We start from the raw sequence: 288,358 nt of genomic DNA, 5'->3' as shown, positions 1-288,358 counted from the left end.
CTCCCAATGCAGAGAGTTTCTAGTTTGAAGTGCTGATGGGTAACTCAAATGCGCGCTTAATTACTTTCCTATGAATAGCATCGACTCTGTTCTCTTCGTGTTTAGTCATTTGTAAGTACGGTATTGAATATAGAATCCTGCTAATTACAAAAGCATTGGCGAGCCGAATCGCGTCCCTTCCTCGTAGCCCCCCGCGCTTGTTTGACATTCGGCGGATCATGTGCCCTACCTGTTCTCCAATTTTCCGTAGCTTGTCTAGCGTGGTGCTGTTTTTTGTTCTGTTGTGAATCAGAAGGCCAAGGATTCGTAGTTCTGAAACCTCTCGTATTGTTGTTGTTGATTGTAGCGTTGCCTCCGGGACATCCATCGCACGACCCACTCTCGACGGGAGACTGAGAGAGAAGGCGGGCGCGCGAGAGAGAGGGGTGCGCGCGCAGCTGCAGTGAGCGAGGAGAGCGGAGGAGCGAGCGAAGGGGGAGGGGGTATAATGCGCGTTACTGACACCCATATCAGCGTCGCGTCCGTGGCTTATTCGGTAGAGCGTCGCGCTGCGGCCCACCAAGTCCTCTTTTTTTTTAAAGATAGAGAGAAGACTGCGGACGCCGCCGACGGCGGTGGATGGTTTGGGGTCGCCTATAAAGTGTATTAACACTTAAAAAGTACTGGTTTCCAGAGGTCGTTCATAGCATGCACAAAGATGTGTATCGAAAATAGCCGTCGCCTTCGTCCCGCATGCAGTGGTTGCGCCTGAGGTTAATCCATTACTTCCTTTTTTTTCGCCATCACGAGCACAAGTTTCTTTGATCAAATGCCCAGTGTTGCTTCTACCACATTCTAGCTGAGCACTAAAGCGGTGTCCTTCGCTATGGATAACCTTTCGCGTGATGAGGCCTTGTCCTAATAGAGGCAGGGGCTGAGCATGTGTGAATTTTTTGTTACCAGTCGAAGGGTCACGCCCTTCACACATGACGCATCTGCGTGCTCTGTGAGCACAAGAGAATTTGCAGAGTAATCAGATTCTCTTTTTCTTCAGCGACATTGCGCGTTGCCTGCGCGTCTGCCACAGCTGCGCGAGTGATGCAGCGTAGCTTCTCGCACAGCTTCTCTTGTAGCGTAACCAGCAGAGCGGTCTGTGTTATGGTACCACTCGCTTGGTCTCTGCGCGAAGACACGCCTGCCTGACTTCTACTCATCTGGCCATTCTGTTACGATAGCAAGTATTATTTGGGGCCTGTTTTGCAGTGGACAATGTTTGTTCGCCTTGCTTTGTCTTCATTATTGGCTGCTGTCAAGGAAATCAAAGAGATTCATAATATTATTGGATAGTTTGTTGTCAATAGACATTGCGGCAAATAAGAAGGTAGAAATGGGAAGGAAGAAAGTCAAATACGTAACGATGAGGCGGAAGTATGCATGCTGCCAACACAAGAATATTTATCAGCCACGCTATTTTCGCGATACCCTTAATCCATGAAAATACTTCTTGCCCCAACGACAGAAAACTTAGTTTATTGAAAGACGTGGACTCGGTGCGAAAGTGCTGTACTATGTACCTATGTATAACCTTGTGTTTCTTGCCTCATGTGCGATGTCGACTTTTGTACAAGAGAAGAGTAGCCTGTTCCCCGTATTGGCACCAACCTCTCCTTCAATACATTTAAATAAAAAAGCCGACTAATCTGGCTATGCGTGATCTCTTCATTCGGCATTTCGCGCGCGTTGTATATCAAAGGTGTCACATAACGTGACGTTGCAAACGATATTGAGGACATAAAGATGAAGATATTATTTTATTTTTGTCGGCCTGTGAATGTAGCGGTAACGTTATTTGCGCTCCTCTGATTGATTATTTGTAAAGGCACTGACTAAAAGGACTCTGATCATTCATATCTCGCATTACGTGGGTGTGAATCTACCACCTATTCACGTAACAGCTGGGGACAACACTATGACAGTGATCAACCCAGTGAAGCCTAATTCTTTTTTTCCACACGGCCGTTGACGAACAGTTTTATCGAAAATATTGCAAAATAGAAAATGAACACGTAATAACAAATTTCAATTTAGACCTGTTACAGTAATATATAAATTTTCTTTACATGCGAAAACCGCACGGGTATTGAGACCTCTCTTATGAAAGGCCATAGAATTTTTCACCTTCTAGGATTCATTAACGTACGATGGCACTGAACAACACACCGGCCGCAGAATTTCACCTGCATCGAAATGCGACTGCAGTGGCCGAGATACAAACCCGCGACCTTCGAGTCAGTAACTCATTCAAAGAATTATTGGATATACGCTGACGCTACCTACTTTTTGCGTCCCGTGGCTAAGTAAGAAGGCGACAAGGAAAATCTTGACGTTGACTATTGAGTGATATTGTATTGATGTGCAAGAAACGTTCTTATCAGAAAAAAAGGGAAGCACAGCTAAAATCGATGAATGATAGTGGCTGGACAGTGAGAGCTGCCTTCGGTTCAAAGGCGGTTTATTGGAAAAACATTTAAACAGCTTCGCACGATTCGTTGAAAGCCCGAAAGAAGTGCCGAGCTTGGCAGCCTTCTTTGGTTCTCTTAATTCTTTTTTCCTTTTCCTCCTGTCTTTAGTTATTTTTTCCGTTCACTCTTTGTTGTCTTTTCCCCTCTCTATTTCATTTTGTTTTTCCGTTTCTTGCTCTCTCTATACTTTCTTCTATTCTTCCTCTTTATCCCTGAGTCTATTTCATGCTTGTTTTTTTCTACTTTTATACACCGCTTGTCCTGCGTTACGCCAATGACACTGAATTGTTTTGTTTAGCTGATGATGATAGGCAATCATCATCAAGACAGTCTAACAACAAGAGAAACAAGGCCTTTTTTTCTTGACGCGAGTGTGTGTTCAATATACCACACATGGAGCACTATGCCGAGAGGCGACAGCAACATACTACAGCATTCGACAGCAAAGGACAGGCCAGCCCCCTGAAGGAGTTCGCACTTAAAAGAAAAAGTGAAATTCTGATGACTCCAGCAATAAAAAGTTCAAAGCTTCGCCGTTTGGGCGAAGCTATGCGACAGCTACGCGATAGCGACAACTGAATGCCGGAACAGCGCAACCTACAAGTAGTTACTTCGTAACTACGGAAGCGAAAAAACAAGGACAGAAAAGAGCGCTGACTTTCAACAAAGATTTAATATCGGAGTGGTGTACATATATAGGCGAAAAATGAGAAAAATGGGCATGCGTAGAAGGGTGCGGGAACAACTACTGCGATACAACGTCAGCAAAACTCTTGTCTCTGGTTAAATGGGCTGAGAAACCAATGCATATGTAACTCAAAAAAGATCGAGATACGCAATCTCCTTCTGCAACAACGCAACCGATGGGCAACTTACACATTTACCGCCAAACGTGTTTATTTGATAAGCTTCAATTATCTCACGCGTGGCCTGCGAGTTGTGCTTGCTTAATACCTCGCAACGCTGAAAAACTGGCACGCAGCCGCAGTCTCTGCAGTGGATTCCGAGGTGTCCTTGAACTACGTTGTGTACATTGTTATTGTGCTCTCTTAGACGGTCATTAAGGCACCTTCCGGTTTGCCCTATGTATACCATTCCGCACGAAAGCGGAATGAGATATACGACGCCAATAACACAAGGTACAAAGCGCGTTCTGTGTTTCACAGTGCATCTTCCTTTAATAGCAGCTGGATTATTCACCAGCTTACAAAGCTTTGTAAGCTTATCTGGGGCGGAAAAAATAACAGTGACACCAGCGCGTTTACCGATTTTTTTCAGCCGATGCGACACGTTATGCAGATACGGAACTGCAACATATTTCATGGGAACAGACGCGCTTTGAGGCTGAGATCGCCCACCTTGATTTTTAATTTGCTTCAAAAGTTTTTCCGCAACAGCAGAAAACAGCTGCTATTAAAGGAAGATGCACTGTGAAACACAGAACGCTCTTTGTACCTTGTGTTAATGGCGTCGTATATCTCATTCCGCTTTCGTGCGGAATGGTATACATAGGGCAAACCGGAAGGTGCCTTAATGACCGTCTAAGAGAGCACAATAACAATGTACACAACGTAGTTCAAGGACACCTCGGAATCCACTGCAGAGACTGCGGCTGCGTGCCAGTTTTTCAGCGTTGCGAGGTATTAAGCAAGCACAACTCGCAGGCCACGCGTGAGATAATTGAAGCTTATCAAATAAACACGTTTGGCGGTAAATGTGTAAGTTGCCCATCGGTTGCGTTGTTGCAAAAGGAGATTGCGTATCTCGATCTTTTTTGAGTTACATATGCATTGGTTTCTCAGCCCATTTAACCAGAGACAAGAGTTTTGCTGACGTTGTATCGCAGTAGTTGTTCCCGCACCCTTCTACGCATGCCCATTTTTCTCATTTTTCGCCTATATATGTACACCACTCCGATATTAAATCTTTGTTGAAAGTCAGCGCTCTTTTCTGTCCTTGTTTTTTCGCTTCCGTAGTTACGAAGTAACTACTTGTAGGTTGCGCTGTTCCTGCATTCAGTTATGTCCTACCAACTTGCCCAAGCTTCCACGCTTCATGATAGCGACAAATTGGAATGTCATGCGAGGTAATGCTAACAGCTGAAGTCATTGGATCGAATCTCGCGTAACACTACAAAACGCTGTCATAAGGAAATACAAGACGCTTCAGGGAGCGAAGAGGCTTGCGTGCTTTGTTTCGCTTCAATGACAATTAAGCGCCGGGAGAACCGCACGCGTGGGACTACGAGCCGCGCACTCATTTAAGTTGGATTAGCACGCGTGACGACAGTCTTTGGATCAAAGTTGGCAGGTGCCGCCCCAGCGACGCAGCATTGGCTAATCATGCCATGACTCCATTAGTTAATTGCGCCGAACACTAGCGTTTCGAGAGTCAGCCATAACTGCAATTTTTCGCAGAGCCTTCAACAACGTCGTGTGAATAAGGTGCATAGTAGCGCAGATTTGGAAGGCACAGATAAATGAAAATAAGTAGGCGTTGTAATCTGGTGGTCTGCACTTTCGAATAAACAGATGAAGTTTAGCTCCCAACCTGCCCGCTCCTTTCTACTTCTTTTCTCTGATCTGTGCTTTCTAAGTTCGTGCTACTATGTACCCCATTTGCGTTAACTGACTCGCCCAAGAAAAAGCTTTACTCAACGCTGTGTGGGTTATAGGCATCTCGCCAATAAAACCAAATGATGAATGATATGCCTCATATTCAATATGACGTTATCTGTAGGCATGTTCATTGGTTGTTTTCAATATTTCCAGTAAAAATTGATGCTATAAAGGCGACCTCTACAAATATAAATGGCAAAAATGGTTTTCATTTGGACAACAGAAAAAAAAAGCCTGGTGGCTGCTAAATGTTTTTAATTACAAAAATTATTGATTATTTGATAACAGGGTTTTTCGATATAGTGGTTCGAAACGCCTCACAATAGAGAAAAAAATGCAATGCACTGAGACAAAAAGCTTGCTACATAAAAAATGGACCAATAAATTATTGCGAAACACGAGCAAACTGAAAAAACAAGGAATGCGCATCCATGGACTCGTAACAGTCCGCAAGAGCCAGGATTATGTTTTGCAACGATAAGCAGCACGATTCATGAGGAGGCAATGGTATGCCTCTACAGAATGGAATATTCCAGTCAAGCTGATGCTTTTGGTGTGAAACTCATGCCAGACATGAATAATTTTTTGATGCCATTTCTGTTTTCTTGGAAAAGGTGCTCGAGAAAGGCTCATCTGTTGGTTGATGACAAAGAAAATATTCAGGGGAGGAAGTGGTAACAGAACACTGCCTTTAGTCAGGGCCATTGTTAAATTTTTTGAATTGGTGTTTCTATTTATTACTTTTCATCACTTTTCGTACACTTGTCCCCACTGGTTCAGACGGAACACCGAGAGCATTTTTCATGTTCTCCATTTATAAAAGCAAGAGAAGACAATGATAAAACTTGGACAGTCTCCCCAAAAGGAACCCTAATGCGAAGGGAAGCAGCAGCGTTGCGCGCGAGTGGTGTCATGGGTTGAACGGCGCTAACGTGGGTGCTGCCGTGAGGGCTGGAAGATTCGTTTGAAGCGGTGACTAGCGTAGGTCTTGTAGTTGACACGTACAGATATGTTTCAGCGCGTACGTTAGGCGCGCACGTAAGGCTTATTGCGCGTGAACCGAGGATTCGGTGGTGTAGTGAGAGGTGGTCACGGCAGCTGCAGCCACCATGGTGAGCGCACGGCAGGTGAGGTAGAGAGTGACGTCAGCGCGCACAGCGAGGAAAGCGTGACGTCAACGAGCGGCAGCGGCGTGCTCTACTTGGCACCACGCCAACACCTGCGGGGCGCGGCGCGTTTGTACGAAGGGACAGCGTTACAGAAGCTAGTCAAAGAGCTGCTGCGCATCTAAAACAAAGAAGCTATTGTGAAGCCGTGAAAACAAGCCTTTATTGTGCATAGATCTCTTCGGAGTTCACATCGCGAGCAATCAACAGCAGCAGTTTTTTCCACCGCTAATCTTGACGCGTTTCTAGTTTCCTATTCGCGCTCTATTCCCAGAGCGTGTTCACACGGGACGACGTCATGTAGCGAGTACAGTTGAAAGTAATAAAAGAAAACGGAACGGAGGCAAAGCGATCCTCCGGTACGCTGCATCATTTGTTTACTCTAGGGCAACGTCTATGACAGATGAACATCCATGCTAAACAACGTCCACGGCGGAAGGCTTTTTTAAAAAAGCATTCTTGGGATTTTTAGAAGGTAGCTATGCGTGGAACCAACGCGTTTGGAAGGAAGCCAATTGAACTAAAGACAGTGTGCTTGCATACAAAGTTTTCGAAAATGTGGCAGGAGCTGCGATCAAACAGATGCCTAATATCAGGTTGTTTAAGTGTTTCGATGTTTAGCGCTTTGGTCACGCGTGGAAAACTACCGGGTGCTCAAAGATAAGCTTTAAGGTTTTCGAAAAATTCAGCAGTTGCAAGAACATAAAAACCACTTTTGCAGTGAATTTATTTATTTATTTATTTATTTAATATACCTCAAAGGCCACCCAACAGGGGGCTTTACATGAGGGTGTGGGCAAACAATTTAGGGTTAATAAAACAATGATTCTATGGCATTTTTAAATCTATCCGTGTTGCTATGATGGATGACACTTGGGGGAAGATCGTTCCAGTCCCTGGCTGCTTGAGCGAAGAAGGAGTGATGGTGGGCTGTGGTACATGCAGGAGGTGGGTACACGGCCTTGTGGTGGCTTGTGCGGGCTGAAGTACGATGAGCTGATTGAATGGGACAGTTGTAATGAAACGTATGATACATTTTGTGATACAAGGATAGTCTGGAAACCTTACGGCGTAGGTCAAGGTTAGGTAGATCTGCTATTCTTTTAAGGGTGGTAACACTGGTATGATACGAGTAATCTGAGTAGATGAATCTAACTGCTCGGTTTTGAATTAGTTCGATGGACTTACTTAGGTTAATTTGGAATGGGTCCCAAATGGCGGATGCGTACTCTAGTTTTGGGCGAATTAGTGTTTTGTAGGCTAGTAATTTGACTGATGGAGGGGCAAGATGCAAGTTACGACGAAGGTAAGCGAGAGCTCTGTTAGCATTGTTAACTATTTTACTTACGTGAAAAGACCAGTTTAGATTCTGTGAAATGTTAACACCGAGATATTTAATGGAACTTAGGGAAGAAACTATGGAGCCATTAATATTATAGTTAGTGGTGGGTAAGTTTTGGCGTCTGTGAAATGAAATAAGTGCAGTTTTATTAGTATTTAATACCATGAGCCATTTGCGACACCACTCGTCCAGCTTTAGTAGGTCCTGCTGGAGAGTAATTGTATCTGAAACGTTAGTAATAGGTCGGTAGATTACACAGTCGTCGGCAAAGAGGCGGATGTTAGATGAAATGTTATCGGGTAAATCATTGATGTAAATTAAGAAGAGGAGGGGTCCTAGAACTGTACCTTGTGGCACACCGGAGATTACGTTGGAAAGGGAAGAGGGCGTATCGTTAGCTTCAACAAATTGCTGACGGTTAGTGAGGAAGTCCTGAATCCAATTGTAGACAAGTTGGTTAAGGCTTAATTGGGAGAGTTTTAGTAGTAGGCGGTTGTGGGGAACTTTGTCAAAGGCTTTCTCAAAGTCAATAAAAAGGGCGTCAACTGGTATGTTAAGGTCTACACTAGCGCTTAAGTCATGGATGAATAGTGCAAGCTGAGTATCGCATGAGAGTCCCCTTTGGAATCCATGTTGGTTAGGGTGAAAAAATTTAACTGAGGTAAGGAAGTTAGCGATTTGTGAATGAATTATATGTTCCATTATTTTTGAACAGACGCTGGTTAAGGAAATTGGCCGGTAACTAGATGAACCAGGCTTAGGAACCGGAACGATCTTACCCACTTTCCAGTCGTGAGGAACGATGCCGGATGAGAGTGATTGCTGAAAAATATAGGAAAGAATGACACTGGTGATTTCTTTGGTGTTTTTGAGCACCTTAGCATTTATACCATTGATGCCGCAGGATGATGTAAGTTTTAACGACTCGATAATTTTCTGGATGCCCTGAGGTGAAAAAATGACGTCCGGCATGGTAGGGTAGTTGTGGGGGGAGACATCAGGGAGGTTTTCAATCGGTTCTCTGGTGAAAACGGAAGAAAAGGTATGGTTTAGTTCTTCTGCTACTGCATTATTCGCGATAGGCTGTCCAGTTGGATCCATTATTGATATGCATTTGTTTTCGTTTCGCGGGTTAATCACTCTCCAAAATTGTTTTGGGTTAGTGCGGAGTAAGTTGGGCAAGGTGGTATTATTAAACAGCCGCTTCGCTTTATCGATGGCAGAGCAGAATAGTTTCGTGGTAGTCTGGTATTTTTGCCACGCCACAGGATTGTTGCTGTTTTTTGCGGCGCGAAATTGTCGTTTCTTTTTGTTTTTGAGCCTCTTGAGTTCAGGATTAAACCAGCGGGATGTGCTACGTTCACCAATCGTAATTGTTGGAATGTAAGTACTAATAAGCTCATGCATTTTAGATTTAAACATTAACCAATTTTCAGTGACAGATCGTTTGTTAAAATCTTTAACTACAAACTGACAGAATTTTGTTAGTTCTTTATTGAAATTATTATAATCACCCTTATCGTATAAGGTAAGCTTTTTCCTTGTTTTGTCTGGGCGCTTCAGCTTACATTGGAATGTGCCATGAATGACCTTATGGTCGCTGATTTCGTCGAGGTACGAAAGCGAAGTGATTCTATCAGGATGGGTTGTTAGTACTAGATCAAGTATATTGGCTGAGTGTTTAGATTGCCTCGTTGCTGCATTAACAATTTGAGTTAAAGCGAATGTTAAACATGTATCGACGAAGTTGCTTTCAATGTTTTGTTTCGATGTGACAAGGACGAGGTCAGACCAATCTATGTTCGGAAAATTAAATTCGCCGAATAGGACAACTGGTGCATTAGGGAAATGAATCTTTAGTGATTGTAGCGCGTCATGAAACATTGGTATAAATGTACTGTCGGAATCAGGTGGGCGATAGCATGCACCTAAGACTACGTGGGGTTGAATGGCTTTACAGCACACAAACACCATTTCGAGTGAGGTTGGTATATTGATACGATAGCAGCCAAGGTCACGGTGAGTAGCAATGAGCACGCCACCACCTCGCCTGCCATCTCGGTCGGTACGAAAAATATTGAAATCTGGATAAGAAGGGAATATTTCACCGCTGATGACAGACGAGTTTAACCACGTTTCGGTTAGCACTATAACGTTGGAATCTGAAGAGTCAATTAAACAGGACAAGATATCCCGCTTTGGTAGTACGCTCCTGATATTAGTAAAAAGAAACGATAAATAGTCCTTGGGACCGTAAGGGCAACCACTAGCTAACTGCTACGGCGTGCGAAGAACGACTTGGTGATTAACCGGGTCATACACGTAGGTGTTCTTCCCTGCTACAAGTTTGTTATGACGAAGGCTGCTGGGAAAAGTTCGAGTTTTTTTGAACTCGACCAGTTTTTTACGGGCTAGGCGTGTGGCTGGTGAAAAATCTTGCACAATGTTAACATTGGGATGCTTGTGATCTCTACTAGCAGTTAGTACCTTTTCCTTATCTTTGAAATGGGTGAATTTTACTAGAACTGGTCTAGTTTTATTCGGCGAAAAGGTACCGAGTCTGTGTGCGCGTTCTATGTCTTTCGGAGCAATAGTTAATTTGAGGTGCTCGCTTGAAAACCTGATAATCTTTTCCTCAGATTTTGTCCAACTTTCGTTAGACTCATCATCTATCCCGTAGAACACTAAGTTATTTCGCCGCGCTCTATCTTCGGCGTCATCAGTGCGTGCAGTCAGCTGCTCAATCTGATGCGCGTTTGCCTCTGCGAGTGCATGCACACTCTTCACGTCAGCTTTGATCGCCGTCAGCGATTGGCACTCCCCTTCAATTTTCGTAAGTCTCTCTTTTATGTCTTTCAGCATTTTATCGTTATCAGCCTGTTTATCTCGGATACCTTTGATTTCGCTAAGTAGTGCTGATTGGCCTGTTTTTAGTTCGCGCAAGGCTGCTAACACATCTGAATGGTCGTCACCGGCAGAGGCACGAGTGGCAGGCCCTGGGTTTAGTTCGACATCGCCAGACAGTTGCAGGAGACTCATGATGATATTCACACAGTCGCAAAGAATGGCAAACGCTGCATGTGGGCCCGGCAGCACTAAAAGACCACGGTAACGCGTGGGTTTAGTGAATAAGGAAAAGCGGTTTGTTACCTGCACAAAGGATAGAGGCGTGTGGTGAGTTGGTGTCATCGCGATCGTGCCGCCGGACCCACTGAAAGCAGCGATGATGTCACGGCGATTTATATAGGTGCAGTCACGTGTGGGAATGGCGAGAGCGCGTGGTCCCGGACGAAGCATGCGCAGCACCGTGGGGGGCCGCACAGGCAAGGCAGCGGGAGCCAGGCACCATTGTTGATGCACGGCGTCAGATGCAAGGCTGTGCCCTGCGGACGTGGCCATTGGGTGGCATAGCCGCTCACCAGCATAGTCGTCGAGCAGAGGCCGGGGGCCGGATGGAGGGTTCCAAGGACGAACACGCATGGAATCGCCGACAAGACGTGCCGACGAAGCCTTCCAGAAGGACGACGATGGACCAGCCATGATGTTGCCGAAGCGGTGAGCTCGGGTAGCAGTCATTGCCGCGGAAGCATTGGTGATAGCACCGCAGGAGCAGCAGGCCATGACTAATAGCTGCAAAAAGGATAGAGGCGTGTGGTGAGTTGGTGTCATCGCGATCGTGCCGCCGGACCCACTGAAAGCAGCGATGATGTCACGGCGATTTATATAGGTGCAGTCACGTGTGGGAATGGCGAGAGCGCGTGGTCCCGGACGAAGCATGCGCAGCACCGTGGGGGGCCGCACAGGCAAGGCAGCGGGAGCCAGGCACCATTGTTGATGCACGGCGTCAGATGCAAGGCTGTGCCCTGCGGACGTGGTCATTGGGTGGCATAGCCGCTCACCAGCATAGTCGTCGAGCAGAGGCCGGGGGCCGGATGGAGGGTTCCAAGGACGAACACGCATGGAATCGCCGACAAGACGTGCCGACGAAGCCTTCCAGAAGGACGACGATGGACCAGCCATGATGTTGCCGAAGCGGTGAGCTCGGGTAGCAGTCATTGCCGCGGAAGCATTGGTGATAGCACCGCAGGAGCAGCAGGCCATGACTAATAGCTGCACAAAGGATAGAGGCGTGTGGTGAGTTGGTGTCATCGCGATCGTGCCGCCGGACCCACTCTGTCATCGCGATCGTGCCGCCGGACCCACTCATGAATCCTTATGAATCCTTATGAATCCTTATGAATCCTTATGGACCCACTCATGAATCCAACTTATGAATCCAGGGGGACGCAAAAAGAGAAAATACTTATACCTGTCAGTGTCTCAATCAACTAAGATTTAATAATTATCATTTCAGTGACTGCAGCAAGCAGGTATTCTTGTTACTAATGTGTGAAGCTTGCTATGGAAGGCATGGTAGTGGAAGCGTCTTGTAGCAGGGACCGACTTCCAGCCGCAAGAAAGCGCCTCAGCTCTTCAGTGGCATCGGGAGCTCCCGATTCCGAGTCCGATGCTACATCGGACGACTCAGAAACCTTCATACCTGCTAAGCATCGTCGTTCAAGGTGGAAGTGTTCTACATCGTGCACAAGTGAGGACACTATCATATACAACAACATCGAGATTACTGCTGTAGCCTACGTGCCTGCTGACGTGATGGCAAGCCTCAATGCTATCTTCAAGCAGAAGCTACATGACTTTTTCTTCAACTTGGCCCCTGTTCTTGTTCAAGAAATTCGTGTGAACCCGTGGAAGAATATCATAGCTGTTGACACAACAGATCAGAAGACGGGGCAAAGCCTACTCGGTCTATCACATCTGTGTGGTGTCCACACGCGGGCTTTTTTACCCCAGGGCGCGAATGTAACAGCAGGTGTTATATCAGACGTCACTTAGAACTTCATGATGACATTTTGAAAAGCGTTATCGTTTGCACGCCTTCATGCAAAATCACCAGTGTCGGCAGACTACGCTTGTCAAAGTGTGTAAAGATTGTTTTCGATTGTGAAAAGCTCATTGGTCGCATAAAGGCTGGTTTAGTGCAATACCCAGTTCGACCCTTCGTACTATGGCCCTTAGAGTGTCGTAAATGCCTCAACCTTGTACATGTGCAGAGTTTCTCCACAAGAGTTTTGGTTTGTGCCGAATTCGGCGGAAAGCAAAACGTAAAATTTTGTGACAGCTTGACATCTCGTTGTCCTAAATGTAATGGCGAGCACTTGGCAACAGACAAAGAATGTCCCACCCTGAAGAAGAGCTTGAAGGTACTGAAAAAAAAAAGAGCTAAAGAAAAAGCATCAGGAGAGAGGACTCTCAACCGCAGAACGCGTCTACCCGCTGTAGAAAACCAAACTGATGTACCTACACTTTCGAAGTACACTGAAAACGTACGTCAGAGGGAAGAGTAGAAGCGGAACTTCTCCCTCTCGACAACATCATGATCGGAGCTTCCACAGAAAATGTCCGAGGCGGTCTCTGAAAAGATCGTTTCTCGCAAAGCATTGGAACCAGCTTATACTAAGGCCCCGCCTACAGTGGAAAAGATTGCAAACAAAACAGACTCTGTTGAAAACGATGCCCAGCTCATCAACCTACTTAAGATGCTCGTCAATGTCATCAGATCACTGATGGCCGGTCGCCAGACGCCAGCAGCACTAGCCGCAGAATAGCTTTTGGCGGCGCTCATCCCAGTTCTCCACGACTATCACTGAAAACAGTATGAATAGTCGAAAGCCCCGCTCCTTCGTGATGCAGTGGGATGTCTGATCATCACGTTTATAGACATTTTTCAAGTAACTAATTTTTTGTGTGGGCGTGCTTTTTTTTACTTTCCTATTCTCTCTCCTTCTTTATTCCCTTATTTCTTTCTTTCTTCTTTCTTTATTCAATACTGCAGACCTTGTACAGATCCAAGCAGGGTGGGGGAAGAATAAAACAACAACAAAACGGAGCAAACAAGTATAATTAGCAATGAGCAATGATCCCAATGCGCTTAAATGCTACAATGAATCATTCCAGTCTGTTACGGTGCGGGGAAAAAAAGAAAATTTGAATAAATCTGTTCTCGAAAAATAAGGTGTCAAAGAATTAGGATGATGGTGGCGAGTAAGTCTTGATGTAGAAGACGAAAGATATGGTGAGGGGTTAATCGCTAGTTTATGATTCCAAAGGAGGTAAAGAAATTCCAAACGTGCAGCTTTCCGTCTCAGTGCAAGGTATGGAATGTTGTTAGCCTGCATCAGTTCAGTGGGTGAGTCATACGGTGAAAATTTGGAATAAATAAACCTGACTGCTTTTCTTTGCACATTTTCTAGGTGATTAATGTTGGTTTTAGTAAAGGGGTCCCATACTACACATGCATATTCGAGTTTTGGCCTAATTAGTGTGTTATAAGCAAGTAATTTAACAGCTGGAGGAGACTGTTTGAGCTTATGTCTTAAAAAATATAACTTGCGGTATGCAGAAGAACAAATGCTATTTATATGTGTATTCCACGACAAAGTATTAGTAAGAGTTACACCTAAGTACTTGTATGCCGTTTCCTCATGCAATGGTAATGAGCCTAGCCTATATTCAAAGGAAAGTGGAGCTTTTCTGCGAGAGAAACGAAGATATACTGTCTTACCAATATTAAGTTTCATGTCCCATGTGTTACACCATTCGGAAATGTTAGCAAGAGCAGTGTTAAGGAGGTGCTGATCGTTAGGTGAAGTGATTTCATGGAACAACACGCAGTCATCTGCAAACAATCTAATTTCAATGCTAGGATCAATGACTGTAACGATATCATTAATGTATATCAAGAACAACAATGGCCCTAATACACTCCCTTGAGGAACCCCGGAACCAACCGGAAGATAGCCAGACCGCCGCCCATTAACTTCCACACACTGGGATCGATTAGTCAAATAACTCCTAATCCATGTAATTAAAATTTCCGGAAGTTTGATTTTTCTGAGTTTTAAGATCAGTTTGTCATGCGGAACCCTATCAAAGGCTTTGCTGAAATCTAGAAATATTGCATCGATTTGACCATTTTTATCAAAACATGAAGCGAGTGAATGAATAACGGTAACTAATTGTGTAACTGTCGAGTAGCCTTTTCTAAACCCATGTTGATGATTAGAGAGAACTGAATGTTCATCTAAGAATTCATTAATTTGATTGGCGATAATGTGCTCAAGAAGTTTACAACAGGATGATGTAAGTGATATCGGTCGATAATTTTCTAATAAAGATCGATCACCTTTCTTGTGTATGGGAACGACTCTGGCTACCCTCCAGTCATCCGGTAGTTTACCATGAAGTAAAGAATTACGGTAAATTATAACAAGAAACTTTGCAATAGACTCAGCATATCGCTTCAGAAACATGTTAGGAAGGTTGTCAGGACCACATGAAGATTTCGTTTTCAAGTTCAATAGCATAGAAACCACGCCAGGGTAAGAGATGAAACTGACATCAGAGGGATGAAATGTTGTGTGATTGGCTGGACAAACACCAGACTTACTAAAAACACTCTGGAAGTACTCATTCAAATGACATGCGATGTCACCAGGATCATTAACAATTGAGCCATTAATAGAAATTTGAGACACTGGCTTCTTTTTTTCGCTTATATAATTCCAAAACTTTTTAGGATCTTCTGAAATAAAGTTTGGTAGCACCGTCTTAAAATAGTGATCCTTCGAAGAGCTTACCGCACGTGCAAGGTTATCTTTTAGTTCTTTTAGATTGCCGATAGATATGCATTGTTTTTTTAATCTCTTTATTTTTCGCTTCAGGTGGATGATTTCACGCGTCATCCATGGTGTCTGCCTATTAACTAGTTTATGTTTGGTTGGTACAAACGTATCTGTACAGAAATTACATATATCTTTGAAACGGCACCAAAGTGAGATGACATCAGTGTCGGTGAAATCAGTTAGACATGTTTCCAAATGTTCTATTATGGATGCATCGTCTGCACGTGAGTAGTCTTTGAAAGAACGCTTCACAGAATTATTTGTTTTCATAGGAGCAACAATGTGTAAGCAAACACTGACAAGAAGATGATCAGAAATACCTTCCACAACTTGAACTGTGCACTCTGATAATTGTCTGGGTAAAAAAACCAAATCCAGTACTGATTTCGAAGTACCTTGAACACGTGTTGGTTCTCGCACTATCTGCACTAGGTCGTGAGTTAACATTATACTCAGTATACTATTGAAATGATTGTTGTTTTCAGAAAGTGATTGAAAGCGTTCCCAATTAACGCCTGGTAAGTTAAGGTCCCCTATTAAGAGTATTTTATGTTTGTGGAATTGAGACAGGTGTTTTTCTAGTTTATCCAGATACTCAGGGGTGGCATCAGGAGGCCTATAAATGGCACACAGCAAAAAGTTATGGCCCCAGCATGTGATTTTTACGCATAAACATTCTAGGCCGGGGATGTCTTGCAAAAGAACAGCACCTAACGGGTTTTTAATGAGGACAGCCACGCCGCCTCCTCTAGAAGCCCTATCCTTACGAAATATTTGATAACAAGGTGGGAAAACGTCCTCGTCACATATTTCAGTCCGTAGCCACGTTTCAGTTATGACGGCAATGTGGGGGTCTTGTTCTAGTAAGGAGACTTCCAAAGGTACTGTTTTATTTATTACACTACGAGCGTTTAGGTTGATTATACGTAAACTCTTGTCATACTCATTGAAAACGGGTCATATGTCAGACTGCTGAGATCGCTGGTTCGTTATTTTGACACGCATGTTTTTTGTCTCATCCCAAAAGTATAGCTCTTTATCGACCTTTAGCTTGTCATGAAGCAAGTGCACTTTTTTACCTTGTAGTTTTTCTGCTTTCGCGCTTTCCCACAGAAACTTCCGTTTCTTCAAAGTCGCTTGCGAATAGTCATTTTGAATAGATATGCCTGATCCTCTAAGTTTGCGACAGCTATCGAGTATCAGTTTCTTTTCATTGAAATTTTGGAGATAGACAATGACCGGGCGTTTGCTGCCAAGGCGTCCAAGCCTGTGGATGCGGCCGATAGATTCACATTGTACGTTCATCTTATCCCGCATTATCGTCGTTAGAACTTTTTCTTTAAGAAGCGCTTCCGTTTCCTCGGGGCATTCAGAAACGCCATGAATTATTATGTTTGACCGCCTGTTTCTGTCCTCAAGATCAGTTAGTTTCTTTGACTGGAATGTGATAACGTGTTCTATGGATTTAAGCGTATTTTGAACTCCGTCTTCCGGTGATGAAGGTAGTTCAGACAGCCTTTTTTCAATATGACTGACCATCTGCTGAAGGCTACTGATCTGCCCTTCGACATTAAGTAATTGCGCTTTCATTTCTGCAATGTCATTGCGGATTACAGTTTGACCTTCAAGCAACTGCTCAAACAATTCTTTCTGCGTGGGACCTGGGTTAGTTTCAATGTCCCCGCATAGAAGCAACTTGCAGACGAAAAGACATTCATAGGCAAGGTTAAGGCACTTCCGTGGGCACGGCAGGATTTCCTCTATGCTTCCCCTTTCCGAAGGAGCAGGCAGGCTTTGTGCCCCTATATGTGGCAGTTGCCAGCCCGTTCCTTTCCTATTTTTTCTGTCTTCGTGTTCTGTAGGTACTCTAACCAAGCGAAAACATTATTGAAAAGTTGGAGGCATACGCGTTTCCGCACACTTATACTTGAAAGTATTATTCTGGCATGTCTGGGCTCAGATATATCGAGTGTCAAAGTTCGATTGTGCTTTGCATGATTACGCATGCAACACAGTTGGCGCTGGCGCGAAGCTCCTCCCCGATGAGCCACGGAAGTTGCATGCGTAAATTACTCTGACAATGGGTCGAAACCATTCGCAAAGATGATAACAATTACCCTTTTACTGCCGGCTGGCGGAAGCAAGCTATGGCTGTCTGTCACAGCAATGTGGAATATGGCGTCGGTCTTCACCGCCTTGCATGCGTAATCATGCATTGCAGAAATAAATTTTACCGCCGCAAATGTCGGAGCTCAGACATGGTAGAATAATTTTTCCAAGTGCAACTGTGTATAAATGCCAGTGCCTCCAACTTTTCAATACAAGTGTGCCCACTTGCTGCAGTCACTGAAAAGGTAATTAATAAATCTTAGTTAATCAGGCCGGTGATCCCAGAATTGATCTCACTCTGTGTCCCCCTGTTTATTTGAGTTACCTGCAAATGTATTTTTCAAAATCTTTCCAGTGTTGAGTTTTAATCAAAATATAAAGAACTTTGAAAACCTTGTAGAGTGATTAAATATGACTAAACAGTGAGCGCTGAACACGCCAGGGGGGGTATCGACAATAACTGCTGAAACGATGCCGTGCAGGTAAAAGACGGCGCGGTTCCTTATTTATTGACAATTGATACCCTAAACTGCCTTAGACGTTGACAAATGCGTTGGTAATTAATCTTATCAATGACTTGAGGGGGACCATATAATGCTCAAAGCAATATCAGACCACAGTTGAAGACATGAGGCAGACATGAGGCAGACATGAGCAAAACGGAATAGCAACTTGTCGTAATTCTGAAATAACTGTTTTTAGGCTCCAAGACTTTTTATAAATGTCTTTAAAAATTAAATGTGTAGAGTGGCCTCTGTTACCACAGCAAGAAAAAACCAAAAAGATAGATAGATAGATAGATAGATAGATAGATAGATAGATAGATAGATAGATAGATGTGCGTCCTTACACAATGCAGTGCGAAGGAATCAATGTATTACAATACACTTTTCCGTTCTAGTCAGCAGGCTCTCCTTGTGATCGCACCAAATTAACAAGCTTCCCTTAACAGTGAAAACGCCAGCCTGAGAGCACACTGTTGAATCCCAGCTGCATTGATCAACGTCTCCTTCGACGGTGTCGCTTAGCCTAAAACATCGGAACTATTACTCAGACATCAATAGACCCTTACTGACGGACCCAATTGGTGGTGGGCGTAGTGTAAACGATATGGGCTCCGTGTGTCTCGCCATTATAAATTGCACAAGGCATGTTTGTCGAAATTTATCGAGCACACTGCTCAAGTTGTGGACACTTTTTGTACTAGTTTGGAAATTACGGAATGTAGATATTTTGTCGATCCGTGTAAAAGTGTGCTCCTGGGTATAAAAGCATAAACGTATAGATAGAGAATAAGAGGGTAAATGAAAAGGGGTGATCACAGAGGCGACTAAAGGTGTCACCGAGGTTTTTCAGGAGGTGGCGAAGACATGCATTTTCAGATCCCATAAGCGTGACATAGGCACAAGCCACAGTGCAGTCACGTAAAGAGAGTGTACCAGGGAAGATGATGGGAGGATGGCAAGAACTCAGCGCTCCGTAACGCCAGTAAACGCTGTGATGAAAAATGCGGGATAGTCCCGAGGCACACATCGCAAGAATGCGCCGACCGTTGAGGAAGATAAATTGCGCCAAGAGCCAATATAGTATCCGGGCCACGCCACACAAGGCCGGACAATGGTGCGAAACTCTCACCCTGGGGCGACCCACATAAAGAGTTCGAGAGAATAAAAAGTGATGAGGTGGACGTGACAAGCTTGATGGGAAGTAGTGTTATGGAAGCCCCCCAAAAAAGGGGGAGGGAGGAGGAAGGTAGTATAGGAGAGTACAACGTGTAGAGCTATGTTTCAGGAGCAGTCAGACGGGAGAATAACGGTCTATTTATAGCGTCGTGGTCATGCAGGGACCCGAAATGAGATCTATACGTTCTTTTCCCCTGGCACCATTTTCTAAAGGGTTGGCGGTGGTTGCTTGCTGATTAGGCAAGACGACAGGGAAATCTAGCAGACGTGAGAAGTGATAGCGAATGAAAATAGAGAGCGGGAAACGAGATATTCCGCGAAAATTGCTTTTTTGTTTCTGTGCTTACCTATTTGTTTTTTTTTTGTTTCTGTGCTTACGGCCACTCAACCACCATGCCTGCATATATATATATATATATATATATATATATATATATATATATATAGGCAGGCATCGTGGTGGAGTGGCCGTAGCCTTGCAAGTAGTCAATAGATCCTCCGTGAGCAGTCACAACATGGTTTGTTTCAAAGTTTCAGCCAGATTCTGGCTGAAACTTCGAAACCACGTTGTGGCTGCTCACGAAGGATATATATATATATATATATATATATATATATATATAGTGGGAGTAATAATTCAATGGGCCAGTTAGTCTTCGTGAAGGTATGGGATATGGCACAACGGGAGCGTTGTCAACAAGGATAAATATATTTATTTCCCAACAGTTTCGGGAGGGGACCTCCCTTCATCAGGGGATGAGTTATACTGACATGAACTTCCTTGCTGCCGCGTCCCTCTCGCCTTGAAAGACGTTTGCGAGAGTGAGAGGGAACTGGAAGAAGGAAAAAAAAAGAGAGAAAAAAGACGGAAAAAGAAAGAAAAGAAAGAAAGTAAAAAAGAGGAAGAACCACTGTCAACACTGAAAACGAAGCCAACTGTCCGTCTACATCCACCTACGGTTCATATCACGTGCTGTTCAGTTCTTGGCGTGTGTCGGGCCACCCAAGATTGTCGCCGCGGTGCCGGGAGGGTCCGGGACGGCGTGCCTAAAGAAAGGGGTTTCCCCGTAATTGGTCGTTTGGTCGTTCGGCGGGCGGCGGGTGGTGTGTGTAAAGGAAAGGTTTCTCGTTAATGGGTCGGTCGGCTATTTACCTTTAATCTTCGTCCGTTTCCCTTCAACGGTCATGAAGTGGTAGGCGAACGTAAACACTTTGTATGTGCATGTAAAAAAAAAAGAAGGACAGTGTACACGTACGAGTCAGTCAGAAAAAAGCATGGTCTCCAGCTATCAATCTTTGTCACCAATTTTCTCCTGGCTTACTTCTCGGAGGCAGTTGAGTTTTCCGGGGTCCTCATTGATACCGGCTACTAATGTACGAAATTTGAAAATAAAATATGCCTCACGCTGTTCGCGCTCGCGTCTGTTTGAAAAACCAGACTGCAAAAGAGTTACGCTAATATTTTTAAAACTGTGGTTTGGCAGGCGCAGATGTCTAGATAAAGGTAGCTTCGGCAGTGAAGTGGCGTGGTACCGGTGATTATTGAACCGCAGCCGAAATGGCGTGTCTGTTTGGCCGATATATTCTTGTCCGCAGATGTTGCAATGTAGCATGTATATTACGTTACTGGAGTCACAATTAAGGCTTTCAGTTATGCAGAATTTGAAATCCGAGAAGTTCGCTTTGGATTCACGTGTCGTGAGCATCTGTGGGCATACCTTGCATCGAGATTTTCCGCAGGGATGGCACCCTGATTGAATTTTGGGGGTGTTTGTTTTTGCCCTGACAAGAATGTCCTTCAGATTTTTATCCCGGCGGTACACCACGTGAGGTGGCTTCGCGAAAATAGAAGTTAGTCGTTTGCTTTGCCTGATTATGTTGAAATGGCGGGAAAGTATGTTGTTGATTCGTGGCGCTGATGAGGAGTAAGTTAGTACAAGGTTCGTTTGGGAAGTCGTTTTAGGTACTTTGTTTGGTCCCTTAATTATATCATTCCTGTTCACGTTGCGAGCACGTAGTATGGCATCGTCAATAATGTCTTCCGGATAATTTTGTTTCAATAAGGAATGCTTTAGGTGTTCCGCGTGTCTGTCAAATTCCCGCATATCGGTGCATATTCTTCGGTACCGGTAGGCCTGAGAATATGGAATACCCGTTTTGCAATGCTTTGGGTGGCTGCTGTTGAAATGTAGGTACATTTGACGGTCTGTAGGCTTTTTGTAAAGGTTTGTTGACAAGCGGTCATTTTCGACCGTGACAGTAACGTCCAAAAAGTTAATGCTAGTTTTGGAAATTTTGTGCGTGAATTTTATTGACGGGTGGCATTTGTTGAAATCCTCTATGAAGCGGAAAAGACTTCCCTCATCATGGTTCCATATCATAAAAATATCGTCTAAGTATCTTCTGTAGTAGAAAGGTTTCAAGGTGCGTCCCTCAATGAATGGGATTTCAAGTGAAGCCATAAAGGTGCTTGCGAAGTTTGGGGCCATTTTCGTGCCCATTGCAGTGCCACTGACCTGAAGGAAATGCTTGCCGTTGAACTCAAAATGGTTATAATTTAGTACAAGTTCAAGAAGTGTAAACAGTACCTCGCCACTTACACTAGTTGATGAGTCAGATTTTACATATTCAGAAACCATAGCCGCTATTCCGTCATGGTGGGGTATGTTGGTGTACAGTGAGAAGACGTCTGCTGGCGTCTGACCATGGTGTACCATGGTGTCTGCTGGTGTACGTGACCATGGAAGTCTGTTTTGACGGAATCTGCAAACCGCACCTTGGCCGAAGCTAGCGATGCACCACAAGCGGATGAAGCCTGCAGCAGTCCTTCCGGCATTAGGGCGTGTGACTCTGCTTGCAATGAAGGGAAGTGCATTATGACTTCTAGCATACCAGCAGAGTGTCATGCAGACCACCACGACGCAGTCTGTGTTAACAGGGAATCCGACATAAATCGTTCACATGGCAACCAGCTCGCACGAAGCAGCGAGATGACGCCTTCGTAGAGCCCTGGCGACTGCAGCGAAGTGTACAGTCAAGGTGGTGTTAACTCATATGGACGCCGTGGTACCGTACCATCAGAAAACGCTTTGCTTCCTCGTGGCTGCGGAAGAGGAAAGTGTGGCAGGGCAAAGGTTCCTGCATCAAGCCACCAAGGCCGAGAATTGCAACCTGTGCAAACTCGGTGGCACACTTCGTTAGGCAAGAATCTGCCTGCTCTCCTGGTACGCATGTGACTACCGGTACGACATAGCCAAAGGCTTCCACCAGACCCATGATGGCTCGCCATTGAAAGCAATAAGCATAATGGCCGCGACAGGCCTCTGCGAGGCAGCCGATGCCACACGCCAGAGGTATTGGTTCAACCAATGGTGATTCATGGCCTACGTCTTTAATGTTTCTACCTTCAAAAAAGGCGACCACCCACCGCCGAAGAAGGGCCAACTGTGGTAGGACTGTATGCACGCAGCGTGATTAAATGTAATGATGAATGAAACAGTGCTCACGCAGGGGCGCATACATGGCTGGAGGAGAGGACGGCCAGGAGCATAATAAACCAGCCGACCCGCTGCATTACTCTATATATATATATATATATATATATATATATATATATATATATATATATATATATATATATATATATATATATATATATACTAAACGTAGATAGAAAATTGGTGAACGCAAAGTAATTGCTAGTTTTTACAAGCCTCTGTACTTTGTTTAGTACACTTACTGTGCTTTCTTGTGTTGTTGCACGTGAGACATGAGCGCCATCTGGCAGTTTTCTTAAAAAAACAAAGCACGCGGCTCTGAGACGAGCGTGCGCGCCCGTCCTAGAGGTGATAAGGTGTAGAATGCAAGGCGACGGGTAGGTGTCACAGCCGTGTCATCTTAGCAAAGCATTGGAAACACTCGCCTTTTCGTGAAAGCGTTGCATGGTCAGCGCAGCGTGATAAACGTTGCGGTATTTAGAATTACTTTACTTATGTATGCATTTTCTAGTAAAAGATGCACATACAGAATATTTACGTGTTGTTATGGTGCCTCAGATATGCGCAATAATTGCTTTTTAATTGACAATTGCACAAGTATGAACGCTGAATCTTGGGCAACATTGGTGGGCGTTGCGGATGAGGTCAGCCGTTTGGGATATCGGGTGATGCTGTTTAGAGTACCCGGTGCCGTTAAGCGTGGACGGACGACTTTATGCTCTCCCATAGAAGAGTACCTAGTACTCCAAATTGTTAACCACTTATTCTAAACACACAGACTAAAATGTTTTCGCCGAAAGTTCCCCAAAAAACTACTGTTCTAAAAAAATGGCAGCATATCCACGGAGTGAATGATGGAGAGTGGGGCGAAGCATTCGTCCGTCCATGCGTCCGTCTGTGTGACCGTCCATGCGTCTGTTCGTGCGCCCGTCCCTGCATTCGTTCATGCATCCGCCCCTGCGTCCGTTCATGCGTCAATCCATGCATCTGTCTGTGTATCCGTTCGTCCATCTATTCAACACTCCAAGTCCCACCATCTCGCATCTTTTTATCATATATTCCCCATATAGAGGCACAGCCATTCAGTGGACATTCCAAGTACTAAACGAGAGGTGGCACACGCACACTTTCTTACGGCTTGCGCTTCGGGTCTACTTCCCACCTTCAACCACCTTGAGTTCATGGTATATACTAGTTCACTGTATTCATGACACTGCGGCCCAATGCTCGCTAAACCTTTCTAAAACCAAGGAGATTACGCCCAGCGAGTATAACGTAGCAACCTTTTCCTGTCAGATAGTGCTCAATGTACATTCCAGTGGCTGCTAATGTGAAATGAGAGACAGGAGAATTCAGCTTTTAATTTCTTACGGCTTGCGCTTCGTATCTGCTTCCCCCCTTTAACCACTTCGAAATCATTCATAGTATATACTAGTTCGTTGTATTCATGACCCTGCGGCTCAACGCTCGCTAAACCTTTCTAAAACTAAGGAGGTTACACCCAGCGAGTATAATGTAGCAACCCTTTCTTGTCCGATAGTGCTCAATGAACATGCCAATGGCTGCTAATGGGGATCGCAGCGTGCGCGTTGACTAAAAGCTGAATGCTCCTGTCTCTCATTCCCCATTAGCAGCCATTGGCATGTACATTGAGCACTATTTTTTATTGTTAAACAACGCACAGAAGAAATCTCTCACCGGCACCACCTTGGAGGTCAAATGTTATACCTATTTCGGGTATGTGCCACTGGTAGTTACGTACTACGAGGGACGCACAAGCCACGCCATAAGGAGCTTCTCCCCTAAAAATTCGGCAGATGCCACGTACCTGGGAATTGACGTTATGCGAAGCATGTGAAAGAAAGGTTGGAATTTTTTTTATTGAGTGACACATCATGAAATACAACGCTAAATACATGTACAAATGTGTCACGCGTAGGCATAAATTAAATAGTTGCGAATGCTTATATAACCAGTTGTTTTCACTTGCGCAGTGATGTCAACTGGAACATGCGTATTAGCAGCACCAGAAGCTGATATGAAGCGCTCATTCTCGCGAGGATGCTGACCGTGGACACTGCTACATAAATAAACTTCAGCGCATGACAACTAACCCCAATTGACGTTAACCCAACGTGACGGCTGTATCAAAGGAATAGGTATGTAATGTTTATAAAACTGGGTAGGAAGCACGGCAACTACTATTGACGTGTCGCGAAGATTAGCGTCTATTTGAAAAAGATTTTCGAGAGCTGGAGTAGCTCTGTGGTAAAATGCTTCAATGCCACGCAGAACGCTAGGGTTCGATCCCAGCTGAGATTTTGACATTTATTCTTTGCATTCGTCGGGTAGACGCTACAGATATCGGTAATTTCTTAACGCTCGCGCGTTAAAATTGCCCATGCGTGTTCTCGTCATTCCTGAGTGGATACCAAGTGTCAATAACCTGTGACACATACCCGCATACTAGCGGCACATACCCACCCATGGGTATGTGCCACTGTCTGGCGGGAAGTATTTGACGACGTACGCGACGGGATTGTGACAATAATCATGTTTTGAAAAGAGCGTCATATTCGTCAAACCATCTTACCCTTCCATGCTAATTTTGGTTCACGCCAAGTTAAGGGGGTGACTACGAGAGCACCCTAACGTAAGTGGCTAGATATACAGATAGATAGATACTCTCAAAGTCACCGAAGTTTGCTAAGAAATGCTTCGTATTTAAAATCATTTGGCCTGTGTGCCGCGCAGTCACAGCGAAAGTTGGAAGAGCGTCCTTACAGAGCCTTTTAAACGCGAGGCATTTGTTAGCGAACCTCGGCGACTTTGCTATCTGTCTATCTACCCGATCACGTTAGGGTTCTCTCGTGGTCACCTCTTTAACTTAGCGTGAACCAAAATTAGCATGGGAGGGTAAAATTGTTTCACGAATATAACGTGCTGTTGAAGACATGAATGATATCACAATCCCGTGACGTACGCCGTCAAACATTTCCCGCCGACAGTGGCACATACGCACGGGCGGGTATGTGCCACATGGGTGTGATTGACACTTAGTATTTACCCAGAAATGACCAGAACACACACGGGCAATTTTAACGCGTAAGCGTTAAGAAATACCCGACTTCACTAACGTCGACACAACGATTTCAAAGAATAAATGTCAGGGTCCATGCTAGAATCGAACCAAAGCATTCTGCGTGGCAATGAAGCGTTTTACCAAATATGTACGCCAGGTCTCGGATCTACCTTTCAAACACATGCTAATCTTGCTGAAACGTGGTAAATGGTTTCGGTGCTGCCTACCCAATTTTATAAACATTACATATGTACTCCTTTGATACAGCTGTCACGTCGGATTAACGTAAATTGTGGTTAGTTGCCATGCGCTGTAGAACCCCAGGTGGTCGAAATTTCCGGAGCCCTCCACTACGGCGTTTCTCATAATCAAATGGTGGTTTTGGGACGTTAAACCCCACATAATAATCAATCATCGCCATGTGCTGAAGTTAATTTATGTAGCGGTGTCCAGGGCCAGCATTCTCGCGAGAATTAGCGCTATTTATGAGCTCCTGGTGTTGCTAATAATAATGTTTCAGTTGGAATTGTTGCGCAAGAGCAAACAACTGGTTATATAAACATCTGCGGCGCTTCACCATATGTCCGTGCATGCAACATTTGTACATAAATTTAGCGTCAATTCATGGCGTGTTGCTCAATAAAAAAATATTCAACATGGTCACGTTCCCTCCACATGCTTCGCATAACGTAGATTCCAAGGTACGTGGGATATGTCGAATTTTATTGCACACATTAAGGCGATTCCTTTCTCGGCATGAAGCCTGTCTAGGGTCAGTTTGAAACGGAGTTTCAAGTGTCGGAGTATCTCAGTGATAGAATAACGAAATGACACGCAGGGCACACGGGTTGCAATCCCACAGTGGTCATTGGTGTTTCTCACTTCGTGAATTGTTTTTCTCATTTTGCGCCACCATAGTTATGTACACTGACGGCGGCGTAGAACTGCGGCGCACGCGACACTTGTTGTGATCTCATGAGAGCTTGCGCTGTAAAAGCTGATGATTTCGCTGAGCTTTCTCTTACATGTGCTTCTCCGCCGTATTGTATCCTGTGGGCGTACCTCGCCATTCCGAATATTATCAGCTAATGACTTTGAACTCAGGAGTGGAAACTACTGCTCTTAAGCTAATTTTGTAAAGTGAGACCTTCACACACAAACAAAAAAAAGATCGCGACAACTTTAACGCGCACCAATTAGATGCATGCGATGAAGAGTGGCCTGTCTATGCGGAGTCAGGTCATCAAGACGTGTTTCTTACGCTGTAAACAAGCCTGTGTTGCCAAGACTTGACGCACAGACACAGTTTTTGTTAGGTTTCATTTCCCCTCAACCTTGGAGACGGCTTTCGAACTTTCATAAGCGGCTTACACGGCTCAAATTGCCCAACACCACGCCGCAAACGGGCATCCGAGTGCTTCGGATCTACCTCATTTTTCCTTCTCTTAAGAAGTCTTCTAATACCCATGTTCAAGTCGAGTTTGCGTCTCACTTTAAGTCACTGAAGTGCAGTTAAAGGGGAACAAATCTTGTTAGCTCTCTAATGCGGAGTTGTGTAGAAACGGCCTGCTTATTTTTCAGTTCTACGGTACACGGATTGCTTCGATTCCTAGAAAGGCGGTGCTCAGAGCATCATGGGAAAAAGAGTAAGCCGGCATACGGCGTGCTACTTACGTAAACATAATTTCCATGGGATTTATTGCGGACACAGTGTGAGCGAGTGAAGAAGGAGCAGCCACAACCAAAATTTTCAACTCAGGAACTTTCTGCAACAAAAAATATTGAACTTTTGTGTGTTAACTGGGCGTTAAAGTTAGTTTCGAAATGCGAATCGGTTGTAAACCCGAACTTTTAGAAAAATAGCGTGTATTATTTTTTTCCTGCGTGTTCTGTGGATTTTGTACCCACTTGTCAATTTTATGGAAACCAGAACTTGCGTCAAAGTGGCGCTGCAGGAGTTAATTTCTCCCAAATATGTGTCTTGCGCAACATACTCCATAGGTTTACTCCATACATAGCAACTAGCGAGCAGCAGCGCTTGGTTTTAAATTACACTGCCCACATTTCTGGTTCATAATTTTCATTTGCCACGCACTGCGTACATATGGCGAGACCCGTCCGAAAGAGATCAATCATGCACGAGCTTAGTTTACTGGCTTAAGAAGAGCAGAGAACACGTTCTATGAAGATGAATAGGTCATTTCTTTTATAGAGTTTCTGGCGTTATGGTTCCCCATCTTCGAAATAGACAGAGTAGTAACAGAGCTATTCCTCAAAAATATCAAAGGCAAAATATCAATAAAGTGGAAAATGAAACTCTGGAAAACTCACATCACTTGCTGTGGAAGTTGTAGTTTAGCCTGTTTTAAAGGAGCGCCATGATGTATTAAGCGATAATTCAGCATTTTTGAGCGTAGCCGCTTATAACTCTAACGTGTGAACTGCGCCGGTTCGTGAGTGCTAGCATTTGTGATCGCGGAGCATCACGCGGTTGCACTAGTTTCTCTTTGCCAGCTACTATAACTGCCAGCTACTATAACTGGGGATGATAGCCACCGCATCATGACTCACTACTCATAAAATCCTCTAGGTGTTCGGAATTTACTTTGAGCTAATTCACCTCCCACATGCTTACGTCAAATAACTCACGGCCCTCAGTCCCCAGCAGCTGCGAAGCAACTGACCACGGCGGCGGTCAGATCTGCAACGCAGCAGAGGGTGCTAAGAATCTCTGGATCCGGACAGGCCGCCATTGAAACCTGAACTTGGCAACGTTTAACGCTAGAACCTTATCTAGTGAGGGAAGTCTAGCTGTACTATTCGAGGAGCTAGAGGGTGTTAAATGGGATATAATAGGGCTCAGTGAGGTTAGGAGGACAGATGAGGCCTATACGGTGCTACAGAATGGGCACGTCCTTTGCTACAGGGGCTTGGCAGACAGAAGAGAACTGGGAGTGGGGTTCCTAATTCACAGAAACATAGCTGGCAACATAGAGGAATACTATAGCATTAATGAAAGGGTGGTAGGTATCGTAATTAAACTGAATAAAAGATACAAGATGAAGGTAGTACAGGCTTACGCGCCTACATCCAGCCATGATGACGCTTCAGTTGAAAGCTTCTATGAAGACGTGGAATCGGCAATGAGTAAGGTAAAAACACAGTATACTATAGTGATGGGCGACTTTAATGCAAAGGTAGGGAAGAAGCAGGCTGGAGACCAGGCAGTAGGAGATTATGGCATCGGTACTAGAAACGCCAGAGGAGAGCTACTAGTAGAATTCGCCGAACGCAATAATTTACGGATTTTGAATACCTTCTACCGAAAACGAGAAAACCGCAAGTGGACATGGAGGAGCCCTAATGGCGAAAATAAGAACGAAATAGACTTTATAATGAGTGCACACCCTGGAATCGTGCAGGATGTGGAAGTGATTGGCAAGGTACGATGCAGTGACCATAGAATGGTACGGTCTCGAATTCGCCTAGACTTGAAAAAGGAACGACAGAAACTGATACGCAAGAAGCCAATCAATCAGCTAGCACTGAGAGGGAAAGTACAGGAATTCAGAGTGTCGTTGCAGAACAGGTACTCGGCTCTTAGTGAGGAAACCAACCTTAGCGTAGATACAATGAATGATAATCTGACGAGTATCATTACGGAGTGTGCACTGGAAGTTGGAGGCAGGGTAGTTAGACAGGACACTGGCAAGCTTTCCCAGGAAACGAAGAACCTAATTAAGAAGCGTCAAATCATGAAAGTGTCAAGTACAACAGACAAAATAGAACTGGCAGAGCTTTCGAAGTTGATTAATACACGTAAGGTATGCGATGTAAGAAGGTATAACATAGAGAGAATTGAACACGCTCTGAAAAACGGAGGAAGTGTTAAAGCATTGAAGAGGAAACTTGGGATAGGCAGAAGTCGGATGTATGCCCTAAGGGACAAAGAAGGCAAAATAACTACCAATATGGATAGGATAGTTAAAATAGCGGAGGAGTTTTACAGAGATCTGTACAGTAGCCGAGACAACCACGACCTTAATACTATAAGAACTAGCAGTAACCCAGATTACACCCCACCAGTAATGATAGAAGAAGTCAGAAAAGCTTTGGAAAGTATGCAAAGGGGCAAAGCTGCTAGGGAGGATCAGGTAACATCAGATCTGCTGAAAGATGGAGGACAGATTGTGTTAGAAAAACTAGCCACCCTGTTTACGTGGTGTCTCCTGACGGGAAGAGTACCAGAGTCTTGGAAGAACGCTAACATCATCTTAATACATAAGAAAGGAGATGACGAGGACTTGAAGAATTACAGGCCGATCAGCTTGCTCTCTGTAGCATACAAGCTATTTACAAAGGTAATTGCTAACAGAGTAAAGAAAACATTAGAATTCAATCAACCAAAGGAACAAGCAGGATTTCGAACAGGCTACTCAACAATTGACCACATTCATACTATCAATCAGGTAATAGAGAAATGCTCAGAGTATAACCAACCACTATACATAGCCTTCATAGATTACGAGAAGGCGTTTGATTCAGTAGAAATATCAGCCGTCATGCAAACACTGCAGAATCAGGGCGTAGATGAACTATATATAAACATTCTGGAAGAAATCTACCGGGGATCAACTGCTACCACAGTGCTTCATAAAGAAAGCAACAGAATACCAACCAAGAAGTGTGTAAGGCAGGGGGACACAATTTCCCCAATGCTATTTACCGCGTGCTTACAGGAGGTTTTCAGAAGCCTAGAATGGGAACAGTTAGGGATAAGAGTCAATGGAGAATACCTTAGTAACCTGCGCTTCGCCGATGACATTGCATTGCTGAGTAACTAGGGGGACGAATTGCAACTCATGATTACGGAGTTAGACAAGGAGAGCAGAAAGGTGGGTCTTAAAATTAATCTGCAGAAAACGAAAGTGATGTACAACAACCTCGGCAAGGAGCAGCGCTTCGAGATAGGTAATAGTGCACTTGAAGTTGTAAAAGACTATGTCTACTTAGGGCAGGTAATAACCGCAGAACCGAACCACGAGATTGAAGTAACTAGAAGAACAAGAATGGGGTGGAGCACATTCGGGAAGCACTCTCAAATTATGACAGGTAGATTGCCACTATCCCTCAAGAGGAAGGTATATAACAGCTGTATCTTGCCGGTACTTAGCTACGGAGCAGAAACCTGGAGACTTACAAAGAGGGTTCAGCTTAAATTGAGGACGACGCAACGAGCAATGGAAAGAAAAATGGTCGGTGTAACCTTAAGAGACAAGAAGAGAGCAGAGTGGATTAGGGAACAAACGGGGGTTAAGGATATCATAGCTGAAATCAAGAAGAAGAAATGGACATGGGCAGGGCATGTAGCGCGTAGACAGGATAACCGCTGGTCATTAAGGGTAACTGACTGGATTTCCAGAGAAGGGAAGCGGGTTAGGGGGAGACAGAAGGTTAGGTGGGCAGATGAGATTAAGAAGTTTGCGGTTATAAATTGGCAGCAGCAAGCACAGGACCGGGTTAACTGGCGGAACATGGGAGAGGCCTTTGTCCTGCAGTGGACGTAGTCAGGCTGATGATGATGACGATGATGATGACGATGATGATGATGATGATGATGATGATGATGATGAACCTAACCAAACGCATGGTTTAGAGTACTCAACACTTGAATAGGTTGATAGATAAATGAAACGCTACAACCGGAGAAATGTCGATATACGCCAGTTAGCGATGAAGTCAGAACCACACGTTCCAGCTTCGCTGGTCAACCATTTCTGTGAAGTGCTCGAGACAGACGGACAGACAGACAGACAGACAGACAGACAGACGGACGGACGGATGGACGGACGGACGGACGGACGGACGGAAGGAAGGAAGGACTGACTGGCGATGAAGTTTATCGTAGTCCTGGTGGCCTACATAAAAATTTGTGTTTATTTTTTAACACAAAAGTGATTTATGCTGGGGTTCATCACGGCACCACTGACGTATTTCCATCATTGATATGACGTGGTAAAAGGTATACAATTAAACTGCGAAGAAAAAAGCAAAGGTAAAGTTCAGTTGCGGGCCATCAAACCAGGAACCACACAATTCGCAGCGCGCGGCGTTAACCACTTAGCCGCAGTGCGCCCGTAGTCGATCAGTCGAACCTGGTAACGCAAAGTCACTTATTCGCGACTCCAACTGAGTCCTCACCACCTAGCAGCTGCAGCTGGAAACGGCGTAAAAAAGGTGAACCTTGAAATGAGCCATGTTACCACACTGCATGCGTTCAGATACGGACGAAAATAGTTTTTTTTATTTTTTGCGATGCCACACGCGCAAGGCCAAAAAGAAGATAGTGATGTGCAGAGATCATTGCAGTGTACCGCAATGCGTGGTATCATGGTGAAAAGATGGCTGAGTATTGTTCCACCACTTCCAGAAGGATGCATACGACGTGTGATGGTAAACAGCGCTAATGAAAAACTTGCGCATTGGAGAAAAAGTGACGGACACTACGATAATTTGTTCGAATCAATTCGCTCGCGGACGACTTTATTCTTCTCGGTGAGTACACCACTATTATTATCAATATTCGGGCTAATCGGAGCGCGGAGTGGAATTTCGTTTATATAAGCAAGTGCTTCAAAAAATTTGTTGGAGTTACGTGTGTGAGTGCAATTTTCACATATGCATGTTTTCTGCGAAAATCCCAGTGCTAGCTCTTTCTCCGCTTCCCCTCTCTCTCAAATTCTTTTGATTTCGCATTTGTTCATATATATATATATATATATATATATATATATATATATATATATATATATATATATATATATATATATATATATATATTTCCTGCAGGCGTAGCATGCGTGTACTGTGCATTCATATATTTGCTTTAAATATCAGGTACAGAACAGCGTGCTTTTGGTGTTGAGCTATGACAGTTTTTATTTTGCGCTTGTTTTGTGTATGCTACTTTGGTGCATTCTTTCTTCTTGATGTGCGCCGTGCAAATTTCCAGCGGGCTTCTTTCCTTCGCATGAATTTGCAATGAGTGGCTGTAGCATTTATTATTTGCCCTTTTTGCCAAACAGTGCACAATAAACGCAGAACTACCTCTATGAAGACATGTTTCATTTTTGTATTATACTGATTCTTGAAAAGAGTGATCAGCCGCATTTTTTTAAAAATTTTGAACGAATAAACAAAGTGACTGAAGACGGGGATAAAAAGAGGGACGACAATATGTATTTTTTTGCTTTCTAATACAAATGCGTTAGGAATACGTGGAATCGCGTGTCTACAAAGAGGGCATCCTGCACGTGAATTTCGTAGACATCTGAATTTTTTTTAACGCCTCGAGATCCATCAGATAGATCGCGTATAGCTGCCCGAAACGTTTTCAAAGGGAAAGCGGGGAACAATACTTTTTTGCAGATTAGTTGGTTCATACTTGAAAAATTACTGCGCTCTTTCCTGTCTCCCTTTTCCTTCAAGTTTGTGCAGCAAATTAATTTTTCGGTGAACAATACTTATTTTTCACGTTAAGCCCTATTTTGGACAGACGAGTGGGTGCACGAACCACGCAGTGTACGAAAACTGCGCTGCAAGCTGTGATGGACGACACGTGCTCCTGGAGATAATATTGATGCCCTAGATTGATTTAATGTGTTGGAGTTTCTGTTTTATTCAAGTGCATAAAAATTCGTACTTCGGAAAGAGAGGACCAAAGGCTTCACGCCTGGGGAGGTCCTTCCACCACAAACAACGTCAGTGTGTACACGAGCAGTAACAACAAAAACAGAAGCGTATGAAAAGCTTGAATATAAAAAGTAGTATTTCAAGCATAACCTTGAATACATATAAAATAATAGAGTTAGGCTTTAGAAATAAAGAGATATTCAAACGTATCGTTGTTGATAACGAAAACATATAGCGCTAATAGCAGACAATATACACCAAATGAAACACACTAAAAAAAGCTTTGAAATAAGTAGTTGAAGTATTCGGAGCTTGAATACCAACATAGATCTACCTCCACAGTGATTTTCTTGTCTAGTTTGTTCTACTCAGATGTGGCTGCTGACCTTGAGTACAAAGCTGCTAGTGTGTGCTCTGTAGTTTTTTTTTCGCCGTGTAATGGGGACGCTGGCATAACTGACAGCAAGCTACGTGGTTTATGCCACTGGGTGTATGCGTTTCTGTTTAAACAATTTCAAGTTTTTGCCTTATGATATTGTGTCATTTTCTTCCAGCTTTGATTACACCTATAGATTATATCTTTTCACAGGTCATTGTGCTGCTGTAGGAAAAGAATATTTGGTTAAATATGTGCTGGAAGTAATGTCTGGTATTCAATTTACCTGCTTATATTCTTTTAATGCAATCATATTAGAGAACGCGTATCACCAAAATTCTGACGTCGGCGCCTGCGTCGTTGGTTGGTAGCGTAAAAGCATCATCGTATGCGTCACAGAAAATTGAAAACCCAGGTGGATTACGTGCCAAGCGAATGTTCTACCAGGTGGCCACGTATCTGCTTGTGAATACAGTGAAAACAACTTCCTCTACCTGGAAATGCAGTGAAAGTAACATTCATATGAATTTTACCGAAAAACACGTGGCCTGTATAGATGCTTCACAATCTATCACAAAATATTGCTGCTATAATGCATGGTGCAAGCTCTCATTGCCATCGGGCGTCAAAATATGGGATTATCATAATAACTTCATGGTCTAAAACCTGTCACCCACTACAAAAGGCACGCATGTTACCACACCTCTTCCCTTAAGGCCATGTTCTGGATGCATAGCAAGTTTGAAGGGATTTCAAACTTTTTCAAGCACATACCCGTGGGCGGGTATGGGCCACTGGCATGCGGGTATATGCAATACGTGATTGAACGCTTAGTATCTACTTAGGAGCGGCGAGAACACATTAATAATTGTAACACGTGAGCGTTAAGAAAAAGCTGACATCGGCAGCGTTGACCGGACGAATGCCAAGAAAAAATGTAAAGGTCCCAGCCGAAATCCAACCCCAGGATCCTGGAAGGCAATCCAGTGTTCTACCACATAACCACGCCAGGTCTGGGAACTACTTTTTCAAAAAACAGTTGGGGCTGCAGCGCTGACTATTCAATTTCATAAACAATAATATGTACTCCTATGACACAGGCGTTACGGTAAGTTGAAGTATGTTGTAGCAAGTATACCATTCGCTGAAGCAGATTTAGTTGCCAGGGCCACCATTCTTGCGAGCACTAGCACTTCATATCAGCTTATCACTGACGATGTTGCTAATATTCGTATACCTTGTGCATCTTTGCGCAAATACAGACAACCAAGTATATAATCATCTGCAACTGTTCAACATATGTCTGTATACGTGCAATATACGTACATATATTTAGCGTTATTTTATAACGTGTCACTCAATAGGAAAAAATTGCAACACGGTTACTAACATATGCAACTGTATTCTCTGAGACAGCCCTTCACATGCTTCTCGAAACACTGATTGCCAAAGTACGTGAGATCTGCCGTTTTTTTTGTTCAGTCAGTTGATGAGGTACAAGAGTGCACTTGATACTGCAGTAGAAATTGAACCACTAATCATTTTAAATGCTCTTTGAAATGTAGTCGATATTACAGGGAAAAACGGCTACTATTCACAACCATGCATTTGGATCAACAAATAGGCTGTTGTTATGTGTTACCCTAGTATCAGAATGATTGTTGTAAAGGCACGGGCTAAGTATGAGGAAAAAATCGGTGAAACTTTAACTGTTTCTTTTCTCAGTATTCACAGTTAAAAAAACACTAATAAAAAGTAGTAAACAATCATCTAGGGGAGGTTACCATGAGCTCGCTGCCAGCTTTCATTTAAAGTAAGAGCTGATCCTCGTCCTCTGAACACTCCCCCCAAAATTTTTGTGTGCCTTGCGGGTGCATATTTTGTTTGAACAGCAAACACAGCACTGTTCTTAAGTTTGAGATTAGGTGCATCTAAATAACCCTGGGTTATGATGATTTCGAATTCTGAATTAGCTCTGTGGATCGATTTACTGCTATTAGATTCGGTGATTGATGTGTGGAGTACAATATTTCAAAATAGCACGGGGGCAATAAAAGATGCCACAGTGAAAACTATGGTATGAACTTGAACGGGAAGATGACTCCAGAAAGAGGTGGTTGTTGCTCAGTTGTTATTCGTCTTCGCAAACAGATGTAGCAGCACGAAGCAAGAAAATGAGATGATAAATGACCTACCTGTATGATCGCTCACCTCTTGCAATAACTTCAAATCAAATAATTTGTCTTCAACAGATTTCATAAAAAAGTGGCCCCAGTGGTTCTTTAAAGATGTTGTCACGTGGGTTGTGATGTTAATGAATAGAGCAGCCAAGATCAAACTTCTTATTAGGCCGGACTTATGGCCGGTAAACGGAAAGTTGATTACAGCAATACACTATCGCACTGATAACAGCGAACGGAACGTCGGCTGTTGATCAACTGACAAACGCTGAAGTACGTCGGAATTTATGCATGTGCCATCGAATGTTCCAGCGTTATCGCTAGCGGCTACGTGACCAGAGTAAACTGTAATGTTCGCGCTACACGCGTTTTGTTTGTACAAAATGATCTACTTTAGTCCCGAAGACTCTCAAACACTGCAGGCACTGTTTTCGCTGAACATTACTTGCAGTAGAGCGGGGCAATAACAAAACTGGAGGAAGAAATCTGGCAATATATTTAAGGCCCTATTTGAAGCACGTTAAGACGATGCTCGCAAACTGTACCACGTGGCACGAGATGGAAGGGGTGTTTTCAAGCCTGGCCTAGATTATAACTTGTATTTAGGCCAACACTTACGAAAGCACTTTTCTAACGTTTGGGATAGCTCTCCGAGATATACCTAGGCTTGCACACGTTGTGTGTTCTTATGCGGCCTTTGTGAAGGTGCTTTTGTGCTATTCTGGAAATGTTCAGCAAACACTGCAATCATAATGTTCTCGTAAACACAATAACTGAAATTTTATATCTGTAATCACTGATGTGTTTTTATGTAAAAAAGTCAGTGTAATGACCGTTACTTATAGTAACGTCCATATTCAAATCAGTGATCACTGTGGCGCCAGCCTAAAATATCAACAACCACTACATCAAAACCAACAGTGGCGTTGACGATGGCAATGATGCCGACAAAAAAGGTGCAAATATTGTGTGTAGACGAGCACATACAAAAGTCCCAGTCCGTACCTGAGTAGGGTCAAAGTTAGAAGACAGACAGCCGGATTATGGGCCTTCCTCCGAAGATCTGTCGGTGACATGACCTGGCATTTGGTTATCTCCAAGATAGCGTGGACCAATCGTCACCTTCGTCTGGGACGGGTTTTGGAGCTCAGGCTGCACCCCAAACTCGTAATCCTTGGCGTATTCTTCCCCGCTGTCCTTGAGACTCACTTTCTACGAGTGGCACCACGTCGTCGGATTCATTTACAGGGACCAAATGGAAATCAGCTTACGAGGTTGATTCTGCAGCGCCTCCGATGGCAAAGGGCATGATTGGGAATATGTGACGTGGCCTCGATGGAGGATGTTGGGCGTGGTGGCTGCATTTCTGTGTAAGTGATAGAACGAAGAAAAACGAAGTGGATCTTACAAGAAGAATTACAGTTCACGGTCAGCTTCAGTGCTTCCACGATCACAAGCGTGGCAGTGAAATGAGTCGCCTCTATAACCTGGAAGCTAAGGTGTTCTGTCGCAAGACTCGACAACGCGAGCTTGATTGCCCTCATGCGGCTGCTGCGTTTACATTGGAGAAGAAATGTTCGAAAACGCGTGTGCATAGACAGACGCACATGTTTAAGAATGCTAGGCGGTGAAAATTTGGTCTCAGTAGCCAAACACAGTGTGCCTTGCACTCCTACTATAGGTATCACTCGTAAGACCCAGAATAGTTTTTTTCTCTAAAATATTATTATGGTTGTATTATTATGGTTGCTATTTTTGTTTTTGGACTTTGGACTTGATATATATATTTATTTATTATTATTTATATATTTGGTGGTGTTGTTATTGTTGTTGACTTCACATTGCTGATTGTTTGCCACTGCTGTCATGCTAAAAGGTAGCTGTGGGCCTTTGTCAAGCTGCCTCTTTTGGAGAGCAGCTTTTACCTGCAGCTGTCCTTCATCAAACTATTGATGAAAAATAAACATCATCATCAGCATGATTATTATTATTATTATTATTATTATTATTATTATTATTATTATTATTATTATTATTATTATTATTATTATTATTATTATTATTATTATTATTATTATTATTATTATTGGATCAACCAATCTGCTCCAGTAAAGGCTGAATTGAAAATGCTCAGTCTTTTCTCTCCACGTGTGGTCCGGACACGTTTGTCCTACCTGTATAAATTTTCCCGAGGCTTCCACCCAACGCGTTATTGTTAACGCTTCTCCCCCGTTTTTTTGCCACCTGATAATATTCAGCTCAATTATCTCAACTTTAAGTTATTGAAGCGGCGCCTCGACAAACCTTTGTTTGGTCTGTGTGCTTTCATAAGTTAAGAAGACACATTTGGGAGTTTTTGCTGTGTGATGATGTGTACGCGAAGGTTTTTACACTAAACATTGCTGTTCATCAGAGGCAAATATTTTCTCGCTGGCGAGGAGCATTATCTGTGTTTCTGGGGAGTTTTTGTTTTGCTTATGTTTATAGTTGATAGCTTGCAGTTTAGAAAGACAAGAAATAGTAATTGAAAAGGACGTCACACACTCTCAGACTAATGGAGCGTTAAAATGATGTGCAAACAACACACCCGTTTCGTGTCATGTGCAAGTTTACAAACCTTAGACAAGACACGTTTTTAGATAGTCAGTCTATAGTTACTGAGAGAGAGAGAATACAAGTTTATGTGAGCAATGTCACTATACACAAAAAAGATCTGTTTAAATCAGGAACATTCTTTTTTGTTGTGTAGGGTGTATGTGCGCATTTGCGTCGTGTGGTTTTGGCACAGTTGAAAAAGCTAAAAAAGAACGTGCCGAGCACTAGGACACTGCAGAACTAAGTTTAACAATTGCAAATATAACTGTTGATATATCTGTTTGCTTTTTGCGTTCGCGTGTAGAGGGTATCTTTTTAGCAGGAGACTCTTTCATTAGTGAAATGTGGAACCAAGAAATTTGTCATTATGAGGCGATATCAAAGGTTTTTTTTTTTTTTCAGAGTGCTACCTTGTTATATTGCTGGGCTACAATGGCTTGTGAATATGTGGTGGTGAAGAAAATTCCTTTTAGAGAGAAAGCTGGAAACCTAAATACTGGTAATGCGCTTCGAATGTCCAACGTTTACGTCATGTACTGAGGTCTTCGAAAGTGTCGATTAAACTGAAAAATAGTTTCCTAGTCAACGTCGTTAACGGTACAAACTCTTAACTCACTTAAATTCATTTTCTCCGGAAATGCAGTATATAGCTTACATCTTCTAATGTTCTTTGGGGAGGCAAATTAAAGATTCATTTTAGAAAGTTTTCGAATAATAATTTATCATTGCACAACTATCACAAAGGTACTATTTCTTTTGAAAAAAAGTTAACAAGAACTCATCATGGCAGTGCTTGCCTGCAATCATAGCCAGAAAGCGGAAAAATAGCTTTTCTGCTCGTGAAAAATATCGATCAATGAATCAACCAATCAATCAATTTTGTTCTAGTTTCATGCTCAATAAAACGAGACAGACACCTGTCAAGCTCACCCTTGTCAAGCTGATAAAGCTTGACAGGGGTCCTGCCCCCTTTTACAAATGACAGTAGGTCTGCAGAAGCATGTCCACTTCACCATTTTACAATGGTAAAAGCATGGTGATAGGACGTAGGCACAGTGGTGCTGGTGAAACTTTAATATTTTGGTGAATCTTTATACAAAGTTGCATTAAAAAAGAAGTAATATAGGGTTTCTTTGCAATTCGGTAGTATTTCTGCAGACGCACGACCTGATCGTGTAGTAAATGTTTTAAAGTTCCACATAGTTGAACATCATACAAAAAAGATTAACAATAGCAAAAGGTAAAGATGTTCCCCAAAACAACTGTCCAAGTTACTACCTTAATTACTCTAAGCGATATGGGGGAAGTCATAGAGGGTAAAAACGCTTTCAAGATGTCAAAACAGGCATTCCTCACACAGAGAGTAAGTCAAATTTATCACCCAGTCAATCGAAAAAAATTCTGTTTTGTCAGAAAGTTCAAATGTGGCCGTCGTTCTATGCAGCGAACTGTCGTTGAACTCCCTCTTACATACCGCAGTCTCACAGAACCATTGTCGCGGGGCATCTTCGCCAGGATATTAATACTCTTTTGCTGCAGCTCACTGAACCTAAACAGAATATTCTACAAACTTTAGCGACACACAAAACTCCCTTTGTTCTCTGGAAACAGTAATAACAAATAACTTGCCGGAATAATAGTCTTATTCTTCTGACATGACACTTCAATTCCAAAGTCAATGAACGTCTCTGCACAATAGCGCGAGTCTTCAGCGCAAAGGTTCCCAAGATTAGAGAGGACCACAATACGTGCTGCAAGACTCTACAAGTGACAAGAGCTCACTGAAACTTTATCAACTTTTGAGCTGACATTTGAGTGGTCTGGGCTCGAAGAGTTCAGCTTTTTCACGGAAGCGCAGCAATTTTCCAAAAATCCAAGTGCACGCCTCAGCAAGTAGTATTACGGCGTGCCGAACACGATCTTTTCTTTCATTCTAAGGCCGCGCTCGTGAATTATGCAATACGCGAAAGCCTACCCCAACGACCCGCTTAGCGGGAATCGATCAACTTGCGCCGCGACAACTCAGGAAGGCTACGCATCCCACGCAAGTGACATTCCAACTTAATTTTCTTTTTATGTTTGGCTCAGAATTGTGACGTCTCCGTTTAACTACAATGTACCGAGTTTCGCAACTCGCGCAGAACGCAGAAAATCGCGCTGTGTGCTTCTACTTAAACCTGACGGGTTTCACTGGTGTCATCCATATTGAATAAAAGGTTACTCGGTGCTTTAAATTAAAACGCATAAAACAAATGGGTCCCCGAAGGTGATATTGCGAATGTTCACTGTGTCACAGGAATTCACTGCGGCTGGATTTTTCATAACTCTTGAAGTAAGGTTTCTGTCGCTGAACGTAACAGTGTTACGCATCACTCCCTCGCATATTTTGTATATATTCTTGGACCCCCACGGCAAATAACTTCAGACTAAGTACACCACCTTCAAGGCATCACCCTGAATGTGTGAAATCACCTAACAAATAGGCATGAGTGCCGGGAAACTTAGCACATAGGCTTAGTCAAATTGACCTGAAAGCCGACTACCGCCACTGTGGGAAGCAATAAGGTAAAAAAAAAAAAGCTTTGAGGGGAAAACGCAGGAGGAAAGGGAAAAATTACAAGGCCAATCAGACGCACATGTGGTTCGCCATCCTACTCGTGGGCAAATAAACTGAAGGACAAGGGAAAGAAGGAAAAATAAGATAGTTGTTATCAGTGCGGAACACAAGCACGTCTCTGTCGACTTGAAACCGACCACGGAAGCAAGTCGATTTGAAGATGTTAGCGTCAATATAGCCGCATGCAAGTAAGAGGTCAATGCGTCAATTCAAGCACAATCACTTACTTGAAATCGTTTTTGTTGCATTCGTTTCAAGCGCCACAATATGAAAGCACTGTAACAAAGTCGCTACGTTATACAAGCTGGAGAATTGTTCGAATACCTGTAGTGGTACGTCATGAACGGGATTACGACAACTCTTGAGGTTGTACAATAGACCTACTCTTCTGTAGTGTTTTTTTATTTCTTTCGCTTGAAAAGAAGCAAATACAATAGATTTATTCGAAATGGTTTCGTTTCAACTGATATATTTGCCTCTTATTCGCAAACAATCACTTCGACGCTACCGTTTTAAAATTAGACCAGCCTGAGTGATCGATTTCAGGTTCGCATTCTCGTAATCACATCCCTAACGTTCCATTACAGGTATCAGAGGAGTGCTGCCCATATCGTGCGTTGTACGCAACAGCAAAACCAATACATTGATACGTGGTTAGTACGGCAATACGTGTCGGTAGCAGGGGTACTTAACTTCCCGAATGTTTCGAGTCAGAAAAGCAAGTAAAAACAAACCAACAAAAACAAAAAAACACACCTGCAAACCAAAAAGCAAGGAGATTGCCTTCAATGCGCCATACCTCGTTGAGACTATACGAATGCATGCTGATTGCAACATGCCTTAGGTGAAGGTAAGCGGCGATGTTTCTAGTGACAATGTCACTTGAGCGGAATACAAAGATTACTAAATGTTTTCCCATTCTTTGTAATAGTGGATGATAGGCGCAAGCAAAGTCTTCAAAAGCAAAGTCTTCAAGCAAAGTCTACCAAAAAAACACCCAAAAAGAAAATAATAATAAACGTTGTTGGTGCTAAATAGATGATGATGATGATAAACAAACTTTATTTAATTAGCAGAAAAATCCTCTTCCCCTTTCAAGTGCGAGAGGAGAAGGGAGGACCAAACCTAGACGACGGCCATGATCCCATGGGCCCTGGCGGCGTCTTCGGCCTGCCGTGCTAAATAGATCACAGGAAAAAAAAGAACATATAAATTAGGGAGGGATCAGATGCCGGTGAGAAGTACTTAACCCCAACCAATAAATGAAACAAAAGCAGAAATTGTTTTCACTGCACTGACCTAACTAATAAAAAAAAAGAGAACCCATTTTTCCTGTCTTACAAACAATGTCCACCTCTACTTTCGAAACTACGACCATGTCAGGCTTCAGTGAAGCCGTTATAACATGTTCGTTTTATTAAGTCGAGTGGTGTTCTTCATAAAGTTGTTTTGGTGAACTTGTTGAAATATTTGAAGTAATATGTCCTAACTACCTGGTAAGAAATTCAATTTTAAGATATCATGTGAATTTTATTGCACTCCTTTTCGGTAACGCAAAGCTTACGTCTGTTAATTTGTCGGCGTACAAGATAGAACCGCTGATGCGACATGAATATTAACCACACTATTTTTAGGTAATAAACTAACTGGTGAGTTATTTTTCTGTTTTTCGTAAATCGATGTGCTTGAACTTTTACCTTTCCCTTCGCGTCGCAGCTAACAACCGAATAGTATAGGTTAAACTTGCAATTCTACAAACTATGGAGGCGTTATGAATCTTGTCTATGTGAATTCTTTCTGTATGTTGTAGGCCATGCCACGTCTCAATCTCTCATGGTATTGGGCGTCGCAACTAACGTTAGCACCGCTATTGTTCGTTAAATTTGAAACCTTTGTATTTCAGTTACTCAAGTGACGTTGAAACAAGTATTGTTTCTGAGGGGAACAGCTCAAAAAACGGGACGGAGAAATATTGAACACATGACACAAGCGCTGTTGTGTGTTCAGTATTTCTCCCTCCCATTTTTTGCGCTGTTCCCTGCAGTATCATGTACCAACTAGCCCTTCAAAAAACCCTTCTGCAAAATATTCTTTATGGTGAGAGATGTAAAGTTGCCATATTGTCAATCATGGAAGAAGTAACAACATGTGTGCTACATTTTTCTCAATAATTTTATTTGTTAGGGCAGTTTCTTCGGACGTTCGTAGTGTTTTCTGCGAAGTCATACTGATCAATCCAGGTAAGCACGTAAGTCATCTTTAACTCTATGGATTACAATGCAGTATTTCACAACTATCACTTTTTGAGTGACATCATACAATAAAAACGTGCACAAATTGGTTGAAGTACGAACTAGGAACAGTATAACGCTCCCCATTCGACTCTGAAAAATGAAGCTTTAGAATCCAGCACAAAAATATCAAAGTTTTGAACTTATGCACAACGAAAATCGACAACTCTGTATAAAATATACGAAAGAATGGTTCTAACTTTCATTTGAAATTGCTGTTGGTGAGATATTATTTCCCTAATGTTTGAGCCATTGCGCAAGGAATATAACTAAATAATTTTTTTTCAACACGACATAAAAAGTGCCAAAAAGTATGGCATGTAGACCATAAACGGCTTGCATTTTTTAAGTCTACTTTCAAAAAAAAAAAAGAGAAAACCTGCAAGTGCAGCAACAGATGAGCGATCATCTCTGAACCTCACACGTTTGATCCGGTTATTACGAGTTTCACGACAATGCCAAAAAAAAAAAGAACATCGCTAGTGAAACAATTCCGTGACATCTCAAACTTTCGATTACGTGGAACTGAAGCTGAAATGAGAATTTAACAGAAAATGGGGGTATAGGAGATTTTAACGTGCACAATTTGCATCAAATTATTCGGCGCCTTGTTCGTGAAATCAGGGTTGCACAGATTCTTTATAGTCAAGCGTTCTTAAAGGCGATGCACGCCAACCTTAATAGCCCGACTGATTGGTCAAGGAAAGAGCGCTCCTTAAGTTTTCGAGCACACGCACTTGCAAGGATGTTGCTTGATGCGAGGTAGAGGAAGAGAAAGTAATGTTCTTACACATGAGTGATTTGGAGGGCGATAGAAGCAGCGCCATTATGAGACAGTTTTGTATGAACGCACAAGCGTTTGCTTTGCGTCTGCTCTTGCTTCTTGTACGCATTGTGAAGGCAACCGTTAGTTACGCTTTGGCGCTCTTTACGTTATCGACATGCGTGCCGCCATTCTATAAACAATTGTTGAAATTTGAATGTTTTAATTGTATGATGTGTGCAAGAGGGGTGCCGTAGTGGAGGGCTCCAGAAACATTTTGCCCTGGAATTCTTTACCGGCATATAGATGTAAGTACAAGCTAGCCCCTAATTTTGCGTTCTATTGAAATTCGACCACCACGGCCGGCATGTGGTCCTACTACCTTCTTGTCAGCCATAGATCACCACAACCATGCGACCACAAAAGATGTTGCTAAGGTAGTTAAAGAGTATCAATACTGAACGAATGCCAGCCAGGCTCCTAGTGGAATCATGCCAGTAAACAAACGGCTTCGGATTGGCCGGAATAAAATATTTATAGCGCTGAACAACTTTAATTTTTAGCTTTAATTTAAACAAAGAATACTATTACAGCTGAGGAGACGATTCCTCGCCTCCTTCCTTCTGTTCCTTGTCGTTTTAACTTATTTCAACCAGCTCATCATTATCAGATTCCTGGTTGTTTGTGGGACCTGTCTCTCAATATATGACGTGGCTTCACTCATACATCATGAGTTTATTCCGTAGCACACACACTCTTTCTTTCTTGGCTTCTACCATAGCTTTATGTGCCAGGTCTCACGATTTACCTGCCCCCCCCCCCCCTTCCATAAGTGCGAAGATAACACAAAGAAATTGAAATATCGCAAGAAACAACCAAAACATGAAAATGTTCGTGTGTATATAAATTCACTGAGACCTATAACCTCGGAAGAACATAACGTGGGATTTAGCAGTCCGGTGATGTCCAGCAATGCACTGGTGGGCGAGATTGACTGTTCCACATCCCATGACATAGGCTTCTCCGGCGCCTGAATGCTGATGAAAGCACAATTTGAGCTCTCGTGAAAAATGAGGGAGATTGGTATACCTTTGTAGCCCTGGCAGGTTGTATATCGAAGGCATTGTGTCATGTGTTGTCGCAAACATAGACGATGTGCTTGCAGTTTGCGTGTGTGATTGTCAGGGCTTATGGGACACCGGCAGCATGTTGACGTTGTGCTGGCCGTGGCAAATTTCCTTTGCCTAAAGGCGAATGCAGATTAAGAGACCTAACTAAGTAGAAAAAGTAAGCTTTGATGCCTAATGTTCTTTTTCTAGTTTCTTCTCCCAAGCGTTTCAACAATCTCGGGTGCTTCTGGGCCGACTTTACCATTCTTAACGCTGAGTTCCAGACGGCGTCTATTCCACACAGGCATCCCATCGTCCTCCCAAGCGCCTCACAGTGGCTCTTTCGCGCTTGGCCGTTTTTCCTAAATAGACAACACGAAATGCCGCTTTACGTGTCCGGCATGATTTCCCGTGAGGAACGTTTCGAGATACCCGATTTTCTCCGAGTGGCATCAGATGTAGCGAAATACAATTCCGCTCCTATCTGCGCTTTATTTGGAGGGAGGGGGCGAAGACGGAGAGAAGGAGGGTCCTCAGTTTAAGGGCGTTCTTGCGTCAGCAGACTTAAGTGCACAGCTAGGCCTTCAAGCTGCTGCGTTTCCGCACCAGCCTCTGAGCAATTGAGACAATTTATTTTTCTTTATATTCTGGACAACAACGAGGCTTTAAACCAATGGGTTTCACTCAAGTGAGCTCATTGGGCCCTGGTTTTGTTCTTACACTATCTGTATATATTGTCTATGTCTTCAACAGCTTTCATGGCGCCTATAGGTATATACGCTGCTTCAATTTGAGCGTCTGAAACACATATGTTCACCGCGTTGTATGGTATGTAAATGTTTTTTCAACGTAACTTGGCCGGAAACGAGTGCGTGAAGTATCATTTTATCGGATGCTCGCTCAACTATGCTAGTTTTAACGACACAATCACTTTTGAAAATAAAACTGGCATTACTTCCACGTGCAGCGGTTTTATTGTTGCCACCGATCGGAAATGTAGATGTTGAATTGCGTTACAAAGCGATTTCAAATTTCAAACTCAATTTTGACTAGACGTTTAGGGTATGTACGTGGCGCTACAAATTTTATGACCCCATTTATTAAGAGCTTCGCGATTTATCTCTTGCTAAGTCTGACTATCATTTATTAATTTATATATTAAATGAGTTATTGTCCTGTGCGCAATGGTGAATTTTATCAACGGTTATATCTCGTCGTTTTCGGCAGTCATAAGCTTGAGTCAGCTAAGAAGAGTTGCACTTCGGTTGATTAGTGCATGCTTTTGCCATTGAGAAGTCTCTTTCAATAACAGTCGCTTTTCAGTACACGTCGTGGGTTGACGGTGCTCGATCAAGACATATTGGTCAATGGCTCTAACAGCGGAACATCACGCCCACACATTTCATCGATGGTGCATCATTGAGGCACCTAAACGAATCAAAACAATAATATTGTGAGTGCGACAAGCGAATGACTCTCAGTTCTTTTTGATAACAGCATCACTTGTACATCTTCTTCATCTAAAAATATCATCACCAGCGTGATTTAGCTCGAGCCTGGCTGAATAAACCGGTTCCTCACAAGTGGTGGAGGTGCTGTGTGGAGCCACCGGCATTCGTTTTCCTGCATTCCTCGACTTGCGTGCGCTTATTCGCGACATCGTTCGTGAAGAGCTTCACGGGCGCTGCTCTTCCTGTGCTGCGTAAGTTACTTTCCCTTCTGAAAAAGACAGCTTGCGAGACCTGATTAAACAAGAGATCGCCTCCGCAACGCGTCCGACGTGTTTCAACGGTCCCTGCGTGCGCCAGATGCGCACGTACGCCAAAGTTGCCGCACTCTCTGCCGCACCCACCGTTTCTGTGCCTACAACAGCAGACCATACGCCTGTGGCTTCGTTATCACCGCCAGTGCGTGCACCACCTTACTACGCACCTCAGCGCCCGCCTCGACCAATCTGTTACTACTGCGGCTATCGAGGACATATCGCTCGGTTTTGTCAAAGGCGCCAACAGGACGAGCAACGCGCCTACGCTCCTCAAGAACATCGAAGCTTCCGTCCGACCATGAACTACCTACGACCACCCTCCCGATCATCCTATTACCGTTCACCGTCTCCTACCTACCATACTGACATGCCTGGGAATTCCCGTACGTCTCGCCGCAGGTCGCCTTCGCCAGGTCGCCGTTCAGTGTCGCCTCTGCTTCATGCCTCCCATTCCACGAACGCCCATGCAAAAAACTCCCCAGTGCAGTTTTAGTAGGAGATACTGCATCCACCGGAGAGCAAACAATTCCTCCAGAGCGGCCATTGAATTTGATAGTAATGTTCGTAGAAGGTGTACGCGTTGAGGCTCTTGTAGACACTGGCGCTGCCGTTTCGATTATTCGTGCTGATTTTTGTTCCCGCCTTCGAAAAGTCACCACGCCTTATGGTGGCCCACCTCTACGTGCGGCGAACAACGCTCTCATTCGTCCACTTGCACAGTGTACCGTTCGTGTCTGTATAGAAGGCATTCGTCGTCACATTGTTTTCGCGGTATTTCGTGAGTGCACCCATGCTCTCATTCTGGGACGCAATTTCTTGTTTTCTGCGTCCGCTTTCATATCTTGTCATCAGCGCCTCCTGCATCTAAATGCCACTGACTCCTCTCCGCTTGAACACGATGGACGCATCCGCCTTATCACCACGTCAGATTATGTACTTCGGGCATACATCGAAGAAATTATAAGTGTTAATTGCACCGACATTGTGGATGGTGACGTACTAATTCATCTTACGGCCATAACCTACGTAGGGGCATTGTGATCACACCAGGGCTTATTCGCTTCTTCGATGGGTCTACGTACCTAACCACCATAAATCAAACGCCCGAGTGTGTACTGCTCCCCTGTGGCTCAATGGTATCATGCGCGGTCGACAGTGAGTCTGTTGCGATTGTTACTCTTCCGAACAACAACCACAACGATGTCCCAAAGTCACAATCGCTGCCATTAAATGCCTCTTCCACACCTGTGTCGGTAACCATAAGCACTGACTTAGCACCTGATCAAACTGAAGATTCGCTCGCCCTGTTAAATAGACACCGTTCTCTATTTGACGTGAACTCACCCGCCCTCAGCATGACTACCACCGCTACTCACAGCATCCAGACTGACGGCTCTCGTATTGTACATCGGCGTCCATATCGCGTGTCTCAGGCAGAACGCAAGATCATCGAGGAAAACGTCTCAGACATGCTCCGACGCAACATCATACGTCCTTCCTCGAGTCCTTGGTCATCCCCAGTTGTTCTCGTTCAAAAGAAAGATGGGACAGTGCGTTTCCACGTCGATTACCGTGCGCTAAACAAAATAACGTGCAAGGATGTTTATCCCCTCCCTCGGATCGACAATGCACCGGATTCAGTACAGGGCACAGATTATTTTTCTAGCCTCGACCTTAGGTAAGGCTACTGGTAGATACCAATGTCGGAGTCTGATAAAGAGAAGACCGCCTTTTCAATGCCAGATGGGTTGTACGAGTTTAATGTGATGCCTTTTGGACTCTGTAATGCGCCCGCCACCTGCGAACGCATGATAGATGGTGTATTGCGTGGTTTGAAATGGAAATCTGTGGTATCTCGATGACATAGTAGTGTTTTCATCCACATTCTCGCAGCATCTACAACGTCTTGACGAAGTCCTCACATGCCTTGCAAAAGCCGGTCTACAGCTTAACACCAAGAAATGTATCTTTGCTAGCAAGACAATCAAGGTTCTCGGCCACCTTGTTAGCAAAGAAGGAATTCGTCCCTACCCCGAGAAGCTTGCCGCCGTCCTCGATTTTCCTCGTCCACTACGTCAAAAGGACCTGTGCAGCTTTCTTGGTTTATCTTCTTATTTCAGGCGCTTCATACGTGGCTTCGCGGAACTTGCGTCTCCGCTCCATCAACTCCTCGCAAGGAACGTCCCCTTCATTTCGTCCGACGACTGCGGAAGCGCTTTCACGGCATTGAAGCAAGCCCTCACATCGGATTCGGTACTGTGCCACTTCGATTCCACCGCACCCACCATCCTTCACACCGACGCAAGTAGTAATGGTCTTGGTGCGGTACTCTTGCAGCGTGACAAAAACTCACGCGAACGCGTCGTTGCTTACGCAAGTCGTGCTCTTACCGCTCCAGAAAGGAACTACACTATCACCGAGCAGGAGTGCCTTGCTGTTGTTTGGGCAGTGCAAAGATTCCGACCATATCTTCACGGCCGTCATTTTACCGTCGTGACCGACCATAACGCCCTATGCTGGCTTTCATCGCCGAAAAACTTATCGGGTTGCCTCGGTTGCTGGGCGCTTCGCTTGCAGAAGTATGATTTCGATGTCGCCTACAGATCTGGGAAGAAGCATCAAGATGCTGATGCTCTATTGCGTTGTCCTTTGCCAAGCGGAAGCCACTCACCATCGATACTCCAACACGATAGCACCTCTCCAATCGCAGCGCTAAGTTCATCACCTGCCACCCTATCCGTCCTTGTTTCACAACAACGTGTCGACCCATACTGCCGCACCATTGTTGACCGCTTGACCGGCTCTATACTACTCCTCCAAACGCCAGACTCCGTCGAGAACTTAAACAATTTAAGCTTGTCAGTGATGCTTTATGTCGCTACATTTACCACATCAATGGCAACAAGTGGGTACCCGTCATCCCACGTTCTCTGCAACGTGAACTTCTGGAAGCCCTTCATGATGATCCAACCGCCACTCATCTAGCCTATCACAACACTTACGACAAAATACGAAGTCGTTGTTTTTGGCCTGGCCTCTCTTCAGCCGTCGCTAAATACGTCGCCTCCTGTGTCCATTTCCAACGGCGAAAACGACCGACAACTGCTCCGGCTGGCTTAATGCAACCTCTTCCTTGTCCCGCCTCGCCTTTTGAAGTCGTTGGAATCGACTTGTATGGCCCTCTTCCTATATCATGCAATGGGAATCGAGTGACTTCCACGGCCATCGACCACCTTACCCCATACGCAGAACAGCTTCTATACCATCTGGGACTGCCACTAAGATCGCCGATTTCTTTCTTCGCCACATCTTTTTGCGTCATGGAGCTCTACGCATTCTCCTGAGTGATCGTGGCAAAGTCTTTCTCTCTTCCATTGTCGAGCAAGTTTTGCGTGCCTAGAACACTGTTCACAAGACCACTTCTAGCTACCACCTGCAGACCAACGGATTGACTGAACGGTTTAATCGGACCCTATCGGACATGATCGCCATGTACATTCACCCCAAGCACACGAACTGGGATGCAATTCTACCCTTCGTGACATTCGCCTATAATACGGCTGCTCAACGCACTACCGGCTTTTCTTCATTTTTTTCTCGTCCATGGTCGCTCGCCGAGTTTCGCTCTGGATGTCTCTTTCCTTTCGGCCCCTGCACCCTCGACGGCTCCTTTCTCTGAAGAATTTCTATCTCGTCTCGCACACTGCCGTCACCAGGCCCGTGTTAACACCGGCCTCTCTCAAGACACTCGAGAATCTCGCTACGACTCGTCTCGCCGTGTTGCGAGTTTTTCCTCTGGTGACGAAGTTCTTCTGTGGACTCCACTACGCGTCCCCGGCCTATGCGACAAATTTATCAGTCGCTTCATTGGGCCGTACACGGTGGTCGAACAGACATCTCCTGTCAATTACCGCGTTTCTCCTCTTAGCGCTAGTCCTGATCATCGTTACCGAGGAACAGAGATAGTGCACGTATCTCGTTTAAAGCCTTATGCGTAGGCGGCCGCTTCCACCGCGTGGGGGAATTAGTGTGAGCGCGACAAGCGAATGACTCTGTATTCTCTTTGATAACATCATCACCTGTACATCTTCTTCATCTGTAAATATCATCACCGGCGTGACTTAGCTCGAGCCTGGCTGAATAAACCGGTTCCTCACAATATACACAAGAGAGTGAGAGAGAGAGGGAATAAAATGAGGGAAAGGCAGGGAGGTTAACCAGAAAATGGAGCATCCGGCTTGCTACCCTGCACTGGTGGAAGGGGGAATGGGTAAGAAAGATGGGAAAGAAAGCGAAGAGGAAAATCGACGCGCGCAAAAGAAAGGGGTGGGGGCTGGGGTGCTATAGGCTATGCAATAGGCCACTGCCACGCAAAAAGTTCAGTAATGAGTAATTCACTGATTTTTTTTTGAGCATACAAATCATGTCGCCTTTCAAGCACTGATTGTTCAGACAAAGGTCTGTCGTCAAGGCGAGCTAACGCAGCAGCTAGTTGCCGTCTTTGCACGCTGTAACAAGGGCAGTGACAGAGAACGTGCTCTATAGTTTCATCGCTGCCGCAATGATCGCAAGCAGCACTGTCTTCCATGCCAATTCAGAAGGCGAAAGCATTGGTGAAAGCGACACCAAGCCATGGTCAGCAAAGCACCGTTGTCTCGAGTCGAGAGAGTCCAGACGGAGGCCGGAGTCGACGAGACGTGTCCAGTCCATGCAGTCACGTGTGCCGTAAGCGCTCGGCGTTCCGCAGGGATTTTAATTGTGCATTAGCGATTTTTCGGATTGTCATTGCGGCATCAGTCCTTGAAAATGGTATAGATTATTCTTCACCATATTCGTGTGCTGATCGAGCAGCTGCATCGGCATGTTCGTTGCCCAATATGCCGCAGTGACTTAGAAGCCACTGAAACGTGATTCTGTGTCCTTCGTCGAAGAGGTGGTGAAGCAGCTCTCTAATTTCCAGCACTAGTTGTTCATGAGGTCCCCGGCGTAAGGCGAATATCAAACGCTGTAGTGCTGCCTTAGAGTCCGTGAACACGCTCTATTTCTTGGCTTCTTGGTGTTTATTGACTTGAACTGCGCCACGTAGAGCAGCACGTTCCGCAGCTGTCGATGATGTGTGGTGATATAACCGAAGCTTCACCGTTGTCGCTGTTGCAGGAAAGATCCTCGACTCTGCAGACCCATCCACTTTAGTTGAAGCGTCAGTATATAGATGAGTATGCTCACTGTACTTCTCATATAACAAGAGAAAAGAAAGCTGCTTTAGCGCTGGACACGAGAGCCGGGGTTTTGACCTTATGCCTGGAACCGTGAGTTCAACATGTGCATCAGTCATACTCCATGGGGGAGTTGAAATTCTGGATGGAGTTGTATATCCCGTAGGAATGCGTGTGTGATATGACAAGACTGTCTGGCAAAATGAGGCACGAGGTCGGTCTTCTGGCAGTGAAACTAGATGATGGGCAGGGGCGCGAGTAAGATGCCTCACGTGTGCTCTGAGCACTTTCATTATGATATGCGTCTTGAGCGGGTAGTCATTAGCGATCTCGATTGTCTCAGCTGTTGATGAACATCGCGGTAACTCCAGACAAACTCGCAGAGCCATATCCTGGATGCTTTTGAGAGTCGTAATGCTAGTTCTACGGGTATTGGTCAACACAGTCAAACTGTAGCGCAAATAGCCAAGAAAAAGCGTCTTGTACAACTGCATCATTGCATGTACTGAAGTACCCCAGGTTTTTCCTCCAAGATATTTGAATAAGTTAGCAATTTCTGTCAGCCTCTTCTTCAAGTGGGCCACATGTGGGCCCAAGCAGAGGTCTCAATCAATGAATATGCCTAGAAATCTGTGCGTCCTGACATATGGTATGACTTGGCCATCGATAGATATAGCGTATGGTCTTATTAGCATTCGACTAAAAGAATAAATGCGCATTTCGCTGGCGAGATTTTCAGACCCTGTTCCTTGAGGTACACTGATACCAACGGCACAGCTTCCTGAAGTCTTGCGCGTACTTGAGGTCTTGTCACGCCAGATGCCCAGACGCAGATGTCGTCAGCGTACATGGATCACTTGACCACACTCGGTAGCCGTTCTACAAGACCAATGAGAACGAGATTGAAAAGGGTTGGACTCAAGACGCCACCTTGCGGAACTCCACGATGCATTGGGTGTTGGGAGGTTGGACCAACTGCAGTTTTCACAAATAAAGTCCGCCCTTGTAAATAACTGCGTGTCCAAAAATACAGTTGTCCACCTAGGCCCACTGACTCAATGGCTTCGAGGATGGCGTCATGAAGAACGTTGTCGTATGCTCCTTTTACGTCAAGGAACATGGCAGCAGATAGTCGTTTGCATGCCTTTTGATGTTGAACATATGTCACGAGATCTATCACATTGTCGATCGAACATCGGTGACGGCGAAAACCAGCCATGGCGTTCGGATATATCTCATAGTATTCCAGGTACGATTCAAGCCTAGCCAAGATCATTCTCTCCATTACCTTCTCTACGCAACTTGAAAGTGCGATCGGTCGGTAAGAGGTAATGTCCAGGGGAGATTTGCCAGGCTTAAGAATCGGTACCCAGCGGCTAATCTTCCAATCTTGCGGGACGACGCCAGCTTGCCAGGAATCGTTGAAAATGTTAAGGAGTGCTTCTCGTGCCAGTTTACTAAGGTTGCACAGCACCCTGTATGAAATGCCATCCGGGCGAGTCGACGACGACTTATTACATAAGACGAGCGCCGCATCTAGCTCCTGTGATGTAAACGGTAGATCCATGCGCGGGTCCCGTGAGTGAGAAATATGATTCACTGTATGTAAGCTTGTGTACGTTGTCTGGCCCACGGTCATAGCGCAGAAATCTTCTGCTACCTCAATTTTGTGCCGGCGATGAAAAAGTGCAAAGGCTTTGAAGGGAAAGCGCTGCTCTGGAACAGAACGTAGGTTTCGCACAGTTCTTCATATCTGAGACAGTGGTTTATGAGGATCTAGCGACGCACAAAATTTCCTCCGTCGTGGGGTGTCTAATTTTTCGAGGTGCCGTTGTATCTTGTTTTGGATGCGCTGGGCTGTTCGTAGATCGACTGCGGAATTGGTGCGTCGATATATCGTCTTTCGGCACGACGGCGGACCAAATGAAGTCGCTCCAGCTCAAGGTCACATTTAAAATACTTCGAAGAGCATATTATTGTGCGCACAGCCGCATGTGCAGTTTCCCTAATAGCTTGCTGAAGACCGTTGGACAGGCCTTCTTCACAAGCATCCTCAAGTTGAGTTTTGAACACAGTCCAATCTATTCTTCGTGTTGCGGTAGAGGAGTACGTGTTCCAAATACCTTTAATCTTCACGTAAGTGGGAGTGTGGTCGCTTCCGTGTGTTTCAATGTCGAAAAACCACTTCACCCGTGTAGCAAATCTGCGCGAAACAAAGGACAAATCAAGGCATCTACTATATGTAGCATCTACTATATGTATTTGCGAGGCACTACTATATGTAGTGCCTCGCAAAAACGTAGGACTGGCGTCATTCCGAAGGACGAGACCATGACTGGAAACCAATGATGCTAGATGTCGTCCCATTGAATTAAGCCTTGAGCTTTCCCAGATGAGATGATGCGCATTGAAATCCCCGGTGATAACCCACGGACCCGGATGTGCCCTTAATATGCCGTCTAGTTTGTTGGCGTCGGTATACACAAAATTTTCGAACAAACTATCAAGATGACTCGAGAAGTTTTGTTCTCGAACTTTTTAAAGAGTTGCGTGACAACTATGCGTAGTTTGCTACGATTCTCGCAGGCCTGTTGTGCGTCAGGACATGAGAGCCTGTATCCAGAGCAACAACCCGCCCTTCTCATCTTTTTGAAAGCCTTCAACTAATTCGCTCCATTGTTATTTATTTGCTTCGGACGACGTAATTTGGAGACTGGGGATACAGGTTTACAATATCTCGCGTGCTCGATGTTTTAATAGATGTGAAGCATTTCTTTGCGTACTGAAAGCACTATTGGGGTCTACGTACGTATCTATCTATCTATTTATCACTTACCTCCTGTGCTCTCATGATCACCTCCTTAACATTGGGTATACTAAAATTAGTAAGGATACGATTCACTGGTCAAGACATCACTGATGTCCTAGTCCCGTCACGTCCATCGTTGAACAATTTCCACCAGACAGTGGCACATAGCCGCCCAAGGGCTAAGTTTCAATCACCCATGGCACATACCCGTATGCCACAGGCATACGGGCATACGGGCCACGAGGGATTGACACTTAGTATTTACTCCGGAATAACGAGAACACACGTAGGTAACTGTAACGTGCATGAGCGTTAAGTAAAAGCTGACATCGGCAGCGTTGACGCGACGACGGCAAAAAATGAATGTTAAGGTCTCTGTGGGAATCGTACTCCAGTATTATGCGTGGCAATCAAGTATTGTACCGCAGAGCCACACTAGGTCAGTGCTGACCGATAAGTTGTCCTTCGTCCGTGAAGTTATGACTTACGGATGAAGTGTCACTCACTGTCGTAATCTGAAGCCTCTCATCAGGCGCATGTATCTTTGGGAGTTCGGGCCAAGGCGTCACCTGCATTGCTGGTAGAGGCATCGTTTTTCTTTAAAACGGCTGCGTTCTGACTGGGTATTAAGGATGAAGCGTCAGCTCCAAGGCTAGCATAAGCGCCTTTGTTCTTACAACCAACAGCGCTTGGCCAGAGTAGGACGGGTGGAGGTGGTTTTGGACGTGCTTCGCGAGGCAACGAGGTTTTGGTGGCTTTGGAGCAGCGCCGGCGACGAGACCGTCGTTGCGTAATGATTGCAGCTGCTTCTTGGTGTGAGATGTCATCTCTAGCCCTTTTCTTCAGTATTGTTAGCTCCTTTCGAATAAAAGGGCAGTCTTTCGAAGAAGCAATATGTGGCCAATTGCAATTTGAGCACTTCGGAGTCGCGGCCTGGCACGTCTCCTTGTTGTGGTGCCCAGTGCAGGGGGAACAGACAGCAGAGTTTTCTAAAATTAATTAGAGGGAACTCTGGCACTGCAATCATTCAGCGACCATGGGAGTGATAAGCAGTAAACGAATTTGCCTAGTCTTCGTACTTGCGGGCGTCCAATTGAAGCACAACCACTGAACACATGCTGGTTTTTGTTTCGCGAGAGAGTAGCTCCAAGCCGCACGAACGCACACGGAGCCAGAAGTACGAAGATTAGACAAACTGTGTACTACCCATCATTCTCTTGTTCGCTGAAGCGCCATGCACTGCAGCTCCCATAGAAACTAGTGCTAGAGTTCGATCTAGCGTATATTAAAAAACTCTATGGTTTCGAGCACTTTCTGGTGTGAGTATGAACGAGACAAAAATAGCTTATCTCATTACATTATGTTGGCACGACTACTAGCACTGACCCGATGAGAAGAAAAACGCGAATCTTGATTGATAAGCATGACAGTCAAATATGCGTCAAACCAAAGTCTTTTTCAAAGCCATCGCTTCGTCTATGAAATATAAACTATAGGTGTAGTTAATAAAATGAGACCTTGTAAGTTGTCTTTGTTTTTTGTTACCATTCTTCTAGTTGACTTAGTTAATTATGACTTGATGGAAACTTATTTAAATTGGGTCATAACGAAGTCATGCAGAAAGAGCACATAAAGAGTCCACTTTTGCCATAGAGTATGAGCGAATGATAAAAAAATAAAAAAGTACAGGAAGCCATAAAGACTGGAAGCGACAGTGGTCCTCACCACTCAATGTCAACCTCAATTGCTGTGAGTGCAAGCAGGTAGAACACATCAATTAACCATCCACCGAAAATGGGGTCAGAAAAGTGGAAACAAATATGTCAGAGGGAAAAAATAATGAGGGTGCGAACGCGTCGTGAACTATGTGCCCTGTCTTTTCATGACGTCGTGCACAGCAAAGAAAGGAATAACGCCCTGATTTCCAAAAGAACTTGAATTAGTATTGCATTCCTTCTCATTGCTCTATACTTAATTAACCTTCTCAGGACACCTGTAAAGAGTTAGCGTTTAAACAGTCAGCCGTAGCTTTTGTCTTAAGGCTTCGAATTCATTACTGAATGCGTTTTTTTAAAGTTTTTTATGTTTCATGAAGCGTGCTGTAAGGTGAGAGAAGGCATGGAGAACGCAATTAGACAATGAAGAAAAATTGACCATGGCCGCTTCGCCATGAAATGTGAAGCCAGGGACATTCTCTTCCCCAGGATAACATGTTTCGATGTCTTAGAAGTCTTTCAGATGCTCTTTACTAAACACAGTTTTTTAAGCTTAGAGGTGATAGCACAGCTCTTTGCTCTTATAACTGCAGGCACTTGAGAGTGGTTATAAGTGCCCACGTCATTTTTTTTCGGGGGGGGGGGGGGGGGGGGCTCTAACTGTTACCTTTCTCCCTTTTACGGGGAAGTTGCGGGGAATGGGACTCTGTGGATCTTCGTGGCACGCACTCGTTTATGAGGATGATAGTTTTTTGATAAGCCATGCAGATTTCTGTGGTACATACTGGTTTCTTTTGTTCAGGTGCGTAACCCTACGTTAGTGAGTTCATGACCCACCACCGAGTTGTTATCTTAATCTTTACTTCCTTTGATTTAGTCTCGCAATTTATACACTTACACTTGGATATCATCTTATCTACAAACCTTCAATTTTTTCTGTGAATAGTGATTTATAATAACTTGATTTATTGTAATATTTATGAAAATGATGATGGTGATGATGATTTGCTGTATTAAATTTAGTTTGATATGACTTGTATGTCTCTCACTGACAGATATCAATCAGCCTATCACCTCCATATTTTCAATTTGTACCTTACCCTCGTGCTTATATGTTTCCATTGCAATAATGTATTCATTTCAGCCAAGGCGGAGGTAAGGGGCATACGAAAGCAAAGTTAGTGGTACTTTCGGCAAAGTTTCATTTTTGAAACTGTCACACAAGATTGTCTTTGATTATCTCTACTTTTAGGGTGCCACGACACTTTATTCTTTTACGGGTCATTTTGCTTTTCCTCCTGTCATAAAACTGCTCTTAAGCTTGCACGGGTAAGCTTGTTAGAAAATGAGGCTATGCACCAGTACTTTTACGCAAACATGGAAGTTTCAGATGACATTACGCAGAAATATTATTTTATTAAAACTTCAGGGCTTCGTGAGGCAAAGTCTTTACGGAAACATGGCCTAGATAATTAAACTTGGCTTTCCCAACAAAATGGCCGGTCGATGTGCGGCTAAAGGAACTCCATCTGCTTGTCACTATTAAGAACGAAGAACGCAAAATTAGTTTTAAAAAATTAGTCAAATATACGCTGTGTGGACCTATATACATCTTGATTCAGTTGGCGTCAAAGAGCTACCTTTAAATTGGTCAATTTTCAAGTAGTCAAAACGTTTATGAGCCTCCCTACAGGTTGAGGTATTCTTGTTCATTTCATTATTTCTTTTTTAGCAATGATTTCCGTAACTCTTACTACAACCACGTTCCCAGACACTGAACTTTTAAACAAACGTCTTCAGGTACCCTTAGCACAATATAATCCGTAGCTGGGTTTTCACATAGTGAAAAATAGCATGAAAATTGATTTTGAGTTGAGATGGCAAATATGCAAACATTTGTAAGCCGTGCGGAAAACCTTTCGCTTGGCGAAGTCCCTCCTTGCGGCATCTTCCGCGGTTCCTGCCATCAATCAGATAGCCTCATTCCAAACTTCACGTTTCCGTGTTGCTCATCCACCTTATCGCCAGAAGTACAGCTAACCGTAGATTTCACACATCCAAATTTTTATGCCCGAATTTTCTCCTCTCCACAAGCAACACATGACCACAAAAATAGTATTAATAATAAATAAACGAGCCCGCGAAGGAATATTTTGCACAGGCAACGGTATCTGCGGCATCGCCATTCGGCGAAACAAATCACGCTCGAAAAAGAGCTTGTTTGGTTTCTTTCCTGACATGCTCGTATTCCGACCTCTGCTTTTTCGTGCGGTCGTAAAACGTGTCCGCATCGCAGCTTCCGAGTTTGAACTGCCAGCAATGTGAATGTGCGTACATGCATACATCTTCGGTGAAGCAGCTCACTTGCGTGTGCAGGGTATGCACGTGTGCATGGCATCACGAATACTCGGTTCGTTGGGTGTTCCACGAGTCTGCTCGATATCCCAGAGATCTAGACGAGAGACTGTGCCGAGACACACGCTGCGCGCCGAATTCGTTCAATCTTGCACTGTCACGACGCCAACGCGTCGAGAGGAACACATGCAGGAACACACACACGCACAGGCGCGCTTGTTTACTGAAGGATGACAAGGCGGGTAGCATTCGGCAAAGACTTGGAAAGGCAATCGACCCAGATGTACGGGCTCATGACACACTCATCTCAGCACTTTATATCTTTTCGCACATTGACTGAGTTCACGCGTCACCGGATGCCTGGAAGGCACGGTGTTCATTTTTGGACTTTGTGGTGGGACGTGACGAGAAGACAGGAGCTGTAAGAAATAAAAAAAGTAGCACTGTAGCTGTTTTTATCTCTGTTTTTGTTCTACATTCAAGTGCTTTGCACTGTCATCCACAAAGAAGCTGTTTCTCAAGCTACCGCCGATATTTGTCAAAATCTGTGCCAGAAAAGTCGTCCAAGACGGCAGCTCTCTAATGTGTGCTTGTACAATATATGAACATTTTACCCACCAAGCTATCCGTTCGTCTTAACCCGTCTGCACCGACACACATCGTACCAACTTCTCCGTCAATGGGTTAGACCTAGATTAGCAGTACTGGCCAAATACTCAGGCTCGAACGTAATTAGCTAAGCTTCGCTTAATCTGGTGCTTTTTTGGCTGTTTATATGGCGTCATCAATTTAAGTGTAAGTGCAGTATTAGTCTCGATCGAAACGGCCAACTGCATTGACTCCTCTTCTTGTTTTTGTGATTACACTTCTGTCTCGATTGCTTCTCATTTTTATTATAATACCTATAAGTCTGCCAATTCTCTCTCTCTTTCACACACACACACACACACACACACACACACACACACACACACACACACACACACACACACACGCACGCACGCGCGCACGCACGCACGCGCGCACACACGCAAACACGCAAACACACACACACACACACACACACACACACACACACACACACACACACACACACACACACACACACACACACACACACACACACACACACACACACACACACACACACATGTGAAACCAAATCGTTACTCTAGGCAGCTAGAGGGAATCTCACGCAGTGCGCGGCGCACACATCTTTCTGGTGCCTTACGGGAAGCTTTGTCTTTGCCCTACAGTGGGCAAAAGCAGGGATTCCGCTGCTACTGCTGCTGCTGCTGTTGTTGATGATGATGATAATGATAACACACGGTCTCGAAATGGTGATCAATGTTTTGCCGACAGATTCCACCTTAGACATCCGTTTTATCATCTGAACGGCCGCTACCCGTACATTTAGCACGTCGCGCTTTTCTCCAAAGTGCGAAATTTTTTACATGTCTGTGAGTGCAAGACCGCTTTTTCGCAGACGCAAGTGTGTCGGCGTTTCCGCATTTGATCACCCACATTATCCAATGCAAGGCATAAAACTGAATACTCTTCATCTCAGCCTGTTTTAATCCTGCTTATATTTATTACTCTTTATTTCTCACAATATTTTAATTATTTGAATGCCAAGCACCAGAACCTGTGCTGCCCCGTGAAGCTCGTCTACTAACGGCAGCAATTAACCTGCATGGTTACTGAGAGCTGTTATTGGCGTTTTGACGGCTAAGCATAGGGCGCAATATTATGATTGGTGAGACTTCACAAACCAAACCACGGTAAATGAGAATCGCCGTCGTGGTTGAATGCGAAAATTGTGACTAGCTGAGGTCCTTTACCGTGAGTTTGAAGCAGAGTGCTCAGGCGTCGAGCACATCACCTGCGCAGAAACAGCCCCTCCGCTGCCGGGATCGACTCCTGGTTGTTCACCTGAGCAGCCGAGCACCAAAACCACTGTATGACAACTACGTAAATGGCATGGTATTAGACAATGATGTACAATGCGGCTTAGTGTCGTTGTACAGGGGCTAAACAAAAATATATTGAATAACGCTACGACAACATTTTCAGCAATAAGGTTCGTCTCAGGTTTGTTGTCCCAAGGTAATTATTCTCTGAATATTACTTCTTTTGCTTGCGCGCATCATAAGCGGGAAAGGGTCTGAGACATTGAACAAAATCCACTGCTCATCACTGGCGGCATGCACTCACAGGGAAACAGCCCAACAAACTGGCATGTACCAATGAAATCTGTGCAGCCCACCAGAAACCTATCATCATTATAAACACATATGTTCCATAAGATTCAGGTAACCCCCACTGCACAGAACTGCCAAAAAAATTTTAAAAAGCAGTTAGTTCAAGAAATTATGGGTATGTTACTAAGGTGACACCACTATGACGTCATAATTTGTAGTAATAAAAGGTAAATGCTATACTACCACTTCAAAGTTTAACAAGGAGTGTTTAATAAAGAGCATGTATGCAAGAAATGGGAACATTTATTGCGAAGGCTTCTTGTATTCCTCTGTATAAGATGCAATAAATATAGGCTACAACCTCGAAGCTTAACAAAGAGCGTTAATTAAAAAGTAGCAATACAATATATCAGAAAAAAAATTGCAAATGCGTTAACCTGACGAAGAAAACGCTACCAGCTTCGCTGTTTCATTGGATTCCACGAATAGAAAGTGGTTGGTTTTTTTTATCACTTTTTGAGCTGACCTGTCAATAAACCATCTAGGAACTTAAGAGCAAACTGAATGAATGAATGAATGAAACGTAGAAGCTGCTGTTGTACAGGCTGTGGTTAGTAAAGAACTCTGTGCATGCTGCAAAAGACCTCTGCAAGTACAATATCAAGAGCAAAGAGACTAGCTGAACAATAGAGGCTTTGCCACAGTATAATCAAAGTACATAATAAAGCATGAGAGCAGCTAGAAATGACTGCGCCATGCTGAGCGAACTAAGTGAGCGAAGTCTTCGGCCCTTTGTCGTTCATTCTTAGTCGAAAATTCTGTATGGCAAAATTTTAAATTATCGCGACGAGGAACACATGCACTTGCGTGCTGTCGTGGCCGCCGAAAGTCCTCGGAGTGAATCGAGCGAGCGTCGTGCGCAAGAAGCAGAACAAGCGCACAGCTTCATTTGCATGTGGACACCAAAGCAGTGCTTATAACAGCTAATAAACAATATCCGAGTCAAGAGCGTTTAAGAGAAATGTTTACGTTAAACACATTTCAAATAAAGTGTAAATAGGTGTGAAAATTTTTTGTAATGAAAGGCGCTGAACTTCAAGTATGTTCGCTGGCTTGAATATGATACAATTTCGACATCTGTTGCACACAAATATTTTTTATTTAGCCAACCTTGTTGTTTCAAAGGCGGCTAAATTGAGGAAGCTAAAATTGAAACTCTGACATTACCTAGCTTTTTGTATTATATTACAGTATGTAAATAGTAATGTTTCAAATACCATTGAGGACCATTCAACCAAGTCTGTCAAGTATATCATCATGTTCTTCCACTTTCGGTGTCCAAACTCACGCTGTATACATGAATGGGGCCTCTTTTTTTAGTGAAATGTGATGCAGTCGTTAACTTCCCATGTAATTTGTGTACGCATTAAAGAACCCCAGGTGGTCGAAAGTTCCGGAGCCCTCCACTACGACGTCTCTCATAATTATATGGTGGTTTTGGGACGTTAAACCCCACATATCAATCAATTTTTGTACGTGGGAACAGCACCATGCCAACGTTTCCCAATCCACTCTTCAGGATGCAGGCTACATCATATTTCCGCGGTCGCAATCAGCGAATGCCTTCACCAGCCCGATAGCCGTTTCTACTGCGTCGATAGCACCGATAATGCTCTCGCCCGTGATCGATGTTGGGCGCGTGCACCTGCCGCCTAAACTTTCTTCACCTGTCGACTACGGATTACGAACCACGACCACCCTGACATCACACCGGGTGAAGGATTTAAGCTCCAGCTTCCACCGATCCACCGAAACGGGAACAGCACCGCGCCAACGCCTCCTGATGTACTCTTTAACTTGCAGACGCGTAAAACATTGCCGTGCTTTGCTAGGATATTAGACGATGCCTTTCCGTAAGTGTTCTTGTGTCCAAACATTTTAGGAAATTGTGTTCGACTGTTTTTTTATGATTTTGCCTTTACTACGCTCTGGTGATATTAAAAGAAATCCGGAGCCACTACTAACTCGAAACCCAATCGAAAGGATGTTTGTTCTTTTTAAATTGGTGAATGATAACTGTACGCGATTGTTACATGGTGCAAAGGTTCAGGACAAGCCAGCTGCTGACTTGAGGTAAGTTAAAAGGGGTCAGAATACCCAACAAGAAAAAGGTGTCACGGTACAAAAGCATCTAGGTGACCTCGATAAAAAAATGTGAAGCCTTTGACAAAGTCAGTTAAGAGCTGTTTGTGGTGCATGTATTGGTCAACAACATCGAAACGCGTAATACTTCACGTGAGTCTTGACTATGAAATGGAAGATTACGCATGGGTCAAAAAATCTTGTCTTCCATAGCCTTTCCAATTCTAAAGAAACATGATCGGAAACAGAAGCCACTCTAACTGCGGAAATAAAATCAATTTTGAGTACCTTCGCAAGCAGCACAATCAAGAGGGCGCACGGATTAGGCTCCTTTCTCCCACACGGTCCCGCTCGATCACTGTCAAACTTTCTGATTTTAAATCTGAAGACCAACTGTTATCCCTCCGAGGCCGAAGAAAGCATATAAACATTAGGGTATTACAACGTCTTTCAGACCACACGGCTCGTCCACACACAAAAGAAAAGATGTTGAATTTCGTAACATTCAGCCTAATCCTGCCTCCTCTGAAATTCACTACGATAAGCTCTTAAGGAACGACGAGTATTACGTCTTTATTACATAGCTTTGGTGTCGTCACAGAATCACAATATGTTTCTTACGTAGGCCTCATTCAGCAACTCCCGTACGAGTACTTCACAATAGGGAAGCGAGAGGGTAGGTGGAGTGTTATCTACTGAGCTGAACTACCCATCCCTTAATCTTGCCTATTAAGCGTTGCCGATAAATCTGTCTCTCTCTCTTTATCATCCGCGATATATTCATCCGGCGCTCATGCAGTTGCCCTCACGGAAACGTGGCTTTCTTCGAATGACCCTGCAATCCTTGAACATGCTCGCCCCGTATGGTGGTGTAGTGGTTACGACACTCGACTGGTGACCCGAAGGTCGCGGGATCGAAACCTCGCCGCGGCGGCTGCATTTTTAGAGGAGGCAAAGATGTCGAAGGCCCTCGCACTCAGATTTAGGTGCACGTTAAAGAACACCAGATGGTCAAAATTTCCGGAGCCCTCCACCACGACATTTCTCATAAAAACCTGGTGGTTTTGGTGCGTTAACCCAAAGTATTATTATTATTATTATTATTATTATTATTATTATTATTATTGAAAATGCACACAACTGTGCTACCTGTCACTGTCATCGCGCTGTGCGTCGAGGTGGAAGCGTGCTCCTGGCTATATCGAAACGCATTGTATTGCCTCTGCATACCGATAAATCATGGCATCAAAGTGTGTCAATGTTCTGTTATCGTCGCCGCTAGAGCAATAGCAGCGGTTCTACTATCGCGACCATTCGTTAGATAAACCAGGGGAGTGAAACTTCCTATACCCTCCATGGAATGCGATATTCGCTCGCAGCGCCGGACGAACGCCTGGTGTTTGGGGGCGGTACGAAAACATGGCGGCGCATTGCAGACATGCACTGGGGGACGCCAGCTTGATGAGGACTGAGGATACGAGTGGCGAGGGGGGGGATTTAGCGCCAAATTCAATTGGGATGCACCAGCAAGCCAAATTTAGCGAGTGGAAGGTATTTAGATGGTGAGCACGCGACCTTCTTCCTGTTGCGCAACCCGCCACATGATGAAAACGGCCATCATTGCGTTCTGATTGATGGTCTGCCCATCCACCTATTTGTGCACTACTTATTCTAAGTAAGACGTTGTTTTTGTTTACGTGTACACATAAATTAGACAAGAATAAAGAGCAGAGTTTGTTTGAATGTTTTATTGCCTAAACGTACGGTTTATGCAGTACAAATACAACTTGAATATTTTACGTTTTTGGTCGCATACAAAAGTGGACCGCACATGCCAGCATGCTAATAACCTAGTATCAATTCAGTGCACATTGCCGCACATACATATATACAAAGACAAAAGAAAAACAGTAATAACTATACAGAAGTTCACAGCACGTATCCCGATATAAAATCATCCCATGAGTGGGACAAGATAATACGGCACACCGCACACTTAGGATGCAAGAGGAAATGATACAAAAACCATAAGGTACCGGAGTTAGACATTGCTACATTTTGTATTCAGCATCAGGTTTCTTTATAAAAGCTTAAGCAAAAATTTACAAAATACTGAAGCCACTATAGAGTATTTTCATAAAATAACACGAAGGATTTATGCTTTCTTCAGCGTAACATACCTATATTGCTTAATGAAAAAAACAAAAAAACAAAATACAAGCAGATAAATAGTACACACACATGTCTGCTTCAGAGGCAGAAAATGGTGACCTCAGCTATAGAAGTAGCGGTGACTCAAAAATATTGAAGTAGCGCCTACTTTTGCGCATATGTGTGTCTTTTTGTCGTCCGTGTTTTCTGAGCGCTCAGTTTTTCAAGACCTCAAATATGCAAACAGAATCCTAAAAGTTACAAAAAATTCCTCATTTTTCGTGCTGCAGCAGACTTTCTGGTGCGTTGTTTAGCCAAGGAGATGTTCACGAAGCGAATATGCCACAACAGGCAAATCCTTGCAAAGAGGTGCACAATGGCTTTCTTGCATTCTTCAGAGCAGAATTTTTGCCTTCCCATACAACTGTGCAAAATGCCTACCAAAACTCCACTCACATTAAACAGGTGCGCCACAACACCGATATATTCCAAAAAGCAAGCTTCCAATATCCTGAAAGTAATCGTCAGAAGGCATTGTTACATTGCTAAATGAATCTGAGGAGATGTTGCTTGCCTTAAACATAGCAAAATACTGGTGTGATGCACAAAGCTGGCGGTCGGCATTCTTCAAAAGGGTGTTGCACACACAGTGTGGAGGCCTGTGCAACAAAAATTGCCGTACGAGATATCCCCCAACATAGTAGAGAACGTTATCTTCTACTATATCATGGCTAACGCGCTGTTCCTCATCAGGAAGCATATCGACTGTTGGTGCTGCATCACAAGTAGTAGGAAGCAAATGAGATGGCTCTGACATTTGTGCCAACACAGTGCTGCGATCCTGTTCACACTTTCCTTCTGAAAAAAGGGCAACCAGTTTGCCAACAGAAATGTGTTTTAGACCTGATGTGAACTGAAGCACATTTGGGTTGTCATTGCAGCCATGCTTTAACCTAAGAATCCCGAAAAGGTTCTCCAGGGGGTCCTGCTGTAGCCCGCGAGTCAAGAGAACACGAAAATCAAAATCTTGGAAGAGGACCTTCCATGCCTCAACTGTGTGTGGTTGCCGAGGCCCGTCAAATTTATACCTTTCAACCCACGACAGGCACTACCGCAAAAAGGCTAGGTGTTCGGACCCTTCCGAAATTGCATAACGTAATTTGTCACTGGCTTTTTTTACAGAAGAGCTATTCAGACAGTCGAATAACTTATCTATCTTCTCGAGAAAATCAGCTGTTGGTTTGGCGGATGCCGGCAACACGCCAAGAGCAATGAATACATCAATGGCCACTGAGACCGATTCGCTCATCACCTGGCTGGCATATCTAACTTTCATGTTATTGAAAGGCTTCCGGTAAATGTGGTTGTCGGTTAGTTTCTTCGCCAATTTGAGTTTGAGAAGATGCGAGCTTTTGTATAGTTGCGTAATGAAAGAGCAATCCACAATTTTTTGCCCGATATGGAGCTTGTGAGGTGCGCGGAGATTATTCCTTGTGCATTTAAGTAAGTGTGGTGTGTCATATAGGAAATAAATCTTGCGGCCTTCAAGCACAAAAAAACGGCTCTTGTGGCGTCACACCTAGCTTACTTGTCAAAGTGATGTTGCTTCCCCCCTGGTCGCAGATGAGCGCCTTCACAAACAACCGGGCTCCCTGCAGCTGCTTGATTAATGTTATGATCAGATGATGAAGAGTATCTGCGGGCGTTTTGGTCCTTGATGCTGTGTAAGCAACAGGCTGAATCCAAGTTTTTAAAATGCCTGCCACAAGTATAAGGAGCGCTGAATTTGCCACGGCTAGTGTTCTTTGCCTACCGTCATCGGAGAATCCCATCACAATGTCATGCTCTGCATAATACTGCAGATGTTCCTTCAAGGACATTTCGTCAAATATTAATGTGCACGCACGATCTGTTAAATGCCAATTTCGGGTAGCTTCTTCGAGGGCTTCAATAGCGGTTGGAATAACTCCGGGAGTCATCGGAATATTTGATAACCACTGCTTTAGCGACCTCACAGTTGGCATGTCAAGCAGTCTGGACAGATGTCTGTACGCTTTCGGACCATGAAAGTATAAGTTTAAAGCGAACTGGTGGTGCTCGGGCGACCACCTCCGTCCTCTACATTTCACGCCATTAATTTTAACTTGAGTCTCAAGCAATCTAAAGAATGTCTTGCGGACGTAGGGCCTGATAGCATTCAACGCCTCAGACTGGGAAAGCTCTTTGACCTTTCTCTTGCCAATTCTTGACAGTGCCTTTCGAAGCCTTGAATTTATCTTCTCCAGGTTCTTCATTTTTCTGGCTGTCCGGGGCGAGCACCTAGAAGGCTTGTGTTGTCGACCCGCTGTATTGGAACCTGAAAGATTTAGAAAAAAAGCTCATTTATACTGTGTTTTTGTGAAAGCTGACCATGATCTTTAAACCTAGTAAAAGTTCTAGCGGCTTTTAGAATTGAAGTGATTACTTCCATGAGTAATCAGTTGGTCATATTTAGTTCTAGATCCTTCACTTATTCAAACTTGGCGCATTGGGAACAGGCCTCTGATAAGCACACTGCTGGGCATTGAGCCTACTAATGGCATGTATAAGCATCGTGGGCAACATAAAGCGTCAACTAATTTTTTCTAATCATTAGCATACTTCTTGTTAACAAACATTATTGGTTATACGTTTAAAATGGTATGTTTAGGAAAAAACAACGAAATCATAGTCTTCTTTAAAAAACACTAATTCCTCTTATATTAATAATAATAATATCTGGGGTTTAACGTTCCAAAACCACGATATTATTATGAGGGACGCCGTAGTGGAGGGCTCCGGAAATTTCGACCACCTGGGGTTCTTTAACGTGCACCTAAATCTAAGCACACGGGCCTCAAACATTTTCGCCTCCATCGAAAATGCAGCCGCTGCGGCCGGGATTCGATCCCGCGACCTGCGGGTCAGCAGTCGAGCGCCATAACTACTAGACCACCGCGGCGGGGCACTAATCCTTCTTAGGAGGCAACAAACAAGCAAGAAAGGAATCGGACAAGCACTCGTCTCGTCCTGCCTTTTGGTATACATCGCTCTGGTTCTCGTCCCCTAGCAATGAACTAGCTCGTCCAGCTGACACCCTAGTGCACTTTAGGATCTGTTAAATGGTACGTGACATTAAAACGATAGCTGCAGGGCATTAATTTATCTGGAATAGTTTATAAGAGCTTAGAGAGCAATACAATTTGCGTACATGAGGGCTCAGTCTGTTGAACTTCTTCATCGGCGCTGTGAGCGGGCATTGCAGTGGTATTCGCGGGCCGAGGAGAGCCTGTGAAGAGAAATTGGCGGAGCACAGATTTCAGCGTGACATACATACAGCTGGTATTAGGCGTCACATTAAATATTTGCAATTACAATCACTCAGGGCGTTTTCTCACTATTAATTGGTCTCCTCGCGTATTATGTCTCAGTACGAGTAATAAAAAAAGTGCACACAAAAAGAGAACGCTACGTGTCACTCACTAAATATATGGGTGTCCCAACTATCCTAAAGCAATATTTTAAAAATCCTAATGCGATGTGCCTAGAACAGGTTAACATCGTGGTGCCCGTGTTGACCTAGCGCGTAACCGAATTCTTGCCAATTACAGTTATTTGGCCCATTGAAAATAAAAGTAATTTTGTAATAATAAAGCTAATAAAAATAAAGTACCTTTTGGATCCTTAATTTTAAAAGCGACTTTGAACTAGGGTGTCGTAGAATATATATATATATATATTTCTAAAAGGCCAGCTCTGTTGCTCCCACTGTCAGAGCTATCGCGCAATTGTTTTAACAGCGACACCAAGTTGGCCGCTACTCACTCGCCATGTGCGAAATAGCTGATAACGCGCCAGATGGAGTACTCTCTCAAGTTATGAGGTCATTTTCGTCTTTTCCTGTAAAACGCTACGCCACGGGTAAAATAGCAGAGACAACTGAATCAGAATCGAGGAGGTTACATGTAGAGCGTTCTGAGTGAGACGTTTGCTTTAAATTTAACAATTGTGAAGCCGGCAAATTTTTCACTTAGCTAGTTATATCTACCAGCAAAATTATGCCGGCGAATCCATAGATGCTGTGTACACCATGCGTTGGTATTGTTGGTGTAATCTGCTCGAGAATCTTAAAAATACTGAGTCATGATAACTCGGACAGGTACACATATTGAGTATTAAGACATTTCTGTAAATAGATGTAGAGGCAGGAAAGTTTGCGCTGTTGTATGATCACTTTACAGTATTCCCACCTAAACTTTCGACGTGTGCCTGCCCATTGCCAAAGATGGAAACTGTTGGCACAGCACATCTTAGCAGCCTTGTCTGTCCAGGGTCTGCGTAGTCTCTGCTGGTGAAATGGGCAGAGCACAGGCGGTAGCTGCTGTAGATCTGACGAGGTCGTAAATGAGCCAGGTCCTGCCGTCTCGCATACTGAAGCCAAGCGCGAGATCTGGAAAATCAATGTGTGCGTGTGTAGTATTTGGGTTAGAATGGATTTATTTCTGTTTTCAGGCGTAGATGAATAGCTTCGAGTGAAAACTGGCATCTTTAATCGAAGTAAGCGTTATTTTATACATTTCTCATCTTCCTTTCTTAATTGAATTTTTGTAACCAAGACGACTTGTGATAGCAATCCTGAAAGCAAACTTTAAAATAAAATCTGTCTTTATTATTAAGAGACGCGGATACATGCTTCTACTTGCGCGATAGTAATGTTTGGTGGCAACGACCCCAGCTTTCCTCCTAATTCAAAATATATTTTTGCAGACAATAGCAATCATCCCACACCAAAATCTCTAAACAACTATTCGTACATATATACCCTCGCGCACTGCGTATTCCTCGGGTATTTCTTGCGCTCTGCTGCAAATATTTCATAAAACCTTATTAAAACCGGTAATAAATTAGTAGAACACGTAAGTTTACATTGTCCAATTATTTATGGGCTTTTAGCTGCAATTGCATTCTTGTAAATATATCGTAATTGTACTTAAGGCTGAAACTGAAAACATGAAATTGAAGTATACATTATAAATTATTACTTTATAAATTTATTGCTAAATTCCTCTGCAATATGCCAAGGATTTACGTGAGACCAAAATGAAAACACACAATTGAAACGCAATAATATAATAACATCCGTCTAAACTCGCAAGTGTAATAATTTATGTACACAGTGCTTAATTAACATAGTACTAACAACACATGCTATGAACGTATATGGACCCTACGTTATAGCCAAAAGATTATGGGAATCGCCTTCCTCCAGCTATGGACATAAATAGGCTGATAATATTCAAGAATAATAATAACGCATGCAACGAGAACAGACTGAACGCAGGCAATCAAAAGGTAATAAAAAGAGTGCGGATAAGCTTACACTGTTTTATTAGTTACTGTATATGCTGCTACAAATACATTTGTGACATGCCTTGCATTGCCTTGAGCCAAAGTGCAACATCGAAATGTAATGCACGACCAAAACGCATTAAATTGAAAACGCAAGTATAAACAATCGTGCGTAGCAAATGTATTCGCTGGAATAATTTCCAGATGCTCTGCCGTGCATGTCATGTATAATTGAAGCCGAAAAGCAGACAATCAGAATCTAATGAATAAATCATGTACGTGTAGCTCAATTAAATTACACAGCTACTGCAGCAACCGCATCCTGATATGCCGTGCAAGCGTAGAAAGACAAAACGAGCAGGATGCAGATCGTACCTTTTGTCCGCCGGGATCCGAAAGAATTTTATGCCGGTGTGTCCTGAAGAATTCCTACACCACTCAGCGCAGCACGATTTGTGATGACGGCGAGAATCCATAGATGCGTCTGTTTGGCTGAATCTTGCATGGGTTTCGCTAAAACAAACTTTACAGCGGTAAAAGCGGCCTTTGGGACACCGCAGGCTGTAGCATACATGGGCGCGCGAAAAGAAACGCCCTTTTTCGCCGTGAGAGATAGTACGACTGCGCAGTTCCCGTTTTCCACTTCGGGTGGCGCTCTTATTTTCGCAATCTCGAACTGCAACCTTTAAGTTCACCCTTGTAGTAAAAACTCTGGAGTTAATGAGTAACCTAGTAATAACTATAAAATAGGACAAGAACGTTCATTTAGGTAGTACAGCCCCCAAACGTTAGGATCGCTGCGGTCACAGGACAGAAAAACCGCGAAGTTTCACCCCCCTGGATAAACCAAGTCGTGCGTCTACGAAGCCGCATTCCACTATGCACTTGCATGAAAAAGGACACGTTCAGTCCTGCTTCCGCGTCATTCCTTCAGCTTCTGTTTCCACACCCCTACGAAACATCACATTGGCGACGAGTATTGGGATCCCGACTGATTCTGTGGTAAACTGACATGGCAGTGGGCGGTCATGCAGCGGCGGGGGCAGCGACGCAAGTCGTGGGTCGACCGGAACAGAGCCTTTTGACGCGCCTACAAAAGTGGTCGTCCTACGAGGAACAATTGTCGTCTCTCCTTCAGGTAAACTGCATCACCGAGGATGACAAGGTGCACGCTTTTTGAGTCTCATAAGCCAGACTACATTTACACTGCTAAAGTCGTTGACCGCGCCGTAAATACCGTCGGCTAAATGGTTCAACTTGTTGAAGAAACTGCTTGATGACCATTTGTTACCAAAGACATTAGTTATTAGCGAACGCTCTCAATTTTACAAAAGAGTGTGATTTGAAATTCAATTAATTTCGCAATACGTTACGCTCTTACGGAAGTAGGCAGAGACATACGAATTGAAATCTGCCCTCGCTCAGCCACTGCGGCGTTGTTTTACGTGTGGTGTGTGCCGAGCAGTGCCGAGGTGGTGTACAGCACGTGTTATTCACGGAGGATAACAAACTACCATTCTGGAAAGCTCTAAAACGAGCGCTAGCCAAAGCAGCGAAAAAGAGCGTGGCCGAAGAGCACGCTTCAAGATCGAATGTCGGAGTGTAATTAGAACAAGCGCGGGCTCGGTACAGCTACGGCACAAATGCAAAAAAAAACGAAAAATAAACAGTGAAGCCCAAACGGGGTCAATTCGTTTTGGCACTGCGATCTGCAATGTGTCGTCGTTTAAAAAACCGCGCGCGGCTCCACCAAAGTGGTGCAGAGGCAGAACATGGTAAAATAACATGGGTCGCGAAAGATGGAAAGAAGAGTGTCGAAAACCGCAGGCGTCAGCGCCCTCCGACTATTGAAGCGTGACTAGGTGAGGAAATAACCAAAACTAAAAACACAACATAACATTTCTTTCAAATTGTCATAATTTAATATATGTCAAAGTTAACTTTATATTTACTTTACGGCTTATCTGAAAGCGAACCAAACGGTTGATTGCTTCGATTTCCGCTTGAGTACCATAAATAGAAAGGAAGGGGCGTATCCAAGCAATCTGCTATCAATGCGAGTGTATAGTTTCATGCGTTGCCCATTCAACAAGGCATCGCTTACTTTGGCGTGGTGTTTTCATGCGTACAGCCAATGCCATCTAGATTACTTCAGGCCTGCTCATTGTGTCTGCCTCGGCCTCTGACGTCACTCCGTTGTGACCGGCGTGTTTCGCTGCGCTGACGTGCCTACGCTTGCTGTCGTCACTCGACAGACATGGATTGGCAAGCCTGACGAACGTTTTCGTGGCGTGCTGGTGTACACGGCCGTCCTTTATGAAAGGGAACACGCGAACGCGTGGCGTGCGCTCTGCGGCCACTGCCTACAGCACCATCAATCGACAGCAAAAGGAAACACATTTGCTTTTCGCGTCATCTATGGCCAAACAAGATAACGAGTGATGGTTCGAGAGAAGCGCTGCTTGATTACGTTCCCTGATCGCTCGCGCGGTGGGCGACATCGGGCGATTACTGCAGCTTGTGCTGTGGTCGTGAACAACGTTTGATATGTTGGCAGATGACTACGCACTGCAGGCGTGAGCAGAAAGAGAGAGAGAGTGCAATCTAGCAGCGCTTGTCTACCCGCCATAATTCCTTATTTTTTTTCGGCAACAGACGACGATGAAAACGAGCGTGTTGTCTTTTGCTGTCGGTTGATGGTGCTGTAGGCAGCCGCCACACAGTGCAGGCCACGCGTTCACGTGTTCCCTTTCATAAAAATGGCAGTGTACTTGTTGGTGACCCTAGACGACCATCTTTTTCTGTGTCCGCGGACTGCAGCGTGAATATGTGATGTGTTTTGTGCACTGGATATTCGCATTCTGTACGGCTGCAAAATTGAACGGTTGGGCGATGCTCCATTGCTAATCGCTGCGGCAAAGGGACCGAAGTTGCGAGTGTTCTCGTTTCTTAAGGCAACCGAAAAAAAAAATGGAAGTGTGTCGTTCGGCAAGCTGACGTCGACATTCATTTTCTTCGTGACCTGAAGGTACGTGTGTCTGTACTACATATTTCTAATTGGTTCCAATGGCGCCATATCCACCATGTTCCGTTCTTGCTCTTAAACAAAGGTGTCATGCATGCTTCTGACTTTTTGGCGTAAGCCCAGGCATAAAAGTAACAAACGCGCGTGGCAGTACATTTTTAGAACAGGCGTTTTGCCTTCAGGGTAGGTAAACTTTCACTATTGGCAATTAGCGCCACGGACTAGTATTACTTCTGGTCACTTGTTTGATATTAATGAAAGAAATAGCTTAATGCGTCGATTTTGTGCAAATTTTTTTGCCGGTATTCATACCACTTTATCGCGGCCAGCGTCATAGCATATGTTTTCTTGAAATTTAGATGCGTGTTGACACATACGGTAAATCGCTTTTCTAATTGGTTTTCAGGTGTTCTTTCTACTTCAAGCTAGAATAATTAGGAACCACTTTCTAAACATACCTAACGAAGAACCAGCAGTGAAGTAGAAGCGCCCACGGGGTCTACCCGGGTTAATATAGCCCCAGTAATAACATTTTTTCAGGACCTAAGTTATATGACAGACCACGCACCACTGCGAGAGTGCCCAGAGCAAAAGAGGGAACGCCGCTTCTTGTGTCGGTCACAAATTTTTTTGTGAAACGAAAGACTTAGTTTTCTCTTGCAATTGTCCTGACCCTGATATTGTTCTGAATAACATACTTGTGGCAGCAGCACGAACTCTCTTCAATAACTACGCGGCTATGAAGCCAGATATTCAAATGAGTACAAATAAAACTGCAGAAAACTTCCAAATGAGTAGGAACAATTTCTCTGCATACTCTACATAATGTGTGTGTGGGAGTGTGTGTGTAAATAATGAATAAAATTTTCCTTATTTATTTCGTCACTTTGTTGGTCCATCAAATTTCGCTCTTGTATTCGACCACACGTTTGATAGTGTACAATCTTTGACTTTCTCGTGGAAGAAATGACTCGCACGTCAATCTGTAAATGCTCTGAAGCGCAATACATTACTTACCAATGCCCTTTTTGACCGAAAAGGCAGAATAAAGCTGTTAAGCGTGTAACACTTGCCGCTAACGCTTTATCTTTTACTGGGAGACGATAGTGGTAATGGATTCACAGCTTCCTGTACAAGCACTAGCTCGGCCAAAATGAGTGACGTCACGGCGGCAGTGAGCAGGCCTGATAGTTTATGTGGCATTGGTACAGCCGTCAGCACCTTTAACTCGAACGCTCCAACGCGTGGCCTCGGCTCGCTGAATGGATGGAGGGATGAATGTATCCGGCTGTGGCCTTTAGATCGGGCGGCGGCTCACGACACCTAGCCATAAAGTACTATCATCATGTGTTGAAAGATTGAATTTCACTCACGCCTTGATTGTATCCACCAATCAGTTAGCCGATTATTGAATATTTCTACCCGTTTAACGTCTATTGTTCCTTCACTGTCTCTAAACCCCGATGCTTTAAAATATTCCGCGCCATTATCTTGGACTATAGGGTGGAGTCGTTTACAGAACATTATGGAATGCTCAGCAGTTTCCTTTCCACACACACTAGATAACGTGTCTTTGCCTTCGTATTTGGCTCGGTACGTCTTGGTACGCAAGACTCCCGTTCTGGCCTCGATCAGCAAAGAAACTACCGCGAGAATTATCGTAGATTTTCCGGTTTAGAAAAAGTTTATTTACAGCATGTACAGAACACAAAGGCTTCATACCATTCCAGTAACAGGGCACATACACTTCGGCACATCTATATTTCACGACTAACATCACTACGTTACAGTGAAGACATCCTTTTGCAATTTCTTGCTTGAAAGTTCGGTAGGTCTTCAGTGATGAGTTCGTCACATGCCCCTCTCTGTTTCCTTCAACTTCTTCTTAACCGATGTTTCCTTTAAGCTTGGTATTATGCTGTTGCCTAAATACTTGCTTTACCATATTCGATTTCTCTTCCTTCATTTAGTATCAACATTCTTCATGTACAAGTTCCTGAAAACTTTCCTAGCCCAACGCTCCTCTCCCATTTTTCTCAATTGCTCCTCAAATTATATCTTGCTAGCTTACCTGCACTCGATGTCCATCCCATGTCACCCTGTACCCCCTGATTTGGGGTGTCCCCGTGGGCTACAAAAGCAAGTCTACCTATGCCACAATGCCTAATTTCTAATCTTGCTTGAACATCCGATCTCATGCACAAGGCCGCATTAGCGAACGTCGAGCCCGGGACCATGACGCGTCTCACCACGTCATACATATTATAGTTCCCCAGTGCCCTATTTTTGATTACAGCTCCCTTATTACCGCCGATGTCTATAATTCCCTGCAGATCTTCCTTGTTGTCGGCTATTAATACTATATTCTCTGCATACAACAATGCTGCCAATGACTTTTCAACGTGTTTTTCTTGCTTGGCAAAAAAGAGGCTGAAGCCGAGCCGACTCCCCTCGAATTTGGATTCGAGTCTCTGTAGATACAGCATAAATAGCAAAGGTGACATGGGAAATCCATGTCGAAGCCCACGTTGTGTTTATATATGTTCGGATACCTGTTCTTCCCATTTCGCTTGGACGGAGGTCAGCGCCGCCAAGAGTTGGAAATGGTACGCTTGCTGCAGTTAAGGATAGATGTAAGACGCGTCGGTTTCACTAGTAAATTTCACTTGCCAGTCTGCCTGACTGGCAGGTCGAATGCACTCATTCGCCTCGCGTCCCCTTTTCGCCACGTTTCGCTCGTGGCTGCATTATCGCGCGCACCCATGGCGTTCGTTTTATTATACTTATCTCGACAATGAACCATTGCGTGCGACATATTAAGCACCTTGTCTGCTTGAATTCACAGCTGCTGCTCAAAAGGAATCACATGTATAAAAGTAGAGAAAACGGATGGTCAAGGCGTTTGTAAAAGTTGCAAATAAAACTGAAGTGCAGTGGCGCTATTAATGTTCTGGTCAAATAGTGTTCCGACACCGTGAATTGAACTGCTCTCGCAATTTAGAGTGTACTTTTCTGCTCGGTTCGCGCTGCACGGAAGATGTGGTCTTGGAGTGCAACATTTGTGTGGGTAATAATATCTGGGATTTAGCGCTCGAAAACCACACATTTATTATAAGATAGCAGTTCAAGGTTTTATGCGGTAACTACGCATAATAATTGGTTTGTTTGGGTTATACCCATGCGTCTTTCTTGCTGAGAACACGCACAAACATTGCGCTCCAAGATGACACCTTCCGTGCAGCGTGAACCGAACAGAAAGGCACACTCCGAATGGCGATAACAGTTCAATTGACGCTGTCTGAAAAAAATTGAATCACAACGTAAACAATGCCACCGTAATTTAAATTTATTTATTGTTGCAACTTTTACAAACGCCATAAACAGCCCTGCCGCGGGGGTCTTGTGGCTAAGGCTAATTAGATTATTTGTCAATGATTGTGTTTTGTTTCGTGATATTTACTCTGTTCATGATCAAAACGAACTTAACACAAATCTTTCCAATATAGATCAGTGGTGTCATAAATGGGGAGTGACCCTCAACGTAGACAAAAGTGCCTGTATGCGTCTGACACGTCAAAAAATCCGCTAGACTATATCTACAAACTAGGGCCGTCATTCCTGAGAGAGGTCACTAGCTATAAATATTTGAGCTTGACCATAACTAACAATTTATCCTGGAACGTCCACATAGACAACATATGTTCAGCTGCCCTCCGAAAACTCGGCTTTTTAAGACATAAACTGCGTAACTTCCCTCCAAATGTAAAGCTTCTTAGTTGTTTTTATTTTGTAACAACTAAATTAGAATACGCCAGCACAGTATGGGATCCTTACACTAAGTTTAATATTGATAAAATTGAGTGGGTTCAAAGGAAAGCAATTTATTTTAAATACAACAAATACTTACCATCTGATTCACCCTCTGCACTAATGACTGCGAACGACATTCAGCCACTTGCTTCACGCAAACTCAAACAATGGCTTGATTTTCTTTTCTTGTTACTTAACAATAAACTCGCCATTGATCCATCACCGTATCTATCTTTTCTATCAACTAGGCAGACCCGACATCACCATCCCAATTTGCTTACCCCATATTTCGCGAGAACTGATGTCTTTATGTATTCTTTCTTTCCACGGACAGTGTCTGATTGGAACACATTGTGTGATCCCCATTCATTGTGAATTAAGTAGAGTGAATTGCATTATGTATGGTGCATGATATTCCTGTTTTTTTGTATGTGATGTGCCCTTCCTGCTTGGACCATTTATGGTTCGCAGTATGTACTAAATAAAATAAAATAAGGTACCTGGCTGCTGGTCCTCAAGTGGCGGGATCCAATCCCGGTCACGGCGGCCACATTTTCGATGGAGGCGAGAATTATGTCGGCTTGTGTGCTCAAATTTGAAATTTGGGTGCACGTTACATAACCCCAGGTGGTCGAAATTTACGGAGCCCTCCACTACGGCGTCTCTCATAATCATAAGGTGATTTTTAGACGGTAAACCTTACGTATCAATCAATCATTACTCGATAAACGCCATGAACATTGGTTTAGTCTGCTTTTTATACACATGTTTCTTTGCTGCGAATTCTAACTCGTAAGGTGCGTAAGCTATTGCACGAAATGCACATGGGCCGGGCATGTAGCGCGTATACAGGGTAACCTCTGGTCATTAAGGGTAACTAACTGGATTCCCAGAGAAGGCAAGCGGGTTAGGGGGAGGCAGAAGGTTAGGTGGGCAGATGAGATGAAGTTGACGGGTATAAATTGGCAGCAGCAAGCACAGGACCCGAGTTGACTGGTGGAAATGAAAGAGGCATTTGTCCTGCAGTGGAGGTAGTCAGGCTGATGATGATGAACGCTGTTGCCCTTCCAATCACCATTCCATGCCGATTTCTTTCCTTGTGCGGAATGTGCTTTTCACGAATGCAATGGGGCAGCTTGTTGCATTTGAGTCAGCATCGACCTCCATTGGCCCCTCATGTCTTTGCCTCAATCAACGATTCAGGTATAGTTTATTTATTGAACTCTTGTTGACATTTGTACTCGTCTGTACTGTTTGTTCTTTGCATTGATTTGTTATACCTAATAGTTTTGGATTCTAAGATCACGTGATTGATTTATTTATTGATTGATTGCTGGGCGGTTTAACGTCCCAAAACCACAATATGATTATGAGAGAAGCCGTAGTGAAGAGCTCCGGAAATTTCGACCACATGGGGTTCTTTAACGTGCAGCCAAATCTGAGCACACGGGCCTACAACATTTCTGCCTCCATCAGAAATGCAGCCGCCGCAGCCGGGATTCGATCCCGCGACTTGCGGGTCAGTAGCCGAGTACCTTAGCCACTAGGCCACCGTGGCGGGGCCTAAGGTCACGTGACCGAACTAAACATCTTAGTGGACATAAAATAACCCCCACCAGGTGGAATGCCCAAATCCCTCTACTAACGGTGTAATTCATGGTCGCCACGTTCGTTCTTTCCCTCCTTGTTTTCACTACGGCTTCAAATGTAGCATTCAAAAGGCATGATATCTCTATCGAACGTTACTCGCTTTTACTCTCGTGACTCCCATTGACCCTTGTGGTATAATAGATCACTATCATGGCTTATTACTGTGCGTGTATTTTCAATTTACGTGCCACCGCAATGCCATGACTTGCTCGTTTTTTTTCTCACGTAGGCACTCATGGTTTCTACCTTGGTCAGAATGCCTGACCTAATTAAGATCTCTCTATAACTGTTGAAAGTGAGTCGCTATCATGCTTTAAAAAGTAAATTTCTTTTCCAGTTGCTTCTTTGCTCTAAATAATGCTATAGGGTTGAAAGGATGGGACATGCACGTCTCCTGCCGTCTTCTACGTCAAATCTTTCTAATTCTACAGAGTTATTTCTATCATGTTTTCTCTGTGCGCTTCAGTTTGCTAAAGAGCACTCAATTTGTTTCAGGTGGCATGATTAGATGTTCATCTTCGGCTCACTTGCTTGACTGAATGAGCCTAGCGATCATGCGCAATGTTGCAAGACACCTGCAACACTGGGTTCGAATCCTTGCCGAATGCCGCTCTACAACGGCTCGCGTAAGTTTCAAAGCAATCCTCTTGCTTCGCGAAGTGTCCGGAGTAACGAGCCGTTCCGGTATCGTTTCAGATTATCCACTTTCACTCCTGATGGAAGTTTCACTCTTGTAAGTTGAAGTCCTACACTTTGTGCACTGCATTTACAGAAGCCGGGGATTCAAACAAGAGGTCAGTATTTAGTATAATGGCTAGCCCGCACAATTATTTTGAATATCTACGCCAGGTTGTAACCATTGTGGTCTTTGATGATAGTGTTAGTTCTAAGAGCGCTGATGCTTGGGCTAATTCTTTCATGAATATATCAAAAATAAACGGCGCTAAATTTAAAGACTCTTCGAAAAGAACGACAAAAGTGCTGACTTTCTGCTGATCTTATTTTCTAATGTGTTCGCACATGATTACAGTGGGCACGTGTCTGAATAAGTACCCTTTTAAAGAGCCAAGCGTCAAGTTTTAAGATATGCAATTTAGCTTTTTTAATGGCCACGTTTGCTGGGTGTACGAGCTACGTCCTTCTAAGCCGCTTCTTTCATTATACTCGGTACATTCTAAGCTCTTTAAACGACTCATTGCATTAAAAGAGGCTTCACGAATGTCTTAACTAAATTATGTTTGCACTTGAGAGAGAGCTTTAAGAGATAATCATTCTTCGGGCAACATGGTATCCGAAGAATGTGTTTGTGTCCGTAGCCGAATCAGTTAAATATACAAAGGCTAACAAAATGGGTGACCGAGAGAAAACGGAACTGCAGACGAAGATCAACTGTGGTACCTCACATTCACAGGATAGCGCGTAACTTCGAAAAGAGAAGAAAACACGCCAATGTGTTCCAAAGTAAACAAAATTGCAAGATAGACCAAGGCTTGTTTCATACAGCATGTGCTCTGGTTTGTGAACTGCATTGAAGTTGTTTTATATTCGATACTACGGATCCGTAGGAGTAAGTGTATAGGGAAAGCAGGAATACGCTTCATTGAGCGACTGAAAGAGCATCACTGCAACGTCAATAGAGCAATTAATGGCCATTTAGGCCTCCTTGGCAAGGGTGTTGGCAGCAAGGCTATATTTTCCAAAACCGTAATAACAACAAACAGCAAAGTGAGCAGGGAAGTAATTCAAATTACAAAATTAATACTTATTAGTACTATGTGAGCATGTCATACCTAATTCTTTCATGAAAACAAATACTTCTTGAAACCTAGGAGATATGCAGAGCATGTTTGTTGTGCTCAGCTGAGATGCGTGTCGGCGAGAGACTGAGTCACTGAATGATGTTTTTTTTTTTCTTTCTAATTTGTTACTGTAAAGTATATATTGTTTCACATATCGAAAAATACCAAAAACTTAAAGTTGGTGCTGTTGCCGTGCTTTGCGTGTCCTGCCAAAATGTTGCCCTGTTTGTTCTTTTTCGTGATGTCTTTGAACTACGCGTTTGAGTCGAAATGAAGCAGATATGACTCGAAGCGATTACTGTGGAAAGAAATGTCCAATGCGATACTCAGCTTCAAGTTGCCCTGTTGCTATTCGAAAATGCTGTACGTGATGTATCTTCACGATTGATACCAGCCAAGCTAGATTAGAAGCAGCTAAAGTGTTTCTATACATTGCACTGCTATGTTTTAGGACACCAGCTTGATTCCCGGTCGCTGATGATTGATTGATTGATTTGTGGGGTTTAACGTCCCAAAACCACCATATGATTATGAGAGACGCCGTAGTAGAGGGCTCCGGAAATTTTGACCACCTGGGGTTCTTTAACGTGCACCCAAACCTGAGCACACGGGCCTCGACATTTCCGCCTCCATCGGAAATGCAGCCGCCGCAGCCGGGATTTCAACCCGCGACCTGCGGGTCAGCAGCCGAGTACCTTAGCCACTAGACCACCGCGGCGGGGCGATTCCCGGTCACTGGCGCTACACTTACATGCAGACGAACTGTAATAACATCACAGCAACTCTCAGCTTAATAAATGACATATATTCCGCATAACAACAGCTGCTATTATGTTCGCTACATATGGGCAAATAAAGCGGTTAAAGGTAACTTCAGCAATTGTGTTCGCGTCAGAGTCAAATATTGGCTGCTATGACAAACTGTAAAGGCTGGAGAGGAAAGCATTGGTATTGTTTACCCGTTAACATTTTTCAGTTCGTGAATACTGTACCTAAATTTTGGGCCACTTTGACACTCCTTTTTGATATGGCATTATAAACTAGTATAAGTGTTAGTCGTGTCCCTGTAACTCTATCAGAATTCTTGCTCTCAGACGGTATGGGTTCCACTTCTACGGTGCCATCTGCTCTCCAGATTCGCTCTTCTAGCCTGGTCGTGAAGACTCATGTTATTGTAGAAGACTCTGGAAGCCTCACCTGCGGACTTAGCTGATGGGAGTGGTACGTGGTGTGAATAGTTTTTTTTTTCCGCTTTTCATATGTAGCAAGTTTCACCCATCAGTCACTGGTGGCCATACACATTCTCAACGCAGGCTGGCTGCCATGTTTTTTCCGGCGTGGGTCCACACGAGTCCCACAGCTGATGTTCTGATGTTCCAGTGCTGTCGAAGTTCGTGTGCCATCAGAAAACGGCATCAGCTTCATACCCTGTGCAAGGCTTCTGGCAATGTTTAGCTGCATAGCAACCTGTTGTAAGTGTATGTTGTGAACCTGTGCTACATAGAAGTGCTATCGTGAGAAGTAAGAGTTTTAATACGCGGGTGCATGGTAATCCACAAATATGATGCATGATGATTCGTGGGCGCTGCTATTGCAACCCAATCACAATTTCGTACTGGTTACAAATGTCCTCACGCTTGCGTTGCTATTGCCGAGTAAAAAAAAAGCTACAGCTCATTGTTCATCTTGGGCCACTTTCATGCAGAAAGTGGGTGTGTCAAGCAAAACATGACAGTGCGTTGCTATGCTGCCTTTAGCTCTGTGCGAAATTCCACGTTTTGACTCGCAGATGTATGTGCGTAGAGGACAAAAAACGTAATACAGCAAAGTAGACAATAAATAGTGGCACCTTGCTGCTCATGAGTGTGCTGTCTGTCACCCGAGAGATGTATATGGGCTGCAAGTGATAATTCACGAACATCTGAATTTTCTTCGTATCTTTGACATTGCTGTATGTAAGTGTCGTTGTAATCGCGATTTCAGGCTATGCATTACATGATCATGTGTTTTCTATCGTAGTCCTTCTGATTATACAGGTACAACAAAATGTCTTTTAAGTCATTACTGGTCCTGCGCCACTCAGTAGCTTCGTTTGCACCGAAAGAGCCCACATCTTCACACGCTGGATATCCCTGCTGATGCTGGACTGGTCTTCCTGATGGACATCCCCTCAACAGTGCTCGCGTGAGTCTCTCGTTCTTTGAGCAATACGGTGAATTACAGTGAGACCCTGCTTAAGTGGCGTGTCATGTTGGGTGAACTGCTGCTAAGGTTTGTTACACAAAGTGAGAACAAGGTATCAAAATACCGAGCAGAACGCCAGCATCCTATCCAGTCTTCTCTCAGTCCTGCTCCGTTTGAAGCGCAATCCTTTCGGTAAAGGGGCCATGACAACAAATCCTTAGAGACCGTGCTGTGGGCATATCTGTGTGTCACAGTTTGACACAATTAGTGTACTTAATCGAGCGCCTACTTGATAACTGAATAATTTTACAAACACAAGTGTACTGACAGTCGGCGAACACGGAAGCATTCGTGAGCTGGGACGCCCTCGCGAGCAACTAAATTCTGGTTATTTCTGGGTATCAGCTTTGTTCCCCAGCCAGCTGCGCTTGCTATAGATTTAGGCTCTCTCGAGCTTGCCATTTAAACTAAATGATTCGTAAAGATGAAACTTTGGTAAACGATCACGACGCTGTTCCCTGCACCACACGTTGCACGAGCTATGAAAACATGCATCTTTCTTGTGCTTTCAGAGGTTTATAGCAATATATGTTCCTGTGCAATAGACTTCTATCTTCTGCTGAAAACGAATACGCTTGTGGCTGTCATGGCCTCTTTCAGACATCTGTGAGCAGGCTTTTGAACTTTGCGTAAATCTTCGACTTGATTTGCATACAGCTGTGCGAAAACATGCTGGTTTTATTGCACTCGCGCCTATTCGTTTAACAATTACGACATTGTGCCAATAAGCGCTAGGCTGAGGACCACAGTGCCTGCATATAGCTGAGAGCCAAGCGCAGACATTAGGGTTGTTCTGAATTTAGGTGCGCCCTATGAACTCCACTTCATCAAAGGAAACTGAAAGTGCAACGTGCATGCTTCTTGCCATAGTTTGGAAAACCGAATCATAAATTTTGATTATTTTTGCTTAATAACGATGATAACGGTCTGTTCAGTTTTGCAAAAGGACGATGACACCTGGACTATGGGCTGGATTACTGGGAACCCCTGACAAGGAGTCGTGCAATAAGTGATTCTTGAAGGACCACTGAAACGGCCATAGCTGTGGCAAGATTTGTTACCGGCTTTAACATGGCAGGTGAGCCCACAGTACACCACGAAGGATGGAACATGTTCGCGGTCTATTTCTCCTTGCCCCAGTTTCCTAGCACTGCAAAATTTTTAAGTTTGCACCAAGATTTAACACAAGATCCAGTGCTTGTAGCCTCCCCTATCTCAAGTAGCTTTCTGTTGTGCTCTGCTTACCGATGCAAAAAGCGCATCTCTTGACTCATTATTCGATCTTTAAGACTGCGCGAAATCTTCACAGCTTCATGCCAGTATGTACTCCTGTATCAAAGGAGTACATATCTAATGCTTACAAAATTGGATAGGAAGCACTGCAACCACTATTGACGTTTCACGACAATTAGCGTCTATTTGAAAAGTAGTTCCGAGAACGGGAATAGCTCTGTGGTAGATTGGTTAATTGCCACCCAGAATTCCTCGGTTGGATTCGAGCTCAAAATCTGTCATTTGTACTTTGCATTCGTCGGGTCGACGCTACCAATGTCGGGTTTGTTAACGCTCGCGTGTTCAAATTTCCCATTTGTGTTCTCATCGTTCCTTGGTAGATACTAAGTGTCAATCATAAGTGCTACATACACACGCATATCAGTGGCAAATACTCGCCCGTGGATATGTACCATTATTTGGCGGGAAGTGTTTGACGACGTACGTGACAGGAATGTAACATTATTCATGTTTTGACCAGCGTGTCACATTCGGCGAACCATCCTTCTCTCCCATGCTAATTTTGATTCACGCCAAGTTAAACGACTGATCACGAAGGCACCGAAACGTAAGCGGCTAGATGAATGGATGGATGGATACAATCAAAGTCGCCGAAGTTCGCTGAGAAATGCTTCGGATTTAAAAAAATTTACATAGGTGTGCGCTTTGCGTCAGTGCGCTGTGACGTTACCGAAAAATTGCTGCTACATTCAGTGTGGACGCGCTATGCGCGAGTAAACGTTTAGCACTATATAGGCTATGGGGACATTTCCATGCGTTAATAAGCGTTCTATGGTCAAGTATGTCTGCACGTGCCACTGCGTCACCCATATACGGTGCCGGGTATTTCTGCTTTAGAAGAGAAACACGCCGTTTACCACAACTGGCGCTGTAGTCTGCTTGCTCGGGGCAAATGCGTTTAAAACTGACAGCTTGGCTGCAGGGAATTCTTAATTTACAATGTTTAGCGTGACTGTTGATGAAATGCAGTTGCTATTGTTGGCCAGTAGGCTTTTGATAAAGCTTGGTGATTAGGCTGCTCTTTGTTAACTAATAGTGAAGTCCATGAAGTTTATAGTTTCCGTCGAGTAGACGTGTGTAAAAAATGAGTCGGCGAACAATTTTAAAATCTCATGATTGAAAGAAGGCGAGATTCACCATCATGCCAATTGATATCGCTTTTGGCCTTGGTGTATCTCACCTCACATCAGATGTCAATAACGTTCACCAATCGTTTTTTTCACGAACGTGTACACGACAGAAACTACAAATTTCTTGGAGGTCTGTATTACTCTAATAAACGGCTACTTAATCACCAAGTTTTATCAAAGATCGACAAGAGTACCTGCATTTCTACAGCAGTCACGCTTAGCATTGTAAATCAAGCATTCCGTACAGCCAAGCTATAAGTTTTGAAGGCATATGCTCCGAGCAAGCAGAAAACACTACCAGTTGTGGTGCACTGCGTGTTTCTCTACAAAAGCAGCAATACCCGGCACTGCTTATATGTGACGCAGTGGCACGTGCAGACATACTTGACAATAAAACGCGCATCAACGCAGGGAAACGTGCCTGAAGCCTCAACAGTGCTAACCTTGTACTAACACATAGCACGTCCGCATCCAATGTAGAAGCAATTCTTAAGAAATTTCATAACGTATTGTCGCAAAGCATGCACCTAAGTAAAGTTTTTTTTCCCCAGAGCCACTCAGCACCGTATTTTCTCACTGTAAGAATTCGCAGGACATCCTGACGTCTTCCAGAGAACGTAATACTATTTATATTAGGAACTCTGGTTACCATTCATGCCGCTAACCTCGATGCAAGGTATCCAATCAGATGACCACCACACTGGCTAAAAGCTCCGCCATAATTTTAGTTTAATATGATCCACTGTACCAAAACACAGAGCTGCGCATCCGCTTTTTAGAACAGTGGATTACCTCCTTTGCTTATTCTTCACGTTGATAGAATTTTCCATGAGCGGTCGTTGAGACAGCGTCTGGTGTGACCTACGTGAGTCCTACCGCACACGATGGGAATCTCGTACGCTGCTCCGGTCTCGCATATTTACTGCGATGAAACGAGGTTCTTCCTGCAAGAGCTAAGGGTTGATGTGGCTCCCATTCACATGCAAAAAGAACTTAGTTTTTGTGCAAACGAGAACACTACCTACACACCGGCGCACCCCGCAGACATCTTTGATTCGTTGGGAGACTGCATAGAGTGCTTTTGAGGTGACCACAAGCTTAGACTTCTTTAGTCAATGCTGAACCCTTACCTTGGGGCACATGAGCTTCTGGATGGAAGCTTCTGAGAATGACAAGAGAAGGTATTCCGTAAAACCACTGAGGTTGTGGCGCTTCAGCTTCTTGCAAAAGCTACTTTATGGTGGTTCTACTTAAGAAAAAAACTGCACCCTGTTGGGCAACCCCGCCGCAGTGGTCTAGTGGCAAAGGTACTCGGCTGCTGACCGGCAGGTCACGGGATCTGATTCCGGCTGCGGGGGCTGCATTTTCCATGGAGGCGAAAATGCTGTAAGCCCGTGGGCTCAGATATGGGTGCACGTTAAAAAACCCCAGGTGGTCGAAATTTCCGGAGCCCTCCACTACAGCGTTTTTCATATTCATATGGTGGTTTCTCATATTCGTATGCGTCTCTCATATTCATATCAATCAATCAGCCTGCTGGGCATAGGAGCTAATCTCTAAGCAGCCCCTATTCCCATTTCCTTGCCCGTTTGAGCACTGGTGAAATGAGTCATCGCAATAGGAGCACTGAAGAACGCCCTCGTCCACTCCTGCCCTCATCAAGTAAACCACAGCTTTTGCGAGCAAATGCAGCGCCTCGGAATAGGTGCTTTTCCTGAACGCCTTCTCTCGCCGTTGACGGTCCTCAACCAGTATTTCAAGCAGTTCAAGGTAAATGTTTGTCCTGAACTAAAGACGAAGCTACTGGTTCTCATGAAGACTCCCACCGACTCAATAAAGCGGCAGACGTTCCGGAGTGCACGTCATGTTCTTAGTTCCACAAAAACAACGTTCTTCGTGGACACGTCTCAATGGCAGCCACATTAACCACAACCGCTGCAGGCAGAACGTTTCACCTCAGGTGGAATGCAAGACAACTGTAGTGTACGAGATCCCCTCCCCACCCCACCCTCGTGAGAAAAAACGTACGCAGGTTCTGTCTAAACAACCACTCGCGGGAACAAGCATGAGGTCGAAGCACGAAGGTAGGTGACCTCGCGATCCAATGCGTCAAATGCATGCGCGCACCTTTCCTTCAAAAGACCAAAGTAGTGCTCAGATACAAGAATTCTGCTCCTCTAATTTCCGAAACTTTAACAATGATGCGCACAAGGTTGGTCTGTGTCATCACCCTAGTCATTCACTATAACAAATAAAGAACATAGATTTCTAAAGCAATCACAACGATGCGCTTTTCCGCTTTATCAGTACCACGTTCTACGGCAGTTTTCTTTCTATGTACCCCTTTTTTTCATAAACTATACAGTCGTACAAGAAGCTAAAACTGTCATGGCAGTCAGCGTCCATCTTCATTTGATATTTCTTCGTCATTTTTTAAATAGGTGCTGTATTTTTTTTTTCAGATGAAAGGGAATGTTGAGACTAGATTTCAAGTACGCAACGTTCGAGATGGCGTAGATATTCTCGAAAAGTCGCAGCATATCTGCGGAGTGAACGGTGATGCGGGGGGCAAAGTGTCTGCCTGGCGGTATGTCTGTCTGTCTGTGCACTCATTCTTTTCATCTACTGAACACTCCAAGTACCGCCATCTCGCATCTTTTGATCATATACAAGTACCGCCATTAAGCGGACATTATAAGGACTAAACGGGAGATGGCTACTACGACACGGAACGTACGACTGGAAGAGCTTCGCCCCTAAAAATATTTGTCTTTATATAGTCTCTTTTTAGGCTTAGCATGAATTCGGTATTCTCGAAATATTGCACAATGATCGGTCTTCACCTTCAGGACTTGATAGCAGAATCGGCCCTCGTGCACATGGTCTTCTTCACTCTTATCCTGCTTTGGTTAGCCGTACATGCCTCATCCATCTTTAGGAAAAAGAATGGAGAATGGATGTTCGCTGTTTGAGAGTATCATTCGATGCCTATTTCCAGCACAGTAGAGTTAGCACTCAGCCGTAAATTTTCTTGCAGATAAGCGAAGGGCCCACCTCTCGTTCGTGGGGCAACGCGCGAACCTATGCAGCTGTTCACTTTGTTGATGCTTCTCCTGCTGATGGTGATTCAATGTGTATGAGCGCTTTGTAACACGTGGGCCGTTAAAACGCCGACCTATGGCCAAATTCACTTTTTTTCACACGTGGTTCGATTGCATGCTTCTGTCATAAAATGTATGATGGGTTAAGGAGACTTGTTCTATTGCTTGATATTCTTATAGCATTTATTTACAAAGCAGTTTCAAGAATATGGTTGCTTTGCATGCCACGCAGGCGGTCTGGATTGCATCTCACTGAGCGCCAGAAGCTTCATTGTTTTATTTACATTTTTTCGCCTTTACGGTGAAGTACTAGATAATTTTTTCGTTCACAACCAATGACGCCAACACAGCAATTTCTGAAAAACGAGCTCTTTACCAACCTCGCGTTAATATTCTGTTTCCCCTTGCATTGCTTTTCGTACATTGTACATGCACGCCACATCTCATCGTGTAATGTTCGTGTCCTTACAGCTTTTTGACTTTCGTTCCGATCTGGTGGATGCTGTGTACAGGACAATATTGCCTTTCACAACTGGCCTGTGCCTCTTCTGTGAGCCTGACAATTCTCCAGATACCCCTGGCCCGAGGCCAAGTAGTCCCTTCATCCCCAATTCACCTGCAGAATCCTGCTTCTTGCTGCCTTCTGGAGAAGGCGTCGAGCAGGAAAGCCCATCACTGTGTCCTGCTTTATGTGAAGACTCGTTTGGGTGCTCGTGACAGCGGTTGAAGAGCAGGCGATTGAGTGCATTTCACATCGTCCCCGGGAAACATGTCGGTGGCTTATGGATTCACACAGTGCCGATGAAATGCGGTGCAACAGCTTCATGTCGGTGATCTATTATTGTACAGAGTTGGTGGGAGGACAGTCCTAATGCTTGCAGAACCTGAGAATTGTGAGATGTTTGGCCGTCGTACAGTGCAACTATTGTTTTAGTGACTATAAAATATATTAGGTCCGTATCAGTGAATGCACATAAGTAGTTTTTTGTGTGACGTTTCGCCATAATGCTTGTATTTTCCCACCATATACGGCTTCAATGATATTGATAATTCTGATAGGTATATCTGCATGAACTTGTAAGCCATAATAGAAGCATCTCTTTGCACTGCGCAAAGTATTGATTTATTGGTGCTGTTTCTTATCAAACTGCCGAGAAAGCTGGCCACATCTTATTTCAGTCTGCGTGGCAGGAAGGCTGATTTTGTGTATTTGCATATCTATTTAGTGTTAATGTTGTGATTTGACACATTCACAGGTCAACTTGTTGCTCCTTAGGTTCAGTCTTGAGCCTATTACTTAAACGCACTCGGCTGGTTTTCCTTTTTTCCATTACGCGCTTTAGCTGAAGCATCATCAACTGTAACCTAAGTTGATGAAATTATCTCTTCATGCAATCTGTTTGCTTTGAACGTCCATGTCGAAGGCCGTCCGAAGCATTGTTAAATCATACTTCAAGTTGAACAGCTCCGTCTCGTTGTTCATGTTGGTAGACCTGATTTCAGAGTGCGCATTACGTTCTTCGGTATCTCGCTGCTACTACAAGCTTTCTAACTTGTCCATCAATCTTGCATGCTTTGGTCTGGCTTTGCTGTGTTGATTTACACGTAAGAACACCAAGAAACAGAAAGATGCAAGGGAAGGTAGGTAGGTTAACCATTGCACGCCCGGTTCGTCACCCTGCACTGTGGGAATGAATTGACAGAAAAGAGAGGAGAAAGGAAATATATACATAATCACAGGCACAATTGTGGGATCACATGCAGTCTACTGGTGGTCACTCAGATTTGTGTGTTCAAGTACCGCAGTAGCGCTTTAGACATCGATAGTCAAAAGAAGGTTCAGTGTTAATGGAGGCGTATGTGGGGTCGGCCATCATCGTGACAAACATGCAGCCTCACGAGTCCATTTAGATAGGTATGGCGTACAATGCTTGTTTTCTTCAATCTGTTACTGTAGTTCGTATTTACATTCATTAGTACCAAACTTATACAGGGGCCATGTGATAAGAACAGTGTGGCAGGGAAACACTGTTCTGAACTTTTTAGAGAAGTCTGCGAGTTCTAGGGTATTCATAGTGTTATTCGTACAATAATAAAACATGTAGTTTAGCACTTTGGAATGTTCTTTAAGTTTTAGTTTTCCACATTAGTGTGCGGCAAGCTCTACGTATGCAAAATGTAAATACTGGAAGTACATTTTCTTCGATCTGTTCATTGCAACGTGATGAAACTTCCGGAATTGTGGCAGGTGGTCATTTCAGTGACTGAATAAATAGGCCAGATTATGCACTCAGCGATTCCCGTCAAAGGTGACGTCACACGCTGCTTTGCTCTTGACGTCGGCCGGGACTGTGCGCCTATGGGTGCTTGCTTATTTGCATTCGTCTTTGAACGTTTCAACATACAACGCAGACTTCTGAAGTTGCATAAATCTAGTCGAGTTCAAAGTGGCATTTTGAGCATTCAATTGTGCTACATTATTCAGTTAAAAATGCTAAAGTATCCAGGCTCGTCGTCAATGACATAATTGCTCAGGTTTGTGTTCAGTTATTCTAATGCAGTGTGTCACTAGGGCCAATGCTTCCACGAATGGCGTAGTCTTCATCGAATCAGCAAGTGCTACCCGTAATTCGCACGTGTGTGCACGTGTGTGCACGTGTGTGTGTGTGTGTGTGTGTGTGTGTGTGTGTGTGTGTGTGTGTGTGTGTGCGCACTTTTTACCGTCTCGTTTAACCACACCCCGTGATCATTTTTTATTTTCATCAAGCCTTCATCTTCCCTTAGTGTTCTGCGTTATTTAGATATCCTTCGAAGAGGTCAACCAAGTCTGTAAAAGTTTACGCTGACTGTAATTGCCACCTTGAGATGAGTTTCAATTGTACTTTCCCGGTGACCAACCCTACTGACGTTTGTACTAAGCTTGGTATTTTGTTATTTTGGGCAGGATATTTCTCAAATGGCTCATCAGTGCATCATATTTTTTGGGTTCCCGCTCCAGGACTTCTTGACACTGGGATTTACATTTCATGTGGGACCACATTGTAAGTAAAACATGTAGAAGCGGTAGGAAATGAGGCCTAAGCCACGACATTTTAAATATACCAGATTCTGAAAAATAAAGTTCATTGTTTTTTATGTTTTAAACATGAAAGCATTTCTTCGCCAACCAGAAAACCTTTTCAACCATTCCATGTCCGTCGCTTTCACAGGTGAGATGAATTTTCTATGAATATATTAATATCCAAACAAAAATGACTTCGCTGCACCTCCATTAGAGTTTGCATAACTCATGCGTAGGCCTATATTTCATTATGGTAAGCTATGGTTTAATTTTATTTATTTTTACACTCTTCTGAAATATTTCAGCGCGCCGTCCCTAAACAGAGCAGCATGCCAGTGTGTAAGAGTCGCCGATAAAATTCTTTTTGTTCCTGCTAGTCTCTCTCTGTGGTTTAAACCTTCTCGGGAACAGGAAGTGGAATCGGCCTGGCTTCTTTCTTCAACGAAAGCGTATTCTGCCGCCATCCTGATATTTGCGGATTTGACAATACAAGTTCCCGCACGGCCAGAGATTTGTCAATGGGTAAAATTCTTCACAGCCTTCCAAAAAATCGTCTTTCTATTGCTATACAGTGAAGCTGTATATGGCTAGGCAATAGCGAAATTTTTCCTATGTAGACGATAATAACTTTTTACGTTATTGTAATAAACTCTGTGCTAAAACATAGCACGTACTGCCCGTATACACTTGACAAGCCTCTCTATTGCCTGTGCTCCACCAAATAGGAAAAAAACAGTTTGACATCGCACGATGCTCTCCGGACGACGGCTTCTGGAGGCCCAGCCCGGGCCAGGGATTCTTCGTTGGATCCTAATAAAAGTTATTACCTACCTACCTAAAATACGAGGTTAAACACGTGTGCCCCGAATAAATACGGCTAATACCATATCTAACCACACTGGCCCTATAAAATGGAGCCCCCACAAGCCGCGAACAGCAACGAAGATTTTTCGACAGAGCTAATCGATGAGATAGAAGATGATATCACACCCTCCGAAATATTTCAGTAAGAAAGACCGTGTCGGCACGTTTCACCAGCAGTAGTTTGCATGCATGAAGGAATTCAGTGGCAATTTTTTGCACCACCGGGACAGAAAATGTATATGGTTCAGATATATTTCAAACCACATGCGTAGCGATAGGTAAAACACTCTGCTCCTGAGTGTGGCTTTAGGATTCGAAAACCAGTGATGGATTGAATTGTGGGGTTTAACGTCCCAAAACCACTATATGATGCCGTAATGGAGGGCTCCGGAAATTTCGACCACCCGGGGTTCAATAGCGTGCACCGAAACCTGAGCACACAGGCCTACAGCAATTTTGTCTCCATCCAAAACCCAACAATCACAGGTGCGATTCGATTCCGGGACGTGCGGGTGGCCCCGCCGTGGTGGTCTAGTGGCTAAGGTACTCGGCTGCTGACCCGCAGGTCGCGGGTTCAAATCCCGGCTGCGGCGGCTGCATTTCCGATGGAGGCGGAAATGTCGTAGGCCCGTGTGCTCAGATTTGGGTGCACGTTAAAGAACACCAGGTGGTCAAAATTTCCGGAGCCCTCCACTACGGCGTCTCTCATAATCATATGGTGGTTTTGGGACGTTAAGGCTCGAACTTTCTCTTACGTCACTGGTTGCAACGATGTGCTCAATATACATCTTTTCTCAGCTAACCGTTATCTCATACGGTGGCTTCCTTGCAGTACATGTTCAAAACTAGCCGAAAAAGGTGAGGCCCTTATCACTCTTGATGAGGCCAAACTTTTATCTTACATCACTGGTTGTAACCATACACTAAATAGGTGTATTCTTCACCCAATCGTTCACTCATATGTTGACTTCCTTGTAGTACACGTTCACTAATAGCCAAAAAAGTTGAGGCTCTTATCACCCATGATAAGGGCCAAGTTTTCTCTGACGTCACTGTTTGTAAAGAAGCGCTAAATATGCGTATTTCGTGAAGTGGTCGTTCCCGCTTTAGTTGGCTTCTCTGCAGTACACGTTCAAAACAAGCCGAAACTGTTGAGGCTCTTATCACCCTTGATAAAGCTCAACTTTTGTCTGACGTCACTGGTTGTAATGATGCGCTAAATATGGGTCTGTTTTCAGCGAATCGTTTCAATATATGTTTGCTTTCCTGCAGTACACGTTCAAAACAAGCCGAAAAAGTTGAGGCTCTTATCACCCATGATAAGGCTCAACTTTTGTCTGACGTCACTGGTTGTAACAATGCGCTTAATATGTGTATTTATTCAGCCAATCATTCCGTCATACGCTGGCTTTCCTACAGTACACATTCAAAACTAGCCGAAAAAGTTGTGGCTTTTATCACTCAAGATAAGGTGGAACTTTTATCTGATATCACTGGTTGTAACGATGCGCTAAATATGTGAATTTTCCGAAGTGGTCGTTCCTGCTTTAGTAGTCTTCTCTGCAGCACACGCTCAAAACTAGCCGAAAAAGTTAGGCCCTTATCACCCATGATAAGGCCGAACTTTTGTCTGACGTCACTGGTTCTAACGATGCGCTCAATATGCGTATTTTCTGAGGTAGTCAATCTCTTTTTAGGTGGCTTCACTGCAGTGCACGTTCAGAAATAGCCAAAAAATGTGAGGCCCTTATCACCCACGAAAAAGCTAAACTTTTGTCTGGCGTCACTGGTTGTATGGATGCACTGAATATGCGTATTTTTTGAGGTAGCCGTTCTCTCTTTAGCTGGCTTCCCTGCAGTACATGGTCAAAACAAGCCGAAAATGTTGAGGCCCTTATCACCCAAGATAAGGCTCAACTTTTCTCTGACGTCACTGGTTGTATCGATGTGCTAAATATGCGTACTTTCTAAAGTGGTGGGTCTTTCTTTAGTTGGCTTCCCTGCAGTACACTTTCAAAACCAGCCGAAAATGTTGAGGCCCTTATCACACTTGATAAGGACAAACTTTTGTCTGACGTCACTGGTTGTAATGATGCACAAAATATGCCTATTTTCTGAAGTGGTCGTTCCAACTTTGGTTGGCTTCCCCGCAGTACACGCTCAAAACTAGCCGTAAAAGTTTAGGCCCTTATCACCCATGATAAGGCCAATCTTTTGTGTGACGTCACTGGTTGTAACGATGCGCTAAATATACGTATTTTTTGAAGTGGTCGTTCCAGCTTTAGTTAGTTTCTCTGCAGTACACGTTCAAAACCAGCTGGAAAAAGTTGAGGCCTTTATCACACATGATAACGCTCAACTTTTGTATGACGTAACTGGTTGTAGGAATGCGCTAAATAAGCGTCTTTTCTGAGGCAATCGTTCCCTCATACGTTGGCGTCTCGGCAGTACTCATTCAAAACTGGCCAAAAAACTTGAAGCCCTTATCACCCATGATAAGGATCAACTTTTGTCTGATGTCACGGGTACTAAGAATGCGCTTAATATGTGTTTTTTCTGAAGTGGTCGTTCCCTCATACAGTGGCTTCTCTGCAGTACAACCAGTGACGTCAGACAAAAATTGAGCCTTATCATGGGTGATAAGGGTCTCAACTTTTTCGGCTGGTTTGAATGTGTACTACAGGGAAGCCAACAAAAGAAAGACCCACCACTTCAGAGAATACGCATATTTAGCGCATCGTTAGAACCAGTGACGTCAGACAAAAGTTTGGCCTTATCATGGGTGATAAGGGCCTCAACACTTTCGGCTTGTTTTGACCATGTACTGTAGGGAAGCCAACTGAAGAGAGAACGGCAACCTCAGAAAATACGCATTTTGAGCACACCTTTACAACCAGTGACGTCAGACAAAAGTTTGGCCTTATCATTGGTGATAAGGGCCTCAACGTTTTTGGCTAGTTTTGAACATGCACTGAAGAAAAGCCAACTGAAGAGGAAACGACCACCTAAGAACATACGCATATTTAGCGCATCGTGACAACCAGTCACATATGATAAAAGGTGAACCTTTAATGAGTGACAAGGGCCTCAACTTTTTCGGCTAGTTTTGAGCGTGTACTGCAGAGAAGCCAATGTATGAGAGAACGATTAGATCAGAGAAGACGCATAATTAGCGCATCTTTACAGGCAGCGAGGTCAGGCAAAAGTTGAGCCTTATCATGGGTGATAAGGCCCTCAAATTTCAGTGGTGAAGCTCCTTAGGCAGTAGGTCAATTCCTTTTTCGTATGTAGTACGTCGCCACCGCTAGTTTATGACTTCCTCAACAGATGACGTTGTCTGTATATGTCCTTGTGGATAATATAACTAGATGGCGTTAGCGTTTATTGTGCGTTGTGGTAGACGTCACGCAGTACAATTTGCCAGAGGGACGTGACGGGTCCCTGAATAGGGCCCTCTAGGCCACGAAGCAAGTGTCCTAATAACTGCGCTACAACCTAGGATGCAGTAGCAGTTTCAAGCCGACGACTTGCAAATCTAGCGACGAATTTACAGGACCATGTGATCCTGCCAGTCAATCGCGTGCAAGAGCTTCTCTGTAAAATGGTTTTGAAAGCTTGCGATTGCTTTATTCCTAATTCACATGCACTTCAATTTGAACTCAACGTGAAAACGTGATCACTGTCGGTTGCTATGCACCTTAGTGAAATCGCTAAGACCTCTTACAATTTCGGGACGTTAAGCCCCACATACCAATCAATCAAGGGTTTTCGGCCCTTAATCCCACACTCAGCAGAAGATTGTTTTACCTAATGTGCTACGCAAATGTGCTTCAAGGTATGAATTATATCTAAACCATGTGAATTCGCTGCCCTTGTTGCGAAACAATTGCCACCGAATCACTCCCTGCATACTAACTACTGCTGGACAAATGCGCCTACAGTGTCTTTATTACTCGAATAATTGTGATGGTGTGAGAATATCCTATCGTTCATTGATTAGGCCTGTCGAGAAATCTTTGATGTTGTTCAGGGCCTGTGGGTTTTCTTCATTTTTATGGGCCAGTGTGTTTAGTGTTGGTATTAGCCGTATTTATTCGGCACAAAGGTGTATGCCCAAGTACGGTAAATAGGAAGGTAATGAACGTTGATAAGGATCCAACAAGGAATCACTCGCTCGGGTAAGGCCTCCAGGAGCCTTTGTCCGAGAAACATCGTGCGATGTCATACGGCTTCTTCATATTAGCTGGACCAGTGGTGAGTAGAGGGTCTTGTTAAGTATACATGGACAATACGTGTTGTCTTTTGAACATATAAATTACTACAGTAATGTAGAAAAAGCTAGTATCGTGTGCATAGGAAAGGTTTTGCAATGGCTTAGCTACAGATAGCTTCATCGTACTTGAATAAAAATACCCTTTCTAGGAAGGCTGAGAATTTCACCCACTGCCGAAATTCTGGCCCTAAAGTAGTTTATTGCATAACACGCGAACATCAGGATGGTCGCTGATTGCGCCTTCAATGAAGAAAGAAGTCATGCCGATTCCACTTCATGTTCCCGGGAAGGTGGACACCACAGAGAGAGTATCAAGAGAGCAGATTTTATTCCGGAATCTGTTAACCGCTAGCATGCTGCTCTGTATAGGGATGGGGGACTAAAATATTTCGGAAGAAAGGTAAAAGGATAACGAGAAAATGAACCAGTCTCCTAGGCTGAAATATAGGCCCACGCAAGACTTATACAAGTCATAATGTAGACGCGGCGAGCAGAGTATCGTTCAGATATCTAGCAATTCGCAGTGAATTTCTCTTACCTGTGAGAGTGACGGACAGTGGTAGAGATGCAAAGGTTTCCCGATTGTTGGAGAAATGCTTTCGCGTTTAAGATTTCGAAATCAACAAACTTTATTTTTACAGCAGCTTGTATTCCACATCTGGCAATTGAAGAGAACTCACCTTATGTCTCCTTTCCTACCGCTCCGACATGTTTTACTGACCCTGCGTTCTCATATAAAATGAGAATTCCAGTATCAAGAAGTCCTGGAGCTCGAGCCCACAAAAAAATGGTGCACTGATGATGCATTTGAGAGATAACCTCTTGAGAGTAATTAACTACTATTCTTGGTACAAAACTGAGTAGTTGGATGGACAACTGGGCCAGTAAAACTCAAACTCATAAGAAGGTGGCATACACTGTCAGTGTAAACTTTTGCAAACTTGAGTAACCTCTTTGAAGGATATTTAAATAAAGCATGACACGAGGAAAAATGAAAGCTCGAACATTTCAAAAAATGACCATGGGGTGTCACTAGAGGAAAAGTTAAAAAGCACACACTCACACACACACCCCCACACCGCCCCCCCCCCCACACACACGTGTGCTGCGGAAGGCAGCTGCTGCCTCGATAACGACAAGACCACTTGCCCAAACATTGGCCCTAATGGCATCCTGCGTAAAAAAAACTGACCACAAACCTGAACAATTATGTCATTTAACACAAACATCACTACTTTAGCATTTTTACCAGAATAATGTAGCACAAATGAAGGCTTGAAGCGCCACGCGTAATATGTTTAAAAGGGAATGGACATAAGCAAGCACCCAGGATCGCGCAGTCCCGGCCGACGACAAGAGCCAAGCAGCGTGTGACGTCACCTTTGACGGAAATTGCTGAGTGCATAAGCTGGCCTATTTATTCAGTCACTGAAATGACCACCTGCCACGATTCCGGAAGTTTTATCATGTTGCAATCAACAGATCGAAAAAAAAAGTACTTCCAGCATTTACATTTTGCATACGTAGAGCTTGCAGCACACTAATGAGGCAATGATTGATTGATTTGTGGTGTTTAACGTCCCAAAACCACCATTTGATGATGAGAGACGCCATAGTAGAGGGCTCCGGAAATTTTGACCACCTGGGGTTCTTTAACGTGCAGCCAAATCTAAGTACACGGGCCTACAACATTTCCGCCCCCATCGGAAATGCAGCCGCCACAGCCGGGATTTGATCCCGCGACCTGCGGTTCAGCAGCGAGTACCTTAGCCACTAGACCACCGTGGCGGGGCCACTAATGAGGCAAAACTAAAACTTCAGTCACATTACGAGTGCTAAACTACATGTTTTATTATTATACAAATAACACTATGAATACTTTACAACTTCAAGAAACTCGCAGACTTCTCTGAAAAGTTCGGGACAGTGTTTCCCTGCCACACTGTTCTTATCCCATGGCCCCTGTATATGTTTGGTACTAATGAATGTAAATACGAACTACAGTAACAGACTGAAGAAAACAAACATTGTACGCCATACCTATCTAAATAGACTCGTGAGGCTGCATGTTTGTCACGATGATGGCCGACCCCACATACGCCTCCAGTCACACTGAGCCTTCTTTTGCCTATCGATGTCTAAAGCGCTACTGCAGTACTTGAACACACAAATCTGAGTGACCGCGAGTAGACTGCGTGTGCACCCACAAGTGTGCTCGTGATTATGCATATATTTCCTCTCTCCTATCTCTTCTGTCAATTCCTTCCCGCAGTGAAGGGTGACGAACCGGGCGTGCAATGGTTAACCTCCCTACCTTCCCTTGTATCTTTGTTTCTTGATGTTCTTACATGTAACTCGACACAGAAAAGACAGATCGAAGCATGAAAGGTCGATGGACAAGTTAGAAAGCATGTAGTACCAGCCGGAAACTGAAGAACGTAATTCGCACACTTAAATTAGGTCTATGAACATGAACGACGAGACGGAGCTGTTCAACTTCAAGTATGATTTAGCAATGCTTCAGATGGCCTTCGACATGGACGTCCAAAGCAAACAGATTGCATGAAGAGATGATTCCATCGCCTTAGGTTACAGTTGGTGATGCTTCAGCTAAAACGCGTAATGGAACAAAGGAAAACCAGCCGAGTGCGTTTAAACAACAAGCTCAAGATTGAACTTAAGGAGCAACAAGTTGACCTGTGACAGCGTCAAATCACAACTATAACACTAAATAGATATGCAAATACACAAAATCAGCCTTCCTGCCACGCAGATTGAAATAAAATGTGGCCAGCTTTCTTGGCAATTTAATAAGAAACAGCATCAATAAGTCAATAATTTGCACAGTGCGAAGAGATGCTTCTATTATGGCTTACAAATTGATGCAGATATACCTTTCAGAATGATCAATAGCACTGGAGCCGCATAAGATGTAAAATACGAGCATAATGGTGAAACGTCAGAAAAAAATTACTTTTGTGATATTTAAATAATATGGGCCCGATATACTTTACAGTCACTAAATACAATAGATGCACTGTAAGATGGCCAAAAATAGTGAAGTTTTAGGGTTCTACAAGCACTAAGATTGTCCTAACGGCTTTGTACAGTAATCGATCACCGACGTGGAGGTGTTGCAACGATTTTCATGGGTGCAGTGTGAATCCAAAAATCACTGATATATTTTGCTGGGGCAATATTACATGCAGTCCAACGCCTGCCCTTCATCCGCTGTCACGAGCATCCAAGAGAATCCTCACACAGAGCAGGTCACAGTGATGGGCTTTCCTGCACGACGCATTCTCCAGAAGAATGCACGAAGCAGGAATCTGAAGGTGAATCGGGGATGAAAGGACCCCTTGGCCTCGGGTTAGGGGTATCTGGAGGATTGTCTGGCTCACAGAAGAAGCACGGGCCAGATGTGAAAGGCAATGCTGGCTTGGACACAGACTCCACCAAATCAGAACGAAGTTAGAAAAGCTGTAAGAGCACGAAAATTTCAAAGTGAGGTATGGCGCGCATACACAAGGTACACAAAGCAATGAACGTTCACGGGAAACCGAGTATTAACGCGAGCGCGTTAAAGAGCTTGTTTTGAGGAATTTTTTTTTGTCCGCGTCGTTGGTAGTGAGCGGAAACAATTATCCAGTCCATGACAGAAAAATTGAAAAAAAGATGTATATAAAATAAAATTTCTGGCGCTCAATGAGGTGTAACCGAGGTCGCCTGCAGGGCAAGCAGATATTCTGTTACAAAGTTACAATATTTCTTGAAACTGCGTTAGAAATAAACGCTACATAAATATGTAGCAAAACGAGTCCCCTTAACGCACCACACATTTCATGGCAGAAGCATACGATTGCACCACGTGGGAAAAAACAAGTGAGTTTGACCATAAGTCAGTGTTATAAATGCCCATGTGTTACAAAGCGCCCAAACACATTGAATCACTATCAGCAGGAGAAGCATCAACAAAGTGAACAGCTGCGTAGTTTCGCGTGTTGCCCCACGGACGTGAAGTGGGCCCTCAGCTTATCTGCAAGAAAATTTACGGTGTAGTGGGAACTAAAGTGTGCTGGAACTAGACATTGAATGATACTACGAAACGGCCAATGTCCATTCTCCATTCTTCTTCCTACAGCATGAATGAGGCATGTACGGCCAATCAAAGCAGGATAGGAGTTCAGAAGACCATGCGCACGAGGGTCGATTCTGCTAATAAATTCTGAAGGCGAACACCAGTCATTCTCTATCATTTCGAAAATACCCAATTCGTCCTTAACCTATGAAGGGGCTATATAAAGACATTCATTTTTTATGGGTGAAGCTCTATCGCTCGTACGTCCCGTGTCGTCCTATAGCCACATCTCGTTTAGACCTTAGAATGTACACAGGATGGCCGTACTTGTATAAGATAAAAAGATGCGAGATGGTGGTACTTGGAGTGTTCACTAGAAGAAAGGATGGACGGGCGCACAGACAGACAGACAGACAGACAGACAGACAGACAGACAGACAGACAGACAGACAGACAGACAGACAGACAGACAGACAGACAGACAGACAGACAGACAGACAGACAGACAGACAGACACTTCGCCCCACTCATCATCATTCACTCCGCGGATAGGCTGCGACTTTTTGAAAATATCTCCGCGATCCTGAACGTTGTGTACTTGAAGTCCACTCTCATCATTCCCTTTCATCTGAAAAAAAAATACAGCACCTATTAAAAAACTGAAGAAACTTAACATGAAGACGTACGTACGCTGACTGACATGACAGTTTTTGTTTCTTGTACGACTGTTTAGTTTATAAAAAAGAGGGGTGTCTAGAAAGGAAAACTGTCGTAGAACGTGGTACTGATAAAGTAGAAAAGTGCGTCGTTGCCATCACTTTAGAAATGCATATTTGTGTTAGAGTGAATGACTGGGGTGCTAACAGAGATATACCTTTTGCGCATAATTGTTAAAGTTTCGAAAATTGGAGAAGCGGAATTCTTGTACCTGCGCACTACTTTGATCTTTGAAAGCAAAGGTGCGCGCATGCATTTGACACATTAGATCGCCTAGTCCCCTACCGCCATGCTGCGTCCTCATGCACGTTCCCGAGTGCGGTCGTTCAGACAGAATCTGGTTTGACCTACTTAAGTTTTTTCTCAAGGGGGCGGGGGGGGGGGAGGGGAAAATTCGTACACTACTCTTGTCTTGCATTCCACCTGGGGAACGTTCTGCCTGCAGGGGTTGTGGTCGATGTGGCTGCCATTGAGACGTGTCCACGAAGAACGTAGTTTTTGTGGAACCAAAAACATGATGTTCACTCCGGAACGTCCGCCGCTTTATAGACTCGGTGGGAGTCTTCATGAGAATCGGTAGCTTCAGTTCAGGACAAACATTCACCTTGAACTACCTGAACTTCTGGATGAGAACCCTCAACGGCGAGAGAAGGCATTCAGGGAAAGCGTTTATTTTGAGGCGCTGGATTTGCTCGCAGAAACTGTGGTTTACTAAGGGCGGCCGGAATGGGCGAGGCCATTCTTGAGAGCTCTTAGTGTGATGACTCATTTCATTATTCTTCAAATGGCCAAGTTAAATGACAGTAGGTGCTGCTTCGAGATTGGCTCGTATGCCCAGCAGTGTGATTGATATGTTGGGTTTAACCTCCCAAAACCACCATATGATTATGATAGATGCGGTATTGGAGGGCTGCGGAACTTTTGACCACCTGGAGTTCCTTAACCTGCACCCACATCTGAGCACACGGGCCTACAGCATTTCCACGTCCATTGAAAATGCGGCCACCGCAGCCGGGATTCGATCCTGTGACCTGTGGGTCAGCGGCCGAGTTCCTTAGCCACTATAGACCACCGCAGCGGGGCTGCCGAGCAGGGTATAGTTTTTTTTAGTAAGTGGAACCACCATAAAGTAGGTTTTGCAAAGAGCTGGAGTGCCTCAACATAAGTGGTTTTACGGAATACCTTCTCTCGTCATTCACAGAAGCTTCCATCCAGAGGCTCATGTGCCCCATGGTAAGAGTTGAGAATTGACTTAAAAAGAAGTCTAAGCTCGTGGTGACCTCAAACGTACTACGTGCAGTCTCCCAATGAATCAAAGATGGCGGTGGGGCTTGCCGGTGTGCAGGAAGTGTTCTCGTTTGCTCAAAAATTAAGTTCTTTTTACATGTGAATGGGAGCCACATCAACCCCTAACTTCTGCAGTAAAAACCGCGATTTAATTCAAGAGCGGATCAGCGTACAAGATTTCCCCCGCTTGCGGTAGGACACAAGTAGGTTAAACCGGACGCTGCCTCGACGACCACTCGAAGAAACCTGTGATCAACGCGAAGAATAAGTAAAGGAGGCGATCCACTGTGCCAAAAAGCGGTTGCGCAGCTCTGTTTCAAGACACCAAGGTTCTGCGCAAGTACAGGAATTGTGCTCATGAAAATGTTGAGACTTTCACAAAGATGTGCAGTTGCTCGGTATGTGTCAGTGCCCCAGTGCTCACCCTTTCGAGACAAGAAATATAGCTTCCTAAAGCAGCCGTAACAATGCACCCACCAGTCGAATCAGTGCCACGTGGTGCTTCACTATCTTGCGTTCTAACCCTCTTTCCTTTTCATAAGCTATGTATTCGTTCAAACAACAATAAAGGCTTTGATGGCAATCAGCACGCGTTCTTGTGTGATCGTTCGTCATCCGTGTTTGAACTAGCACTTCTTTTGTCAGATTGACCGTTACCAACGAGCTCGCGTACTTTCACTTCTAATTCAAGTGCTTCAATTTGCTTCATTGTACATCATAATTACTGCATAACAATCAAACACAGCATAGTCTCCAGCATCTAACAGGGAAGGGCCTCTTAAACAAGTTCCCCCTTTCTTAAGAGAGAGGGCCCCACCCGGCAGAGTGCACACAATTAGGCGGGAATCCAAAGATTTGCCTTTCAGCAATGGTCTCTTACCAAAGTTACGTGCCTGGTCGCGACCTCTGGGGAAAACCACTTTAAATCTCGCCACCTTTACTACAAGTGCTGCTGGCTAACACTTCCACGAACACAATTACAGAGGTTACCAACAAAGTGGGTAGGAGTATGGAAGAGTACAGGCCATGCAATTTGTCGGTGGCTGGTTGAACTCTCGCTGATGAAATGTGTGCTTTGGGTTCAAGTGTTTGCAATTGACAATAAACTACAAGTGAGACCATAATGTTCATTATGGTTTCCTTGGCCTGAATGAGCACACATTACAGTGCTGTGGTAAGGTAGACACTGGAACACGTTTACGTGGAGCAATATATTGTTATGATGAAAAAGAGCGGCAACAGAACTTAGGCTCTGGTGCTTGGCCAGCGGGAAGCAGAAGAAGATGAAGTAGAATAAGAACAGCTCCCCTAGACAACTAGTTGATGTTGTTTATGTTCCCTTGTATATATATATATATATATATATATATATATATATATATATATATATATATATATATATATATATATATATATATATATATATATATATATGGGAAAGAAGTGTATACCTAAGGGCTCGTTTTTCCGTGTTTTAACACAATATTAATGAGATCTAATACACAGTAATGCCAAGGAATGTACAGGGGAAGTTATTAGAACCAATTGAATGTAAATAAGAAGAAAGAAAAGTGGATGAAAAAATAACCAGCCATAGGCAGGAAACGAATCTACGACCTTCGAATAACGCGTTCGATGCTCTAACCACTGAGCTACCACAGCGGTCTTCCCTCCATCCACTTTTTTGGGTTTATATGAGAATTTAGAAGTAGGAGTGACAGTCAGCGCCATCTATAAGCCAAACGGCGAGTGTGAAAACACTCTTATGCGCATGTTTGGCGTCACGTAGCACGTGAACTTATGAGCGGGCAGCTGGTTAATTGTCCCTCTTATATAACCTAAACACACCAAAACTGCCAGTACGAGACCCTCGTTCAATAAAATAAGGGAAAGAAGTGTATACCTAAGGGTTCGTTTTTCCGTGTTTTAACACAATATTAATGAGATCTAACAGACAGTAATGCCAAGGAATGTACAGGGAAAGTTATTAGAATCAATGGAATGTAAATAAGAAGAAAGAAAAGTGGATGAAAAAATAACCAGCTGGTTATTTTTTCATCCACTTTTCTTTCTTCTTACTATATATATATATATATATATATATATATATATATATATATATATATATATATATATATATATATATATATATATATATATATATATATATATATATATATATTCGTGACTGAAGAGGCCGACGCGCGTACGAAATGTGTTTTTATTAGCGTCTCGGCTGGTGGGCAAGCCTTCGTCAGAATCAGAATAAATGCAGTATGCTACAGGTACTATACTTACGTAGGTGGATGAATACACAGGCGCAGTGCACCACGGTCAAATGCTACGCGTAACGAGAACGTACAGGCGCATGGTGGACGCAACACTGCACTGTGACCCCGAATGACAAGAACAAAAATATCACGAAAGACACAAAATGGCGTCACTGGCCATTGAGATACTACGGGACACAGCATATGTCAGAAATATGGGCACTGCGCCAAGTGTACATAGCACAAGATTGCACTCCAAAAAACACATTAAAAACACTTTTACGATAGAGTAAATATGCACACACACACACACACACACACACACACACACACACACACACGCACGCACGCACACACACACACACACACACACACACACACACACACAAACAAACAAACAAACAAACAAAACAGATAACTTGGTGACCGTGCGAAGCTGAGCACACACTGTATCCTACCGAAGCACGCTAGCCAGTTTACCGGAGTTTTCGTTTAAAACCATAGAAGCTGTTTCGCACAGGTGAATTAAAACTGACGCGTGTATTTAGCGGTTATAATCTGACGTGAATGCCGCCTCCAATATAGTCCTTTTAAATGATTCGAGAGTAGGCCCGGTAGTGGTGACGTGTCCAGAAATCGGCAGAAGAGGCATGGAGTGCACATACGCCTTGTGCTATTAAAACAGTTGTGAAATGCAGTTTTGGTGTGACCAATATAGCGTAAGTGGCAAATGAAGCACTCAAGCAGATAAACTGCATTATCATCTCATAGGCGAAATCACCACGAATTTTGTAACCAAATTGATTGGTGGAGCTTTTAGCCAGTGCGGTGGTCATCTGATTGCATACCTTGGATCGAGGTTTGCGGCAATGATGGAAACTAGCGTTTGTAATATAATTTGTATCACATACTTTGGAGAACGTGAGAATGCCCTCCAAATTCCGACGGCGACGATACACGACGCGGGGTGGTTTTCAAGAAAACTACATGTGCTCGCTTTGCGTAAATATGTTGTGACGTTTCTTAATAACTGCTTATATATTGGGTGCGGACGCGCTATGCGGGAGTACAAGGTTAGCACCATTGAAGCTACGGAAACAATTATCTGCGTTGATACGTGTTTTACGGTCAAGCAGGTATGCACTTGCCACTGCGTCATCGATAATATGGGCCAAATATTTCAGGTTTAGAAGAGAAATACGCAGTTTATCAAAGCTGGTGCCGGAGTTTGCTTGCCCGGAACAAATGCGTTCAAAATAGAGAGCTTGGCTGTATGTAATGCTTGATTCACAGGGTTTGGCGTGACAAATGATACTTTCTTTGGCCTCATGGTGAATCTCACCTATCAATCATATCAAACTTCAATAACGTTAAACCATGTATTTCTTTCACGCACGTGTATTCGACAGAAACTATAAACTTCTTGGATGTCTCTATTAGATTAATAAACGGCTACTTAATCTTCCAGCCTAAAAAAGCTTACTGACCGACAACAATACCTGCATTTCAACAGCAGTCAGGCTAAACATTGTAAATTAGGCATTTTATAAAGCCAAGTTGTGCGTTTAAAACGCATTTGCTGTATCGTCTCTGTAGGAATTCGCTGGAAATTCTCACGTCCTCCAAAGAACGTAATACTAATTATGTTACAAACGCTGGTTACCATCCATGCCGCGAACCTCGATGCAAGATATGCAATCATTTGACCATCGAACTGTGTAAAAGCTCCACCGATCATTTTAGTTACAACACTCGTGGCGATGTTACTTGTGAGAAAGATGAAGATGATGTAAATTTTCTGCTTGAATGCTCCATTTGCCACATGCACTAAATCAGTCACACTAAAAATAAATTTTGCTTCCAATTTAATAATGACAAGGGGCATGTGCACTCCATGCCTCACCTGCTGATTACATGAAACGTCACGGCTACCAAACCTACCTTCAAATCATTCAAGAGTACTTTATTGGAGGCGGCATTCATGTCACATTATAAGCGCTAAATTCACGCTTCAGTTCTTTTTAACCAGTGCCAAACGCTTTCTAGGGGTTTAAACAAAAACTCTTGTAAGCTATTTAAAATACTTGGGTAGGAAACAGTGCGTGCTCAGCTACGCGCCGCGACGAACTTTTCTGTTTTTGTGTGTGGATATTTATTCTCTCGTAAATGTGTTTTTGCAATGTTTTTTTTTCTTACAGTTCAATCTTGTGCTATGTACCCTTCGCGCATTGCCATTATTTCTGATATATGCTGTGACTCGTGGTATCTCAGTGGTTAGTGACGCGGTTTCGTGTCTTAGGCGATATCTCTATTCTTGTCATTGTGAGTCACAGTACAGTGTTGTGTCCACCATGCGCTTGTACCTTGTCTTCGATGCGCATAACATCTGACCATGGTGCAGTGTGCCTGCGTATACATACACACATCTATATATAAGGCCTGTAACATACTGCATTCATTTTGACGAAGACTGGTCCACCAGACAAAACGTTAATAAAAACACATTTCGTACGTCCGTCCTTCTCTGCAATCATCTATCACACCAGACCCACCAATCTTCATTCTCTAATTATATATACGTCCGTTTAGCCTTGGGTCAGAAACTTCAGCTCTTGGAATGTTTTGCGATCTGAATATTTCTATAACACAGAAATAAAGTTTCACGCTGGAGTTTCTGCACCGCAAGCACATGTTTCCATTTACACCAGTCTCCTTAATCTGCACTAGCCCAGTCGAGTGGTTGCAGTGTCAAAGATGTGTCTTATTGAAAGTTGCATTAGGTTTCACACACTAAACACAGTGCATCAAAAGGGTCTAGGGTATATAGCCACAGAAGCGAGACTTACACATCCAAAGCGTCTTATATGCACGTGAATTGATCACTGTACATTGCCGCTTAGTTCCTGGAAGTGAAAACAGTTTTGGGTACTGAAACAGAACGTGAAGAAAAAAAAAAGCGTGTCCATGAAGTAATGCGACGCTTGTCTGAAAAGAATCGATTTATTCGGTCCCCACATAACGTCTTCCAAATCGTCCCCTTCGGCATGGAGGCACCACCATTTGTGCGATTCACATGCTGCAAAGGCTCTTTTGTTGTCAAGTGACCTATCACTGATTGCTTGCCCGTTAAATTATGGGAGCGCCATCAAAACTGATGTTAAAGGTGGCTCTTGATCTTTGTGAACAGGAATAAGTCTCCCTTCTTCACATCAGGGCTGCGTCAGCCTTGGTGTAATCAACAAAAGCTTTAAAGGCCAGTTTGTATGATGTTTCTTTCAGTGTATGGGATGTCAGCACAGGCGTTTGCACGGGAGGAGGCCTGCGCTCAAATCACCTAAGGGGGTAGGGATAAAAAAAATCTGCCCCACACAATGACGTAAGTCGAAGGAGGCGCTGCTATGAACTTACATATACTATCAAGAACATCCCTGAGGACGCCTTTGGCTGCCAGTGTGCGATAAGTTCCGGCGCTCGAATTTCAAGGCGCCTCGAATTTCAAGGTGCCATTTCTGCGTACACATTTGACACCAATGTATCTGTGAGAAAGCGAACGAATTTTAATAATAGGTAGGGATCTGCTCAGCTAATTGTTTTCACCAGATTACTTTATGGATAACCAATTCACATGACAAGAACTTCATAGTCTCTGCTCACACACTCTACAGAATTTCAAGCACTCTCTTATAGCAAGATCTGATAAGATCAGGTTTCAAGATAATATGGCGCTAATGATGCGACATAGTATTTAATAATGATGCTTTGCCAAAACTTAGCCATATGTTAACACATAGCCTGCATGGGAGACACCAATGTATCTGTGAGAAAGCGAAAGAATTTTAATAATAGGTAGGGATCTGCTCAGCTAATTGTTTTCACCAGATTACTTTATGGATAACTAATTCACACCACAAGAACTTCATAGTCTCTGCTCACACACTCTAGAGAATTTTAACCACTCTCTTATAGCAAGATCTGATAAGATCAGGTTTCACGATAATATGGCACTAATGATGCGACATAGTATTTAATAATGATGCTTTGCCAAAACTTAGCCATATGTTAACACATAGCCTGCAAAAGCAGCTACCAGTGACAAAAAATACTTGCCACAGTGAGCGCAGACCACCAAGCCGGGACATCCAAGACACTTATGAAGACTGTGACTGAGGAAACTTATGACGCAAAGGCTGGACGACGTACACAAACGGCCTGAGGTCTTGATCAATGAAGAGGTTGGTAAGCTAGAAAAAAAATTACCTATGAAACACAGCGAGTCTCGGTGCACCAACTTTACTGATACACTAGTTTGGAAAATAGAGAGCGATATCTAGTTTTAGCACCTAGTTTAAAACACAGACTGCTTAACATCGCTATCTTTCATATATTCTTTAGTTCCAACAGACAAAAACAAAAGCGGCCGTGGCCTACACATTTGCGTGATAACTCATGTCACAACACATACTGCTGATAAAGACAGGTTTGACAAACGGAAGTGCACACTTCGAAATTACGCCAACGTTGTATGAACTTAAGACAGCGGAAACTCAAGCTTCTGTATTATTGATCCATAAATGGTCTTGTTTATTTCCATGAACATTCGTAATGTAGATATGCTTACGTTCACCGTTGTGGATCTTCAAATAAAGGTCCTTTAGAATGCAGTGGGCGCTACAGGTAAACGAAACTCCAACTTCTGGAGAATTTCACCTTCCATGGAGCAAGGGCCAAAGGGGTTTGTAGGATCTTCGGAATCGTCTCTTGAATACGCCAGCAGCAAAAATGGGACAAGCTGGAAGGAAAAGCGAGTCACCTTCATTTTAAAAGCTTGATGCACATTGCTTGTGGATTCAGAAGACTTATTAATCATGCGGAACTGCAAGATAACTGCATCATGCTACTAGTCATCAGGCCACTATACAGGTGATGCATATAAGTGCTCACATCGAAGTGACACCATTATGGTACCAATCTGCAGTTGATTGATTGATTGATATGTGGGGTTTAACGTCCCAAAATCAGCATACGAATATGACAGACGCCGTAGTGGAGGGCTGCTGTAAGTTTCGACCACTTGGGGTTCTTTAACGTACACCCAAATGTGAGCACATGGGCCTACAGCATTTTCACAAACCTGGAGTTGCCAATTAATCTTTATGCACTGTTCAGCATAAAATCGTCACATTTAAATTGTTGATAATTATTCTCATACAAGTATAAAACACTGGAAGTGCTGATAAATATTCATTATGAGAAGTATTGATTCAAAATAACTGGCAAGGGGAAATAAGGGTGAGGATGAAGACAAGACACGAACTGACAAACATAGACACCAACTTTCATTGACTAAAAACAGAATGCTACCTAAACAGGCCACCATGCTAATATATATATATATATATATATATATATATATATATATATATATATATATATACATGAATGAACAACATATTATCACGAAAAGATCAGAAACATGCACGGAGCCAAGCTTCAACGTTGTATCAGCATGCATAAACTTGAGTCCTATAACGAGCAGAAATTTAACCTTCACATCCTTTATGTGCCTTAACTGTTTTTCTGAAGTTGGGAACTAACTAGCTCCACAACAAGCTGTGTTGAAGTGTTTCAGGGTTCACACAACGTAAAAGGATATGAAAAATGAACAAGCGCTCATCCAAGTCAGTTCATTGGTGTGTGGTGTTTGACCAACATAAAACTTGAAATAGGTATTAGAAACCCTTGTCTCGAAGGGATGTACAGATTAAGCCAGCTATTGTGAAAATTGGCTAACAAGAAATTCACTTTTGAGGGAACTACCCCATTTCGCACTTTGTGTAATACTGGGAATGTTATTTTTCTACGCAACGTTTAGTCATACTATTCGTGAAACTTTGTGAATTGGCACATTTGAGTTAACCTGGGTGTGTATATGTACGTGTACGTTTCATCAATGAGCACTTGAAAGTGTGCTTTGTTGTATTCTCCCCTTGCGTCTCTATTCTTTACTCAACCTAGATTTACTTACGCAAGTCACCGCGGATATCTGATCACAGGTCGATTAAGGAAGCGCAGTGGGCTCTAGTAGGCGGAAGAAACGCTGCTAAGTGACTTTCTGATGAAGCAAGGGCTGCCCGGAATACACGAAGAGCTGCAAGGAAAAGCAAGCCATCTGAGAATCATCGTAATGCACAACGCACATGTTTTAACAATGTACATGATGTACGAACTTGCGCGCAACTAACATTTTGCGACAGTCGAAACTAACCTGTCACGAGTGCAACTACCCTTTCGCGACACGACGTCCTCATTTGGAAAATTCCGATAACTATTGGCAAGGCAAACGACCATGAATTTCAGGCTAATGGCAAATTAAGCATTATTTTTACCTCAAGGTTTTTTTATCACTATAGGTTAAAACAATTGGTTTATACAATTGATTTGACAATGATAGTACTGTTTTAAACAAGTGGTTCTACGTAGGGCATCGCTGCAGGATTTAGGTTCTTTTAAATTATGAAGTGGTAGCCACCAGGAAATGGCGCCACGTAATTTGAGTGGGTCATTGAATGCAGCCTATTAACAAATTAACCCGTGAAAATATGGTAACTACGTTTAGACAAAAAGCGATTTCTGTTAAATAAATCCAGTTATTTTAACATCTCCACTTGCTTTATGTTTGGTCTTCGGAACATTGGCCTGAAGATATGAAAGTTTTGCGAATTTGTAAACACTTAATAATGAGTCGAAGAGATAACATAACGATGCCCTTCTTACAGAAGTGTACCGAGCATAAATGTAAGCTACTTAAAGGGGCCCTGAAACAACTTTTAAGTACATATACACATATGACTATTATTCTCTGGGACCACCAGAAAGTGCCATATTTCTATAGCGCGTGCGATGTGTGCTACATGGAACAGCGTCATCATCGTTTAGCCAAGCTTCACCTTTACGAATTGTTTAGTGTAAATGCCAAGCAGGAGAAAGCCTGATCTTATAGCATGCGCAGCGGGCTGTGGAACAAAGCCGATACCCAGAAATAACCAGAATTTAGTTGCTTGCGGAGACGTTCCAGCTCACGAGTGCTTCCGTGTTGCCCAACTGTCAGTAAACTTGTGTACATTGTAAAACTATTCTGTTATCAAGTGTCCCACCTGTCCCGTTAATTAGGGAGGCGATCGCCGGGCTAATTCTAAGAGCCGAAGTATCGGCCCTCCGAACCGCACCACGAAAGCGTGGACAATTTAGGAGTGGTCCTTATTGGTGCGCCAGCAGACGCCGGCTGTGGCCCAAAGAACAAGTCAGAGCCGAGAGTTGATAAACAAACAAAATTATATTCTCAATAATGGCAGATCAGAAACAATACACAAAAATGCACACTCCACAATAGTTGCATACAATATGTCACCAATCAAACCAATCAATCAACGTACTACACAATACAATCAGCCACACTTGAAACAACGGACTCGGACAACAATACGAGCTACAATGCAGTCGCATGCATTGAACAACCAAGACACTTAAAGACTAAAGAGATAGAAAACCTATTCAGTCCAAAGTTCTTGGAACCAAAGTCGAGATGATACTCTTCCGAGAATCACTCACTCAAAGTCCAGCGTTGTTGTCGTTCCGCAGCCCTCGAAGTTTCTCTTCCAGGAAACCTCCCGTCTTCAATTGGCCACTCTTCAAACTTCAACTTCTTCGCCGGAACACGTCGGCTTCACACCCGCAGCTGTTGCCACGGGTCTTCGCTCGATAGCGGTAAACACACGCTCTTGCCTGTAGCCCGAGCCTTCACCCCTCAGGTGGAAATCCTCTTCATCTCCGGCTTCGTCCCTACGGACCAAAACCTTCGCCGACTACACGGCGGAATCCCTACGCGCTCTGGCGTTAACTTCCGTCTCCTCCTGCTTTCTCGTCTCGGCGGCTCGATTAAATACCTTCCGCGCCACCTTCCAGAAAGTTCTCCTCATTTCGTCGGCGCGATGCGCAACGAAGGCTGGGGAGAGGCGCGAGACGGTTCGATGCCCTCCGCGTCAGATGACTCATCTCGGCGTGGCCACGCCTCCTTCGTTCTAGAAAAATCACGGGCTTGCTCGGCCGCCGTTGTGGGGTGAGGAGGTTCGTCGATGAAGCCACGCTTCTGCGGGGAGAGCGCGCGCCCGGGGAGCCTTGGCCGTTTGTTTTTTTCTTCTTTCCTTTTTTTTTCTTTTGACTTTGCGGCGTTTCTTCCGCGCGTTACCGCAAGAATTTGCGGTGCGCCTATTTTTAGCGCTCGTTCTGTGACACTGCCCCCCACTTTAAGAATATTATCTCATAATATTCAAAACCACACAAACGAGCGCGATCAGTCACCACACACTCTCACAGACTGTAACATAGTCCGTCGCTCATGACACGTCACATTCACAATAGATCACTTAATACAATTGTACATTGTAATTCAATTACACAACACGTGAAAACACAACCACAAGCACATGAGTCCAACACTCCACCACACATTCCCAATATACAAATGTACAAAGTTATCTCACTACAACAATGGTACAATACTATACATCACATCACAGCACAACACTTCGACACTTGTGACACAGGATACCACAACATTAACACAACATAGGGCACTCAACACTGCCAAACACATTCTGCTTTGACCTCAGCACTTATCCTGTGTACTTTGAGCGGCGCTTGCGCCCTTTCTTGCGGTGCTCGCTCGGTATCTTCTTGTTTTTCCTTGTACCTTTTCAGCGAGCCTTTTCCGACGGCGATATCTGAGGCGTCGTCTCAGCCATCGTTGTCTCTTCCGACACCGTTAACGCGTCATTACATTCGACGGGTCCTGTTTGTTTATTTACCCGCTTGATCATGCCTCTACATTTTGCCCGGCTGGCCAACTCCGTCTCCTTTACACTGTCGGTCGGTTGAGGTCGTGCCGACGTAAGTCCGGTTGCTCGGCCCGTGAACTTATTCGACACGATCATCTTCTCCTTCGCTGTCTCTTGCGCCGCGGCTTCGCCTCGGGCTCTAGTGAGATCCGTCACGGGATGCTCCTCCACTGTATCTCGCGGCCGCTGTTTTGGCGAGGGCTCTAACTTTGGGTCTTCTCCCAAACATTCTGGATCACTTGGCCCTCGCGCCCCGTCGATGTTTCCGATGACAAGGTCATACAGGGGGGTCGGCATGCATAACGCAGTATCCTTCCCGCTGAAGTACGGGGTTTCAACCTCAATTTCTGCTTCGGGAAGCATCCGGACCGTACGGTCAATTAGGCAAACCAGTTTCGTTCTGCCTGTCAACTCTCTTTCCCGTACCAAATTTCTCCTCACGATAACCGTGGAGCTACCGGTGTCTCTTAGAACCGTAATCTTCTTGCCTGCAATCTTTCCAGGAAGCATGGGCATTCCCTTCGTAACACCGGTTGGCTGTTTTGACATTACAGCACCCACAATAGGAATTTTCTCCCCATTCTTCAACTCTACGAATCCATCAGTGACGGCATTATTATCAGATTTCGGTGCTGCTTGCACACAGGATACCTGGTGAGTTTGACTCACTCCGTTCCGACATGCATCTGTTTTGTGCCCAGTCTGACCACACTTGAAACATTTTACAACCGTAGGGCTCGTAAAGATCGTTCGACAGTTTTTCGCGCGATGACCCACTCGGTTGCACAGAAAACATCGCGGAATGCTCTCTGGTGCACGCTTCTTTTCTTCGGGAGCCAATCTCTTCGAATCGTCGGGACACTCCTTCTTTACCTTGGCCAAATTAGTGCCACCTTGCGCTTCCAAGAATTGATCAGCCAATTCAAGCATGTCTTCAAGTGAGTCAGCCTTCCTCTCTTTTAAGTACAGTGACAGGCTTGGGTGGCAACTAGTAAGAAATTGTTCTCTAATTAGGAGCTCTCTAAGCTCATCGTACTCCTGTGCTGTCGCTGAAAGTTCAATCCATCTGTCGAAATAATGGCAAAGTCGGGCGGCATACTGCGTAGCTGTCTCACCGTCAGCTGGCTTTCCTGTCCGAAATCTGTCCCGGAATCCTTCCACAGTGAATCTAAATCACTTCAACAAAGCAGCTTTCACCTTTGCGTAGTTGGCTGCATCGGTCGGCGTCAGCCTACCGTACACACTGAGCGCTTCACCACTCAAGCAAGTACTCAAAGCCGTTGCCCATTGCTGTTCCGGCCAATTCTGGCTCCTCGCAATCGTCTCAAATCTGTGGAGGTACGCGTCTAGGTCGTCCTTCCTTTCATCAAACGCTACGAGCAGCTTGCTTGGGTTCAAGCGGAAGCCGTGATCTTCCCGTTCGCTGCTTTCAACTCTAGCTTGGACGGGAGTTTCACTTCGCTGTTGCAAACGGAGCCGCTCGAGTTCCATCTCGTGCTGCCGCTGCCGCTCCCTTTCCTCTCTTTCTTCTTTCAGCTGTCGCTCCTTTGCCTCTCTTTCTTCCTTCAGCTGTCGCTCCCTCGCTTCTCTTTCTTCTCTCGCCCTTTCGGCTGCCAACTTCTCTCTCTCCAACTCAGCTGCTTTTTCTTCCTTGGCCCTCTCTGCCGCCAACCTCTCTCTCTCCACCGCCTCTTTCTCCTTCTGGCTTACCCATTTCCGTAGTTCGGCGCCGGAAAGACCCATCTTCTCACCAAGCGCAACTAACTTTTCGAGATCCATTGTGTCTCGCAACTCGCAAATAAAACCTTGCCGCGTGCAAAAAGTATCTGCCTAAATCGGTCTATCGGAACACTCCCCTGCACTCGTTAACGAGAACACTGAACAACACACAAAATCGTTCCGATAGCACTATCAACAACTCGAGGCTCTTTCTCACTACTTTGGACACACTGTGCACCAAAAGGTCCTGTCGCGGACGCCAGATTAATTGTCCCACCTGTCCCGTTAATTAGGGAGGCGATCGCCGGGCTAATTCTAAGAGCCGAAGTATCGGCCCTCCGAACCGCACCACGAGAGCGTGGACAATTTAGGAGTGGTCCTTATTGGCGCGCCAGCAGATGCTGGCTGTGGCCCAAAGAACAAGTCAGAGCTGAGAGTTGATAAACAAACAAAATTATATTCTCAATAATGGCAGATCAGAAACAATACACAAAAATGCACACTCCACAATAGTTGCATACATTATGTCACCAATCAAACCAATCAATCAACGTACTACACAATACAATCAGCCACACTTGAAACAACGGACTCGGACAACAATACGAGCTACAATGCAGTCGCATGCATTGAACAACCAAGACACTTAAAGACTAAAGAGATAGAAAACCTATTCAGTCCAAAGTTCTTGGAACCAAAGTCGAGATGATACTCTTCCGAGAATCACTCACTCAAAGTCCAGCGTTGTTGTCGTTCCGCAGCCCTCGAAGTTTCTCTTCCAGGAAACCTCCCTTCTTCAATTGGCCACTCTTCAAACTTCAACTTCTTCGCCGGAACACGTCGGCTTCACACCCGCAGCTGTTGCCACGGGTCTTCGCTCGATAGCGGTAAGCACACGCTCTTGCCTGTAGCCCGAGCCTTCACCCCTCAGGTGGAAATCCTCTTCATCTCCGGCTTCGTCCCTACGGACCAAAACCTTCGCCGACTACACGGCGGAATCCCTACGCGCTCTGGCGTTAACTTCCGTCTCCTCCTGCTTTCTCGTCTCGGCGGCTCGATTAAATACCTTCCGCGCCACCTTCCAGAAAGTTCTCCTCATTTCGTCGGCGCGATGCGCAACGAAGGCTGTGGAGAGGCGCGAGACGGTACGACTGCCCTCCGCGTCGGATGACTCATCTCGGCGTGGCCACGCCTCCTTCGTTCTAGAAAAATCGCGGGCTTGCTCGGCCGCCGTTGTGGGGTGAGGAGGTTCGTCGATGAAGCCACGCTTCTGCGGGGAGAGCACGCGCCCGGGGAGCCTTGGCCGTTTGTTTTCTTTTTCTTTCCTTTTTTTTCTTTTGACTTCGCGGCGTTTCTTCCGCGCGTTACCGCAAGAATTTGCGGCGCGCCTATTTTTAGCGCTCGTTCTGTGACATCAAGTAGGTGTTCGATGAAATGCACTAACTTTGCGAGATTGTGACGTACAAGCATTAACCCACAGCATAAGATCAGAAGCTGGAGTGAGTTGTTATCAGTTCATCTTAGTTAAACAACACACACGAGACAAAGCAAAAGAACACCGACGAGCGCTAACTCGCAACCAACATTTATTTAGGAAAGGACAAGATATATATAGCGGAAGTACCACTTAAAGAAGTACAAAAACACCAAACACCAAAGCCAATCATGCCCCAAGCAAGAGAAAAATTATAAGATTGGTATCATCTTCTGCCGGTGTTGAAAAGATAGCAAAATTCTGCGTCGCTCAGCGCAATCGACGGCATGCTGACACACTCATCGTTTTTTCCTCGGATGTGAAAGACTTCATTCAATCCCTTCTCTTGCTGGCCGATTTCTATGATGCTGATTGATTAATATGTGGGGTTGAACGTCCCGAAACTACCATATGATTAAGAGAGACGCCGTAGTGGAGGGCTACAGAAATTTTGACCACCTGGGGTTCTTTAACGTGCAGCCAAATCTGAGCACACAGGCCTACAACATTACCGCCTCCATCGGAAATGCCGCCGCTGCAGCCGGGATTTGATCCCACGACCTGCGGATTTCTATGATGCGACAGTACCATTGTGTCGGCGAATAAGGGTACACATCCACATTCGTGACAGTGAGCGGCACGGGAGTACGATTTTGACTCTGATAAGGAGCGTTGGTGTTCTCCCAGGTGAACGTTGATGCATCTTCCGCTTTGGTCAATGTCAACTCTACCACATGAGAGGAAAATCTGATATACAAGGGCCTCTATACATTCTGTATATCGGAAACTGTGGCTTATGCCACAGTTGCCAAGAACACTTTCATTCCTTTTGCTTTGCAGAGCAATGCCTTTTTGCACTTTTGCCTACATACCCACAAGCTTATGAGGAGACGAAAAACCAACGTCAACGCGATTTCGTTTGGCCACGTTTCTTAAACCGTCTGCCACTCAGCGAGTATACGGTATGACCGTATACATTTTTGCTCTCATGGTCCGCTCATCATTTTCAGCCCATGAGTTAATATCCTTCTTTTCCTCGACTAGCTTCTACACTAGCTAAGGAGAGAAGATGTTTGAGGTTCGGAATAGGTCCCCTCGATTACTCGAGTGCACGGTGAAAGCGCGAAGGAAGAGCCGTAGTCCGGTGAAGAGACGCCTCATCGCAGCCTCAGGCGTCTGCCCGAGTCCAAGCCTGAACCTCCGCTCAGCCATTTCAGATTCAAACATCCTCTTTTCAACCCTCGGTTGAACAAAGGGTCTTCGTACAAGCCAATCACGGGTGTGGGCTCGCATTGCTGCGACCAATTGCAGAAACACTTTCATTATAGACACTGCATTGGTAAAAACCACGTTACCAAATACAACACGCAAAGGGATAGGTTCTCCGCGTGTGACACTCTCTCCCATGCCACGCCGTGCTGCCTCCGCCGGCCGACTTCCGTCGGCGGCCGTTCTCACAATCGAGCCCCGTCAGCTCTCTGATTAAATGTTGCTTCGTAGAAGCCTCCTTAGGAGTGAGGACCGTTGGGCTCTGTGCGCTTACCAGGTGTGCGTGCGACAGCGAGACGCCCCGACATTCTAGCAGCACTCAGTAATGACGTACAGCGGGGGAGGTTATGCTCGTCTCCCTGCCGCCACTATGTCTCGGTCAGCCAAGTGGTCGCGTGCCCGCGTCATTCTCAATGGCACGCGTGCATGCCAACAACGGCTTAAACTCAGACGGCGGCGCCTGGCGTGCTTCTTGCCAGACGCTCTTCCTAGTAAGCCATCCTCTTCTAGTCCCGAACGGGGGCGACCTTGACGGCTCCACTCGTGAACCGTGTGAACGAGAGGTCTCCTTCCTTTCTTTCCCGTGCTCGGGTCTTCCACGTTCACCTTCGTGGAACCGATCAGCTTCGGTAGTTGACGGGTCGGGAACTGGCTACGCGATCTGCATCAGCCGCATTACATGCGCTACACACAACACGCCGGTCATTGTTGTTTTATACTAACTCCATGTTTCATTTGTTTTAAGACATTTGCTCCTATTCTCGCGCGCTTGACCAATTATGTGTTCCGGGTAACCCGCTTGCTCAAATCTAGCTACTTGTTCATTAGAGCTTATTCGCAACTTACTCTGACAGGAATTCTGCATTGCAGAACAAACACATGAAAAAGCTACTCCCTGCTTTATTGTTTCAGAGTGATTTGATGAGAAGTTAAGTAAGGGCTTCATAAAATTAGGATGGTAGCGCCAACACAAATGAGTACGTAAAAATTCTAGCTTCAGGTCTAGGAATTGAAGAACTCCTTTCTTCACAATCTCGATCGTAAAGTTTATGCCATTGCGGTTCTCGCGAAACACTTTCGAGATATTCAATGAATCGCGGAAATAATCACATGCATCGAAAAGCACTGAATAATCATCCACATAACGAAAAACACGTCCAACCATTCCTTCCAAACCGTCTGCCAAATGTCTGATCACGAAGCTCAGAAAATTTTTATAAAGAATAGGTGCCACTCTAGAGCCAATACAGATTCCTTTCTTTTGAATGTAACTTTTTTTTGTGTTTACCAATTGTGGATTTCAGTTAGAAAAATATTAACTCTAAAAATGATTCAATGGAAAGCTGACAGCTGCTGGAAAAGGTATGTTCATCGTTGAAATCACAATCACACAATCTCACACTTCTCATTATTTTATCATGTGGTATTCAGAAGAATAGATCTACATCAACACTAACGGCGTGACATTTACAAAGGTTATTCTGCTGCAGGAGGTGTACCAGGACGGAAGAGTTCAGTATGCAAAAGAAATCATCTACAGCTATTATAGATAAATGCCTCTTTAAGTATCCTGACACTCTCGGTCACAACTGTCCTGAAAGGTATAACGTATTTTGGAGTTCTTGTTGCGAAAAATGCATGCAGAAAATTTTTTTGACCTTCTTCACGTCAGCAACAATTTTCGCTAGCTTCATGTCGTTGAGCAGGTTCACGGCAGTTTGTTCAACTTTAACTATCTTATCTTCCATTTTTAATGAGCTAACCAGAGAAGTGATTGAAGCATTTTATATCCGAAGAAAAAACGATAAGTGTGTCAGCATGCCGTCAACTGCGCTGAGCGACACTGAATTTAGCTATCTTTCTAGCACCTGCAAAAGATGATACCAATGTTATAATTTTTTCCTTGCTTGAGGCGTGTTTGGTTGTTTTGCTGTTTGGCGTTTTTACACTGTTTAAGTGGCACTTCACACACACATACACAAAATTTTTTCTGCGGATCCAGTGCTTTGTACGCTTTGAAAACAACGGATGAACGTGCAGAAATGTTTATTACTTTCTACGTTTCGGCAGAGAATTTTCTGACGAAGGCAGGCCCTTTTGCTGAAACGTAGGAAGAACTAAACAGTTTCGCATATTCGTCATTTTTCAAGGCCACATAAATATATATGGCTCCTTTAGCTGAAGGTTTGCGGTGCATACTGAGAAGGAATGGGAGCGAAGACTGGATAGAATGCTGGCCTTCTGCTCGGTAGTTTCATATTTTATTTTTACTTTTTGTAACTAACCTTAGCAGACGTCCACCCAACACTGCACCCTAAAAAAGCATGGTACCATTGCTAATTCACCGTATTGCTTAACGAATGAGAGACTCGCGCGAGGCAGTGTTAAGGTAATGTCAATCAGGAAGACTCATTCAGCGCCAGCAGGAACACGAAGCGAGTGGGCGAAAGTGGGCTCTGCCGGTGCGATCGAGTAGACTAATTGGCGCAGGGTCAAGACCTGTAACGAGACAAGACCAAGTTGGTAGCCAAGCATGTACAATGTATTATCGCGAACACTATGACAGGAAACACATGACCGATGCATAGCCTCAAACCCTGATCAGGCTGATATTTAGATGTAGAAATGTCAAGAATAAAGAGGAAACTCAGATGCTTTTTCGTGAATTATCACTTCAATTACATTTTCATCTTTACAATGCGCAAAAGCAGGCGAAAGACAGCCAACTCATACGCAGCAAAGTGCCACATTTTAATGTCTACTTTAGTGCATTCTAACTTTTGTCTACGCCCACGCACTAGCGAATTGAAACGTGAAATTTAACGCAGAGCTAAGGACAGCATAGCAACACACTCATGTCTCGCTTGACGCTCCCGTCGTCTGCATGCAAGTGGCCCAATATGTGCATTGAGCTGTGGTTTTTTTTTTCAGCAATAGCGGCGGGCTTGCAAATATTTAGTGTAACCATAACCCCATTTTCATTAGGTTGCAATGGCAGCCCCCATGAGTAGTCATAGATTATATTTGAGGATTCCCATGCATCCACCTATTCCAACTCTTACTGCTCACGAAAGTACTTCTAGGAGCACAGGTTCACAGCATACTTACAACAGGCTGCTAAGCAACCAAAGAATGCCACAAGTCTTGCACAAGCTGTGAAGTTAACGCTATCTCCTGATGACACACGAATTTTGACAGCAGTGGGACACCAGCTCTGAGACTTTATGTACCCACGCAGAAAAAAAAACATGGCAGCCGGCCTGCGTTGAGAATGAGTATGGCCACCAAGAACTGATGAGTTAAGTTTGCGACATATTAAAAGCGGGAAAAAACTATTCACACCACGTACCACTCCCAACAGCAATGTCCAAATGTGAACCTTCCAGAGTCTTTTCCATTGTCAGGATTGGTGACGACCAGGCTAGAAGAGCGAGAGCATAAGGCAAATGGGACCGTAGAGATGAAACCCAAACTATCGAAGGGCATCAACTGCGGTACGGTTACAGTGACACTAATAATAATTTTAGTAATATATAACACACTGTAATGACGGTGTGTCAATGTGAACTAAAACTCAAGTACAGTACTCACAAGCTGAAAAGCATTCACGGTTAAGTATTCTAGTGCTTCCCTATCCAGCCTTTACACTGCGTCAAAGCAGCCAATAATTTTGACTCAAAGCTTGGCAGAACTGCTGAAGTTGCCTTCAGCCGCTTTATTTGCTTATACTTAGTGAACATATTAGTAGCAATTGTTATATTGAATGTAGGCCATGTTTCAAGTTGAAGTTGATATGGTGTTGTTTCAGCTCGTCTACATGAAAATGTAGCGACGGCAAAAAGGAATCACACCCGTGTCTTCAAACTCAGAAGCGCAATGCAATGAAACACATTAGCTGCTAAGCTACCTCGACGGGTACCAAACGTGAAGATATATTAGGTACAAGACTAAAATAGCAACAGGACAATTTGAAGCTGAGTACGACTTTGACATTTGTTTCTGCTGTCGTTGCTTCGTGTCATATTTGCGTATTTTGACTCAAACGCGTACTTAAAAATCCCGTGCACCCGTTCCATCCACCCGCGCACCTGCAGAAGGCTAGATAGGAAAGGCTGGATAGAAAAAAGAACAAACAGCGCAACATTTTGGCAAGACATGTGAGGTACGCCAACAGCCCCGACCTAAAATATTTTGCACTTTTGGGTGTGTGGACACGTACATAGCTTGACAGTAAAATTTCAAAAAAAAAAAACGTGATTCGGTGGGCCTTTCTCTCGCCGACATGCATCAACGCTTAGCACCATAAACACGTTCGCTGCATATCACCTAGAATTCAAGAACTATTTCTTTTTGTGAAAGGGTGAGGAATTACATGCTTGCATAGCCTTGATAAGTTTTATTTCGCTGGATTAAGTTACTTCTCTGGTCTTTTTGCTTTTGTTTCTTGTTATTAAGGTTTTGCAAAATATTGCCTTGCCGCCACAGTCACTGCATTGGAGGCATAAATGGCCAATAATCGCTGTATTTAGGTTGTAGTGTTGCTCTTTCAGTCGCTCAATAAGGCATATGCGTGTCTGCCCTATAGATTCCACCTATACGGAGCCGCATGATCGAATATACAACTTCAATGCAGTACACAAACCAGTGGACATAATATATGAAACAAGACTGGGGCTGTTGCTTTGGAACTTATGGCAGATTTTTTTTAGGCGTGGCGCTAAAAAAAAAAAACTCATTCCGACATTGGTGCATGTTGTTATTGTTAGCAAATTTTGCACTATCCGATGAATGTGAGGTATGGCAGTTGATCTTTGATTGATTGATTATTTATTTGATTGATTGGTTGGTTACTATGTGGGGCCTAATGTCCCAAAGCCACCTTATGAATATGAGAGGCCGTAGTGAAGGGCTCCGGAAATTTCGACCACGTGAGGTTCTTTAAAGTGCCCCCAAACCTGAGCACACTGGCCTGCAGCATTTTCGCCTCCATAGGAAATGCAGCCGTCGCGGTCCGGATTCGGTCCCGTGACCTGCGGGTCAGCAGCCGAGTACCTTATCCACTAGGCTACTACAGTGGGGCGTGTTTGTTTTGTTGCTCACAGCACTAGGAACACCGACACTTGACGCAGGAACTTTCAGCTGCACTCTATAGCAGCAATGAAGCGAACCCTATTAGAAACTGCAGTCTTCATGTCCTCGCTTCCAGCCAGAAAGACACAAACGCATAACTCGTGCGTGACTATGTCGATTGAAAGCCTGCATCTAGCGAGACTGTAGTAAGCAGTGCTATAGATGCATGACTAACACAATTATAGTCAGCGCCCTGTCCATCAATCTATCACTGCCACTTGCTCAATAATGTCTGTTCCCTTCTTAATGATTTACAAGACAGCCAAGTTAGGTGCATTGAAGATTTGTCTCTCTACCTAATGTTTTAAAGGAGCTAGAATTTCTTGATGTGCTGCATTTAAACATACGGCCGTTTTTCCCATAACACATCGGCAATTAACATTGATGGTAGACTTGCTGGAAGTCTTAACCGTATGAAGCTGTCGTTTATGAGCAGACTCAGGCATGTCCTTGGTAACCTTTTCAAAGAACGATGGCAGAGATTGAGTCCACTAGAAGAAAGATTTCTTTGCTTCAATCTACGCACGGAGATATGGGAAATTGATTACTTGAAGTGCCACGATGATGCTCACCAAGTGCTCTTCTGGCGACATGTTAAGGCAGCCAGCTGCCAGACACACACATACAGATGCAAGCTGCGTTTTTCCAGTGCATAGGTCTAGTGACCAATAAGGCTCAAAGTAAAATAACGCGAGTTGAACTTCATACCAACAAATGATCGAATAAAAAAGGGCGTCTTTGTGCCGCAACGATAACTGTTTTTGGCTTGCTTGCGCTTCCTTTCTTGAAAACTCGGCGCTGGCGGCTTTTTATCAAGAATGCTATGTCGCGCTGATAACACGCATGTCGTTCGTGACCGGAAAGTGCCAGACGCGTGGTGATAAACACTGGGGGACCCTTACTTAAGCGTCTTTACTTAACCCCATGAAAGTGAATTGTGTCCGAGAAGTTTTTACAAGTGGCTGCATTCTGAGTAACGTGTAGCGTGCTTTATATTACAGGTAATTATGCACGTGAAATCTTTACGAACCAGTCTTGCACCCACTACGGGGTCTTAAGGGAATGAACGCAGTAATGTGTGCGCCTTTTGTAGTGGTTGACCGACATTTTTTCATGAAGTCATTAAGGGAATCGCATGTTCTGATGCCCGATGGAATACAAGATTGTATCACGCATTGGCACTGTGGTATTACATAGGGCCTTACATGTTTCAGTACGCGTGTGTTTAGCTTGAAAGTTACTTCCCTGCATTTCCAAGCAGAACAAATTATATTGACTATTTCCAAGCAGGCACGTGGCTGTGTGGTAGAATACCTCATTGTCACGCAAACGACTCGAGTTAGATTCTCAGTCGCACCAAGAGTTATAGTTTATTCACATTTTTTAGATTTTCAGCTATGGAAAAGACTTTTCACTCACAACCAATGACGCCGATAACGTCGCCGAAATTTCTGCGAAACGAGCTATTTAACGATATCGCGTCAATATAACAAAAAGGACCACGACACATGGTGAGATTAAAGGACACCTTTCTTTCCTCGATGATTCCATAGAGTAGCTGATACCCATTATTGAAAAAATAGAGTGCAAACAAACACGGATACAAAAAGACACCAAAACATTACGAATATACATTACAATACCATTCAAATATGCTGCTTTCTGCATCGCTGTGTGTTCTTTACCTGCTTCGTAGGACTGCAGTCAACCAATTCAGAGAAGGCACTAATTTGTTCAATGGCTCTTCAAGCGAGCCACTTTGCAAGGTAGATGTCAAAAGTGGTTTCCTCTCAACTAACACAAAAACGAATTCTGCATGCCTCTAGAGTTCATGATTTGATCTTTGTAAACAAGAAAGATCACTAATTGTTGTGTAATTTAATATGTAGTTAAGCATGTAGAATAATCACTTGAACTCTCAAATTAACAGCCATTGTCTTTCCTGGAGTGCCTCAAATATTTATTCGCAAATTTGGCATTTGAGTAGTAGGTGATCACAATTCATAGATATGGGAAGCTAAAGGATGAAAACTTATCAAAAATAAGTTCAGTTTCAGAACTAGCGAATTACAAATAACACATTAAAAACGAACCAAGGGGGAATTCCAAGGGCTCTTCTTTGTTAAACAATGTTATAACTAACTTGCAAGAAAGCCGAGGATAATATCAGGAGTGTTATTTGTAGCAATTATGACGTAAACGTGAAGATAAGGTGGACGAAGAGATAATGTACCGCTGGCACAAATAATGCAGCCGATGCTCTACCAACTGACATACGGCGTCAGTCATCTCCTCGGCCATTTTACGTGGTATATACAGGTGCACTTAACCTAGGAGTGTAAGCGCCGCTGGTATAGCTATGACTGCAAGTATGGCAGACTTTCCTGCCTGCTAGCATCGCAAAGCGCATGATCTTTTTGCGGGCAGGCAGCTGACCAACAATCCTCGTATACCTCCATAAGGCACAAAACGGGACTCTTGTGATGAAGGAAAGATGAAGAAATTTAAAGACGCGTTTTTGTATGTCAGCCATCACAACAACAACAACACAAAAATTAGGCACTTTAAAACATCGTGTATCTGAAGAGCCATAACTTTTGATTAATTGAGATTTTAGACCCAGGTTCTGGCTAATGTTAGGGCATATGAATACAACGATGTAGCAAGAAAATTGTTCAAACGTTATTACGAAAATCCTTGAGAATGTAAACGTTGCATAGTATTATACGAATTACAACCTAATTTACTACGACCAGTAGCATTTCTTACCACCGCACTCAACCTGTGTTAGTAAAAGGAATGAAAGCAACTGTTACTGAGGTACGGTAACAGACCACCACACTCAACAAACGCTAATTGCCGCATTTTGAAAATACCGCGCTCGCCCTAGCACGCTGCAATTGGAAAGCATCACGAGGCACAAACACGGCAAAGTGCGATACATGAAATACATGCCCCCTAAAAGGCTTGTGCAATTGTGAATGCAGAGTGCCGGTGCTAGCTTATTGTAATGAACGAGCCGCCAAGCCATTACAGGGGTGTTAGCCTTTGATCGCCCCTACACTCTGAGAAATCACAATAACCCTTCAGAGAATGAAGGCTGTGATTTACATACCTTGTAGCAAGGCAGTCATTCGCGTTTATTACATGTGCTATTCTACTCATGGAAATACGTGAACCATGCATGCTTACTCGATCCAATGCCGATAGTCCGTCAGCCATGAAGAGTCTGTCGACGATAGCGTGAAAGGTATACGCTGGAGTGGTGCAGGGCGTGTGAGTGCATACGTCAGCGCTCATTCAACAAAGACAGTTCGTTAGACGATAAAAGTGCGTGCTAAAAAACGTAGTCTCGCGATCAACACTTAAGCCCGAAGTCAAGGCTGATCCATGACCCAGGTAGAATCTAAAAAAAAAAAAAACACGCTATAGCCTGCGTACTAGGCGCTGCACAGTCACAGCGAAAGCTAGAAGAGCGGCCTTTCAGAGCCTTTTTAAAACACTCATTGGATAACTACTGCAAGCACACTTGCTTGGTACCCACTAGGGAATTAATAATAAACTTTTGGGTAGTAGGCCGGGATTCGCTATGCTATTTACCGCCATTCTTCTGAGAAGCGTGGTGTCCGCTAAACACTTGTAAGGAACTTTGTGCCAATCGTCCATGCAGTGACAGACGACGATGAGGAATTATGGCCAAAGAGTGGTATACGCCACAGTTAATATGGGAACAAGAACAAGCTTTTGTTATGGTTTGGAGCATTGGACGGCCCACTCGTTACGCTATTCGCATTGTGCGACGACTGGTTCTTTCGCTGTTGTAAAACGCTTCATAAGTCGTGTTAACGCGATTGTTTTCGCGACAACAAGCCTGCCTAAGGCACGTTTGACAACAAGTCACAAGCACCGGCGTAGCTCAGTGGTAGAATACTGGGCTGGCGCCCAGCAGACCCGGGTTCCAGCACCACACTGTGCCATTAGTGCTAGGTCATGTAAGTTACAAGCACTGACGCAACTAAGTTGTAAAATATTAAGCTGGCACCCAGTGAACCTGTGTTCAAGCCCCACTGTGTCATTAGTGCAAAGATTTTTTTTTCTACGACACCGGCGGCGGGAAACATGCAACTGCGCGTAACTCGAAAACTGATATCATAACACCTTTTGCTGTAAAAAGAACCAGGGGCATGAGTTAAGCCTAAAAAAGGAACACGCAAGTAATGAGTGAATGGGTAAATGGTTAAGACATCTGCGCTCCACCTGTAGCATGCCCCCGACGTGACGCGTTATGCAGACCCGAAGTTCAGGCGTGCTTAGTTTTTTTTTTTTTGAAATGCGACAACAAGCCACCGAGACACCGGAACGCAGTTTCGCGATGAGTGAGAACGAAATAAATCACCAGAGAAGTCTGGCTCGAAACGACGACTGCTGGACCTCCACGGGTATTCTTTGTCGTGGGTGGCCCTCCCATGTACGCTGCTCTCAGCTTCCTACCAAACAACGAGCTAAGCCTCAAAGCTGTATACGCGCGCCCATGCCACACAGAGGATTGAGCCACCGATATCACTGGCTTGTCATATGGGGACTTACATTTTCTGTTGCCAAAGACGAAGCTCGCAGTGGTCCTCGTCGAATCCCAGATGGCATAGTTCCTGTTAGGAAGTTCCGGAAGTTTAGGCGAAATGCACAAGACAAGAAAATTAAATGCGACTCTTTCTACCGCACATCTGAATTAACACCGTGGCCAGTTATTCTGTGGCACCGAAAAGCTCACGCCCGCAACATGCGCAGCTCGGCTGGCATCATGTGCGAAATCGTCAGCCATTTGCGCATCGTTTTTTTTTTAATGGAAGTGCTGGAGATTTCGCGCATGCGTGGCCAACTATCTAGTCCACGACACCATTACGTCACGAGATCTCTCATCGCCATATTATCAACGAGATCTGTGGGTGGCACACTTTGAAAGAAAGAAATCAGAGAAAAGATGCACAAAACAAAACAGAAAGATAGCGCATGATCGCTGGTCTCGGAATTTTCGTGAAGCGGTTAAGCATAAAGTACAATAACTGACGTGACCTGATGTATTGTTTATGCGGTCGTCTTTGTGCCCGCACCTCGCACTTTGTAATTCTGACCCGGTTTCCACCTTACTTGTAATTATGTGATGAAGATGAGCACTGCATTTTTTTAGGGGCGAAGATCCTTAGGGCGTGGGCAGTGCGTCCCCTGTAGCCTGTATGTAGCCACCTCCAGTTTAGTTCTTGCAGTGTTCACTAGATGACGGTACCGTCCCCTGTATGTAGCCACCTCTAGTTTAGTTCTTGCAGTGTTCACTAGATGGCGGTACCGTCTCCTGTATGTAGCCACCTCTCGTTTAGTTCTTGTAGAGTTTACTAGATGGTGGTACTTGTAGCTGATGATGAAAAGATGCAAGATGTTATAAACTAGAAAGCGGTACTTGTAGCTGATGAAAGACGCGAGATCTTATAAAATAGGAATGATGTCACATATGGCGCGTGTCATTGGTTGAAGGCAATCGTTCGATTTAGTGCGGCGACGTACGCTAGGGGGAGCGTTTTAATAAAATCCGTTCGCTGTTGGCGCGCGCTCGGAGTCGCCGGATGGATAAGGCTGCACAGCGGAGAGAGCGCAAGGCGGCAGCAGCGCGCGCTCGCAGACAGAATCCCGATGTGCGAGCGCGCGAGGCAAGGGACATCGCAAGCCATCCATCGTCTAAGAACAAATAAAAGTTGATTTGTGTATATACACACACAGCGTTTCTCACGTCTTTACATGATGATCATCTGGGCGAAATACACGGAAGATTCACAGTTTACCGATGAATCCCGCCGGAGCTTCGCCCATTCATCATCATTCACCCCGTGAATATGCCGTAAATTTTTTTATTCTGTTGCAAGAAAAAATTACGTAACGTTTATCTTATTTGTACCGTAAGCCAACCGTGGTGTAACATGATTACGGTGCTCAGCTGCTGAACTAAAGGTTGCGGTTTCGATCCCGGTCACGGCCGTCGCAATTTGATGACGACGAAATGCCCGAGATATGCGCAGTGTGCGATACCACTGCGTGTTAAGCACCGAATTTCCGGAGCCCTCCACTACCACGTGCCTTTCACAGCGTAACGACCCTGTGACAGTATCTTGGGTTTGGTTCATAAAACCATATATATATATATATATATATATATATATATATATATATATATATATATATATATATATATATATATATATATATATATATATATATATAAATTGTGTTTCAAGGTTCTCAGGGGGATATTAGACGCGAAAAATAGGAAATAAAGAAACAAAGAAAAGAAAAGGCAGTGCTTGACAGCATGATCCGTAATGGCTCTTTACAGCTGCGTTAAAATACATGGTTACGCCATCTTTATAATAAGAATATAAGTCAATAAAATGGAGCTCCAAGAAAAAAAATCCTGCCATCTGCACGAAGTGAATGATGATAAGTGGGTTGAAGCTGCAATGCTTATCAATAAAACCGGGAAACATGCGCCCACACACCATATGAGGAGTCGACACGTTGTTGCAGGGGTGATTGTATAAACACTAAGCTACACAGTGTTCATTATTGACATATCAATGAAAATATATAAGTTTATATACACACAAGCTTTAATCATTTATTAGTTGATGAAATATGATACCACCATAGCATTACCGATTACAAAGCAGTGGTACGTTTTTCCCTTTGTGGGTCGCAGTTTTATGGTCGGTGAAGTACGTGCTGAGTATACCTTGAATGAGGGGTTGTAGTTGAAAGCTCAGGAGGCAATGCCGATACAGATCCTCGTGAATGTGGTGGGGCGCCTATTGTCGTAAGAGCTACACGAGGGACCGTAACAAGATATCATGTCCGAGAATACAGCAATCGCCAACCACCATAATGTGGACGTTGAAGGTTTCGACAATCATGAATTGACCTTGTTTGAAATCGATTCTCTGTCGACTTATTGCATTCTTGATGTAAGTTATGACGTCTCCCTAGCATAGGTTCAGCACTAGTTAAACAGCCATGACCACAATCTTATTGGACGACTTCACGGCAGCATGCTCCCCGTTGTGGCTCTGGTTGGTCAGGAATAGTTGGAGGTATTTCCGATATGTACTGGTTGATTGTGGAGCCGAATAGCATACAATGCGTTTCAATTTTTTTATAACTTTCGAATATTCGCCTACCGCTAATTACGACTAAGAAGGCTTACAGGCAATGCACGAAGATGGCCTATGAAGTAGGGATCATTTGGACTGCATACACAATATTCGTAGGAAACTGGTATTTCATCAGGTTCACGGCCACTGTTTTCGAGTAATACACGGGTTCATGTGTATTTTCGTACAGCAGTGGTGTAGCGGTTAGGGTGCTCGGATGCTGATCCTGGCTGCGGTGGTCACATTTCAACAGAGGCGAAATGCCGGAGGCATGCGTGCTGTGAAACGTCAGTGCACATTGAAGAACATCAGATGGGCAAAAATTCCGGAGCCCTCTACTAAGGCGTCTCTCATAATCATGTCATGGTTTTGGGACATGGAACCCTAGTTATAATCATGATTATTACCCATCGAAAATGGTGTTTGTTCTGGGTCCAAATTATCAACAACGGCGAACATTGTAAACAGCGAAGCTGCTTGCAAATCTCTCCTCGTGAGTCGAGCGCTGAAGACTATCATCATCATGAACGGGTTTGTGCCACAGAAATCGGCTAATCCCTACTACTCACTCCTGGCCACTAAGTATGCAGAAGGCCACAGTGGGCCTAGCAAAGGGCTGTGAAGCGACAGCAGCGAGCCGTAGACCTTGAGGGCGCACAATGATAGAATACTGACTAGAGAACGAGAAAGGCAACGGTGGGTGCGAGAATACCCAGAAGCGATGGAAGGGCTACGCCAACGTTGACGTGCCCGTAGATCAACGAGAGGAACGAAGGCTTGGATTCAGCGCGAGATTCTGTCTCTGGAATGCGGACTACCGTGCCGTGTCTTCGACAACCACATGTGTCTGAGTTATCAGAACAAAAATATCTTGGGCTATGGATATCAAATGATCTAATTTGGTACAAACATATTCGTTATGGTAGAGGTTGTGCTTATAGAAAATTATTATTTTTAAGGAGAACATTAACTTTAGCTACCCCTGCTGCAAGAAAATTAGCATACCATTTCATTGTCCTACCAGTCTTGGACTTTGCTGCTGTTATATAGGACTTCTACACAAAAGGTAATATTCTAAAGCTAGGAAACGTCTAAAAAAGAGCCATACAGTTAATCTATAACAATTTCTGACGTAGCTCAGTACGTGGCCTACAAGCTCGAGCTCACCTAATGCTCTTAGCCGAAAGAAACTGCTCATCACGTTTAAAATGTTTATATCAGGTAATAAAGGGGCACTGTAACGTCAACGCTAGCGAATGGACTTCGTTCTTCTCCTGTTACTTAACGCACCAAAGACACGAACTAACAATCACTTCTTTCCGTTCTCATAACGCCTGCTTCAACAGACAGACAGACAGCGAACATTAATAGAACCGGAGGAGTTACTACAGGACCCTCTAACGAAGGGCCGTTGTAACCACTGGCTGCGCCTACGTAGAGGGCAGAACGCCATGGCGCTCCGGCCGTTCCTAGGCCCTCGGGACTGCCTGGATTTGCCTGCTGAGTTCCGTACTTCTTATGACCGCCTCCCATTCGGCTTCGATAAGGTTGTTAGGCAGTGCGGGACATCGCCAGAGCATGAGAGCCATAGAGCAGAAGGTTTCATTGCAGGCAGGGCAGCCAGGGTCAACGTCCGCGTATATTTTACTTAGGAACACCCGTGACGGGAAAGACCCCGTCTGCAACATTCTCAATGTAGCCGACTGTGCTCTGCTGAGCTTCGCGTGAGGAAAAGGAAAGATTCTTCTGCCAAGTTGGTAATGCGTGATTATTTCATTGAATGTGAGTGGTACATAGTTCTGCGCTGAGTCCCTTCCTGCCCCTCCATATCCTTCCGACCGTAGTGGCGCGTAATTTCTCGCGCACGATCATGGGCCAGCTCGTTGAAGTTTGGGAACTCTTCGAAAACGTTCTTCCCTATGTGTGCGAGGAACCAAGTGATTACATGATAACCTGGACAAGCCCTCTTTTCTTGAATGGAGGCCGCCTCTCGAGCGAGGTTGCCCGATTGGTAAGCTCTAATTGCGTCTGTTGAGTCGTTGTAAATGTGAGAACGCACCTGGTCGAACAAGGCAAGCGCAACCGCGATTTGCTCTGCTATACCCGGGGTGGCCGCCTTTACCGAGGCGGAGCAGCGAAGCACCCACCTCCCGTCTATAACCGACGACGTGGACATACTACTGTTACCGTACTGCGCTGCGTCGACAAACACGGCGGAGTCAATGTCATCCCTAACTCTTTTCGGGATGGCTCGTGCACAGGCTTCGCACCTACTCTCGTAATGTTGAGGATGTACGTTTCGCGGGAAGGGCCTCACAATGTAGGGCGCCCTTGTTTCCCAACTCAGTGTGGTTCACCATTCCTCTGTAAGCTTCGGAAACATGCTGACCTGGTTAAGGATTCTTCTTCCTGCCGAGGTCGACGATAGCCTAACCACCTGGGCAGTGACCTGTGCCTCTATGATCTCGTCGATGTTATTGTGCATACCAAGTTCATCTAGCTTGTCAGTGTTCGTACAGATCGGCAAGCCAAGCACCTTCTTGTTGCTCTTACGCATGAGCGTATTTAGCTTCCTCTCTTCTGTTTTGTTTCATACTAGAGCAGACGCCACATAGTTAATATGACTCCTGAGAAACGCATGGTACATCCTCAGGAGGTTGTCCTCACCTAAACCCTTCTTTCGGTTGGACACCCTTGCAATTAACCTCAGCGTGTTTACCGTTTTGGCTGTAACGTGGCTAATTGTTCTGGCAGTACAGCCTATCACGTCTATTAGCAGGCCTAGTATCCTAACTGATTCAATTATAGGAATTTTTTGCCCTATCGCGTGTAATTCCACAGGTAGCTGGTTGAGAGGTGTTAGACACCTAACCTCTTGTCTAGCCGGTATGTAAAGTAACAACTCTGATTTACTGGGAGACCACTTGAAGCCCATGTCTGCGAGATAGGTTTCCGTCTCGTCCAAGGCCACCTGTAAAGCTTGCTCCATTCATGCATGGGCACCAAATCGTAAGTGCGTGACTTATGCCCCGGAGATCACCCAGTCTGCCTGAAAGACTCTTCATCACTATATTGACGAGCAGTGGTTAAATGACTCATTTCTGGGGGGTACCCGAGGCCCGACTTTGTACTCGCTCGACCGAATCTAATCCACCTGCTCTGCCTGCTTCTAGTGTTTTTTTTTTCGATAATAATCACAAACTTGAATAACCTTAGCAGTAACATCACTAAAGCAACTTATTTCTCAGCATTTGATCGTTTCTTGAAGGCCGAAACATGATCAGTACTTTTCATATTTACTGTCTATTTGCATCTCTATTGCCAGTTGCTTTGTTTCATTTTTACCTATGGTAAATGCTTTGCTGGGTCATTGAACATGAATTTATCATCTTAAGTGAATGTGCGTGTTTTTCAATTTTAATATTATTATTAATATTATTACTATTAATTTTATTATTGGAATATTCCTGCGCATAAAACCTGTAATGTATTTTTGTTCATGCACTGTATTCCCCCTCCTCTGCTAAAACTCCTGAAAAGGGGTTGAAGTACCAATAAATAAAAATAAAACAAAATAGGATAAAACTAGAACTTCTCTGCGCAGAGAATCGAAGTAGTGACAGCCTGCAATCACCTTGCTATAGACTAGCCACAACCTAGGAACAACTTAGAACCTGCATTACTTAGCTAAATTCAAGAAACAACACGGAAAAAAACATATTAGTATTCAGAGTCAAGTGTCAATAGTTGAAACGTTTTCCGGATTAAGGCAAGCTTCGGTATTTTTTTAGACTTCCAAGCTTCATACCTGGGAAGCGTAGAGTTTTTTTCTGTAGCACAGTGCGACATTTAGGTGGGTGTTGGATTTTTCTTATGAGCACTGCAATCTTATCTCGAGGTTGTATTCGGCTTTGCCATCGCCCTTGTCAAGTGACTAATTCAGCCACTTCACTCGGGATTGAAAAGAATTTCTTAATGTTTAAGTGTAAAGCACGAATTGAATTGCCAAGTAGCGTGCGGAAGGGGGATTTTGCGCGTGCGTTTCCGCATTTCGTCCCCATAAAAATGAGACTGATGTGGCCTAGAATGACAGCCGCGTTTTGTATTTTAGGAGCACAATATTTTAGCCAGTAGGCTACCACTGGCAATCAGTTTAAGCTAGCAGTTAAGATAAATGGGCCTGAAAGCAAACTTTCTTGCTATAAACTTTACTGATGGAATAGGACACGTGAAAGACGCTGCATGAGAGTGTGTAATGTGTCTACTTTACAAAGAAATATTTCGTGAACTTATTGAACAGCTGTGACCAATTCATCTACCCTACTTTACCAACGACGCTCTCTTGGAAATGCCGCTCCCTGGCACGCTGAGATTTCGAAAGAAGCGAAACAAGTTCCAGAGTGTGTTGTGCTGTTTGAAACTGGAGTCAATATTTCCGGAAGATCGAATATGCGCAACGAAAGAGCAACGCTGGTTCGTTATAGTTTTGTTCTTTCGATGCTGGTTGCGGACACCGGCGGTGGCAGCGGCATACAATTATGCACCGCGCGTGTTCTGATCCCATAACAGCCTTCGCTGAGAAAAGCATCAGCTCACTTGGCATGTGTGTGAGCATTTATATTTGCAAGCGCTCATTTGATTCCAATTTTCGAGAGGACAACAGTATGCAAGAAAAAAGATCCCTGTAGAAGCTTCACACATTAAACCGCACCGGCGTAGCCAGCTGTGGAGGTGTGGGAGGCGGGGGTGGGGGGGGGGGGGTTCTCTTTTCAATGCGCATGAATAAAAGCACACACATGCATTTAAATGACAATCTGCCCCTTCCACCGATGTTTGCAGGTAGGCGTTTGTATGTATAGACGCGCACATACTAATGCACACCCTCCGAATTATAAACAGCTGACGTTGAATCACCAGCTTATAATGGACGCTGAAGACGTTTTGACCATTGTTTATCGCACATAGCACTCCTCCCAAGCGATGTCTCGTTTTATTCACAGAGGTATGAAGAATGGGGCAGATTTTAGCATTAATAAACTATGTTTTAATTAAATGTATATAAGAAAAGGTTCCCATTCATAAACTATCTTTTTACAGCTCCACTACGAGTAGGAGAAAAGCAAGGAAGTAGCCAGAAAAGGGGAGGGGGGTTCAAACCTTTTTCCTCGGAATTTTTCTATATTACTTGCGCATATACACCCGCACACAACAAACGCACGCACGAACATACGCAAAGTATGCTTGATCCCTTCCCACCTCAAAAAAAAAAAAAGTTCTCACTACGCCCTTGTGGAAACCAGTATATCTTGGAAGTTCTTCCGCATGTTTAAACTTTTATTCTAATTAATCAAACATCGTTCTAAGTTCAAGTTTAGCAAAACCAATATTAGCAGTCTGAGAAATGTCGCGATCCCCCCGACTCTCCTCTACATGTTGATTTATACAGAAAACAAATAAATGTTTTTTTCTATATAATGCTTCATTATTTCGCTTAGCTTTTTTGGAAAGAAAAATAGCTCAGACTTAAGAGATGCGTCAGATGCAGCGTTGGGAAAATCTGTGACAGCGCAAAGCTTGTTCTTGAGCTAGTTTGTGCATGTTACAACAAAATTAGGCAAACATTATTCCCAGTCAGTGGCTTGCGTCGTCCACTTCTCTTGTATATGTGAGAGCGGCGTTAAATGCGCACTAGTATTATGATTGAGACTTGCATATCCGTACTTGCTCAAGACCACGGGATGCAACCGAGCTTTCCTATTGACACGGGGTGCGTTCGAAGTATATTGTGTCACGTGTTCAATGAGCCGCGAACATCCCAGCCCTTGATTGCAATTATGGTAATGCGGCTTCAAATAAAGGATACACAAGCAACTAAAAAAAATGCAGATCTGACGCACCTGGGAAAGGACGTTATGCGAATCATGCGGCGAGAAAACTGACCTTGTTGCAATTTTCTTATTGAGCGACACGTCATGAAATGGCGTTAAATATATGTAAAAATTTTGCACGCACAGACATATGTTGAAGAGTTGCAGATGTTTATGTAACCAGTTGTTTGCAAATGCGCAACGATGCCTACTGGAACATGCGTATTAGCAGCACCAGAAGCTGATATGAAGCGCTGATGCTCGCGAGGATGCTGGCCCTGAACACTGCTACATAAATCGACTTCAGCGCATGGCAACTAACCACAATTGACGTTACCCCGACCTGACGGCTGTATGAAAGTTTATAAAAGTGGGAAGGCAACACTGCAAACACTATTGACGTTTCACGAAGATGAGCGTCTATTTGAAAAGTAGTTCCGAGACCTGGCGTAGCTCTGTGATAAAATGCTTTAATGCCACGCACAATGCGTGGGTTCGATTCAAGCTGAGACCCTGACATTTATTCTTTTCATTTGTCGGGTCGACCCTACTGACCTCGGGTATTTCTTAACGCTCATGTGTTAAAATTTCCCACGTTCGATCTCGTCGCTCCTGGGTAGACACTAACTGTCAATCAAATGTAGCACATACCAGCACAACAGCGGCACGTACCCGCCCATGGGTATGGGGCCACTCTCTGGCGGGAAGCGTTTGACGACGTACGTGACGGGATATTGACAATATTCATGTCTTGACCAGCGCGTCATATTCATCAAACCATCTTACTCTCCTATGCTAATTTTGGTTCACGCCAAGTAAAGGGGGTGACCACGAGGGCACCCAAACGTAAGCAGCTAGATAGATAGATACGCTCAATGTCGCCGAAGTTCGCTTGGAAATGCTTCGCATTTAAAAAACACAAATCATGCGTATCGTACGTTGTTTTCTCAAACGAGAGTCTTTTTTCGGGTTTTTCAACGTGCTGTGTAAGAAACTTGAATAGATCGTGCCATGAAATCACACATTGGTGAAGTCATTGCCTTGTTCTGAGGCTGCTTTGAGATAATTATTGAAATAAAACTTTGCCCAGAATTCGCCATTTTTAATTACACGTCTGGAAGAAAATGAGCAAATAAAAGAATGAGATAATTATCAAACCCAAACAAACTTTCCCAACAATTCGTCATCTTTGATTACAGGTCTGAATGAAAATGAGAGATTAAAATACATTTAAAATTGAATTGAGACATTCAGTTTAACGAGATCGATGATTTAGAAATGGCTTCAAAAGCCGCTATATAGTGGACGCTATACTCAATAGCATGAATAAAGAGAGGGATATGACACGCATTGCCAATTACATGGAATGAACGCCGGAGACGAAGTGATGTCACAGCGTGCGCAGATTGTCGCTTGTGAAAGGAGGCGTGTGGCGCTGCGATGGAATGGCCGCAGAAGAATGGTTGGTCCCCTGACAAAGATGAATTGCCTCGACGCTTTACAATGCATCTGACGCTAGCCATGGGTGTCAGAGGTCCTGGAAATGATGACGCTGGTACAAAGGCCTAATAGGACGCGAAAAAGAATGAAGTGCACACGCCGGCTTGGCGTTCGTCAGAGAGATTGAGTGAGCGTCAGATGAATGAACGATGACCAAAGATAACTCGTAATTACGTCCAGGACCTAATGGAACTACGTCTTTCCCATGTTTTCCCGGAACCATTCACTGTGAAAGAAAGTGCATCATTGTGGGCGGCAGGCTTACATCTACAGATGCGATGGTCACTTTGTTGTGAAATAAAGCTGACTGGGGGAGAAAACGTTTGGGCGTTCGTTCGGCGCTATATTTATCCAATTTCCTTCAAATCAATGACAGGGGCTACAGCTATAATGTAACTACCACAGGATATTGGGATTTTCTCCTAAAAACAAAGGGATATGAGTTGCAGCGATGGTAATGGCAGTTAGATTTCCTACATGAAAACGAGAACAGTGCAGGTATATGGAAACGTGTTAAAAGGCTGGAGGATATCCAAGATGATGCTGTCACGTCGAATAAACATAAAATCTCGGCTCGTAAAGTAATGCCGTTCAGTTAGATTTCGTTACACTGCTTCTAGTACGCACTCTCCTAACAATACTGACACACATTTCTTCAATTACAATGGGAATGTAAATATTACTTAGCTATCCGGAAATGCGCCTAACCGGCCACGGTACAGTGGCTAAGGCACTCGGATTCCGGCCCGGAGGTCGCGGGATTGAATCCCTGCCGTGGCGGCCACATTTTAGATGGATGCAAAAATTCTTGATGCGCGGGTGCCTAGGTTTAGGTGCACGTTAAAGAACCCCAGTGAGTCGAAATTTGTGGGTTCTCCACTACGGCGTCTTTCCTAATGATATCGTGCTTTCGGCATGTTAAACCGTAACATTTAACAATAATAAATGTGCGTAGTGTAATGATTAACTTGAAGAAATAAAAATAACTCTTTCCACAAACTCCCTTGGGCCTACTGACCAAATCAGCCAACGCACCTCCTTTTTAAAAAGTAGCGCCGGAAGTGCACTGATTAGTATGGATACTACGGGAGGCCCAGCTTGGGGCGATCACGTCGGTGTTACACACGTGGCGCGTTCGGTCGCTTCCTGTCACAAATGGTGCGATGCCAATTTATCACAAAGTTGGAGAGAGAACTAGTTGATTGGGCGCAATCGTCACGACACAAAGTGTAGGTCGTTGAATGCTCCAATCGACAGTATCAGACTATGCTACATGGCATGCTTCAGCTTTCGATTCAGGCACGCAGTGTGTTCTTCCAAGTGAGCAAAAACAAACACTACAAGGGACTGCCTTGTAGTTGTAGCGCAGCAATCGATTACCGTGTTACAGCAAAGGCAGGCGTAGCAGGACGAAGATTCGATTCTATTTTCACAAGTTGAGGCGTAGTATTCTTAATATTTGCAGTACAAGTGACCTCTCCCGGCTGTATTGCCTTATACGTCACACACGTGCATCAGTGATATGCAAACAGGAAAAATATTAGGTGCTGTGGTATTTTAGCTTGACAGATTACATGCGCAGTTCGTACCATCTCGCTGGAAGACTACTGTGTTCTTCCTTTTCTCTCCTACCATTGTCTCCCCCTCTCCAGAGCAAAAAAAAGAGGGACAGTAATAGACAGCCATTATTCCACCGAGTGCCGTTGAGCACAACTTATTATTCGCACAAGGCTCCCTGTGAGGGCTTGCGGCCAATACAACAGATTTGACAGTTCTTTTTTCTGTTTTTGAGCCAGCAAATTTCTGAGCAGACCTCCATAGCAACCGAGACGGCACGATGTTTAGGTGCGCAGACGGGTGCAAGCAGAAAGGAGATAAGGCGTGTTTCACGCGTTCTATACTCAATTTTTTATATAAACGCTCAGATAGCTCATGTCATTAGGCGAACTCTAATGGTATGAATTATATGTTGAATAATTGTGTCCACTGTGAATTGCCAGCACTGAGAATTGTCTCATAAAGTACCAGTGCATGCTGCAGATGTAATACTATGGTAGACAGTATCGATTCATGTCAAAATCTGGGGACGTGAAACCCTACATATCAATCATCATGTAAAAAAATGAAAATGTGAAAAAAACACTAACGATGCGTACAAGACACAAATACCTATACCTTAAATGAATTCGCATCAACTAGTCAGACTTTTATCTTCAATACTGCTACGTATAAGTTTTTTAGGGTCATCAGGCAGAATATAGCTGGTATTCACTGTCATGGCAACTGACAACGGTGCTTTTCATGTTCCCATTATTAGAATTCATGCCTATATTAGCTACTTTTCTTATTTCGCAAGGCGCTGGCCAGGACGTGCGAATATAATGGGACCCACCTGATTTTCTTGATATTCTGCAATTGCTTTTATTGAACACCCACATCAGTAAACTAGAGCCCATGGCAGTACGGCAAGTGAATGTTAATAAGGTCTCTACATACATTACTCTTTCTTTTCCTGGAGTACGCTCACCACTGCTTCATGAATTCAAGCGCTTTTATTTTTTTTGAGTCACGCTCAAGTGAGCACGACTGATGGCTGCATCAATGTATTCGCATTCATGAGAGAAACAAAGTGCTAAAAGCCAGTACAGTGCTAGAGTTTCTATTGTTAAATTTATGGGCTGTGCACTTGGTGAGCTGCATGGGGCAGATAAGGAAGGGGCTGACATACAAGGACGCCACTGACAAGACGATCAAGCGAAACCCGAAGAATAAGCTGGCGAGAAGGGGAGAATACATAACACATGCTACCTGTGCACTGCTGTCGTAAATTTTCAGTCAGCAGAGAGAGCACATGGAAGCTTCAGTGAAATGAAGGGCAAGCGGATTAGAAACACTTGAATGAAGAACAAATATGGCCGATAGGATTAAATTTGATGCTTGAAACTGTCAAAAATATTTTAAGAACAGAATGTTAAATGTAGCGTTTTGTGATACTGCCCTATTGATGCATGACAAATCCCGAAAGTTGAAAAAAAGTGTGAGAAATGTCATCATTACGATATTGCTTATACAGTGTTCAAGCTTACGCGATATAAGCAGGGATGGAGGCGCACATTATATGGAGTTCGGCTGCGAGCCCGAAGGTCGTCGGTTCGATCCCGGCCGCATAACGATGGAAGCAGAAGGCAGGAGATGTCAGTAGGACACATTGGTTGCCGACAAATAATAATTCTTATTATTTTTCGGCGTTTTACGTCCCGAAACCACTGTAGAAGTATATGAGATACACCATAGTGGAGAGCTACGGAAATTTCCACCATCTGGTGTCTTTAACGTGCACCGACATCGCAGAGTACATGAGCTTCTATCATTTTACTTCCACTGAAACGTCAATGCCACGGCCGGGATCAAATCTGCGTCCTTCAGCTATACGCAGCTGACCACCGTAATGGCTGCTTCACTGGGGCGGAAAACACCGAATAGCGAAAAATTTCCGAAGCCCTCCCCTAATAAGTCTCACATAATCATATCGTAGTTATAGGATGTAAACTCCTCGATAATATTTAAAACAGACCCCACGTATGTACTTGCATTTGTTGCCCCGGGAGAGTTTACAACAAGATGTAAAATAAAAAAAGCCACTCTTCAAGCTCTTGCGGTGACTATATATGCTGCTCGATCGGCGTATACCTGTTTATTATTATTAGTAGTATCATAAATATTATTTGTAATCATACTATTATTTGACACTTCAATCAGGATGGTGTTCCGGATGCTTCAGTGCAGCTAATATGCCTTTCTGAATTGCGAGCTCATGGCACCGCGTTAGTGGATAAACAAAAGGCTTAGAACCTTTGTTTATCTCTGTTTTTTTCAGCCACACACACACACACAAACACTCAAGCATGCATGCAAGCATGTAAGCAGGCCCCCCTTCCCCATCCTTCCCACTCAAGCACAGGGCCAATGCTGCCTACGATCTCGCATTTGTAACCCCCTCCTGCAAAACCTTGCACCAACACCAAGTACGCGAAATTTCAACGAGATAACAGCTTAAACTATGCAAACAACTGGGCCGTAATGATTCGTTATGCCACCATTGTGGAGTGTAGGGTGGTAATGTAAACACTGGACAATGTTAGCTCTCGCGAAAGCGTTTCGCGGTGTGCTAGGAGTCAGAATCCCGTGTCACAACGACCCCCATTCACCAAGCGAGAGTTTTTAAGGCGCTTTTTTACGACAATGGCACCGGCTGAGCTACCAACGCCTGACTCCGACTGTTTATTAAAGTAAATCAAGCAACACACACCAACCTCACATTAGCGATCTTAGCTTATCTCGATGAAATTATCCAGTATGTCGTCAACAATTCTTTAGTGGCTGGCTGCATGCTCGCGTGACGGAAGTGCTGTCATTATATGCTATCTACATATAACGCATCATAGTGTGATTCCACTCAATTTTCGCTTTCAAGTACATCAGTCATGGAGAAAAATAAACGCAGTGCCATGTGAGTAATATTATCTGGGCTTTTGCTTCCCAAATCGATGAAAGGATTATAAAGGACGCCGTAGTAGAGGATTCCGAAAACTTTGAAAATCTCGCATTCTCTAAACTGCATTGACAACACACAGTAAACAGGCCTCTACGATTGCGTCTTCATAAAAATGTAACCACCGTGACCGGTATTGAACTAAGGACCTTCGGTTCAGCAACCGAGCACCATAGCCACTTATACATCGTGCCACACATATCAGGCAACAGTGTTGAGGGTGGCATTTCGATGGCGCTTAAATACAGAAGCCGCATGCATTTATGTTTAGGTGCACGTTAGCGAAATCTAAGTGGTTGATACTTCCGGAGCCCTCAAGTACGCCGTAGCTCATGACCATATTGTCATTTTGGCAATAATAATTTTAGATATTATTATTATTCTTATTATTATTATTATTATTATTATTATTATTATTATTATTATTATTATTATTATTATTATTATTATTATTATTATTATTATTATTATTATTATTATTAGGGGCGAAGCTCCTTAAGACCTCACGATGTGCGCCGTCTCCCTCCCGTCTGTCCGTAACACCATGTAACCTTCCACTTATGAGGAACAGAGGGCGCTGTGGTTAGTTGTAGATGTGATGGCGCTGCTGTCAACGCTATATATATATAACCACGTTCCATACTACACATTCTTTTCTCTCATATGGACGAAGACGAACGCAGGAAAGCACGACGTGCTGAGTATCAGCGTCGCCGTCGACGGGAAGCTACCGCGGAGACAAAAGAGAAGGAAGCCGATGCAAAGCGGCGACGGCGACAACAAAGTTCTACACCACAGACTAGGGCTAAGAAAGCAAAGGCTAAGCGGGAAAAATGCCAAGCTGACGCGCAGTTGAGACAACTTGAAGCGGAGGCCAGGCGGCAATACCAACAAGAAAATTCTACACCAGAGATGGTAGCTAATGAAGCTGTGATTATGAAGTCAAAACGTAACCCGAAACTCGGAACCTCATATCAGCTATAAAGAAGAATCACCGCTATATCACAATCGGTCTCAGCACTCCCTTTGAATAAAAAATATATAAGTATCACAACCACAATCAGTCTCAGTACTATCTCAACTTTAATCACAATAATCACCTCCTAAAGCTTCGCCCTGTAATTATCTTCAAGCAGCTTGACATGCAGTGATTTTATTATTATTATTATTATTATTATTATATAGAACATTAACTATAATATCATTATTAGGGGCGAAGCTCCTAAATCGTTGGTTTTTCCATGCATGTCTGCGACCTGTTTGTAATCGCCTAGTTGTATGACTCACTCAGCAGGTAGCGCTAGTGTGAGTGACAGATAGACGGACGGATGAACAGACAGACATACAGACGGACGCATTGGTGGACGCATGAACCGACGGACGCGTGGATGGACAGACGGACGCACGGATGGACGCAAGAACGGACTCACAGATGCATTTACGGACACATGAACGGATGGACAGACGAACGCGCGGATGGATGCTTCGCCCCTTTCATAATTCACTCTATGCATATGCTATAATTTTTATTATTATAATATTATTATCGTTATTATTACTATTATTACTGATGTACCCAGCATAGTAACTACAAAATGATGAAGCTCTGTTCTTTGGGAATGTTAAGCAGCTAATGTTGACGTGTCAGCATCGCCGTGCGAATGCATTTCATAACGCATATATAACACACCTGTTACACACAAATAAAAATGATATTGCCTTGAAGTGTAAGCTGTAATTTTGTCGCAGTGTTTTTAGCAAACGAGCTTTTCGCGGTTGTCGTTAAAATAACTGCGCATGCGATGTCAGCAAAACACGCAAAAGAATCAGTGAAGCTGAATAGAAATCTGTATTAACTTTCAAATAAAAGCTGTATACGGAATTCCCTATCAACGTGGAAAAAATTACATTAGGTGGATAAGTCTGATCGTCAGGACATGGAGCATAGACTTCATGCACAAACAGAATAAGCTCAGCAGATCAGACGCATTGTATGAATAGATGCAATGTGACACAGTCAGTAACGAGCTCCATACACCACGTTGTTTTTTCAGGTGAATCTAGGCATTCATTACACGACCGCACTATGAGCCTGACACCTAAGACATGCCGTACAAGACACGCATTTGATCATTTAACGTCAGCATGCGCCATTTATGTGGGTCACTCCTCACCAATATTGGTATCTGTACACTAGCGAAACGGCCACCAGCACATCATGAGCGTGTCGGTTAAAACATGCCGCACATGACTTGTACGGCGTGATTTTTGCGTTACCGTCTGATGTTGATTTTCGGATGTAGTTATGGCGCAGCATACCAGTTTTACTGCGTTCAAGTTTGCGGAACAACCGCAAGCCCGTCTTGAGCGTGGCACGTAAATAAAGCTGCACAAATGGCATGAATGTCAAGATTGCCGTGTTACCACCAGTTGTTTTTGTTCGTCGTAGTCACGTCACGCAATATTATATTTGGTATATATCGAGCTAACGAAACAGCCGAGAGCGCAATATGAGCAAGACATCCGAGGCATACCGTACTTAAGATGAATATAATACTTTCTCTCTTATTATCTGTCATTCACGTTCGTCATACAGAAATGTCTCGAAATGTCATTTTTTATATATTCTTGTAATTAAAATGGTCGCGAGTGCCTGAAGACCCATTTATGGAATATATGCCTTACATAAAGTGAATATGAAGACTTGCACTTTATGACCTCTCATGTAGGTTCGCCATCTACTCTTGTAAGGCCGTACCAATTTAGTAGCATATCAAGTTGACAAAACGGCAGCAACAGAATCAAGACGTTGGCATGTAGGCCATGTTGGTATATCATAATTTTATATTGTGACCTGTCACTTATGTTCGTCATACAGTCATGTTGCGCCATACCAATATTACTTCATCCTGTTAACAAAATGGCCACGAGAGCAGAAAGTCGTAGGCTGACAGACAGACAGACAGACAGACAGACAGACAGACAGACAGACAGACAGACAGACAGACAGACAGACAGACAGACAGACAGACAGATAGATAGATAGATAGATAGATAGATAGATAGATAGATAGATAGATAGATAGATAGATAGATAGATAGATAGACACACAGATAGATAGATAGATAGATAGATAGATAGATAGATAGATAGATAGATAGATAGATAGATAGATAGATAGATAGATGATAGATAGATAGATAGATAGATAGATAGATAGATAGATAGATAGATAGATAGATAGACAGACAGATAGATAGATAGATAGATAGATAGATAGATAGATAGATAGATAGATAGATAGATAGATAGATAGATAGATAGATAGATAGATAGATAGATAGATAGATAGATAGATAGATGCTTGAAGCCGCAGAAGTTTTTTCAAGAAATGCTCGGTATTTATAAAACGAAAGATATATTTTGTCACTCCATCGTAAGCAAGTGCACATCCATGTTGCGAAGGACTGAAATAACGTGGCAACGTAAGACCAACTTGGTTTGTGTTGGCAACAGCTTTATTTCCGTCCCCTGCATCAGAGAGATAATGGAGGCTTCTGTCGTGTAAGCTGAAAGCGAGGGGTGTGTGAGCGAATCGTTATGTGCATTAACGGTACGCAAAATTTTTGCGCGTTCGTCGCAGTAGTCGTCTTAATAGATGCATTAGTCTGGATGGCTTATCGGCTCAGAGATTATATAACATATAGAACCTTAAATCACTGACTGGAATTTGGTATATTGCTTTGCGAATGCACAAATTGATTATGATGAATGACAAAAAAAAAGAGGGTCGCGCGAACTTGGACCATCTAGTGTCCCTTAAAGTGTGCTCAGATCATGCAGAACATAGGCCTCTACCTTTTCGCCTCCACCGAAACACGACTGCCACGAATGGGATTGAAGCACATGACTTTCAGGACAGCAGCCTAGCGCCATGATCACATATACACCGTGACAAACCCTAAGCAATTCACGTTTTTTTCTTCTAAACATGTACAACAAGGGCGGATGATCATTGTAGTGACAGATTAGGAGGCAGCTTCATTGTGTTTATGGCAGTTTTGTTTTGCTCGTGAAACTTGACTGGTTGATAGTCAAGAGGCTATGCGCAATGGTCATGGTATGAGGTTATGCCGAACACAAATCTGCGCAAATGCAAGCCACCGATCGTAAGGTGTCACCTAAAGAAAACATTGCTACCGAGTTCCCAATAGTGCGCATCAAATAAAAACTCAAAGGAGACGCATCCGAAAATCCAGCTAACGTAGACGACACTCGTTACAATAAGTGAATATCAGCCAACCAACACTATAGGTGGTCATGGTTTCCAAAGTCTTCACAAGCTCCTAAGTTCTGTCTAAGAACTCTTACACAGGCTAGTGCTTGTTTGCGGTAGTCGGTCTGCCTACAACCAGGCAGCATAAACCTTCTCGAATCGCGACGTCCTCTCAGCCGAGTCAGTAAGCAATCTCGATGGTGTTCACGATGCCTACAATGGTCTGGGCAAACATACGGAGTCTTCCGTATGTTTGATCACTATGAGGGCGACAGGTCGGCAATGCAAATACGAACTGGTCTGGCTCTATAGCCAATCGCTTTCTTTTTTTTTTGTTCGCATCTGCGTTGCTATCCAGTTCGCGTATGTGCGTCAAAGTGGCACCATACTCTGACGGTAAAGTTCCCCATCTATTTGCGCTAGGCCTCCTATTTGGTAGGATCCACGACCACCGTAAACACTGCATCTAGTCGGCGGTCCTTGAACGATGCATGTAGTGCACATGAATCCCTTCGGTTGTAGGTGTCGCTGACTAGGAAGGCACAGTTCGATGAAGCGTACACCAGCTTCATTTGCAATACTTATACAGGCAAAAGAGGCCCTTCAAATACACCACAAGGAATCCTTCAGAGCAGCCATCATTATGTGTTATTTTCAGCCGCTCTTTTTCACATACTGCTCCACTCCGCCACTCACACCGTTTTAACATAAAATTGTTCTATGCCGGGGTCCTATAGAGTAGCTATAAGTAGCTATATGTCGGGGTCCGATAGAGGAGCTATAGAGAAGCTATAGAGGAGCTGTAGAGGAGCTATATTTTATACCGGAGTCTTATACAGTTGCTATAAGAGTTAGACCAAAGGCCAGCAGCTACGCACTTGTGGCGGACGAGACAACTTGAGGGCGTAAACAAAACAAACCTATGAACGGCAGTGGATGTTTAGGGCTGACGCAAAACATCGTCGCCATAAAACTTGAAGCTGGGGTGCTGTGATACTCGGACTCTAAGCTCATCATAGTTCGACTCAGGTGCGGTTGCAAAACAGCTTTGAGCGGGCCCTGTGTTTAGTATGACGAGAAAAGCGAAACCAAAGCTGCTATAAACTGACTGAAAAGACCACCTCGAAATTTTTTACATACGGCAGACCTTCCGAAATATGTTTTTGAGAATAAATTTACCCTGACTTCTAGCAAAAGCTATTTATTGAATATCTGGCGTAAGCTTCTGGCCATTATCACTGCTCAACACTGTCAGATTGCGAAGGTGACATTTTACTTTGATATTTGACCTGCAAAGGTTCTTTTGATTATCGAACTTTCGTGTTACAGTGTCATAACTACGAGAGGCAAGACACGGACTTCTGTCAAGTTCACCAGCCAAGTGCATTTCCCTCACAGCACACGCACAATGGTTAAGCCAAAGGTCTGCCAAAAAACACTGTGTTGTCGAAACAGGTGAATTCAAATTCGTTCTGAAAGCTTAGTGGCTGGTCTGACTACTAAAAAGTGCTCGGTGCACTAAAATCTAATTCAGTATGCTAAAATAGACGATCCAATTGATTTGTATAGGCGTGGTAACGAAATAGTAAAGTGGTATAATAGCTTCGTACTTTACAGGGATTCCCATGAAATTCCCGCATGCAGCCAGACTATTGTTACCGATGTGTTGTCTTCATTCACTAGAAACCGTGATAACCGTTCCCGCAATATAAAAGAACGAAAAAAAAAAACAGTCTTCTAACTTGGTCCAACGACAAGCCAAACTACAGTTCCTGCATGAAAAACACAGTGGATGCCACCACAATTACACGGACGGCTCAGTTGTTTCTTCTGCAAGCTAAACGGGAACATATGACATCATCGCGAAATTCGTGACATGAAATTCAAGCACATTGCACTTGACATCATCAACGGCTGCAGAACTCCCCGCCAATCATGCTATTCTAGAGTATTTAGTTGAAGAAACGCCACAGGCATGTTCAGTTTTCTTTGATTCCGAAACAGTAGTGCAGTGCATTATATTGCCATATCAATATGAACTAAACAAAAAAAATTGCCCGCAGCTTCCCTCGGGGGAACACTGAGGAGGATGTGGACCATATAATTGGTTAACGGGGTGTTAAAGTGCGACTTACTTGGGTCGATGGCTAAATTGGTTAACGTGGTTGTGAAATGGGGTGTTAAATTGCGACTTACTTGGGTCGATGGCTAAATTGGTTAACGTGGTTGTAGGAGGGGGTGTTAAATGAGTGAACACGTACACACGTATGCGAAAGGGCGGCGCTGGTCGAAGGGACGTCGATCATTGTGTTTGTGGATTCGTTGGAATTCATTTCACCGCGACCTTGGACGTCGACGCGCCGTACAAACCAACCGACGAGCGGCAACTGAGCGAGCGAGCGCCGACCTTGAGTATATATACAGCACGACGGCGCATGCACTGTCAGCTGTTGAATGTTCTCGAAGCGCGACGCCACATGCGCGTCCACTGGAGAATCAGGAGAATTGTAGATGTCGAACGCGGTGTGTAGAGGAGGAAGGGTGCACAGATGGTGGAGGAGTGAAGCGCGCGCGGTGTGTAGAGGAGGAAGGGATGCACAGATGGTGGAAGAGTGGGCGACGGCGCGACGGCGCATGCGCGCGCGTCAGCTGTCGAATGTTCGAGAAGCGGTGTGGACGGCGCGGACGACGCGGACGGCGCACTACAAGGCGCGAGTATAAGATGCTCCGCATCTAAAATTAGTCGCTGACCTCTTCATCACCACGCTGTAGAAAAGCAGCAAACATGCTCGATCACTGCCATACCAGGACATTGCTGTATCTCCGGAAATGAACGTGCAGATGAAGCCAACTGATCTGCTCATTATGCTTTCTCTTCATTGTGCCGCTATTATGGTGGCTAGAAGGGGGAGGTGGCGTCAGCGCTCGCGTATTCGCCGAGAAACCGCGATCCTCCGTTTCAAGCACCGCGGTGGCGCTGCTGCCAGCTTGTCGATGTGATCGCGTCGCGGTCGCGGTCTCTCTCTCTCATGTATCGCGGTTGTGGAAGTGTACGGAGTTTCTCGTTGCGTCGGTAGAGTGGCCCTTTTTCTTCGTGGCTGCGGTTATTTTGCCGCGTTTTTTTTTTCGAGCTGTGTCTCGGCGGTGACTTCTCAAATGTGAATTCCGAACTCTGCCGGAACGATGAGCTCCACCGTGAAGAAAGCGAGGCAGACTCACTGTTTTGCGCCTGGCTGTACGTCAGGCTACGTGTCGTTGAGGCAGCCGGGTCAGCATGTGTCTCTTTTTTCTGTGCCGAAGGATCCTGTGCGCTTCGAAGCGTGGCGACGAGCCGTCCCCCGTGCCGACAAATCTTTGGACGCGAGGTCGGCGCTGTGCGAACATCATTTCGACGAGCAGTACATTGACCGTTGCTTCACGCACGTGATAAGGGGAGAAATTGTGGAGATACCCCGAGAGCGACCACTCCTGAAAGCAGACGCGGTACCAACCGTATTCCCCAATGTCCCTGCGTCCCTCTCCAAAAAAGCGCCGAAGAAGAGGACATCGAGAACGTCAACCTGTGGCTTGCCTACAAAGATTCGGTGCGAAGAACCGAGCGTGTCCTGTACTTTCCTGTACTTTCCTTTGCTTGTTCAGAATCCGAGTCGCATTTTTGAGGAGTGGAACCGCACGCAATCCATGAATAAAAGGTTTTATTAGCGCTGAGCTTGTGCGCCGCAGAAGTATTGAACTAGCAAAAAATAACTTGGGTGTTAAAATTGTTTCCGTGAATCATCGTCACGCCCAATTATAATTTATTTAACGCGTTTAGGTGAGCTGCACATATGTACGAGGACGGACAGTGGAAAACAACCAAACTTGACAGTGCGCCATTGCGCAATATCGTTTTTCACTGTCCCTGTCCTCATCCAAATGTGCAGTGCACGTTAATACTTAATTCTAGACCACACCAACGAGCCCCTAAAGCTTATTCACGTTGCTTGCAAAAAAAATTAATCGGACGCCCGCGCGCATCGCGCACGGCTACTCGATGGCCCACTGCGCGCAGCGAGCATCGCATTACGGTCAGCAGCGCCACCTACGCCCGGCTTGAAACGGAGGAGCGGCCTCCGCCTCTCGTTGGCGTCACCTCCCCCTTCTAGACACCATAGCCGCTATAGACAAAGAAGGAACGCAGCTACAAGGCTTCCTTCAATTGGACGTGGGGCTTCACAATCACGCTGTAGAATTCGGCAAAATCGACCAGCGCACGTCTTCCGGAATTTGGAGCTGTATCTACAGCTGCGTGTTCCATCGAGAAAATCGGCAGATGCCACGTACAGTGGGAATCGATGATATGCGGAGCACGAATGAGAAATGTTGATAAGGCCCTTTGAAATCAGCACAACAATGCGAGGTGGAGGTAAATGATGCCGTACATGACTTCCGTGTCATGATTATGATGTTTAGATGTGTCGTTTACCTTCGTCATCTATTCACATCACGTGATACCAAATTTAGTATATTTGGAGCTTGCGAAACGGCCGTGAGCACGCTATGAGCGTAGTATATTGTCATGTTGTTACATGACACGTGTGTTACGATTATTATGTTTCCACCGGTCATATAGTTAGTCATCCATGGACGTCACGTAACACCAAAGTTGGTATTTGTGGAGCTAGCAAAACGGCCATGAGCGCATCATGAAGGGTTCAATATACTCCAATCTATCGTTGACGCGCGCGCACGCTGGGTACAGTGGCGCAACGTCAGCAAAACGCGAGCACTCTATATACGCCAGGCGCGACCAGCGTCCTTCAGCGACGCCCGACAGCAACTGGCGCGAAATGCGACATACCACATTTGGCGCCGATGCGTTACCCAGACAACAATGTGTCTCTCTCTTTTCGTGACGGAGGGACGCCGAACGCGCTGAAACGCGCATACGTCAAAGCAACGCAGCGCGGCGCGCGCCTGCGAGTATATGGCAGGACCGGTGCCTGGCATGGCAACGCCGGCGTGACGCGACGAAATGAACGCCGGTGAGCACGCGCACCGCGTCACGTCGAAACGTATTGGCGTCTTGACTGTGGCATGTAGTCATGTTCTCACATGACACGCATCTAATGATTATCACGCTTCCACCAGTCACATACCTTCGTCATCCAATGTCGTCACGCATTATCAAACTTGGCATATGTGAAGCTAGTGAAACGACCACGAGCGCATCATGAGCGTGGCATGTAGTCATGTTGCTACATGACACGCATGTCATTATTTTCATGTTAGGGTTTGTCCCTTGTGTTCGCCAAGCAATCATATCATACCATACAAGCTTTGCAACATGCCATGTGAACGAAATCACAGGAAGGCCTGCAGGACCATGAAATGTAAATCACGACACTCATCACATACATATCATGATTTTCATGTTATGACTAGTCGAATATGTTTTTCGTGCAGTCATGTTATTTCATACCAAGTGTAGCATCGATGCCGCTATCTAAACTGCCAGGAGAGCTAAAAGTCGTTGGAAGATAGATAGATAGATAGATAGATAGATAGATAGATAGATAGACAGACAGATAGATAGATAGATAGATAGAGAGAGAGAGAGAGAGAGAGAGAGAGAGAGAGAGAGAGAGATACGCTCAAAGTTGCCGAAGTTCGCTAAGAAATGTTTCACATTTCAAATTTCTAGTGCCACCCATCTTTAGCGAAAAATACCTTAACCACTCAACGGCCGTTGAAAACAGCCATGCACTGAGAAAAAGTCTAGCGATTTTGAGTATTTTGTATTGAACTAAAGGAGACAAGGTAGTTCACCGGTGAGGTCTGTTCGATAACTTTGTAGGGGCCAAGATAGCGTGACTCAAGCTTCTCGCATAAGCCAGGCGTTCGCGCAGGAGTCCACAGAAGTACATCGTCGCCAGGGCGGTAGAGAACGACGCGGTGAGTGGCATCGTAACGATGTTTGCGATCTTCTTGGCTAGCTTCGGTGTTTACACGGGCAAGACGACGGCATCGAGCAACACAGGAAATTAGTAACAAAACATTAGACACTTTTAGGCGTGAAATTGCGCAGATTTGTTGGGATCCTGTCTATAAATCAGTTAACGCTAATGAGGCGTATGAAATATTCATGTGCCTGTTAAGAAAAACTTACCATAAGTGTTTTAAATATAAAACTGTCGAAACACTAAAGAAAGGTCGGAAACAATGGATGACGCGAGAATGTCTGGAAATGATTAAGAAGAAAAATCTACTGTACGCGAAATTCGTGAAAACAAGACACCATAACGATCTTTCGGAATTCAAGCGGTATAGAAATTTTGTAACGAAGCAACTGAGAAAAACTAAGGATGCGTACTATGAAGCTCTCTTCAAGAGGGTTAGCACTCGTGGCGACGTGCTTTGGCGAGAAATAAATAAGCTTCTAAATAGAAGTTGCTCTCGAGACAACGCACTTGAGTTAAACATAGATAACACGATAGTAAAAGGTCAAGAACTTGCTAACAAATTTAACGTGTACTTCACAACGCTGGTGTCCTCTGATTTATCAAACCCTTCTCGTGCCTGTAATAGTGATTACAGGGACTTTCTAGGTGTGCCAAACATGAGCACTGCATATTTTTTAAACACAACTCCTGAAGAAGTATTGTCTGTATTTATGTCACTAAAGAACACTACTGCTCGGGACATAGATGACCTACAAATTAGACCTATTAAAGCAGCACTTGATCTTTTGTTACCTGTTCTTACCCATCTGTTTAATATCTGCTTATCCACGGGAGTTTTCCCAGAAAAAATGAAGCATGCGAGAGTTAGTGTCTTATACAAATCTGGTGACCGAAATATATTTTCTAATTATCGTCCGATCTCGATACTTTCTGTTATATCTAAAGGGCTAGAGAAAATCATATATCAACGTGTCATGTCTTTTTGTGAAAAGTACTCTATATTATCACCGCATCAATTTGGCTTCCGACGGGGCATGTCCACGGAACTGGCTCTCCTCACACACACAAAAAAAACTTATACTTAACTCATTTGAAAAGAAACTGTTAACACTGGGTGTTTTTATTGACTATTCCAAAGCGTTCGATAGAATCAACCATGAAGTACTCTATGCAAACTTGCGTCATTATGGTTTTCGGGGAACCCCACTTGACTTTCTGAAATCTTATTTATCACAAAGAAAGCAATCTGTAGTTATAAATGACAGCCAATCCTCCCTACTAACCATAACGTCAGGTGTACCTCAGGGCAGCATATTAGGGCCCCTACTGTTTAATATTTATATAAACGACATAACAAGTGTCAGCAAATATGTGCAATTTTTAATTTATGCATATGACACTAGTATATTTTTTCATGGTAATGATTTAGGTAAGCTTGCAGACTCAGCCAATAACATTCTAAACGACATCTTCATATGGAGTACTGCAAATTATTTAATGATCAACACAAAAAAATCCAAAGCTGTGGTATTCGCACCGGTTCAGAAGGCTGTCTGTCGTGGTTTGGATATATATCTCGGGCCCGAGAAAATTGAGGTTGTCAAAGAAGTTTCAGCATTAGGAGTAATTTTTATTGAAAATCTTAATTGGGACGAACACGTTAATAAAGTAACTAGAAATATAGCTAGGACGTGTGGTGCTCTCTCTAAACTTCGACAGATACTTCCAGCAAACATTAAACTTTTACTCTATAATACGTTGTTTTCATCTCACATAAACTATTGTAGTCTAGTGTGGGCAGATACATCTAAAGCAAATCGGAACAAAATATTTTTACTGCAGAAAAAAGCGATTCGTCATATTGCAAACGTACCATACGACGCACATACAAGTCATTTATACAGAGAATATAACATTTTACCGATCGATCACATACACAGTTTCAACCTTATTATGAAATACAAACAAAGCTTGCTATCAAACAACGCTTGTTTTCTTAAACTGTGTAACCTCAGAAAAAATACACAATCCTATTATGACATTCGGAAAAGGCCTTCCTGGTTCGTTCCTTATTCGCGAACTAATCACGGTTTGAGAAGACTTGAACACTGTATTCCAGCTTGTTTTAACATGTTTGAAAATAAAAACATCGACATCTTTAATATACATAAAAACAACTTAAGAACCTTCTCATCCAAAATGGTGGCGTGTAGTTTAGCTTCTTCTAGTTGTCCGGCTACAGTACTATATGTAAAAGAAACGCCCTATAATAGTTCTCGTGTGTAACATGGCATCCTATGATGTTTGCTTTCTTTGACATTTTTTTCGTTGCTTTTTTTATGAGTAAAACATGCAACATTTCACTCGTCAGTGTTTCCCTTGTGCATTAAAACTTGTGCTTTTCGCATACCTAGTGTTGTAAACGTTGTATAATCATTTTATAATACTTTGGTAGCCGTTTAGCAACGTGTGCATTGTTTCATGATTGACCGCACGCTGTTTTCTTTTGTTTTTTGTTGTTTTTCTCTCTTTGTGGTCTGCTTATTTTATGTAAACCTGAAACTGATGTAATTTTGATGCATTTTCTTTTTATTTCCTAATTTCTTGAAGTTTTGAAAATCGACGTGAAATTGTTTTTCATGTTTTGTGCTCTGCGGATTTTTGTAATGCCAAGTGAAAAGGGGTAGGAGCCTCGTCAAGCTGCTAACATAGCAGCTTTTTGCTCTTATCCTTGCGTTCTCTTTTTCGCAACTCTGTGAAGAAAATGCTCAATAAAACTGAAACTGAAACTGAAACTGAAACCTAAAGCCGTCCCTAAAGTAGGATGAAATGTTTAGAATGAATGAATAAGAATTTAGAGTACCATGTACTTTACTACAAAGTATGTCTACAGAGTACTATGTACTCTAGAGTTTGCCTACTTAGGGCAGGTAATATCCGCGGAGCGGAACCACGAGATTGAAGTGACTAGAAAAATAAGAATGGGGTGGAGCACATTTGGCAAGCACTCTCCATTTATGACATGTAGATTGCCACTATCCCTCAAGAGGAAGGTATATTGATATACCACGGGTTCAGCTGACGCTTTATTCAAGCAACAGCGAAATGGCGCCGATGATGAAGAGGAACGGGCGAAGAGTGATGCTGGTTATTGACAGATGAGGATGACGTCTAATGAATTCTTACACTAATTTCCCCCGTCGATGGAAGCGGCCAGCCTGGCCGCGAATTACGCTGGGGAACGCGTACGATAGGGCTTGAGACGCGAAACGTGAACAATCTCTGTCCCGCGGCAGCGTTGGTCAGTGGGGACATGAACAGGTGTGACAAGGTAGTTCACCGGTGAGGTCTGTTCGATAACTTTGTAGGGGCCAAGATAGCGTGACTCAAGCTTCTCGCATAAGCCAGGCGTTCGCGCAGGAGTCCACAGAAGTACATTGTTGCCAGGGCGGTAGAGAACGACGCGGTGAGTGGCATCGTAACGATGTTTGCGATCTTCTTGGCTAGCTTCGGTGTTTACACGGGCAAGACGACGGCATCGAGCAACACGGGAGAGAAACTGGTCGCAAACGAATGGTGAAGAGTTGACGGGGCCAGAAAAGAATGAAACGTCGAGTGGTGATGTCGGTTGGCGTCCGTATACTAGGAAGAATGGAGAATAGCCTGTGGTTCGTTGAACTGACGCATTATATGCATACGTGACAAAGAGAAGTATGGCATCCCAATTGCGATGGTCCGGTCGGATATACATGGACAGCATGTCACACAGCGTGCGATGAAATCTTCCCGTTAAGCCATTGGTTTGTGGGTGATAGCTAGATGTTGTTTTATGAACTGTTTTTGATGCGTGAAGAACTTCACTGAGCGTGCTTGAAAGAAATGCCTTGCCCCGGTCGCTCAAAAGAACACGAGGGGCTCCGTGACGTAGGTAAATAGAATGCAAGAAGAAAGTTGCTACTTCCGAAGCAGTTCCTGAAGTGATCGAGGCCGTCTCAGCGTACCGGGTCAAGTGATCAACCGCGGTGACGATCCATCTCTTGCCGTCTGACGTAGTTGGGAGGGGCCCGAAGAGGTCAATTCCGACGACAGAGGACAGCTCTGATGGACAAGGAAGTGGTTGTAGGGTCCCGACTGGAGCAGTAGTGGGCCGCTTGCGGTGTTGACAAAGTGCGCACGAGGCAATATATTTAGCTACCGTCATGGAAAGACCTGGCCAGAAGAATCGACTGCGGATGCGCTCGTATGTTTTGTAGTAACCCAAGTGTCCTGACGTCGGGTCGTCGTGGGAAGCGCGCAGAACTTCAGTGCGTAGTGCGCGTGGTACGACGGGAACCCATCGGTGGCCTTCCGAGTGGAAAATGTATCGATGTATCACATCGTCCTCCAACTTGAATAGTCGAAGTTGTTTCCGGAGTCTGGCATTTGGGGAAGATCAAGCGCCGGTGAGCCGACCGATGATGTCAGTGCAATAAGAATCGGCTCGCTGGTGAGTGGTAAGTACTGACGGACGGGTGGATGAAGGTAGAGAAGAAATCGATGATATCGACGAGGCGTTCTCCGTATAGCCGATTTGACAAGGGGATGTGACGTGCGCCGAAGACTGCGGCAAAGGGCATCGTGACAAAGCGTCGGCATCTTGGTGTTGTCTTCCAGTCTTGTAGATGACGTCGAAGTCATACGATTGTAACCGGAGAATCCAGCGGCCAAGTCGTCCCGACAAGTTTTTGATTGTGGACAACCAGCAAAGAGCATGGTGGTCTGTCACAACAGTAAAATGTCGACCATGTAGATACGGACGAAATTTTTGGATGGACCAGACAACAGCCAAGCACTCTTGTTCGGTTATCGAGTACCTCTTCTCTGCAGAGGTCAGAGTGCGGCTTGCATACGCGACAACTTTCTCGCGAAAGGCATGGTCGCGCTGGAGGAGTACGGCGCCGATTCCTTGTCCACTAGCGTCAGTGTGTAATATCGTAGGTGCCTTGTCATCGAAATAACAAAGCAGCGGTGGGGATGTGAGTGCCTGCTTGAGCTCTTGAAACGAAGCTTCGCATTGATCATTCCAATCGAAGGAACCGGTACTAGCAAGGAGCTTGTGGAGAGGAGCGGCAATAGTGGCAAAGTTGCGAATGAAGCGGCGAAAGTACGATGCGAGTCCAAGGAAACTGCGTAGTTTTTTGGAACGAAAGGGTCGCGGAAAGTTGAGGATTGCGGAAATTTTGTCCGGATCGGGCTGGATGCCATCTTTACTAACGAGATGTCCTAGAACTCTTATAGCTGTGTTGCCGAAATGGCACTTCTTTGTGTTTAATTGAAGTCCAGCATTAGAGAGACATGTGAGCACTTGATCTAGGCGTTGCAGATGATCAGCAAAAGTGGAAGAAAACACGACAATATCATCGAAGTAGCATAGACAAGTTTTCCACTTGAGGCCACGAAGAACAGTGTCGATCATCCTTTCAAATGTGGCGGGAGCATTACATAGGCCGAATGGCATTACGTTAAACTCGTAAAGACCGTCCGGCGTATAAAAGGCTGTCTTTTCTTTGTCTGCTTCGTTCATTGGTATTTGCCAATACCCGGACCGAAGGTCAAGGGTGGAGAAGTATTGGGCGCCTTGCAATGAGTCAAGTGCATCATCTATACGGGGCATCAGATATACATCCTTTCGGGTAATCTTGTTGAACGCGCGGTAATCAACACAAAAACGTACCGATCCATCCTTCTTTTGTACCAAGACAACAGGTGATGACCAAGAACTGGTAGAGGGTCGTATGATGTTTCTTTTTAGCATATCGGTCACGTTTTCGTCGGTGATCTTGCGCTCGGCCAATGAGACTCGGTAGGGACGACGGCGTACAACAGTCTGACCTCTAGTGTCAATGCGATGATGCGCAACTGTGGTCTGTCTTAGTGCCGAAGCCTTGGCGTCAAAGGAGGCCTGGTGTTTTGTTAGCAAATTTAGCAACGCCTCACGTTGAGAAGCCGAAAGGTCAGGATTTATACCGGGAGCAAAGGAGGAGGAAGTAACAGACCGGGCCTGATGTGGCTGAGCTGTCAAGGCGTCAAGAGAGACCAAAGATACTGGTTTGGTATCCACATAACACGACAATGCAGAACCTTGAGGTAGGAGGATAGGCTCCGGGGTAGGGTTCAGGCCAAGGATTATCGCAGCACTGTCTTTGAACCGCACCAGACTGGAGGGGACTACAACGCCGCGAGCTAGTCAGTGGCTGGAAGGGGTGATAAGGACGTCACCATTGGCAATATTCGGAGAAGTGATGGCGATGAGTTGCTCCTGACCCGGGAGCAGTATGGTATGGGAAGCTGTGAAAAAACGCAATGGTTTCTCGTCGACACGTTCGCTGCAGTGATCGGTGTCGGTCATCTCGACTACACGTTGACGGCAAGAAATTAATGCAGATGCTGATGAGAGAAAGTCCCAACCTAAAATTAGTTCATGAGCACATGAAATTAAGACAGCGAAGGTGATGTGGTGACGAATACCATCAATGAAGACACGCGCTGTACATTGGGCCGATGGTCTAATTATTGCTCCATTGGCCCCAATCAAAGATGATCCGATGTAGGGTGTCTTCACTTTCCGCAATCGAGAACACAAGTCGGCACGCATAACTGAAATAGTTGCTCCCGTGTCCACCAAAGCCAACACCCGTACACCTTGCACAGTTACCAATAACATGTTTGATGGTCGTTCAGGAGGACTTGTGACATTTCGCCGCGATGCAGTTTTCCCTCCAAAAACGGCACTGTTTAGTTTTCGGATCGCTGGGCAGCCAGTTAAGAGACAGGTCGAAGGGGTGAAACAGAGCGTCGGCGTGGCGAAGGGGAGCCTGGTCGGGAGGCACGTGTATTGTTGGTCGTGTTGGAAATGCGCATAGGAGATGGGGATCGGTGGTTTGCAGGACTGTCGCCATAACGGTAGTAACCTCGTGCACATGTGTCGTCTCGTTCAAACGCGGCATAACCACGACGTTCATCTTGCTGCCGACGTCGACAGACCCGGGAAATGTGTCCTCAAATTCCGCAGTAGTAGCAAATAGGCCGTGGGGCCCGCCAGGAAGAATGGTAGCTAGGGTTCGGTAGACGGGCGACTAGAGGTGCGAGATGTTCGTGATCAGGCACAGGTGGTGGTACTTGAGACGGTGAGGGTTGCATTGAAGCGATCTGTGCATACGAAGCGGGTTGGGTGCATGATTGAGCACGGTGGGTGCTTTGAAACGCTGACATTTCTTCCCTAATAATGCCACGCAGATGACTAGAAGCGGGTTGAGCGGGAACGTTGTGAGAAGGAGGTAAACTGTAGGCTTGCAGTTCCTCACGAATTATGGTTCGAATGATGAATCGGAGCTCCATACTGTTTGCCAGGGGGTTCTCACAGAAGTCGGGTCGCAGGCCGATTGACTGCAAGGTATCAAGCCGCTGGCATACAGAGACGACATCGGAAACCGTCGAAGGGTTGTGCGCGACGAGGGCGTTGAAAGCGGTAGGTCCGATACCCTTCAAAAGGTGCCGGACACGATCACCTTCTGGCATGGTGTCGTCGATACGGCGGCAAAGTGCAAGCACATCCTCAATATAGGAAGTGTAGGACTCACTGCAATGTTGAACACGTTCTGCCAATTTCTTCCGAGCAACTTCTGAACGAACGGTCGGTGTGCCGAAAATGCGTCGGAGCTGGTCTTTGAAGGAAGACCAATCGCGGAAGTCGCTCTCATGATTTAGGAACCACGTCTTGGCAACCTGAGAGACGTAAAACTGGACGCGTGCTAATTTCGATGCCTCGTTCCAGTTGTTGTAGACACCTACGCGGTCATAGTTGTCGAGCCAGTCTTCGACAACTTCGCGAGGCAGACCGGAGAAGATTGGAGGCTCCCGAGGGGGGTTGTTGAGCGGGCTAGGGTTGGCGGTGGGTGGTTGAGCCGGCGGGTGGTTCGGTTGGGCTGGCTCTTGCGCCATGGTGCTCTGCTGGCTTAAGCGACGTCCCGAACGGAGCTCCAGGAGGTGGCTTTGGATGGAGAGAGGTCGAAGAGATCGGGAAGCACCTTCCACCACTTGAAATACCACGGGTTCAGCTGACGCTTTATTCAAGCAACAGCGAAATGGCGCCGATGATGAAGAGGAACGGGCGAAGACTGATGATGGTTATTGACAGATGAGGATGACGTCCAATGAATTCTTACAATATCACAGCTGTATCTTGCCGGTAATTAGCTACGGAGCAGAAACCTGGAGGCTTACAAAGAGGGTTCAGCTTAAATTGAGGACGACGCAGCGAGCAATGGAAAGAAAAATGGTAGGTGTAACCTAAAGAGACAAGAAGAGAGCAGAGTGGATTAGGGAACAAACTGGGGTTAAGGATATCATAGCTGAAATCAAGAAAAGGAAATGAACATGGGCCGGGCATGTAGCGCGTAGACAGGATAACCGCTGGTCATTAAGGGTAACTGACTGGATTCTCAGAGAAGGCAAGCGAGTTAGGGGGAGACAGAAGGTTAGCTAGGCAGATGAGATTAAGAAGTTTGCGGGTATAAATTGGCAGCAGCAAACAGAGGACCGAGTTAACTGGCGGAACATGGAAAAGGCCTTTGTCCTACAGTGGTCGTAGTCAGGCTGATGATGATGATGATGCACTCTACTACGGGAGAACAAGCTTTGAGCTGTGTTTGGAAAACGTGGTTCACGATTCACAGTACTCGGTGCTCTACTATAGGACAACTGAATGCCTTCCCTGTGATAAACGAACCAGCACTTGTGTGGTTAGAAAAAGTTGTTAACAATTGAGAGCATTTAAAATCTACTATGGGAGATCATATAGCCGTCCCATGGGCCTGTAATCAGTTGACTGCAGCAGCACATTGGGTTGGCAGCGAGAACACTGCAGCGAGTGTATCGAGCTGAGACATTTCGACGGCCGTTGAGTGGATGGCCTTTCAAAAGCGTCCGTGTGGCACCGGTTGAGGATGGCAGTTTCACCTACGTGTTCATTTTCCCGCCCAAGAAAAGTGAATCTTCAAACAGGCAAGCTAAGTAGAGATGAACGTACACACGAATTATTAAGAGAACGTCATGGTAAAGACGCACTATGTAAACTAAACACAACATTGCACTAGATTATTGTAACGTTACGGCTGCAGCGCCACACAGTGAAGTTAAGCGCACAAAGTGGAAGTGAGGTTACGATAAGACTAGTGCTGTCATTGGAGACGCTCTAGGTGCCGACCAGTGCGGACGCGCGAAGATCGGCTCCTGCTTTCAAGAATGCTTTCCTGTGGAATTCACGAATTTGTCGCTGAGTTTTCAGTCCCATCGTGTGCCTAAGTTCTCAAGAAATCAGCAGATACCACCTTTGTGCTGGTGAGTGGACTTTTAAACCGTTTTGGGGACATTTTCACACGGCAAAGCCACCGGGGGATTTAAGCCTAACCAGGGAGGCGATTGTAGCCGATGCGCCGACCCGGCGCCGGCGTGACTCAACGCTCTGCGCGTTCCAGGACCTGCAACTGAGAATGAAATACCAAGTAGATGGAGAGGACATCTCTTCAGAGGATTGCACGGAAGACATGGGTTGGAAGGAAGCCGAAACGAGACGCTCAAGGAATAAGCAAGCCGCAGTTAGCGTTCCTGCTGCCAAGGGTTCGACCAAGACTGGCGTTGCGGGAGACGCTCGAGCCAGTCGTAGTAGGTATGACACCAAGCATACAATCGTGCGAGCTGGACGCATGCCGCCACTACCTAAGGACTTCAGCAAGATTGTGCTACGACCACGTGGAGGATTAAATATCTCGAGAATTGGCACTGGATCCGTGGCAGACGCGATAGTACTGGCGGCCGGCATCAAAGAGGAGGAGGCCATGCAGGACATCATCTGTTCCAACTTGCAGCAGAACATTATGGTGGCAAGCACTCCGGACCAAGACAGAGCTTAGATACCTCAAGGTCAAGCAAATTGACATTGGAGGCAAAGTTTTCGAGGTTAGCGCGTACGCCACGGCACCCCACGATACTTGTAAAGGAGTGATTCGCGGGATCCCCGTAAGCGATACTCAGGACATTTTGACCCGAAAGATTGTGAACGCGAACAACCCGCTCGCGCTGCAGGCCAAGATAATCAAGGACACCGGGACAATCATCATAGCGTTCGAAGGACACAAGGTGCCCAGATTCGTGAGATATGGACCTTCACTTTTGCAGTGCTCACTTTACCGCAAGAACATAGATATATGTTACGTCTGTGGAAAGCTGGGACATCGGTCTGACGTCTGCCCGAACCCAGCTGAAACCATCTGCAGAGTCTGCGAGATCAAGAACCCAGATAGCCTGCACCAGTGCAATCCAAGATGCAGGCTGTGCGACGGTCACCATCCCACGGCAGACAAAGAGTGCAAGAACAGGTTCTTAGTGCCATACGTCGTCAGACGCAGACGTTGGGAAAGATCGCGAGCAGCCGCAGAAGCCCGGGACGCATCAATCACATCTAGTCCAGACATCAACGACAAGCAGCTTATTCCAGCCTACGGGACCCAGAGCATCCAGACTACTCAAGAACAGCAAAGGCGGCCCCACTCCAGGGGGAGGTCGCGTTCCAGAAGAGGTTCTAGACCCAAGGCCCGCTCCCAATCACGGGAGCGCTCGAGTTCTCAAGGTCACCATCAGGGTCGGGATCAGCCTGGGCGGCACCCGAATGGCCAGCTGCCTGGCGTTCAGTTCGAGATCACGGCTTCACCCCCGGGGAGGACGCCTGCAGTTGCATCGAAATGCAGCTGGGCTGAGCGAGTGCGCAACGGCGCGGCAGAGGTGATGACAGGTAAGCTGCCAGAGCATGATAGAATTGCAGAGCTAGAGCAAGAAAACGCGAGACTTACAAAATCGAATGAGAGGCTATCAGCTGAGTTAAAGGAAATTAAAATTCTTCTCACTAAGCTAACCAGCGCGCAGTCTTCACAGCCAATGCCTCAGCCAGTCGATGTCCCTGTGGCTGAAAACGTGGGGGACTCGAGAACCACAAAAAAGAGGGCAGTCATGGCAGAACACGTGGAAGCCAACCAAACGAGCATGTCAGATAGGAAGGAGGTCCTTGACACGCTCAGCAAAGTAGTAGCTAATCTTAGCGAGCAGATGGGTAGGCTACAGTCAAGCGTGGCGGCACTGGAAGAGCATATGACTTTGCGCATAACAAAGGTCGAAGCATATATGCACAATACAGCAAGGCCTCCTCATGCACCAAACTCACCTCTTCGGCCACCAATACTAGTGGTACCAAACCTGTCGACAGGTGCAGCATCAGGCTCTGGCCGCCCATGTAATAACCATGATGGCAGCGCTACGTGAAGCATTTCGTATCTGGCAATGGAACTGTAGAGGTTACCTTAAAAAGAAGGCAGCCCTACAGCAGTATATCAGGAGCAGCCAAGAAAAGCCTCATATTATATTATTACAAGAAACCCTTTCACCGCAAGCAACGTTGCCTGGATTCCGACCTGTAATAGGGGATACTGAAGGGAGGGGAGTCTGCACCTTCGTATGCAACAAACTAACGCACGTAACCCACGACCTCAAGATAGAAGCAGGCCGGTTGGAACACGTCATGGTAGAGATCGTGCCAGGTACCAGCAACCGTCAGAGCATTTTCATTCTTAATATATACAGCAGTCCAAAGGAACAAAAGCAAGGGTTCAAGACGGTTCTAAAGAAAGCTGTTAATATCGCCGGGGAATGTCCACTCGTCATAGCAGGTGATTTCAACGCCCCTCATCATACATGGGGTTACAAGTACAACACTGGGAAAGGAAATCGACTTTGGCAAAGTGCCAGTGAACTTGATCTCACCCTAATCACAGACCCCAGCTTACCAACAAGGCTTGGTACATCTTGCTGCAGGGATTCCACCCCGGACCTTACATTTGTAAGGAACATCAAGAAGGCCCAGTGGATGAACCTTGCTGTAGACATAGGGAGTGACCACTGCATTCTTGCCACTACCTTCTCCGTGGTGCGTAAAAAAGCAGAGAGAATTCCACTTCACAGACTGGGATAATTCAGGAAGATAAGGATGGAAAGGGAACAAGATGGCCACAGACAAGGCTTGGAGCAGTGGGTCAAACAGATTAAAGATGAAATCAAATCCGTCTCCTCCACCATTACCACAGATTTTCCAGTTGAAAGAATGGATAGCCGGCTCGCTCATCTTCTTGAGGCAAAGCAAGCACTACTGAACCGTTGGAAGGGTCAGCGCCTGAACCGAAGACTGAGGAAGAAGATAGCTGAGGTAAACAGATCAGTCGAGGAACATTGTAGCGCACTTTCCAGGCAGCAATGGGACGAAATCTGCAACTCTGTCGATGGTCAGATGCGCAATGGCAAGACATGGAATATGTTAAAGCATCTCCTCAACGAAAACACCACCAAAACAAATCAAAAGCATGTTATCGCTCGAATTTAGCACAAAGAGATAGGGCGCACTACAGAACAGCAAGTTGTGCAGCGTCTCGTGCATAAGTACCTCCCAATCAAAAGAGGATTGGCACCACCAAGTAGACAGTACCAGGGCAGGCCCAATCCAGGTCTTGAGGGCGACTTTAACATCGAGGAGATCAGAAGAGCCTTGCATGATCTCAACGGCAGGTCGGCCCCTGGCCCGGACGGTATATCAAACAAGGCCCTTCGTAACCTTGATGATGATTCAATTGAAACCCTGAAGGATATGATCAATGCAGCATGGAAAGAAGGCAGGGTGCCAGAGCAGTGGAAGCTGGCCAGGACGATCCTTATTCCTAAGCCAGGAAAGCCCCCTAACTTGGACAACATGAGGCCAATATCCTTGACATCATGTATCGGCAAGGTTGCAGAACATGCCATACTGCACAGGATAAACAAGTACTTGGAAGATAACGACATATATACACACATCATGGTTGGATTCAGGGCAGGGCTATCCACACAAGATGCATTGAAGCTTATCAAACACCAGGTCATCGACAACGAAACGAGAGACGTGAGAGCCATTCTGTGCCTAGATCCAGAAAAAGCGTTTGACAACATCCACCACTCATTCATACTCGAAGCAATTTCCAAGCTTGGTCTGGGGAAAGCCTTCTATGACTACGTGTGGTCCTTTCTTACAGATCGGAAAGCCGTGATGAAGATTGCAGATATCGAGACCGCAGCAATCGAACTAGAAGCAAGGGGCACGCCGCAAGGGGCAGTGATTTCACCAATGCTGTTCAACATTGCCATGATTGGACTGTCAAAGAAATTATCGAGCATTGAAGGATTGAAGCACAGCATCTACGCAGATGACATTACCATCTGGTGCACAGGTGGAAGCGAGGGGCAGATTGAGAGCGCCCTGCAAGAGGCGATTGACACCGTGGAAGAGTACCTTCGTCCTTCTGGGCTCAAGTGCTCCTCGAGTAAATCAGAACATTTATTGTATAGGACTGCACGCCGGGGACCGAAACCCAGGGGATGGAAGCCGTTAAACCAGATAGACATCCACCCCCGTACAAATCAAGGGGATTCCATCCAGAGGGTCGACTCCATCAAAGTCCTGGGCATGCTGATAGAGTCTACCGGCACCAACAGCAAATCTATGGCCAAGTTAACTTGGAAAACAGACCATGTGGTGCACCTCATACGCAGAGTGGCCAACAAAAGAAATGGGATCAAGGAAGACAACCTCATCAGGTTGATGCATGCGTTTGTTCTAAGCCACTTCACGTACGAGGCAGCAATGCACAACTGGTCAAGAGCAGAGTCCGAAACACTGAATGTGCTCCTCAGGAAAGTTATCAAGAAGGTCCTGGGCCTACCCATACATACCAGCACGGAGCGTCTGCTTGAGCTTGGCATTCACAACACGCTCGAAAAAATAGCAGAAGCCCAAGAGAGAGCACGGTTTGCAAGGTTATCTACAACAAGGTCGGGGAGAATGATCCTGCAGGAGCTGGGCCAACACCCAATGGAAATCAGGCACAATTACAATGATATCCCCGACAACATCAGGGAGAATATCACGGTGTCTCCTATACCAAGAAACATGCATCCAGAACACAACGTCGGAAGAAGAGTAGCGAGGGCCAGGACTATACTTCGTCAAGTCTCAAACGAGGAACAAGGGGTCGTATTTGTTGACGCGGCTTCCTACGCCAATGGGAAAGCGTTTGTGGCAGTGGTGGTCGATGGGGCTGGCCATGTCGTCAACTCAGCGACGGTCAAGACGAAAGACCCAATCATTGCGGAACAGGTGGCCATCGCCTTATCACTCAAGATGGATAACATTGAAGTCGTCTACAGTGATTCCATGGCAGCACTACGGGCGTTCGCCAAGGGGACGGTCTCTGAACAAACGCTGAGAATACTGCAAGGCAAGAACATAACGCATCATCTTCTGAGTTGGTTTCCAGCTCACCTTGGGCAAATCAACGATTCCCCTCCTAATCTCAATGAAGCAGCACACGAGGCGGCGCGAGAACTCTCCAACCGCGCCTCCCCGGGGATGCGTTCTACCGGTGAAGGGGATAACCGGGAAATTCTTACAACATATAACGAGCTCACTAAACATTTCTACCTGTCTAGAAGGATTTTCCCTCCACCTCACCCTCACAAAAATCTAACCCGGCCCCAAGCACTTACATTAAGGCTTTTGCAAACGCGGATGTACCCTACTTTGAAAATGTTACACATCATGTACCCTGACCTATACCCAAGTAATCTTTGTCCACATTGTGGGGAAATAGCTTCATTAGAACACATGCTCTGGCAGTGCACCAAATTCGCTCATATATCGAACATCACCTCTGCCAGATGGGAGGCGGCAATCCGCAGCTCATCCTTGGCAGATCAGCTCTGGGCTGTCCACCAAGCCCGCGAGACGGCTGAGGAGCTTGGCATCACAGTCCCCACGAGGGAGCTGCCCGCAGCACAGTGATCTGTGTTTTGGAGGACCAAATAAAAGTTTATCCAATCCAATCCAGTGCTGTCATTATAGGTGTTCATTAAAATTATTCAAACGCACAAAGTGCAAGTGAGGTTACAATAAGACTAGTACTGTCATAATAGGCGTTCATTAAAATTATTCTCCCAGCGATTCTTATTTCTTCTTTTTTTTTCTTGTTCTTTTTTTGAATGCGAAGCATTTCTTAGTGAATTTCGGCGACATTGAGCGTATCTATCTATCTATCTATCTATCTATCTATCTATCTATCTATCTATCTATCTATCTATCTATCTATCTATCTATCTATCTATCTATCTATCTATCTATCTATCTATCTATCTATCTATCTATCTATCTATCTATCTATCTTGCCGCCTAGCACTTTCACCTCTCCTGGCCGTTTCGATAATGGTATCGATACCAAACTTGGTAAAGCATAACATGACTGTATGAAGAACATATTTGAGTAGTCATAACACAAAAATCATGGCATGGATGTCATGAATTACATGATTTACATTTCATGGTTCTGCAGCTCTTGCGGTGGTTTCGTTTACATAGCATGTTGCAAAACTGGTATGGTATGACATGATTGCATGGAGAAAAAAATGCAACAGACCCTAACATAAAAATCATGATATGCATGTCATGTAACAACATGACTACATGCCAAGCTCATGATGCATTCGCGGCCGTGTTGCTGGCGTCACATATACCAAATTTGGTATTATGGTACGTGAATGGATGTCAAAGGTATCTGACTGCAGCAAACATGATAATCATGAGATGCGTGTCATGTAAGAACATGGTATGCCACGCTAATGATGCGCTGGTGACCGTTCCACCAGCTTCACTTATACCAAATTTGGTATTACGGAACGTGAATGGATGGCGAAGGTTATGCTGTTGCAAACACGATAAATATGACATGCGTTTCATGGAACAACATGACTACATGCTACGCTCATGATGCGCTCGCGGCCGTTTTGCTAGTTTCACATGTACCAAACTCGGTATTACGAGACGCGAATGGATTAAATCGGTAAATGACACATACAAACATGATAATCACGACATGCGTGTCATGTAACAACTTGACTACATGCCACTCTCATGATGCGCTCGCAGGCAGTTTCGTCAATGGATGACGAAGGTATGTGACTGGTGCAAAAATAATAATCATGAGATGTGCGTCGTGTGAGAACATGACTACACACCACAGTCAAGGCGCCAATACATTTCGACGTGACGCGGTTCGCGTGCTCGCTGGCGTTCAATTCGTCGTGTCACGCCAGCGTTGCACCTCCAGGCGCCGGTCCTGCCATATACTCACAGGTGCGCGCCGCACTGCGTTGCTTTGACGCATGCGTGTTTCAGCCCGTCCGGCGTCCTTTCGTCAAGAAAAGAGGGAGACGCAGTGTTGTCTCGGTAACACATCGGCGCAAAACGCAGCATGTCGCATTTCGCGCCAATTGCCGTCGGGCCACATGGAGGGACGCTGGTCGCGCCTGGCGTCAAACTATCGAGTGCTCACGTTTTGCTAACGTAGCGTCGCTGAGCCCAACGTGCGCACGCGTCAACGCTACAGTGGAGTATATTGGGGCCTTCATGATGTGCTCGCGCCCGTTATGCTAGCTCCACATATACCAAATTTGGTGTTACGTGACGTCAATGGATGACGAAATAAATGACCGGTGCAAACATGAGAATCCTGACACGCGTGTCATGTAAGAGCATGACTGTAAGAAACGAATAAGGGGACCCACACCCGATTGTATGGCTGCGTTGAAGGTCAAAGGGTCAACTGAGCGAGCCAGTGCCCCCGGCTCGTGCTCGTGCCCGCCGCCCCTTCTTTCTTTATTTGTAACAATGACAACATACCACGCTCAGAGCCTGCTCGCGGCCGTTTGACTAGTTCTACATATACTAAAATTTAGTATCACGTGATGTGAATAGATGACGAAGGTAAACAATGCATCCAAACATGATAATCATGACACGGAAGTCATGTTTGGCATCATTTGCCTCCACCTCGTAATGTGCTGATTTTAAAGTGACATATCAAGATTTCTCATTCGTGCATCGCATATCATCGATTCCCACTGTACGTGGGATCTGCCAATTTTTTTTGAGGGGCAAATTTCTGGCACTTGCCAGAACCTTTGTCCTATGACCTTCGCGGTTGTGTCTCCGAGGCCTAGGTTTCTCATTCTGGCACACTTTTTCTTTTTTTTTGTCAATTTCTACGTACCATTCACCACGATTCCACGACTTTCCTTCAGCGTCATCGGCGTGCAAAACCAAATCGCGTCAGAAGGCAACACGGGACCGGAGGAAAGGAGAGGTACTAAGACGCTTGTCCTCAAACTTACTAAGGTCTTCCTCAAAAAAAAGAGAAAAAAAACTCTATGAAGTCACAGGGGCCCGCTGTTCAATAAATTTGTTTATGCAGCCCGGAAACACTATATTCCTTTCGTTATCCTATTTTCCCTAGGTATTCCCTCCAAAACCTATTCCGTTCGCCACCTATCGACCTTCCGTGCCCCGGGCTGTCTCATAAGTCATGGCCAGCGCTCCGTTTTTCGCCGTAAGTGAAGAGAATCTTAATTGGGATCTCTAGGCTTTGTATCAAACTGCTGTTTTTTCCGTCCCCCTATTCAATCAATTCATCCCGCAATATTGACCCATCGAACCATGAACAACCTCTTTTGTGAAAGAATCCACCTTTAGTCCTATTTAGTTCCAGAGTAGGTAGGGGGCCACGCTTGAACAACGTTGCTGGCTTCTGCTGATCTTTACCTTGTAAATATCTCTCCCTATATACGGCACTAAAGGGCTACTCGTATTCACGTGACAGAATCGCATTTTTCTAGAGCGTCGAGCCAGCCGCTGCACCTGTCGTTTTCTACAGAAATATGTAATGACCGATGACGTATTGATATCGAACATCCTCATACCACATTCTAGGCGCCTGCGCTTGGGCTGAAACTCGTATAGCTAACGTTAACAAGAAGCTACGGTCCAAAACTATGTCGACATCAACGCACTCCACTGCACTGGACGATTGTGATTCTATTCGTATATCCATTGAGCTCTTCCTGGCTGGCATCACCTACGGCCTCGTGTGCTCACGTCATTTCTTCGCCTCAATGCTTCCGGCGAAGCTCACAGCCCGTCGTTCAAAAATTTAAGGCGGAAGCTCTAGATGCTTAATGAAACGCGAAATTTGACTGTCAACGTCTCACGGCGTAAGGTACAAAGAACGCAAAACTTTATATGACATCAAGACGATGCCACAGATCTGAAAAAATGCCTGAGGTTATTACGACGCCATCGTGACGTCACTTTGACGTCTCGTCATGTAACCTTGCATGGTCAAGTTATCGCATCGCATAGTTCTTTGCTCAATGGTGGCCTAATCATGGAGGCAATGCGAAGCAAGGTGATGTTCCTCCAATCTTGAAAGCAGTGCAAAACCTTGTTAGACGCAGGAAGCGCTCGTAAGATGTAGAGGAGTGAACGAATACATCAATGGAGACGAGAAAGAGGATGGCTTTCACCTTCGAATCATATTATTCAATATTATCGTCATCAGCATTAGCCTGACAGCCTTGACTACGCCCACTGCAGGGCAAAGCCCTTTCCAAAAAATAACTACTTGGCAAAGAAGACGGAATCTGACAGTATAACCTGTGCTTGCAACACCACACTGTTGCCGATGAAATGTGCGATGTCTCCGCGTTATATATAGAGTAACATTCAGTAAAGAAAGTAAAAATCACAGCATATCCACGGAGTGAATGATGTTGATTGGGGCGAAGCGTCCGTCAGCCCGTCCGTGCTTCCGTTCGTCCGTTCGTTCTTGCTTCCCTCCGTCCGCACGTCCATCGATGCATCCATCTGTCCATGCGTCTGTCCGTGAGTCCATCCATCGATCTGCCTGTCTGTCTGTCTGTCTGTTCGTGCGTCCATCCGTCCATACGTCCGCGCGTCTATCCATCCGTCTGTCTCTCTGTTAGTCTGTCTGTTCGTCGGTCCGTGCGTCCATCTAGTGAACACTCCAAGTATGGCCATCTCCCATCTTGCATCCACTGTGGCACATACCCACTCTAGAGCGGGTATGTGGAACCGTTGGCTACGTACTACTACGTACATACAAAGAATGGACAGACCCACCTCTTAGGAATATTCGCCCCTAAAACAAATAAAAAGCCTCTCTCGTCCACGAGGATGAATAGATGAGAAGCCGAATGCTAGCAAAAAAAAAAAAGCCAGAAATTGAGCGTGCCACATTACTGTGCCATGAATAATGACAATTGTATATATTCTGTATGTATGTCGTGGTGATCTCATTTACGAGTGAACCTTGCGGAAATGTTTCCCGAAGAAGGCGAATTCCCGAAAACTTTTCATTTCCTGCCTCAATTTTGCTGGCCGCTCCGGCAAATAGAACACATAAATTACGTTCCGCTCCTGCTCCCGCTAAGTGGCCGGTTCTGCCATTCTCTCTTGAAATGCCACCTGCGGCACAATATGCATATTTCTATGAGGGGACCTCCGATTTGCATAAATGTATTGTGAATTATGTTAATTGCGCTCTGCATCGGGTTTAGCAAGAGCCGTCACTCGTATTTTATAAGCGTGGGTCAACAGTATGAAGCTGTCACCTGCCGCATTCTTCGGCTGACACCCACCAGTACCACACGTACAAGGCATTGATGAGCGGTCTGAAAATTGGCTTTCTTCATAATGGCTTTGTCCGCTTTCTTCTCTCCCGTCTTCTTTATACACAAAAAGGAAGTAAATATAACGAAATAAAACAGCTGTGGAAAGAAACCGACACCTTTATTCGTAAAACTGCGAAAGCCATTGGTGCCGTGCACACAATGAAGTGTCAAAAGCCATCCCAGCGTGGGTGTATATGCAAATTATAAGTAATAATATATCAATAATATTTGCGAACTATCTTTACCGCATCTATGCTGGCAAATATTTCCTTTTAAGACACTTAGGGCAGTGTACTTATTAGGTTGATTTTTTTTAATCAGTTAGGCGGTGGGTGGCAAGTTTTGACCTGCTTTCCGTTTTTCTAGTAACATTCTAGATTGTTGGAATGACATTCACTGTATATCACTTTTTAGCTCAAACTGTGACTTTTTTTTGTATGTTAGATGATGGGGCATAACTAAAATACGGCACAGACTAGTCAGACATACAAAAGTATACGCCTAAAACTTTCACTTGTTGCGACATATTTATTAAAAAGAGCTCTGATGTATTTCGGGTGATCGTAATTAGTGACTTCGGCTTCTGACGGTGGACTGCACTCTGATGAGAAGGGGTGCACCGGCGTGTGAGAGACTGGAGCCTTTTTTGAAGTCAGCAACACGACTGCCCTCTCTCAAGCCTACCGGTCATTCATGCGCAACCCGAATGCTAGGATATGCTCAGTATGTTCATTAGCCTGCGAACTCTGCCAGACTAGCACCACTTACGGCAATTAGGCGACAGCACCGATCATTACCGAGGAGCGAGTACCCGAGGGACAGGTAACGATGATCCCGCTGCCACAGTATCTATAGAACACGGCTCAACATTTACACGTGTGCAAGAGTTTTTGTTGTTTATCGGGCCTGAGGAAGCCACGTTATAGATGCCACCTAACAACGCTCGAAGGTAATCATTTTAAGGTACTTTTTTTAATTCCCTTAGCGTTTCGGGACTGCTGTAAGCGCTTCCGCGAGCCCGTTCAGGCCTAGAAGCGTACGCCAAACGTTTACAGCCTTCGTCCTTTATTGAGTAACATGCATATATTACTACTGTTTTGTTGCATGGTGAAAACGAATCGCAATTCATCACACTATTAGAGTCATTTTTTATAGAAACTTCAATTTCTCCGGCAAGGAATAAGCAAAGGGATGAGGCAGCGCCAATTATTTTTAACTTCATGCCTGTTTAGACGTCGTTATTGAAAGCGACGTCATAAACAGCTCGTTAGAACACACTGAAACAGGAGAAGCATAGTTTTTTTTCCTTTTTTCAAATATCATGCAATTTTAAATAAAGTCAAGTTGCTGTCTTTTATTTGCATTATTCGTCGTCATTGTCCCTGTGGTCTTACTTGTCGTTCCTGGTATTTCCTCATTCATTCGCCCCATGACATGGCGAAAATCTTTATTTGGTCCTATTGAGCTCACAGGTGGCAGAACCCTGAATGAGCCCAATGCACTATAACAGAAATGATGAAGTGTCATATGACGCGACAAAGTGAACGCCGGTGAGCACGCGCCACGTCATGTCGAAATGTACTGGCACCTTGACTGTGGCATGTATTCATGTTCTCACATGAAACGCATCTCATAATTATAATATTTGCACCAGTCACATACCTCCGTCATCCATTGGCGTCTCGTAATACCAAATTTGGCATAAATGAAGCTAGCCAAACGGCTGCGAGCACATTATCTGTGTGGCATGTAGTCATGTTGTTACATGTCACTCATGTCGTGGTTATCATGTTTGGATGTGTTATTTACCTCTGTCATCCTTTCGTGTCGCGTAATTCCGAGTTTGGTAGATGTGAAGCTAGCAAAACAGCCGCCAGCGAGTCATGAGCATGGCATGTAGTCATGTTTGTACATGACACACATGTCATGATTTTCATTTTATGGTCTGTCGCTTGTGTTTGCTATGCAGTCATCCCATGCCATACCAGTTTTGTAACATGCCATGTGAACTAAACCACCGCAAGAGCTGCAGGACCATTAAATGTAAATCATGACATTTTTGAGATACATTTCATGATTTTCATGTTATGACTAGTCAAATATGTTTTTCATACAGTCATGTTATGCTATACCAAGTTTGGTATCGATGCCATTATGAAAACGGCCAGGAGAGCTCAAAGTCGTACATAGATAGATAGATAGATAGATAGATAGATAGATAGATAGATAGATAGATAGATAGATAGATAGATAGACTCATAGTCACCGAAGTTTGACAAGAAATGCTTCGCGTTTAATAATAATAATAATAATAATAATAATAATAATAATAATAATAATAATAATAATAATAATAATAATAATAATAATAATAATAATAATAATAATAATAATAATAATAATAATAATAATTGGTTAGATTGAACGTCCCGAAACCACCACATGATTTCATGAGACATTGTTGTGAAGGACTCCAGGAATTTCGACCACATGGTATTTATGAACGTGCGCCTAAATATAGGTATGTTGGCCTCAAGAATTTTCACCTCAATTGAATATGCGGTGGACGAAATTCGATCCCGCGACATGCACGCCAGCCGTCAACCACCTTAAGACTGGACCAAAGTAGCGGGTACTTTGGTATAAATGAACACTGCACGCTGAAATTGGTCGGAAAGCCTAGCATCACAAGCACAAGGAAAGAGAGACCGCCAATCACTAGAAAAAGAGAGAGAGACGTAGATGAGAAGGAAAACGCAGCAAGGTTAACGTGGTAGAAGTAACCAACACATTCGCTACCCTGCGCACACACATACGCGGACACACATGCAGGGCGTTCAAATCAAAGCTGTGCCGAGAGGCTGCTTGTATGCAGGAAGCGCAGTATAGCGGTTGCACAACCTTCTTTTGACATTGGGCCCGGTAGATAGCGCCGAATTCGTTCTTCCGAAAAAGTTCGGTCATCAAGTTTATATCAAGGGCGTTGCAAAGCGCTTGTCTCTGTAAACAGCTCTGTGAGAACTCATACAGAATATCTCAATAGTTTCAACGCTGCTACAGTGGGTGTGTTCTAATAATCACCGTAGACGGATAATTATACAGCTAAAGGGACGGCAACTCAATGTTAGTAACGGTTTTTTTTTCAATTTGAACAAAAATTAAGTCAGAAAATACAGCTGTTACGTAGTACCATTCCAATTCTCACGTTGCCGGCAAAGTAGGCAGCTCCGAGAAGCCCGCATCGTAGAGAAACACGATGCAGGCTAGTTTGTTGTCTAAACAAGATGGCGACTCCGCAAATCGCTCAGGTCTCGCCGGAATGGTCGTCTACACATAAGCAGACACTTCTCCAGAAGCTCAGTGTGAGTAATGTTTATTTTTTTCATATTTTAACACAATTTAAGCCAGAAAATACAGCTGTTACGTTTTTTTTATTTTGGCTTTTTCTGAACGCGAGGTAGCACCTCGTCGCGTAAAAGCCGTCCAGGCGTGTTCCAATTTCCGGACAGAAAGGGCTCGGTGCTGTCTTCTAAGCAGTCTGCGTAGACTGTGTACGTGCCGTCTATGAATTAGAACACCGCCAGTGGTGACATCCAAAAGCGGAACGCATACGCGAGAGCACAAATTGCAAATGACCACTCACCGTCTTGTTCATCTTACTGATCCCGTCAGAGGCAATCGCCGGGTAGATTTCAAGGCCTGACGTATATGGCCGCCCGCCCCCCTGAAATGCATCACGAATGCGTGGACAATTTAAGTTTTCAGTTCGCTCTTTAGTGCGCCAACAAACGCCGGTCGTGCTCCAAGACCAAGTCGTAGCTAAGAGTTTATATCGCGAATTAAATATATTTCAAGCCAAGGCACTATAGAACCAACGCACAAACATGCACACTCAGCATGTATCAATCACTGTACAAATCACGATATAAAGAACCGGGTTCTTAAAACTGCGGGAACAATCGAACCAATCGTGTTACAAGTGCAATTTCATGCAGTAAACACTACTCAAGAACTCTTATAGAGGTCTCGAATATGAACCATAGCGTCCTGTTCACCACTCTCGGAACGCAGCTCTCATGTCTCTCTTTAAGGAAACAATTACACAATTTCCAACACTGATCATTGTTCTTCCTTACCCTCGCCAGTCTCGTCAGCCACAGTCTTCGAAACCTTTAATGCTCTCTCGGCGTTGGCACTCGATCCTTCCAGATTGACAAACCACACTTTGCCATACCAACATAACTCCTTCACCAACTTCACCTTCCTACTCAGTCGCTCACTTATTCACTAACACTACCGCTTGCTTAAACCCGTTCGCACATAGATTCGCGGAGCTTCGAGGTATATACTCGGCACTCAGCACAGCCTACAAGGCTGAGAAAAGGGCGAGATTTCGCTCGCTGATTCCGCTCACCATGCACTGCTCGGAATTGCATTATTCTTACTTTCGTGATGTTTTGAGACATCACTCGTCGTTTTATTGTAGACTACTCGTTGTTGGCGGCTGTTTCTACAAGGAGAGGAAGTGTGCTAGTGGCTAATTTCGATACTTGTTTTTTAGGGGCGAAGATCCTTAAGCCGTGGGTCGTGCATCGCCGATGTATGTAGTAGTAGTAGAAGTAGGTAGCTACCGCTCGTATAGTCCTTGGAATATCCGCTAGCGGTACTTGTATGTGACAAATGTATGATGAAAATATGTGAGATGGCGGTACTTGGAGTGTTCACTCGATTTACGGATGGACGCACGAACAGACGGACTCACAGACAGACAGACAGACAGACAGACAGACAGACAGACAGACAGACAGACAGACAGACAGACAGACAGACAGACAGACAGACAGACAGACAGACAGACAGACAGACAGATGCACGGTTGGATTAATGCATGAACGGGCGGATGGATGAACAAGCACTTAGACGGACGCACGAACAGACGGATGGAAAGACAAACGGATGAACGCCCGGACGAACAGAAGCAAGAATGAACGGACGGACGGAAGCACGGACGGACTGATGGATTCTTCTCCCCGCTGATCATCATCCATTCCGTTGATATGTTGTGATTCTTATTTATTTTTTCTAGTTTCTTAGGATCACGCACATAGGTGGTCGCGCCCAAGGAGCTTCGCTCATCTGTTGTATTTGTACACTGAACAACTGCTAACCTAAAGTAACAAAATTTAATCATCAAAAGCGGCTAAGTTAGCATAAAGGATAGGAAGGAAAGATAAAACAAAATTTGTTTCAAAAATATTTGTGCAGTTTTTAGAGGTACATTGTATAATGTGGATAAAATTTGGTGAACGCGCCCAGAGCATGCACGAGGGGCTTGTAGTTCCATATCTGTTAGCAGCAATTGCCTGCGTAAGAATTATTTGGTCTGCGTGTTGTTCTACCTCCACCGTATCACTCGTGAATAAGTAGGATTTGCAGGGGACGGGTCTATGCTCTCTCATAGTAGAGTACCTAGTACTCTAAAACGTTACCACTTTTGTCTAAACTCACCATTACACGGGTGCTTTACACTGAAGTCCACGGGATGGCTTTCAGCTCTTCCGTAGTAGAGTACAAAGTACTCTAAATCGTTCGCCACTTTATATAAACTCACACATAGGATCCCATCAAGTGTGAGGCTCACGGGATGGCTTTATGCTCTCCCATAGTAGAGTATCAAGTATACTCTGAATCGTTAACAACTTTTTCTGAACACACATTGCTACGGGAAGCCTTCCAGTTTCCCCATAGTAGAGCACCTGGTACTCTTAATCGTTACCCTCTGTTTCAAAGCTCGTCTGCGCAACAATGCCTAATCAGTGTGAGGCCCTGTTACGCTTGGCCCGGGAGTTACCCTGGGCCGGTGTGCTAGGATGCTTTCAACCCCATCGGCGCCCAGTCAGCTAGACGCTGACCTGTAAGTGTTCCAGGTAGGGGCCGGTTCTCAACTAAAGCTTCGCGAGACAACCCTTTTGTTGAACGGGTTAGAACAGCGTGGGACAGCGCCACTGTGACAGTTCTCATAGAGTCAACTTCTTGACTCGGCTGTCATCGCCAAGGACGATTAAAGAAAAATTGCTGGAGTGGAACCTCTCGCAATGCCTTGCCAGCAGAAGTGAAGCCACCTTTTGCCACTGCCAAGATGGCGGAAACATGTTCTTTTCTGATAGTGGCCACTTTAAGATCAAGTGGCTTTGATATTTTATGTAACTGCTACGTTAGTTCTATATTGAAAGACAGTTGTTCCCGACGAAATAACACGCAGAAACTAGTATGGATAACTGAATCTTCAAAGAACTTTCCCTCCAATTAGAGGCTCACTAAGGAAAACTAGTAACTGTAAGACGCACTTTGAGCACTATGTGACCCGAAAAAGTTCCCACATTAAACTCGTTGGGCGTGCGGGGGAAACGCTTCGTTTTTAATCGTGGAATGGTGATACTTTATCATGCCCTTAGTAAGATGGCCGCCACAACCGCCATCTTGCAAGAGGAACGGCTTCACTTCTGCGCAATCATTTCCACTCCAGCAATTTTTTTAATCCTCCTTGGTCGTCGCCGACGCGAAATCGTCGCAAAAGCACCGACAGTTCTGAAGCGCGGGAAGGTGTCCAAGAAGCCGTTCTCAGGGATTGGGCGTTTGGACTGCCATATTCGAGAGAGTTCGGGAAGCCTGTAGTTGAAAGCAGCCATGGACCACTGCTGATGTTAGCGTCAGTACACCTCTCCCCGGAGAAGCTCAACTTTCCCTCTCCACCGGACTCTACCTCCTCGCCCGGCGATGCCTTCAAGGCATGGGCCGGGTGCGTCAATGTGCGGTGCGCTAGTGATAACCCTTGGACAATCTCACCCACGTTCTTCGTCTCATGAGTGGCCCAATTTCTGTACCCTTTCTGGTGGGTGTAGCACCGAGACGTCACGTCACCTGATTTGTGGCAAGAGTGGTCACCACCTTCTTCGGATCTCCGTGTAAGGAGGCGATGGGCTATAAAAGCCGAAGAAGGCCCCGCCGCGGTGGTCTAGTGTATAAGGTACTCGGCTGCTGACCCTGCAGGTCACGGGATTGAATCCCGGCTGCGGCGGCTGCATTTCCGATGGAGGCGGAAATGTTGTAGACCCGTGTGCTCAGATTTGGGTGCATGTTAAAGAACCCCAGGTGGTCAAAATTTCCGGAGCGCTCCACTACGGCGTCTCTAATAATCATATGGTGGTTTTGGGACGCTGAACCCCACATATCAAAAGCCGAATAAGTTTTGCAAGCTAAAGCAAAATCTCAGCGGCATCTCTACTGAATCTCTGTACAGTTCCATCTTCCATCATGTAAATAAACCTTCATTTTATCTCCAAGAACGCGTCTTCTCACTGGCAAGGATGGCGGGGAGCCGCCTACCCTAAAAATACCCACCGTACCAACCATCTACTTCTTACCCCTAACAGCCCACGGTATGGATATACGCTCTCCCACAGTAGAGCACCTAGTACTCTAAATCGTTACTCACTTCTCCTGAACACACGATTTGGTACTCCTGGCTCACGCCGTTATTTTTTTTCGTGCACTCGCTTCATCGCCCCAGACTGTCGGAGCCTGTGTTTTATGATGCCGCCGTTTGAAATCTGCGACGTGCGCCTAATTGAGCACTCATTTGCGAGAGTTCGACTTACCAAAACCGAACGCGGCATGGTTTCCTCGTCAGACGTACGGAAATTACATGCTCATAATTCATTCATACGGTTGTATTCTCGCGTACTTTGGCAGGTTACTTTTGAATATTGCTCTAAGCATTCAGATCGACAGGGTTTACCACCTTAAATTTAACGGGCGAAGCTCCTTAAGCAGTGGGTCGTGCGTCCGCGATGTATGTAGCAGTAGTATTAGTAGTAGTCATCGTCGTCATCATCATAGTAGTAGTAGTAGTAGTAGTGCGGCGTAGTAGTACGTTAGCCATCTCCACGTCTGTACTATAGAGCGGCATGCGTGCACTGATTTGAATGGAGAAGAAAAGCCGCACACGTTAGTCATATATAAAAAGATAGTTGCTTCTGATTAAATAACCTGTATCGGTGACTCGATCTCCAATAAAATTTGCCTTGAGTTTGATTCGTAGTAAAAAAAAAACTAGTAACAGAAGGACGCACTTTGAGCAAAATATTGGACCAGAAAAGATTGCCACGTTAAACTTGCTGCATGGGCGTAACCTTTGGTTTTAGCAAAATTTAGTGAAGGTCGGGCCATGGTGCCATGAACTATACAAGAAGCGCAGGCCGTAAGAGAGTGCATGCGTCCAGCCATGCTCCCTCTCGCCTAATCCTTGGAATGTCCGCTGGATGGCGGTACTTCTATATGATGAATATATATGAAAATATGCGAGGTGGCGGTACCTGAAGTGTTCACTATAGATAAACGGGCGGATAGACAGATGTACGGATGGACGAATGAACAGACGAATAGACGGCCGCATGATTGGACGTACACATGGACGAACGGATGGTCGCACGGACGGACGAACGGACGGACATATAGATGGACGGATGGCCGTACGGATGGTCGCACAGACGCACGCATGGACGGATGGACGCAAGAACGAACGGACGGACGGGAGAGCGGACGGACTGGCGGATGCTTAGTCCCACTCATCATCATACACTCCGTGGATAAGCTGTGATTTTTGCTGACGTTCCCACGCTTTCTTACCCGAGCGGACCTTCATTTGTAAGCTATGGCTGCGCGTATATGCCAAGAAGTTCTCGGCTTGCGCTGCCGTGGTTTTCAACAATTTACCGAATGACTGAGATCTTAAAAAACATAATAAATTGTTCAGCTAAACAGTTTTTGCTTTAATGCATAAATAATAGTGCTCCCAGTTGCACTGGCTTGCTCTTGTCAGAGAACACTCTCAGGGCAAATGGTTTTCAAATGATTGCTGAACTAACGCGCCATATAGCATGAGCTGGTGATAAAGACATTGCTAGCTAATAAAAATGTAGCATTTACATTATTTTATTTTTTATAGGTTTTGATGCATTCTTGTTGGGCGTTCATTGTGCTGCGGTGATATTTATGTTTCCACGCGATCATGTTTCCACGTGATTTTTCATAGCCTAATTTGTTTTTTTTTTCCTCTTCCTTTCTCGAACGTGGAAATAAATGTCGTCTGTACTTTTGTAGATTCACAATACAAACATCTGGCTGAAGTTTGTGTGGCCCTTTCTCCGGTGTGAACCGATGGTCGGCGCAACAATATGGATCACATTTTTTGTGCAGTGAAGCTCTACATAGTTCTGGTGGATCTCGTCCGCGGACAAAATAAGAGCAGAACAACAGCTTTAAGCCAACCGATCAACGCGTATGACCCCACGCTTTGCTATAAAATTGGGAAATGGCGGAAAAGTAAACTTGAGGTCACACAATTTCTCTCGCGTGGCAGAATAATATAAACAATTATAACTCAATCACAAGATCACTTGAAGCAGAAACAAACGTCATACCACTGTTCAATTTGAATTTGAATTATTTTGACTTACACAGCATTTTACATAGCGACCGCCGTTCCGCCGTCATTGACGACACGATACCGCCATGCGAAAAATGTACTCCACAATCTTTAAGCGTACGTACACCTATTCGCTCGATATGATCAGCAATGATAATGATTAATTCACTAAACTAATATTCACTATTTGTGAACACTGATAGATGTTTACTGGCTTACATTGTTACAATCTTGGAAGAGCTCTAGATTGTTTAGTTTCATGTATCGTGTTTCATATGAAGGCCTTTCGTGAAATTGATGAGACATGCTTTCGATTGTGTCGCCCTTTCGATCACGACGATAAATTTTCGTTATGGAAAATGTATCAGCCATTATAATTTTTTATATCTTTCTTCCTATTTTATTGTGATAAATGAATCGACACGTATGTGTGACACATTCGGTCTTCTTGCGATGATAACTTCCTTCTTCACATGATAAGATAAGTATATCTCAGAATGATCTGTGATTTAAATTTTTTTTTCAATTAAGACAATAATTTATGGCACTAACTTTTTCCTTCAACGGGGCTGGTAAGCTTCAACAGGGCTGGTAAACTCAAGTGTCGTTGTCCAGTAGAGTACACACCCTAAAATCAAACCTCATAAAAAACAGACCTTCAACGATATCTCCAGAAGAAAAACAATCTTTGTGACAGGATCATAGGAGCATTCCCGAATGTGAAGTGAAACGTTCCTAAAACCTCAAAAAAAAATGAAACTATCGACTTTTGATACCGTGACACAATACTTCGAGCAGCACTCTTTATGAAACGAGGAAGAAAAAAAAGTAAGGAACGAGCGTATCAGTTGGTGCTCTCAGAAGTTATATTTCTGAAATGTTAAAACGTGTAACGCGACGACTAATGATGAAGAAAGAGCAAAACAGCGCAAAGACTTTGAAACACAAGCCGGACTAATCCCACGCTTCCCCCGACTAAGCTTTTTTTAGGATAAAAGCTAACCTCGGGGACACTGAGTGAAACACTAGATTAAATACCATTTATTTTTTTTTGCTTATTATATCTCTAAAAAAGACGTGAAAAAAAAAACAGATCCGCCAATGTTTTGGTACAATGAAAGACTTTGACCAGTAAAATTTTTTCCGGTGCAGAAGAGTATTCATTTACTTGGGCCTCTTGATTTTCTGTCATGAAAAGAAGTCTCAAGTGATCACTGTTCCTTGTAGGTTTTATCAATACATTTATGCTGGCTCATAGAAACAGCTCTTATACCGATTTACATTGACGTTTTCTTTGCCATTAGAGGTCGCTGGCAACACTTTCTTTCTCTGCTTATTTTTTCTACACATAAACGAATAAAGAAATTAATAACTAAATTCTTTTGATTCAATTCCTTGGGATGAACAATTTCGCTAGCACGCCTGAGGGCGCTGTCTTTCCGTGAGCTGCCGTGTGTTACAAGGAGTCTCAGTTTAAACACTCTTCTCTTTTTTTTATTATGATTAAAGCGTACACTCACCTTCGCAGACGTACACTCAAATGCATCTGCCAGAAATGAAAGAAATTGCTTGCTATTGTGACACATAGGCCTTCAATTTATTAATAACTAGCCATGAAGCCTCGCACACAAAAAGTCTAGGCGCCTTACATGGAAGTGCACAAGCGCATACTTCATATGGCGTGAAAGGATTTGAATTGAGTTTTGTAAGAGAGATAGATGAATAGACAAGAAAGGCAGGGACGTTAACGAAGCTTGGCTCGGTTGGCTACCCTACACTTGGGGTGAGGAAAAATTCAGTGACCAACACACGAGAAACCGTACTTTTTTGCCTTAAAGGGGCAGCTCTTCTTTGATGCTGTATTTATTTCGGCCTGCTTTAGGTACATTATAGACAGTGTAAACTAAACTAGCAGAAATGTGAAAATCTGTAATCACTTCGTTGCGTCACGCGCCACCACTCTACGTAGTCTTGGCAGAGCAATCAAACAACCCATTTCACAATGTTATTTGGTTTGGAAATGTTTTGTTTCTGTAGTTCACATTCATTTCGCAGCTTCTTTTAAAAGCTTATGGCAGCTAAAGCCAGCTTTCGTAACGAAGCACATATTCAAACAAACGTGTCCAATAAAAGTATGTATGACATGAAGTTGACATGTTTAAACGAGTAATCAATGCTTACGCACCACACCTATGTAGACGCTAGCTGAATTTTTAAATGTGAAGCATTTTTTAGCGAACTTCAGCGAATTTGAACATGTCTATCTATCTGTCTATCTATCTATCTATCTATCTATCTATCTATCTATCTATCTATCTATCTATCTATCTATCTATCTATCTATCTATCTATCTATCTATCTATCTATCTATCTATCTATCTATCTATCTATCTATCTATCTATCTATCTATCTATCTATCTATCTATCTATCTATCTATCTATCTATCTATCTGGCTGTCTGTCTGTCTAGCCGCCCACGACATTTAGCTCTCCTGGCCGTTTTGTTAATGGTATCAACCCCAAATTTGGTATGGCATAACATGACTGTATGAAGAGTATAACTGACTAGTGATAACCTGACTATCATGACAGTTATGGCATGAATGTCACATTATAAATTTAATGGTCCTGAAGCTCTTGCGGTGGTATCGTTCACATGACATGTTGCAAAATTGGCATGGTATGACATGACTGCATGGCGAACACAAGAGACAAACCCTAACGTGGAGATCATGACATGCATGTCATGTAATTCATGAGTCATGATCACACGCCACGCTCATTGTACGCTCGCAGTCGTTTCGCTAGCTTCACATATACCAAATTTGGTCTTACGTGACGTGAATGCATGACGAAGGTATATGACTGGTGCAAACATAATAATCATGAGATGCGTGTCATGTAACATGGCTACACGCCACACCATGTGCTCGCGGCCGTTTCGCTAGCTTCACATACACGAAATTTGGTATTGCGGGACGTGAATAGATGATGAAGGTATGTGACTGGCGCAAACTTGATAATCATGAGATGCTTGTCAAGTAACAACTTGACTACATGCTACGCTCATGATGCACTCGTGGCCGTTTTGCTAGCTTCAAATGTACCAAATTCGGTATTGCATGACGTGAGCAGACGACGAAGGTAAATGACATGTCCGAACATGATAATCGTGATACGCGTGTCATGTAAAACATGACTACTTTCTACGCTCATAGCACGCTCGCGGCCGTTTCACTAGTTACCCATTTGGTTTCACGTGACGTGAATGGACGACGAATGTAAATGACATGACCAAACATGCTAATCATGACATGCGTGTCATGTAAAACTGAACTACATGCTTCGCTCATAGCACGCTCGCGGCTGTTTCGCTAGCTCCACATACACCAAACTTGGTATCAGGTGACGTAAATAGGTTACGAAATAAATGAAGCGTCCAATTGTGATAATAATCACATGAAAGTCATATACGGCATAATTTACTTCCGACTCGTAACGTTGTGCTGATCTTAAAGTGACATATCAACCTTCTTCATTCGTGCTACGCATATTATCGATTCCCACTCTACGTGGTATCAGCCAATTTTTTATTAATATATCAAATGTCCATTTTGACAGTTTTGGTGGCACTACTGCGTATTCAACGAGCAAAAAAGGAATAATGAAAGTACTTTATTTATCTTTCTGTCAGCTAGACTTTCAACACCGAGAAGGCATCAACACCCTTGTGCATCGCCTCCGTATTGAAAATGACCTCAGAAAGACCTTTTAAAGCAAAAACTTTTATGAGATCACAACTCGGATCTCACGCAGCACCGTAGTTTGCTGTTACTGTGCTGCGCATTCTGCGCAGGCCTGGCGTTTTTTTTTTTTAAGGGCGAAGCCTCTTAAGGCATGGGTCGTGCGTCCCCGATGTATGTAGTAGCATTAGGTAGCCACCGGTGCCACATACCTGCCCTACAGCGGGTATAAGCCACATGAGATGCGAGATGCGAGATGGCGGTACTTGGAGTGTTCACTAGATGGACGCTGTGGTAAGAGACTATTTACCACAACAGAAAGAGCCGATCGGGAAAAGACGACAATAGTGTGCGCGGGGATCGAGCGAAGATCTCGAGCAACGGGGATCTCTTGGCGAGCGGCAGAGAAACGTATCGGGCGGTCGAGTAGCGTGCCACGTCCCGACGTCTCGATCCGAGGCTGCTGGTACGGGGCCAATCCCAGCTCCCATGATTCCGAGGGACTACTAGGCTGGGCAACGCCCCACCTGTCCCCGGCTACGATTCTCCAGCGACATTCCTGGTGAGTGGCTGGCGTTGTCCCTGGCACTGGCCTGTCGCTCTCCGAGCTGCCGTTCTTGGCTGTTACCGTTCAAGCCATCATTCGTGGCACTCTTCCTGTTGACGTCTCCAGTGCTGTACCAGGCGCCGAGTTTGCTGCTGCACTGGGTTTCTCCTTGGCCTGTGTCAGCTCAGCCGGGCCACGCACAGGTCCTAACCCAGAGGAGGCGACTCAAACCCGTCCTGGCGCCGAGTCCACGTGGCCCTTTTCCGGCCCCCTGAGATTTTAACCACACGGCGTGCACCACCGACTTGGTTCCGTGCACAATTACAACCCACCCCTTGTTCGGGGTACGCCGGACGAGAGTTGCGGCTTCCCTCTTCGACAACTCTAAGACTCAAGCACCGAGAATAACTGCAGTGGTGTGAGTGTGGAACGTGTTCACTTTAGTTACTTGTATGCGCATGTATATATGTCATGTATTGTAGTCCCGTGTCTGTGCCGATAGATATATAAAGTGGTGTCTCTTCGTGTATGGTTGTTTACTGTACCCGTCTGACTAACCTGCGCCCACATTTGCCCGCAAACTCAAGGACGAACGGACAGACAGACTAGCAGACGGACGGATGAATGCACGACCGGACGGACAGATGGATGTACGGACTCACGGATGGATGCATGGACAGATGGACGGACGCACGGATGGACGAATGGAAGGTCGCACGGACGGACGGAAGCATGGACGAGCTGACGGACGCTTCACCCATTCACTTCGTGGGTATCATTCACTCAGTGGGTATCCATTGATTTTATATTAAGGAATAGACATGCTTTATCTTGAACGTGTGCGTGTCACAGCAACGGCAATGACTTATATAACCCCTGTCGATGGAGTGTTTGAGGTAGTCAAAACATAAAAGCAGCTCCGTATATGGCATTCACAGCTAACCTCCTTACGTTATAGTCCCGTTATGGTCAAATATCGACCAAATGCAATAAAGCCCTTCGAAGCTGCTTTTTAAATAAAACTGGCATTTGTGTGGAGTATTGCCTTTCCTAAATTGTTAGTTTGCATTGTGCTTGCGCGAACTACATCAGACTTATTTACTGTGACAATATTTTTTTTAAATCAAACTCAACAAACGCGACGCTTGAGGTATTCTTGAATATATCTTACTAATGAACGATTGTAAAAGAGTAGCTGTTGCCGAAATATTGGGACAACTGTTCAGTGTATCTGTTAATTGATTTAAAAAACCGGCCCTTAGCGCTAAGAGAGAACGCCAAAAAAGAAAACTGCAGTGCTTACTTTTTATTCTTCTTGATTCGCGAATGCGCACAGGCCCTACAATCTAATCAGCTGCACTTCATATAAGACCAAGCTGTTGTCAGTATATATACGACTTTCAGCCCAATATATTAGTTTTCTGATTGCTACAGAAGTATAGTTGGGTAAATCCACCCGCTTCAATTCGCGGCACTGGAGGAATTCTCATTTTGGCCCTGCTAGCAGTGGTGATGAAACTGGAAAGTGGAAGCGTTATCGACGTATTGTTGCGGGCGCCGTAAACGCACAAAATCTTTGAAATGCTGACTCTACTGGAAGGCAGCAACTTTACAGCAGTTTGATTGTAAAAGAGAGACAAATGCCGACAGAAAGGGCATTTGATTTACTCATTCAAAAAAAAAAAAAAACAAGTTCCGGAAATAAAGAAATGAGAAAGAGGGCACTTTGTTTCTCTGTATCACTGGTTTGCTTTGAGTTGTAAATACTGTTTTTTATGTAACGTGAGCGTTGTTCATTACCTACACCTGAGACTACGATAGAACAATTAGTAAATGAATGCTCTCCACTGTCGCCTTCATAATTGGCAAATACGTTTCCTGTATACGATGTCATGAGTGTTCGCATAGTAGCAATCAAAGCACCATCGTTTGAGCAATAAGTGCTTCTGACAAACTTCGACAAAAACATACCAGATGTAAATAAGAAATGAGGACAGCTTCAATTTGTTTGAAGTTACCGTATGATGCTGAAGAAAAAAATTGTGAGAATCAATCAACAAGTCAATTATTCATATATATCAATCAATAATTTATTTATTGTGCACAGGAACTACCATAAGGTTTTTCTTGCAGGCGAACACAAAAATGCGACAACAAAAATAAACAATACAATATTCTACTTAAAATCAAATAAAAAGAGCATACACACACAGACAAAAGCAATCAGGGAAAATGCGGTGAACAAAAGACAAGAGCACAGTCTCGGAATGGCAGTGAAAATAAAGATAATATACACAACCATGTGGAAGGCTTCCTGATAAACTGAAAAGAGAAGAATCCATACAATATGAAAACTATCTTTAGACCGCGCAAAGCTGAGATAAGAACAAAGACTGTGGGCTGAAATCAATCAAGATAATGAAAGTTAACATTATGCAGACTGTGTACGCTCTGAATAGTAGACTATTGAAAGAAGTTGGCAAATACTTGTAATGGTCCATTTTCTCTGGTTAACTTACGCGGAATCCGAAAATTTACACAACTGAGAAGTAGATAGCAGGATATCAGACCATTAAGTAGCTTATAAAGAAATACCATGTCATCGCGGTCTCATCTACAGTAAAGTGATGACAATGATAATAATCTGGCAGTGTTATAACGAGATCCAAAGTGATTTCTAGCAAAACGATTGTTGTATATGCTTATGAATTTTTTCTGGACTGACTGAATGGCGTCACTGTCAGCTTTAGCGACGCCAATCCAGATCACAGTTGTATAATCAAATATTCAAGTTGAGGAAGGCATATTGCAGTGTATAATTTGCAAAAGGCTGTAGGAGAACTCAATTCTCTAGAGATGCTGCAAAAGAGACGAGAGAACGAAGGCCATGCATCGTAGCACGTTTTGTATGAACAGAAAAAAATAGCATGCTATCAAAAAGAACGCCAAGATCACTGAATTCATAAAAGTTATAGGCCATGGTATTGAAAGAGTACAGAAATGACACCATGGTTGTTTTGCGAGACATAATCATTAATTTGGTCTTTGAGAGATTTAGAGAAAGGTCATTGTTATCACACCATTTGGAGAAAGAACAGAAATCTGACTGCAGCAAGCGAGAGCCGTTAACAGAATGAATTTCCTTAAATATCGATGTCATCAGCATACATGAGAAAAGAAGGATCAGGAATGGCTGAAGAAACATCGGTAACGTAAATTAAAAATAAGAGAGGGCCTAATACCGAAACTTGAGGGACACCACTATAGTCGGTGACAACCGAAGAATAAGTATAGGCTCCACCCACGAGGCCATATTGCCCTGATTTCCATGCCTACTCGCTACAAAGGAAGTAGTTCCCAAACAGTGGCCATTATTTTCACGCATGCAATCATTACCTTACAATACTTAATGGGCGTTGAAATACAGAATCCCAAGCTCGATAAATAAACGTGAGAAGGCGCGGCCTTCCGTGTAAGCTTAGCAATATATCTGTTGTTTATATTGCACCCACCACTGCGATTTATCTCAGAGTCCACGAAGAAGTAATGCACATCTCTCGAAGGCGATGTTTCTGCGCGGTAGCTAAGGTTGTACTTAACAAACAATGCCACAGTTAACGTAATGTTTAAAATTAGGAAAGTGTGGTTTTGCGATTTCGCATAAGAAAACAGGGGCAATAATCACATTTCATTAGGTTGTTTAAAATTTTTTAACGGAAATTTCGCTGTCAGGTTTTTTCGCTGTCTTCAGTAACTATGACAGCTACGACTCAAGGCGAAGAATCGAGAAGCGATCTGAGATTGACTTCGCAAATTTTGATTCTTGTGCTGCCTTAAATACCGAATGCGCATTTCGCGTCATAGTGTTTGAGGTAAACGCCAATGTTTCATTCGACGTCATGTGTCATCGAAATAAAAACGCGTAGCGGACGTTGTGCTTAACAGTGGGGATCATTGCATACGTTGTCGTTAAGTTAGTGGCTAAGGTGATGTACACGGCTAATGCTGCGGCGACTGAAAGCTGTAGGTAAATTTTTTTCTTGCTTCGACAACTTGCACTCTATAGTGTTGCCATCACCACGTCAGCACTTAAATATTGCCACGTGCCATTCTTTTTCAAATCAGGTCCCAGTTTTGCTGCAACAGGGGTCACTACCTTCAATTATTATGTCTGTGCGAAAGTGTGTCTCTGCAGGCAAGGGGGTTTTCTCTCTCCGGGGAATGTGAGTAAGTATCCTGTCAGACTTTCCTTTAACAGGGGAGAGCAATATATCCGTCTTTTCTTTCATGGTACTCTATTTTGCTATAAACAAGTTATCTCTATGCATAATACATGCACGCAATACAAGCAAAATAAAAAATACAACAAGTAAGACTTCCTAATATGATATCAATAAGGAGGATACAATATCATAAAAAACGAAATGTTAGTCTTTTTTTTTCGCTGAACAATAGTATTTAGCGGCGTCGCTTGAGTGACGATCACGATCGACGTAACTGATCAGGTTGATTGTGATCGCTGCGGCGATCACAATAAACCTGATCAGTTACATCGGCTATGAACATGATTAGTAATCGGCTATGAACATCGGCTATGAACCTGATCAGTTACACCGGCTATGAACAAGATTGCATGGCGAACACAAGCGACAGACCCCAATGTAGAAATCATGACATGCATGCCATGTAAGTCATGAGTCATGACCACACGCCACGCTCATGATACGTTCGCAGCCGTCTCGCTAGCTTCACATATACCAGATACGGCGTTACGTGATGCGAATGGATGACGAAGGTATGTGACTGGTGGAAACATGGTAATCATGAGATGCGTGTCATGTGACATTATGACTACAAGCCACACTCATGATGCCCTCGCAGCCGTTTCAATAGCTTCACATACACCAAATTTGGTATTACGGGACGTGAATGAATGACAAAGAGATGTGACTGGTGCAAGCGTGATAATCATGTGATGTGTGTCATGTTACAACATGACTATATGATACGCTCATGATGCACTCGCGGCTGTCTCGCTAGCTTCACATGTACCAAATTCATTATTACGTGACGCGAACGAGCGACATATGTAAATGACACGTCCAAACATGATAATCATGACATGCGTGTCATGTAACAATATGATTACATGCCGCACTCATGATGCGCTTGGGGCCGTTTCGTTGGATTCACATATGCCAAAGTTGGTATTACGTCACGTGAATGGATGACGAAGGTATGTGACTGGTGCAAACATAATAATTATGAGATGCGTGTCATATAAGAGCATGACTACATGCCACACTGAAGGTGCCAATAGACTTAGGCGTGACCCGGTGCGCGTGTGCTCCAGCGTTCGTTTCGTCGCGTCACGCCAGCGATGCCACGCAGAGCACCGATCTGCCTAGGCACGCGCCGCACTGCGTTGCTTTGACGCATGCGCGTTTGAGCACACCCGGCGTCCCTTCGTCACGAAGCTAGGCAGACGCAGTGCATTCTTGGTAACGTGCTTGGTGCGAAATGCAGCATGTCGCATTTCGCACTGATTGCCGCCGGGCTGCGCCGACAGACGCTGGTCGCGTCTGGCGTCAGACTATAGAATGTTCGCGTTTGGCTAGCGTAGCGTCGCTGCGCCCAGCGTGCGCTCGTTAACGTTACGTCGCAGTATATTGACCTCTTCTTGATGCTTTCCCCGCCGTTTCGCTAGTTTCACATATTCGAAGTTTGGTATTACGGGACGTGAATGGATGACGAAGGTATGTAACTGGTGCAAACATGATGATCAAGAGTTGCGTGTCATGTAACAACACGACCACATGCCACGCTCATGATGCGCTCGCGGTCGTTTTTATAGCTTCACATATACCAAATTGGTATTGCATGACGTCAATACACGGCGAAATTGAATGACACGTTCGAACATGATAATCAGGATATTAGTGTCATGTAAAACATGACTACACGCTACGCTCATAGCAGGCTCGTGGTCGTTTCGCTTGTTCCACATATATAAAATTTCGTATTAGGTGGCGTGAATAATTGATAAAGGTAAATGACACGTCCAAACATATTAATAATGACATGGAAGTTATGTACGGCATAATTTACCTCCACCTCGTCACTTTGCACTGATTTTAAACTGACATATAAATTTTCCTCATTTGTGCTTCTCATTCATCGATTCACACTGTACATGGAATCTGGCAATTTTTTACTGTTGTGTAATGTCTCTTGCTTACAAATGCTTTCATCCATAGAAGCAAATAGGTGACGTATTTTCCACTCAACAATTAGATATGCGTGGTTCAGCGTCCCAAGACCACCTATGATTATTAGAGACGCCGTAGTGCAGGGCTCCGGAAATATTGACCACCTGGGGTTCTTTAACGTGCACCTAAATATGAGCACACGGACGGACTGAATGGATGGACGAACGGACACACAGACAGATGCATGGATGGACGCATGAACGGACGCAGGCGCGGATGCATGGACGAATGCAGGGACGGACGCACGAACAGACGCACGCACGGACGGGTGGATGGACACATGGACGGTTACACAGACGTACGCAGGAACGGACGGAAGCAAGAACGAATGAACGGACGAATGCTTCGCCCCACTCCCCATCATTCACTCCGTGGATATCCTGCCATTTTGTTTTTGTCACATACAATGATATTGCATAGACACCATAGTATAGCATCACAAAATATCCGCCAATTTGTTTTTTATGCTGCTTACACTTAAAATTGTTTATTTGCTTTTGCGTTACAAAGACACTATTTCATAGAGTAACATAGTGTTACTCTATGACTATCCCGAGTCCGATACCTTCAACTGTTTCTTACTCTGAAAATGAAATGTGCTCGTAGTTTTCGGTCTTTTTTTTACGCATTTCCATTTTTTTATACGTTCGACCTCGTTCCGTCACGAACTCAAACGATGCGTTTAAACATTTCCAAAATTCTCCGCACATAACACAGATAATCTACGCTTGCGAGTCTGACACAATAAAGACGCCATACCATGCTGCTCGCTGCTTCAAAAGCTACTTCGATCGTTTTACGTCCCACGATATACTATTAACAGAGCGGCCGTTTTGTTCCGTGGGGCCTTACGCACTCAGTGGTTGCCATAAATCTGACAAAGCACGCGTACTTCTGTTCTCATTAATCGTATGTTGACAGCATGGCAGCATGTGCGCATAAGTACAAGTGAGTGATTTCAGAGTGGTCACCGTTTGTTCTCGAAAATATTAAATCGAAGTGGTTCTGTAAAAGATTGCTGCATGAATCAAAACATAATCCCATGCTGCGTTCGAAATCCGCCTGTTATCGTTGTTTCCGTTTGCTCAATACTACATCTCGCTTCGCTCTCAGAAATGCGTTAAATATCGTCTATATATATAGTCCCGTAGATCCTCCGTGAGCGGTCACAACGTGGTTTATTTCGACGTTTCGGCCTAGAGTCTGGCCTTCATCAGAATTAAAGATACAGTTTGTTGGTGCTCAGCTTTATACAATCTCAAATCAGAGGCCGAGGAAAGACGAAAAAAAGACAGAAAAGAAAAAAAGGAAAAAAGAAAAAAAGAAAAAAAGGGAAAAAGAAGAGAAAAGAGAAGAAGAAGAGAAAAATAATATACGGTGGACGCCCCTCGGGTGCCCCCCTTCCACTCTTCCTTCCACTTCTCCCTCCACTCTTCCCTCCACTTCCCCCTTCATCTCTCCCCCTCTCCCCTTCACCTTTCTGATGTCAGCGGTCTGTGTATGTTTCCGTTCACTAACGCATTCCTCCCGATCAGACGGCCCCTCCTGGCACTGGCGGTTCGGTGTGGGGCAAAAAAGAGCTTTTCAGGAAGTCCTAAGCCTTTAACTACTCGGAGTCCCGTAAACAATTCGTCGTAGAAGGAGGGGTGCCGCGTATTGTGGCAGATGCTGGTAAGCGGGCATTTTAGGAAGTTCTAAGCCTTTAACTACTCCGCGCCCTGTCAACATTTCGTCGTAAAAAGAAGGGTACCCCGTATTGCGGTAGGCTGTGCAAGCCTACCGCAATACATATATATATATATGTCTATATATATATATATATATAAATATATATATATATATATGCGAAAAAGAAAGAAGAAGCACACATTAACCAAACAAGTGACTAGAAACGCGTCGCCGAATTGCATATGTCTCCTCCTCTGGTATACTGCGCGGCAGGCACTTTGAAGCGGCGAAGGGATATGCCTTGAACCAGAAGTACCGAAGCAGACGACGCACCATTTTGCTGTCCACCTATGAAAATCACAGTTTTTCTGTATAAGAATATCCGTTCACGACCGATGATGTACAGCGATGCTGAGAGCCAACTGATGTCTGACACGGACAACTAACACCGAGACTTAACAGCCATTTGCAAAATTATTCAGACACATATTCACATATTGTCACATACAACTAACTATATAGAGGCGATACACCCGGCATCGTATATCTGAGTCTGACATAGATGAGTTTTTAAAGCTTGTGGCTTTCAAATTGCTGATACATACGCACGCTCATTGCCGAAATTCTAATATTGAGTCGGCGCATTACTCAGGACCATTAAAAAATTCTTTGGAACATTTTATTTCTAATGTTGGTTTTCAAACTGAAATGCCGCTCAGACAATCCATATTTTATTACACATGCCAATTGTCTTGTTTTTTATAACATCCCCCGCCATAGCTCACGTTTACGAAATGACCTTCTATAACTTTGATGTCTCATCTATCATCAAAGAGGATCATTTTTTCTGCTCACGGCAACCGTTATTTTGCAGATCAACAAGGCTCTGCGGGTGTTTTTATGAAATTTGGCGGTGCGTCTAAATAGTCTTCAGCGAAACTCTCGAAATTCTATAGCGGAGACATTATCTTATTGCTTTAATGAGCAAAATGGCTGTGATGTAAGCGCTAGTGTATCTTAATATTGGGTCCAGTTCAATCTTGTTTGTCTATTGAAATATTTGCATGTTTAGGGAATCTAATGGGTGCCTTGACTGTGTGCCTTGAGGATAACACAATATGGAGGTTACAATAAACGGGACGTAATCACCCAGAAAGAGAAGAACTTACTGCATGACCGCAGTAAAACATGGTCGGTAATGCTTTCAAGCGTTCTGTCGAGCTGCGCTGTTTCAGTTGGTTAAAAGTAGACATTGAGCATTGCGATGGGCAGCTGGGCGCTCGACATTTTTTGTAGCAGGAGGCACTGCACGGTAAGGCACATTACCACTACCCAAAGCGTACAAGTTGCTGTGACACATGCAAACAAGAACGAGAGTCGTGGCTCTAAAGCACACATGAAAATAAAAAAAGCTGATATTTTTTATTGATTGCGATTGACGTAAAATCAAGTACTACCTTGATGTGGATGCAACCAACTCCCTACCTTTCTGATATTTTTTTTTTGTTGTCTGTGTCTCTCTAGCTCTCTCTATATGTTTTAGGAGTTTATGAAACCCATAAATGTATGAGTGGCCATTTTAGACCATTTTCGTGTGATAGGAGTGTACCTTGCTTGCTTTGATGTCATAAAGAGAGGGCAGTGCTTTTGTTTAAAATATTACCGTGGTGTACGAAATATTATCTATGAATGTTACGTGAACTAACACTTTTGATGCTAATCCGCGGTGGCCACACTGTGGTGCATGCACGATTCGGGAGCTTAGTATTCAGATTTGTCTTAGCATGCCGCCAAAAAGACTGAGAGCAAACCAATAAGAGATTAAGTACATAGTTCTTTTGCAGTGAGAGCTAATATAATATTAAAATCTGGGGTTTCATTTTCTAAAACCACAAAACAGTTATGAAAGACGCCGTGGTGCAGGGCTCTGGACATTTCGACCATCTGGTGTTTCTTAACGTGCACTGACACCTCACAGTGCATGTGCACAGTCTAGCGGCGAGGAAAACAACCATTCGTTGCTGGTACGAGACCGGCGGCAAGATTGCGACCCCCTCCTCTTGAAGGCGATTACGCGAGAGCCAGTAATCGCCTTGAAGGGAGAGGGTTTGATACCTTGCCGTTCTATGTCAGCAGCGAATGGTTGTTTTCCTCGCCGCGAGATGACGCGACAAGAGACTGTGGTTGCTCTTGCTCCCGCTTGAACGCGCTGCCAGCAACCACCGGAGCACGCAGACCACGCGCTCCCGTGTTCCCTTTCATAAAAGTTGACACTGTACGTGTGTGGGCCGACATGCACTTACGTGTCGGCCCACCCACGTACAGTGTACAAACACATGCATTATGCCCTTGCGCATCTTTCGGCGATGCGCAAGTGCATAAGCTGTAAGGTCGCCTGCATGCAAGTGTAAATAAAATACATTTTTCTGAAATGCATTTCAAATGCTCGGGTGTATTTCTCGATCAAAATTTTTGGCGTTTTCCTTTCGCTTTCATGTGCCACTTCGATCAAATGTGTACTTGAACGTCATCTAGTGAAATTTATGTCAACTGTCGTTTAAACATGACATTCTTCAGAACACCTGTGGTTCTTATTGTATATCACTTCGAGGAAATTTTGTAAGCTGCCGGAAATTTATTCTGATCATGTCCAGAATATATGGGCCCTATATCTAGGAATGCTTTTTTTAGAGTGCACGCAAGAAAAAGGTAGATATTAAAATATATGCAATTTTTTGCAGCTGGGCAGCTCTTCAGTTGTCATAAAAACTAATTAAGAAACAGTATTTAATGGTGATGCTTAAAACGAAGGGTTATGAAGATATTCAAATAATCACAAGTTATCACTGTCATTAAAACTTCATATTTACGTTGTCGCGATTGCAGTACACGTCACTTGAAGCCTTAAACCCGCGAGGTTATCAAACGAAAAGTGCGTAGTAGATAAGTTGCGAATATTTTTTCTCACAGAAAACAATTATTTCTGTAAAACAGGTAAGCAGATGTCTGTGGCTCGTTTCTGACGGACCTCTCCCGATAATACTTTACAAAGCTTACCTGTGACACACATTGCTTCCCGACATTTTGCATATGTGTGCCCGAATGTTGTATTTTCTATTCCATGTTCTATTCCATGTACTGCTTTGTATGTTTAATTTTAGGATACGTGTTCAACTTTCACTCAAGGGCTAAGGAATAGCCGGCGCCATTATTATGCGCCAAAATCTTCTTATATATCATATCAATAAAAAGGTAAGCCCACTTGGCGCCCTTTGATAGCAAGCATGGCACTTTTGGGAAACCCCCCTGAAGAGAGGCCTTGGCGTGATGCCATTCGTATGTAGTTGTCCTCATATGAGTAGCTTTCTTCATACGCTTTAATTCATGCCGCGAGGTTCGTTCAAGAAGACTTTTATCAATGGGAGAAGCAAGGGAAGGTGGTTTATGATTTCTGGTGGCGCTTCCGAAGACAAGATGAGCACGAGACAGAGACTGCCGGTGATGTGGTGCGCAGAATAGGTGACAAAAAGACATTGTTGTCCTCCAAGACACACTTGCAGGACACACTTGAGTCAAGTGTGTTTAATATCTACGGTAAGTAGGCTTGCTGCGCAAGTATCCACGGTCTTTTGGGAAGAATAAGATAATATATGGTTTGGACTTTCACGACATCTTAAAGTGGCACTCAAGACAGCACAATGCGAAAATCAGTGGTAATGTGCTGTGGGCTTAAGGCTCGACTTGTACATGACCACAGTTAGCAGAGAAAGTACATATTCAGCACAGAGGGTAATAATAATCAATCAATCAATAATTTATTCACATCGCCCAGAAACAACCGTAAGGTATTTATACAGACGCGCGCATAAATAAAACAATGAAAATACACAATACAATCTACAGAAAAAAATATTGGCAGATGCTACGTAAAGTAGAAATCGACAATATGCGAAGAAAATGAGAAATGTTGATATGCCACATTAAAAATGAGCACAACAGTCATATATTTCGTCATCCATTGACGTCACGTAACACCACAATTGGTATATGTGGAGCTATCAAAAAAGCCGCGAGCGCATCATGAAGGGCCCAATTTACTCTAATGTAGCGTTGAGGCGCGCGCACGCTGGACACAGCAACGCTACGTTGGCAAAACGCGAGCACTCTATAGTCTGACGCCAGGCGTGACCACCGTCCATCGGCGCAGCCCAAAAGAAACTGGCGCGAAATGCGACATGAAATGGCGCTCGCGGCCATTTCTCTAGCTTCACAAATGCCAAATTTGATATTACGTGACGCCAATGAATTATGAAGGTATGTGACTGGTGCAAACGTCATAATCATGAGATGCGTGTCATGTGAGAACATTACTACATGTCACAGTCAATGCGCCAATACATTTCGACGTGACGTGGTGCGCGTGCTCGCCGGCGTTCATTTCATCGCGTTACGTCGGCGTTGCCACGCCAGGCGCCGGTCCTGCCATATACTCGCAGGCGCGCGCCGTGCCATGTTGCTTTGACGCATGCGCATTTCAGCGCGTCTGGCGTACCTCCGCTATGAAAAGAGGGAGACGCAGTGTTGTCTGGGTAACGCATCGGTGCGAAATGCAGCATGTCGCATTTCGCGCCGTTTCTGTCAAATCACGCCGACGTACCCTGGTCGCGCCTGGCGTCAGACTATAGAGTGCTCGCGTTTTGCTAACGTAGCGTCCCTGTGTCCAGCGTGCGCGCGCGTCAACGTTACGTCGGAGTATATTGGGCCCTATACATGTTGCGCTCGCGGCCGTTTTCCAAGCTTCATATATACCCAAATTGGTGTTACGCGACGTCAATGAATGGCGAAATGTATGACTGGTGCAAACATGATTATCCTGACACGCGTGTCACGTTGATTGATTGATTTGTGGGGTTTAACATCCCACAACCACACTATCATTGAGAGACGCCGTAGTGGAGGGCTCCGGAAATATCGATCACCTGGGGTTTTTAACGTGCACCCAAATCTCAGCACACGGGCCTACAACACTTCCACTTCTATCGGAAATGCAGCCGCCGCAGCCGGGATTCGATCCCGCGACCTGCGGGTCAGCAGCCGAGTACCTTAGCTACTCGACCACCACGGCGGGGCACGCATGTCATGTAAGAACATGACAACATACCACACTCACAGCATGCTCATGGACGTTTTGCTAGCTCCACACATATGTTGAATTTGGTATCACGAGACGTAAATAGATGACGAAGGTAAACAACACATTAAAACATGATAATGATGACACGAAAGTCATGCACGGCATCATTTAGCTCCACCTCGTAACGTTGCGCTGATTTTAAAGTTACATATTAACATTTTTCATTCGTGATTCGCATATCGTCGATTCCCACTGTACGTGGGATCTGCCAATTTTTTGTATCAGTACTCTTCATAGCTTCAACAAAAACACGGAACAAAAGGCGTTCAACTCATTTCCGCTTTGCAATTCATAAGCGCGGTAGGACAAAAGTATTCACGCGAAATCAGATAACATGTAGGCATATCCTGCTTCATTCTGCTGCCGTACATGAACTGCTGAAGTGCAACAGAAATGGCTACCACCAAAGCACATCAAGGGAAATGAATCTTTTTTCATTCAGTTGCAAATATTTTTCCGTTATCGCATGTCTTTTCTTTTACAAACGAGTCTTGAGTTGTTGTTTTTTAATGGTGACATTTCTTTGTTTGCTTGGTTGGTAATTAGTTTTTATGATGTCATCTGTTGCGCTTCGCAAAACTACGATGTGATTATAAGAGACACAGTAATTTCGACCACTGGGGTTCTTTATTGTGCGCCCAAATCTTAGCACACGGGCCTACAGCATTCTCGCCTCCATCGAAAATGCAGTCGCTGCAGCCGGGATTGGATCCCGTGACCTGCAGGTTTACGAAATACTTCAATATCTGAGCTGTTCAGACAAAGATTTTTCGCAACGACCATTCAAAGCCTTGTTTTATGATTCATGCTTTAATTCTTTTTCGCTGGAAAAATAAGGTACTGGAGAGTCGGGACAGATGAACGGCGCCATGAACTATGAACATCTTTTTAGTAGAAAGAATAACTTCTATACCTTTGTACAAAACTAAAACGCGACAGCTATATAGCCCGTCTCTACGCGGTTGACAAGAACTAGCCTGTGTCGAGCCGTAAAGAAAAATAATGCTATCTATATTGTTGCGGTGTAGCAGTTACCATAATGTTGACGTAAGTTAAGCGGAGGACGACGTGGGCTGGTCGACAGCAACCACCATAGTGACTGTTGAGCAATTTTTCACTGTAAATATCTCGGAAATATATCAGCAACAATTTGTAGGAGATGACGGTCAACGACGGAGCCAGGCCCGGTCTTTAAACTGCTTCCGAAAGAAGCCCTACGCGGGCGCACTCTTGCTAAAACTTTAATTGTTGCAGTGCTGGCTATCTAGTTTTATAAACACTGCATTGATACCATTGTGATAGAGGTGGTAATTTGAGCTAACACCAATGAAATATCCAGCCGCCATCAATTGAAGTTTATCTACGTAGCACTAGCCGGGGATACCATTCTCGCAAGCACGAGCGCTACATATCAGGTCACCGTCATTGGCGATGGTAATACGACTGTTGCCATGGGCATCGTTACGCAACTGTAAAGCAACTGGTTATATTAAACATTTCCTACTGTTCAACATTTGTCTGTGCACACAACATTTGTGAATATCTTTACCGTCATTTTGTAACATATAACTGCAGTCCCCTTGCCTCGGCATGCTTCGCATAACATCGACTTACATAGTACGTGTGATCTGCAAAGTCGAGTGGAACCAGTCAAACATACGAGCCATAAGCCGTTAAAGAGATGTATGTTTTGCGAGTGATTGGAAGTGACTTCATGCCCTGCTTGAAGTGACTTGAAATCCTGGTTATTAAAGCTTTCAAAGTTTAGAGTACGTCGATAATATTAAATATGGTCGTCCCCCTCATTAATGATCAATGTTCAGCTCCATTTCCCTTCGCATCTGTTATTCACAATACGTATATATTTGGAGAGTCTCCACTATGCCAGCCTTCGGTATAGCTTATATGCTTCCTGCGAAGACAAATGACGCTGTATGCGTTTAAAGTTTTGCAAGAATGCACTCATTGGCAACGAACCTAATGTACTCGCTAATTAATGCGGAGGCTTAATTATCTACGTGCATGAAGGACGTTTCGCACTTTCCCCATTTATTATTTCGGCATAATTTAGGAATCTTCTGTTATAGTTGAGTCACGCTAAACGATTGCATAACGCTATTCGAGGGAAAATGTACTTCCCACAAATATTCGTGCCCTGTATATTCGTACCAGACCTAAAAAATGGGCTAACGCACTGAAGTTGTGAATAATGCGTCTTTACCAGTTCAGGATTAACCGGAAAGGTAAACGCGTTAGAGTTAGCCTGATCGCAAATGTGTACTTAGAATGGTTCTGACAATCGCCCCTTTTTAAAGGCACAAAGAAGGAATGACCTTTTTGTTTCAGTTCTAAGCAGTTCTGGTTTACGCAATATTCATAAATGTTCTTCAAAAACACGTTACGACACTAATTGATCTGATTTCAGTTAAGACATATTGAAGACGTGATATGAGGGCATCGATATGCTTAGCATATTTTCCTTTTGCTTTAATTTTGACCACCTAATATCAATTAACGTGCATCAAAATTTAAGTGTGTGGTAATTCTTGCATACTTCCCTCAAATAAATCTCAACGCCGTGGCCAGGAATTCAGCCCACGTCCTGGAGCCTACAAGCGCGACAAGCTATTATCTTAGCTAACAGGATCGGGACTTTGAAACACCAAAACAACTCTTCAAAGCACCCAGAGTTTTTTGTTTTTTTTACAATACACAGCAGCGCTTCATGTCAGCTTACACCCTTTTTATGTCCCAACGGTCATGTCTGTAGCCGACAGCGCGTCGAGCGGAACGCCCTGCGGGAATGGCTTTTTCGTGTCTCGTGCAGTTTTAATAGCATGCAAGGAATTCAAATCCAACGCCAAATGCGATAGTTCTTTCGATTATTTTTCCTTCGTGCGATAGTTTCAATTTTTTTTTCGCAATGAATCGCCTTTTTTCGTTCCTCGCTCCTTGTCACTTTTACACAGATAAACGTAAGCAAGATAAAAAGAAGCACAGAGATGCCGTGCGTATTTAAGACTGAGAAAGGTGTCAATTAGCGTGTCACCATTTTGCCTATCTTAGGAAGTGTGAGCTGCCCTATGGTCCTCGTGCGTAATGATCTCGTCATCAAAGGTGTGGGTCCTATTGGGGCCGCGCCCTAAGGCCAATGATCGTGCATGGTCAAATCATACATGGCAGAGTCGAGACTTGGCCGCGAAACGAGGAAAGCAGCGACCATCTTAATGCTGCATTTTATTTGGATTTTTTTTTCATTTTCGACACTTAGAAACGTCGGCAATCAGCATATTTTATTTGTCATCCTGCTGCTGCGGCCTTTTATTCATCAAGTTTCTGTGACGCTTTTTTACAGGTTCATTGTTGTTCATCATAATAAAGTGTTGTTTGTGAGCGAAAATTTGAGATGGGTACAATTTATTAATTACTGAGAAAGTTTTGGTTCGAGCCTAGAGCTTGTGTGTGGCTGCCTTACAGAAGCCTATGGCTTAGACTCAACTGCCAACAGAAGCCTATTCTGTGGGGCAGTAGAGCCTGTAGGGCTTGTGTGTGGCAAGATGTTTTAGGACATATTTATTATTTTGCTTGATTTTGTTGATGATGAGGAGGATGTTCCGTTATGATGGCACTCACCAACGATGGGGGATCAGACTAGAGCGTGGCGACAGCATCTCTAAGGCCTAAAAGTCTGTTTCGGCGCAAACACTTATCAGAACGTTGGGCAGTGACAGGATAATCCTTCTTAAAACATCATGCATTGCGTGACAGAATCAAAACAAACACGTTAATTGTGCAACGAATCACCGGCTTCAACGCCCAGCAATTACAAAGCGCATGGCTCTATGTTTATTCGTCAAAATATCAGCCACGGCATCAGCGAAGTGTACAGCTGCGCAATCGCAGGTGTGTCCCTACAATTGTGTAGGGAGTACTTGCCAACTGCAGTTGCGGTGGAGACCCTAGATAAGTCAGAAACAGCGAGTGTTGCAGGCGTTCGTTTTCTCGTGGCACGTTCAAGTGTCCATCGAGGGGCGAAGCGAGGCTAGCCACCAGTAACTCGAAGTTAACGGGACCCGATTACGCTATCGCGTTCTACTCTCGAAGGTGGTGCTAGAGCGTCTTTTTTTTTTTTTCACTCAAATCACTGAACTGTTAGGTTAGGCGTTGAACCTATAGGATGCCGCTATGTCTAGAAGTAAAAAAAAGACCGAAAATAGCTCGCTCTACTAACGAAGCCTGCCATTTTTTTTGGCTGATGTTAAGACGAAGAAACCATGATTTACTTTTCATGAATTGCATGTAAAGAATATTTGTAAGAAAACCGAAACGCGAGACAATGAAAATGTGCTGTAGTGTGATTATGAATGCGGCTGTTTCAACGAAATTGTAATGATATCCAAGTAAATGCACATCACGAGAAATCCATGCAAACCACAGTCTACCTGCCAGACAGAACTTCAAGCAAGCTTTGCTTCAATCTCACCATTCCCAATGTCTGCCACTTGGGTCGAATGAAGCTGTCAACGTCATAGTCAGCCTTCATGAAGCAGAATACCAAAGCAGGCAGCCTGAAAAATTGTATTTCATACAGGATTTTTCTCAACTACAAAAAAAATTTAGGCTGCTCATTTAGGTGCTTCCTGAAAGTTGTGAGAGCCAGGTATGGACCCGTCACGCAGGCCTTTGCAATTAGAACCGGCCGCAATTACGACCACGACTTTTTCGTGAGCCATTGTTCTTCCTTAGTTTTGAGTCTCAATTAAGAAACGTCCGAGGAGATAAAATTCAAGGAAGAAAAAGGCATTATTCACGATGCAAATCTCTTGTATGTTTTGTTGTTTGAATGAATTCTATAAAAACGAAAACAAAAACACTTGTCAAATTATGCAAGTTGGTGCCATTTGTTATTTCATTACAGTTTTGTTAGCGCAGGAAATGATATAGGGACTGACTACAAAAGGAATAAAAGCGTTATCACTCATATTATTTGTATGCCACGTTGTCCTTGCCTTGTTTCGGCAGCCCAGTTATGACATTGCAAGAAGAAAAAAAAAGAATACTCAATGGACTATAATTTTGTGAGTTTCGACCTGGCACCAGGTATATGATTCTTTTTAAAGAGAAATGTGAGATCACTTTCAGGAATGCTATACTTTAGTCGAGAACTCATGGAACCTGAAAGATAGTTATCGTATCTCCTTAAGAGAGGTGTATACATGGCAAGAGAGGCAAACACACAAACACATACACACACATAAGCACACAAACACACTGTGTCTCCTTAAACAGAGAGTCGTATGCATGGCAAAATGCGTGTACACGCGCGTAACACACACACATGCCGTGGCTTCTTAAAGAGAGTCCTATCCATAGTAAAATGCGTAAACACACACGCACGCACACACTTACAAACACACACACGTACACACACACACACACAAACACACACACAGGCACACACGCACGCGCACACACACATGCACACACACACACCGTGTATACATAATGAGAGAGATATTCAAGGCAGGTGTAAACACACACGCACACGCAAGCACACACACACTGTCGTGCCCGACGCAGGACAGAACAAATATCTGCACATCATTGCCCACTGCTGTCAGTTATAGAAAACGGGAGCGCTGTGCTCGACTCTTGCTAATAAGCCGTGCCTAAGGCAGACTTGTCATCAGCAGAAGTTTTCAGACATGGGAACAAGAATGCTCTGCATAGACGAAGTGGTGTACCGCAACTCTATCTCAATCTACGATCCCATTCTCTCCGTGTAACCACCACGTCGCACTCAGACAGCATTCATAGATCTCCTTCCGGCGGCACAAAAGCAACAACACATTGTTGCACCAGCGGAAGAAACAACATTAGAAGACCCGCAGGCAATATGCAAAGAAGATGAGTGGTGGTCTTGTATCGCATGAGTTCGCTTTCAGAGGGAATGAATGGCCTGACCTTGTAGACGGTGCCGACAGCACGAGACTGTTGTTGTAGACTGTAGCAGACCGAGACCTGAACTCGACCTTCTCCGAGGGATCACCACGATACATAGGAATAATAATTGTTGGGGTTTAGGGTCTCTGAACCACCAGCCACATAGTTATAATCCAAGTGCTTTCTTACTGGAATAAACTCGTTTACATAATCATTAACGAAAAATACACAAGGATTAATCTCTCATAGGTGCAATCATGTGTTTTTTTTAGGTTACCATGTCTAGCATAGAGGCTACCGCGGGTAATATTATTAAGTTATGTATATTATTCTCTAAGTACAATGATATCAAAGTCAATTACGAAATTTAAATAGCACGCTCCGCCTACACAGAATTAGTGTCACAAAAATAAGAATTACACAATAACGTTAAATTGAAGTGACTCACTTGCGTTATGTGTATAGGCACTAAGATGTTAAATATTGCTCTTTCCAATTTCCGAGAATTATGAGTAAATAGAGTGTCTCGCTGAACATCGAGGACACAGCGACCACAAAAAATTATATTGCAAATATACCCACAAAAAAGGTGAGTCATGAATAAGGCAACTTATGGCTTTGAACGGCAATAGAAACACTTAGTCAGCTGCCCTTTTTGAGATCACCATTCGATGCGTGGAACCATAACCCTGTTGCGTCGACGTGACACTGAAGTCGATTACTTTCCTCGGTTCTGTAAAATTATTCACTTGTAACGCTATTTTTCTCGTTTCAAATTGACAGGTGTTTGTCATAAACTCCCCTAAAATAATGGTCGTCAGCAAGAAAGTACTAGTGTAACAAATGCATTTACAACAGAACTTTTTGTCCTCCAGTATTTTTCCAAGGGTTTGCACAAATGGCTGAAGGAGGTGCAGTCTATAGTGCACTATTAGCGTTTGTACTAGCTGCCATGGCTATACGACTGCGGGGTTTTCACTGTTTTAGCACAAACCAGGTCACCCGTTTGGCCTCCTGACGCTTGGATCTGCTTGTATGGGGCTATAAAATACCAAAAGTGTTTACGCAGAGCTGCGCAAATTCATTGCAGTTCAGGCGTAGGTTAACAAACCACAGATGATAAAAACTTCACGAGCCCTCCACTACAATGTCTTTCACAATTATGGTGCAGTTTTAAGACTTCAAACCAAATCAATTATTAATATGTAATTATAATGCACCAAGTCACCACCCAGGTCCATCTTGCAATGTCTCTAAAGAGCTTCATGTTACTTTAAAAGGCTTATCGGGGCCAGCCGTATGTCATCACCGTTGTCAACCGCTTACACGGGCCATTGAACACTTTCACAAGTAATTATCAAATGGCTTCACTGAAGATTTTCATTGCCGCACAAATTGACAACCCCAATTTTTTGTTAATCTGTTAGGTACGATCAGAGTTAAGGGGATTTGTCGCGGGCTTTAAGGCAGTTTTCTCTCTGATTTTGTTCTAGCGAGAGCGCTGAAAGCAGTGCATGAAGGTGAGGGCGATGGCAATGAGGCGAAAAGCGACTTTCGTTCACAGGGGAGTGCATAACTATGAGCACTTTTTTATTTCTCAAACCGCGTGGCTTCTTTTTAATGCGATATCGAGCAGGCTGCGGGCATGTGGCGGTATCCCGCGGCGGCCGTGGGAACTACGCAACTCGCTGTGTTGAAATAAGTCTATGGCCATGGACGTTAGGTTTTTCTTTCGGTCATTTAGGTTTATGATAAAATTTTTGGCTAGAGCAAAGCAAGCAATTAGTAGCTAGTTTTGAGAATTCCTGGTTGTCATGCCTGGTTGGAAGGAGTCCAACAATGTTTGTCTCACAGCTTCTCAGAAACGCCGACTACTGATTGGCCGCATTTCTTGACCACAGTAAAGAGGTGTTGACCACAGTAAAGAGGTGTTGCAGAAGTCCTCTTGACATCACACAGTTAACATTCATTTCTGGTCGCTAATTATTATGTGACCTCATGAAGGGTTGATACATAGTCAGATTGCTGTTACCTGCGTCAGCTTGTGGTCCTACAATCGGAGATATCTACTGCTATGGTGAACAGAGATGCTATTGATAGCAATTGAAGATGGGCGAATTACAACGACAACTTAGCTTTTTTCCTTGTTGCTAGTGAGTGACCTGTGTGGTTTGAACTGAACAAAGCAGAGAGACCATGAAGCGTGCCTTGAGACCGCACTAGTGTTTCGAATAGAATCCGAAAACAGAAGTATAATAAATCGAAAAAATATAATAAAAATATATTCTGTTCTGTTATATCTGTGTTCTTGTAGCGTACGTGAACCAATCACGAGTCAACGCAAGCGAGGAATAAATCGTATGGTCTGGAACACAGCATGTTTGCATGTCACCTATTATTTCCGGTAGAACGGTAGTTATGCGGAGTGCAGGGATGAATGTCAATATCTCATAATCTGACTTAAGTAGGCAAGTCGGTCTCCACGCCTTTGGATCGGACGGCTCTCCCTCGCTTTTAAGCAAGAGAATAGCTCGGCTCTCTCGAAACGTATCTGGTGTGACCCCTTCAGCAAGAAGCCCATTTAGCATTGTCAAAACATGGACTTGTCTTGTATCAAAGAAGGTTTTGTAGAAACTTAAAGGTATCCCGTCAGGGCCAGCGGCAGCGGTAGCGTTCATGTGCTGAAGCACGAAGGGTGTTTCTTCGAACGTCACTGGCCCGCACAAACCATCGCGAAGCTCCTCCAGTATGCGGGAAATTCCCACGCAAAACTCGTTGATTGTGGTGGCATGGTTCACGTCACTTGCGTTCTCCGCCCTGAAAAAGATTCCAAAAATGTGTTTCAAAGACCCTCGTTATATCTTCTGCTCGTGTAGGCTGTTCACCATTAGGCAACTGAACCAAAAGAACATACATTCGTTCACCCAAGGAGCCGTGCGAACGCTAAGAACAGCTGGATCTGAAACCGGTCGTCCATTAATAGAGAGTTTTAGTACTGCGTACGCTGCGTACGTGGGGGCGTTGCGTACGTAAGGACGCCACGTTCTGCGTAGTGCGCATGCGCAGACCGCAATGCACACGTATCGCGTTACGTACGCAGCCGCTACGTACGCACGCATGAGATGCGTGCGTGCGTACGTATGAGCTGATCGCGCCGCTCTCGAACAAGTTCGCGACAGCGCGAGACTTAGTTTTGCAAAATGGCGGCATCTAAGGCAAGCACCGACTGACTCTGTGGCTTAAAATATGGCTATAATCTGGCTATAACACTTTGATTGGCTCACATTGGCTGTCAACAACACGTGCTTCTATTTTGATCTACCAGATTTCGCAACCCGCTTCACGCTCGTTACGTACGCGGGTACTACGGCGTACTAAAAGCCGATTAGTGGCAAACGACGCCACGTAACGCAAGGCGCTTGCGTGATGCGTACGTAGCACCATTCCGCAGTACTAAAACTCTCTATTGAAAGACTGCGCAGCCGTGCGCGAAGTAACACGTAACAAAAGTTCGTACCGCGCCTTTAACTGATCGAGATAGTCGTGCATTGCGAACGTCAGCGTCTCGCCTCTTTGCACAATACGCGCTTTTCGCAGCGTGTCGTTTATCTCCGTCGTCAGACGCACTTTCCTTTTGCGTCCTGCTTCGATAAGTTCGGTGCGCCATCTGTTAAATGTGAAGCATTTCTTAGCGAACTTCGGTGACTTAGAGCGTATCTATAGCTACCTATCTAGCCACCTATCGCCTTTAGCTTTCCTGGCCGTTTCGATAATGCTATCGATACCAAACTTGGTATGGCATAACATGACTGTATGAACAACATATATGACTAGTCATAGCATGAAAATCATGAAACGTATGTCATGAATGTCATGATTTACATTTCAAGGTCCTTCAGCTCTTGTGGTGGTTTCGTTCACATGGCATGTTGTAAAGCTGGTATGGTCTGACATGATTGCATGGCGAACACAAACGACAGAACCCAGCACGAAAATCATGACATGCGTGTCATGTAACAACATGACATGACACGCTCATAATGCGCTCGCGGCCGTTTCGCTAGCGGCACATTACCAAATTTTGTATTACGGTACGTGAATAAATGGCGAAGGTATGTGACTGGTGTAAACATGAAAATCATGAGACACGTGTCATGTAACAACATGACCACATGCCACGTTCATGATGCGCTGGCGGCCGTTTTGCCAGCTTCACTTGTACCAAACTCAGTATTACGTGACGCGAACGGACAACATAGGTAAATGACACATCCCAACATGATAAGTGCGACATGCGTGTCATTTAAACATGACTACATGCCACACTCATGATGCGCTCGCGGCAGTTTCAATAGCTTCACATATGCCAAATTCGCTATTATGTGACGTCAATAGATGACGAAAGTATGTGGCTGGTGCAAACATGATAATCACGAGATGCGTGCCATGCGAGAGCATGACTACATGCCACAGTCAAGGCGCCGAAACATTTCAACGTGACGCGGTGTGCGTGCTCTCCGGCATTCATTCAGTCCACGCCAGACACCGGTCATTTGACGCCAGTTGCTTTGACGCATGCGCGTCTCAGCACGTCAGACGTCCCTCCATCACGAAAAGAGGGAGACGCAGTGTTGTCTGGGTAACGCATCGGCGCGAAATCCAGAATGTCGCATTTCGCGCCAGTCATGCCGGAGCCGGAGCACTGAACTGCACCGCACTGAACCACACAAAGCTGATGCGGATTGTGCCAGTGGGGTCGTAACACTCGCACAACCACATCATGGATAGTTCGCCGCAGCTTTTAAAGTGTGGCAGTGGAACTGTAATTCATTTCCCATGAGGAAAAGAAGTCTAGCACAACTCATTAGATCATGCAAGGAAAAGCCACATGTTATTCTTCTGCAAGACAGCGGAGTCACTGAATCCCCACGAAACTTAACTTTCCCTGGGTACAAGGTAACCAGGCCGACCCTGTGCCCCGACTTCAAACGTGCTAGGAGTATAGCTACCCTTTTCAGCAAAGACATCAGCTTTGTGGAGAAGACTACCCTCGCATACAAGCAGGTCCTGGAATCACAGCTGGTAGAAAGCATCCCCGGTCGTGTTAGCAAAGCCAACATTTTCATTTGAAACGTCTACAGTCCAATGAGGGACAGACTTCGAAACTTCAACAGCCTATCTTTGGCGACTACAAAACAGGCCAAAAATAAGCCTCTCATGATTGCAGGACGCTTTAACGCGCATAATAAATCATGGGGTTACTCCAAAAATGATGTCAAAGGAACCAAACTTGCTGCGTGTGCGGATACGCTTGGTCTAAAACTCATCACGGGCCCTCGATTTCTGACACGCAAGGGCAATTCTGTCCAACATCATACCACTACCGACTTAGCCTTCCTGCGGAACGTAGAAGGGTCGCGGGACAACCTACAGGAGGACCTGGGTAGCGACCACTTCCTCACGGAAATCAACGTACACATTACTGACCCCCGCTAAGAGAATACACGTACATTGATTGGGATATGTTTCGCCAGATCAGAAACAATGAACACAGGCCCCGACAGGCCCCGGTTGCGCGCATGCGCGCCGGTGGACGGATGCGCTCAACCGGCGCGCATGCGTCAAAGCAGCGCAGCGCGACGCGCGCCTGCAAGTATATATATGGCAGGACCGGCGCCTGGCATGGCAACGCCGGTGTGACCGCACGAAATGAACGCCGGCAAGAACGCGCACCATGTCACGTCGAAATGTATTGGCGCCTTGACTGTGGCATGTAGTCATGCTCTCGCATGACACGCATCTTGTGATTATCATGTTTGCAACAGTCACATACCTTCGTCATTCATTGACGTCACGTAATACCATGTTTGGCCTATGTAAAGCTAGTGAAACGGCCGCGGGCGCATCATCAGTGTGGCATGTAGTCATGTTGTTACATGACACGCCTGTCGTGATTATCATGTTTGGATGTGTCATTTACCTACGTCGCCCTTCCGCGTCGCGTAATACTGAGTTTGCTGCACGTGAAGCTAGCGGAAGGGCTGCGAGCTCATCATGAGCGTAGCATGTAGTCATGCTGTTACATGACACGCATCTTTTGATTATCATGTTAGCACCAGTATCATACCCTCGTCATCCATTCACGTCCCGTAATACCAAATTCGGCGTAAGTGAACCTAGCGAAACGGCCGCGAGCGCATCATGAGTGTGGCATGTAGTCATGTTGTTACAAGACACGCATGTCTTGATTTTCATGTTAGGGTCTGTCACTTGTGTTCACCATGCAGTAATGTCATACCATACCAGTTTTGAAACATGCCACGTGAAGGAAACCACCACAAGAGCTGCAGTACCATGAAATGCAAACCATGACATTCATGTCATACATATCATGATTTTCATGTAATGAATACTACAATATGTTACTAATGCAGTCATGTTATGCCATACGAATTTTGGTATCGATAGCATTATCGTACCAGCTTGGAGAGTTACAAGTTGTAGGTGGCTAGATAGATACGCTCAAAGTCGCCAAAGTTCGCTTAAAATTGCTTCGCATTTAAAAGGCTTCGACTCCAAAAAGTGAACAAAAGTATTGCACGTCAAAACGGATTCTAAAGTTACATTTCTGTAAAAAGAGGATGTCGACGTGACGTGACTTTGCCAAGTGTATGACTGCGTGTTTAGCAAAAATGTGTAATGATTTCGAGCACTTCGTACTGAACTATGGGAGAGCACTGAGCCGTCCCGCTTTAAAAAAAAAAAAGCGCCCTGAGCATACAACAAGATGTCACATGGCGAGCTTCCAAACGCAAGTGTACTTCCCAAGTGACCGACGATTGATGGTACAGCAGCGTGTGGTGCATCATGAATCGTGGCCTTCTATTTTGTTCAGGTTGGGAGCGCCTTATTTTTTGTTCCTGTTATGTTTTTTAGTTACGTGATCTGGCTCATTGGTGGCAAAATGTCGATGGTCTTAGGGTGTTGAGGTCTTTTATTTTGCTTGATCTGGTTAACATACTTTTGATAACCTTTTTATCGTTCACAGATGCTTCGGTTTGTCCACAAGCACCTGCGCAAAACCTGCTGTATATAACAGCGACACATGGACATCGTGCTGTCATAAAGCATCCCTCTCACACTCTTCACGACCTGATTGTTTTACATGTTTTTCTAGCCGCCTGCGTACACTGAAGGCTTAAAGGGTCACTCACCAGGTATGACAATTTTTAGCTGACAAGCGCAATGCGTAGATGGGGCGTTCACAATCACGTCTGCCAAAATTTCACAAAAGTTCACAATCACGTCTGCCAAATGGGTCAAATTTCAAGATAAACGCTGCTCTCCTTTCCTGTTGCGGGCGCGTGCCAAGAGAATAACGGCATGACGTGCGCGTATGAATGGCCCTACGTACACGGCAGTGCAGTGACGCTGGTCCTCTACGTAGTCGGCTGTGCTCTGACGTTGCCAGCAGTGACACATGACATGACGAAATTAATTTAACACTACATGGTTAGTTTATGTAAATTGTTGCTTCAATAGAATATTAAAAATTCAGATAAATAATGAGGTGCAATAAGAGAATGTGTGCGTTTTTTTTTTCCTCGCGAATAGCAACGAGATGCGGGGCTAGTGTGTCGGTGTTTCGATTGCGTTCGTGTCCCCGCTCTCATCGCATCGAGCAGACGACAGCCGAGGAAGCGAAAGTAACGCTCCTACGCGTTCGCGCACTCATTGGCTCACGTACTCTACCGTATCATGAGCAAGTGTTTCCAAACCATCTCGCAGAAACAGGCAGTGGACCACAAATTAAAGCTGTTGCACAACAACAACAACAAAAAAACAAATAAAATGACTATCGCGTGCTCGGGGGCTGGGCTTGTTCGGGCACGTCATGCGCACGTCACCTCTTGGTCGGATGCTGGAAAGGGTAGGGAAGAGATTTGGCTTGCGAAGGCTACGCGGTAAAGCGGGCAAGGGTTTCGAGTTCACCTCCTCTCGTCCTAGTTTTGCGCTACTTAAAAATAAAAGTTTTCTCAGCTCGTAATGAACCAAACGAAATAAAAAAAATTCGCCATTATGCTCCTCATTAGACGAACAACAACTTCCACGGTCTAACTAACATTTTTATGGGGCCTGGTAAGATAGGTGCCACAAGAACAGCAACCATAGGGGCACGCAGTGTAAAGTTATTCAGCGTAGAGATGTCAAAATACAATGAAATAGATGCTTACCCTCAACTCGAATTTCGCGGACTCACCTGGCCGTGTCTATTTGGCTCTGTGACATTGAAAGGCTGCTCAATGGAATAAACTGGAAGCCCTACCACACGGGACGTTTGCATGCCATATTGCCCGTTATGTTCAACGTACTGAGGACGCCTTTGCTATGGTAACAAATAAAGTGGCTGTTGAAAAGAGAACGAGCTTGCAAGCATGACTCTAATGTTTTGTAGCGTCACTGATTTTTCTGTTTGGGGTGACGCTTTTTATAGCGGCACCCGTTGGTCCCTCGTAGCCATTGTAGAAGTGTGTGACAAGTATAACATTTTGACCTCCAAGGTGGTGCCGGTGAGCGATTTCTTCTGTGCGTTGTTGAGCATTTGAAGATAGTGCTCAGTGTACATGCCAATGGCTGCTAAGGGAGAATGAGAGACAGGAGAATTCGGCTTTTAAATAACGCGCACGCTGCAAATTTTTTATTGTTCAACGACGCACAGAAGCTAAGAAAGGGTTGCTACGTTATACTCGCTGGGCGTAACCTCCTAGGTTTTAGAAAGGTTTAGCGAGTGTTGGGCCGCAGTGCCATGAATACAGTGAACTAGTATATACCATGAACTCCAGGTGGTTAAAGGTGGGAAGTAGACACGAAGCGCAAGCCGTAAGAAAGTGTGCGTATGCCTCCTCTCGTTCAGTCCTTGGAATGTCCGCTGGATCGCGGTGCTTCTATATGAGGAACAGGGAGCCTTCATGTGCGCGCGTCTCCGTGTTTTAGGGTGGTGACAACTCCGATCATAGTTGCTTACAACTGGCTAAAACGGCCCCCATACTTGACGGGCTGCCATGTTGGTTCTGAGTGGTCGCTCAATTACAATGACGGCAGCGTGGGTTTCAACGAGAAGAGGGTATTTTTTATATAGCAAGTGCTCAAGGCTGAAGGGTTGTTTTCTAAAGTTAGCCGCGTTTTGGTAGAACAGGAAAGACATGTTCGTGACTCGAGTTTGTATAAAATACTGTTAAAACAGTTCGTTTCTCCCACTTGGTAGACCCACCGCATTGGCGGAGGGAGGTTACTTAGGGAACCTATATTTGCGAGGGGGAGGACCTCGATGTCACTATGAATGGACTTCAATGTCTGCGCGCCATTCAGGAAGCATATTCACCTTAGCACTGCAAATACCTCAAAGGCCTTTTAGTGCAAGGCTTGAAACCGTGCTGTTTATATGATGGAACTCGTAACTGCAGGGAAGGCAGAACAAACAACCGGGTAGCTCACGATGTTCTCTGTAAACCGAATAGCTCAGCCAGCCAGTTTCTCATACCCTAAACATTGCGTTTCTCCGTAATATAATTTCCTACAGCAAGTTTAGTTCCTGCGAACGAATCTGTACAATGACTGCTTAAAAACCTTTCAAGCTGTAAGCATTGTCCGAAAAAGTAGGGCATTCAATCACATTACACCGCCCTCCCCCTATGCCCACAAGCCTGTATATTAGGCTAGAAGAAAAGCAAAGGGGATCAACGAGAGACAAATCAAGTTTTTCCAGGTCAGATTTTATTGCAAACAGCATCCAAACGGCATCTGGCCTTGTGTCTTCAAACCATCCTGCCTCCTTTGATGGAAGCTTGTCCTCGTAGTGGGCCTAGAGTAAAGCAATAAGACGAAAAATTATACACGGCTCCGACCACATATACGGAGTCCATACACATTTTCTCTACAAGCACTAAATAAAAGCGGAGTTTACGATATCAAATCATCTGTGTGTCTGGTTATGAAACAAAAGAACGACACAAATAACGATGCACCAAATAGGGCATATTTCAGTTGGAGGCTGACAACCGACTTGCTTAGTGCACATATACTGCTCCTTTCAGGACCGACAGATAGACAGAAGGATGGACGGACACGAACAGTAAATCTGTCGCATTCTATGTTCTTAAAGAGAAGTCCTGTTTGCAATTATTGAGCGAGTTTCGGTGTGGTTGTGCGTGTCATTGAAGCGAAGAACGAATACCTCATGGCAAGCCGCACAAAAAGTTAGTTGCGTTGCAACTGTGCAAGACAAGCGCCTACAGGAAACGCGTTCATCGGCTCGTCTGTCTACCTCTCCAAATGCCCTTCCTGAGCGACCGAGGTAAAATTGCAGGAACGCGAATATCTGCCAGCAAAGGAAGACGTGAACGGGAGCTTCTGTAGGTGGTTTACGGGCCTAGCGTTTTCCGCGACGAATGCAGCGACGGCTTCGGAAACCGACAAAGTGCAGATAGTGAATGCATGCAGGACCACACATTCGACTAGTCATATCATTCGATTGAGGAACTGCGCTTCGACTACAAGGATAAACAAGCATACTCAATCATCTTCCGCTCGCACAGCGTAGCCGAACGAAGCCTAATTCATTATTATACTGTGCACGTTGTCGTGCTTACTTTGCTCAAACTGCTTTTCGTTGCATGGCTAAGTCAGCCATTTCACGAAATGTGCGGTGATATACTCAACCCACTCGCAATACAATGGGTACTCACCTCACAAACACGGCGAGAAGTAGTCGCCTCCAAGCAGTCTCACTTCACTTGTGTAGCCCAGCATTTCCGTTGGCTAGAGCAAGTCGGGAAGCGGGAAGGTCTCCAGATGGTTTTGCATTGTGGCACGCAGCACCCTGGCATATAGACTTCAAAGTTCTTTTATGTGTGGTTAGCACGAGGATGGTGTCGTAGCGGAAGCTACGTCTATGGAGTAATCAAACGCAGCTCATACCGCAGCTTGCACACCCGCGCTAACATGCAGCTGGTGCAGTGCGACGGAGCAGGAACGCCTGGCCGCAAGAACCAACATGGCGCCTGTTGCCACGGAAACCGGGACTGGCAACATTGTGTTTTAGCGGGTGGCGGCAAGTGGTGGGTCAAAGGCTGATACCACCCTAGAACACGGAGACGCGCGCACATGAAGGCTCCCTAATGAGGAATATGTGATGAAAAGATGCGAGATGGTGGTACTTGGAGTGTTGAATAGGTGGACGAACGGACACACAGACAGATGCATGGACGGATGGATGGATGGCTGCGCGGACGGATAGACGCATGGACGGACTCAGGAGCGGATGCATGGACGAAAGCAGGGACGGACGCACAGATGAACGTGCGGACGCACGAACAGACGCACGCATGGACGGGCGGATGGATGCTCGGGTGGCCACACAGACGCACGCATGGATGGACGGAAGCAAGAACGAATGGACGGACGGATGCTTCGCCCCACTATCCATCCTTCACTCCGTGGATATGCTGCATTTTTTTTTTTTGCGATGGCGTCTTGATATACAGTTTTAGAGGCGAAATTCCTTAGGCCGTGGGTCGTGCGTCCGCAATGTATGATGTAGTAGTACTCGTCGTCGTTGTAGTAGTAGTAGGTAGCCACTTCCACGGTCGGACTATAACAGCAGCACGCGAGCACTCTTTTGAATTGAAGAGGAAAACCGCGCACGTTAATAATACATACAAAGATAGTTGTTCCTGATGAAATAGCGTACAAAGGCGAGTATCGGTGACTTAATCTCCAATAAAATGTGCCTTGAATTTGATGCTTACTAAAAATCGCAGCATATTCACGAAGTGCATGAAGATGACTTGGGCTAAGCGTCCATCCATCCGTTTCTTCTTCCTTCCGTTCGTCTGTGCGACCGTCCATGCGTCCGTCCATGCATCCGTCTTTCAGTGCATCTGTCCGTTCATCCATCCGTCCATCCGTCCTTTCATCTAGTGAACACTCCAAGTATCACCATCCCGCGTCTTTTCATCGTATATTGAGCATATAGAAGTACCACCATCCAGCGGACATTCCAAGGACTAAACAAGAGGTGGCACTCGCGCACTTTCTTACGGCCAGCGCTTCATGTCTACTTCCCACCTTTTACCGCCTCTACTTTATGTCTATATACTAGTTCACAATAATCATGGCGCTGCGGCCCAACCCTCGCTGAAGCTTGCTGAAACCAAAGAGGTTACGCCAAGCGAAATTAACGTGGCAAGCCCTTCTGGTCAGATAGTGCTCAAAGTGCGTCCTTCGGATACTATTTTTTTTTGAAGACGATAGTCTTTCTTGGGGGCCTTCGACGTGAAAATTTTGATCTGTCTGTCTGTCTGTACATTTGTCTGTTTGTTCAGGTTTAACGGTACTGGGTACTCTGAACGAACCACCGATACTCCTAACGGCCGACCCCATCCGCAGCGCCCACCATTAATGTTCAAGATTTAGCGTTCATACTTGTGCGATTGTCCATGAAAAAGCAATTACTGCGCATATCTGAGACGCCATAACAACACGTATATATTATTCTGTATGTGCGTTTTTTACTACAAAAGGCATACATAAGTAATTCTAAGGACCATAGCGCTTATCACGCTGCGCTGACCATGCAACGCTTGCACGAAAAGGCGAGTGTTTCCAACGTATTGCTAAGACGACACCGCGGTGGCACCTACCCGTCACCTTGCGTTCTACATCTCACCACCTCTGAGACGGGCGCGCACGGCTGTCTCAGAGCCACGCTCTTCGTTTTCCAAGAAAACTGCCAGATAGCGCTCATGTCTCACGTGTGACGTGAGTTGATGCGCTCGTTCACCTCCCCTGCATGTTCGAGGCACTCTAACGCAGCTTATTTTAACGCAGCCTATTACGAGCCTATTTGACTAGTCAAAACATGAAAATGATGACATGTATGTTATGAACGTCATGATTCACATTCTATGGTACTGCTGCTCTTACGATGGTTTCGTTCACATGACATGGGGCAAAACTGGTATGGTATGACATAATTTGATCGCGAACGCAAACGACAGATCCTAACGTGAAAATAATGGCATGCGAATCATGTAACAACATGACTACATGCCACACTCATTATGCACTCGCGGTCGTTTCACTAGCTTCACATATGTCAAATTTGGTATTACGTGACGTCAATGAATGACGAAGGTATGTGACTGGTGCAAGCATGACAGTCATGAAATGCGTGTCAAGTGATAACATGACTACATGTCACAGTCACGGTGCCAATACATTTTGACGTGACCCGGCGTTGGTTTTGTCGCGTCAGGCCGACTTTGCCACACCAGGCACCGGTCCGGCCAGACCCTCGCAGGCTCGCGCCGCGCTGCGTTGCTTTTACGCATGCGCGTTTCAGCGCGTCAGGCGTCCCTCCGTCATGAAAAGAGAAAGACGCAGTGTTGTCTGGGTAACGCATAGGCGCGAAATGCAGCATGTCGCAATTCGCGCCGGTTGCCGTCGGGCCACGCCGACGGACGCTGGTCGTACCTGCTGTCAGACTATAGAGTTCTCGCGTTTTGCTAATGTAGCGTCGCTGTGCACAGCGTGCGCGCGCGTCAACGTTACGTTGAAGTATACTGGGCCCTTCATGATGCGCTCGCGGCCGTTTCTCTAGCTCCACATATAACAAATTAGGTGTTACTGGATGTCAATGGTTGACGAAGTAGCTGCACATATACTAAATTTGGTATCACGTGACGTGAAATAGATGACGAAGGTAAACGACACATCTAAACATAATAATCATGACACGGAAGTCATGTACGGCATAATTTACGTCTACCTCGTAGCGTTGTGCTGATTTTGAAGTGACATATCAACCTTCCTCATCCGTGTTTCGCATATCATCGATTCTCACTGTACGTGGGATCTGACAATTTTAGTTTCTTCAAACAACAGTGCCTGGAGCATCCCCGGCGCGTTTTTTGCAGCAGCGTAGCGTTCGGCGCATTCCTTATCCGGCTTTGCAGTTTTCAAGCTGAAATAGAAAGATATTAGCCAATTCTCGAATAGAGTGGCAGCGTACTAACCGATAAAAGCTGCTTGAAAACATGATTCCCCAATAACTTCTCAGCAACTAAATCGTTCATGACCTCGTCATTTCTACCCTCAGTCTCCCTGCTGGTTGATGATTATAGATCTTTTTTTTTTAAACAAAGCATATCCACGGAGTAAATTACAATGAATGGGGCGAAGCTTCAAAGGGTTTTACCGGCAAACAGTGAATCATCCGCTGGCTGCGGCCATCTGTCCGTCCGTGCGTCTGTCTGTCTGCCTGTCTGTCTGTCTGTCTGTCTGTCTGTCTGTCCGTCCGTCCGTCCATCCGTCCGTCCGTCCGTGCGTCCGTCCGTCCGTCCGTCCATCCGTCCGTCCGCATATTCATCTGTCTGTATATCCGTCTGTCCATCCGTCGATCTAGTGAACACTGCAAGTACTGCCATCTCGCATCTTTTCCTCATATATTCATCCTATACAAGTACCGCCATCCAGCGGGTATCCAAGGATGAAAACGAGAGGTGCCTTCTACATACAGGAGACGCACGACCTACGCCTTAAGGAGCTTCACCCCTGATTATGTCTCAGCAGCTTCATGTATGGACGAGAAAGAAGAAAGTCATACGCCACAAGGTCTGAAACCAGTGCAACAACTTCTGCAGTTTTAGACTGGCACACCACTTTCAGGCGTGCCCACTCACAATACTCTTTCTACTTTTCGTCGCAACCACGTAGACGAACATACAAATCTCAGGATACATCTTGATCATCAGCATTGCTTCTATTAAGGACGGATACAGAGGGCGTAGTGTCTATCAGCACTCGTATGCGATGTCCATTGACCTCTAGGTCTACATAAAGCAAGCTTGCAGAAGTGAAACAAATAGTCTATTTTGGTGTCATAGGGTCCGACTGAGAAACCTGATTTATTAGTCGTTTTCAAATGGGTCCGAAGAGCGTTCCTCAATTATAGACCCCATCTCAGTGCTGTGCAACGACACGTGGTGACTTGCCGCCTGCGAATACTTTGGTGGCTGCGCACGAAATTCCCTGTTTAAGGGTGCTCCTGTCACTTGAACATATCGATGCAATTTTGCTGTCCTCTCGGTTTAATAACAGGCCATATTTTCGAGTGACTGCAGCAATGTCTCCAGAGCTTTTGTTGTTTTCGCTTGAACCTGTTGTTGCGATTCCCAAGGTAAGCCTTGTAAGACGAGCGTTATAAGCAAAGCCAGTGAAATGTGTGGCTCTGCAAGTACGAGCATTCGACGCTTTTGAAAAAAAAAAACTACTCGATCAGTGGTCGATACCTGTAGTGGTATAAAATTGCTTGATTCCATCGCTTAAGCGGACTGCGACGAAATGACGAGATGAAGCTCTCCTTCCATGCATCAGATTTGAGACACAACTCACGCCTATTTTGTGTGATACAATAGAAACGGGAGCTCGTGTTTCACTCATTGTTATTCTATGTACAACTCATTCTGTCTACAGGTGCAGTGTATATCAAAGAAAGTATTCCATGTCTCTGGAACTCCTGACGAACTATCAAACGGCTCAGGTTTCGCAACCTCGGTAGAACGACTTTCTTTCAGGCTCAAAGCCGATAAAAATGTTTGAATCATTTCTTTTTGCCGATGCACCCGTTCCTGCTGAGCTTGGATCATAGTTCTGCTTGGGAAGTTGACTTCGAGGGAACTAGCTTCATTAATTTTGGTGTCACAAGGCGGTTGAAAAGGGAGACTTGTAGATTTATCTTCATGGATTTTTTTTCAAACGTTTGTGCAGAGACGTAGATGCCATGTCGAGAACTGTAGGGATCAGCTCACCGGTCATCACGAAGACAAAAGATCAACTGGTGAATTTCTAGGGAGCTCGTACTTCGTGAAGGCCAGGCACGCTGTGACTGGCTGAACAAAGAAGATAACTCACATCGTGGATCACCAAAGCCAGCTGTGCCAGAATATAATAAAGCTTCCAATAATCACTCAACACAAGACACTCCTTCTTGTTCTATCGAGCTTCTCCTTCTTTAAGGAGTAGGCGACGGGGCTTGCTTTTCAACATAGATAACAAACAGAACAAATAACAAGTGGCAACAGGTAGCCCGAAGCCAGCACAAAACTCTCTTCATCGAAATGGTCAATGCACATGTAGTCGCTCCATTACAACGCCTACTTTGTTCCACCTGATGATTTATCGCTTCTGTCGTTCTGCTTGCTGCTCGACGCTGTTGTCGCGGTATCTGCTTCTTCTGCAACGCACACCCTTTACTCGTCAGCGTAGGCATTGAAGCCCGCGTGGGTGCTAACGACTTTCCGCACAATCATGCGGCCGATAATTCGGCAGGGCGAATGTCCAGCACAGAGCTAACAGGTCTGACATGGTGCTACATTCTCTCCTAGGAAGCATAGAGTATTCTGGAGCATTGTTGGGGCTTTTTCTGTAGACATTTCTTTTGTTGGCAAAATACTATTATGCAGTCATTTTGTTTGGAATTTGTTCATCACCATCAAATTTGGGAATGAGTGCGGGACCACATGTAGCATCACCGCACTACTAGCGCCAGTGTCACGCATGGTGGTCTGGAAATAGCACAGAGCGTGACTTGAACTATATAGTGGAACTGGAGCTCGTGGAAGTATTAGAAAAAATAACCAAGCTACTGTTACGTCAAACTCTCCATGAAAACTGTGTTTTGAACAAGCGTTCGACGATTCAGAATACGATGTACTCTTCTATTGAAAAGAAATGGGCTGTCCTGCTTGAGGTAACTATTGAGTACATGTGTATTTAGAAAAAGTGCTTAACAATTTAGAGTACTTAATACTCTACTATAGGGGACCATAAAGCCTTCCCATGGGTCTCGCACATGGGCAGACTCTGTTACATCTAACTGCCATAGAACTCATGTTAAGAAATAATGTTTAACGATTTTGAGTGCATTGTACTCTACTATGGAAGAGCCGTAAGCCGTCGCAGCAAAGACAGATTAACGGTCAAGTAGAAGCTGACAAGTACTTGTGTGTAGAAATCGTGTTAAATGATTTCGAGTACTGCGTACTCAACTATGGGAGAGGAGTGAGCCATCCCAATTACTGTGGGGACCTCGAAACGTCGGAAAGATGCTACAACAACAATGAAAGGTTAAAAAGATTCTTTTGGTAACTGGGTGTCATCTCTATACATAAGAAGCCTTTTACAATCATGCGCTGATTTTAGTAGCGCTGGAAGCTTAATGTGTGCCACATTTTCTGTATAGCCTGAGAATTTTAAGCATTATGAATGTTATCGAACATGGCTCCATACCATAGTTCGCTCATTGCGAATACGTTTTTTTTCTTTTTGCTTTCTATGTCTTATTCTATAGGCATGGTCAAATCGTCAGCCTTGTCCTGTTCCAAAAATGCTTTGAGAACTGAGCACAGCGCGAGTTTTTCGCTATACCTGACGGAAGGTCAGCCACCCAGAGCTTGATGCCAGTTGAAACCATGGGCGGGAAGAGCGGCGCTCGCGCCCGGCAGTGGTAAAAAAATAGATCCCCCCCTCCCCCCGAGAGTACAAGATTGTTGTCTGTTTTGGCTGTCAAGTGAGCGTAAAGAATCACCATTTGTCAATAAGTGGCAAGAAACAGTGCCTTGACACAGTCATTTCTGACTTGACACCCCGAAACAGTGGTACGCACGTCAGTCGTTTTTCGGGTAAGTCAGCTTCCCGCATTATTTCTTCGAATCAACAAAGGAGGCTGTTCACTGCCGCCACATAGGGGAAGTAGTAGACGGTGAATGAGCAAAAGTTCGAACAACAAAAAAATCAGCTCATTGATATTGGCCATTTTAGTGTTCTACTTCTCACTCACTTTCTGTCGTAATGCCTTGTTTTCGCTACGGTGATCGTGCCTGACGTCGGGATACTGAAATTGCACCGAATTCGCGCTGCTGTAAAAGGAGCTTGGGGTAGACCGTAAATGTGTGCAACTACACAAAGAACTAAACATCTACTTTGTGGGACACTAGTGACGGATTGGAAGAAAAAAATCCTGCAAATGAGCGTCTCTAATACAACCGCGCTACTTTCAGTTTTGTGACCGCAGTAAAGCGCGATGTATCATAGAACATCTGTAAAAAGTGCCTGAAGATGTTAACAAGGAGGTTTTGATAAAATAGAGTTCTTTAGGGTACTTATCAGTTTCGTGTCGTTTACTGCCCACAGAGTATGTACTGCAACACACCCAAATTTACTTCATTTGATGAAATTGCATGCGGCATTTCGTGTGGTTTTCCTGTGTCTATGTTTTAATGCAAAAACATTCTTTCGAAATATATATGCAGCGCGTAGGCGTGTCCCGCCAAGCACCGTCAAGTCTCTTGAGGCATTTAAATGTGTGGTGTACACGTATCCCGAAGGAGTACGGCCACCAGCGTGGGTCCGGTCTTAGCGAGCCGCAGGGCACGCGTTAACCGTCGCCGTGGCGGGAAACACGATACTGCTCAAGTCGCAACACTTTATTGTGGCAACACCAACGCAGTACAGCCCGTTGCAAAAAAGGCGCGGCGGGAAAGCAAGTAGGCTTATCCACGCCACGGGCACAAAGTACTACACAGGGGTGCCACGAGCACGTCTCCGCGGTAAAGCTGATCCACGGAGACACCGGAGCAAAGGCCCGGTTGCTCGAGCGAGGGCAAAGGCGCTCGCGTTGGCTTCGAAGGGAGACGGGTCGGCGTAGCTAGGCCACGCACTAGGACACCGTACTGCCCTTCGGCCGTGAGTACGCAGCGGGGCAACAAAAGGTGAGCGTTCGCATCGGGCGCGAGGCGCCGTCAGCGAAGTCCGACGAGCCCCGAGCGACGGGACTCGACGGACGGAAAAGAATGCGTTGCTCACCGTTTGAAGTCCCGGACTGTACTCACCGCTCCCGACGCAGCGCGCGAAAAACCTCTTGCGAGTCCCCGCGCGCGGCGCCACAGTCAACATCCGCTACCGGGTGAGGGAGTTAAACGTCACTCCACCCTTCCCAGCGCGGCAGACAGCAAAGGAGGGCAGACATGTCGGGACATGAGAATGGCAGAAAGGCGGGAAAGCCCGCGCAAAGGCAGCGGGCCAGCCTCAATTCCCACATCCCCCTCTCCTAAACTTGTCCTTTACCGGTCTGCAAAAGGCAGCCGGACGTCACCCATGCAGTTAAAATGACACTGCAATGAGCGGTAGCTAACCTCAGTCCAGCCCTGCTACTTTAAAAAAAAATATGATTACAAAGGGGAAACAAAAACATAAATAACAAAATAAACACACGACACTATAAAGATACTGCAGAAGGGAGCACAGCAACGTGGCACTAGTGTTCGTGGTGCTAAAGGGGGATAGCGTCCAGTGCGCGGAGGTGCGGTAAAGGCGTGACAGTGTCCGCTGGGTGCGATGCCCGAGTGCGAGGTCACAGGTACCGGAAGGGGGCTCACTGATGGCTTGTTGCTGCTCTTGATAAGCCGCGAGTCCGACGAAAGCCGCTTCGGTTGTTCGGAGGCCCCGCATTTCCGGCTCGATGACGAAGCTGGACGTTGCGGGAAGCCGGGCCTCTCCGGTGGTCAGGGAGGCCGAACCAAAATTGGCTGCGAGGCGCCCTGGCGTTGGCCGGCAGCATATAGCTGCTTTCAGCTGGCCTCGCGTAGGAGCCATGGTGGAAAAGGCAGCACGGCTTCTTCGGCGACGGCCAAGAGCAGAGCACAGCCAGATGGTCTGACGTCAGTGGGTCAATGACCCCCCAGCACCTCCAGTGTCCGCGTCGATGGAGGGCAGCCATGACGCACTCTTCGCGGGCTCGCACTGAAGCGTCACGCACTTACACACGCACGCACACACACCGCCGACGGCTGCGCGAGCGTAGGCGCAAAGCGTCCTTCGTCTCTCTCCCTCCCGGCAAGCACCGACACACAAGGTCACACACAGCTCCCTTCGCGGTAGACGAAACGAATACGGAAAAAAAAGTAAAAACAGAGCAAAACGACACTCAACCTCTGGCGAAAAACATAAAACACAAATAACACTTAATATTAGACAAAAGAAACATAAAATACACATGAACACTTCAAAAAAAAAAAAGAAACACTGGCAGCAGACAGGGCGAGGTCAACTCCTTTACGAGAAAAGGCCGTAAAGAAGCTAACCTATACTGAGGCTAGACAGTAAACTGAGGGCCTTCGGTTGCGGAGAAGTCCGCCGTCCGGCGCGAAATCACAAAGGTGACCGCTTCCTCAGATTATACCGGCGCGGGGTCCGAATGCGGTCCGTCGCTCCGGGTGTGCCCGTTGCTTGCGCGAAGTGCCGCAGGGCACTGGCGCGAGCTCGTCAGACCGTGACAAAGGGCTTCAGGTCTGCGATGTGGGCACGGCTGAGTTTTCCCAAAGGGGATCTTTCAGCTAGTACGCGCCACGGACGCTCACTGACAATCGGTTCATAAGACCGGGCGGCTTTCCAACCCTTGGCTCAACCGTTTGTCAGACGTGGCAGGCACGGAATAGCGATAAAAGCCACGCTTCGTGCCGGGCCAGGTCACAACATTGCTCAGTTTGCAAAAACTTTCGAGCCACTCAGGTGACCGGCCATGGGTTCGTCGTGAGAGGATCGCAACAGTGCGGCTCTCAGACTTATGGGCATAACCACCTTAAACGGGTCTATGGACTCGTCGTCAGTGGCTATATATTTCAGCAGGAGCCCGTCATGGTCCAGCAAAATTAATCCGCCGGGGACTCAGCGACACACGCTGTTTCAGCCCCCTAATCGCGCCCGCCGCAGAACAAGCAGCGTAACGGCGCTCCGCGCCTCGTAAAGACGGTTTAACGGCGCCCGCCGCAAAGCAAGCAGCGTATACGGCGCTCCGTCCCTCCGAGACTCGAAACGGATCACTCTGCTGAGCCTTCAGTAGCTCTTCGCTGCCGAAAGCAATTCCCATTCTCCCAAATGGGGGAGTCTGGTATCGCGCCCACTCAGGACCGCAGCAACCGCCGCGCGAGTCGGCGTTAAGGGTTCGCTCTCGGCCTCGTGGCCTTCGGAAAGCTCCCCCGCTCGGCCGCTTCGCGGTGCGCCGCTTACCTGGTTAGCAGCCAAGGTTTGTCCGCATGGGGACTCACCCTTCTCGCCGAATGGCGGCGAAGCTGCTGTTTCGCCCCCGACGCTTGCATGTGCTAAGGCACCGCGAGCGATAGCGCGTCAGCTACCACGTAGGAGTGTATTCACCACAAAAAGGGGTGACGACACAGGCGAGCGCCGAAGGGCGCCCGTCGATAGAGGCGGTGGCCTCTTGGTGCAACGCGGCATGCCACGAAGCAGACAACGTTCGGGTAGGGCAAGAGGCCCATTCCGAAGCGACGCGCCATCTCCAAAGGGAGCGGCTAGGCGCCTCGTGTCGTCACCGCAATAGGGGGTGCCGACACAGACGGGTGCAGAAGGGTTCCCGTCAATAGAGGCAATGGCCTCCTTGTGCAACGCGGCATCCGCTAAAAGGGACTGCGGACAAAAGTCCCGCGAAGCAGCCATGTTGCGACGAGCCCGAATCGCGCAGGCGAACTGACTCGCTAAGAGCAATCAAAAGCTAGAGCTTTTGATACCGCGTTGGGCGCCAGTGTGGTGTACACGTATCCCGAAGGAGTACGGCCACCAGCGTGGGTCCGGTCTTAGCGAGCCGCAGGGCACGCGTTAACCGTCGCCGTGGCGGGAAACACGATACTGCTCAAGTCGCAACACTTTATTGTGGCAACACCAAACGCAGTACAGCCCGTTGCAAAAAGGCGCGGCGGGAAAGCAAGTAGGCTTATCCACGCCACGGGCACAAAGTACTACACAGGGTGCCACGAGCACGTCTCCGCGGTAAAGGTAATCCACGGAGACACCGGGACAAAGGGGCCCGGTTGCTCGAGCGAGGGCAAAGGCGCTCGCGTTGGCTTCGAAGGGAGACGGGTCGGCGTAGCGAGGCCACGCACTAGGACACCGTACTGCCCTTCAGCCGTGAGTACGCAGCGGGGCGACAAAAGGTGAGCGTTCGCATCGGGCGCGAGGCGCCGTCAGGGAAGTCCGACGAGCCCCGAGCGACGGGACTCGACGGACGGAAAAGAATGCGTTGCTCACCGTTTGAAGTCCCGGACTGTACTCGCCGCTCCCGACGCAGCGCGCGAAAAACCTCTTGCGAGTCCCCGCGCGCGGCGCCACAGTCAACATCCGCTACCGGGTGAGGGAGTTAAACGTCACTCCACCCTTCCCAGCGCGGCAGACAGCAAAGGAGGGCAGACATGTCGGGACATGAGAATGGCAGAAAGGCGGGAAAGCCCGCGCAAAGGCAGCGGGCCAGCCTCAATTCCCACAAATGCAACTTTGGAACTTCGTAATTAAGACTCAAGATCTTGCCAGCCTTACTTCGCATGTATGGAAGGCATGCGAGGCATGCGATTTATTGTAAACAAGCGGGAATTCACCTCAGCACAGCTTCAGAATCAGGTGCCCTAATTTAAAAAGACATTTTGTTAACCTCATGAGCTGCACGTGAGTTTCTAGTCACATTTAAATAAAACTGTATGTATAGACAGGCAACGATGTCTTTTTTAGGCAATGAAAGCTACATAAGTGCTTAATATAGAAAAAAATAGAGATACACGAATAAAAAAAATTATTACATCTGATCTGTCTAATGTTAGGCAGCATTCCTGGATTTTCGTTATGATCTGTAGGCTCCAAAGGCACAACAAAGAACAAGAAGTGAAGCTTTTAAGGTAGCTGTGTGAAGCGACATTGTGTTTTTTTTTTCTTTCGCGGCCTTCGTTACTTTTCTTTTCTTCTTTTCGCTGTTGCGAGCCTTTTCTCGGCCGTTCGACTACCGCGGCCAAGAAGCAGTCAGTAAAACGCCGTGCTACTGGCACCGTATACAAGCAACAAGGTTGTGCAGCGCGAGCAGCTGGTTTTAGGGGCGAAGCTGCTTAAGCCATGGGCCGTGTGTCCACGATGTATGTAGTAGTAATAGCAGTAATCGTAGTAGTAATAGAATTAGTAGTAGTAGTAGTAGTAGTAGTTGAAGTAGTGGTATGTAGCGACCTCCACGGCCGGACTACAGGAGCGGCACGCGCGCACTGATTTGAATTGAGGAGGAAAACCACGCACGTTATACATAAATAAAAGATAGTTGTTTCTGGTTAAATAACCTACACGCACACACACATACACACATTATATATATATATATATATATATATATATATATATATATATATATATATATATATATATATATATATATATATATATACTCCAGTAGATCCTCCGTGAGCGGTCACAGGTCACAACGTGGTTTATTTCGACGTTTTGGCTTTTGGCCTAGAGTCTGGCCTTCATCAGGATATATATATACGTGTTTCTGTGACATATTCTGCAATAAAATTTGCCTTGAATTTCATGCTTACTAAAAAAAAACTAGTATCGGAAGGGCGCACTTTGAGCACGATGTGGTTGCCACGTTGAACTTCCTGGGCGTGACCTCCTCAATTTAGGAAGCTTTAGCGAAGGTTGGGCCACACTGCTATGAAATAGCCGCGGTGAAAGGTGGGAACTAGACGCAAAGCGCAGGCCGTAAGAGAGAGCGCGCGTGCCACTCCTCTAGTCCAGCTGCGCCATCTCTCTTTTAGTCCTTCGAATGTCCATGCGCTGAATGGCGGTACTTCTATATGATGAACCCATGATGAAAAGATACGAGATGGATGTATTTAGATTGTTCATTAGATGGACGGATGGACAGACAAGCAGATGTATGGACGGACGGATGGATGGCAGACGCAGAGATGGACGGACGGATGGACAGACGCATAGACGAACGGACACACGAACGGACGGTCGAACAGACGGATGTATGGACGGTTGCACAGATGGACGGAAGCAAGAATGAATGGACGGACGGAAGCGAGGACGGACTGACGGATATTTCGCCCGAACTCGTCATCATGCACTCCATGGATATGCTATATTTTTTTAAATGCAAAGGATTTCTTAGCGAACTTCGGCGACATTGAGAATATCTATCTATCTATCTATATATCTATCTATCTATCTATCTATCTATCTATCTATCTATCTATCTATCTATCTATCTATCTATCTATCTATCTATCTATCTATCTATCTATCTATCTATCTATCTATCTATCTATCTATCTATCTATCTATCTATCTATCTATCTATCTATCTATCTATCTATCTATCTATCTATCTATCTATCTAGCCGCCTACGACTTTCAGCTTTCCTGGCCGTTTGCGTAAGGGTATCAATACCAAACTTGGTATGGAATAACATGACTATATGACGAGCACATTTGAGTAGTCGTAACATCGAAATTATGACATGTCTGTCATGAATGTGATGATTTACATTTCATGGCCTTGCTGCTCTTGCGTTGCTTTCTTTCGCACGACGTGTTGCAAAACTGGTATCGTTTGACATGATTGCATGACAAACACAAGCGACAGACTCTAACATGAAAATTATGATATGCGTGTCATGTAACAACATGACTGCATGCCACGCTCATGATGCGCTCGCGGCCATTTTGCTAGCGTCATATATAGAAAATTTGGTATTACGGTACGTGAATGGGTGACAAAGGTATGAGACTTGTGCAAAGATGATAATCATGACATGCGTGTCATGTAACAACATGGCTACATGACACACGCATGATGCGCTCGCGGCTGTTTCGCTAGCTTCACATATGTCAAATTTGGTATTACGCGACGTCAATGGATGGCGAAGGTAAGTGACTGGTGCAAGCATGACAATCATGAGATGCGTCTCATGTGGCAGCAAGACTACATGCCACAGTCAAGGCACCAAGACACTTTGACGTGACACGGCGCGCGTGCGCGCTGGCGTTCGTTTCGTCGCGTCGCGCCGGCGTGCCCACGCGAGGCGCCGGTCCTGCCATATACTCGGAGGCGCACGCCGCACTGTGTTGTTTTGACGCATGCGTTTTCCAGCGCGTCTGGCGTCCCTCTATCAAGAAAAGACGGAGGCACAGAGCTGTCTGGGTAACGCATCGGTGCGAAATGTGGCATGTCGCATTTCGAACCAGTTGCCATCGGGCCGTGCCGATGGACGCTGGCCGCGCCTGGCGTGAGACTAGACTACAGAGTTCTCGCGTTTTGCTAACGTATAACGTCGCTGTGCCAAGCGTGCGCGCGCATGAAACGTCACGTTGGAGTATATTGGGCCCTTCATGATGCACTCGCGGCCATTTCGCTAGCTCCACATAAACCAAACTTGGTGTTACGTGACTTCAATGAACGACGAAGGTATATGACTGGTGCAAACAAGATAATCATGACACGCGTGTCATACAAGAACATGAAGACATACCTGGTTCATAACGTGCTCGCGGCCGTTTCGCTAGCTTCACATATACTTAATTTGGCATCACGCGACATGAATAGATGACGAAAGTAAACTACACATCGAAACATGATAATCGTGAAACGGAAGTCGCCTACGGAGTAATTTACCTCCACCTCGTAACGTTGTGGTTATTTTAAAGTGACATATCAACCTTCCTCATTCGTGCTTCGCATATCTTCGATTACTACTGTACATAGGATCTGCCTTTTTTTCAATCAAGAAACTCGCTAGCAGACGCGGACTGCCGCGGTGTGCGGGTGGGGTGAGGGTGGAGTGTAGGAGAGAACAGAGAGGGGAGGGGACGTGCATACGCAATGGTTGTGTAAACGCTGCAGAGAGAATGCAAAGATCAGAGAGGTGGAGCGAGCGTATAGACTAGCAGACGCTGCCTGCTTCGGTGTTGCGAGGCGAGAGAGGGCGGGAAAGGAAGAGAGGAGAGAACGGGGGAGCGCATACACACTGGGGATGTAAAAGCAGCGGGGAGGGATGCTTAAAAGAGAAAGAGGAGAAGAGGGGGAGGGGACGCGCCTGCACAGCAAAGATGGTCACGCCGTACACCGGATTGAGCTCGACCACAAGAATCTTCGCATCTAAAAAGCAACTTAGGCACAGTGGTTGGCCACAGTAACAATAAAAAAAGAAAACAAACTAATAATATTATTAATAGTCTCTTTATGTAGGAGCAACAAGTAGCTTTAAAGCATACCGTAATACCTTTTCTAATGGTTCACTCATGCTTACCACTCCATTTTTAGGCTCTTGGGTGATTAGCCTTTCATTTGACTAAAAAAAACAAGAAATGAAAATTTTGGCGTCAGTACCACTTTAGAAACGTCCTTACCGGGCTTCACAAAAAAAAAAACAGGATTTGGAAGAGGCAGGAACTAAGGAAGCAGAAAAATAATAATGAAAATATATGAAATTGCGTTCGCATTTGAATTGTGTTGGGTGAATGCATAAGCAACAATGTAAATTTTTATTTTGTAGATTTATTTTCTCGACTGGCATTACCATTCGCGATTTTGCAAACACGAAAGAAATTGTATTCAACAAAACAAAAATATTTTATGCATTCTGTATCACTATAACGTATGGTCTACCGCAAAAGAAACGAACAACATCAAGGCACGCACGTACGAAGCTTTTAAGCAGATTAGAAGGGCGTGTTATTGGTGATAGCCTATTTTACGACTTCGCGTGCCCGTCGCACGCAAAAAAGTCAGCGCCAGATGGGACAAACATGGGCATGCTTGTCACGCAACTTTCGACCAGTGCTCGTCCTGAAACTTTTTGTGCCACTATCCTATTTTCTTTCAATTTTCGTTAGTTTACTAGTTCTTTTCGTTTATTTGCTTTTACTTGCCGAATAACATCGCCTAAATGAATCATCATACTGCCTATGAGAGTGATTGCTCAAGACATGCTATTATGGAGCGCTACCCAGCCGCACCTCATATTAAAATTTTTCAACGCCTTGTTGCAACAGCAGCGTATATCGCGCAGTAATTTATTAGAGGTTCTCTCTTTAACTCGCGAAAGAATGCTGTGAGCCGATAACACGTCTGTGATGAAAATGTTGGCGTGTGTCGACTCGCGTATACGATATTGCGTCTGAACAAAGCAAGGGGGATAATTTGACACGACGCACTCTATCGCAGGCGTGCCTGTGCTTTCTACCGACATGGTGGCACTGTCATCACCGGCGAGACAAGCTATAGTCACTTCAGAGAACATACGTAAGATAATGTGTTGAAGTATTTCGGATCAGTGCTTTTGATTGTTACGTTCTAATAAGCGAAAATATTATTCCAGAAAATAATATATTTTCTTTAGGGCGCCATACAACAATTCGGAGTATTAATTCCTTTCATAGAATCATTTTTATGGCTCCTGTCTTGTAAAAAAAGACGAACCTACCATTCGCCTAAATCAAATTCTGATTAACGTGCGCTCACACCACCTACGACTTATTAGGGGAACGTGAAATATGTAAAGCACTCACAGACGGAAACACAAAATTTTTTGCACAAAGTAAGCTCTTAAGTTTTCACCGTGAGCAGTTTGTGCGATATCGGCGTTGTATTACTCCGACTCTTACATCATATTTATTTGTTTTAGCGGCCAACTCACGGCGTGACAGCTACAATGGGTCAGTGAGAATGGGTCTGCGACAGACACTGTGAGCACCTTCCTAAAAGGGACTTTGGTCAATATATTCAGTATTCGTGGTTTTCATTGACGTCACCATGGTCAACATCTTGGAATGCAAGTGTTTTACGATGCTGCGTAAACCATTGCTCGATAGCGCGGAACAAGAAAGGGTGATATTCCATCAGAATAGTGCCGGACTGGTTCCCCAAAGCATTTAGCATTTCAAAGTATTCGCGTTTCTTTGTGTTTTCTTTTGGCATGGCTTGCGAACAAATTAAAGCGGAGACAGAACTACTATGTGTACTCCCCAGCAGTGACACTCTCTAATGAGATGCTAAGATACCGCCATAGTGAGGTGCCAGCGCTGAGAGCCTGCCTGTGACGTCACTTGAAAACTGTGTATACGCACAATCAAAACCCGTCAATGTTGTCCGCCGGTTTCAATATTCGCAGCTACTGAAAGCACAACGCCAAATAACTTGGCTCCACTGCTTTCAAGCCACGTTAGGTATACACTCGAGTTTCGCGCAATACCGATGCACTTCAGTTGCGTGAAAAAGAACACCTACGCAGAAAACGCCAACTCATACAGTCCCCTCTCCGTTACCCTATTTCTTCCTACTAAAGTCTACATTGTGGAAAACAGTTGCAGGAAATTGGGTTTTCGCGAAACTTCCCTCGCGGGAAATCTCGCTAGAGACGCAAAGCAGCGTTTCGTGTTGTCCATTTAGGAAACAAAGCTCTTGAGCTCAGGAAAAGGATCCGTGGAGAAGACGGTGGTATTTGTGACTCGTTGAAGCAGCGGCTGCAACCCAGCCTAGAAAGCAGAGACCCAGAGGTCCTAAACCTCTACGGAAAACCAATTAGAAGAGACCAAAAAAAATTCTCGATCGGCAACTCGATTTACCGACTTGCTTTGTGGATGCAAATGCGGGTTCAAGTAAAGCAGCCCGCACGGCTAAGTGACGCGTCGCCATGCTGCCAGTAGGAGAAATGTTTTGAATCGAGCAAACGTGAGTTTCGAAATGCCGCCTAATGTGTCACCCTTCGCAGGGGTCTTTTTTCGGGGCCAAGAGCTGAGTGATAAAACTAACTGGAGGCGATTGCGAAATGAGAGCTCACGAAACCTCACACCCAAAACTACTTATTCCAAACTCCTTTGCTAGGTGGCGTAAATGAATGGGACAATTAAGTAAATCCCCAATAGTTTTCTAACAGAGCTATTTTAAAGCACATGGTAGGAAGAATCCTCTGAAATGCGTATTTGCTTTTCTTTGTAAGCTGCCGTAACGAAGTGTCACTTTCAGACTCGTATTTCTTCACAACCCACAACCCTTTGGAGTATATATTCTCAAAAATACAAATACAGCTGCTTAAAAAAAGTAAAAAAAACTCAAAATAAAAATCAGGCAGCTTTACACTAGGGGTGGCTAGCCTGAGGTGTGTGAGGAGCTAGGGAGCTTCCTTTGTTTCACCTAGGTTTTCTTTTCATGCCCTCTTTTCTTTCTTTATTTTTCCCTGTTTCGTTTTTCTTTCCTACTGGTTTTCCAGTCTGTCTTCATTTCTATATAATTCTTTCTCTCTCTGTTTCTACTTTCTTCTCTTCCTAAATCTTTCTATTTTTCTTCCTATTTTTCCTTTGTCTTTCTATTCCCTCTTGCTGCCTCCTCCAATTTTTTTTATTTTTATATGTAGTGTTGCCTGTGTTACGCCAAGCGCAGTAATGATTTTTTTTTCCTGAGGATCATGATAACTCATCATTATCAAGGCGCTCAAAGAACAAGAAGAAGAAGACTTCTCGTTGGCGCAAGCTCGCGCTAAATATGCCACACACGGAGCGTAACGCCAAGCGACCACGACAGCAAGCGACAGCATACAACAACAGCCTCGCGCCATGAAATGTTCCGCACTTGAAGGAAGAACGATCAAAAAGCAACACATTTTAGCTACTACTTCGGTGCTTACGCCCCTGTCATCGCAGCACTTTTCAACAGTAGAGGAAGGCCTATCACAAGGCCCCTTTATTTTTTCTTCACAACTGAATCATGGACTGTAAAACCTCCACTGCCACGCTTTGAAAAAATTCAAGAGGACAGGGGCGGGTGACAGAGGAGAGCGAGGGGAGAGCAAGGTTGAGTTGGCTGATGGAGAATGGCACTGACACTAAGAACAACAGGCCTTGCAGACTGTACACAACAGTACATATACTAGGACATGGTGAACTCGTCAACATCCTTAAGCTAGTTGTGACTTTCGAGCTAGGCCCGCTGAATGCCACAGAGTTTTTTGCTGAATGCTTCGCATTTCAGTTTCATTACCCGTTACTGTTTCTTCGTTTCCACTGCACACTCACCGGAAATGCATAAGACTTGGTGAATCTTACAGCTGTGCTGTAAAAAATTGGACATAGTCAAGATAACTTTTCTATCTTTCCTATAATTCTGTTCTCTCTCTCTCCCTACACGTCTGCTGTAATGCCAGTATTGCGCATGAATTGAATCAATGTTTCCAGTTATCAAGGTGGTCGTGGGCCCTTGAAAAGACCGACTTCCATGAAAGTATAGCGCCGCATTTCCCAGGTATTTGGGATCTGAATTTCTCATTTAGTCAGTCTTAATTATTCTAGATATATTATAACGTTCACAGTAATAATGAGCGCCTAATCTCAAACGCTTAACTTTTTCCCGTGATTAACCGGCCTAAATGTTTTTGTTAGGCAATTTGCATCAACAGCATAAGTAAAATAATGTCACTGGCTTGATAAATATTTTTCTACCACGCAGCAGCTATGGCACGTTGGGGGACGCTGCAGTGGAGGCCTCCGATTAGAGTTAACGACTTTATGGTGATCAAGATTGCACTTCTTCAATTGAACCACTTTCTTCGCGAACAGCGCTAAAAATGCGGCCACAGCTTTAAAGTGATCCTGGCCCACTCTAACAAGTACTCATAGAGTCACCTCAGTAACAGAGTTCCTTGCCTCACGTATAAATTACAGAAAAAATTGCTCAATACTGTCGAGAAAGAGTGCAGCCACAGGAATCTATCGCATACCTTTAATAGACCTGTCTGTTTTTTCAAACCAACAAGGACGCTGGAATCTGCACAAAGAGGGGTGACGTGGGAAAAAAAGCTACGTCAACTTACGCTATGATCATGAGCGCAAGTCGTAAAACGTTCTTACTCTTTCTCGTTCTTATTTCTGCGCACGCTAGTGGTGCTACTGCGTGATTTTAACGCACTTTTCGCGTGGGAGTGCCGACTATTTGAAAAAGCTTAGTGTATACCTGCTTCGAAGCTTCCTGTTCTGGCCTCTCTCCTCTTTATCTTTCACCTCCCCCATCCTCCTAACATGCGCAGGGTAGCAAACCAGCTGCCTATAGACAGGTTAACCCCCCTGTCGTTCTTTTTTGTGTGATTGGCGCAATTGAAACAGCTGTTTCATTCCCGTTATGACGCACAAAACGTGAAACGCACATAACTATACGCGAACAATATATAAAGGAACTGAATTTACCTCCAACTACTACCCAGGTTTGGAGATCTAACATCAAGGATGCAAAAGTGATCGACTTTTTTTCACACTTCTCAATTTCTATTCATCTATATACTTGTCAAATACCAGCCTAATACGACGAGATACCCATACACACCTACGACATGTGTGTCGGGACATCAGCCGTTTCACGTGCAAGACTTGAATAAAACGCCAGGCCTGCCCGCTATGCGCCGCAGGCAAGGCAAAAGCTGGAAGAGCAGCCTTTCAGAGCCTCTTGATGATGATGATGATGATGATGATGATGATGATGATGATGATGATGATGACCTCTGATGGATGGCGCTCACCCACAGAGGGGTATGGGCCAAGAACCGGGCAGCAGGGTACTTAAATGACACTAAAATGAAAATGAAGCCAATCTGATAAAGTAGTTTAAAAATAATACCACCAAAAACAAAAATGTTTGCTGAGCAAGCGGTCAAACCATCTCTTGTTTCTGATAGACATAGCTACGAATTATAAACTAAACATCTGAAAAGGTTGGGGTTCACTAGTACGGTAATCTTTTAGTTGCGTTGATGTAATCAAACACAGGGGAGCATATATCCCTGTGGCAGTAATCAAATGAAGTTCCGCCAAGTGATAAAATTACTGGTAGATTTACTTGTATTCCTAGCTTTTGTAATGGGGCTACTAAAAATCTTTTTCTCTGATAAGAATAACGATGACAGAATAAAAATAAATGTTCCATTGTTTCAATTTCGTTGCACCAAATGCATAGCGGTGACGCCTTGAGTCGAGCTTTGTTAAGGTAATAATTTAGTTGCGGAACTGCACAGCGCAATCTGGTATAAGTGACCTCTAAGTGGCGAGATACACACCACTGTTTATTCCAGCAATAGCTCTAATGCTCGAAATTTTGGAATTTATCCAAATTACCTTTTCCCCATTGCAGGCAAGCATTTCGGAACCTTAGCGCTGTCACGTAAGCCGTATCTGGCAAAACTGGGATGGTGGGCCCACCCAGGGATACTGCTGCTAAAGAGTCCGCCATTTTGTTCAAATATATTCCGTGGCGGCCCGGTATCCATAGCAAATGCAGTTTTTTTTACGTTTTTCGGTACTAAATGCCGAAACGTATTCATCTTATAAACAATACTTTGATAACTGCTACGAGCATATTTGCATGGTACTCACTACGCCATAAATCATAATTGTCGTGTAGTAGGTAAGCATTCACCAAGTCATCCATCATTCTTAGAAGTACGGTACCCTCTACAAGCTTGCAAGAAATTTCCTGCAGTTTGTTGATGCTCTGGCTGACGACGATGACGAATTATGACTGGCGGTGTTGTAATTGGGTTGTACCGTTTCATGACCCACTCGTTGCACAGGTCGCACCGTGCGCCGCCTGGCTGTTACCTTGTTGTTCGGAAACTCTTTATTGCACACAATGACACGATTGTTTACACCACCTGATGCCTGTCTCGAGTCGATTTGCAACGCAGTTGAGAGCACTGGCATAGCTCAGTGATAAAGTACTGGGCTCGCACGCAGGAAACAAGTGTTCCAATTCCACTGTGTTGTTAGTGTGATTTATTTACATAGTTTTTCTCAATTTGCACGATAGTCATTACGGACACCGGTGGCTGTGGCGGACGGTGCACGCGACCCTTGTTGTGATTTCATAACAGCTTTTGCTGTAAAAGCAGCAACTTTGACAGGGAGATAGCTTGGAAAACAAGGCTACAAAATATTCCCCGAAAATTTGTTTTAGTGGTGTTCACACGCATAGCAATGACACACTATGCGAAATATATAGATGGAAAAATGATTTCATATGCCGTAAACCACAAAGTTCTGGGCATAATCATTGATAATAATGGAGCGCACCTAGAAACTACTTGCAAAAGTGCCTGACGACAATCGCCCGACTTTTCGTGTTTCCGGCATTCACAATCGGCAAACTTGAAATAATTACGGCAACATGGATGGAACCCACTTAGTGTGGATATGCAGATTCCCTTACTGGGCGTTGAAGAGCGATGTTACACCCCTGTCACACGGGTATACGAATACGCCCTTGTACGCAAGTAGTCTTTCAGAAAACTGAAAGACGTTTGATGAAGAGGCGCTGCCTTGCAGAGAAATGGCACTAGCCACCTCTTTTTAGTGTTTTCTTACGAACGCACAACCGAAAGCATAGCGCTAAATTTCAAAACAGAACCACTCTAAACAACACTGCGTGAATCGCTATATGCCCTTGGGCCCATACGCCGTAACATTTCCATAGCACCACCTTCCGTTGAGCTATTCGATTATACCACAATTGTCAGACCGAAACTTCAGTACGCATCCGCTGTCTTTGACTCCCACCAAACTAATCATAAATAAATTCTGGAGTCAGTCGAGAACCGAGCAACCCGATTCATTGTTTCAGATTATTCCCGCTACTTTAAGGTCTGAACCCTCGAATTCCAGGTAAACTTTTCGACTTCCGATCTTCGCCATTGTATTTCACGTCTCTGCCATTTTCACGCATTTTTTAATTCAAGCCCACGTGACAACCACGTTATTCAATCATTCCATTCCAAGTCATCGCACAAGTCATCCAAATGCTGTGATTGTACCACGTGCCCACACCCCATGATTTCATCAGTCCTTTTCACGCACCGCCGGAGACTGTAAACACCTAGAATGACGTCGGTAAGCCAATCCAGAGGCAGCCAGGGATAGCACAGTTGCAGCGAAACGGTAACGCCGGCAAGTTGACTCGCAGTTGAGGGCTCGTGAAACTGCAGCGAGATGGCAGCGCCGGCAAGCAGACCCAGAACGGTGAGAGTGCGGGATACGGCTGCTAAACTCCTGAATAGGTCGCAACCTCAGGTTGGTGAACCACGGGGGGCATCAAGCTACCAATGACTGCTCAGAGGAACTACAGCAAACAAACTGCGCTAAAACTATCAAATGGAACCATTCTAATTGTGACGCACCTGGCCCCCAATCTCCCTCAAGGCAGCCTAGCAAAATGCGTCAATGCAGCAACGCGGGAAAACGATCCAAAATACAGGAACGATTTCTTCATACTGTCGTGTGACTTTACTGCAGATATCGTGAACGATGATTCGCTTCTGCAGCATATGACATTGTCATATGATCTGAGATACATTTCATATGGCTATAAGCAACCAACAACATCCAGGGGGACGCGTATAGACCTAGTTTTTTGCAAACTTCAAATTACATTCCTTTCAGTCACCTGTAGAGATGTGGCGGCGTCCGACATAGTCGTGCCGTCGTCGCTGGTTTAGTGAAAGGACGAGACGTACAGGAAGCGACGTGCCGAAGTAGAGCAGCGGTCGTGGCGTCCAGCCAGCCAGAACGAAAATTGGGGACCCTTAAACTTCGCCTTAAGGGTTCAACGCGATAGCGAAATCCAGCCCCTTAGTGCGCTTTTCAACCTCTAAGTACATACTTAATAATATGTTTTGTTACACACACACACACACACACACACACACACACACACACACACACATGCACACACACACACACACACGCACACACGCACACACACACACACACACACACACACACACACACACACACATACACACACACACACACACACAAACGCGCGCAAGCGCGACGTAATTATAGTAATGCAGTGACTGTGCAGTGTGGCCACTTCTCTCTGCTATAACAGCGCTCTGCTATAGTCGAGACGCGTTTTTCACAATGTCTCACAGGTAACGCACAATCGCACGCGCATACGCGCGCGCGCGAAAATGGTACATACAGGTTTTTGATCTTAAGAAAGGGTCGCATGGCCTCCAAAATACACGCCGCGCGCTCGCCATTTCCAAGGCCATGGAGAGTCTCACAGTGCCTCACAGAAGGCAGCACATTATCTAGCGTTTGCTATTTGCTTGATCAAGGCCTCTGGAAAGGCACGATATGTCTTTCGCTAGATGGACATAGTTGTCCATTTTTAGAGCTGTTTGAAAGTTCCCGTGTGTTTTTAGCGGCGATGGGTGCAATATCCTAGACTTTTTCGACGTGGTTTGATGGCCTCCCAAATGCGTCTACAAATCGCCGAACGGCTCGTTTTCGTCGTAACACCCTGTCGAACAAAATGCGTTAAGGAGACTCCTTCTACTACATGACATTTATGTAGTGTTTTTTCCCGAAGCAGCTGCAAGTAACATAGTAGGTAGGAGACCTGCTTGCCACGTGAACGGCCCGGGTTCAATTCTTAATTGGACCGTAAATTTTGTACTTTTTTTATTTGCTTCTTTATTGATTTTTCGCTCACGGACAATTTTTTGCTCACGACCAACGGGGCCGACGCCGATGGCGGAATTTCTGCGACACGAGCTCTTTAACGCTATCGCGTTAATACGAACGTTCTAGGTGCCTCGCGGCACCAGCCTCCGGCGCTCGTCGTGTTTTTCCCTAGCCGGCTGGCCACCACGAGCGCCGCACTACAAACTCTCGGCCCTTCATTTCACTGACCATAAGGCAGTCTTAATGAAGAGAAAATTAAGTCCCTAACAATACCATATACTACCCATAAAACAACACTGAATATCTGTACATACGTGTTCTCCCTTATCTGCTCGCTCGAGTGGGCAATTCACGGCGGATTCGTGCTTAACCGAATGATCCCCCGGAGCTTCGCCCTCTTGTCATTAATTCCTTCGTGGATATGGTGACATTTTTTTTCGGTCTGCTTGTCAACCGTACTGGTTCGCCATAGTGAGATAGCCGCTGCTTTCTTGGCAAAGATCATATTCGGTTTGTGGTATACATGGTGCACATGTAAAATTTACTAATATATAATAAGAAAGAGCATTGCCACCACTACTGCAATAAGTACCACGAAAACCAATGCCTAACTTTCTGTCTCTGTTGGTTGAGAATATATTGAAGGCACAGTTTAAGCCAATAGTTATGCTTCATTCAAGGACAGTAAATGAGAGCATGTGGAAGGACAATGGCAACTAGACAAAACAAGTGATCTTTCAAAAGCCATAAAACCTTGCACTTAAAGAGACAGACGATAACTAGCTTAACCAGAAAAAGCATGCAGGCTTTCCTTGATTGCACTTAACATCAGAATAGCGTATTCGGTTCTGTGAACAGTCAGAAACTGCTGGTTTTCCCTTTGCGGATACCGGGACAGCTTATGACTCTTCCATAGTCGAGTGCGTATTCGCGGTGAGATCGGGCTATAGGTGGCAGCACCGCCTCGCGAAAGTGTGGATAGGCGGTCGGCGGCACTTATACAAATGCGCACAGGGGCGATCGTTGCGTATGATCTGAGCCGATTGTCAGCGGATAAAATGCGTTGACTACAGTTTACTGTTAATATATACACTCTTTTAAATGCGAACCATTTCTTAGCGAACTTCGACGACATTGAGTGTATCTATCTATCTATCTATCTATCTATCTATCTATCTATCTATCTATCTATCTATCTATCTATCTATCTATCTATCTATCTATCTATCTATCTATCTATCTATCTATCTATCTATCTATCTAGCCGCTTACGTTAGGCTGCTCTCGTAGTAACCCCTTTAACTTGGCGTGAACCAAAATTAACATGGAAGGGTAAGATCGTTTCACGAATGTGACGCGCTCGTCAATACAACATCATTGTCACAATCCCGTCCAGTACGTCGTCAAACACTTCCCACCAGATAGTGGCACATACCCACGGGCGGGTATATACCACTGGTATGCGGGTGTGTGCCACAGGTGATTGACACTTGGCATCTACCCAGGAACGACGAGAACATGAATGGGCAATTATAACGCGCGAGCATTAAGAAATTACCAATATCTGTAGCGTCGACCTGACGAATGCAAAGAATAAATGTCAGAGTCCCAGCTGGAATCAAACCCAAGCATTCTGCGTGACAATGAAGCATTTTACCACAGAGCTGCACCAGCTCTCGGAAGTACTTTTCAAACAGACGCTAATCTTCGTGAAACGTCAATAGTAGTTGCAGTGCTGCCTACCCAGTTTTATAAACATTACATATGTACTTTTTTGATACAGCCGTCACGTCGGGTTAACGACAATTGTGGTTAGTTGTCAGGCGCTGAAGTAGATTTATGTAGCAGTGTCTACGGCCAGCATCCTCGCGAGAATGAGCGCTTCATATCAGCTTCTGGTGCTGCTTATACGCATGTTCCAGTTGGCATCACTGCGCAAGCGAAAACAACTGGCTATATAAAGATTTGCAACTATTCAACTTATGCCTGTGCGTGGGTCATTTGTACATGTATTTAGCGTTATATTTAATGACGTGCCACTCAATAAAAAATTGCAACACGGTCACCTTCCCTTCGCATGCTTCGCATAACGTCGATTCGCAGGTGCCTGGGATCTGCCGCATTTTTTTTTTATTGAATCTGTGCACGACGCCTATGCAACGTTCACATTACCCGCGAGTAAAGCGCATTCTGCCTTTCATAGGGCTGCTTGCCCTGGGTGACTCTTTTCATGATTTCGCCACACTAAATCACGCCTTTGCTGCGTTGTTTGTACGTGGTCAGCTTGTGTTCCCCCTGTTACGCACCGCTCTGGCGACTGGACTACTTGTTTACATGTTTGTCATGTGCATGCTACAAAAAAACCCACTGAGATATCGTAGAAGCCCGCATACCTGTGCGGTTTGTTCAATACTATCATTCGCATCTTATGCGCATATGACTTTTTTTCCCACCATTCTCTTTACCATAAAATCGGGGACAGTCAATAAGTCTAGTCAGGAAAGCATAGTGGCTTACTTTGCGCTACACTGCGTATACCACGTGTACGTACATGTTATTGCACCGGTAAGATTATAAAGAAATTGATATGAGAGTTATGCAGAAAGCTTTCATCGATGGATTACGTGCATGATGGTGCTCAGCAAAGGCCTGGTTAATGGGAAAAGCATGTTTTTGTTCTGACAAAAATTACCACAGCCTTCTGCCTGTCACTAACAGTGCCACACAAACGCTGAAGACAATGTAAGAAAAAATAAAATTTTCAGTGAAATCATACGACAATATATATAAGGCATGCTGTCTGAATAAATTTTCAACGTCTGGGCTCTTTAAAGCGTTCTTAAATCTAAGCACATGGTTGCGCATGATAATTCTGTTTTAAGTACACTTTAAGAACCGATGTGTCAGTTTATGTGACAGTAATATTTCTATGTAGTCATTCTACGACCAAAAAACGCAACAAAGGTTGCTCGCATGATCGGTAAACTACAGTGTCGTAGTAGTACACCTACCAAAAATGCTCAAGTGCATGACCTAGAGCAAGGTTTTTTGTTTTTTTTTACAGCCGAGTTGCTATAAAATGCTGCAATCCCACACCGTTTAACAGTCCTGAAGTTGGGGAAGATGCCAAGAGAATTTAGCGATCTGCTTGAAACAGAAAGCGGCTCCCACTCTAAAATTATTTTGCTGGATGGAGGGTACGACTACAATAAACTGCACTCTGGAAAGTTGCACTCGCCGATCTTATTACCATGCATTAGCAGCCGAACGAAACCAAATGCTTTTTTGCGTCATTTTAGGCATACGTAGAAACAGTTACACCAGCGCTTACATGACCGGACAAACCACACTTTGAGAACGTGCATGACGTACGGGCACATAGAAACACGACGTGGCTAGCAGACGACGCACGGAGCAATCCACACTTCGCCACTTTGGACAGTTGCCGCCAGGCGGCGACTCTTCTCGATCTCGCAGCTAATTCAAGCCTACATGCTTATCCGCTGAAGCGAGCAGGTTTCTGGGATGGCTTTATGCTCTTTCGTAGTAGTGTATGAGGTACTCTAAATCACTAAACATATTTAGGGACGAAGATTCTTAAGTCGTGCGTGCGTGATGTATGTAGTAGTAGTAGTAGTAATAATAGTAGCAGGTAAGCACCATGGTCGTCGCCGTCTGCAACAAGCAGCGAACGGCGGCCTGCCAACGAAAAAGGTGGTGGCGCCCACTGCAGACGCGATGTCGTACTTCCTTCTGCTTCAGTCCTTGAAATGTCCGCTGAATGGTGGTACTTCTAAATGATCATTGATGAATATATGATGAAAACATGCGAGATGGCGGTACTTGGAGTGCTCACTGGATGGACGGATGGATGCACGCGTGGACAGAGAAACAAGCGGACAAACGAATGGACAGACAGACAGATGCACGGACGGACGCATGGACGGATGAACGCACGAATGGTTGGACGCACGCATGGACGGACGCCTGGGCACACAGACGGATGGATGGACGGGCGGACGCATGAATGGGCACACGGACGAACGAGCAGACGGACGGAAGTGCAGACATTCTGAGGGACGCTTCGCCCCACTCATCATCATTTCCTTTATAGATATGCTGTGATTTTTTGTTAACACGCAGTTATTTCCAGACGTCAGTCCTGCAAATACGATAGTCTTTGCGGACAGCTGTGTTGGAGAGTATTCTCTCCAACGCAGCTGTACCATAGTTGAGCATGGAGTACTGAAGATCGTTAAATACATTTTTAAAGCTGAGGCTTTCAGAAGTAATATGCGAGTATTCATATATGAATAGTGTGTCGTAGGTGTTTAGTTACCTAGTTACCATACTCGCGGACAACTACTCTTGGTAATGAAGGGAAAGCTACAGTGGTGCAGCCTCTGCACATGTACTTCTACGCGAATTAGTCCAATATGGCACGCGTTCCACACCCACATGCCAGTATCTGTATAAACATACTCCTTTCTTCTTTTTTTTACTGGGCGAGGCTGGTACATTGTCGGTACGTCCTGCCTGCATTTATGAGGCAACACCCCAGCAACGTAAGGTGAGACGCACAAAAAGTTTAGCACCAGACTAATATCAATTATAACTGTGACAGAATGATATAAAATAGTACAAGCAAAAACATTTTGCAGTTATCCGAATCTTCGACGTAGTGGACAGTTTTACGCGTTTAAACGACCTGGGTTTCTTAAAGGACCCCTTAACCTAAGCACAAGGACCTCAAGCATTTTCGCCTCCATCGAAAATGCGACCACAATGATTTGGACTCGATCCCGCGAGCTTCGGGTCAGCAGCCGACTGTCTTAACCACTAGACCACCATGGCAGATATGTCACTTCACGTCACTAAGTTTACCTTATATAGGACAATGCTCTGATAACATATGGGAGACGCACAGAAATGATTAACATTAAACTAGTATCAATCATAACTGTGACGGGATCGAGTAAAGTACTTAAAGCCACAAACACTTTATACTTGTCAGCGACTTCAACGTGGACGTTATGGATCATAAACGACTTAGCTTTCCCCATTCGTTATGAGTCGCTCTACGCAGATGCGTAGCTTTTTTTTATCAGAGATCCGTCATCTGTAATAGCGTCCGAGTGCCCGCACCTGTGCCTGTCACTCCAAACTGAACATTTTCAGAGCTCGCTCGGCAAGCTTGTTATGCTCGCGCTTTCACCGGCGGCAGCATCTACTTTTCTGCGGTGATTTCAGAAATGCTGACTAGTTGGCGCGCCACCACTCAAGGCGTGGCAAGGCAAATTACACTCCTTGGTTTCGTGTACTTGTGGATGGAGCAAAGGCCAGAGAGGAAAACAAGGCAATGGTAGAGTGTATATCAAAGGACAATCAGGAGTTAGGAGGAGAGTGCGAGATAATTATACTAGGAGATATGAATGCGCACATAGAAGATATAGATGGGTATACTGACTTGACAGACAAAATGTACATGGATATGTGTAAAAGGCTTGATTCGATCGTTTGCAACAGTACCGAGAAGTGTGAAGGGCAAAAAACATGGGAGGTAGGAAGGCTGCAGTCGACGATAGATTACGCACTGATGTCACATAGGGTGTATATTATAAGCTCAGGGGAATGCACGTAGATGAAGGTGGCTTCAGAAGGCTGGGTAGTGATCACAAACGTATCAAGCTAAGCTTTGGAAGAGCAGTGAAAATGGGAAGGAGACAAGATGAGCAACTACAGGAAAATTTTTATTCAGAAAGGCAAATTCAAATAGCCACTAAACAAATTGAGAAAGTAATCACTGAGGATAATAAAGCAGTGTGGACATACACGAATCTAAGTAGGCTGTTTGAGCTAGAACTTGCTAAGACACTTGACATGTCACCCCAGAAAAGAATACACAAACCCAAAAGTTGGTGGTATGAGGAAGTTAAGAGAGCCATAGCAAAACATCAGGAAGCCTCTAGGGAACACAGACATGCTAAGCAGCGGGGTGAACCAACAGATGATGTTGAAAGAAAATGGGAAATCTTTCCAAGCTGTAGAAGAGATGCATCCCTTCTGATCAATGAAAAGATTAGAAGAAAGGGAGCCCAGTGGCTGGCAGAATTACACAAAAAAAGATAGAAATGAAGCTGCGAAATTTTGGAACCATCTAAACTCCCTAAGAAATGAGACGAGCCTGGAGCAGAGGTTTATAACTACAGTTCAAGGTGATAGGCTAGAAGGGGACGAAGCTATTGAATACATAAGAACAAGGGTGGCAAAAAAATTTCAACGCACCACAATAGACAAGGATGAATCAAGTGGCGCAATGGCTCCTTTTTCACAACGAGAGTGGGAAAGGGCTGAGAAAAGGGTTCCTAGTAGTACATCAATAGGCCCTGATGGCATTCCAATTATGCTGATAAATACATTAGGTCCGAAGTTTAAGCAGGCTTTGAGAGATGCAGTGAGCAAAATAATAATCGATGGTGAAGTTCCCGATGGATGGAAACTTTGCTGGATGAGCATAATCTCTAAAGGAAAGGGGGAAAAAGCTGACATAAACAACTACCGTTCTATAACAGTGACATCAGTAGTCTACTGGCTGGCGATGCAGATTATAAAGGAAAGACTGCGGGCATAAATAGAGGATGAGGGGGTGCTGGGGGAACTGCAGAATGGGTTTCGGAAACACAGGAGGTTGGAAGACAATCTGTTCTCACTGACGCAGTGCATCGAAATAGCAGAAAAAGAACACAGGCCCCTGTGGCTAGCATTTTTGGATATCAAGGGAGCGTACGATAGCGTGGTTCAAGAGGAATTGTGGGAAATACTGGACACACTAGGCGTGGAAGATGTAGTCACTAATCTCTTAAAGGATATCTATAAAGGTAACAAGGTAGTTATAAAGTGGGAAAAACAGGTATCCAAGCCTGCAGAGGTAAAAGGGGGGCTTAGGCAGGGGTGTCCCCTGTCACCCTTATTATTCATGATGTACCTTCAAGGATTAGAGGCCAAATTAGAGGGAAGTGGACTGGGCTTCAACCTTTCTTTCGTCAAACAAGGAAAACTCATTGAACAGGCACTACCAGCATTGATGTATGCAGATGATATAGTGCTAATGGCCGACAACAAGGAAGATTTGCAGAGATTGGTGGACATATGCGGTAATGAGGGAGAGAGGTTAGATTTTAGATTCAGTAAGGAAAAATCATCAGTCATGATTTTTAATGACAATGAAGGTTGAGCTTAGAATACAAGATGTCACGCTAGAGATAACAGATAAGTACAAATATCTGGGCGTATGGATAAGCAATGGGGCCGAGTACCTAAGGGAATACAAAATATACGTGACGACTAAAGGTAAAAGGAGTGCAGCGGTAATGAAAAACAGGACACTGGGGAATTACAATAGGTATGAGGTTGTGAGAGGAATATAGAAAGGGGTCGTGGTTCCTGGTCTGACGTTCGGCAATGTGGACTTGTGCATGAGATCAGAAGTTCAGGCAAGATTAGAAATTAAGCAATGTGGAATAGATAGGCTCGCCTTAAGAGCTCACGGGAATACACCAAATCAGGGAGTAAAAGGTGATATGGGATGGACATCATTTGAGGGCAGGGAAGCTAGCAGCAAGATAAAATTTGAGAAGCGATTGAGAGAAATGGAGAGGAGCGTTGGGCTAGAAAGTTATTCAGCTACTTGTACATGAAGAATGTCGATACAAAATGGTTGAAGCGAGCCAGAAAATTGACTGTAAATACTTAGAAAACAGCAGGGGGCCAAACCAAAAAGAATTATCGGTTAAGAAGAAGGTGAAGGAAGCTGAGAGCGATATGTGCAGAATTGGCATGATTAAGAAGTCCGCACTAGAGATCTATCGAACTTTTAAGCAGGAAATTGCCAAGTTTCTTTGGCAATTCGAGTAGAGAACTACCTACTCGAAGTAGTTCTCTACTGTTTGAGGCCAGGACGGGAGTATTGCGAACCAAGACATATCGGGCCAAATATGAAGTGGTAGACATGGTATGCAGTGCGCGTGGAGAGGAAGAAAAAACTGCCGAACACTTGATAATGTTTTGTAAAGGTCTTCACCCTATAGTTCAGGATGATGGCGCATAGTTTTTCAAAGCACTGGGGTTTAGGAACAGGGAGGGCAAAATAGACTGAAAGCGGGTAGAATTAACTAGAAGGAGGTTATCTGAATGGTGGCTAAATTCAAGGCAGGAGTGAAAATTAAATCCTTCACAGCAAAGTATGAATCCTCAACCTCACTTTTTAAAGGAAAAAAAATATCTAGTTTTTGGTTCATTAAGTATCACGGCTTGGTGGCGCTAGCCACCACCAGATCTAAAGGGTACAGCCATATCCATCCATCCATCCATCCATCCATCCATCCATCCATCCATCCATCCATCCATCCATCCATCCATCCATCCATCCATCCATCCATCCATCGTCAGCTCTTCAGTGGTTTCAACAATGCTCACTAGATGGCGCGGACGTTCTGGTGGTTTCAAAAATACTCACTAACGGCGCAAGGTGGCGCACACCACTCTCAGCTCGTGCACTTACTCTCTATCTGTCGGGAACTCACGCAGTAAAGGCTTTTCGTTACCGCTCAGCCGCAAGAACACCTCAGCAGCCAAGGCAACAGCGTGGTGGGTTCGCTCCCAAGATCCAGCAGCGACCGCCCGGGGGCCGCAGCGAACACGGCACGCCGACATCTTTTGTGTATATATAATGTATAGAGTTTATCAGTACATCATATTGTAAATTATCAAACACTGTGTATTCAATGTATATATAATAAGATTGTCACATCTATATATGGTGGTAGGAAATGTGCACAGACGATTTGCAGGTTACCAGATCATCTCCGGGCAAGCTCCCCTAACATCATTCACTTTGTGAATTTGGCACTAATTTCTGTTTTGCTCATGCATTTGAATAATAATAACAATCGTATAATAATATTACTCTTGATTATAGTAATAAGCATTCATTCAACGTGAGCCGGAACATTCATCAGGTGTTAATGCAGGCGCACGCAAAAATAAAAAAACTTAACTATACAATACAGACAGTCTTCAGAAAGAGAATGGAAATAAAGCGAGTGATAACGTGCAGACAAAGAAAATTAGTGCAAAATGGGAAGAATAAATACAGAAGACGAGAATCATGAAACGAGAGTGGAAAAAATCATAGCATATCCACGGAGTGCATGATGATAAATGGGGCGAAGCGTCTGCTAACCTTTCGTTCTTGCTTCCGTCTGTTCGTGCGTCCATCCAAGCGTCCGTCTGTCCCTGCATACGTCCGTTTGTGCATCAGCTCGTGCGTCCGTCCGTCCACCCGTGCGTCCGTCCGTCCATCTGTTCATCCGTGCTTTTGTCTGTCTGTCTGTCCGTCCGCGCGTTTGTCTGCCCATCTGTAGTGAATCTCCAAGTACCGTAATCTGTCATCTTTTCATGATATATTCATCATAACAAGTACCGTCATCCAGCGGACATTCCAAGTACTAAACGAGAGGTGGCACGGCTGGACGCACACTTTATTACCCTTAGTTCACACTAAAACATCGGCTTTCTACAGCGAGCGAAATCCACCTTGGCTGTTACTCGGTTGTCGGAAGCTCGCGAATGCCACTCGCTATCCGGTGATCCAGTCATCCATGATTATTGTACGCAAGAAGAAAGAAGTACTGGCAAGTTGCAAGAAAGCGACTTGGTTGCAAGTCGCTGTCTTGTAATGCATGAAAAGCAGAAAAAAACTGCTGACGCCAGCGGCGTTGGTGGGTTCCTCTTGCTCGGAAAGACCGCGACAAGTTCGGTCACGCCAACGACAAGCTCGGTCACCTCTACCACGAAATAGGGACGTGAAGTAGGCACAAAGTGGGTTAAACTCCAGTTGGTTACAAAACTCACTTACGAGCACTGCGACATGACAAGTGACCATGGCTTACCGCCATTTTTAAATATCCCTTGACTAGCGCTCGTATTGGTCTGCGGTGACCTATTCAGCGGCAGACGCCGCAAAAATTGGTCCGAGAGCGATTGGCGCGGACAGGGCTCTTCGGCGATATCGACGCGCCGAATCGAATTCGGCACACTTTCAGCGACCGAAACACTCAGTGTGAACGCGCCCTTGCGGCCCGCGCTTCGTGTCTAGTTCCCATCTTTCACCGCCACTAGTTGATGGCACTGCGACCCAACTTAGCTAAACCTTGCTAAAAGCGAGGAGGTTATGCCCAGCGAGTTTAACGTCACAATATTTTCTGGTCAGATAGTGCTCAAAGAACGTCCTTTTGTTACTAGTTTTTTTTAGTCAGCATTAAATTCAATGAAAACTTCAATGGGGAATAACTCACCGATACTTGTATCTGTAGGTTAGTTCATTAGAAACAATTTTTTATTTACAATTAACGTGCGTGGGTTTCCTCTTCAATTCAAAATAGTGCGCGCGTGCCACTCCTCTAGTCCGGCCGTGGAGGTTTCTACCTACTACTACTACTACTTCTACTACTACTACTACTACTACTACTACTACTACAAATAATAATAATAATAATAATAATAATAATAATAATAATGCTATTTCAACTACTATTACTACATACATTGCGGACGCACAACCCACAGCTAACGAGTTTCGCTTCTAAAATTAAAGGGGACTATGCACAACTATACGTATATGTCACAGAACGAGCGCTAAAAATGGGCGCGCCGCCAAATTCTTGCGATAACGCGCGGAAGAGACGCCGGGAGGTCAAAAGAAAAAAAAAGAAAACAAACATCCAAGGCTCCCCGGGCGCGCGCTCTCCCCTCGGAAGCGTGGCTTCGCCGACGAACCTCCTTACCCCACATCGGCAGCCGAGCAAGCCCGCGAGAATTCTAGAACGAAAGAGGCGTGGTCACGCCGGGTTGAGTCATCCATCGCGGAGGGCATTCGAACCGTCTCACCCCCTACCCAGCCTTCGCTGCGTATCGCGCCGACGAAATGACGAGAACTTTCTGGAATGTCGTGCAGAAGGTATTTAACCGAGCAGCGGAGACGAGAGATCAGGAGAAGACGGAAGTTAGCGCCAGAGCGCGTAGGGTATACCGCCGTGTAGTCGGCGAAGGTTTTGTTCGTAGCGACAAGGCAGGAGATGAAGAGGATTTCCACCTGAGGGGTGAAGGCTCGAGCTACCGGCAAGAGCGTGTGTTTACCGCTATCGAGCGAAGACGCGTGGCAACAGCTGCGTGTGTGAAGCCGACGTGTTTCGGGCGAAGAAGTTTGAAGCTTGGAGAGTGGCCTATTGAAGACGTGAGGTTTCCTGGAAGAGAAACTTCGGCGAGGTTTCCTGGAAGAGGAACTTCGAGGGCAGCGGAACGACAACAACGCTGGACTTTGAGTGAGTGATTCTCCGAAGAGTATCATCCCGACTTCTGTTTCAAGAACTTTGGACTGAATAGGTTTTCTATCTCTTTAGTCTTTATGTGTCTTGGTTGTTCAATGCATGCGACTGCATTGTGGTGCGTATTGTTGTCTGTGTCCATTAGTTCGAGTGTGGCTGATTGTACTGTGTAGTACGTTGTTTGATTGGTAACATATTGTCCTCATCTATTGTGGAGTGTGCATTCTTGTGTACGGTTTTCGTTCTGCCCTTATTGAGAATATAATTTTGTTTGTTTATCAACTCTCGGCTCTGACTTGTTCTTTGGGCCACAGCCGGCGTCCGCTGGCGCGCCAAAAAGGACCACTTCTAAATTGTCCACGCTTTCGTCGTGCGGTTCGGGGGGCCAATACTTCGGCCCTTAGAATTAGCCCGGCGATCGCCTCCCTAATTAACGGGACCTGTGTGACAATTAATCTGGCGTCCGCGACAGGACCTCTTGGTGCACAGTGTGTCCAAAGTAGTGAGAAAGAGCCTCGAGTTGTTGGTAGTGCTATCGGAACGATTTGGTGTGTTGTTCAGTGTTCTCGTTAACGAGTGCAGGGGAGTGTTCCGATAGACTGATTTAGGCAGATACTTTTTGCACGCGGCAAGGTTTTATTTGCGAGACACCATGGATCTCGAAAAGTTAGTAGCTCTTGGTGAGAAGATGGGTCTTTCTGGCGCCGAACTACGGAAGTGGGTCACCCAGAAGAAAAAAGAAGAAAAAGAGAGGGCCAAAGAAGAAAAGGCAGCTGAGCTGGAAAAAGAAAGGCTGGCGGTCGAAAGAGCCAAAGCGGAAAAAGAAGCTGAGTTGGAACGAGAGAGGTTGGCAGCTGAGAGGGCCAAGGAAGAAAAAGCAGCTGAGTTGGAGAGAGAGAGGTTGGCAGCTGCGAGAGAGAAGGAAGAAAGAGAGGTAAAGGAGCAACAGCTGAAGGAAGAAAGAGAGCAACAATTGAGGTTGGAATTGGAGAGAGAAAAGTTAGCAGCTGAAAGGGCGAGAGAAGAAAGAGAGGCAAAGGAGCGACAGCTGAAAGAAGAAAGAGAGGAAAGGAAACGGCAGCGACAGCACGAGATGGAACTCGAGCGGCTCCGTTTGCAACAGCGAAGTGAAACTCCCGTCCAAGCTAGAGTTGAAAGCAGCGAACGGAAGGACCACGGCTTCCGCTTGAACCCAAGCAAGCTGCTCGTAGCGTTTGATGAAAGGAAGGACGACCTTGACGCGCACCTTCACAGATTTGAGACGATTGCGAGGAGCCAGAATTGGCCGGAACACCAATGGGCAACTGCTTTGAGTACTTGCTTGAGTGGTGAAGTGCTCAGTGTGTACGGTAGGCTGACGCCGACCGATGCAGCCAACTATGCAAAAGTGAAAGCTGCTTTGCTGAAGCGATTTAGATTTACTGTGGAAGGATTCCGGGACAGATTTAGGACAGGAAAGCCAGCTGATGGTGAGATGGCTACGCAGTATGCCGCCCGACTTTGTCATTATTTCGACAGATGGATTGAACTTTCAGGGACAGCGCAGGAGTACGATGAGCTTAGAGGGCTCCTAATTAGAGAGCAATTTCTTACTAGTTGCCACCCAAGCCTGTCGCTGTACTTGAAAGAGAGGAAGGCTGAGTCACTTGAAGGCATGCTTGAATTGGCTGATCAATTCTCGGAAGCGCAAGGTGGAACTAATTTGGCCAAGGTCAAGAAGGATTGTCCCGATGATTCGAAGAAATTGGCTCCCGAAGAAAAGAAGCGTGCACCAGAGACCATTCCGCGATGTTTTCTGTGTAACCGAGCGGGTCACCGCGCTAATAACTGTCGAACTAACTTCACGAGCCCTACGGTTGTAAAATCTTTCAAATGTCGTCAGACTGGGCACAAGGCAGACGCATGTCGTAACGGAGCGAGTCAAACTCACCAGGTACCCTGTGCGCAAGTGGCACCAAAAACCGTTGATGTCTTGACCGATGGATTCGTAGAGTTGAAAAGTGGGGAGAAAATTCCTATTGTGGGTGCGGTAATGGCAAAACAGCCAACCGGTGTTTCGAAGGGAATGCCAACGCTACCTGGAAAAGTTGCAGACAAAGAGATTACGGTGTTAAGAGATACCGGCAGCTCCACTGTAATCGTGCGGAGAAATCTGGTACGGGAAAGTGAGTTGACAGGCAGAACGAAAGCGGTCTGCCTAATTGACTGTACGGTCCGGATGCTTCCCGAAGCAGAGATTGAGGTGGAAACCCCGTACTTCAGCGGGAAGGTTACCGCTCTATGTATGACGACCCCCCTTTACGACCTTGTCATCGGAAACATCGACGGGGCGCGAGGACCGAATGATCCGGAATGTTTGGGAGAAGACCCTAAGATAGAGTCCTCGCCAACCCAGAGACCGTGAGTACAAGGAAGGAGCCGCCCGTGACGGATCTCACTAGAGCCCAAGGTGAAGCCGCGGTACAAGAGGCCATAAATGAGAAGATGATCGTGTTGAATGAGTTCACGGGCCGAGCAACTGGACTTACGTCGGCACGACCTCAACCGACCGACAGTGTAAGGGAGACGGAGTTGGCCCGCCGGGCAAAATGTAGAGACATGATCAAGCTGGTAAATAAACAGACAGGACCCGTTGAATGTTATGACCCGTTAACGGTGACGTAAGTGACAACGATGGCTGAGACGCTGCCTCAGATGCCGTCGTTGGAAGGGGCTCGCCGGAACAAAACGAGCAAAAACAATAAGAAGAGATCGAGAGAGCACCGCAAGAAAGGGCGCAAGCGCCGCTCGAAATACACAGGATAGGTGCTGAGGTAGAATCGGATTGTGTTTGGCAGGGCTGAGTGCCATATGTTGTGTTAATGTTCTTGTTGTCCTGTGTCGCAACTGTATGTTGAGTGAGTCAAAATGTTTGTCTCGGTGATGTGATGTATAGTAATGATGTGAGTGTAGTAATTGTTGTAATGAGAGAACTTTGTACGTTTGTATTGTTCGGAATGTGTGATGAAGTGTTGTAGTCAGGTACCTGTGGCTATATTTCATGTGTTGTGGAATTGAACTACAATGTACGATTGTAGTGAGTGATCTATTGTGAATGTGAAGTGTCATGAGCGACGGTTTGTGTTACAGTCTTTCAGAGTGTGTGGTGACTGTTCGCGCTCGTTTGTGTGGTTTGGAATATTATGAGATAATATTCTGAAAGTGGGGGGAAGTGTCACAGGACGAGCGCTAAAAATGGGCGCGCCGCCAAATTCTTGCGATAACGCGCGGAAGAGACGCCGGGAGGTCAAAAGAAAAAAAAAGAAAACAAACATCCAAGGCTCCCCGGGCACGCGCTCTCCCCTCGGAAGCGTGGCTTCGCCGACGAACCTTCTCACCCCACATCGGCGGCCGAGCAAGCCCGCGAGAATTCTAGAACGAAAGAGGCGTGGTCACGCCGGGTTGAGTCATCCATCGCGGAGGGCATTCGAACCGTCTCACCCCCTACCCAGCCTTCGCTGCGTATCGCGCCGACGAAATGACGAGAACTTTCTGGAATGTCGTGCAGAAGGTATTTAACCGAGCAGCGGAGACGAGAGATCAGGAGAAGACGGAAGTTAGCGCCAGAGCGCGTAGGGTATACCGCCGTGTAGTCGGCGAAGGTTTTGTTCGTAGCGACAAGGCAGGAGATGAAGAGGATTTCCACCTGAGGGGTGAAGGCTCGAGCTACCGGCAAGAGCGTGTGTTTACCGCTATCGAGCGAAGACGCGTGGCAACAGCTGCGTGTGTGAAGCCGACGTGTTTCGGGCGATGAAGTTTGAAGCTTGGAGAGTGGCCTATTGAAGACGTGAGGTATCCTGGAAGAGAAACTTCGGCGAGGTTTCCTGGAAGAGGAACTTCGAGGGCAGCGGAACGACAACAATGCTGGACTTTGAGTGAGTGATTCTCGGAAGAGTATCATCCCGACTTCTGTTCCAAGAACTTTGGACTGAATAGGTTTTCTATCTCTTTAGTCTTTAAGTGTCTTGGTTGTTCAATTCATGCGACTGCATTGTGGTGCGTATTGTTGTCTGTGTGCATTGGTTCGAGTGTGGCTGATTGTACTGTGTAGTACGTTGTTTGATTGGTGACATATTGTCCTCATCTATTGTGGAGTGTGCATTCTTGTGTACGGTTTTCGTTCTGCCATTATTGAGAATATAATTTTGTTTGTTTATTAACTCTCGGCTCTGACTTGTTCTTTGGGCCACAGCCGGCGTCCGCTGGCGCGCCAAAAAGGACCACTTCTAAATTGTCCACGCTTTCGTGGTGCGGTTCGGGGGGCCAATACTTCGGCCCTTGGAATTAGCCCGGCGATCGCCTCCCTAATTAACGGGACCTGTGTGACAGTATACATTCCAAAAAGACGGAAAATTGAAGAATCAGGACAGCTGACCAAATCTTTAGCTATCGTGCAAGTGTGGAAGTTTTTATGTATCTTTGTCACACGACTGAATTAAGTTTCAAAAAAAGGGTTGGACAAGTGTATGCTCACAAAGCACATGTCCACAAAGGAGTTTTTCGCAACTTCTTTCCATAATATGGTGCAGAGAGACGGAGAAGTGGTCGCTGCGCGCAATAGTTGAAGTTTTGGCCCACTGTACATTGTGAAAAGAAGGAAGAGGAAAGTTTAAGCGGAAGGACAGGGAGGTTAGCCAGTTCTTAGGCCAGCATGGCTACCCTTTGCTGGGGAAGAGGGTGAGGGGAATAAAAAATTATAAAGAAATGTTGCGGAGAGAGAGAAATTACGAAAACTAGTGACAGAGGAAAGGCAAACATGAATGAGTATAAGACACTAAAGTCTGTTTCTGAGGCCAGTTGCCCGCGAAAAGCGTAACAGAGCTTTTAAAGCCTTTTGGGCTGAGGATGGGCTCGGCCAAGGACCCAAAATCCTTGGTTGTGAAACAAAGGATTTTGTGAAAAAGTATCTTGAGGCAGTACCGAGCTGAGATAAAACAATGACGGGACTCTGTGAAAAAAGTAAAGATGATAAAAGATAACATTACATAGACTATCTATTCTATGGGCAGTAGAGTGTTGAAGGAAGTTGGAAGGTACATGAAATGGTCGATTCTCTCTTGTTGGTTTACGCCTAATTAAAAAAAAATTTACACAACTGAGAAGTAAATGGGAGGGTATGATACCATGAACTAGTTTGTAAAGAAAAAATAGGTCAGCGCGATTCTGTTGGCAGTCGTCTTGTAGCAATGTTAAAAATCTGGCAGTGTTAGAAAGAAAGGCTGGGTCACTTCTAGCAAAACGATTGGGTTAAGGGCTTAATAATTTATTCTGGACTCACTCAATGGCGTCACTGCCAAATTTATCCACACCACTCCAGATCACCGATGAATATTCAAGCTCATGAAGACATACTGCCGTGGACGATTTCTGGAAGGCTGTTGAAGAACTGAACGCTCAACAGATTCTGCAAACACAGCCGAGAGAACGAAGGCCTCACCTAACAGCCCGTTTAATGTGAGCAAGAATATTTATCATGTTATCAAGAAGAACACCAAGACTCTGAATTTATAAACCTTACATAAGGACAGGGTATTCAAACACTATGGAAGTGACACGCTGGCCGTTTTGCAAGAAAAAACTCATGAGTTTGGTTTTTGAGGTATTCAGAGAAAGGTTATTGCCAATAACTGAATTAATTTTCTTAAGTACACTCTCAAGCATGTGCCGGATAACGAACAGCGTAGAGGTGGTGCGCTTCTCTGTACTGTCTAAAAATACTGTTTGCAAGGAACCCAGGGAAAAAAAAACGTTATAGACACACGGCGCGGGAGTTTCTGTCTTTAAGCAGGATTCACGCGAGAGGGCAAAATACCGCTGCTGCGCGGACCGAATGGTCACGTGATTAGTTTAATCCGGCGCGGCAGCGGACACGTCACATGCAGACAGCCGCAGCTACGCTCGCGGAACACTGGTGCATACTCTCGACTCCTACGCTTACACAGCGTTCTTATGCGAGCAAAAACAAATCGACTCTTCCACCATCGCACGAAACACATTCAGTCGTTGCCGCAAAACTAAAACACGTGGCTTGTTAGCCGGCAGCCTGGTTTGTTGATCCGCTTATCCGATCAATGTTGACAGATTTGACGCTGAATCCTCTCGATCGAGGGCAGACGACCGTCAAACGAAGAACTCGAAATAGCGACGACGCATTTCCATCCGCGCCGCGAGTGGTGGAGAGCAGATGAAGCGAGGACGGCAAGTTTTATATGACGCGCACGTCACGTGACGCACCCTCCGCTGCGAAAGTTTCTCCAACGTTCCCTCGTGTAAATCTGCTCTGCGCGTTGCATGAGAGCTTTGCGACGCATACGTGGCTGAAGAAAAAAATTGGGCCCGTATCTGCATGTTAATCTGCAGATGCCGTCGAAAGACGATAGTCTTGCGTGTGGAGAGAGTGAACAAAACACTTATTTGATGTTCTGCGCAAGAAAATTCGTGAATGGTATTCTGGAGGCGCTGCGTCAGAGTGCCTCGAGCGTGCAGCGGAGGCGAACGAACGCGTCAAGTCACGTCATACGTTAGACACGAGCGCTATCTGGCAGTTTTCTTGGAAAACGAAGTGCGTAGCTCTGAGACGGCTGTGCGCGCTTCTCTCAGAGGTGATAAGGTGTAGAACGCAAGGCGACGGGTAGGTGCCAATTACCGTCTCGTCTAAGCAAAGCGTTGGAAACACTCGCCTTTTCGTGCAAACGGTGCATGGTAAGCGCAGCGTGATAAGCGCTACGGTCCTTAAAATTACTTATGTATGCCTTTTCTAGTAAAAGAGGCACATGCGGAATATATAAGTCTTGTTACGGTGCCAAAGACATGCGGAATAAATGCTTTTTATTTGACAATTGCACAAGTATGAACGCCGAATCTTGAGCAACATTTGTGGGCGCTGCGGCTGGGGTCGGCCGTTTCAGGTACCTGACGCCGTTAAGGGTGTACAAACAGACAAATGTACAGACAAACCAAAATTTTTGTGTCGATGGTCCCCAAGAAAGTCTATCGTCTTCAAAAAAGGTAGAGAGTTAAGCCGCTGCTGTCTCGCCCGCCCCGGTGGCGTTTCGTCCCGCTGTCTTGTGATTGGACTGTATAAACTTTTATTTGGTCCTCCAAAACACAGATCACTGTGATGCGGGCCGCTTCCACGTGGGGACTGAGATGCCGAGCTGCTCAGCCACCTCGCGAGCTTGGTGCTGTCATGTGATGATCGTTTCCGAATCACTCGGTTGTGTCGACCATGTGGGCGCGTTTCGAACTGGCAGCTTCACCGAGTTCTGGACGTGAAGTGCGCTTTGCGATGGCTATAAAATTCAGCCTATACTGCAAGCGCGTTCATTTCGTGAAGGTCTTGGTGCCTGCCTCCGCGACTACCGAGCCGTATGATACTGCATGCTTGGCGAAGTCCGGAAACCGAACGGTATAAGCAATGCTTCCGTGTTATGTATGCTCGTCCGCATCGTCGCTCGGGCGCTTGCGAGTGTCGTTTTTCACAATGTGTCGTGGTGAAAATACCACGAAAAGGAATATCGCAGCATATCCACGGAATGAATGACGATGAGTAGGGTGAAGCGCCCATCAATCTGTCCGTGCTTTTATCTGTGCATACGTCCGTCCGTACGTGCGTCCGTTCGTGCGTCCGTCCTTCCATCTAGTGAACACACCAAGCACCGCCATCTCGCTTCTTCTTACCACATGTTCCTCATATACAAGTACCGACATCTGGCGGACAATCCAAGGACTGAACAAGAGTATGTACCACATTTCTGCTGCTGTCAGCGCTTTGTTAACAACGAGAGCGTGATAACGACGCCGTGCTACGCTTTTCGCAACATGTGGACATGCGGATATGTGCCCGAGGGCGGGATTGCGCCACAGGTTACGCACTACGACAACAGGGGACGCCCAAGCCACGCCATAAGGAGTTTCGCCCCTAAAGGAATAAGAAAGGGTAATAGGCGCACATGGCAATGATCCGGGGTGTTTGATGCGCATGAGAAGACTACTGTCATGGTCTCTGCATTAAAAAAAAAACCTGGCGGCTGAGACTTTGAAGGCGGTACTAATATGATTCGAACGGCCACTGACGTGGCACGTTTCTCACAAGCAGGTTTTCAGCACGCCTTTATAGGCTTGGCCAGTAGATAGTAAAGCACTAATAAGAATAGTTAAGTTATGCTACGGTATTCGCACGCCGTGCTACGCTTTTCGCAACATGTGGACATGCGGATATGTGCCCGAGGGCGGGATTGCGCCACAGGTTACGCACTACGACAACAGGGGACGCCCAAGCCATGCCATAAGGAGTTTCGCCCCTAAAGGAATAAGAAAGGGTAATAGACACACATGGCAATGATCCGGGGTGTTTGATGCGCATGAGAAGACTACTGTCATGGTCTCTGCATCAAAAAAAAAAACCTGGCGGCTGAGACTTTGAAGGCGGTACTAATATGATTCGAACGGCCACTGACGTGGCACGTTTCTCACAAGCAGGTTTTCAGCACGCCTTTATAGGCTTGGCCAGTAGATAGTAAAGCACTAATAAGAATAGTTAAGTTATGCTACGGTATTCGCAGAGTGTGATTTCAATACACAGTGATGAATCAAAACTGCCCACTTTCTTATTCGTCACAAGTTAAACATCTGTTTTGTATCATCCAGCCCAAGATTTTATTAAGCTACTTGACAGAATTTACAGTAAGTTTTGAAAACAGCACCTTTCATAAAAGTATGATTAGCAACGCATACCAGCCATCAGTATTGTTATTTTATCTAGCGTTAAGAAGTGGCAAGAACACTAACTAGCTAACCTGCACTGTTTTTTTCTTTGTCATTTTTGTACATATCACAAGAAAAACAGAGTAATCTACGCATTGCTAACTAAGTGCAAAACTAGGCATGAAATTTCAGAAAGCAACATCTCCATTTCTGACTGTATTTTGTTTTTCTGAAGAAATAAATGAGCAGTGAAAATTGAGCTCGACTTTTGAGTAAAAAAATTCAATTTCATGAGTGCTGAAAGTTTAATGAACTTCTTTTTTTGATATCTTTTTCAGGAAGACTCTTCTGGCGAGGCAGCATAGGCGCACCTGTTTTTTTTTTAATGGCACACACAACGGCAACACTTTACAGTGCCTCACGGCCATGGCATACTTTGTTCAGGGTGTCATACATCTCTCCACATTATGGCAAACATTGGGACTAGCACAGTCCCAGTTTTACTGATGCTGTGCGGAGAGTCGGGTGGGTTGGTGAAGACGCATAACTTCGAAATCTTAGCGCGAAAAAAACGGAGACACAAGGAAGAGACGTAGACAGCATGAGTGCTATTTTTGTGCAGTTTTACTGTTCTGAGTCCAAAAAAAAATACTATACTGTATACGAACAACGTCCCTTTTATCAGTTGTCAAGGTATGGCATTTGTCATTCATTAAAAAAAGCGGCTGTAGTCACTTATCACCGTCACTACAGCCGCCACGGGCTCTTGATGCACGCCAAATGTATATGTGGCAGACTCTGTGAAGCAGCGCACGTGCACTGCCGAACGTCATGAACGACATGGTTTTTTGAGCGCACCACCAATCAGCTTGATTTTTCCGGCGAAATATCACGGCAAGCAACCTCGGTCAAGCACGATAGCCACTCGGCGAGAGGATCGCGAAGAAACGCAGTCTTGCATATCAAATTATAACACAAATGGTACTTTCTTGATAACCTCTCAACACCCGCCCGGCACAGGTGTATTAAGAGATCAAGAATACCCATGGCTCTTTGTAGTCTGCTAATTAAATTTCTTTATTTCGAGTAACGTTAGTAAGAGTCGGTTACTTTTGCGTGCCTTTATTAAAACAATACCGCCTTAACCAAATGTACTCCTCGTACACCCAGCTTTGAAATTAATTAATGTATTTTTTCTTCTCCTTTGATAAGCATTTCTGCGTAGACTATAAATGCCGCGCAGTGTTTTTCCATAGAGGCGAAAGTTTTAGTTCGCAATACTCGTTATTCGTTATTCGCGCACACAATAGCTTTCACTCTGACAGCTGAGACACAAAGCAGGAAATGTACAGCCGCCTCACTGAATGCTTCGACCTAATTCAAGCCGTCTGCAGTTTTCCACCAACCTCTGTTTAGGACATGCTATTTCAGGCGGGCTGGATTAGCGGGCTTGTTTCTTCTAGTCTGGACAGTGCTTACAGAGAGCCCGCTCTTAACGCAGCAGAGTTGAGTGTAGTCAACTAGTGGTTAACTTTGGCTGCAAGAAGTTTTAAATTAGCTGTGTAAAACAAAAGCGTAGGGAAATTCTATGACATGAAATAAGGCTGTCAAATTCAAGAGAGGAAACACCTTACAACAACAAGAACAACAGTAAAAAAACGGTAAACACATCGAATGTTTAACGGCGTAACCGCGTTGCAAAGAGCAGCGTGGAAAGTAGGACCACCGTCCTGCTTATATGTGTTCATGAAACGTCATTTGTGGTTTCCATGATGGCTGTGAAACGTTCCATATGTACTCCTGTAATACAAATGTCACGTCAGGTTAACATCAGTTGTAGTTGAGCGCCATTCGCTGAATTTTATTCATGTAGCCGTGCCCAGAGCTACTATTTTCGCGAGCACCAGCGGTTCATATCCGCTTTCCGCTTCGGGGGTTGCTGATATCCATGTTGTTGTTGACATCGCCACGCAACTGTAAACAACTGGTTATGTAAAACATATGCGGCTGTTGAACGTGCGTATGTGTATGCGTTTATACACACATGTAGCACCATTTAGCAAGTTTCGCTCAATTGAAAATTTACAACGCAGTCACCTTCTATCTGCATGTATCGTCGGAAGGCTCTACTGATATAATATCTCGCGTAGGAAAGCCTTGATTTGCTAGATACCTTAACTGTGAGTAGTTTTATCAGGTTCTCTTGGCCACAACGCTTTTTATACTTTTCTCTCTACTGAAATCTTTCAGTCCCCTTCTCCATCCCTATATAGAGTAGCATGCCGGCCATATATTGATGCCAGCAAACGTCTCTGCTTATCTAAAAAACTTCGCTCTATATAACATCGATGTCTAAAGTACGGGGTATATCTGCCATTTTTGTTTCCCTCTGTCTGGTAGTGATTATGGGCCGTAGATGTAGCGGCGCACAACTGCGCCACGAAAATTGGGTGTGATTCAAAGGGAGCTAAAGCTGCAATAGAAAGATAGCTAAAGACAAAGACCAAAGTGCTGTTGAGGTACAAAAAAAATGATTCTCCATTAAGAGCACGGGCTGAAGTTCCAGTCTCACTGGAAAGTTAAAGAAAAAAAAAACGATAGCATCAAACGTATTAGCCCTGAAATCAGTTCAGTTTTGTGCATTCGTCCATTTCGAGGCTTTGTGTTTTTGAGGCAACCAAACAAAACGCAGAGAGCAGAATTTTGTCACCATTGGAGGGGCACCTACGAGGTTCCAAAGTAACTCAAATTTTGTAATCAATGTAGATTCGAGAGAGTCGGCTTTGCATTAGGAAATATAAACAGCACGATATTCTACGCGGAGACTCTGCGTTGTTTCTTTTGCGTGCGCCATTCCACACATGTAACTGCAGTTTATTTTTCACCCACAGCAGTCAGCTATATTCCCCCAGTATTGCAATAGCAAAGTCGAATTTCTCTAATAGAAGTTGACTAGAAACGCTACACTGCTGAAACGAAATCTTTAATGTCCACGTCTGACCTAAATTGCAATCACGAGTTTGTCACATCGCCCTCAACTCGTTGGAATGCGAGAAGAAAGCCGAATACAATAAGTAAAACATGTCGATACAAAGAATTGTAGCATCAGTCCAAAATACGTAAATAAAAGAAATCGTTGCGATATCAGGTTCTACATAACTGTCTGAACGGAAGTGATTCTGTTTTGAAAATCACTTCATGAACCTGAGAGATGATAGTCTATACTCTGCATCAATTGAATTTTTGTGTTCACGTTGTCTGTCCAATAGCGCTTGAGTTATAGAGGATATGACTTCGTCTATGTATCGTTCTATAATTTTTATATATTTATTTCTTTGATTTATTTCAATAACTCTGTATCTAAGCATTCAGAAGTTACTTTTCTTTGTCTTGATATATTGTTTTCGGTACGTCCACCTTAAGATGGCACTAACTTTAATATTTCCGTCTAGTGTGTTTCAGCTGTCCCATTTGCAGCAGTCGGTTAAAAAATCAATACTGCATTCCAGGCCCTAAGTATTCGTATGCTGCATGAATAAAGCTTTACAGCAAACTTGTATATGCGTAGGATATCGTGTATTTCTTTGTACTTTCACGAAAATTCATGAGGAGAATTGATGAGATATAATTAACCTCCCCAAACCACTATATGATTATGAGAGAGGCCGTAGTGGAGCGCAAGATAAATTTGACCAGCTGGGGTTGTTAAACGTGCACCTAAATATGAGCACACTGGTGTCAAGCATTTTCGCCTCCATCAATAACGCCGCCGCTGCGGCCAGGATTAAATCCCACGACCTGCGAATCAGTAGCCGAGTGCCTTATCCACCAGACCACTGTGGCAGGTACAAAAACAATCACAGCATATCCACGGAGTGAATGATGACGACTGGGTTGAAGCGTCCGTCCGTCTGTGCGTCCGTCCATCTCTCAGTCTGTCTGTATGTCGGTCCGTCCATCCATTTGTCTGTCTCCTCTGTATGTCTGTCTGTCTGTCCGTTCATACGTCCGTCCAGCCACTCCTATCACACTAGAGCATGCATCGGAAGGACAGAACGGACGCTTCGATTATTCATCATCATTCACTCCGTGGATACGTTGCGAATTTCTGGTTATAGAAAAACCACTAACGCCATCTAGTGGTATTATTTCCAAGGACATATACACACAAGGCCATGTAACGCCACGCAAGGCCCTCTTACAGCTCGCTAGAAGTGGCAACTATTAAAACATACTACCGCTACGAGAGAACGACCCACACTCTAAGGAGCTTCGCCCCTAAAAGGCATGCGCTACGCATATTGGGCAGTGGCCAAACCTCACCACATGTGAGGCATAAAATCGACTTTGGTTAAGAAGGCATCCAAGACAGCACCAGAGTGGATCAGTGTGTACCAGCTCAACCACAAGAATAAAGTCAGCACCATCACGACTCCAAGAATGATGACCCACCATACAAAACAATGACAACTGGTCAGAACAATAAAAGTGCTTGTGTGTCTTCCATCAATCTCACAACCAAGCTAACAAATAATGACTTATTGAAAATTCAGTCTCACCTTCACAGGTCATTCACCATGAAAAAGTGAACTAGCTCACAACATTTTTACATGATGATAATTCCTAATTTGTCATGAGGTACCTGTTATATGTACCACCTTGCATCTTTTGAAATCTATTGGGTAATGCGTGGTAAGTAGAGCTCCACGTTTTCGAATTACCAAAAATAATGTAATTTATTTCTGTTAAGCGAAACCCCGTTAAGCGATAAAAAAAAGATCGGTAGTTGAGTGTTTTTTTTTTCATGCGAATTAATTTCTTAGTCGGGGTATGTCAAGCGTTCGTTTGGATCCTCCCACCATTCGCTCCCATAGCAACAGCCGCACGCATGCGCAACAAATACCTCTACGATGTCACGCTTCGGAGTCGGCAGCTGTCAGCAACAGCGGCTGGCGCGCGCGCTTATCCTCACCTCTAGCAACCAGAGCCCCTATCTTCTTGACTTGAACAAGACTTGCCATTGCCTAAATGCAGTGTCTTTGAACCGCGTTTGTAGTGTTTGTGCCGCCAGCATCTGTCTAGCGTTTCTGTTGATAAGACGCTGACATTATGGGCGTCAGGTACAATCACAACACAAACAGATGTTGATGAATGCTTAAATAAATGGTTGCGGAACAAATCCTCGTCTCTTCATCAATTTACGCCATTTATATTACTACGCTGCGTACTCTCGGCGCAAGACATACATTCGCATTTCCTCACGTTACCTTTCGAGGAAGTGGGGCAATTTTTTTGTGCATTGTTTCGCCACAAGGTTGTAGGAATGAATGCGACAGCAACAAAATGCACGGCAGACAACTGGAAACTTGCAGCGCGCACCTCAAGCAGAAAGTACTCATGAAATGAGCATACACAATTAACACTTGTGTGGACTAGGAACTGTTACTGCTCGACACTTAAAACGCGCTGTTTACACAGAAAGAAAGACTCACGAAACGAACGCCCAAGTATACACAGGATGTGCGAGAGTAGCTGTCAAGCGCTTCTTACTTCTTCGCGTGTGAGCAGCCTGCTTCTTTAGTAAACGCGGCCACAGCAGGGAGCGAAATGACCTTCGCTCTCTGGAATCACGTGTCTGATAGGCGCGTGCACTGGAGAAACCATGATCTCAGGGAGGCGGCACAGGACGAAACGTTGGAGGTGCCAACGTTGAGAGCATGCCCGTCAGAAACTTCGCGCCATTTGGATAGTGATGCAAAAACGCGATAATATCACGAAGCTCTCAGGACTACCGATAGGTATATAGTGAATATAGATGGCTTGCAGTCACCATTCTTGACGACGGATGCTCTGTGGAGCACTGGTTAGCGCCGCGCGCTGTGGATTGAGAGGTGGCTGGTTGGACACCCCACGACAAGTTTTTTAGAGACGATAGTCTTTCTTGGGGACCTTCGACGCAAAAATTTTGGTCTGTCTGTCTGTCTGTCTGTCTGTACATTTGTCTGATTGTTCATTCTTAACGGCACCGCGTACTTCAAACGGCCGTCCCCATTCGTAGTGCCCACCAATGTTGCTCAAGGTTCAGCGTTCATACTTGTGCAATTATCAGTTAAAAAGCAATTATTGCGCAAGTCTGGGGCACCAGAAAACGTATATATTCTGCATGTGCATCTTTTACTAAAAAATGCATACGCCTTGCGTTCTACACCTTATCACCTCTGAGACCGGCGCGTACACCGGTCTCAGACTCACGCCCATTGTTTTCAAAAAAAAAAAAACTGCCAGGTGGCGCTCATGTCTCTCGTGTGACGTGACTTGATGCGGTTGTTCACCTCCGCTGGACGCTCGAGGCACTCTAACGCAGCGCCTCCAGAATTCTATTCACCGATTTCTTGCGCAGAACATCAAATAAATGTTTTGTTCTCTCTCTTCACACGCAAGACTATCGTCTTTCGACGACATTTGCAGATTAACATGCAGATATGGGGCCAATTTTTATCTTCGCCATTTGTTAAAAAAACAATTTGCAACGTCATTTCCGTGACAAAAATACGTCAGCGGAGCCGTGGTAGACTCTGGCATCAAACGCTTTGGTGCTAAAAATCTGATAAATGCTTGCCGGTAAACTTTTTGGCAATTCAGATTCATCAAACGAAACCCGAATTTAAAAGGGCATTTACAAACTTTCAAAGGTGGTTTTCAAAGCTTCGAACCATCAGTTAAGTGAGCACACCTCTATGAATAACAGTAACCTCGAAAAGTATGCTTGCGTCTACTACAACAAGCTTTAAAGTTGTAAAACAACCAATGGTAGGTGTTTTCTATGGAAGTATACGTGCGGTCATAGATTACAGAGTCCATAACACACCAACTAGGTTGGCATATTTTTGTGATCAGATGTCAAGTCATCCAAGATTTTAGAGTGTGTATATAATAAATTAATAATAATAATAATAATAATAATAATAATAATAATAATCACTTACTTTATTCTTCACCAAAAGGTGAGGGAGGCGACAAATGGCTGAACAGCTTGACTAACTACTGTCCTAGAAAAGTAAACCTTGGTGATTAAGTAGCTGTGGATTTCAACACTATTAACAATGAAATAAACAACAACCGAAAAAATTAAAAGCACGAAGAAGCAGGAATATTGGCAACAAGAGAAATTAGCTTATTTGAAATATTTGTCAATAGAAGCAATTTGAAAGAGCTTGTTGTGTAAAATTAAATGACTGATTGATATTTGGTGTTTTAACTTCCCAAAACCACTATATGATTATGAGAGACGCCGTAGTGGAGGGCTCCGGAAATTTCGACCACCTGGGGTTCTTTAACGTGCACCCGAATCTGAGCACACGGGCCTACAACATTTCCGCCTCCATCGGAAATGCAGCCACCGCAGCCGGGATTTGAACCCGCGACCTGTGGGTCAGCAGCCGAGTACCTTAGCCACTAGACCACCACGGCGGGGTAAAACTAAATGACGAATTTTCCTGGTAATGGAAATTTAAGAGAAAGAAAGTGTGGTAGATCGTGAATTTCAAGTCTCAGAAATTAACTCCGAAAAACTTTCGAAATATCACGAAAACTAAACTACAATTACACGGAGCCCTTCTCATAACGTACCACAATGTAAGACTGCAATGAATTTTGACTACTGAATGTAAGAAAATAATGTTGTGCATCGCATACGAGAGCCTGGTAGAAGACCGTTTTGACAGCAGTAATTTTGAACACGAAATAATAATGACGTTGTTAGTTTTTATATCCCATTTTATTGTTATTACCATTCGTCAAGTCATACTATAGCTACAGATTTGGCAGATCCCACGTACCTCAGAATCAACGTTATGCGAGGCATGCGGAAGAAAGGTGACCGTTTTACAATTCTTTTTATTGAGCAACAGGTCAATAAATGACGCTAAATATATGTACAAATTGTGCACGCACAGACTTATGTTGAAGATTTGCAGATATAACCGGTTGTTTGCACTTGCGCAACGATGTCAACTGGAACATGTGTATTAGCAACACCAGAAGCTCATATGAAGCGCTCATGCTCGCAAAGATGCTGGCCCTGGACAATGCTACATAAATCAACTTAAGCGCATGGCACCTTAGCACAAGTGACGTTAACCCGATGTGACGGCTGTATCAAAGCAGTACATATGTAGCGTTTAAAAACCTAGGTAGCAAGCACTGACGTTGCACGAGGATCAGCGTTGCACGAGGATCAGCGTCTATCTGAAAAGTATTGTTGCAAGATCAGGCGTAGCTTTGTGGTAGAATGCTTGACTGCCACGCAGAATGTTTGGGTTTGATTCCAGCTAGGACCTTTATATTTATTATTTGCATTCATCGCGGGGTCAACGTTGCCTATGTAAGGTTTTTCCTATAACACTGAAATTCTATGTTTTCGTTGGGTCGATTCTACCGATGTCGGGTATTGCTTAATGCTCACGCGTTAAAATTGCCCATGTGTGTTCTCATCGCTCCTCGATATATACTAAGTGTCAAAAACCTGTGGCACATACCCGCATACTAGCGGCACATACCCATCCGTGGGTAGACTCATTGAATCGAAGGAGGAGGAAGAAGAAGTGTCTCTTTAGAAGAAGGCTTGTTTCTGCGCTCTGCATTTTTTAGTGAAACCATCGATTTTTCGAGGTGCCTCGCCTCCCCGTCTTGCGGTGATGGCTACGGAGCATGCCAGAGGCCCGCCTGGTCAGAGGTCCTCACACCAGTCAACCCCAAAGAAGCGAGCTGGCTCCCCCAGTGACACTGGAGATATTGATTTGTATTTTATGTCAGAAGACGACACATTTGATGACAGCTTTATACCTGTCCGGGGTGAGAGGGCGAAGGGAAGGACTAGGAATAGATCAGCATCAGCTCCTGGAAGTACAGCGACTGTACAGTCAAGGCCTGCGCGCCGGCCGCACGTCATCATCTTAATGCCGGAAGATCCTTCAAGCAACGTACGACTTGTGAACAGACCAGCCCTTTCTGTCACTCTGGAATGTGCGGTGCCAGATCAAATTAGGGACGTAAGAGTAAACCCAAGGAAGAGTATTCTCGCCATAGACGTGCATAATGTGAGTGCGCTAGGACAGCTGCAGCAAATGACTGAGCTAGGCGGCATTAAAATGCGCCCCTTTATCCCGATTGATGATAAATCAATTGCCGGTGTAATTTATGACGTCGACATTGTCATTCCTAATGTTGACTTGCCTACCCTCATCGAGCCTGCAAACGAGAAAACTGTCATTACGCAAGTGCGGTGCCTTGGAAATACGCGCTGCGTAAAAGTGTTTTCCAAGAAAGATTGCATATCGTCTCACGTTAATGTTGGACATTTCCGACATCCGGTTCGACCATTCATTCAAAAGCCACTTCAGTATCATCAGTGCTTCAGGCTAGGACACGTCATGGGCATAGGCCCCAACTGACGACTGTGTCCCCATTGCGCTGAACCTCATGACGAAGACGCCTGTCAGGCAACTACTCTGAAGTGTGCCAACTGCAGCGGTCCTCACGCTGCCTCGTCGAAAGACTATCCTCGAATCCAAAAGGAGCGCACGGTTCTCAGACAAATGGCCTGAGACAACTCAACACACAGGGAGACAGCCGAAGTAGTCCGGCGTCGGCATCGACGTCGGCATCAACGAAAGGCTTCACAGAAGTCACATTCCCGACATGATAGTTCCCACTCTTTAGTGGTTCCACCCAGTAGCACCATGAAAGGACCCACCACTTCTACGAAAGAAGCGGCGAAGCCTCCTTCTCTAGAGGAATGGCCCACGCTTCCGACCTGCTTTTCTGCCAAGGAACCTCAGAAGGTTGAGGTCACACCAGAGCCATCTGCAGCCATAGAAGATTTTCCTAAAACAGATCGTCAATTGATCTCGGTGCTGCGTTCCCTCACAGAAGCCATCCGAGCGATATTAGTCGACATGAAGACAGCATCTGTTCGAAGCGCACTTGAAGTATTAGACGCCCTAAGCCCAGTGCTTGAATCTCTGAACTAGCAAGATGGCTACTCACACCTCATGATTTCGTAAAGAAGTCAAGGCTGCATCCGTCATCCAATGGAATGCCAGAGGACTAAAATCACGCCTCTCGGATTTTCGTCAGTTTGTGTTTACCAACGTGTTTCCACTCATCATCATTTGTGAACCCAATTTGTCGAAACCAATAAGACTTTCGGGGTACGAAGCTGTCATGTCTTCAACAAACGGTGGGTGCAGCTAAATCATCGTGTTTGTTCGTCGTGAACTGACGTACGTTGTGCAACCGAATGCGGCTCACCATGGCAATCAGTATGTCTGCATCACTGTGAAAGAGAACAAACTCATGTTTACACTCACACGGGTTTATATATTGGAGTCGAATAATCTCGATTCAAGGAGATCAGCGGATATTTTGAGAGTGTGTCCTGCACCATGGGTCATCATAGGTGATTTCAATGCGCACCATCACGCATGGGGAAGTACGCGGACAAATGCAAGAGGACGCAGGTTAGCAAATGTCGCCTACAACTATGGCCTTACTCTCCTGAACGACGGTAGCCCCACTTTTCTTCGACAGGTGACATACGGCAGCTGTCTCGACTTTGCTTTTGTCTCCAACTCCTTCGCGAGATACGTCGAGTCGTTTCCAGATTTCGAGACACGAGGAAGTGATCACATTCCAATCTACCTTAACATCAAAGGCTTGTCTAGTTGTGGTCCACAGACGACCATTCGAGCAGTCCAATGGACCAACTTCAAATCTAACATGGAAGATGCCTGCAGAGATGGCCTACGATCTGGGTTAGAGCAAACAATTGTGAGCACAATGCAAAACGCCACTCGCACGGTGACGAGATTTTCCACCCGAAACGACTTTGACATAGAGTTGGAGCGACTCCGAGCGTTTCAACGCCGGGTGGAGCGTCGGTATCGCCGTACAAAATATATTCACGATCTTAGGGCAGCCAGGAGGATGCAAAACAAGATTCGGCGCCGCATGGATAGAATAGCGTCGGAACGATGGACAACGTTTTGCCAGTCACTAGACTTTCGCAAGCCACTATTACACATTTGGAAAACGGTGCAAGGTTCGCGTCACCCTACGGAACAGCGTTTTCCATTCAAAGCCCCCGCGCTATTTCAAGGGAGGGAAGACATCTATGTCGCAGAAGATTTCTGTGCGCCAACCAAGCCACTCGTCCAGATTCTCCAGTGAGAGCTGACGTCCCCCGTTTTCGTGACTACCACATGGACCCCCCTTTTACACTGGAGGAGCTCGAGGCGGCACTAGCTGTCTGCAGGCGTTCAACTTCTCCGGGCCCAGATGGTATTCCGTACCAAGCCTTGTGCATCCTTGGGGAAGGTGCAAGGAGAGAACTGTTGAGCCTTCACAACATCTCGTGGCAGGATGGCAATGTTCCTGACGATTGGAAAGCAGGCCGCTTGTTACCCATCTTGAAGCATGGCGAATCCCCACTTGAACTCGCCTCATACCGCCCAATAGCACTGGTCAGCTGCTTAGGAAAGACAATGGAATTGATGATACTAGGTCGCCTTGTGTGGTATCTTGAATGCTAGAAGATTTATCCGAATTCTAAGGCTGGTCTCCGACGCGACCGCTTTCCATTGACAATGTCATTGATCTAGTTTCGTACGCTCAGCACGAAATATCCCGTAAGCGACTATCCATAGCTTTGTTTCTAGATGTGAAAGGCGCGTGTGATAATGTACTACATGAAGCCATTTTGGGCGCTCTTGCGGTGCTTGGCCTTGGTGGTCGAGTCTTTTGGTGAATTTCGAGTTACCTGTCTGCAAGATAACTCTTTGTGGTAACAGAAGATGGCCCAACTACGCGACGCTCTATTTCCAGAGGTGTTCCTCAAGGCGGAGTTCTTAGCCCGACGTTATTCAATCTTGCACTAATTGGTCTTGCTGAATACTTGCCAAGTACATTTAAAATCTCAATATACGCAGACGACATTACTGTCTGGACGTCGGCAGTCAAACGTCCTCAGATACGTTCCCAGCTTCAAAGAGCAGCAACTATGATATCCAACTACTTGTTAAAACAAGGTCTCAGCATATCAGCAGAAAAATGCACGCTGGTGGCCTTCACTCGCATAGCGATGACCTCTATGTCATCTCAATCTGCCGGCAACTGATTTCTTACGCCAGAAACCACCGGTTTGTGGGCATCATTATAGAGAGGGACCTCTGTTGGAGTCCACATGTGGCCTATATGAAGAAGCGCCTGACCGCTATTTCCCAATTGTTCAAGTTCCTGGCAGGAAAGACGTGGGGGATGTCGGTAGACGCAATGATGAAACTCTACAGAGCCCTGTTTCTCGGTTTCCTGAGATATAAATTGCCCGTGCTTAGCAATACCTGCAAGACCAATGTTCGTGTTCTACAGGCAGTACAAGCCCAAGCACTGAGAGTGTGCCTTAGTCTGCCCAGATGTACGTTAACAGAGACAACAATTGCAATTGTTGGTGACTATCCGACACAAACTCACATTGTAGTAGAAGTTCTGAGAACACACATGAGACACTTCGCACGTGCTCCCTGTCATCACCTTGCACTATTGCCTTCAGAGAGGCGCCAAGCATCGTTTGCTAAAATGATTGTGATGCACAATGAGAAACTTCCTTCGGGCTTCACTCCTGCATCTGAACCATCGATACCCCCTTGGTGTCTTATTCGACCCACAGTGCATCTCAGTGTACCAGGGATCCAGAGAAAATCTGAGCTTTCGTCGCCCATGCTGAAACAACTGTCTCTTCTTCTTTTTCACGAGAAATATCCAGACAGTGTACATATATATACCGATGGCTCCACGAACCACCAGCGTTCGTCAGGTGCAGTAGTTGTCCCCGCAAGAGCTGTTACCATCAGCTTTAGGGCTGTCGACTCCACGGCATTTACAGCAGCAGAACTAGCTGTTTTGCGCGCTGCACTTTGTGTGGTCAGTCGGGAATCACCACAACAATGGTCGATTTTCAGTGACTCAAGCGCTGCCCTACAATCTGTGCTCTCAGCACTGCGTCGCGGGCAGTACGAACAGCTTGTTTGCAAAATTCGATGCCTTCTCCACACTTTACACGAGAAGGGGCATCATGTGTTGTTTCAGTGGCTGCAGAGTCACTGCGGAATCATCTACCAGTAATTTTCGACGACTTGAGCGTGACATCACGTTTTCACTATGGTGTGGACCAAGCAACGACACGAATCGTCAACACCACCTGTCCTCTTTGATGACGCGCCGCATGCCCACTGGGCTCGACCGAAGAGAGGCCACCCTTCTTCATCGCTTAAGGCTAGGAGTGACATTTACAAAATCTTATTCATTTGTCATCGGAATGGCCGAGAACGCTCTCTGTGATGCCTGTCGTTGCGAAGAGACGCTACCCCACATCCTGTGCGACAGTCCGTTGTATGACATCCAGAGACATTCACTGGCGTTCATTCTTGCGTGCATCGACAACAGCCAAATGTCTGTGGACACTATTCTTTCAAGTGCCCGAGAGAAGACGTTGCAACAGGAGGTGACAATATCTCTGTTGAAATTCCGAAATTCCTACGCGACATGGACTTGAACAAGTGGCTGTAACAGCAATGTCAAACACCGCGAAAGACAAGACTGGACTATGAGTGTGCGTGCGTGTGCTTCCGAACGTGCTGTGTATATCTCTCTTCCCTCTCTGCTCTCCTCTATCTTTCATCTCCCCCATCCCCCTCCCATGTGCAGGGTAACAAACCGGCTTCCTATATGCTGGCTAACCTCCCTGCCGGTTTTTTCCTCCTATTTTCCTTTTCACCCGTGGGTATGTGCCACTGTCTGGCGGGAAGTGTTTGACGACGTACGCAACATGATTACGACATTATTCATGCCTTGACCAGCGCGTCATATTCGTCAAACCATCTGACCCTCCCATGCTAATTTTGGTTCACGCCAAGTTAAGGGATTTGACCACGAGAGCATCCAAACGTAAGCGCATAGATAGATAGATAGATAGATAGATAGATAGATAGATAGATAGATAGATAGATAGATAGATAGATAGATAGATAGATAGATAGATAGATAGATAGATAGATAGATAGATAGATAGATAGATAGATAGATAGATAGACAGACAGATAGACAGATAGATAGATAGACAGACAGATAGACAGATAGATAGATAGATAGATAGATAGATAGATAGATAGATAGATAGATAGATAGATAGATAGATAGATAGATAGATAGATAGATAGATAGATAGATAGATAGATAGATAGATAGATAGATACTCTCAAAGTCACTAAAGTTCGCTAAGAAATGCTTCAAATTCAAAAGATGAAGAAATGAAAAACTGTGGTAATGGATCTTTTTCTCCCCGTTTGGAAAATCTGGACAAGTCCGCATGCAAAATGGATACGCATACCCTGAAATTGTCGATCGGCCAAGTCATCGCTTAATTATACAGTCGTCGCCATAGACTGTGTCCAATCAAAGGCGGAACCCAGACGACAGCTGCGAAAAATGGGCGCCGGCCGCAAAAATAAGTGCACGCAGCCTTCAGATCCTTTTCGCAATCCGTCTTTTCCGAGAAACTTCTGTTTACGGCGAACTGTTGAATTAACTCAATCCACATTTCCAAGATCATGCTTCGAGTGGTCGCGACAGGCCGGCTGTATCCACATTGAGTTATGCGAAAATCGCTTGCTGAGAGCAGAATAAGTGCACACATTTATACATGGACCGCCTAACAGTGTCTTGATAGTTGAAAGAAAATAAGTTCCGAATACTTAAGAAAAATACTTCTCTTGAAATCATTTTCAGCAAAAGTGCGAGCTGGCGCCAGTGCTATCGCTCTTCAAGTTACAACAGTTTTGTTACTTCGAGAAAAAGGCGAAAATGTACGAATTATCGGGGAGTAAGTTTTTCAGGCCATCATCTTCATTCGTTTTCTAAATGATGTGCAACACCTAATGTGAGAACAATTGTGGGCAGTAAAGTCGGGTGTCCGCTTTAACGCCGGAAATTAAGTTATTTTAATGGCAATTCTTTAAACTATCGTGGTCAAGACCACTTTCTGATTCAAGAATTATCGGTTTTCTTGCGCTCTAGATCACAGCATTTAGCAGAACAGAAAAAAAACTGAAATTTGAGATTATATTCGAGCCTTTAAAGTAAAGTACAGTGTTCATCAACCTACTTGTAATGCTTTATTATCATTTTAAAAAATATGTCGTTCTTTTTATTATTTGACGTGTTGCGAAATTCTCAATTTTTGACTAAATGAAATTGAATGTTTCTTTTCATCTTATCACCACAGTTTTTCATCTCATCGTTCACCTATATCCTTCGGCCCTTTTGTATCTTTTCCGTTGATAGTATACAGTTTAGTTTCAGTTGTGTTTTAATACAGCCATCAACAACAAATAAAAAACCTTGTCTTCCTATGCACACATTATTCTAAGCTAGCATCTAGTGAAATTCGCATGTTAATCGACCCGCCATACTTTTTTTTACAAAACGTGTACCCAAAATATTGAACATCGCGCAAATCTTGAAAAGGAATAACGTCAGCTTGCGTTAAGAACTCGAAAATAAAAAGTCACAGCTTTGCTGCAATGCCGAAGCAATGAACGTGATAGCAACAAATTGGAAAGTCACGCGCAGAGTGGCAAGCAGATCAAGATGTGCCCCGTGTTTCTCACAGACAAATAACTCAAGAAACGGGCTCATAGCTGCAAGTGAACGTGAATAAGCGTCTCAGTTCTTACTTCGCTGTGTCTGAACATCGTGCTCTTTTCGCAAACGGAGACTGTACAACAATTGCAGTGGCCTTTGTGCGCCCGGTAAGCGAGTGAAGTCGACGCTCGCATACCGAGTACCAAAATTCTATTTTTTTCGGCCTAGACATGATAAAATGCCACCCCTCACGTTACAATTGTGGTCGTGTTAGAATAAAATAAATACAATGTGTGTAGTATAAAACGTGATGTCTACGCAACCGAAGTTTTCATGAGCTCTCCTGAAGGTGTTGAAGACAAGTTCTGTTTAAAAGACGTGTGATGTTTTATTGAGTACCAATCCTTGTGCATTGGTGAAAATTGACGCTGCAGGGAGTCAACTATGCATGATCTGGATTATTTTTTTTCTGCTATTAACTTTTTGTGCGTGTGGCATTCGTGAGTACAAATAACGCTGACTTGAAGTTTCGTTTTATTTGTGCGTACATCGCGCACGGCGGCATGGTTCATGTAAGTGTTTGTTTGTACGCCCGAATGTTTCCAGCCGCACTCAACCGGGCGGCGCTTCATCCCCGCAGAAGCTCCAGCGAAGGTTCCCCATAAGATTTGAACATTGCGGCTCGCGAGAGTCGCAACACGCGTGACTTCTTAACTAAAAGTGCAAAGGTTCCATAACGTTGCGCCAACAAAATACACCGTGGTTCACTGGCCGCACGCACGAAGTACAGCTCGCACTTTGTCGACGTCGAAAAATCATCGGATCCCGGATTTCGCAGGTTGCCGAGTGATGGCGCCGCCGTAGCTGACAATTGCGGATACGCTACATCCCCTATTCTACCTGGTCGTGCTGGTTGGCGTCGCCACGCCGCCGTAACGTGACGTTACGTCGTAGGATTCACAAACCTGAGATTGATGTGAAGGGTTCCCGTCGTAATGACACCCGTCTTGGTGACAACGTTCTGACTCTATCGTAGTGGCAAAAGTGTGATGGCAACGAAATAAAAAAATCTGTGTATTTATTTTTGTTATCTTGAAGATCCTCGGGCAACAACACTTATCGCAGAGTTCCCCACTATAGGGCATGCTTAATGTTCCCACTCACGTTTATTATTTATTTCGGTTTGTTCCGGTTTCACCCACAAAAACTCTTGGCAACGCTCGGCGCAGAACACGCCACAACGTCTCGAAAGCTTCGCGATTATTTGATATCATTTTGTCAAGATCACTCACCAGGCTATACATTCAAGTTTATTCAAGAGTTTATGCGAGCACCAGTGATAACGCTGGAAGGTTCGAAGACTGATATAGAAACGATGACCGGACCTGATTACTCGACGGCCGGGAGAAAATTATTTAGGCGGGTGAGGGGGTGGGGGGGGACGGATACCTCGTTGAAATGTTCATTTTTTTCTGTACGCCATGGCGCAAAATACCTTCCGGGTGGGCGAAGCATGGGCTTGGTGTGCCACCCCGTGGCTACAAAACTGCCATCAGTGTGCAGCGCATATCGCTTGTATTTCGAGTTTTCATTTCTTGCTTAAAAGTTCACCCCTTTTATGAGTTACCAATATTTCAGTATTGCTACTACCTTCTTCACCATCTGAAACATGTGACAATGTTCGCACGCTTAGTTTCTTTACTAAACTAATGAGCAAAGATGATTTTTGTCGCAGTAGTGGCAGTAGGCTATGCCGGTGTTCTCACAAATAAAACCATACTCGAGTATCTTTTATTGTGAAAGTATTTGTTGCGTTCTTAGGTAGAGAAGACATGCTTCTCTAGCATGCCATCGGATATCATGATACTGAAGAGGCACTGGCATGGCTGCACTGAAGATGAAATTTTGCTTTTCTGTACAGTTTGCGTTTCGTCTTCATGTGTTTTCACGTGAGTTTAAGCTAGAAATTATGTTGTTGCGTGCACCGCTAAGAGTGTAGTAATGAATACAGAACCGAAACTTTCTGAAAGGTAATTCCTTGTTCGACCCTTCTGTCAATTCGAATCTTTCAAAAGTGCAGAAAAGCCCTTTTTTTACGTGCTCACGCTTCGTCAGCGTACCCCAAGAGGAGGTACGATTGTTTGTAGAAATAAATACAAACAAACGTAAATATGCTTCCTCGCACTGCGACCACACTCTTAGAGTTTCGGTGTTCTTTAGATAGCGAGATATTTCTCTAGTTGTGCGCAATTACAATGAATGGATTCTAGCGGTGCTGAAGAAGGAAGAAAGTTGGCGTCTCAGCTAGATCGCACTCGCAATTTGTCTTCCTGAGTGACCATTATTCAGGTAACGCCCATTCCTCACTGTCACCATGTCAGCCCTGTATTGGCTACTTTGATTCCCTCACGGCTCAATAAAGCTGACTCGACTGCAGAGCTCCGATGCTTAATAGATGGCCTGGGCATAAGACTCCCTCGCACTCTTAACCGTGGCTGCCAACGTGTCGCGCCTAATCTCGTTGACTTTGGGACCGAAATACCGGTACCAGCAGCGAACACAATCTATAAGCAGTAAAGAACAAAATACTGTTTGTGCTTAGACAAATGTGTCCAGCTTGTGCGAGAAAAACGCGGATACTTCTTCACACCAAAATAGCTAGGACACAGTTCTCGCACTGGAGCCGAACGGGAGACAAGCACTGATGAATTCACAGTGATTCTATGAGCAGAATCGCGAGAGTTTGTATGTGACTAACAAGCATAAGCATTGCAGGGGCATAGGCATAATTTTAGGAGGGGAAGTGGACCGCCTTATTTGTTTTGAAAAGTGGGGGAAGGGGGTAGCTACGCCATGAAGGCATTGGGTGCACACCTATCTGTGAAAATTCATCATCGTGCTACAAGGTAGTGTATTCAATTTCTTTGCAATATCATTCTGCATTTTCAACAAGCTAAATGCTAAATGAAACTTGCTTGAGTGAGAAGTTTTATAGGAAATTATTTAGAGAGCCGTAACCTCCCAACAGCTCTCTAGTAGCATCAATGTTGCCGTGACGTGGAAGAAACGTTTTCAATGTTACGACAACACGCACAATGATGTAGAAACATAGCATTTACAATTAGCACCCCTAGAGGCCCATGTGATGACTTACGTTATAACACTATTATTCCATTAGTAACAAGAGAAGCAGGAATCACCCCTTAATTCATTATATAAATAAGGATAAATCACTTCGAAAGAGAATGCCCTAGGTACTCGCATACGCATGCGTGTATACCTATAGTACCAACAAAATTATATTGCGCTTCCTCAGTTATCTTGACTTCATGAATGTAAGTTAACTGTTTGCATGTGTTCTGTAAGATCACATTACCTAAACTTTAGTATTTTTGTCAATTTTTCTTCCTCATCCATACTGATGTTTTCACATTCATCAATACGTCATTTCAGAAGGGGTGCGAAGTGACATTTGAATGGTAGTCAAGTCACTGAGGCGTGAATCGCAACGAACATGCCGATAATACTGACCAGGCAGCTGCACAACCTGACAATGTAGAGGCTATACTTCATTCATGGTTTAATTCTGCTGCCATGCTTGGAAGAATTGCGAAGAATATTTTGCAATCGACAATGTATACATCAAGAAACCACAACTATTCGCAACAACATATGAATGCGTCGCGGCGATATTAAATATCAACTGGACCCTGGGGAGAAGAGGCCACTCCGCTTTTCAGTTTAAGGCTAAAAGTGGCTTTCACGAAGCGATATTCGTTTCAGATAGGAATGGTCGACAAGGCTCTTTGCGACGCCTGCAGCACCGAGGAGACTGCGGCATATCATCTGCAACTGCCCTGGCTATGTTGTGCGGAAACGGTCCCTCTCTTTCGCTCTCACTCGTCTTGACAACAGAACAATGGCACTAGAAAATATTCTCCAATGCTGTCCTAAAGAAGTGCCGCCACATCCACGAAGTGAATGATGATGAGTGGGCGAAGCTCCGGAGGTAAACCTGGTAAACCATGAATCCTCCGTACATTTTGCCCACTCGATTTTATTGCAACGCTCCCCCTAGCGTACGTCGCCGCACTATATCGAACGATGACACGCGCCATATGTGGCATCATTCCTATTTTATAACACCTCGCATCTTTCATAATCAACTACACGTACCGCCGTCTAGTTTATAACATCTTGCATCTTTTGGATGGATGGATGGACGGGTGGACGGACGGACGGACGGACGGACGGATGGATGGATGGATGGATGGATGGATGGATGGATGGATGGATGGATGGATGGATGGATGGATGGATGGATGGACGGATGGATATGGCTGTACCCTTTAGATCGGGCGGTGGCTAGCGTAATACTTAATGCCGTCAGCTACAAGTACCGCCATCTAGTGAACACTGCAAGAACTGAATGAGAGGTGGCTACATACAGGGGACGCACAGCCCACGCCTTAAGGAGCTTCGCTCCTAAAAGTCATCGAGAATTCAAGCAACCAAGGCATTGCTGAAATTCCTAAGGACAACAGACGTGTACGAGTGGCTGCATCTTAATGATGCCGTATACTGCACAAGACGGCCGCTCTCCCTGGTGATCTTGTGTGTCCCTCTGTGCTTACCCTCTGTTTCTCTCGTTATCTTTCTAATTTCTGTCCTTACTTCTCATTCTCAAGTTCCCTATTACCACCTTCTTTCTCACAAATTGTGAAAGAAGTTGACCATATTCGCCCATAAACACACACACACACACACGCGCGCGCACACACACACACACACACACGCACGCACACACACACACACACACACACACACACACACACACACACACACACACACACACACACACACACACACACACACACACACACACACACACACACATATATATATATATATATATTCTGGCGTATTTTTCTGCCTTTTACCTTCTCTTGTTCTTTTCCGACCAAACGCGAAGAAACAAGTGGCTAGTTAACGCTGAAATGAAAGTCTTGCGAAAAAGAAGCCATGACTACTGTGAGTTTCATTTGTCATGCATGCTTAACAATACATACTCGTGCGTCACTCAGGCAAGACTACAGCCACAGCGGCTTCTCCTTTTCTATACTATATAATCTACCAGCTGATATTATGTGATAATGCTTCCTTTTCATGACTAGTCTCTTGTCTTCTAATTGAATTCAGTAGTGTTTTTCTTAAACCTAACTTCTAAATTTGCGTTCTTGAGTAAAGTCAGTAACAAATTTAGAAACGTAAGGCTCATTTTACGTTCTCATGCAGTGTTTCAGAATTAAAAAAAAATGTATTAACTTGGCAGGTGAGGCAGGCTAGACAGCTTCCGTATGTATAAGGGGTGCTTGATAACTTGCACGTACCATTCTTCTGAACGCGCCGGTTCTCGTCTGATCTTCGGTTTGCTCATCTAGCGCATACACAAATACGCAAAAAACAAAACAACGCAGTTAATGAAAAAAAACAACAACTTGGTGGCCGCTTAGGCTTCGCACTAAAGGCGTAAAACGATTGCCTTATCGGACCCTCCTTGCCTTCTATTCTCATTTGCTTGCGACATTTTGCTTCTCGATAGACATCTCAACCATGTCACGAGAGAAGGAATGTCCATGCGAGCGAAATCAAGTGTTGTAAGCTTTCTTGGCTGTCCCCGTACAAGAACAGTGAATAAGTACCCACAACGCCACAATTCACCATTTTACGACGTAAGGACGTATACCAAGTATGCTAGAAGAGGGCGATTTCAGCTATGCCTGGTAGACTTTCACGAAGCGTTCGTGTAGGCGCTGCTCTTCCCTTTTCATTGTGCACATTTTCGGTACGCTTCAGACACATTTAAGTCGAGAACCTTAGATGTCGAATCAGACGCGAAATTCGACTGTTGGCGTCGGTAGCATCAACAAGACCAATGCACAAGAATCATCATCACGCGATGACATCGTCAGTGTTAACGTTATGGGATCACAGCTCGCTGCAGCTTATCAATTCATGATGATGTCTTAATTAAGGTACTATGAAGTCATCATGACGTCCCATAGCATTAGGGTTATTACGGCAGCGTCTAATGTCATCAGTTTGTCAAAGGTGGGCCCATCACGAAGGCAGTAGTAAACTTAGTGAGCTGCAGAAAGCTTGCAAAGCATCCGATCCTGTAGCCAGTGCGAAACTGCGTGCAGAAAGCTTGCGAAGGGCGACGAGAAAGATTAATACTTCGCCGGAAAAGAAAAAAAAGATCGCTTTCGCCTTGAAGTTATCTAAGACGAATGCGTACGGGACTCTGTCAGCGTTAAAAGCACAGCTGCATGAGTACGATATTCTTCCGAGATGGGCGAACAGGAAAGACCACTATCAAAATCCGGTACACACTCTCCTCATCCTCTTCTTTCTCTTCATCCCCTTTGACTCGCTTCAATAACACGCCCTCAAATTTGTCCGACGTGGGCTGCAACAACTCCGATAGGTGAGAAAAGGAGTACAGAAACAGAGAGAGAAAGCCCCTCTTGTGTGCGTGCGTGGTCGTGCGCGTGCGTGAAGGCTTCTTTAAAGCAATGTATGGTCGAGGAATAAAAGCCCCCTCTAAGATAATGTGCGAAAGGTGGCATGGGGAACTGCGCACATCAGGAGAACTTTCACTTTGAGAAAATTTCTTGGCAAACACGCGCTTTCGGGTTGCGGACTGCGTTGTCCGGTGGTCTTCTCCAACGCTCGCAAACACTAGGAGAAAGAGAAAGTTCATGCGCCTCTCAAGCATTCAATAAAAATCGCGAATGTAAATATCTTTAACGATGACGGTGTGCACCTAAACATGATTTCGACCACCCTCCATCAAGTTAGCGTAACTTGCATTAAATTGTTTACCGAAGGGTCACGGCGTAGCTGGTGAGCATCTAGCTAGATAAGGCGTGTCAATATTTTTACACGTTCACGTTTTTATTATACCAACAGTACATAGCTATGACTCATTGCGTCATTTTAAAGTGGACTGCGCTTTGGGGGCCTGACCTCTCATCCATTCCCTAGCTCATGTCGCATGGTCATGCAGTGGTCAATACAAGTCTGGAAGATGGCCTGTATTGATCAATGCTCCAAAATCGTTCTAAATAGACTAACAAGATCAAACGTAACAATAACTACTGAAGAAAACGGTGATCGTTCGCAGTAATTCATAAAAAAACGCGTCTCTAATGTCCGGGCACTGCTGACGCCGTGCCAGAGATGGCTCGAACGCCGTAGCAAGTGAGCAATTGCTAAAAAATGGCCGGGTTGCTCGTGCTATGCACGTTTTTGAGTATGATGGTAGTGGATATATTTAGAACTAAACCAAGAGCTGCACAAGCTGTAGCTCGAAATTGACAATCACGCCAGAGCCTACGCGAGAACGACTTTAACGGAGGATTCTCGAAGACCTATACAAGAACTACATTAGCGCTACATTCACCGAAGAATTTTTCGCATTCTCCTTTTCTTTGTCCCTGCAATACGCTTGACGATCTTTCCTCTCATTTTAACTTCCTCGCCCTCACTTCTCTTTCCCTCGAACTTCCTGTGCTGTGCTATACAAGGCTATGTTATGCTTCACAAGCTTGCGTGCACAGCCGAGTAGTTACGACGTTCGCCTTTGAATTGTGTGTGCGCGGATTAAAATCTCGCCTCGCTGAGGAACACTTTTTCAGCAAAAAATTCTCCCCTTGTATCGTTTTTTGTCTTTCTTTTTCTGTATATTTCTTTTTCTATCTTTCTGCACTAGTTATGAAGCGCGTCATGGTTATTGCATACCACGCTAGTTAAATGGACGCATGTGTTCTGACAGCGAAACAGAACACCACTAACAGTACGAAGTGGTAGAAGAATAAGAGGGGGTGTGCTGGCTCGTCAGCCAAAAAAAAAAAATTCTCGCTAATCTTTCTGGCATCTTTTCAATAAGCATCTCAATAAAATTAGCCAAATTTCTCAATTATTCTCTACTATCTTTGGGTTAGAAGGTGGCAAGATGGAGAATCCGCACTAAGGGAAGCTGACTATATTCATGATCTGACTGGAGTAAAGATGGAGGCGTTTGAGTGTAACGAGTGTTTGGTGCCTCATCAAGTTGACTTCTTAGGCTGTTGGAACAACTCTAGTGTTCTTGTGTAAGAGGTGCGTGAAACTTGTTTTCTAACCTGCCTGATTTCATATGCAGATGGTTGTTTCGTTTGTTTAGTGCCGGCAGAATTGCCATGCAAATCCACATACTGTGCATATTCACGTTTCATTCGTGTTTTTCATTTACCGTGTAACGCACATATATACATATCTTTTTATAAAATGATTTTTGTCAGTGCATGTTCTGTTGTGCTGCGAATTTCTGTTGAATTTCATTGGTGTCCACTGTGTGTGCGAATAAGTTTTTAACGGTCCCACGTACACCAATACTTATCAAACCTTTTTCTGAACGCACCACAGCTTCCTTTTCTACCGTAGCATTGTACTTAATTTCTTGGTCAGGGTTGTTTTGAAAATTGGTCAACACCAAGATGATTCAAAAAGCAATTTGTTCGCCTCCTTAGTCAACAAGCTAAGAGGGCGAGTGTTCTAAACACTACACTCGCAGTTGAATGACTTGAATATTATCTTGTAATTGATGCCTTCCACCGCGACAAATGGGCTCCTTGGCGCCAGGCTGCAGGGAGACTGCGACTGCGTATGAATTTTCCACATATCACTTAACAGCTGAGGTGTGGCGCGAAAGAACTAACTACTTCTCCCCATCTCCATCAAACACACACCATAAGCTGTTGTTAAATATTCGGATAAAAGAGTAATACTGTAAAGCTTGTCGTCATACCCCTATCGTGACATGAAAGCTACTTTCCTCCCTCAACGGCACGCGTTTTATTCGTCCTCCTCTTGTTCTACGTGGTCTCCATCTTCTGCTTCTCTCCCAGAGCATTTGCGCCCATTTTACCTGCATGGGATGCAATCACTCTGGTGGGTGATAGAACTGGTTCCGAGAGAGATAGCGACAGGAAATGTAAGAGAGTAAAAGAAATGAAAAACAAAGAGAGGAAGTGAGTGAACGAGTAGAAAGAGAGAGAAAGAAAGAAAAAAACAACAAAGAAAAAGATCGAAGGAGAGAGATGGTGATAACGAGAAAATAGAGAGAAAGGGATCGAAATACCGTAACCAGCAGCAAACACAATCTATAAGCAGTAAAACACAAAATACTGTTTGTGCTTAGACAAATGAGTCCAGGATGTGCGAGATAAACGTGGAAACTTTATCATGCCAAAATAGTTAGCAAGGCATAATTCTCGCACTGAAGCAGAACGAGAATTGTGTGTGCACCTTTATTGTTGATATGACTGATGAGTAAAGTTGCGGTTCAGCCCTGTGTGATGATTGGGTAGCTTTAAACCAACCACCCATGACTGCAAATGTCTGAAACACGTAGCCCACGGCCGTCACATCCCCCATGTGTTTTTTAATTTATTTTCTTGATTTAATTCAATTTATTTTTTCGTAATAACTTCGAAATGATATTGGAAGATATATGTCGTAGAATGCTGTAACAAAATTGGCATGTTTAATGCTTATTTTGTTTTTCATCGCGCAATCTTCGCACTTTTGTATTTACGAACTGTTGCTTTCACACGTATCCTGCATATCCTTTGCAGGTAGCTCTTTGTAAAACATAAGTTTTAGAGTGTCACTGTAATATAATACCATTGCTGCAATATTGCTTCCAGTGGTCCTTGTTAAGAAGGTAGCGGAAATTCACGAGCGTCTCAAACTCCTATTGTATCTATTTATGATTTCCCCGTTAGTGGAGTTCACGCGCCACTGACAACAAACGTTGCCTCTTCTTCTGCTTCCATTCAACTGACGCGGTCGTTACTGCACTGCGTGCAAAACAAATCTTTATTCCTCCTTGATGCAAAAACTCTTTTTGCCCCATCTAAGCGATTCCAACGTGCAGTTTTTTTTGGGGGGGGGGGGGGAGAGGGGGGAATAGACCTTGATATCACATGCGCGTTATATTTATGTACAGACGTTTGAACTGCCCCATAGCTGTATTTTTTGTTTTTGGGTGATGTAAGTAAGGTGCGCTTTGGAACCTGGCGCGCGTTGAAATTGGTAAAACATGGTAATGTCCCCTATAATTTCCCTGGCTTAATTTTTCGTTAGAGACGCTTGCTTGTGCTTTACAAAAAAACGAGAGCCCTGAACTATTCCCCTTCCTTGGCGATGCTAATTTTGGTAGATGGATTGTGCCACAGTGTGAGACCAAACAACAGACGAACAACATGAAAGCAATTGTGCGCGGTCAGAACACAATTTAGGTGGAGCTCAGGGCACAAAAAAGAAAAACCTCTACACTGATAAACTCATTTCTTCGTGTTAGCAGAGCCCCTTCTCTTCTAAGCGCTTGCATAAATTTTAGCTGTTTATTGCTTTTAAGAGAGGATGTTGTTTTTAGACTATTATTTGGACCATGTCGGCGGCATTGGAGTATGTTCTTGCTTGGATCCGCATTTAACCCCAGAATCCTGGATACTGACGTCAGAGAGCACACAAATGGAATTTATTTTCCTTATTTGGACCGATATCAACCGACAGGACTCATGTAGCGGCAACCAATGGCGCTATGGTAGGGCTTTACGTGAAGTAGTCAAGAAATCTATTGGCATCTTCGGCTGACGTGCACTGGTACCGTGACAATGGAAAGGAAGTTACGTCAAACACCACCCGAGTTTCACGCCTCGCTACGGGCCAGCAAAAAGTGTGAACCACAAAACTCAGATCCGCAACAGCAGTGCTGTATGCGAGAGACGTCATTTAGCAGACGACAATTTCCAGCGTCCTGTTTGTACTCGTAATAAGAGAGCAAACAACAGAAAATCAAACAATGAGAGACACCTTTGAGACGCTACGTGTCCAGTGAGCACGCACCTGTTCTCCAGGTGGTTGTGCTGCATCGATTCTGTACCAACTCGACGAGGGTTAGGGTAATTTTCGCATCGCCTTGGGTGTCCAGTAGAATCCTGGCAGCAACAGTAGCCTTGTCCGAGTACGGTTGGACGATGTAAGC

The sequence above is a fragment of the Rhipicephalus microplus genome, chromosome 4, assembly GCF_043290135.1.
Source record: "Rhipicephalus microplus isolate Deutch F79 chromosome 4, USDA_Rmic, whole genome shotgun sequence".
Taxonomy (NCBI): domain Eukaryota; kingdom Metazoa; phylum Arthropoda; class Arachnida; order Ixodida; family Ixodidae; genus Rhipicephalus; species Rhipicephalus microplus.
The sequence above is the reverse complement of the archived record's forward strand: the minus strand, read 5'-3'. Positions refer to the sequence as shown.